At 46.1% G+C, this 288358-nt stretch overlaps 1 protein-coding gene, 2 long non-coding RNA genes and 1 pseudogene across 11 annotated transcripts; 2 read left to right on the top strand and 2 right to left on the bottom strand.

The window, feature by feature from the left end:
- Positions 1-7436: 7436 nt before the first annotated feature.
- Positions 7437-11099, top strand: LOC309615095 (calreticulin pseudogene; annotated as a pseudogene). The gene has a single exon. The product of its transcript is annotated as a calreticulin pseudogene (transcript).
- Positions 11100-83915: 72816 nt separating this feature from the next.
- ZHX2 (zinc fingers and homeoboxes 2) lies at positions 83916-266131 on the top strand. Of its 5 annotated transcripts, XM_082364297.1 has the most exons (5): positions 83916-95679; positions 144134-144270; positions 166186-166256; positions 248817-251556; positions 264893-266131. In XM_082364297.1, the coding sequence occupies exon 4, from the start codon at positions 249036-249038 to the stop codon at positions 251550-251552; it is 2517 nt and encodes an 838-aa protein (XP_082220423.1). In that variant the 5' UTR covers positions 83916-95679; positions 144134-144270; positions 166186-166256; positions 248817-249035; the 3' UTR covers positions 251553-251556; positions 264893-266131. The 5 variants fall into 5 exon arrangements, with proteins under 5 accessions (XP_082220423.1, XP_082220422.1, XP_082220426.1 ...); XM_082364296.1 differs by lacking the exon at positions 144134-144270; XM_082364299.1 differs by lacking the exons at positions 83916-95679; positions 144134-144270 and adding an exon at positions 127700-128292.
- Positions 126857-133346, bottom strand: LOC309615172. The gene is made up of 2 exons (XR_014236572.1): positions 128804-133346; positions 126857-127644 (listed from the first exon to the last, which is right to left on the bottom strand). It is a non-coding gene; the product is annotated as an uncharacterized lncRNA (long non-coding RNA).
- Positions 228431-264884, bottom strand: LOC309615180. Of its 4 annotated transcripts, XR_014236595.1 has the most exons (5): positions 261754-264884; positions 241606-241729; positions 237428-237486; positions 236852-237006; positions 231827-234242 (listed from the first exon to the last, which is right to left on the bottom strand). It is a non-coding gene; the product is annotated as an uncharacterized lncRNA (long non-coding RNA). The 4 variants fall into 4 exon arrangements; XR_014236597.1 differs by lacking the exons at positions 231827-234242; positions 261754-264884 and adding an exon at positions 228431-229208 and having other exon boundaries at positions 241606-243685; XR_014236596.1 differs by lacking the exon at positions 241606-241729.
- Positions 266132-288358: the final 22227 nt, after the last annotated feature.

Here is a 288358-nt window from a genome sequence, read left to right as displayed (position 1 = left end):
ACTATGATAGTGACACGCACACACATTTTCAGAAATCAGGATCATACTCTGTATGGCATTCCAATCTTTTTTTCTCAAAGAATAATGTATTATGAAGTTTTTCCCCTGGAAGAAAATACTCATCTACAAGTTGAACATTCCACCATATGGACACGCCGTCACTTATTTATCCAATATCTATCCAATGTTTGCTCTTGCAAATCACTCTAAAATCAAATATACTATGCATAAATCTTTGTGTACGTATTTGATTCCTTGCTAAGGATAAATTCCAAGAGTGGAATTGCTAGATTAATGGGTAGAAATTTTCAAGATTTTTTCTCTTGCTCATCAAAGAGGCATGGGGTCTAGAAACATATTTTTAGGAAGTGAATTGAGTTGTCCAGACCAGCCCTGCAGTGGCTGAGAATTTCCTACAAGCTAAATAGCTTCTCCCATGGGAGGGAAGCTACTATTGAGGAGGTTCTTCTCATGCACAGGTATGTAAGGGAAGTGAGCATCACACCTGAACAAGCCCACTATAAAACATAGAGAGAGTGAGAGAGAGAAACTCTTCACATAACTCTTGTAGAGTGCCTACATTCCTGAGTCCCTCGCAGGATTGACTTCTTGGGGAGGCAGTATGAAGCATGGTCAAGAGCACTGATTCTGGAGTTAGACAGGTCAGCCTTGCCTCTTCCACATTCTAAATGTGTTCTTGAAGCACGTGTTACTTCACCTCTCTATCCTGTTTCCTCATTTGTGAACTCTCTGTTATGGCTGTACTGTGTCTCCCAAAATTCATATGTTGAAGTCTAAACCCTCAGTGCCTCAGAATGTGACTGTATGTGGAGCATTAGTTTTTAAAGAGGTAATGAAGTTAAAATCAGGTCATTAGAGTGGGCCCTCATCCCATATGACCACAGTCCTTATAAGAAGAGAAGCTTAGGATACAGACACCGGAAGAGGGAGGACCACCTGAGCAGACGCCATCTCCAAGCCAAGGGGAGAGGTCTTAGAAGAAACCATCCCTGCTGACACCATGATCTCAGACTTCCAGCCTCCAGAAGGGTAAGAAAATAAATTTCTGTTGTGTAAGCCACTCTAGTCTGTGGTACTTTGTGATGGCAGCCCTAGCTAACTAATAACTTTTCCAAATTAGATTAATTCCTGAAAGTGCTTAATAAAATGTCTGGAATTCAGTAATTGCTTGATAAATGGTGTCATTTGTTGTCATCTTCTGTGCTTATCTTTAACAGAAAAACTGAAGCCAGGTCAGCTAAATCAGTGGTTCTCAGCTGGGAGTGATTTTTGCCACCCAAGAGATATTTGGCAGTGTCTGGAGATATCTTTGGTTGTCACAAATTAGGGGGAAGGGTGCCACCAGAATCTAGTGATTAGGGATGCTTCTAAACTATGCACAGAACAGCCCACACACACATAACAAAATATCAGTATTGCAGAGGTTGAGAAGCCCTGAGCTAAACCAACACTGGCATTCACCTGAAAGCCAGCGCTTACATCCCAATGAGCCCCACATCCCTGTTTTGTGAAATGCCACTTTTGTGAGGCATTTCCCTCCCACTATCTACAAGGCCAGCTGGTATACCAACAGGTAGGCTTGGCCATGTCCCCTGTCTAGCACTCACAGTGTGAAATGATAGACAGGAATCTAATTACCAGGTGTATTAGTAGGCTTTTACTACAATAATGCTGACTAATGAACAATTACAAATCTGTGAGGCAAACAAAATAAGCATTTACTTGTTTCTCATGGCTTTGAGGGATGGCTGGGATAGTTAGCTTCAAGCTGTGGGTCAAGCTCAGGTCTGCCCCATGCATTTTATTCTGGAGCCTGGGCTGAAGGAACACCAAGAAATGGGCATGTTCTTCCCATGATGGAAGATCCCAGTGGGACAAGCAGAAACAATGATGTCTTCTAAGGCTCAGAAGTGACACATGGCCACTTCAGCCCACATTCCATGGCCCAAAACCCATTTGTGGCTCTCTGTTAGCTAGAGGATAAAGTCTAAATGCCTTAGACTGCCTTCAGTCCTGTTTTGGAACCAAATAGACTATAACAGATAAACATCTGTTTAAGACTTTAGCAGAACACAAAAGGGTCTCATTGTCCACCTCTGCCATCTCTTCAGCTCTACTGTGGCTGGACTTGCAGTTCCCAAATGGGTCCTTCACACTATTTCACACCAACAGGACTCTGCAGATGCTGCCACCTTGAAATGTCTTTTCCCCATCTGCTCTTGAAGAATTCCTCTCATTCTCTAAGTCCCAGTTCATGTGTCTCCTTTTCTGCAAAGCTCCCCAACCCAACCAGAGCTAAATTTTTGCTTTAGTTATCACTGTAAAGAGAAAATGATCTGTAAGATCACTTCTCATATGCCATTGCCCTTATCTCTGAACAATTAAGGAGCACTCTGAGGACAAAAACAGTGTCCTATTCATGCTCAGGTCCCCAGTACCTAAGTACTAATATTTGTTGAATTATTGAGTCAGTAAATGAATGAATGATTCAGTAAACAAATGACAGAATTTTGTGTTCCATTTCAGGTATGTAACTACTTCTCCTTAGTTTACTCAGACAACCAGTTGCCTCCCAAAAGCCATTCTCCTGTCCTTCCTTATGAACTAAAGCCTAAATTTTAAACTGAGAACATTATCATTCATTTCTTAACCTTCTTTGCAGCAAGGTGTGTCCATGAAATTAAGTTCTAGACAATAATATATAAGCAGAAATGTTGTATGGAACATTCTGAGTGGCATCTTAACAGAGACAGGACAGACCTCTTCCATTCCTCCTTCCCACTGCCTAGAATCCAGATATAATGGCAGAAGCTTTAGCAGCCATCTTGGACCATGAGGATGGTAGGTGCACATGACAGAGCAGAAAGATAGAAAGCTTGTAGGTCTCTAATTCATGGAGCTTCCTTAGCAGCCCCACACTACTTACCCTCAAAATTACATTACATGAGACAATAAACCCTTGTATGTTTTAGCCACTGTATTTGAGCCTCTTTTTTACAAACAAACAATTCTAAAGTGTACTTCAAGGTCTCCCTGAGTCCTCACTAGGTGAACACATCTTCCTCTCAATGTGTTATACATTCACTTTCCTATCAGTGGTTTTGGCATTCCCTACACAGTCTTTTAAGGACTGGAGGGGACCCCAAATAGCCAAATAATCTTGAGAAAGAAGAATGGAGCTGGAGGAATCATGCTCCCTGACTTCAGATTATAATACAAAGCTACAGTAGTCAAAACAGTATGGTACTGGCACAAAAAAACAGACAGATAGAGCAATGGGACAGGATAGAAAACACAAAAATAGGGGGGACCTTCAAGATGGTGGAGGATTAAGCCATGGAGATCACCTTCCTCCCCACAAATACATCAAAAATACATCTACATGTGGAACAACTCCTACGGAACACCTACTGAATATTGGCAGAAGACCTCAGACTTCCCAAAAGGGAACAGACACCCTCAGGTGACCTACATACAGAGGCAGGGCCAAATCTAAAGCTGAACCCCAGGAGCTGTGCGAATAAAGAAGAGAAAGGGAAATCTCTCCCAGCAGCCTCAAGAGCAGAGGATTAAATCTCCACAATCAACTTGATGTAACCTGTATCTGTGGAATACCTGAATAGACAATGAATCATCCCAAAATTGAGGTGGTGGACTTTGGGAGCAACTGTAGACTTGGGGTTTGCTTTCTGCTTCTAATTTGTTTCTGGTTTTATGTTTACCTTAGTTTAGTACTTAGAGCTTATTATCATTGGTAGATTTGTTTATTGATTTGGTTGCTCTCTTCCTTTTTTTTAATATATATATATATTTTTCCTTTTTCTCTTTTTGTGAGTGTGTATGTGTTTGCATCTTTGTGTGATTTTGTCTGTATACCTTTGCTTTTACCATTTGTCCTAGGGTTCTGTCTGTACATTTGTCTTCTGGGGTTTTGGGCGGGGGGGGGGTTTGTTTTGGTTTTTTTAGTATAGTTTTCAGCTCTTGTTATCATTGGTGGATTTGTTCATTGATTTCATTGCTCTCTTCTTTCTATTTTTTTTATTACTTTTTTATTTTTAATAAAATACTTTTTAATTTTTAATTTTAATAACTTTTTTATTTTATTATTTCTTTTTTTTTTTTTCTCCCTTTTCTTCTGAGCCATGTGGCTGACAGGGTCTTGGTGCTCCAGCCAGGTATCAGGCCTGAGCCTCTTTGGTTGGAGAGCCAAGTTCAGGACATTGGTCCAACAGAGACCTCCTGGCCACACGTAATATCAAATGGTGCAAGCTCTCCCAGGGATCTCCATCTCAACACTAAGACCCAGCTCCACTCAACAACCAACAAGCTACAGTGCTGGACAACCCATGTCAAACAACTAGCAGGACAGGAACAGAACCCCACCCATTAGCAGAGAGGCTGCCTAAAGTCATAATAAGTTCACAGATACCCCAAAACACACCACTGGATGTGGTACTCCCCACCAGAAAGACAAGATCCAGCCTCATCCACCAGAACACAGGCACCAGTCCCCTCCACCAGGAAGCCTACACAACCCACTGAACCAATCTTACCCACTGGGGGCAGACACCAAAAACAATGGGAACTACGAACCTGCAGTCTGTGAAAAGGAGACCTCAAAGGCAGTAAGTTAAGCAAAATGAGAAGACAGAGAAATACACAGAAGATGAAGGAGCAAAGTAAAAACCCACCAGACCAAACAAATGAAGAGGAAATAGGTAGTCTACCTGAAAAAGAATTCAGAGTAATGATAGTAAAGATGATCCAAAATCTTGGAAATAGAATGGAGAAAATACCAGAAATGTTTAATAAGGACCTAGAAGAACTAAAGAGCAAACAAGCAATGATGAACAACAAAATAAATGAAATTTAAAATTCTCTAGAAGGAATCAATAGCAGAATAACTGAGGCAGAAGAACAATAAGTGACCTGGAGGATAAAATACTGGAAATAACTACCACAGAGCAGAATAAAGAAAAAAGAATGAAAAGAATTGAGGACAGTCTCAGAGGCCACTGCAACAACATTAAATGCAACAATATTTGAATTATAGGGGTCCCAGAAGAAGACAAAAAGAAAGGGACTGAGAAAATATTTGAAGACATTATAGTTGAAAACTTCCCTAACATGGGAAAGAAAATAAGTCAATCAAGTCCAGGAAGCTCAGACACTCCCATACAGGATAAGTCCAAGGAGAAGCATGCCAAGACACATATTAATCAAACTATCAACAATTAAATACAAAGAAGAAATATTAAAAGCAGCAAGGGAAGAGCAACAAATAACATACAGGGGAATCAGCATAAGGTTAACAGATGATTTCTCAGCAGAAACTCTACAAGCCAGAAGGGTGTGGCAGGACATATTTAAAGTGATGAAAGGGAAAAATTTACAACCAAGATTACTCTACCCAGCAAGGATCCCATTTAGATTCGGCAGAGAAATTAAGACCTTTACAGACAAGCAAAAGCTAAGAGAATTCAGCACCACCAAACCAGCTTTACAACAAATGCTAAAGGAATTTCTCTAGACAGGAAACACAAGAGAAGGAAAAGACCTAAAATAACAGACCCAAAACAATTAAGAAAATGGTAATAGGAACATACATGTCGATAATTACCCTGAAGGTAAATGGATTAAATGCTCCAACCAAAAGACATAGACTGACTGAATAGATACAAAAACAAGACTCGTATATATGCTGTCTGCAAGAGACCCACTTCAGACCTAGGGACACATACAGACTGAAAGTGAGGGGATGGCAAAAGATATTACATGCAATGGAAATTACAAAAAAGCTGAGTAGCAATTCTCGTATCAGACAAAATAAGCTTTAAAATAAAGACTATTACAAGAGACAAAGAAGGACACTATATAATGATCAAGGGATCAATCCAAGAAGAAGATATAACAATTGTAAATATTTATGCGCCCAACATAGGAGCACCTCAATACATAAGGCAAATGTTGACAGCCATAAAAGGGGAAATCAACAGTAACACAATCATAGTAGTGGACTTTAACACCCCACTTTTACCAATGGACAGATCATCCAAAATGAAAATAAATAAGGAAACACAAGCTTTAAATGATACATTAAACAAGATGGACTTAATTGATATTTATAGGACATTCCATCCAAAAACAACAGAATACACTTTCTTCTTACTTGCTCATGGAACATTCTCCAGGATAGATCATATCCTGGGTCACAAATCAAGCCTTGATAAATTTAAGAAAATTGAAATCGTATCAAGTATCTTTTCCAACCACAATGCTATGAGACTAGATATCAATTACAGGAAAAAAATCTGTAAAAAATACAAATGCATGGAGGCTAAACAATACACTACTAAATAACAAACACATCGCTGAAGAAATCAAAGAGGAAATCAAAAAATACCTAGAAACAAATGACAATGAAAACACGATGACCCAAAACTTACGGGATGCAGCAAAAGCAGTTCTAAGAGGGAAGTTTGTAGCAATACAATCCTACCTCAAGAAACAAGAAACATCTCAAATAAACAACGTAACCTTACACCTAAAGCAATTAGAGAAAGAAGAACAGAAAAACCCCAAAGTTAGCAGAAGGAAAGAAATCATAAAGATCATATCAGAAACAAATGAAAAAGAAATGAAGGAAACGATAACAAAGATCAATAAAACTAAAAGCTTGTTCTTTGAGAAGATAAACAAAATTGATAAACCATTAACCAGACTTATCAAGAAAAAAGGGAGAAGACTCAAATCAATAGAATTAGAAATGAAAAAGGAGACGTAATAACTGACAGTGCAGAAATACAAAGGATCATGAGAGATTACTACAAGCAACTATCGGCCAATAAAATAGACAACCTGGAAGAAATGGACAAATTCTTAGAAAAGCACAACCTTCTAAGACTGAACCAGGAAGAAATAGAGAATATAAACAGATCAATCACAAGCACTGAAATTGCAACTGTGATTAAAAATCTTCCAACAAACAAAAGCCCAGGACCAGATGGCTTCACAGGCAAATTCTATCAAACATTTAGAGAAGAGCTATCACCTATCCTTCTCAAACTCTTCCAAAATAGAGCAGAGGGAGGAACACTCCCAAACTCATTCTACTAGGCCACCATCACCCTGATACCAAAACCAGACAAAGATGTCACAAACAAAGAAAATTACAGGCCAATATCACTGATGAACATAGATGCAAAAATCCTCAACAAAATACTAGCAAACAGAATCCAACAGCACATTAAAAGGATCATACACCATGATCAAGTGGGGTGTATCCCAGGAATGCAAGGATTCTTCAATATACACAAATCAATCAGTGTGATAAACCATAGTAACAAATTGAGGGATAAAAACCATATGATCATCTCAATAGATGCAGAAAAAGCTTTCGACAAAATTCAACACCGATTTATGATAAAAACCCTCCAGAAAGTAGGCATAGAGGGAACTTACCTCAACATAATAAAGGCCAGTTCCTACTGCAGAGCTACTGCTAGAAAAGCGACTTAAAGTGTCCGCGCGCCACAGCCCCCTCGGCCCGCCATGCTGCTGCTCTGCCTTCTTGGCCTGGCCACCGCTGAACCCGCCATTTATTTCAAGGAGCAGTTGACAGAGACGGGTGGACTGAGCGCTGGATCAAATACAAACACAAACCAGATTTTGGCAAATTCGTTCTCAGTTCTGGCAAGTTCTATGGTGACCAGGAGAAAGATAAAGGACTGCAGACAAGCCAGGGTACCAGGTTTTACACTCTGTCGGCCAGATTCGAGCCCTTCAGCATAAGGGTCATACACCGGTGGTACAGTTCACCATGAAACGCGAACGGAACATCGAACATGGGGGCAGCTACGTGAAGCTATTTCCAGATGGTCTGGACCAGAGAGATATGCGTGGAGACTCCGAATACAACATCATGTTTGGCCCGGACACCTGTGGCCCTGGCACCAAGAAGGTTCAGGTCATCTTCAACTACAAGGGCAAGAACGTGCTGGTCAACAAGGATATCCGTTGCAAAAATGATGAATTCACACACCTTTACATGCTGATTGTGTGGCCTGATAATACCTATGAGGCAAAGGTTGACAACAACCAGGTGGAGTCAGGCTCCTTGGAGGACGATTGGGATTTCTTGCCCCCCAAGAAGATAAAGGATCCTGATGCTGCAAAGCCTGAAGACTCGGACGAGTGAGCCAAGACTGATGACCCTACAGACTCCAAGCCTGAGGACTGGGACAAGCCTGAGCACATTCCTGACCCTGATGCTAAGAAGCCCGAGGACTGGGATGAAGAGACGGATGGAGAATGGGAACCAACAGTGATTCAGAACCCAGAGCACAAGGGTGAGTGGAAGCCCCGGCAGACTGACAACCCAGATTACAAGGGCATTTGGATCCACCCAGAGATCGACAACCCTGAGTATTCCCGATAGCAACATCTACGCCTATGAAAACTTTGCTGTACTGGGCTTGGATCTCTGGCAGGTCAAGTCTGGCACCATCTTTGACAACTTCCTCATCACCAACAATGAAGCGTATGCTGAGGAGTTTGACAGTGAGACATGGGGTGTTACGAAGGCAGCAGAAAAACAAATGAAGGACAAGCAAGACGAAGAGCAGAGGCTAAAGGAGGAGGAGGAGAAGAAGCGCAAGGAAGATGAGGAGGATGAGGATGACGATGAGGAGGACGAGGCTGAGAAAGTGGAGGAGGAGGAGGAAGATGCTGCCGCTGGCCAGGCCAAGGATGAGCTGCAGGGGCCACAGCACCGCCTCCAGGGCTGGACTGAGGCCTGAGTGCTCCAGCCACAGAGCCAGCCATGCGTCATGCAAAATAATGTCTCTATGAGACTGGAGAACTTTCATTTTTTTCCAGGTGGGTTCCAATTTGGGGTGGATTTTGTTTTGTTTCCCGCCCTACATTTTTTTGGTTTGTTTGTTCTTTTTAACTGATGTTTTGTCTCTGATTCCCCTTCAGTCCTCACCCTTGGCCTTCACCTTTCTTGATTTGACATCTTTGCTTTCTGCTGTCCCCTTATCTCCCCAGATCCCTTAGTTCCCCTCCAACTTGGGGACTCGGCGTGGGGTGTGGTGTGGAGGAGATGCCCCAGGCCCCAGGTTCCATCTGCTCTCCTTCCTGGATCCCACAGGGGGGTAGGAGAAGAGGATGACATCACCAGCCCCCCAGCACTGAGAAAGAATGGGGCTCCTAAGGCCTGAGCTCTGACTTTCCTCTCTCCTTTCTCCCCTGCCCCCAGGACTGGGCCACTTCTGAGTGGGGCAGCAGGTTCTAGCTAGGCTCGTACTGAGAATGTAAGAACTACAAACGAAATTTCTATTAAATTAAGTTTTGTGTCTTCAAAAAATAAAATAAAAATAAAAACATAATAAAGGCCATATATGACAAACCCACAGGCAACATCGTTCTCATTGGTGAAAAACTGAAACCATTTCCACTAAGATCAGGAACAAGACAAGATTGCCCACTCTCACCACTATTATTCAACATAGTATTGGAAGTTTTAGCCACAGCAATCAGAGAAGAAAAAGAAATAAAAGGAATCCAAATCGGAAAAGAAGTAAAACTGTCACTGTTTGCAGATGACATGATACTATACATAGAGAATCCTAAAGATGTTACCAGAAAACTACTAGAGCTAATCAATGAATTTGGTAAAGTAGCAGGATACAAAATTATGCACAGAAATCTCTTGCATTCCTATACACTAATGATGACAAATCTGAAAGAGAAATTAAGGAAACACTCCCATTTATCATTGCAACAAAAAGAATAAAATACCTAGGTATAAAACTACCTAAGGAGACAAAAGACCTGTATGCAGAAAACTATAAGACACTGATGAAAGAAATTAAAGATGATACAAACAGATGGAGAGATATACCATGTTCTTGGATTGGAAGAATCAACACTGTGAAAATGAGTATACTACCCAAAGCAATCAACAGATTCCATGCAATCCCTATCAAACTACCAATGGCATTTTTCACAGAACTAGAACAAAAAATTTCACAATTTGTATGGAAACACAAAAGACCCCGAATAACCAAAGCAATCTTGAGAAAGAAAAACAGAGCTGGAGGAATCAGGCGCCTGGACTTCAGACTATACTACAAAGCTACAGTAATCAAGACAGTATGGTACTGGCACAAAAACAGCAATATAGATCAATGGGACAGGAGAGAAAGCCCAGAGATAAACCCACACACATATGGTCATCTTATCTTTGATAAAGGAGGTAAGAATATACAGTGGAGAGAAGACAGCCTCTTCAATAAGTGGTGCTGGGAAAACTGGACAGCTACATGTAAAAAGAATGAAATTAGAACACTCCCTAACACCATACACAAAAATAAACTCAAAATGGGTTAAAGACCTAAATGTAAGGCCAGACACTATAAAACTCTTCGAGGAAAACATAGGCAGAACACTCTATGACATAAATCACAGCAAGATACTTTTTGACCCACCTCCCAGAGAAATGGAAATAAAAACAAAAATAAACAAATGGACCTAATGAAACTTAAAAGCTTTTGCACAGCAAAGGAAACCATAAACAAGATGAAAAGACAACACTCAGAATGGGAGAAAATATTTGCAAATGAAGCAACTGACAAAGGATTAATCTCCAAAATTTACAAGCAGCTCATGCAGCTCAATAACAAAAAAACAAACAACCCAATCCAAAAATGGGCAGAAGACCTAATAGACATTTCTCCAAAGAAGTTATACAGATTGCCAACAAACACATGAAAGAATGCTCAACATCATTAATCATTAGAGAAATGCAAATCAAAACTACAATGAGATACCATCTCACACCGGTCAGAATGGCCATCATCAAAAAATCTACAAACAATAAGTGCTGGAGAGGGTGTGGAGAAAAGGGAACACTCTTGCACTGTTGGTGGGAATGTAAGTTGATACAGCCACTATGGAGAACAGTATGGAGGTTCCTTAAAAAACTAAAAATAGAACTACCATATGACCCAGCAATCCCACTACTGAGCATATACCCTGAGAAACCATAATTCAAAAAGAGTCATGTACCAAAATGTTCATTGCAGCTCTATTTACAATAGCCAGGACATGGAAGCAACCTAAGTGGCACATATATACAATGGAATATTACTCAGCCATAAAAAGAAACGAAATTGAGTTTTTTGTAGTGAGGTGGATGGAGTTAGAGTCTCATACAGAGTGAAGTAAGTCAGAAAGGGAAAAACAAATACAGTATGCTAACACATATATATGGAATCTAAGGAAAAAAAAAAAAAGGTCATGAAGAACCTAGTGGCAATATGGGAATAAAGACACAGACCTAATAGAGAATGGACTTGAGGGTATGGGGAGGGGGAAGGGCAAGCTGTGACAAAGTGAGAGAGTGGCATGGACATACATACACTACTAAATGTAAAATAGCTAGCTAGTGGGAAGCAGCCGCATAGTACAGGGAGATCAGCTCGGTGCTTTGTGACCACCTAGAGGGGTGGGATAGGGAGGGTGGGAGGGACGGAGATGCAAGAGGGAAGAGATATGGGAAGATATGTATATGTATAACTGATTCACTTTGTTATAAAGCAGAAACTAACACACCATTGTAAAGCAATTATACTCCAATAAAGATGTTAAAAAAAAAAGATGTGGCACATATATATAATGGAATATTACTCAGCCATAAAAAGAAACGTAATTGAGTTATTTGTAGTGAGGTAGATGGATCTAGAGTCTGTCACACAGAGTGAAGTAAGTCAGAAAGTGGAAAACAAATATGGTATGCTAACACATATATATGGAATCTATAAAAAAAAAAAAATGGTTCTGAAGTACCTAGGAGCAAGACAGGAATAAAGACGCAGATGTAGAGAATGGACTTGAGGACACTGGGAGGGGGAAGGGTAAGCTGGGACGAAGTGAGAGAGTGGCATGGACATATATACACTACCAAATATAAAACAGATAGCTAGTGGGAAGCATCCGCATAGCACAGGGAGATCAGCTCGCTGCTTTGTGACCACCTAGAGGGGTGGGATAGGCAGGGTGGGAGGGAGACGCAAGAGGGAGGAGATATGGGAATATATGTATATGTATAGCTGATTCACTTTGTTATATAGCAGAAACTAACACACCACTGTAAAACAATTATACCTAATAAAGATGTTTAAAAAATAAATTAAAAAATGAAAGCACAAAAATAACCCATACAATTAGGGTCAATTAATCTACACCAAAGGAGGCAAGAATATACAATGGAGAAAAGACAGTCTCCTCAATAAGTGGTGCTGGGAAAACTGGACAGCTACACGTAAAAGAATGAAATTAAAACATTCTCTAACACCATATACAAAAATAAACTCAAGGGCTTCCCTGGTGGCGCAGTGGTTGAGAATCTGCCTGCTAATGCAGGGGACACGGGTTCGAGCCCTGGTCTGGGAAGATCCCACATGCCACGGAGCAGCTGGGCCCGTGAGCCACAACTACTGAGCCTGCGCGTCTGGAGCCTGTGCCCCGCAACGGGAGGGGCCGCGATAGTGAAAGGCCCGCGCACCGCGATGAAGAGCGGTCCCCGCACCGCGATGAAGAGTGGCCCCCACTTGCCGTAACTAGAGAAAGCCCTCGCACGAACCGAAGACCCAACACAGCCAAAAATAAATAAATAAAGTAGCTATAAAATTAAAAAAAAATAAAAATAAAAAATAAACTCAAAATGGATTCAAGACCTAAATGTAAGACCAGATTCTATAAAACTCCTAGAGGAAAATATAGGCAGAACACTCTGATATAAATCACAGCAATATTTTTTTGGACCCATTTCCTAGGGTAATGGAAATAAAAAACAAAAATAAGCAAATGGACCTAATTAAACTTAAAAGGTTTTGCACAGCAAAGGAAACGATAAACAAGAAGAAAAGACAACCTATGGAATGAGAGAAAATATTTGCAAGCAATGCTACTAACAAGGGATTAATTTCCACAATATACAAACAGCTCATACAGCTTAATATCAAAAAACAAACAACCCAATCAAAAAATGGGTAGAAGACCTAAATAGACATTTCCCCAAAGAAGACATACAGATGGCCAATAGGCACATGAAAAAATGTTCAATATCGCTAATTATTAGAGAAATACAAACCAAAACTACAATGAGGTATCACCTCACACCAGTCAGAATGGCTATCGTTAATAAGTCTACAAATAATAAATGCTGGAGAGGGTGTGGAGAAAAAGGAACCTTCCTACACTGTTGGTGGGAATATAAATTGGTGCAGCCACTATGGAGAACAGCATGGAGGTTCCTTAAAAAACAAAAAAATAGAGTTACCATATGATCCTGCAATCCCACTCCTGGGCAAATATCTGGAGAAAACTCTAATTCAAAAAGATAGATGCACCCCAATGTTCATTGCAACACTACTCACAATAGCCAAGACATGGACGTAACCTGAATGTCCATCAACAGAAGAATGGATAAAGAAGATGTATATATACAATGGAATACTACTCAGCCATAATAAAGAATGAAATAATGCCATTTGCAGCAACATGGATGGACCTAGAGATTATCATATTAAGTGAAGTAAGTCAGACAGAGAAAGACAAATATCATATGGTATCACTTATAGGTGGAATCTTTAAAAAATGATATAAATGAACTTATTTACAAAACAGAAATAGACTCAGAGACATAGGAGACAAACTTATGGCTACCAAAGGGGGTAGCAGAGGGTGGGGGGGGAGGGGAGATAAATTAGAAGTTTGCGATTAACACATACACTCTACTATATAGTAAATAGGTAAACAAGGACCTACTGCATAGTACACGAAACTATACTCAATATCTTGTAATAACCTATAAAGGCAAAGAATCTGAAATATATATATGTGTGTGTGTGTATATATATATGAATCACTTTGCCATACACTCAAAACTAACATAACATTGTAAATTAACTATACTTCAACTAAAAAACAAAAAGCAAAAAAAAACAGGGCTGGAGGGGAAAAAAAGCCTCTCACAGCCAGCTCAGTCTTTGCATTACTACTGCCAGCCTCTCTTTCTACTGAAAACTCAGGGGAAAAAAATATAGTTTTAACACTAAAAAAAGTGCCAGGAAATTTTTATAAGTTCAGTTATCAACCTCCCCTGGCAAGAGGTAAATTCTGTAACCTTTCTTCTGGGCAATATTAATATTTTACATTTTGAAACCAAAGTCCTTGAGCACAGCTGTTATCCTACACTGTTTTTCTAAACACCTCTCCAGTGCACATGGAGGACACCCCTTTAACCCTCACCCCCTCCCAGCCATCCTTTGTGCACTTCTGTCTACTTGATATATACCAGTCTGCTCTGGCTGCCATCCAACTGCAGGGCTTCAGAGCTTAACATGAAATTCTCCCACGTTATCAAGCCCCACTCCCTCCACCAGACTCCATGCATCAAGTCCTTTAATCACTTACTCTAATTCCCCTTATCTACACCTGCCTCACACTAATCCAGTATCTCTGTGGAACAATTAGGCTTCCAAATAGAGGCAATTTCTTCCACTGCCCATTCTTCCCGTAGCCAATGGACTGACAGAGTCATAAAATAGGGCAGAGATCACAGAGTTCATCCAGAACACTGGTTTTCAGAGTATTTTTTTTTTAACCTGAACTTTTTGTTCCTCTAAAATTTTCGGGGAAGCCAAATATGCAAAGCAGATAAAGGTAGAGCCACTCGAAATGGGAGTGAGTTTGGAGGGAACCCAGAGATCTGCCTAATCTTGCTCCCCACGGCTCAGCAGTTTTAAGGGACCCCTCAGAAAGCCAAGGCTCAAAGTCTCCACATGTGCTCTTCCTTCTTCCTTCTGCCAGAAGGCTACCTCCCCCAGGTGTTTGCATGCATCATCCCCTCACTCCAATCAAGTTCCTAAACAAATGCCACTGGTCCTGAGGGGCCTTTCCTGGTCACTTATCTGAAGTACCGCCCCCTACAAGTCTTCTTTCAGGCTGCCTTAGTCTCGTGTTAGTGCAGGTCCTCCAGGAAAAAGATGCCAAGATGGGATAAGAAATGCACAATTTTATCAGGGGAAACATGAGAAAGTAAAAGGAGGCACAGCTAAGTCCCCTATACACGAACGAGTTTCGTTCTGAGAGCGCGTTCGTAAGTCCAATTTGTTCGTAAGTCCAACAAAGTTAGCCTAGGTACCCAACTAACACAATCGGCTATATGGTACTGTAATGTAGTAGGTTTGTAATACTTTTCACACAAATAATACATAAAAAACAAACGCACACAAAAAATAAAACATGTTTAATCTTACAGTACAGTACCTTGAAAAGTACAGTAGTACAGTACAACAGCTGGCATACAGGGGCTGGCATTGAGTGAACAGGCAAGAAGAGTTACTGACTGGAGGAGGGAGAGGGGGTGGGAGATGGTAGAGCTGAAGGATTGTCAGCAATGGGAGACGGAGGGCAAGCTGCAATCTCACTCACGCCTGACATTGATGGAACATATGATCGCATCTTTGAAAGTTCACAGCTTGAAGGTTCATATGTAGGGGACTTACTATAACTGGGATGGGCTGGAAGAGCTGCAATGAAGGTCTGCTCCTGAGTGAAGGAGAGAGGGAAGAAAGGGAGGAAGGGAGGGAGGAAGGAAGGAAAGAAGGGAGGGAGGGAAGGAGGGAGGGAGGGGAGGGGGGAGGGTCTTAGACTACGATACACTTCTAAGAAAATTTCCACAAGACCGTCAGAGAGTACTCAAGCTAAAGCTCCCCATCAACGAGCCCTGCATCCATCTTAATGTCCCTGCCATGCTCGATTATTGGCAGAGAGCAGACCCTGTGAAGCAGGGTCCCAGGCAGCACAGCAATGGATTTCAGAACGTGGCTGCTGGAGCTCTTAGTCACTCACACACCCTGCAGAAGGAGATCTGAGAGGCCCAGTCTCATGGCCACTGCAATTTTTCTTCATAGCACTTTCACTTTCTGACATTGTATTTAGTGTTTATTTGGCTATTGTTGTAATCTCTGTGACACCAGGGACATGCTCGGCTTGTTCACCACTGTATCCTCAGCTCCTAGAAAAATTCCTGGTAGAAAGTGCTCAACAAATATTTGTTGAATGGATGGATGTGTGGGTGGGTCAATAGATGGATGGATAGACAGATGACATGGGCTGCAAAGGAGCTATAACATGAAGGGAATAGTATAAAGATCTCAAAGTCCTGTTGTTAATGAAAGAGGAAACAAAAAGTATCTTTCCACTCTGAGTTACATGGGGTATGGGAGAAAGAACAGACTGAAATTGAGGGGGCTTCAAGAATATTGTTTCCTTGGAGAAGAGACACGATTCAGGGAAAACTGAGGGGAACTCAGCCAAGAGTTTGAGGATATAGGGGAGTTTGTTGGCCATGGGTTGTAATTCATCAAAGCTGAAGACTTAAATTTTCTGAAACCAAATGGTAAAAAACTGGTGACCATGAAAAAAAATGGAAATATAATCTAACCTCCTCTCCTTAGAAAATACACACACCCACACATACTCAGACATGGCTTCTCGTGTGTCAAGGTCATCAATGATCTAGGAATAATGTCATCACCATAGCAGCCTCCACGCTCACCCCCACTCAAATTCTCCACCTTAACAACACTGTTATATAAGGCACTTTCCTGGCTGCAGAAGTTGCAGACTCTGAGGCTCTGGATTACATGAAGATCTGACTCCACTATCTAAAATTCAGAGCCAAGAAGATCTGAAGCAATTAGGATTTAAGTTAGCATGGATGTGGAAATGAGAAAAGGGAAATGGCTTCGCTGTGAGTCAACGTTGAAATCTAAAGTAACATTTCTCCCTTACAAGTAAGAACAAAACAGCCCAAAGAATGTCTCCTCTTAGTTTACAGGGGTTTCCAAAATACATGGGCTCCCTCTGATATGATGAGTTCAAATGATTTGTATAACAAACCATAAAATTAAATGTATGTACTTAGAGAACTGGGGCTGCCAAATGGATTCTCCAAAGTAACTGTGCCTTTTTGATTTGCTGCGCCATTTTTAGCCAAAGCTAGTGTAATGCTCTAAACATTTTAATAAAAATGGAATCTCACGAGCCTCCAAGTAGCTAAGGGCAACCTCCAACTTTTAGTGACAGAGTTTAGGCAGTAGCTAAGGATCAAGAGAAGTCCAAGGCGTTTGATGGATTTGATTATGAAAGCGGCTTTCACTTCTGTCTCACTGAGCCCTGGGGACAGGGTCAGAAAAGGGGCCTTAGGGACAACAGCAGGACATGAGAGAAGCCCAGCATGGAGGAGGGGGATGTAAGCACCCAGCTCCTCTTCCCTTCTCCAACCAATGCAACTTTCATCTGATATACGTGTTAGGCTTTGCAGTAAACTTTCATAAGGTCTGAATAAACAATTTGAATAGTACTAGTCAATTCCACTGAGATGACATTATACTTGTACCAGATCCTTCATTCCCTTAAATCCCCAGGGGATTACCCATATATGATTCACTGACATTTCCACTCCCCAACACTCTGGGGCTATCTCCTAAATGGGACAGACATTGTCTGGCACATACTGTTTACTGAAGTTCCTGGTGGGAAAATTATGGAAAAATAAATATTTTGATGAACATCACACATGGATGGACCTAGAGGTTATCACACTAAGCAAAGTAAGTCAGAAAGAGAAAGACAAATACTGTATAATACAACTTATATTTGGAATCTAACGTATGACACAAATGAACATATCTACGAAACAGTAACAGACTCACAGACATAGAGAACAGACTTGTAGTTGCCAAGGTCGGTGGGGGGGGATACTGGGGGATGGAAGGATTGGGAGTTTGGGATTAGCAGATGCAAACTATTATACACAGGATATATAAACAAGGTCCTACAGTATAGCACAGGGAACTATATTCAATATCCTGTGATAAATCATAATGGAAAAGAATATGAAAAAGAATATATATATGTATAACTGAGTCACCCAACATTGTAAATCAACTATACTTCAATAAAAAATTTTTTTTAATTTACTGAGTCCCTACTCTGTGTTAGACATCAGTGATAAAAATATGAGTGTGATATATGTATAACTGATTCACTTTGTTATAAAGTAGAAACTAACACACCACTGTAAAGCAATAATACTCCAATAAAGATGTTAAAAAATATATATGAGTGTGAGATCATACTTCTCCACAAATAACTTACAGAATAATAGAAAAGAAAAGCACAATGGCAATGTGAACATAATATGTTGACTCAATTAGAATGTTTTCACCTGCAAGTGACAGAATAGCCCCTAAAATGTGACTTAGGCAACAGGTTGTTATTACTATATCTCCCATACCAAAAAGTCTGAAAGATAAGTTCCCAAGTTGGTTCAGCAGCTCAAGGATTGCAGGGATCTGCTTCACCCTCTCCGAGACTCTCTTGGCTTTATCCTCATAGCCACAAGATGGCTGTTGCAGCTCCAAACATTACTCCTCATAGAACTATATTAAATGGAAGAAATGAAAAGGAAGGGCGTTTTCTGCATCACTTCTTTGTTGCCATGGAGGTAAATTTTTCCCAAGAGTCCATTAGTTGATTTCCCATCCAACCCCTCTGAGCAGGATTGGATCACATCCCAGACCTTAGCTGCAAGGCAGGCTGGGAAAGAGTATCAGGTTTTTTCAGCCTTTGTTGAGAGAGGCAAATTCTGCCAGCAAGTAAACAGGAGAAGCAATGGTTGTGAGTAAGCCATCAACAAGGTCTGGCACACATATCGGATGCAGTGACAGAGAAGAATATGGCCAGCTGTAAAAGCATGGAGGAAGGACAACTGTCTTGTCAAGAGGAGGATCCCTGGAACTGATAACACTTGAGATGAATATTGAAGAACAAGTCGGATTTAGCAAGATGAAGATGATGATAGAAGGAGGCGGTGGAATGAGGATCCAGGTAAAGGAACAGCATAAGCAAAAGCATGGGTCAGTGAAAAAAATGTTGGCACCAGTTTAGTATTACCAGAGCATCTTATGGCGGGAAATGTGTCTTGGGAATTGTCAGCGGCTTGACTGCGGAATTGTCAGCGGCTTGACTGAAAACGCTTCCTGGACAGTGTGCAGGAGCTTGAACTTGCAACATAGGCCAGACATTGCAAACTTAGAGCCCAGAGGCCAAACCCAACCTTCAGATGTGCTGCGTTTGACAGGCACACAGTGTTTGCATTCTGAATACACTGATAAATGCCCTGGCTGGAGGCAGGGCACTTACCTCCAGATGAACCTCTTTCTACTGTATTCCACCCGGCCTGCTTCCCTTATTTACATCATCTGCCTGTTCCCTCAAGACTTTTGAGTTTGCTTCCCCTGAGTAGGCTCTGGGGAGCCATTAAAAGATATTAAACAGGGGAATAGCACTGCCAGTTGTACATCTTATATTAATCCCTCTGGCAGCAGAGTGGAGAAGTTGTAGATGTGAGGACCACACTGGAAATAGGAAGATGGTGGAAGGTATATTTTTCAAAATTCTTGGTTGCAAGTGTCAGAAAGACAACTCAAACCTGCTTTTAAAAATGGATATATTCATTCATATAACTTTAGAATCCAGGATTAATTTAAGCTTCAGATATGGCTAGATCCAGGAGCAACATGATGACAACATGTTTCTCCATGCTGCTTTCCCATGTTTTGACTTTATTCTCAGACTAGCTCTCTGTTCCTAGAGAAAATAGTCATTGGCAGCTCCAGACTGATGTGATTTTTAAAGCCAATTGTCTCCAAGAAAGGAGAATTTGGCTTCCTGATAATTCTAACAAAACTCCCAGGGAAGACTTTGATTGGCTTGGTTGGATCATGTGACCATTTGTGAGCTAAAACACAGGGCCTAGGTAAGGAAACAAGCAAGACAAACAGTGGCCAGAAGATGGAACAGCATAGGACCCCACCTACCACGTAAACAAGGGAAGAGAAACCTTGCAAACAAAGAGTAGTCAGAGAATTAGGAGTAGAATCAGAATCAAATGATGTCACAACTATCATTTTCACCCTGAATGGGCAGCTCTTTCAAATGCAACTAAAGTATTATGTATTTCATTAATATAAAGAACTGCAGTGTCTTCACTAGGTTGGTAAAATGTTGGACACTGATGACAATACTTTGGTGGGGTTGTGGGGACTGGGGGCGGGGCGATGGGAGTGGTCAGCAACGGGTTTGAGGAAGTGCATAGAAAAAGAGAAGGAAACAAAACTATAAATGACCGAAGGAATTTGGCTAAAAGGAGAAGTAGAAATAGAGAGGTTATAGACAAAGATACAGGATCAAGGTAAGGTATTTTAGGCCATAAAGGACTTGAGCTAGCAGGTGGGATGGAAATCTGAAGATAAAGAAAAGGGAGTTACTTTTTAAAAAGAAAGATTGAATTAAATAACATAATTATTAGGAGTATGAAGTCAGGATATATGGCAGCTGAAAACTCCTGAGGAGTGTCTAAATCCTCCTATTTTTGATGTTCTTCACCTCCATGATGACTGAAGAAATAGAAGTCCTGCCAGCATCTGCTGGCATTCATTCATTCATTTGTTCATTCAACAAGTGTTTATGGACGTTAGCCAGGAACCAATCCAGCTGATCCAGCCAGTGAACAAAACTGACACAACCCCTGCTCTCATGGGTATTAAATGACTCTGATACGTGAGTCCTGGCTCTACCACCTTCCTGGGGATCTGAGCTATGCATTCGACTTCCAGCTCTTTCTGGGCCCAGAGGCTGGTGTACCTAGACACTGGGCACCATCTCTGACAGCTGCAAGTTCGGTTCCCTGAATTACTCTAAACTTCACAGCTTGCAAGCTGCTTCCCCATTACCTGAGCAAAGAGAGAATACAATCATTTCTATCTCATCCTCTCACTATCTTTTTCTCTTCCTTATAGAATCTAGAGGGGGTCAGGGAAAAACAAAATTTCCCCTACCCTAAGCTGCCGGTAGAATTCCCAAAATAAGATAAACTTCTCTAGATGATTCACTTAAGAAACACTGCATACTTCTTCTGTGCCCTTGAAAAAAACAATTAAGAGGAGCTATTATTTTGGGATAATAATAGGTGGAGATCAGAGAGGGACATTCAACCTGGCAGAAGCACAGAGCAGGAACACTTGAGTATATGGACTCTGGAATAAGACCACCAGGGTTCCAGTTCTGGGGTTCCCACTTATCAGCTTTGATACCTTGAGCAGGTTACCCTGCCTGAGGAGCAGTTCCATAATAATAATGATAATAATAAAGCAGCTACAACAATAAGCTGTGTAAATGAGATACGGTCATTCATTAAAGTAACTTAAAGTGACCATGTGGGCTGAGAGCTGGGGTCAGGTGCATCCCTCAAGAAAGTTGGGCATTGCAGCCAAAGTGAAAAGAGAATAAAGTCTGTAGGAGAAAACATCCAACGTTCACTTGATGACCCTGTGAAATAGTGTTTACCTAATAGTTCACCCTCCTTCAGACCCACTTGGCCTGGACATGGTGTGGCAGGAAGGATAAAATTTCTCTGTCCACTTCAGAAACTGAGGTTGGTACAATTCGTACTTAATTCTTCATGTCTGGGGCCAATGGGCTTATGTCAGATGTTTAAAGAAAATCTATCTTCCTCTTAAAAACATAAACTCAGTGCAACCATTAGGTCAAAGTTTCAGCTAAAGATTGGGTTCCTGAAAAATGTCGAGGAAAGTGTCTTAGCGTTTATGACAGGACAGCTGTTGCCTCTTTTTCCAAGAAGGAATTAAAGGATCTTATTACCCTAAATGAGAATGACTAAAGCATGATTATTTTCCTTTTAATCTTTTTCTCCCCAGTGGAAATTTACATAAGATGGAGCTGTAATCCATTCCTTTCATGCCGGCAGCCTGTCAGAAAATCTCCCCTCTTGTGGTCTCCATGGCAGCAGCCCTCAATCTGAGCCCAGGCAGGATTTGCCTCATGGAGTGGATTTGACTTTTATGTGGTGAAAGCAATCATTGTAGACAAGGGCACTAGATGCTTCCAACTTGAGATTATTTCTGTTTTGGAATTCCATGTGTGTTTTGGCTCTCTGTATTGGTTAAATTCACCCAATGAATTCACATCTGCTTGTTGCTTTATGTTGTGATGAAATGGCCCGAGAGGTCTCCCAGCATTTTGAATGTTGGCTTTCACTCTCTACTGATGATGGTGCATTTTCCAGTTATCTAAGAAGGGGATGATGCTACAGATCACTTTCCGGATCATTGGGGACTTGCCTTCAAGTTGTTCTCTCAGCAGTGGACCACTCTTTCTCAGCTCATCCTTTTGTGATGTCCTGAAAAACACTGACCTGTGGCCACTGAATAGAGTTAAGCCCATGGTGAGTGAGCTATTGTAAAGCTGAGTGAGCACAGCCAAACAGGAATTAGACCCGTGATCTGCGCTCATGAGCCATAACCAATGGAGTGGCCCTGTTCAGCACTCTCAAGTAGAAGTCAGGCTTTGCTAAATGGGAATTTAAAACCTCCACTTGTTTGGTCCTGTGAAAGACCCTGTTTAGAGAATGAAAAGACAAGCTGCAGACTAGGAGAAAATATTTGCAAGTCACATATCTGACAAATGCCTTGTATCAAAACTACATAAAGGCCTCTCAAAACCCAACAGGAAAAAAGCAAACAAACAATCCAGTTAGAAAATGGTCAAAAGACATGAACAGATATTTCACCAAAGTGAAGATACAGATGGCAAATAAGCAAAAGAAAAGTTATTGAATATCAGTAGCCATGAGGAAAATGCAAATTAAAAACACGATATATCCCTACATCTAAAGGTAATGAATTCCATGTGTTTGCCATCATTGTTTGTGAAATCACTCACACTTAACATTTGTAGCTCTTTTAGCCTTTTGAGAATTCATGGGCACCCCTCTTATTTGGGACTATTGGAATTTGATGAACAAGTTTACGTATAGGCATCTTTTTCTATGCCCTTCATCAATTCATAGCATTTGCTCATTTCTTTAAAGCTTTGGTCTTTCACACTTGAGTCCATCTCCTCTGAGCTCTGTGCTCAAATGTAGGTCTCTCTTAATAATTTAGTTTGCCTCTTCCGATGTGTTCTCTACATGTCGTTTCTTGAGTAGTGGAATGACAAAAATTACACACATTCCTGCAAGCGCTGACCCACCTAGGTTTTGTACAAGATAGACAGAAACAAACATTTAGAATTTAGGACCAATAAAAGGCTCTTTCATCTGCTAACAAGTTTTTGAGGTGTACATTTTTCTTCTAGACTTCTTTCTTGCCTTGTACTTTTTTACCAGTTGAAATCTGCATAAAATGAACATCAAGGGCAGCCTCTATCAAAGGAACTAAGAAGCTGCGCCCAAGAACATCAGACAATGGGGAGAAATGTTTCCCAGCTGCCATAGCAGGCTGAGACAGTGAACGTGGAAAGGTGAAGGTGGCAGACACTTACATAATGACATCAACATATTTTATCTGCTGGCTATTGGCTGTCTCCATTTCTTCTTTCACAATCTCCTCAAACTGTGAGGCCCAGGGTAACCCCTGGGTATGTCGACCCCAGGGACAACTCTGAAAGTAACGACAACTTCAGTTTCCTTTCTAATGCTCCTCTGAATAATGAGCAGGATTTTTCTTGTCCTGCTAAGAAACACACCATGCAAATTTTTTTTAGCAAACCATCTACAGTGACTATTATATCCCTTTTCTGATTGGCATCATTTTATGGTTTGATTTGTTTGGTTTCGTCCCCTTTGAATGAGTCTTTATACAATTGCCTATCAAGCACTTTCTCTCTTTTGCTTAGTTATTGAGTTCACTCACTCATTTGACGTCATTTCTCATTTGCTTATTATGGGCAAGTTCCAGGGTTATGCCCTGGGGACACACCGCAAGCATTAACTATGACAGTGCCTGCAATCAAAAAGAAACAGCTTGCATTCTTTAAGCAGGGCACATGACCCAGCCCAAGCCAATCAGGACATCCCATCTCCAAGCTACAGTGATTGGTTCACAGAGGGCACACGTTCAAAGACTGTCCATCAGAGCCCACAAAGGCCCTGGTGTGAAAGCTCCACGAACTCCAGCAGCTCTTCCGTCCCTTCCTCTCTGTACCCCCAGCATATAGAAGAGTGTCTGGTGCATAGTGAGCCCTCAATAAATACGTTTTGAATTATTTCATTCGATGGCTTTGGTTTGAGCTATTGAGAAATGGACTACGTCTTTCCTCCTGTACCAGAAACCTAGAGGATTCAGCGGCTGCAGCTGCCAACTTGCCATGACACGTGGAGAGCCTGAGACTGAGTCAAGAGGATGCTAGCAGCCCCGGAAGGAGAGACACTGATTACATCTTGCGAGCCCTGAATGTAGCCTGGCCTGAAGCCAGAGCTGCCCTTGGGCTTCCTAGTTACATGAGCCAATAAGTTTTTGTTTTGCTTAGTCCTTGTTGGGTTGGGTTTATGTCACTGTTTACTGACCAAGTCCTAACTGAAAAAATTAAAAGAAGGATCATGCCCCCACCTTAAATCAGAGCATTTCAGCCCCTTGGAAAGGGAAATATGGAGCACAGGCACAGGGGACCTGCGGTTAAGGGGGCTGCTTTCCGTGATGATGTGCTCTTGACTGGAAGAAACAGGAACCTCCGACAGTGGGGTCTCCACGAGCCCCGCCTCCCCACTGTTGAGCTGTGACGAGGTCCTGTGGGCCAGTAGAAAGGACTGTTAATGTGAGGTCAAAAGGTAGGATCCTGGACTTAGCTTTTCTGTTTAACAGTTCTGTGGCCTGGAATAAGTCAATTAACCTCTCTGGACCTTAGTTTCATCCAATTCGAAATTAATAACTTGGTCTAAGTGATCCAGTTCTAAAATGTGACTGCCTGTGTTTCTGTTGACATGGAAGCCATGGCTGCTGCGGCAGCTGTTATAGTTGTGCAGTGGTGGTCATAGCACATTAAAATTGTCTCTTTTCCTATCTCCTCCAACCATCATCACCACCATCAACTGACCTTACAACTGCTTCCAGAATAAGAAGTCTTAGAACTTGAAGAAGCCTCAAGCTTGAAGGCAAGCAGAGCGTTGTCTTTACTCACAGATGAAACCACTGAAGCTCAACGTATCTGAGTAATTTTCCCAAATCCATCTGAGACAGGCTGGGACCTGGGAACCTTTGTTGGGACCTGGGACCCTTTGCTGCAGTGCTTGCACAGGGACACACCTCTCCTTGAGCACCAAACTACAGAGAAACTAGATGGGACTAAAAATAACTGTGTGCATGCTGGGGCAAATTCTAGACCCAAAAGATTCAAAGAGACCAAAAAAACCCAGCGGCCACTTTTGAAGAGCCTGGAGCAAAAACAGGGCGTCGGGAGCAAAAGCAGGGTACTGCGCATGCCCCCTGCATAAAAGGCCACCAGAGGGGTGGGCAAATGACCTAAGCCACCCCTGTGGCCCGACCCCTGGACACACCCGTACCCTCGCCCCATATAAGGAACAAGTTTGCCCCCCCATCAGGGAACGAGCAAGCAAGGGAGGGAAACTGTTGTTTGTTCTCGCTCCCCGCTGCTGCAGCAGGGGCCCCAGTAAAGCGCTGCCTGAATTTCTTGTCAATTTCTATTGACTGGGGAAGGCCAAGAACCCTGGTCGGTAACACATCCACCGGTGAGAGTAGGGGAGTGCAAGGCTGTCACCAGCGAACAACTCTGCTCACGTCATCCCCAGCTTTTGCCCCAGTTGCCTATGCTGTAGACCCTACAGCCATGATGCTCATTCCTGGGCCTGCAATAAAACAGAGCTTTCCTTCCCAAAGCCTCAGCCCCACTCCTGATCACTCGAATCAGTCTCTGGGGAGGGGGTCTCTTATGGGCTGAATTGTGTTCCCCCTGCAATGTTCATATGTTGAAGTCCTAACCCCCAGTACCTCAGAATGTGACTGTATTTGGAGATAGGGTCTTTAAAGAGGTAATTAAATTAAAATAAGTTGTTTAGGATGGACCTTAATCCAGTTTGACTGTTATCTTTATAAGAAGAGGAAATTTGGACACAGTTACAGAGGGAAGACAGCGTGAAGGCACAGAGAGAAGATGGCCATCTACAAACCAAGGAGAAAGGCTTCAGAAGGAATCAACCCTGATGACAACTTGATCTTGGACTTCTAGGCTTCGGAATTGTAGGAAAATAAATTTCTATTGTTTAAGTCACCTAGTCTATGGTACTTTGTTATGGCCGCCCTAGCAACCCAATACAAAGTCTGTGCATTAGTAGTTCTTAACTCTCCCCAGCTATTTTAATGCTCAGTCAGTTTCAAGAATGATTGCCCTATAAGGTGAACTTACATTCCCCAGCCCTCATCCAACACTCTGGCCACATTCTGCCTGTCCAACCACAGATCCCACTTCCCTATAAAAGTCCCCAGCTATAGTCAGGAGCATCATGTCACCATCTCTTAAGAATGCCATGCTAAAACCTACCTAAGGAGACAAAAGACCTGTACACAGAAAACTATAAGACACTGATGAAAGAAGTTAAAGAAGATAAAAACAGATGGAGAGATATACCATGTTCCTGGATTGGAAGAATCAACATTGTGAAAATGACTATACTACCCAAAGCAATCTACAGATTCAATGCAATCCCTATCAAACTACCAATGGCATTTTTCACAGAACTAGAACAAAATATTTCACAATTTGTATTGAAACACAAAAGACCCCGAATAGCCAAAACAATCTTGAGAAAGAAAAACGGAGCTGGAGGAATCAGACTCCCAGACTTCAGACTATACTACAAAGCTACAGTATTCAAGAAAGTATGGTACTGGCACAAAAACAGAAATATAGATGAATGGAACAAGATAGAAAGCCCAGAGATAAACCCACACACATATGGTCAACTTATCTTTGATAAAGGAGGTAAGAATATACAATGGAGAAAGACAGCCTCTTCAATAAGTGGTGCTGAGAAAACTGGACAGCTACATGTAAAAGAATGAAATTAGAACACTCCCTAACACCGTACACAAAAATAAACTCACAATGGATTAAAGACCTAAATGTAAGGCCAGATACTATAAAACTCTTAGAGGAAAACATAGGCAGAACACTCTTTGACATAAATCACAGCAAGATCCTTTTTGACCCACCTCCCAGAGAAATGGAAATAAAAAAAAAAACAAAAAACAAATGGGACCTAATGAAACAAAAGCTTTTACACAGCAAAGGAAACCATAAACAAGATGAAAAGACAACCCTCAGAATGGGAGAAAATATTTGCAAATGAAGCAACTGACAAAGGATTAATCTCCAAAATTTACAAACAGCTCATGCAGCTCAATATTAAAAAAACAAACAACCCAATCCAAAAATGGGCAGAAGACCTAAATAGACGTTTCTCCAAAGAAGATATACAGATGGCCAATAAACACATGAAAGGATGCTCAACATCACTAATCATTAGAGAAATGCAAATCAAAACTACAATGAGGTATCACCTCACACCGGTCAGAATGGCCATCATCAAAAAATCTAGAAACAATAAATGCTGGAGGGGGTGTGGAGAAAAGGGAACCCTCTTGCACTGTTGGAGGGAATGTAAATTGATACAGCCACTATGGAGAACAGTATGGAAGTTCCTTTAAAAACTAAAAATAGAACTACCATACAATCCAGCAATCCCACTACTGGGCATATACCCTGAGAAAACCATAATTCAAAAAGAGTCACGTACCACAATGTTCATTGCAGCTCTATTTACAATAGCCAGGACATGGAAGCAACCTAAGTGTCCATCGATAGATGAATGGATAAAGAAGATGTGGCACAAATATACAATGGAGTATTACTCAGCCATAAAAAGAAACGTAATTTAGTTATTTGTAGTGAGGTAGATGGACCTAGAGTCTGTCACACAGAGTGAAGTAAGTCAGAAAGAGAAAAAAAATACCGTATGCTAACACATATATATGGAATCTAAAAAAAAAAAAAAGGTCCTGAAGAACCTAGGGACAGGACAGGAATAAAGACGCAGACATAGAGAATGGACTTGAGGACACGAGGAGGGGGAAGGGTAAGCTGGGATGAAGTGAGAGAGTGGCATGGGCATATATACACTACCAGATGTAAAACAGATAGCTAGTGGTAAGCAGCCACATAGCACAGGGAGATCAGCTCGGTGCTTTGTGACCACCTAGAGGGGTGGGATAGGGAGGGTGGGAGGGAGGGAGATGCAAGAGGGAAGAGATATGGAGACAATATGTATATGTATAACTGATTCACTTTGTTATAAAGCAGAAACTAACACACCATTGTAAAGAAATTATACTCCAATAAAGATGTTAAAAATAAAATAAAAAATAAAAAGAAATGAAATTGAGTTATTTGTAGTGAAGTGGATGGACCTAGAGTCTGTCATACAGAGTGAAGTAAGTCAGAAAGAGAAAAACAAATACCATATATTAACACATACATATGGAATCTAAAACAAACAAAAAAAATGGTTCTGAAGAACCTAGGGGCAGGACAGGAATAAAGACGCAGATGTAGAGAATGGACTTGAGGTCATGGGGAGGGGGAAGGGTAAGCTGGGATGAAGTGAGAGAGTGGCATGGACATATATACACTACCAAATGTAAAATAGCTAGCTAGTGGGAATCAGTCACATAGCAAGGGAGATCAGCTAGGTGCTTTGTGACCACCTAGAGGGGTGGGATAGGGAGGGTGGGAGGGAGACGCAAGAGGGAGGAAATATGGGGATATATATATATGTATAACTGATTCACTTTGTTATAAAGCAGAAACTAACACACCATTGTAAAGCAATTATAATCCAATATAGATGTCAAAAAAAAAAAAAATATGCCAGGGGCTTCCCTGGTGGTGCAGAGGTTGAGAATCTGCCTGCTAATGCAGGGGACACGGGTTCGAGCCCTGGTCTGGGAAGATCCCACATGCCACAGAGCAATTAGGCCCGTGAGCCACAATTGCTGAGCCTGCGCGTCTGGAGCCTGTGCTCCGCAACAAGAGAGGCCACGATAGTGAGAGGCCCGCGCACGGCGATGAAGAGAGGCCCCCGCTCGCCGCAACTAGAGAAAGCCCTCGCACAGAAACGAAGACCCAACGCAGCCAAAAAAATAAATAAGTAAATAAAATAATAATTTAAAAAAGATTAAAAAAAAACGCCATGCTAGTTCTTGACACCACTCATTTACTCCTGTGGCTATTTTCCAACCCCAAAGTCTTCAACCTCCCTTCCACCAAACCACACGCAATTCAAAACTTTATCAAGCATTTACTAGATAAGGTATTATGATGCCAAACCAAGTACTATATTTTTAAAGAAGGGACTCTCAGGGACCTTTGCTTCTGAGTAAGGCGGGGAGGAGTGGGAAGGGTGTTTCAGCTTCCCATCCAAGCTCCCGAGTTATACCAACTAAGAACCTATCTAAACAACCTATTAAAAACTTGACTCAATTTTTCAAAGAGCTAGAGCAGGAATTACCACTGCTGGCATTAAGAAGGGACACGGCTTTTTCCTTAGTCCCCTATCTAGGGGATCATCCTGACAATTTTTGAGCTGTGTTCTCAGTTCCTGTGAGAACTTTGTCTTCTTTATCCCGGATTGCCTTGGTTGTTTACCAACCAATGCTAGTGAGAAGGTATGTCCCTTAAGAGTTAAGAGAAATTCTGCACTTGGAAGAGCCGGGTTCAAATCCCACCTTCTCTACTTCCTTGCTGTCCAAAAGAGTATCCTAAACTTGAGAATATGCAGAAGACATTACTGGATGTTCTTTCAGTGCAGTGCTGGACTTGACTTTCTACTGACTGGGCAATTTTCATCTCTGTAGAGCCAGAGGTTAACTTGTAAATTTTGGTCCAGTAAAGAGGCAAATAATTTAACTCTGGTAGAAGAGTTCGTTCCAAGGGTTATAGTTTATGGCTCTGTTGGACATTAACCAGTTTTCTATCTAATCCAGTTAACTTTCTGTATTCATTTCCTACTGCTGCTGTAACAATGATCACATCTTAGGGCTTAAGACAACATAAGTCTATCTTAGAGTTCTAGAAGTCAGAAGTCCAAAATCAGTCTCACTGGGCTAAAATTGGGTGTCAGCAGGTCTGGGTCCTTCTGCAGGCTCTAGACGAGAATCTGTTTCCTTGATTTTTCCAGCTTCCAGGGTCACCTACATTCTGTAGCTTGTGGTCCCTTCTTCCTTATTCAGAGCACATCACTCCAACCTCTGCTTCCCTCTGCACCCCTCTCACTCTAGCATTTCTGACTCCTTCTCATAAAAATGCTTGTGATTACATGGGACCTACCCAGATAACCCAGAATAATCTCTCCATCTCAAAATTCTTAATCACACCTGCAAAGTCTTACTCACATGTAAGGTCACATATTCACAAGTTCCAGGGATCCAGACATGCATATCTTTGGGGAGACTTATTCAGCCTACCACACTTTCCTTATATGTATTTGTTAAATCACAAGCATAGACCTAAATTCTCTAATGCTCTTTGAGTAAGTTTTAACATCTTACTTGTTCCCTCGCTAATTAGCGAGTTAAATAAAATCTTTGACATAGGATCATTTAATATTTGCCTGAGAGTCATGATTTACAGTTTTGAAAAGTACACTCAACATAGCTCTGTGACCCCAAGCAAGTTCCTTAACCTCTCCAAGTCTCAGTTTACATGTCTACAAATGAGGATGAAAATAATACTTCACTTTTGGGGGTTGTTCTTGTAGGGAACAAATGAGACAATGTATGTAAAGCAATTGGCCCCATGCCTTGTGCATCTTAAGTCCTCAGTAAATGTTAGATGAGGAGGAGGATGCTGATGAGAACCGGGACAGGAGGTCTACCTTCAGTATCTCTACAACCCTAAGATCAAAGTGCTGTGCTCAGTGCTCTCTAATTTCCTTTGCAGCTCTCCCTAGCTTTATGACCAGAGCCATCAAACATCAGGTACCTTTATTCAATTTGCAAAACAGCCTCCCCCAAGGTTACGCACCACCCCCAGCAGCACAACCCCAGCCAGAGCACCCAGCTTGGTAAAGAGGTGCTAGCTAGTTTCCAGTCTCTTCTTGCCCCCTTCCCCAAACTGGACCTCTTCGTGTCATGTACAAACTATACGGGAAGTCCCTGACTATGATTTTAAAACTAACTGATGATGGCAATTATCGTAGAAAACACTCCACACTGTTTTCTAGACAGAAGCAGAGTGATGTAATGATAACCTGAGCAGAAAGGCAGGACTTGTCTTTGCATTGATTGCATGCCAAAACATGGCAAATTGCATTAGACAATTGCTAGGAAACTTATTAGCATCAATAATAATATTCATACACACACACACACATAAATAAATTCTTCCCAGAACAATGGACGGTCATCATGTAACAGCCTAACCAGCCAATATTTCCTCCCCTGGCACATATAGTGATGGATGAAGCGCTCCATCCAAACGTTGTAACCTGCAGCTACAGAGGCGCTAACCACAGAACTGCTTGAACTCGGGGTCATGTTTACACTGTAAATACGTAAATGTGCCATGTAAATATTTTTGCTCACTCTATTTTATTAAAAAAGAAAGAAGAACAAGGCTTAAGATGATTCAAGCAGGCTTCTACCCAAACTGTGGTCTGGATCAGTAGCATCTATATGACCTGGGAACTTGTCAGAAATGCAGAATCTCAGGCCCCACCCCAGACCTGCTGAATCAGAAGCCATATTTTAAGAAGATCCCTAGGCAATTCAAATGCACATTAAAGTTTGAGAAGCTCGGCCCTAAAAACTTCTGAGTGAGAGCAGTGGGTGGTAACAGCATTCTGAATAAATGTCCCACCATCTCTACAAACCAGTAGGAATGTCAGAAATGGCAAGTCACTGTATAGTTCTTTCTACAAACATTCATCAGGACCCATTATGTGCCAGACACTATTCCAGGTGCTGATATACAACAATGAAAAAAAAAAAGAAATGAAAAATCACTGCTCTTGAGGATCAATTGAATAGTCTATAGCATGTCAGGTGGAAGTAAGTACCATGAAGAAAAATTAAAATGAGATATTGAAGGGAAAGTTTTTGCAATTTTAAATAGTATACTCAGCAGGTGATATTTGTGCAAAGACCCAAAGGAAATGAAGAGACAAGTTTTGTGAATATTGACTGGAACAGCATGGTAGGTGAAGGGAACAGCAAATGCTAAGCCCTGAGGAGGAGAAATTATAGCACGTGTGTACACTGATGAGAATGAGTTGATGGTTGCTTGAGGGAGAGGAAAGAGTTGTGATGATGTCCTTGATAAGTGGAAGGAGATGAAATCTAGCACACAAGAGAAGCCAGCCCAAAAGAGGATCATGAAGAGTTCAACCAATAATATTAAGGAAGGCAGATCATATGTGCCCAGATGTGAGTAAACTGCTAGAAAAAGTGGTGGGAGTTTTGAAAGTTTCCTCTTGTTTTGTTTAAGATTTCTCCTTGAAATAGGAATCAAGTTTATCCGTTGAAAGAGAGGGGAAGGAGAGTCTTAGAGGTATGAGGAGAGAGAATAGGTCTGAAATAGCTGTCTAGAAAAGAGATGCTTGTTAAACAGCATTGATTCCACCTGTGTGACACATCAGCATCCTTTTCTTCTTCTCCAGTCACATTCAGCATCAAGTTCAGATTCAAAGAGAGAGCAGACGGTGCTTTGTGACCACCTAGAGGGGTGGGATGGGGAGGGTGGGAGGGAGGGAGATGCAAGAGGGAAGAGATATGGGAACATATTGTATATGTATAACTGATTAACTTTGTTATAAAGCAGAAGCTAACACACCATTGTAAGGCAATTATACTTCAATAAAGATGTTTTAAAAAATAAAAAAATAAAAAAAAATAAAAAAAAACAAAGAGAGAGCAGAGAGTTGGATTTAACAAGAGTTGAGGTTTAGCCAGGCACCTACAATGAAGGAGAAAGGGGCAAATTTGCTGAGGCCGTATGCAAGAGAGTGACTATAATGAAGGATCATGGAATCTAAGCTCGATTAAAAGGACATGAGGACACACACAAAAAATAAGGGACTGTGAAAAAGTAATAGGATCACTGGATTGCAGGTCCCAGTAAAGTCAAGCAAGCATTAGGGTCAGAAACTAGAAGAATTAAACTGGTAAGTTAGATGGTAATAGAGAATGGGGTTCTTGCAACTGGGATTATGAAGGGGCTACAATTAGTGCTGATTCCATGGTCCAGGTTGTGTTACCCAATATGGTAGCTACTAACTACAGGTGGCTATTTAAATTTTAATTATTAAAATTAAAGCTTAAAATCCAGTTCTTTAATTGCACTAGCTACATTTCAAGTACCCAAAGGCCACGTGTGGCTAGTGGCTTATCAGACAGGACAGATAAAGAGTATTTCCATCAACCTAGACAATTCTATTGGGCAGTACTGTTCTAGGGTGTGACCATGGGAGTTCATGCCTAAGGTAAGATGATGGGCAAGACTACTGGAGGGTCCTGGACCATCTACACAGATACTGAAATCACCAAGAACTGGGACAGGAGTCGTTTTGGAGAGAGTGACAATGAGCCAGGAGCTAAAATCTTCAAAGTGTTAGAGAGAGTAGGGTCCCCTCAAAGTGTTACAGGGGGAATTTTGTTTTGCTTTTTAAATGAGGAAACAGTAAAATTGCCTAGAAGGGCCATAAGGGAGCAAACAGGGTACCTACCCCATATCTAGGCCAGTGTGCCCAGAGGACCATGGGAAAGGGCTACAGGGAAAACCATGCCCTCAGGTGAGATCCAGTCTGCAGGAGGGAGAAGGTGAAGAGAATATTCAAAGATGATTGAGGATACAGGAGATTCTGCTGGTAGCTGACCACGGGTCCCAGAGTGATAACAAAAGGGTTTCAGGAGACAGGGAGCAGTGTGCAATAAACTCGTGGAAGGGGACATGCAGAGCTGTATGGGGATGAAGGTCAGAGAGATGACGGGTGTCCTGGGAACCTGGGCTCTGTGTGGGGACTGGTGTAAACAGCGAAAACACAGCGAGATTGATCCTGTTGGCCCCAAAGCAATAACTGGGAGAAATTGTGAGTGTTGAAGGAGAAAGAGGGCTCTTGCCAGGAGCACAAAGAATTCTGGAATATCCCCTTCACTTCCTTCTCAGGTCATATGGAGGCCAGGAAAGGACCCAGAGCTTGGGCACCTCTTGGTTGCTGGCAGTAGGGGAGGAGGCCTGGGAAGGGTGGCCTTCCCCAGAGAACGTGGAGCTCCCTCTTTTTTTTCCGCCCCTTTTCGGCTGTGCCCCGTGGCTTGTGAGATCTTAGTTCCTTGACCAGGGATTGAACCCGGGCCCTGGCAGTGAAAGAACTGAGTCCTAACTACTGGACCACCAGGGAATTCCCGATCCTCTTGACTTCTTAAACCTGTAACTAGAAACACCTGAGTGTTGGAACTTCTCTGGAAAAGGAGGCTGCTGGAAGCAGGAACCAAGCTTCAGGGCCCCCGCAGTAGAAACCTATCTGAGTTCAAGTCGTGACTCTGTCACTTACAACCCTGCACCCTGGGGCAAGTCTTTTCACTTCTCTGAGTCTCCACCCCCCTATCTTCAGGCTTTCCTGCGTATCTTTTATACTATGACCTCTACCTAGAAGTCTCCTCTCCCTTTTCCAAGCCAAGGGGATGACTGTGGTCTGCTGCTTGAAGATACACACTTTATTCAAATAACTGACTGTGTTCATGCATTCCTTCATGTATTCATTCATTTCTTCAAGAAATACTAATAACTAATATTAAGAGAACAAATTGGATAAATGAGGGTTTCAATACAAGTTCCACCACTTACCAGTGGTATGTCCTTAGAAATTCCCTTAACCTCGCCAAGGCTTGGTTTTCTCTCCTGCAAACATAGACATTAACAAAACATTTTTCATAGGGCTGTGCGAGGAATTATAAAATAATCAGGCTAACCCACACGGTATGTGGTTCAGTGCCCGGCACATAGTAAGAGTTCAATAAATGTTAGTCATTATTAATCACACATATGTTTTGCCAGGTGCTGTGCTAAGTGCTGGGGATACAATGATAAAAAACAATTAAACATTATGATTGTAATGCAATTAGACAAGAGCTATTCCAAAGAAATTTGTATAAACACTACTGGAACGTAATGAAGTGAAGGATTTTATCATGCCTTGGGAAGATGAGAAGGTTTCCTGGGGTGATATTTGAAAAGGTCTTCCAATGACTAGGAGTTTGCCAGATGGAGAAGGAGAAGGATGTCCCAGGGTGAAGGAACAACATGGTGCCTTGAAAGGTGGGGTGTATCCATGAAACTTCAGGGAACCACAGCGATTGGAACAGGGGGTGCAGAGAAAAGTAGAAAGGAGGTGAAACTTGAGAGACACAGGGTTCCCTGTGGGGAGGGCACATTTGGCACGCCAGCCCTTCCAACTTGATCTTATGAGCAGTGGGCAATGGTGTTCAGGTTTTTAGGCAGAAGAACAACAGGATCAGGATCTTGGCATTAGAATGGGAAGCAGGTCGGAGGGGGCACAAGACTGAAGAGGGGGGACTTCCCTGGTGGCGCAGTGGTTAAGAATCTGCCTGCCAACGCAGGGGACACGAGTTTGATCCCTGGTCCGGGAAGATCCCACATGCCGCAGAGCAACTAAGCCCGTGCACCACAACTACTGAGCCTGCGCTCTAGAGCCCGCGAGCCACAACTACTGAGCCCACGTGCCACAACTACTGAAACCCATGCGCCTAAAGTCTGTGCTCCGCAACAAGAGAAGCCACCACAATGAGAAGCCCGCGCACTGCAACAAAGAGTAGCCCCCGCTCGTCGCATCAAGAGAAAGCCCACGTGCAACAATGAAGACCCAGCGCAGCCAATAAATAAATAAATAAATGTTTAAAAAAAAAAAAAAAAAGACTGAAGAGACGGGAGACCACTTAAGAGGCTGTTGTAATAATGCAGGTGAGACGTCATAAGAACCTGAACAAGGGTATTGGCAGAGGGGACAGAAAGAAAACTACGGATGGGCAAGGCGGGTCAGAAGTAAAATCCACAGGACTAAGGGATGTGTCAGGCTGGATGCGGGGTAGGAAGATGAGAGATTCATTCACCATCAGCCTATTAAACTCACACAGCTGTGGACTGCTATGGTGGAGATTTAAAATGTTTTAGCAGGAGAGGTCCCCTAGTCTAGGGCAGCTCAAAAGTTACTTTGAAGTATACCTTCTTTAACTCCCTGAGGAACACTTGAGCATTTCCTGGCAATCATGTAATAGCAAAGCAAATAGTCACTCATTGTTCTCAGAAAAGACATTAAGACTATGTATCTATAATGCAAATAGAGCATCATATTGCTATAATGTTAAGCATTGTGCAATTTGTGGGATGCAAGAGATAAAAAACAAAGGATATGAGACTTAGGAGAGGGAAGGCTCTACTTCATGGAGGAGCTCATTTTTGAGCTGGGTCTTAAAGGGTGAGCACATTTTTCAAGGGTAGAGATGGGCACTGCAAGAGGGGGATATGCCTGAGCTGAGACAGGTGAGCAGGAAAGTATGACTCAGGTGTGTTCTGAGAGCCCCTCGTACTGTGAGATGCTCTGGCATTAAAGGACCCATGGTCAAGTAAACCTGGAGATGCAACCTGCTATATAGCACCTCCGCTTGGGCATTCACAATATTCTAGTATCATAAAGGTCCCGAGAAGGCCTGCAGCTTAAAATAATTTGTATAGTGACACCAAGCAAATCTGTGGCTGCCTGGGGCTGGAGGTGGGGATAGGAGGATTGACTGAGAAGGGGCACAGGGAAACGTTCTGGGGTAATGGACATGTTCTATACCTTGATTGGGATAGTGGGAAACATGGATGTATACATATGTCCGAATTCATTGAACAGTAAAATGGATGGCTAGTGGGAAGCTGCTGCATAGCGCAGGGAGGTCAGCTCGATGCTTTATGACCACCTAGAGGGGTGGGATAGGGAGGGTGGGAGGGAGGCTCAAGAGGGAAGGGATATGGGGATATATGTATACGTCTAGCTCATTCACTTTGTTGTACAGAAACTAACACAACATTGTAAATCAATTATACTCCAATAAAGATATAAAAAATAAAAATTCGTTGAACAGTACACATAATGTATATTTTGTTGTGTGTAAATTATACCTCATTTAATGTAATTAGTAATTATAATAATTTGATTTTTATTTGACTTTGGAGAATTTTTTTCATTAATATCCCAAAGGCTCATTTCTTGAAACCCCATCTGAGAAGCACAAGCAAGTTAGCTTCCTATGGCCACTGTAACAAATTAGCACAAACGTAACGGCTAAAAATAACATACATTTATTCTCCTACAGTTTCTGGAGGTCACAAGTCTGAAATGGGTCTCACTTGGCTAAAATCAAGGTGTGCCAGGGCTGTGTGCTTTCTGAAGGCTCCAGGAAAGAAGCTGTTTCCTTGCCTTTTCCAGCTTCCAGAGGCTCACGGCCCCTTTCATCTCTAAAGTCAGCAGTCACATCACTCCAACCTATACTTTCATCCTCAAATCTCCTAATCTGACTCTGACACTTCTATTTCCCTCTTTCACTCACAGGACTCTTGGGATTGATTGCATTAGTTCCACTCAAATAATCCAGGAGAGCCTCCCCATTTCAAGATCCTCATTGAATCGCATCTGCAAAGTCCCTTTTGCCACATTAGGTAACATGCACAGGTTCCAGGGATTACGATATGCAAATCTTGGGGGTGGGAGGTGGGGTATCATTCTGCTTACCACACTAGTTTTTAATGTAAAATAAGAGAGAATAATAAGCCTGAAAATGAAGGCTGAGGCCAGATCAGGCTCAAGGATGTGGAGTTTCCCGGGTAAGCAACAGGCAGCACTTACTTACCGTTGAATTGGAGCATTCACATGTTTTAAAATGTGAAAGCTAACATAGGGTATTAAGTAAAAATTTTCCACTGTTCCCCAGCCATCCAGTTTCCCTCTCTGGAGCCAACAATAGTGACTTACCACTTTTTAATGTATTATTCCAGAAATAATCCATAACCATATATTTTTTTACACAAATAGTAGCAGAGTATAAAAAATTGTTCTGGTAGCTTGCCATTTTCCCCCAAAGACTATAACTTGCACATCATACCATAGCAGAACAAAAAGAGCCTTGGTATAACCCCGTCCCCTTGAGTATGGGCGGGACCTGTGACTTGCTTCTAATCGATAGAATACAGCAAAGTGATGGGGTGTCACCTCCATGGTTACATAAGACTCCAACTCAGCAGACTGGAGTGAGAGACCTTCCCTGCTGACCTGATAAAGTAACTGGCCATGAGAAAGCCCATGAGACGAGGACCTGCAGGTGGAATCCAGCCAACAGCCAGCCAGAACCAGGGCCCACAGTCTAACCATGGTAAGAAAGTGAATTCTTCCAACAAACTCAATGAGATTGCAAGCAGTTTTCCCCCCAGTCAAGTTTCCAGATGAGAACACAACTCAGTGGACCTCTTCACTGCAACCTTATGAGACCCTGAGCAGAGGAGCCAGCTAAGCCATGCCTGGACTTCTGACCCACAGAAAGTGTGACATCAAAATGTGGGTTGTCTTAAGCCTCTAAATTCACAGTACTTTGTTACACAGCAATAGAAAACTAATAAATCCCCCCAGTAGACTGTAAGCTCCGTGTCGGCGGAAACCACATCCATAGTGTATCCCCCATTGTATCCCCAGCACCTCACACTGTGCTCAACAAATATTGGGTTGGCCAAAAAGTTCCGTTATGGAAAAACCCAAACGAAATTTTTGGCCAACCCAATATTTGTTGAATGAATGAATGAATGAATGTGCATCATCTCTACAATATTTACAAAGACTCCCCAAGGAGGATTAGTTTTATACAAGTTTTGCTAAGACAGAGAGAAGATAAGCAACACAGCCAAGATTCACAAAGAGAAAAGATGGGACTTGAACTAGCATCTCCTAGGACCAAACCCCAAGCTCATTCACTAACATCACAGCTGTAAGAGCAGTGCAGGCTTTCCGCTGTGACAGAGCCAGTGAGAGCCTACACAAATAATTGTCCCTAGCATATACCTATGGCAGACATCACTAATCAATCCCAAATGCTTTCAGCCTGAGTCCACTGCAAACCTTCTTGACTCAGCATTTCAGTAGCCACAAGCAATTGATCAGAGCTGACTCAGGAGAGGACGACTATTTATCACCTAAGCTCTAAGCTCCTTGTTGGTATCTATTTCTCCATGCAACTAAATTTGGGCTCCATTCCTAGAAATGTATGGGGAAGAATATGAAAGAAACAAAAGTCTGAGCATAGGGAGAAGTGGTACCCAGGAAAGAAAAGACAAGGAAAGAGATTGTAGATGGGGGTGGGGGAGACAATGTAGAACCTTCCCTGTAGAGGAAAGCCTACAACATTTCAGGACAGGAAATTCCACTAATGATACATGCTACAGCTGGTTTCTCTTACGGCTAAATTCCCCAAGTCAGCTGATTGAGTCTTCCTTGTACAGTACTTGGATTCTGCAATTAGAATCCTTTTTTATTATTATCATTGCCATAGCATCCCAGCTGATGACTGCTCCAGGGGCGCAATGGAATGAACATTTGCCATGGCTGATATTTTTATTATTTTGACAATTAAGGTGTATGCTTGCCTGAGGGGGCTGCAATTGTGGTATTTTAAACATTAATCTCCAGAAAGGAAATGTAGCTTTTCAAACAAGGAGTACCTATGCTGCTATAAAGGTGATAAAGCCTTAAAGTTAAAAAAAAGATTGAAAAGTGAGGAAAACAGTCAATGAATTAGTTGTTTGGTTTTGACTTCTTTGTTTGTTAATAAACTGATAAAAATCCACTTTCCTGTAGGCGTTAAATAGACCAGGGTTACCAAATATACTGTGCTGACAATACGACCTCTGATGCCCATGGCAGGCATTACTAACTACTCACATCATTCTTTCCTCCCTTGTCCCAGCTTGGTCTTGGAAACCTTCTCAATATGGAGCTCCATGCAACCAATAACGATTTATCATTTTGGATCTCAAGGGAAAACTACTTGCCATCCAAGATTATAGGCACAGCCCCAACTCAGAAATTATCAAGCAAAAAGCACTATAGTGACAATCAAAAGCACAGACCCTGGACTCAGAGTGCCTAGATTTCAAGCCCACCTCTGCTATGCACAGCCATGCCACGCCTCAGTTTTTCCACCTGTAAAATGGGTAAGAATAACAGCAATTACCCCACGGAGCTACAGTAATGACTAAATGAGTTAAGTATGTGCAGATCTTGGAAGAGTGCCTTGCAGACATAAGCATTGTCTACTCTTTCTTATATTTTGATTCCCTTTGTTCTCTGTGCAAAATCTAACTCTCCCACTGGACTGCAAGGTAGGTACCATGTTTTAGTCTTCTTTGAATCCCCAGCACTTAATACACAATAGGTGCTGAGTCATTATTTGTTAAACTGTTGAATCAAACTCTTCCAGACAGACTGGCAGACTCACTATTCCTCCCCCACAGTGCCTCGCACATTTCTGCCTCCTGTCTCTCCCATTGTTTCCCATCCCCCATCCTCCATCTCTTTAAGTCTCCTCTTCATCGTCACCCTTCTTCCACTTTCCCCACACAATCCCACCCCACCAGTATTCACCGGATTCCTACCCATCCTTCAGAACCTGCCCAGCTGGAATAGTCATTAATCTGTTCACCAAATATTCCCAGCTCTCTGCCCCATGGGTACATATTAGAATTTTACTTCCTGCCCTGCCCCCTGTGGTTGGGTAGGACCATATTAAAAGTGTGGTTCATGAGAGCAGAATCTGATTGCTGGTGTGAGACCCTCCCAATCTCAGATCTGCTTCCTCCTGTCACAAAAATCAGTGATGTTCCAACCTGCAGCTGTTCCATCTGTCTGGTTTCGAGTGAAAACTGGGTGGAGCAGAGCCACTAACTGACCCACGATGAACCAATAGCACAAATGAGAAATGAATCTTTGTTTTTTTAAGCCACTGAAATTTGTCGTTGTTTCTCCAACATCACCTGCGTCCAGCCTGCTCCAGACACCCTGACGCACAATAATGTCTTCAAAAGGTCAGGGGAAAATTCTCATTCATTTTTATCCTAACATAGTGTCTTGCACATAGTAAGTGCTCATAAATGACTGTTGAATAAATGATCAGTCATTAATCTCTGAGCCTCTATTTGCCCAATCTGTGAAACAGGATAATAAATTTCTTGCTCTTTTACTTTTCCAGGCTCTTAGGGGGCTAGAATGGAATTATGTGTAAGAAAGTGGTTGTGAACCATAAAATGATTAACACATCTCAAGCATTATTATTAGATGATAAACTATTCATTCATTCAGAATTCATTCTCAGGTACTATCCTAGTACCTGAGACAATTAACACATGAACACAATTCTTGAGTTCTGTTGCTGTTCTTAAGCTCAGGAATAATTACAGTGGTCAACAGCTATTGAATGGTCAATACATGCCAGGCACTGTGCTGGGTGCTTGTCACACTGTTGTCACTTATAATCCTCAAAGAGTCACAGGAGATGGGTACCATATGCCTATTTTACAGAGAGCAAAACTGAGGTTCAAAAGGGTTAAGTAACTGGCCCAAGGTCAAATCGCTAGAAAGTGGCAGAGTTGGGAGCTTAGTCAATAACCCCAAGTATTTGGACTCCTTTGGGAATATAAATGCAAGTATTTGGAATCAAAGCCATTCACCACAGCTCTATTCTACCTCCCACGGAAGGTGTGAATTAAACACTCTTTGAACTGGGCAGGGAGGAGCACTGCAAGCCCAGGAGTCCTTACTATGACCACTCAAGGGACAGCAGAGATACTTCATAAAGCAGACTGCCCAGACACACACCCTCCCCGAGTGACACAGGCTGAGCTGCTGCCGGGTGTTTTAAAATTTAAAATACATATCCATGCAGACACATCCACTCCCAAGAGCAAAAGCCAAAAAAAAAAAAAAAAACATAGGAAGCATTTATTTCTCACTTTAGAAAACTTTATGCCATTAAAAGCATTTTAAATAGCGTCAGCCTCATGAGCGTCTGACCAGTGCAGTCACACAGGGCTGGGCACTCAGAAGGCCCCATACTTGGGGTCTCAGGCTCTGAAGTCACCATCTTGAAATTATCAAACTTTCCCTTAGCGTTTGTGTTTTGTAGGTGAAGCCGGAAGGGACAGTGGATCTTGCTTCAGAGGCCTAGAGCCTTACCCCACGCACAGCCCCAACTCCTGCCACCCCCTGCTTCCCAAGGGAGGACTCTTCAGCAAGCCACATGTTCCAGACCCCCTTCCCTGTCCCCTCCTGAGCACAGGCATGGAGGTCAGGGCAGGGGCGGCCCGTGGGGCAGAGTGCTAGAACTGAAATCCCTCCCCTACATTTGCCGACTGTATAATCATATACGGTCGGCAAATGTTATAATGAGCATATTGTTTAACCTCTCTAAGCCTCCATTTCCTCATCTGTAAAATGAAGGTAAAAACAATACCTGTTGCATAGAATTAAGAATTAAATGTGAAGACCCTTGTAGAGCATTTAGCACGGTGCCTGACCCATAGCAGCAGCTCAATAAATGGCAGGTGTTACATTCTTACAACCAGCTGGGAGACCGGTACTGTGATCCCAGGTCACAGAAGAAGACTAGGTCCCGCACCCTGGATGTTCCTGAGCGGGAGGGGCCATACGCAAACCTACAGCTGCCAGATTCCAAAACCCAGGCGGCCGACCGCTGCCACTCCTGGAACAGGGCCTCTTTTGGTGGCTCGAGGTCCCAGCCCAGGCCTACTTCTGAGGTTTTTAAACCACGGCCCTGTGAACTTGGGATCTGACAGGACCTCACAGCTCTCAAAGCCCTGGCAGTGATCAAGGCAGCCGTACCAGGTAGCAACCGTGACCACCATCATGCGTGAGGCCCAAGAGACCACTCATGTCTGTTTAACTTCCCTTCCACTGAGCCTCATGCCTTGCCTTGTCCAGACAGGAACTTAACAAGCTCTTTTGATGAAAATCTATGTAGCTGATAAAGTTATTCTGTACCTACCTAATGTTTGATGGTGACACGGAGCAACAGGGGGCAAGCAGCAAGAATAACATAGTAAACGCTCAATTGAAACTAAAGGCAAAGGGGAGAAAGTGGAAAAGGCAGACCACGCAATGACTAAATGTTTGAAACCAAGTCTTTGATGCTTTTGAAACGGAATCCAGGAAAATTGCTGTACCCCCTGTAGCCGGTTGGAGGACTTTTCCCCCTGCATTGCTGGACTGTTTGGGAGCCTCCAATTCCTACTCTCCCAGGTTGGGAACGTAGCCCTGAAGCCTGGGAGGCAGGGTGTGTGTGAGTCAACCCCGGAGCTGGCACGACCCTGGGCCTTGCTTGGAGTCCAGGCCCATCTCTGACACAGGGGGGAGTGCAGAGACAGGAGTGGGTGTTTGCTGACAAGCAGCTTCATGGGAAAGCTTGCCTCGGCATTTCTCCGCGCTGAATCAGGAAGAAAAGTTGGGAGAGCGCCTGCGGGGTTCAACTGAGAGAGAAAAAACAGAGCCTGAGGTGGGGCAGCAAACACAGCACGAAGCGGTACTAGCAATAGCAGAATTCTCATCACCGGAAGGTCTACTGAGTGCTTTCCACGGTTCCCTCTTTGCCCTCGTCACAGCCCTCGGGGGTAAGGAAACCTCTGGGGGAACTATGATTCTCTCTGGCACATGAAGAAACTGAAACTGAGGTTAAGAAACATCAAGAGCTACACAGCTAACTAGTGGCTACAATGGAATTCAAGCTCAAGTCTGACAAGAACCGAATCTCATCCACGTCTAAACCATCCCCCCATCGCCCTAGCCCTCCCCTGGGACAGTGTGCCTCACCCTGCCCTCGCCTTCCTCTCCTCCAGAGGTTAGGAAAAACCAGACAGACAGGACACAAAGCAGATGTGAAGAGAGCGGCATCCACCTATCAAACAGGCTGGCCCCAAATGCAGGAGACGGGGTGGGTCTTGTTCAGCCTTGCGTGGGGCAAACTCACACCTGCCCATCAGATGGAGAGAGAACAGCCCCGACCTCCCCATTCCTCCCTAAGTATGTCATCCAGAGCAGCACTCTTCAATAAAAACATAGCCCCAGGTACATCTTGTAATTACAACTTTCTAGTAACCACAGTTTTAAAAGTAAATAGACAGAGCTGAAGTTAATATGTTTTATTTAACCCAGCTATCTAAAATAGTATTGTTTCAATACGTAATCAACATAAAAAATTATTGAGATAGCATATGTTCTTTTTTTCATACTAAGTCTTTGAAATCCAGATGCACTTTATGCTTGCTCCACACCACCATTTGGACCAGCTTAGTCACATGTGGCTGGTGACTACTGTAATGGATAGGATACCAAAATATCCAAATGAATACCACCTCGCTCTACATGATGAAAAGGCTTTTTTTCATTATCATTGATTTTTTTGATGTACAGTTCTATGAATTTTAACACATGTATAGATTAATGTAACCACCACCATAATTGGACTACAGAGCTCTTCCATCACCCCCAAAGGACTCCTTGGTGCTATCTCTCTACCATCACACCGTCCACCCTCCCCGAATCTTTGCGCAAATGGAATCATACAGTATGTAACCTTCTAATATTGGCTTCTTTTACTCAGCATAATGCCTTTGAGACTCATCCAAATTTGTTATGTGCATCAATAGTTCATTCCTATTTATTGTTGTTTTATTACATTGTATGGATGTACCACAGTTTGTATATCCATTCAACTGCTGAAGGACCTTTGAGTTGTTTCTAGTTTGGGATGATTATGATGAGAGTTGTTATAAATACGTGTAGAGTTTTTATGTGAACCAGTTTTCATTTCATTTCTCAGGAGTGAGATTGTTGGGTCACGTGGTAAGCGTATGTTTAACTTCATAAGACACTATCAAAATGTCTTCCAGAGAAGCTGAACCATTTTTTATTCCCACCAACAATGTGGAAGGGTTCCAGTTGTTCTGCATCCTTATCAGTACTTGGTATTGTCAGTATTTTTATTTAGCTATTCTGATACATATGTAGTTGTATCTCATTATACTTTTAATTTGTTTTTCCCTAATGATTAATGATACTGAGCATCTTTTAATGTGCTTCTTTGCCTTCCCTATGTCTTCTTTGGTTATATGTCTGTTTAAATCTTTTGCCTATTTTTAAATTAGATTGTATCTTTTAAAAGTTTTTTATAGTCTAGATACAAGTCCTTTGTCGGATATGTGATATGCAAAATATTTTCTCCCAGTCTCTAGGTTTTTTTCTCATTTTCTTAACATTGTCTTTCACAGAGTAAAGGTTTTGATGATGTCCAATTTATCAATTTTTTTAATCAAAGTGTAATTCACTTTGATAAAATTATACTTCTGTTATCATTAGTAAGAACTCTTTTGCCTAACTCCAGGTCATGGACATTTTCTCATGTTAAGATTTTGAACAATAAATCACACATTTAACACCCAAGGAGTTGTACCTATGTAAAGAAGTTCAGCTGTGGGTTTTAGTTGTGAAAATCCCCATTGTTCTGTGTAATCATTCACTCATTCACTCCACAGACATTTAATAAGTAGAAAGTCATCACCAGTAAAACAAAGATGATTACAATTTGGTCCACAATCGTAGCTGCCACTAATTGAGGGTCTAGGCCAGTGGCCATGTAAATATTATCTATACCCTCCAATCTGGCATTACCACCCTCGTTTCACAGAAGAGGAACCTGAAGCTTAGAAAAGTTAAGCAATTTTCCAGTCACACAGGCAGGAAGTAGTAGAGTTGGGGTTCTCCAAAGCCCTCAGGTATGGGAGGGTTCTTTGGTTTCTAGCAACAGGAAACAGTTCAATCTACCTAAGTGGTAAAAAAAACAGAGAAGGTGTCCACAGGTATTTCACAGAATCAACCCTATGACTGAACAACCATATCTTGGAAGGAAAAAAGTCAAGGAAGTACAAAGATCTAGCTAGCAGGAAAAATAGAGATGTTAACTTCCAGACACCCCCTTTGAATGAAACATCTTCAACTATTTTCAGCCCTTGCTTGTGCTCTCTCTAAGTTCAAGTTCCTGGAGCAATCATCTGGTTGACCCGTCGTGGGTCATGTGAACGTCTTTTGACCAAGGAATGATGGAACCTTCATTGACAGCCCCACCAAGACTATGTCCAATTAGGGGCATAGTCTCCTTTCCTTGTTGAATGGAATATCATGTGCTATTACTGGAGGGAAATGGGAAGAACTGATCCTGGGAAGGCTAAAAAAACCATAGATGCTCACTAATGCAATGACTTCCAAAATTTTTCACCATAATCCATGTTAAGAAATCTATTTCACCAACATGTAAGTATACGCACATACAACTGAAATGAAATTTTCATATAACAGTATGTGCCCTTACAATGTATAGTAGAGTCTGATAGGTCACACTCATTTCCTTTCATTTTTAAAAAATGGATTTCATAAGTACCTTATGGGTCAGAACCTGCAGATTGGAAAGGACTGCCCTTGCCATGATTTCCTTCCTCTCCCTATCCGTGAAGACTCCAGAAGGAAAGACGTGTGAAACAGTGAAGGCATAAAGTGGTGAGCTCTATAATGTCTCTCCAGAGAATATTAATCCATCCATCTCACCAGACAGATGTGTGAACAGAGATGTAAAACTCCCATGAATAAGAAAAGGCTGACAAAAGATACATGTTTTCCCATAGAATCCGACTCTGAGACAAAGATGGGGGTCCAAGTAGCTTATTTGTGAAGTGATCCCAGGAAGGACAAGGAGGGAGTGGGAAAGTGAGACGGGTAAGGGAGTAAGGCCAGCAAAGGATTCATGATGAGGGTGCTGTCACTGGGCATCTGGGACTCGGTCACACAGCAGACCTTCCGAGAAACTGTGCAGAACATGCTCCAGGACTGTCCCACCAGAGGGCAGGGAGGGTGGGGTGTTCATCCACTAACTGCATCCTTCCACGGGAATGTGTCCCCAAAGCCATTAATTTCCCAATACATCCATCTTGCCACCAAGTGAGGGCCAAGCTCCCATGGCCCGAGAACACCCTCAGGCAGAAAAATGCAGAAAGATTTGGGCTGTATGGGAATTGTATGCAGATAACTTCCAGGTGGGTCAGGAGTCGGGTCCAATGGGACAGGAATAGAAGCAGCGCTGCATATAGAGTAGCAAACCCTTAATCAGCAGTGCCGGAGGGCTGTGGGTCTCACCCCAGGCTGCACGCTGTCATCTGAGGAGCTCTTAAAGAGTACCGATTCCCCATGGAGGATGGGGTGGATCTCCGGCATCGGTATATTTTTTAAATTCTGCAGAGTCTAATGTGCAGGAAGTATAAGATGGAATAGGGAGGAAGAAATAATATTTCTTGTGGTTTGGTGTTTGGGTTGTTTTTGCTTTTTTTTTTTTTTTGAGGTAAGCTTTGTGTCTCATTTAATTCTCTCAACGATGCTATACATTACATATTACTATGCCCATCTCAAAGGTGAGAAAACTGAGGCTGAAGGAAATTGAGTAACTCACCCAGGCTTCATTGTTATGAGCAAAAGGACCAAGCTCACCATCCAAGACTGAATCCATGACTCTTTCTACTCCACCATGCTATCCCCCAAGGAAAATTTTAATAAAGTTGATGGTGAAAGGAAGGGGGCAGGAAAAATAATCGAAAGCAAGAGTGTCACTGAATAAATCAAGACTGTCTTAGGTAAGGCATGGTGGGAAGGGCTCTGGAGGCAGCAAGAAACCCTGGATAGCCAAGGCTGTTCCCAGCACCAAGAAAAATGAGGCAAAGCCACCAAAGGGGGATGGAGTACCAGCTAACTCTGCCCTGTCCTAGTGTTCCCTGAAGCTAGCTCTGCTCTCAAGGTCTTGCATCCAAAGTTAGCTCAATGGGCCATTTTCCCACCAGACCCTGAACTGTGACTTGGCACGTCACAGCCTACCAGCTCCTGATTGAGAGCCTCTCAGCATGATTGATCTTCTTCCTCTTCTCCGCGGCCTCCAGGCTGGCTATAGTCAGCCTAGAAAATAAACCAACAACACAGTAACCAGCCTTTCCTCGTTTCTGCAACTGATTTCTCTATTCTCTGCATCTGCCTGGCTCTCCAAGCTCAGCAGCCCATCTGGTTGAAGGGATATCCTGCTGTTTACAGCCTCCCCTGGGACTGCTGGAAGAGAGGAGAAGCCCTAGCCATTTCTACTCTATGTGTTTGCGCCATGAAACTGAATTTTATTTAAGCATCACATTTGGGGAAGGAAAAGGAACTTCAGCCTTTGCTTTCTTGATAGTATCTTTCAGCACCAACAAGATGCCTAATCCATTCAGGCAATCCTCAAAAGGAAAAATTCAAAACTAAAATCTCCCGAGCAGGCTGTGCTTCCAAAGTCCAAGAGAATCTTTCAGTGAATATTGGAAAACTGTAGAGCTGGAAGGGACCCTAGAGATCATCTCTTAAAAGGGAAGCCGAAGGCCCAAGCGGAGGAGTGACTGGCCCGATACCATGGCAACAGGGGTGCTTTGACCTCTTGTCCCCAGATGATGTTCTGCTGGGCAAGGACTGCAAACTGGGGAAAGACAGGGAGGCAGCATGCTGAAGGTGGTGACCCATGTTGAGAAATGTATATATTTCGCCGTCACGTGAGTATATACACACATGACTGAAATGTGTGTACAGAAAAGTAGGGCTGGCGCCAAGGAAAATAGTGGATTTAAAACCTGCAGGCTTAGCCCCAACTGTGAAGAAAACAAAGTGGTCTTCGCTATTTACCAAGCCATCCCTCCCAAGTTGACTAATCCCAGGGCCACCATATTGCATACCTCCAGGAGCCCCAACTCACACTGTACCGTTAATCCGTATTTTAGAAAGGCAGAAGAGTAAGAACGCAAATATTAGCTATTATTTTTCTTGCTCTTCATTAACAGCAGGAACTGAGGCATTCATTGATAGCTACAGGACTCATTAAAAACAAACAGCAACTGGAAAAACACCCCAGGAAATACGGCTTTCAAGATTCAAAAGAATGAATCTATAAAAGCAAGTTAATCACAAAGATCGCTAAAAGCGAGGCCATTCAGAAGGATCTGACTTAAGCACTCATAAAGGTGGTAGGCATTGTTCTCAGTGCTTTGTGTATGTAAAGTTTCACCACGGCCCCATGACATAGGCAGTATTATTTATCTCCCATTTTACCGATGAGGAAACTGAGATGTAGAATAATCAAGTAACTTGCAAGTCACATAGCTAGGAAGTGGCAAGGGGATTCAAAGGCAGCAACCTTGCACCCAACACCGTGTGCCTGACTACTTACAACATCATCGCTTTTGTAAGAGCCAGTAAATCAAGGTTACCTTCTTGTTAGAGCAGTGGGGGCAGTTGAATCCCGCTCCATTTAGCTCAGATCTCTGCAGGTGGCCTGCATGAAGTCTGCAGTGGGGGGATAGTGAGGAAGTGATATTGCTCCAGTGTCGTAGGGAGGCGACAGAGACAGCCACAGCTCTGCTTTGAAATCTACAAAGGATCAATGACGTCATCAGGCACAGGTCTGGACAAGAGTCTTAGCACCCCCAAGCAATCACCATGGGAGCTCCTCCCCAGCCCCCAAGCCCAACCCTCCTTTGGGGATGTGGAGTAAAAAAAAGGCAGAAAAAAATGCTTTAAGCCCCTCCTCCATAGGCCAACAACAAACATATTCAGAGTAACTTTGAGACCCCCACCAGCCCTCCCAACCAACAGAGAGAGACTTTTTAATTCACCCCACTTTGCAACCTTGAGCAATTTACCTCACGTCTCTGAGCCTCAGTTTCTTCATCTCTATAGACCCACCATATACACATGTGTAAGCATTAAACTGAGGGAATTCCCTGGCAGTTCAGTGGTTAGGACTCTACGATTTCACTGCCGAGGGCCTGGGGTTCAACCCCTGGTCAAGGAACTAAGATCCCACAAGCCACACGGCACAGCCAAAAAAAAAATTAAATTGAGATGAATGGTGAAAAGGGCTTAGCACAATGCTTGCCACCTGGCAGAAGACCAGTAAATGAAGCAATAAAATGACAGTTTCCTTCTGCCCTTTTGGGATTAAAAGAACACGGTTAGGTTCCTAACCAATATTCATTCTTCTTTACCAAAAGACTCCTGATTTCATTCAGGGCTTCAATACGCCCAGATTTAAAAAAAAAAAAAAAAAAAAAATCACCTTCCCAGATTCCTTTGTAGGTCCAGGTGGCCATAGTTCAGTTCTGGCAAATAGAATATAAGGAGAAGATGATTTGGGGAGGCTTCTAGGACATTTGTCGCTTCCCTAAAACCAAGGGGAACAAACTCAACCAACGTTTCCCTTTGACCCTTGCCTTTTGCCCTTCCCTCTTCTTCCTTCTGAAGGTGCAGCAGCCATCTTGCCACAATAAGGACAAAACCCACAGGCTGATCACAGGAACAGAGAAGGGGCCTGGGTCCTAAATAACATCCTTTGGTCACCACACCGACTCTAGACTTTCTGACTCTTGACTTACTGGGTTAGAAATAAACCCTTATCAGGTTTTCCATTATCTGTAGCTGAACACATTCCTAACTGATATTTACCAATTCCAGTTTGATGTATTGAAATAAACAAAGTACAGAGATGCTGGGCTGTTTGTCCGAGGTCGTATCATGAATTGACTGGTGGCAAATCCAGGCCTGTTGAGTATCTGAGTCTTAAATTCCCAACCCAAATACCCTCAGAATCGATTATATTCCCACAAAAATTGTATTAATGTCAAGAATCAGAATGATCACTGTCATAAAATATTTATAAGGTAGTCAGTTGTGCCATGGATAAGTTCCCTTCTGGAAATGTAAGTAGTCAGTTAAAAAAGTGGATTTCATTTAATCTGTGCAAGTGGGCCTTTCAGTCTTGGGGCAAATCACATACAAAGCTCAGAAGAGAAGCTGACCATCTATAGAACCCAGGTTCATCCCTCTGCAAACACAAGGAAGCGCCTTTGAATACCACGCTGTGAAATCAACCAAACAGAGCTGCCTGCCCTGACATCTATCGTAGAGAAGATAATGAACTCACAAAAGCAATGACTTTGAACTGCTAATAAATATTTTATAACCTGATCACTTAGGAAGCCAGGATTGAAAAGCACTATTATAGAAATATAAACTTTGCATGGCAAAATTGTTTGGGCTTCAAGTTTTCACCTGCCTTGGATTGTTACAGTTTAATGAAAACAATTTTCTGGATTCAAAAAGGCAATTAATAAATAAATGCAATTAATCAAACCATATTCAAATGCTCTTGATGAAAATTTATATCTGCAGGATGTGAGATTGATCAGAATCTCTGGAACTTTAGGATCCCTAGGAGAGAAAGGCCTGCTCCTTTCCTTGAGAAGAGATGTGTCCTTGGAACTGTTCGGGTAGATGTAGGTAGTGTTGCTTAGTACTAATCCCGCCACCAAGCCATAGACTCAGAGTGGGATGGCTTCATCGTGATGCCCCCAGGGGCCGTGTCTGCACTGACGTCGCTATTCCCCTGGCCAGACCCAATGTGTCCAGTGTAAAAACACATGACCCAAGTTGTGCCAGATTCTCTCTCGTGGGAAGTCAGGACATAAACAAAAAGACATAGTGATGGGAAGTCTTTAGAACAGAGTCATGTTTGCTGGCAGCAAACTAGAAAGTAAGCCCAGGAAATCCTGCCACCGCTGTCCCAGCGGCCTGTCTATTCTTGCCCTTTCTAAGATTACCTGATTCTGCGAGCTCTCCCAGTACTTTCCTAAGAAATACTTCGTTTTCAACTTAAGCTAGATGAAATCAGTTTCTGTGGCTTAAAAAGAGAAGCCTCTCAGTGAATACCTTTGACACTCTTGTACACCCATGAGTAGGGTCACAGAGTCAGAAAGACTCGTTCCCTCCCACCTCCAAGCAGAAATAAACAGTCCTAATCTTGGAAAAATAGAGGGTGTCAAGGATCTCTACTTACTGTCTCCAGGTCTCTAAGAAAATTGGTTTCAGCATTCGGCCCTCACACTCTACACCAAGACCCTTCTTTCCCAGGTTCTTTCTTCCACCTGTTGTGGTAGCAGCAACCTGGGTTGGAATCCTGACCCTGCTTCTTCTGGCTGTGTGACTCAGGGTATTGTCCACGGCTCAGTTTCCCCACTTAGAGAGAGGAGAGGTAAACACAGTGTTCAGCCGTGGCGTTGTTGTGAGGACGGAGTTAACCTAGGTGAAGTGCTCAGAACAGCACATCATCCCTAACTTCTCCAACTTCCTCCTCCTGTATTCCAGGCACGCCAGCCTACCTTTCAGAAACCGATCTCTTAGTTGCCTGGAAGTCTTAGGGAGACTCTGTTCGTTCTCTTCTTTCTGCTTGGGAACCCCATTCCACCTGGACACATTCCCCATATCCACCCAGTGACATATGGCTCAAATGGCCCCAGTTCCCCACCCTCCCTATATTCTACACTCAGTCTTCTCTCTGTGATTTCACAGCCCCTCCCATCAAGAGTCTATGCTCCCCGTCTCTTGATTCCAGGCTAGTCGTTGACCTGCTTTGGCCAATAGAATTCAGTAGAAGTGATATTGTACCAGTTTTGAGCCTGGGACTCAACAGACCTTGCATGTTTCCTCTCTCTCTCTCTCTCTCTGACTCCTGCCCAGCCACAGACTCAGGCTAGCCTGCTGGATGATGACACACACATGGACCAGTCTCCACCATTACCCCAGCCTGCACCCAACGGATCCCTCGAAGCAGAGCCACCTAGCTGCTCAGGTGCTCTCCCTGGACCAGCCGAGACCAGAAGAATCACCCAGCAGAACCCAGCCCAAATTGCCAACTCACTGCATTAAAAACTAAATGACTGTTGGCTTGAGCCACTAAATTTGGGGGTGATTTGCTACATTGGAAAAGACAACTGGCACCTACCCTCTCTAAGCCTCAGATTCCTCTGCGGTATAATGGAAGTAATGAAAACAGGAATAATAAAACCTACTTCCTAAAATAAGTGTGACGACTACATAAGATAATGCTCATAAAATGCCTGTGTTACATTAAGAATTACATAACTGGGCTTCCCTGGTGGCGCAGTGGTTGGGGGTGTGCCTGCCAATGCAGGGGACACGGGTTCGAGCCCTGGTCTGGGAAGATCCCACGTGCCGCAGAGCAACTGGGCCCGTGTGAGCCACAATTACTGAGCCTGCGCGTCTGGAGCCTGTGCTCCGCAACAAGAGAGGCCGCGATAGTGAGAGGCCCGCGCACCACGATGAAGAGTGGCCCCCGCTCGCCGCAACTAGAGAAAGCCCTCGCACAGAAACGAAGACCCAACACAGCCAAAACTAAATTAATTAATTAATTTTTTTAAAAAAAGAATTACATAACTGTTCACACCACAGACGTGGTGATGACGATACTGGAGTTTTCACTTTACCTCTCATCTGTAAATGTGGGAGTAATGATATCTAATGAACAGGGTTGTCGTGAAGAATTGAGAAAATATGCGTAATGTGCTTAGCACCACTGCAGACACAGAACATCAAGAAATGGTTATTATTGATGTGTTTTTGTTAAATATTATCTCAGAGGATTGGCTCACGACACAGCACCACCATCTCCTACCCTACCCCCGGCATTCAGTTTCCTCCCCTTGATGATTAGACCTTGTTTCCCAGCCCACAGCCTGCATAGGAGGCGTCAGGCTCCGGGTCAGGAAGGAGGTCACGTTTAGTTCCTGGGCTCCTTGAGGGTCAGCCCCCTTTGGACCTTAGCCACTAGGGAACAGCCTCACCCTCCAGCCACGCAGAAGGCAGGGACTGTCCTGTGGGTCCTCTTCTGTTCTCGGACCCCAACGCCCACCTCGTCTTAAGGCCCAGCATTTGGGAAGCCCCTACTAGCCCCACTGTGTGCAGGCCATACCCTCACTGTGATCACCGACCTGTCCACACCAGACCTTCCCCCTTGACTGGGGAGAGACCCCCTCCCCCAAGCAGCTTTCGGAGACACTGTTGGCGGCAGTTCCCCAGCTCCGGGCAACCTCTTAACCTACGTGAGTGGTTTCATAATTCATGGCTGCCCATCAGCAGACAGATTTAGCCTGCTGCCTGCTGAGTCTGGAAATACTGAATATTAAAATATCCCAGGCGCTCGCCCTTCTGACGCCCTCGCCTCTCAGATTCACAAGCAGCTGGTTGCACGAACAATCTCTGGGACACGCATCAGTTTGTCAATTAAGTAGATTTTGAGCGCTCACATGTGTAACTTTCATGGAAACAGGGGAAGCAGTTTTCGGGGCCACGGATTAAATGAATGAACTTGGAGAAGTCCTAGTCCTCCCTCTTCGGAGCCAGTGTATTTTCTCCCGCACTGCATTGCTGCAGAAACTCTCCCGGCCCTTTTTGTAGCACCATTTGCAATCGAAGGAAGCCGGAATTCTATTTGAAAAGCATTACTGAGCAAAGTAAAGCAACAGATCTGAAGAAACATTCTCTGCCCACCTAGGATAGCCAGAGAGAGTCTCCTAGGAATTGAAACCTCCCAATATTTGAGGATGGAAGAAGCAGTGAGAATCTTTCCTGTTTGGTAAAGAAAGGTGTGTGTGTGTGTGTGTGTGTGTCTCACACCCCCTTCCCAAAAGTCTAGCTGACTTCCCTCATGCACATCAAAGACTACCAAGCATTTCCTGCCTTTGAAGTTGAAATTTTAAAACTTCTACTGAAGGAATTTCTAGCCTAATACACACACCTTTGCTACTAGCCAGTAATGACCAATTGCAGAAGTGGGTTTGGGATTTCAGGGAAGGAGAATGGGAATTCCCCACAGATTCAAAACAGAGGAAGGGGTTTCTCCTTCTGTCCCGGCAGATTTCATTCTCTCCTCCGCTAGGAACCTGGTGAGCCCCTAAAGCAGGCTCCCGGCACCGAGCAGAGTTCGGAAGGAGCTGAGGCTGCTTCTCAGTGTATATGACCTAATTAAGGAGGCAAGACCTCCGAGGCGGAAATGAAGGCTGACGTCCAGGCAACACAGAAAGCCTTCGTGGTAACTTAGCATCAGAACCGTAGCAGGCAACGATGGAGTGAGTCTCTGCAGAGGGAGTCTGAACTTCCTCTACAACACATCCAGGAAAAAGGCAGCTCAGGCCAGAGTGTGTTATATGAGGAAGAGTCTGGCCAGGCAAACCCAGATTCAAGCCCTGGTTGTGCCATTCACTATGGGACCTCGGACAGTGTACTGATTCTCTCTTGCGCCTCAGTTTTCTCATTTGTGAAATGGGAATGACAATGCCCACGGCAGAGGCTTGTCCTGAGGATTCGTCAGGCTTCCCTTTAGGGTCTTTCCGCGCAATGCTTCATTAGGAACTTTACCTGGGACTTTTAAAACAAGAGACTCTCGGCTTGAAGATGAGTTAATTACAGCTGATGGATAAGTTGCTCATTGGATTAGTAAACAGTTAAACTAAGTATGATGACTAATTACAGACAGGGGACTTTGCCCACACATCACCCTCACTGAGGGGGGTCATAATATTCTCTTTTCAGAGGTGCCCAGCCAGGAACTCAGGAATATTCACTGTATTAGTTTCCCATTGCTGCTGTAACAGATTACCACGAACTTAGTTGCTTAAGACAACACAAATTTATTATCTTCCAGTCCTAGAAGTCAGAAGTCCACAATGAGTCTCACTGGGCTACTAATCAAAGTGTCAGCAGGGCTGTCTTCTTTCTAGAGGCTCTAGGGGAGAATCCACTTTGGGGCCTTTTTCAGCTTCTAGAGGCCACCAGTATTCCTTGGCGCACGGTCCCTCCTCCATCTTCAAAACCAGCAACTTTGGGAGGACTCTTTCTCATGCTGACATCTCTAGTCTGCTCTTACCTGCCTCCCTCTTCCACTTATAAGGACTTGTGATGACTCTTGGCCCACTGGGATAATCCAGCAAAATAAACCCAATCTCAAGGTCAACTGATTAGCAATCTGAATTCCATGTACCTTAATTTCCCTTTGCCATGGGAGCTAACATATTCACAGATTCTAGGGACTGGGATGTTTGGGGGCCATTATCCTGCCTACCACACCTGTTGCTCCAGAGAAGGGGTGGAACCTGGGTGAATGGAGAGGAGTTGGTCCCCTTCCCGTCTGTAGTAGTAACTAAGCAGCCCTGTGGGGACTGGAAAGACACTGACCTGGGGGCGGAAGGTGTGAGGTCGGGCCTGGACTGACTGTTCACTGCCGAAAACTCCAGGCAGTTGACCCTTTTCAGGGCATCAGCTTCCTCATCTGTAAAATGGGAATAATTACCCCACCTCCGACACCTGTATCACTGTTAGAGGGTTGGATATGATTCCCAGCTGAGGGCCTCTTACGGACCAGGCCCCATGGAGGAACCTGAGGCGTAGAGAACATAATACTTTTGCCCCCATGAACCTCACACTCCAAGTGTCGTCACCTGACCAATATTCATCATTCTCCCTCAGAACTTCTCAGATTTTCCTACAAATCACATCTCCCCTGTCATCAAGAACTCTGAGCTAGTCCCTTAGCCACTAGATAAAAATATGCACTTTCACATATATTTTATTTGAACTTTCTTCTAATTTGCATTCATTGTCAAAACATTTTAGTATTAATAAAGAATTGTTTTATTCAACATCTCATTGTTTTAACACTTTGGTTCTTCACGGTTCCACGTTTCCTTTCAGGCTGGCCTCACCTTCAGAGGTGATTTTATGTGCTTTCGAGCAGATACAGTTTTGTATTCCTCTTTTTATGTAACAATGCTCAAGCACTTTTCCAAGTAGCTACACACTTTTCGGAATTGTCCTTATTAATAGCTACACAATTTTCCAAGCCGGTGATGTCACAGAATAGCTTCCGGGTTAATTTGAGGGTTTCCTTTCTTTATTTATATGTTTGGTTCCTTTGTGGAGCTGTTTGGTTTGTTTCTTCGGTTTGGCTATTATAAATGAAGCTGCAATGAATATCTTCCCACATTTATGTTCTTGTCTGTTGAATTCTTTCCATAAGATAACTTTCCAGGAGCAGAATTCCATCTGTTATTCACACAGCTCTATAATACAGGCGGAACAGAGATGAGTCCTGTTCTACAGATGAAGAAACTGGACCCCAGGGAAATGTAAGTGACTTCTCCACAGACACACAACTGGTAGGTGACAGGACTGGTCCCCATATCTTCCGATTTCTGTGACAGAGAACTTCCAGGGCATCACTACCTACAAGGGAACGACGAAGCTACTAGATGTCCTCCCCAGCCCCCATGCTGCATCCCTGCTCCCTGCTCCCGCCCTCTCACATGCATGTAAGTTGACTTAACCCCCAAGACCACTTCCCCTCCAGCCCCACCTGGCCCTGCAAGTTCGCGAGAATGTGGCTTCATATACCAGGAAGGCATGAGCTGAAAGCCTAGGGTTGAACCTCAAAGAAACGGTGGCCCCCCTGAAATCCCACCACAGCGAGGACCAGCCAGCCTCCTGGACCCATGGCAGTCCCGTGAGGACCCCTGTTTCCAAAGGAGATAGGAGAGCTCTGTGGTGCAGATAAGGAGTTTGGGGTTGAAACTCCTGGATATAAATCCTGGTTCCGCCACCAATCAGCCACATGGCCTTGGATAAGCGATTGCTCCTCCCTGATTCTCAAGCTCCTCTTCTGTAAGCTGCAGTTGGTAGTAAAGGTACTACCTCGTAGCGTTGCGAGGATGAAATAAGTAGATTCTCATGTAGGGCTTGTCACAGTGCCTGGTTCGGCCCAAGTGCTATGTAAATAGCATTTGCTAATATCAACACCAATGTATTAGTGTCCTAGCATTGTCATATCTAATTGCCACAAACTTCTTAGCTAAAAACAACAGAAACTTATTCTCTCACTGTTTTGGAGACTGGAAGTCTGAAATCAAGGTGTCAGCAGAGCCGTGCACCCTCAAAGGCTCTAAGGAAGGGTACTTCCTACCTGTTCCAGCTTCTGGTGGCCACTGGTATTCCTGGGCGGTGGTTGCATCCCTCCAGCCTCTGCCTCCATCTTCCCGTGGCCTTCTTCCCCGCCTCTGCGTGTGTCTTCTTATAAGGACACTCACGTTGAATTTAGGACCCACTCTAATGCAGTATAATCCCTTCTCAATCCTTACCTTAAGTATATCTGCTAGACCCTATTTCCAAATAAGGTCTCATTCTAAGTTTCCAGGGAGACGTGAATTCTGGGGAACAGTATTCAACCCACTACACCCACCTTGACTATACCTTGGGTTAATGTAAGTGTTTCTTCTCCTTTCGGAGGATTGGGATGTAGTTTAAAGCAGTACTGTTCACTGGCTCCCTTCTGGTATCTTAATCGGGCTTCTCCCACAAAGCCCTTCTTGGGGATTCACTAACGAGAGACTGCAGGGGTTGGTCTCCCATACCTAGGATGTTTACAGAGAATCACACTTTACAAAGCTTGGCATCCCACTCTTTCTCTACAACGTCCCTGTGAGGTCGATGGTATCACTCCTCGCTTTGCAGAGGGTGAAACAGGCTCTGGGGGTGAAGGGACTGCTCAGATCTCACCAGCCAACGAGGGGCAGGGCCTCAAACCCAGGTCTTCTGATTCCAACCCGGTGATCCATCCACAACAGCACACCTATCTGAAGCCAGCGTCCTCTTAGGGAGGTGACCAGATGGCTGTTGTCCCAGAATCAGTATCATTAATGTCCCTTTCGTGTCCCATTTGGACAATAAACGATATGGTCACCTCTTCTCAGTAGTCTTGGCCTCAGAGCTCCCTGCCTCTGCCCTGGAACCAGCCCTCTCAGTGTTAGGATCTGGGATACTATGTCCTCCTGTTCTTTCTCTTTTCTTCCACACCAGCCTCATGATGAAGAAGCAGGAAGCTCTGCCAAGGTGGAGGTGGTACATTACATTCCTCAAGGAAGCCACACCTGTCTCTAAAGCCTCTCAATGCCTACCTGTCCTCGCTACACGTTGGGCTGGGCGAAAACCGAATGAGAATTGGGTCTGAGCATTGCTCCCAATACACACCACAATGCAGAAACACCTCCCCCTGCAGCTCCAAACCTTCCCTGCCCTGCCTCAGAGAGCTCGAAAGGCTGGATGAGCCGAAATCCCACAGCAGCTGGCACAGTGCTTCCCAGTGGCAACTCTGAGACAGGGTCAGAGACAGAAACAAGTGGAAGTGAGAGAAAGAATCTTTCTGGAAGATAAATGGACATTACAAATCAAAAGCCTTAAGCAGTGTGTGTGCATGTGAGTGTCGAATGAGGGGGATATGTGGACAAGGATGCTTGGCTGAATCTAGAAGGTTCTGGGAGGCTGTCCAGGGGAACGTTAGCAGTGATGCCCCTGGGAGTAGTAGGGTTAGTTGGAGAGGCAGAAGGAGTGAGGAGGCTATCACCATGCCATTTGTGCCTGCTTATAATTTGTTGCTTTCCTTTCCTTTCTTTCCTTTTCTTTTTTTTTTTTTTTTTGGCCACACTGAGCAGCACACAGGAGCTTAGTTCCCCAACCAGGGATTGAACCCACGCCCCCTGCAGGGGAAGCGCGGAGTCCTAACCACTGGACAGCCAGGGAAGTCCTGCTGCTGCTTTTCTTTTTTAAAAACAATTTCCTTTTTTAAAACTTTTTACTGTGCAATCTTTTTTACTCACCAATTTCAGTACAGGAATGTAAACTGAAGAAATAATTAAGCGCATGCACAAAGACAGCTAACAAGGATGCTGTTGGAAGCTTTGCTTTATAACAATAAAAAACTCAGTAGTAACCCAATCATCCAGTAAGAGGGCATAGTCAGATAAGAGAATGCTACTCAGATGTTAAATAATTTTCCAAAAACAGATAAAACGTGGGAAAATTTTAATGGCCACAATCTCACCATACAAGAAAATCATTCCATGTTCCCTCACAGTTTTTCTGAGGATGCTTGGGTAATGTTTATAGAGTTACAGGCACTAAATAGATACAATGTTAGGTTCAACTTGTTTTCCCTTATCATAGTAACAATAGCATTTCCCGGGTTGGTATGTTTTCTCCAAGATAGTCTTCCAAATGGAGGTAAACCTTTTACTGTTCATTAAGTCACTTTCAGTTTTTTGGTTTTTAAGTAACGCTAAAATGAGCAATGTCACGTATTATCTTTTTTCCCTTCATTTTGAATTATTTTTAGAGATGAATTCCCAGAAATGGGTTTTTATTGAGTAAAGGATATAGGGGCCTCTTTTGGTGCTTGAGACATATTCCCAAAACGCTTTCCAAAAGTGCTGTACCACTGTCACCGCCACTAGCCATTCATGTGTACCAACCTCCTTAGTTTTCATTTTTACTAATTTAATTGTATCAAATAAAACTATGACTTTAGTTTAATTCATCTCTTTGATAATAAAGAAAGCTAAACATGCTCCCATATTTACCTGCTAAGTATATGTTCTTATGTGACCTGATTTTTCATGTCTTTGCCAATTTCCCTCTCCTGAAGCAGAACTAATCACCTCTTCCTTGGTCTCCTCTTAGTACCTAGTTCCTGCTTCTATTCTTGGACACACCACAGGGTTGCAGTTATTGGCTCATGTATGAGTTCCTAGAGGGAAAGGGCTATGTTTTCCTTTTCAAACCCCTGTCTGTAGCCACTAGTTACCTGTGGCCGCTGAGCACTTAAAATGTGACTAGTCCAGAGATGCAAACTATCATATGTAGAGTGGATAAACAACAAGATCCTATTGTAAAACACAGGGAATTATATTCAATATCCTGTAATAAACCATAATGGAAAAGAATATGAAAATTATATATATATATGCATGTATATGCATAACTGAAACACTTTGCTCTACACCAGAAACTGACATAACATTGTAAATCAACTATACTTCAAAAAAAAGAAAAACGTGGCTGGTCCAAATCAAGATGTGCTGAAAGCATAAAATACACACTGACTTTTAAAGACTTAGAGAGAGAAAAAAAATGTAAACTATCTCACCAATTATGTTTATATTTATTACATTTCAAAATGATAATATTTTGGCTATGTTGGATTAAACAAAATAAATTATGATTAATGTCACCTGTCATTTTTACTTTTTTTAGGGTAGCTACTAGAAAATTTTAAAATATAAGTGTGTCCTTATATTTCTCTTGGAAATATAAAAGCTGCCTAGGGACTAGTGTTTTCAGAGAAGCAATTCATTAAATGTTTGAGAATGGATTTACAGGTTTTTAAGTTCTTCTTTAACAATTGGATTGTGGCTTTTAGCTAAAAATTATCATCATCGTCATCCCTCTACCATATTTATACCTCACTTTAACATCAGTGAGACCAGTTGAAAATTGCCATTAAAGGCAGCCATGAAGAGAGAAAGACAAACAATATGGTTAGTGCAACAGATATCTATTGAGTATCTGCTATTGCCAGGCACTTTCCAGAAACTTGGGATCATCAGAGAACAAAGCAAACGTAGGTCCTACCTTGAGAAGCTAACACGGGGTAGAAACAAACAGTTAATGACCTTGTATCTTCGGAGGTGAGAAGTACTATGGCAAAAGTAAGAAGAAAGCACAGGTGAGGTAGGAGCAAGTGCAATATTGAATAGGTGGTCGTGGTGGGTCTCATTGAGAAGATGGGAGTGTAAACCAAGACTGGAAGGGGTTGGGCAGAGCATTCCAAGTGACTCCCTGGGGAAAGAACATTAGGCCACAGAAACAGCTACAGCAAAGGACCTAAGGAAGGGCTGTGTAACTGAAAGGAGTCTGGAGACCCAGGCTCTCACCCCTGAGCCTCGGTTTCCCCATGTCTTCGGGGTCTCCTCCCTCTAGGTCCTGACCAGCTCAAACTTACACAACTCCACCACCTACATTCCTCAACACTGTGCATTCCTCACCCCCACCCCCCGACCATCCCCACCAAACGGAGGCTTCGGAGGTTTCACTGGTTGTCTGAATTCTCAAAAAGGCTTTGCCTGGAGCACTTGGGGGAGGGCTGGATGGAGCTGGAGAAGGCTTATTTATAAATCAGGACAGTCTGTGGGCTGCTCTGCAAACCCAGCTCATCTATAGGAAGAACAACCAGTTGCTAAAAAGATCGTCCCCAGGGAGCTGCCCAGCTGGTTTGCCAGGCAGCCCAGGTCCATCTCCACCGAGGGAGTTACAGAAACGGCAGGATGGAGGTTGATCAAGTTGCAATCGCTTCCTAACTGGTTGCCCTGTCACCTCTCCCTTCACTATCCCTTCTCCACTCCGCCACACGGGCCTGAGCATGACATTTCTGTCCTTAAAAGTGTCCCATCCAGGGACTTCCCTGGTGGTCCAGTGGTAAAGAATCTGCCTTCCAATGCAGGGGACGCAGGTTCCATCCCTGGTTGGGGAACTGAGATCCCACATGCTGCGCGGGGCAACTAAGCCCACGAGCCACAACTACTGAGCTCACGCGCCTCCATGAGAGAGCTCGCAGGCTGCAAACTACAGAGCGCTTGCTTCCTGGAGCCCGCAAGCCACAACTAGAGAGAGGGAAAAATCCCTGCACACCACAACTAGAGAGAAGCCCGTGCACCACAATGAAAGATGCCGCATGCTGCAACTAAGACCTGACTCAGCCAAAAAAATAAAGAAATAAATAAAATAAATAAATATATATTTTTTAAAGTGTCCTAGCCAATAGCTCCAAGCCCAAAGTTCTTAGCAGGTAATGAAGTCCATCACAGCCCGGCCCCAGCCAAATGCTGCAGTCTCCTTCCTTTTTTCTATCTAGACCCTTCCCAACGCATCACACTTTCCCTACATGCCCCTCTGCAAGCCTCTCTTGCCTTTGTTCCTCCTCCTCCTCCATCTGTCTGAGAGGTGCCTCTCCCTGTCCCCCTGACGGACCCGACACACTCCTCCTTAAAGGACCAGTTCATATGTCCCCTTCTCTGAGGACACGGGTCCTGGAGTCAGACTTTTCCAGCTCTGCCATTCCTACCCAGTGTCTAGGGCAAGTTCCCTGACTATCTGAGGCTTTGGTTTCCTCATCCATCAAAAGGGATGATGATAAACAGTACACATCTCATGGAATTGTGAGGATCAAGGGGCCTCATGCACGAGGAGAGCCTGTCACAGTGCCTGGCACACAGTAAGCGCACAATAAGCAATGACACTGTTACTATATATTTTCAATATTATTATCATCATTACTTTAAAAAATTTTATTACAAAACCGTTTTTTATTGCATTATAATTGATCTACAACATTCTATTAGTTTCAGGTGTACAACATAGTGATTCAATATTTTTATACATTTCAAAATGATACCATGGTAAGTCTAGTCACCATCTGTCACCAAAGTTATTACAATATTATTGACTATATTCCCTGTGCTGTACATTACATCCCCATGACATTTCATAACTATGATCGTTATTACTTTAACAACTACTGCTACTACTACCACTTCTCACCCAGGGCTATAGGCTGAATGTTTGTGTGCCCCCCAAATTAATATGTTAAATCCTAATGCCTAATGCAATGGTATTTGGAGGTGGTGGCTTTGGGGAGTGATTAGGTCATGAAGGTGGAGCCCTCATGAATAGGATGAGTGCCCTTATAAAAGAGGCTGGAGAGAGACCCCAGTTCCCTTCCACCATGTGAGCACACAGCTAGTAGGCGCCATCTGTGAGGAAACAGGCCCTCACCAGACACCAAATCTGCCAGTTCCTTGATCTTGGACTCCCAGCCTCCAGAACTGGGAGCAATAAATTCCTATTTTTGTTTTAAGATTTTTTTTTCTGGATGTGGACCATTTTTAAAGTCTTTATTGAATTTGTTACAATATTGCTTTTGTTTTATGTTTTGGTTTTTTGGCCACAAGGCATCGGGGATCTTAGCTCCCTGACCAGGGATCGAACACGCACCCCCTGCGTTGGAAGGTGAAGTCTTAACCACTGGACTGCCAGGGAAGTCCCAAATTCCTACTGTCTATAAGCCACCCAGTCTGTGGTATTCTGTTTCAGCAGCCTGAACAAGACACCCAAGCAGAATGGATCCTGCCTCTGGTGTTTCCACGTGACTTAGGTTGGGTTTCCTAACCTTGGTGTTGGTTCCCTCAAAATCAGACTCTGAGATAAGGACTTGGACGCAAGGAGTTTCTTTGGGACGTGATCCCAGGAAGACAGGTGAGGAAGTGGGAGAAGTGAGACAGGGAGGCAAGAAGACCAATAAAGGGTGTGTTAACGGGAGGGTTATTTCTGTGTTGCTGGAACTCACTGCTCACTGAACCCCCAGGAAAGTGCCTCATCTCCCAGCTAGACAAGGACATGCTGAAGACCCAATACTGCCCAGTCATGGAATGTCAGAGGAATGACCACTGCTGAAAGGAACTAGCACAACCTGATGTCAAACAGCTGTCCCCAAAACCTCAAAAGCTTGCAAACTCTGACTTAGCAATTCTGCTAAATTCACCTAGAATTTATCCTAGGTGAACAATCATAGATGTTCACAAAAATATGGCTAAGAGTTCTCATTCCCAGAATTGTTTATAATAGTGAAAAATTGGACACCATCTAAATGTCCAATGACAGGAGAGTGGGGTAATTAAACCATGGTTCATCCCCACACTGGAATACCTAGCAGCCACTGAAAATGATTTTGTACAAGAGTATTTAATGTCACAGAAAAGTGACCATGATATTGTTTGGTCATTTTTTTAAAAGCAGGTACATAGACACATAAACTAATATGTGTGATATGACCTAATAAGAGTTTTCATGTAATAAGCACACACGTGCACACACACACATACATACACACACACACACAGAGACCTGGAAAGATAATGACTAAAAATGATGACAGTGATAATAGCTGAGTGGTTGAATTGTATTTTAATTTTCTTTAATCTGTATTTTCAAAATGTTCTACAGTGTTCATGTATTAAAAGGCGACTCTGACAGCACCGAGCAGCCAATGCAGAGGGTCTGCAAGAAGGGGGAGCGTCACTTAGCTGCCTGTCCAAATGGGTTTGTACTTTTCTCTGATCAGAAAGGTCCGGAGATCAGTCCCCTATGAGAGATCGGCTTACCTCTAACCTCTAAGTAGCCCGTCTGGGACACGTGCATCTCTAAAAACACGTGGGCTTTTCCAATGAGAAGATATAGCCCACAACCAGAGAAGGAAATTAAATGCTTTTCTCAGTAAATTTCTCCATCTCCAAATTTTAATCATTCTAATAGGGCTACCTGCTGGTTTAGGTTGCTCAAAGCCTGATTAAAACGAGTTGATTCTATGAAGTTACCAGTAGTTTTTAATGGGGCTAGGGGGATACGGTATTTATACTGCTTTCTAATCTCGGATCTTTAGGTCTTTTTGATATTATTTCTTGTTCTCTGATCATCCTTTGAGGTAGGATTCAGGCAGGATTTAGGTAAGGAAAGGAGGAGGCTGTATAGAAAATCTTTACGTTCACTCAAAAAACATTTCCTGATTTTTAGAAGGGGGGGGGTCTTCTGCCCTTCTCCAGTTTTTTCATAGGATTAGAGGAACCTTCATCCCTTTTATCACTTCTAGTGCCTCTGTCTACTCCCTCCCTTAATAGTTTCCCCCAAAGAGAGAGAGACAAGCTCCTGTCACCGATCAGAACCCAAGGTGATCACAGGACCATGTTTACTGTCAGGTGGACCTACTACACCCCTACACGTCCTGCACCCGTGAACACAACCCTCTTCCCAATTTCTCTGTCACAGGGCAGAGCCTGCTGAACGCGGTTCCCTTTCTGGGCCTGATTGTGTGCCCACTACTGGGTGTGTAATGCAAGCCGGCCGTCCTGGACCTTGGAGCTGGTTGGGTAAGTGGACTTGGAGAAGGCTCTGTAGTCCCAGCCATTCTAGATTTGAGGCAACAGGGAGAAGGAACCTCCATTTTTCCTCTTGGCCTGAGGCCCCGTTCCCCTATCCAGCTTTTATCAAAGAAGGCCTTCTTTGGGGGGGTTATGGTACTTGCAGATCATTAAGCAAGCTCCTAATTTGCTCCCCACTTGACTACTCTTCCTTGCATATGACTTGGTCAAGAACCCATGGGGTATCAGGGAGGAGTAGGAGGGTTTACTCTCATGCTGAGCTTAAATCTGAACACCTGATACATGCTAGGTGCTGAAGACACAAGGAAGGCCCCATTCTTGCCCTTGAGGGGTTTGTAGCCTGTGGGAGGAGACAGATATGCAAGTAAATACATGTAATAATAAGTACAATCATCCCTCGGTATCTGCGGGAATTTGTTCCAGGACCCCCTGTGGACACCAAAATCCGCAGATGCTCAAGTCCCTCATATAAAATGATACAGTCGGCCCTCTGTATCTGCGGGCTCAGCATCCACCAGCACTGTGGTTGGTTGAATTCAGGGATGCAGAAGCTGTGGATACGGACGGTCGATTGTACAATACAATGTGATAAATACTCTAATGCAACAATGTACAGTACAAAGTGCAGGGGAGCACAGAACAGGGAATGCATTCAATCGAGATAGAGGGGATCGGGAAAGAGACTGGAACGGCACCACAGAAGAGGTGATAATTAAGCTGCATCTTGACAAGTGACTAGGAGAAAGGCAGGGGAAGGAGATTCCGGGCAGAGGGAACAGTATGTGCAAGGAAAAGAGGCGTGACTACCTGGCATGTTCTGGGAGTGGGAAGGCATAGACTTTCGGGGTCATAGTGATTTTCTGATTCATTTGCATAAGCTCTTTATAAATTAAGGCTATCATTCCTCTGTCTATTCATGTCATAAATTAGAGACTTAAACTGTAGTAGTGCATAGAGTAGGTTACAGTGGGGGAAAGCTGAAGATAAGGCATTCATTAGGAAATTATGCGTCCACTTCCAAGCAATGCAGACCCAAAGCAGGTGAGTCAAAGCAAGAATGCATCTCAAGCGCGTTGTCCAAAGTCACGCTTTGGTATGTGGCAAAAGTGGAAGTCAACCAGCTGGTTAATATACTGCATCCTGAAGCAGTGTTCTTTGTCCTAGCTCAGAGAGGGTACAGCCTGGAAGGGTCTCAGGTAATGAAAGTGTTGGCTCCCTATGGAGGTTTTAAGTGGAGAAATATAAAAAGGTTGAAAAGAAATGTCTTCTTTATAGCTTCCACTAAGTCCTACTTTTCTGATGGAATTTCAGGTACTCACATTTCAGTTGAGGTAGCCCTTGATAATCAGGCAATTGGTCAGTTTTTTAAAATGTGCTGGACCATTAAGATGGACAAAATGGAACTTAATCTGGTCTTGAAGAATGAGTAGCATTTCTGTGAATGGGTGGGTGCTATCATCTGAATGTTTGTGTTCCCCCCAAAATTCATATGTTGTCATCTTAACCACTGAAGGCGATGGTATTAGTACCTGGGACCTTTTTGAGGTGCTTAAATGGGGAAGGTGGAGCCCTCATGCTTGGGATTAGTGCCCTTATAAAAGAGGCTCCAGAGAGATCCCTAGCCCCTTCCACCATGTGAGGATACAAGAAGTCTGCAACCCAGAAGAGGGCCCTCACACAATCATGCCAGCACTCTGACCTTGGACTTCCAGGCTCCAGAACTATGAGAAGTATATTTCTATCATTTATAAGCTACCCAGTCTGTGATATTTTGTTATAGCAGCCTGAATGGACTAAGACAGTGGGGAAGAGGTTAGCATGGCAATCCCAGGAGAGGACTCGTTCATGCCTCTACTAAACAACCATCTAGGATTACCACCCCTTCTCTTTGGTTTCAAGTAACAAAAATCAACTCTGTCTAGCTCAGTGAAAGGGGAAGATTTATGGGAGAGATAATGGGTTATCTCATGGGTCATCCCCTCAGTTCCAACCACTTGCAAAGACTAACGGGCTTTCTCTGAATCCCAATTCTCAGAAAGAGATCTGATTGGACCAACTCAACTCACATGGTCACCCCAGCCAATCAACTCTTGCTGGGGGTCTGGATCCCATGGATAAACATGGCTGCTTTGAGCAACTATCAAAAAAGAAGGTCAGTGTAAGCTGGACTACACTCCTCCAATCCACGGTCCTTTCATATGCTGAAGGTTCCTTCTGTCCTAGAGCTAAAGATTCAGCTGAAATCTGTGAGCAAGTAGAAACCTTAATTCAGTGGAAAGTAGGGTGGCCAGCCTTAGCAAATAAAAGTACAAGGTGCCCAATCAAATTTGAATATTTAACAAAAAAAATTTTATCCCATGTGATATTTGGGACCTACTTATACTAAAAAATGCTTCATTGTTTGTCTGAAATTCAAATGTAACTGGGTATCCTATATTTAACTGCCAAACCTAGTGGAAACGTGGTCCTTTTGCAGGACTCTGAATTCTTGACATTTCCAAAATAATGATCACATCTCTGGGAATTTAAATGCCCAAGACAGATGTAAGGGTCTTCAATATGCCAAATGGAGGACACTGTGAGTGAAGCCAGCATCCTGAGAGCAAGAGGTGGACCTGCATAATTATCAGTGAGTTAAACTGCTTTGTTGCAGAGAGTCGGCTTATTAAGTATGCATTTCAAGTTTGGAGTGGTTGGCTGAAGAACTTAATTATCAACAGATGGGAAATCCCTCGCTGCAGCCTTGACCTTTACCTGTCATGTTGGCACACAGGACCACGTGCAAGATGACACTAGTATATCTTCAGATGCCATTCTCCAGAGCCTTTAGACAGGGAGCCCTGGGCTTCCCTAGGGCTGGGCTGGGAAGGTGGAAGACCACAATGGCTACTTAGATGAGCATATGGCCTCGTTGGCTTACATGGGTCTTCTCATGACTTCACTCTTCCCTCTCTATGAAAAGGGCACTGTTGTTAGTGTTAAACAAACTTGGGTGCTGGTCCTGCTGTGACCTCCTACAAGCTTTATGAGCTGGAGCAAATCATAAAAGCACTCTGAGCCTCAGTTTCCTCATCTGTTAATTGGGAATAATAACATTACCCTTCTTACAAGGTTATTGGGAGGGATCAATGACCTCCTGCCTATGTAAGTGTCAGATTCCATGGACCCCAGTCTCTCAAACTTGTCCTAGTTCCCCTCCTTCCTATTATCCAGGTCCCCAAGGTCAGTCATTTTAATAATATCCTCTCAGCCACCCAAAATGTGTGCCTTGTTCACAATCTTACTGTTTATTGCCAAGCTTATAGACTTGATATCCCCGTCTCTACCTCTGAGCCACCCAGCTTGCTGGCATCAAATCATAAATCATGTTATTAAGTCAAATCATGTTATCCAGCCCCAGGTGCTCTCTCCCTGTGCTCAATAATCCTTTTACTCTTCTCCAATGGACCCACAGCTCAGAGGTTTCATGACTACAACAGAATCCAAAGTATCACTTATATTTTACTTTATAAATAATGTGTTATATAGTATATTAAGTATATTTTATATATATATATATATATATAATCACTATCATTATCATTACTGGTGAGGGAGCAGGGCATAAGTACAGGATAGGAAATCATAAGTACAGGATAGAAAATCATATCTTCTGAACTTCCTTCCTTACTCAGAATCCTACTTTAAAGTCAGCTACTTTTTTTTTTTTCCTACAAGAACAAATATCCTATTTTTATTCAGTACAGATTACTTAGAACATATTACTTATGGAATTCCATGGAGGTAATATGAAAAAAAAATAATTTCGACAATTTTCTACATGAAAAATGAAGTACAGAAAAGGAAAGTTAGCACAAAATAAAACAAGTATGCATACTAATGAAGGTTAAGATGATAGCTCAAAGACTTCTATTGCCAAATCTTTCTTTTTTATTCTAAGTCAGGATCAACATTAGAACGATTCATCCCAAAAAACCATATAGACAACACCAATAATTTGTAATCACCATGCTTGCTTCCTCCTGTCACTCACTATAAAGTTGCCACTGTAGCAAATTTTCCTTGACAAAAACAGAAGTCACTTTAGAATTATATGAATGAGTCCTTATCCTCTACCTGCAAAGAGATGCAGCCTTTGCCAACCAGAAGAAAGAGGTCAAAATATTGGAGGATTATCTCTGAATGGCTGCCAGGATCTCCCTTAGATTTCTAAGCTTTCTTCAAATATCTGGACTTTTAGCAACTAAAAAACTTATACTCAAAATGTGTACAGTAGTTTCAATAGGAAAAGTCGGCTACTTCTTAATATCACCAGCTGTGCCCTGGGCATTTTGCCCATTGGCTACAAATCCCCACTGGTCTGTCGTATTTGGAGTTGAACCCCATGTCTCTCCCCTGTTGCAATATCCCCATTGCAATAGTCTTGAATAAGTCTCCTTTACCATTTTAACAAGTGTTGGAATAATTATTTCACAGTTGGTTAATAACACCTGGAGCATTTTTTTTTTTTAATTCTGAGGAGAACTGGACCCCACCTAAGACCAAGGAGTCAGAACCATGGGCTTGGTTCTAATGTGTACTAGGGGTGAGAATCGCTGGCCCAGAAGGTCTGCACAAACCTCCTTTGTGATGGACTGACTCTCAGACTGGAGGACGCCTTGAATTCTGGCTGGGTTGACCTTCATCTCTGTCAACCCCACCTCAGCCCCATCCCCACCTGAAACAGGCTCCTTTGTCCAGCCCCTCCAGACCGCATGGCTGGAACACACCAAGCTGTATCACTCCTCTATTTATCTGCTCACACTACCTCCCCTCCCTGAAATGCTTGCTCTGTGCCCCTTGACCACCAGGGAAAGATAAATCATATTGAAGACCTCACCTCAGGGGGCTGGGCTTCCCTGGTGGCACAGTGGTTGGGAATCTGCCTGCCAACGCAGGGGACACGGGTTCGAGCCCTGGTCTGGGAAGATCCCACATGCCACGGAGCAACTAGGCCCGTGAGCCACAATTACTGAGCCTGCGCGTCTGGAGCCTGTGCTCCACAACAAGAGAGGCCACGATAGTGAGACGCCCGCGCACCGCGATGAAGAGTGGCCCCCGCTTGACGCAACTAGAGAAAGCCCTCGCACAGAAACGAAGACCCAACACAGCCATAAATAAATAAATAAATAAATAAATAAATAAGACCTTACCTCAATCATCACCTCCTCTAGGAAGCCTCCCCCAATTCTTTCCGTAGCACGCCTGCCGTTACCGAGCCTAAGTTCGTACTGCTCACCGTACAACAGGCCAATGATCAAGAAATGAGTTGTTGGGACAAGGAATAACGACTTTATTCGGAAAGCCAACTAACTGAGAAGACGGTGGGCTCGTGCCCCCAAAGAACCGTCTTGCTTGAATTAGAATTCAGGCTCCTTTTATACTAAAAGGGGAGGAAGTAAAGTCAAACACTTCCTGGTTCCCATCAGCCTCCAGAGGGGATGTGTTCATTTCTTCCTGCCTGCAGTCCTTCACAGGTGGGCCCGGTCAGGATGTTCCCTGGGAGCTAAACAAATGTATTTTAGCTTAATGCTCATTACCTGGGAAGCAGGGTTCCCAGAGATGGGCCATTATGTATAATTAAAGCTTACAGGCAACATCCCTTTGGTGATTAACCTGCAGTAGAATATAAAGGTTCTTCCCTATTACACTGGGACCTCTCTTGCCCTGTCCACAGGCCTGTTGATGCACAGAGCAAGCCACAGCATAGCCGATGTCACTGAAACATGAGTGTGAAACGCGGCTCCTCACCAGCCAGCCTGGCTAAGCGTATACATAGTAGGACTTGACATTCATGTAAACACGTGCTGGGTGTTCAGAAGTTACCCATCTGAAATTAATACTGACACATGAAAAGATAAGAACAAAAGCTTTCCATCCGGCAAAACGAAACTTACTATTTCTGCCAGAAAACTGTAAACTTGGATAAACCTCAATATTGAACACATAAATGTGTTGATATCAAATATTAGGAATCCTACAACACAGAGCACTGAATTTAGAGTCAGAAAACCTAAACTATAAATGAATTCAGCCACTTTCTAAGCACGTAACTTTAAGCAAGATACTTAATTTCTCTGAGCCTCAGTTTTCTCGTCTATAAAGTGAGGATTATAATACTTCACCTACTTTCTCCAACAGGTTGCTTTAGTCATCAAATAAAATAAAACCTGGAAAAGCATATTTCGTTTCACAGTGAAGCCCCATACAAACACAAGAATTTTCAATCCTTACTAATTACTTGTGCTTTGCATTTTTTCCTTAATTAGTATCAACACTTTTACATTCGTATGAAACAGATCGAGATGTCCATTCAGGAATAATGAAGAAGGAAGGTTTATTTTGGAAAGACCGTGGGTGTTGTTGAAGGGATAATATGTCTTGTCTTTCTTTCTTTTAGGAAGTAATATGCAAAAAACTTTATCTTGCTGACATTCTTCCATACAAGCTGGAATAGAAACTATCTTGCACCTGAACTATACACTTATGTATAAATTGTAAATAATAACTAAGGGGAAAGAATAGCTAACGAGAGTAAAGGAAAGGGACAACACATGATTAAACTGGAATCTCAACACGTTAAGGATCCAAAGCAGGCTGTGTGTATGTACAGATATATATTTACCAATGTGTTTGATTCTCCTCTTCCTTCATTTTCCATCTTCTCTCCCTGTATAAACCAAATCTTTCCTTTTGGACTAACAAGTTATGGGGATGTGCACACACATGCAGCGTATGTGTGTATGTATATGAGTGTTTGTGTGAGTGCATTTTCCCTCTAGTCTTTTTTTTTTTGAAGTATAGTTGATTGCAGTGTTTCAGGTATACAGCAGAGTTATTCAGTTATACATATGTATATAAATATATACACATATATATTCTTTTTCAGATTCTTTTCCATTATAGGTTATTACAAGATATTGAATACAGTTCCCTGTGCTATACAGTATATCTATTTTATATATTGTACTTTGTATCTGTTAACCCTAAACTCCTAGTTTAACCTCCCCTTTCCCCTTCGGTAACCATGGGTTTGTTTTCTATGTCTGTGAGTCTGTTTCTGTTTTGTAAATAAGTTCATTTGTACCATTTTTTAGATTCCACATATAAGTGATATCATATGATATTTGTCTTTCCCCCTCTAGTCTTTTGTGCTTGGTTGCTTGTCTGGGGTGGTGGTATTTAATCTTATCTTTGACAAGGCAGGTGGTATTAAAGTCCAAGAGACTGTGGGTACCACAGAAAGTTGCTACACAGCTCTCTGTGATTACGCTACAAGGGACATAGACGGATTCCAGTTGACAACTCCAGAAGCAGCAGAGCTAGCAAGGGAGATAACTGTTTTCTTCAAGGTATTCTTGAGCTAGAAGGAATCTTACAGATCATCTTGTCCAACCCTGTGCACTTTCTCATTTTACAAGTAAGGGAATCAAGAAGGGTCAGAGAGGGAAAGTGATTTTCCTAAGATCACAGAGCTTTTACAAGCCTTTCCTAAGCATCTTCCCTATGCAAGGCATTATTCTATTACTTGAGGTGATTCCAGGATGAAAAAAAGCATGATCTCCATTCTCAAGGAGTTGACGGTCTAATAGTGGGGCATGTAACTCAAAGCAGGATGAAATCAGGACTTGAGAATGCTGGAAGAACTAAAAGAATTTCTGATTGGGAAACGAGACAGGGTTTCATGAAGAATGTGGCATCTGCACAAAACATCAAAGGTTAGAAGAATCGGGGACGCATAGAACCCACACTGGCATATTTATTGTGTCACCAGCTGTCTCGGGCTCCCCTTTTGGAAAACAACACCAGAACACTAGCTGATTAAAAATAACAATGATAAGGCAAGAAGGGAAATTGAGAAGAAACATAGTCTGGGAAAGGACAAGCAGAATCAGTACCTTGAAGGTGATAGGGGACACCATCTCTAGGGGAAAAAAAAGCACGAAGCACCTGCTGGGGATCACATCAATTTAAAATGCAAAAAGCAAATCAATGAGTAAGTCTTTTCTGATCATACTAAGAACTTAAAGCAATTTGGTAGGATTATTCAACATAATTATGGTGCACTAACCTTCTCATATATATAAACTGTACATTAGATCCATACTTAACTTGAGTTAAGGCAGGAGAGACCAGCTAAGGGGGAAAAGTGCAAAGAAAAACAACTTTGAACTACATTCCAAAATGTGCAGGGGCTGGAAGAAAAGCCACTGTGAGCGTGGGGATACTAAGCCCTGCCACAGGGGGCCACATCATCATGGGGAATAAGAACCTGAGAAATCAAGCAGCATGATGTCATCATCCTAAGTGATTATTAAAGGCCTGGGGTGAGGTGAGATAACCCAGCAAGAGTGCGCAGGGTGAGAGGAGAACCTGGGCCAGCATCTGGGAAACTCCGACCTCTCCAGGGCAGGACGTGGCCAGGAAGAGTCAGTGGTGACTTGGGCAACTTCTGGGGGAGCAGAGGGCAGAGTGCTGTAGTTTGGAGTAGATGCAAAACAGGGACAAAACAAACAAAAAATGTCCTTAAATCCATCCTCCTGGTAGCTCTACAGGGGACAAAATCCGCTCTGTCCTGCAGTGGGCATGGCTGTAGAATGATTAGATGCTGCACCAGACACTGCAGAGCAGGATACTACCACGGGCCAAAGGGGAAACCTCTCAGGCAGCTCTTGGAGGGTAATTCGCCGTAAGACAGCTAAAGAGCTTCATGAAGCGCTTCGCTCCCTACCCCACCCCCAAACTTACACGCACACACACACACACACACACACAAACACACACACACAGAAATAATACATTTGGGCTTCCCTGGTGGCGCAGTGGTTGAGGGCCCGCCTGCCAATGCAGGGGTCGCGGGTTCGAGCCCTGGTCCGGGAGGATCCCACATGCCGCGGAGCAGCTGGGCCCGTGCACCACGGCCGCTGAGCCTGCGCTCTGGAGCCCATGAGCCGCAGCTGCTGAGCCCGCGTACCAGGCGTGCGGGTTTCAGCCACAATTGCTGAAACCCGCACGCCTGGAGCCCGTGCTCCGCAACAGGGGAGGCCACCGTGGTGAGAGGCCCACGCACCGCGGCGAGGAGTGGCCCCCGCTCGCCGCAGCGAGAGTGCCCATGAGCAGCAACGAAGACCCAACACAGCCAAAAATAAATAAATAAAATAAATAAACTTATTTTTTAAAAAAAGGAATAATACATTTAATTAGGGGACCAAACATCCCAGCGTACACTTGCTGACCCAGCATAATAATTGATGGCATCCCCTTTCACTCCCCAAAGTGTGCCAGTTTGGAAAACGGCTTACATGTTGTTGCTGAGGTTTAGGGATGGTGGGGACAGGGAGTGGGTGTGATTATAAAGGGGAAGCAAGGGGGAGACCACCGTGGTGATGGAACAGGTTTACATCTTGATTGTGGTGGTGTTTACACAAATCTATTCATGTGATAAACGACAAGAAGGATACACACACATTGACACACAATGTCAATTTCAATGTCAATTTCCTGGTCACTGTAGGTAAGTAAGATGTAATCACTGGGGAAAACTGAGTGAAGAGGACAAGGGTCCTCTCAGTATTACCATTGCAACTTCCTGTGAGTCTATAATTATTTCAAAATTAAAGGGCTGGGTTTTTTTTAAGTGGTCTAGCAGCATCCACCGAGTGCTGAAGCAGGGACTTCGCAGAACTGAGATTCGTGCAGGCAGGATTTGCTCGGGTCTGTACAGTTGCTAATGGGAATATAAATGGCTGCTGCAGACAGGGGGTTGAGGAAGAGGAGACGAAGAATTCTCAGTAGCTCTTTCATTAGCTCTGGTACAAGAAAGTGTTCCAGCGTGAATCAGCAGAGATAGATGTAATGTGTGGAAATGGATCAGTGGATAACACAGAACAGCTCAGAGACAGCAACGGGGATCAGGAAGGAGAACCAGGACAACGGCATTTACTTTGGAGTCCCCTGGATTTGAGCTTCGTCAATTGTCAGGAAAGCAGAGAATTAATAGTTAACCTCAGATCTATATCACATGATAGCTGTACCTACACGGTTTGGTAAACCACTTTAATTTATTCCATATCACAATTTTTGTCCTTTTCAACCACTCAGTTGATTTTCTTGTTAGTGTCACAACTTAAAAGGACTCCATGAGATGTTTTTTAAAAACCATTTCCACTTACTGAATGTTCTGACTCTACACCATTCACAGGTCATTTCACTTCAATCCTCACACAACCTTACAAAGTGGATATTATTATCCCCACTTTGCATATGAGAAAACTGAGACTCAGAGAGAGTAAGTAACTTGCCCAATGTCACACAGATAACAAGGGGTAGGGCCAGGATTCAAGCCCAAGTCACTCAGACTCCAAACCCGTGTCATCACCCCCGTGCTACATTGCCTCTCCTGGGGTGAGCGAGGCAGGGAGAGTGAGAGTTGCAGGGTCACCTGAGCTAGGCAGATCCAACTGCCACCAGTCACGATCTCCTTGCTTTGGTGGGTGGACCGGAAGTGCTCCCCCTGGGGAACGGCATCGGAGTTGGCCATGTTCTCCATCCACCCCTAGTGCCAGGGGAAGTAAGGAACCCCTCAGTTTGGTCCACCCCTCCCTTTTTCCTTGGAGATCTGGGTGAGAAAGAAGAGAACCCTCCATCCACGCCAGGAGCTGTGTGCTAAGCTCCTTCCTCAGAGCGCCCACAGGCTCTGTGCAGACACCCATGGACTGCAGGCATATCAGGGCCGCACATTAAACTGAGACCCTGGTGGGATGGCCAGATGTCCCCAGCAACTTTGCATACAGAGCAGAATCCAGGAAACCCAACAACAGTGCCTCTCTCACCACATCCTTTAGGTAAATGGCATCTGCCTCGCATTAGAGAAGAAAGAATTTTCCTGGCCGGAAAACATCTCCAGCAAGGGCTGTGCTGGAGAAAGCCTGCAAAATTCACTCTCACAGCGAAATCTGAGGATTCCAGGCAAGTCATTAGATCAAATATTCTGAAGCCAAGAAAGAGAGAAAAGCAGCTGAGACATGGCTGACATCGTCACAGTTAAGCTCCACAAACGGCGCCAAGGATTTTGTCTTTTGTCCACGTGACTCAGATGGGCAAATTGAGACACCTCGGGGTCAGCCCAGGAGACTGGCGTGGTGATGGTAAGCGGCTGCGAGGTCTCTCAGCCTTTATCCTCAGACATGGTTACAGAGGAAAGAGAGGGACTAAGAACAACAGTGTGGCCTAATAAAATATGCTTAGAAACTATCAGCTACAATTTCATCAGGTTTATTTGAAGGCCCTGGGATAAGTACTTGAGATGCATTTATCTCACTGCAGCCTCACAACAGCCATACAGATCAGTGTGATTATCATTCCCATTTTACAGGTGAAGAAACTGAGGCCCAGAGGCATCAAACAATTTGTCTACGGTTCCATTGATAATAATCAGGACAGACAGGATTTGAACCCAAGTAAACTAACTCCTGAGCTCATACTTTCTACTGCCCTTATTCTGTCTCCCACATGGATGATAGCTGGAGGGGTGTGGGGAGGTAGAGAGGAGCAGAACCAGACCCCAGAGCTGCCCAGCTCTAAAGCTTGTGCCTACTCAAAATATTCCATACGTGTGGTCACTTGGGTGTGGCTCACACACTTGTCCATGCACAAGAGCATAGGGCCAGGCAACGAGCACCTGTCCCCTCTCACACACACACTTACACCTTGCTTTGAACGTCTGCCTATTGTGCGTGTATCTTTACAACGTGTTCTTTGGGGACTGTGAGCTCAGGGGTTTGGGGAACCCAGAGATAAGGTCTCAGGGCTACCTCCACATGGCTCTACATCAGAAGAGTTACTGGCTGTGGCAGGTGAGGCATATAACTTATCTGAACAACCAGGTAGCAACCCATGAATTCCAGGGCTGGGGTCATCCCTGGAAGGGGGTCCCCTGTTCATGCAGGGATTTAAGTCCCAGCCAGACCTGGGCCTTGCCCTGGCCTCCCCTGACCCCACCTCCTCTGCAGCTGTGTGATATTAGGAAAGTTATGACCATGACACTCAAGTCCAAAAATTGGTCAGCTTTTCAGACCAGGTGCCTAGAAAGTTCAGCAAGACGTGGACCTGGAATAAGTGAAGCAAAAGCATCACTGAAATACAAGCCCCAGATCTCACTTGTAAATAATAATAATAATAATAATACTCCAAGAAGAGCAGGGGGGTTGGTGAGTAAAGTACAGATGACACAAAGGAGAAAGAATGGTCTTGGAGAAAGAGGCTGGTGACAGGAGAGAAGCCCCAGGTCGGGGAAGCCAGGAGCTCCAGGAAGAAGGCTGGGGGGCATCCCAGGTACAACGACAACCCCAAAGGGAAACAGCTGCGAATGTGAAGCCTGCCCAAGATGGCAGCGGGGAGATGGACCTGGTGGTGTTCCATCTTCACAGCCTCCTCTGAGGGCCCTGTGCACAGGCTTCTTAAGCAGATGGCGGTCGGGGTGGGGAGGTGGGGGCTGTGTCAGGGTGCAAGCCCAAACCTGAGTCCCAGGGGTGCAGTGTCATTGGACCTCGCCCCTGAGCACCTTGCCTACAGCCTGGGAGGCAGATGCCATGTGTATCACATTACAGGAGGGCAATTAGGAGACATTAGGAGGAGCTTTGACCCAGGCCAGGTTAGGGACCCAGTGACTTTGCAGGGCATCTGATCTGGTGCTGAGATGATGATCATGACGACGACGATGATGATGATAATGATGATGGTGGTGGTAATAATAATAGAGTTTAATCATAATAAACAAAGACTCATTGGGAGCTAGGAGTGAGCCAGTTATTGCTCTGAACACTTGCAGGTGGTAACTCGTTTAACACATCTGCTGATTGGAGATAACGAACTCATGATATTATCACATGTTGAGAATATTAAATGAGATGATATATGTGAAACTGGCTTGGAAATGGATGATAAAGATGACAATGATAATAATAATGGTGCTGATGGTGGTGCTGGTGATGCTGGTGATGATGGAGATGGTGGTGTTACCAGTGGTGACGGTAACATGCGTTATAGTGCGGTGGGTAAAGATAGAGACTTGGAGTTACACAGAGACATAAGTTCAAATTCCAGCTCCATCACTTACTCACTGCATTATCTTAGGCAAGTTTCCCTGAGCCTCAGTTGCCTCATCTGTGAAATGGGAATAATAGCTCCCTCAAGGTGGTGTTGAGAAGAGAAACATGCGTGTCTATTTCTTAGCACAGTACCTGGCACTTGATAAACAGTTGTTACCATGGAGAAGGGCGGTGCTGGCAGCAGCGGGAGTGACAGTGGCAAAGATGGGGTTGCCAGTAGGCGTCAAAGAGATTTTCCAGGTGAGTCAGCTCCTGATAACACTCCACCCAACTCTTCCAGCAGACACAACCTTCGGAGCCTTCACTTGGAGAGGATATACTTTTTTTAATTTTATTGAAGTATAGTTGATATACAATGTTGTGTTAACTTCTGCTGTACAGCAAAGTGATTCAGTTGTACATATATATATATCTTCTTTTTATATTCTTTTCCATTATGGTTTATCACAAGATATTGAATATAGCTCCCTGTGCTGTACATAGGACCTTGTAGTTTATCCATCCTGTATATACTAGTTTGCATCTGCTAATCCCAAACTCCCAATCCTTCCCTCCCCCACCCTTGGCAACCACAAGTCTCTTCTGCAGAGGATATCTTTAATTGGCTACACCTAGTCCCAAGTACGCAGGAGGGCCTTCCACGTTCACCACATTGCAAGCGCCACTCACTTAACCATTAACTAAGCTGGCTCTAGCTAAGCTGGGAAACAGACAAAGGTTATCTGTGGAGTTATTGCGTCACTTTCTCACCCCTGGCCCTGGCACCACGTGGCCTTAAGCTGACCCCTAGTCTGCTAGGACCACAATCGCCCTGCCCCATCTCCTTCCCCCTCCCAGACCCATTGCTTTTGCCCTTCCATGTCCAGCCACTTAGGGTTTTGGTGACCCCAAAGTTAATAACAATAATAATAGCTTACATGTATCGGATTAGTTTATTTAAGCCTCACAACCACCCTGTGAGTTGGGTGCAATTATTAGCCCCATTTTACAGGTGAGGATACTGAGGCTCAGAAAGGTTAAAGTACCTTTTCTGGGTCACACAGCTTATAATTGCAGAGCTGGTACCTGATTTGAGGTATGTTCGATATTGAAGCCCAGGCTGATTCTACCATACGACATATGATGTTGCCTGCCTTTCAAAGACAGTCCACAGGAGTGATAGTATTAAACAGCCAGAATGGAGGGTAAATGTTGGAGGAAGAATACACTTGACTGATTCTCAAGTCCCCCTAGAAAGGGAGCTCTCCACCACCAGCTCCCCTCCAGATATTGACCTGGCAGTACCATGGGCCAATTGTCATGGTCACTATGAATCTCAGAAATGATGTGTCATGCTTTCTAAAACATGCTTTCTGAAAAGACAGACTTTTTTTTCATTGCAGCATACCCTTTACCCCAGCAGTTCCACTTCTAGAATTTTATCCTTCAGATATGCTTGCACATGTGTGAATGGACATATTTACAAAGTTACTCAGTGTTTTTAATGGCAAAAACTTGGAAGCAACCCAAATGTCTATCACTGGGGAATGGTTAAATAAATTGTGGAATATGCAGATGAGGAAATACTCCCCAGCCATAAAAAAACATTTAAAGTAAGCTCTATCTGCAGGAATACGGAAGAGATGTGTAGGAATGTGTCAGATATGGATCTTTACGATACATTGCTAAGTAAAAAAAAAAATAAGAACAGCATGTATGTTATGTCACCACTTACGTCAGATATGCGGAGGGAGAAGAATAAGTACAGGTGTTTTCTCAGCTATGCATGGATGACCTCTAGAAGGATCTAGAAGAAACAGGTACCACTCGTTGCTTTCAGAAAGGACCTAGGTGGTTGGGAGACAGAAGTGCAACAGGGAATTTTTGCTCTATCCCATTATATATCATCTGAATGTGGGCAGCTATACCGAAATAAATCTATCTATATAAATATGCACACATATATGAATAATCATAAGGGAATGTTCATGGTCCATTAAAAAAAAGTCCCTGGACATGGCAGCAGAGACCTTGAATTTGATTATTGTTTCTGACACCTTGGAAAAGCTACTGGAGGTTTCTGAATCCAGGTTTTCTCAATTATAAGGGGGATGGTGGAGAGAGCGATAACTACTTCCCAGGGATGTTGAGAAGACAAAGAGGCAAAATGTATTTGATTCTTCATTCTCCAGATATTTGTTGAGCACTTACTCTGGGCCAGGCCCTGGGGTCTGGGCTCAAAACTATGTATTAACAAGGTGTGTCCAGGAGCTATGCTCTCCCATCATGCATCATGGGATTACAGGCTAGTGGGAAGATGGGCATGAAATCAATATGTAGCTACGCAGTCACCTGTTGTCAGAAATACCGAAGCAAGACAGAGCTCTGTGAGAGAGAATATTGCAGGAGTTATAGGAGGCCTTTCTGACACAGTGACACAAGCTCAGGCCCACAGGCATTTGCTTGGCCAAGCGAGGAGGGAGAAGCAGTACAGGTGAGAATCCTGAGCCAGAAATAAACTTGGAGAGTTCAAGGAACCAAAAGACAATCAAACTGGCTAGGGAGCAGAGAGCTGGGGGGAGAGCTGGAGGCATAGGGGATGAAAGCATCCCAAGCCTTCAGGGACAGGGGGATGGACCATGCGGTACCTTCCAGGGGCAGTGGGAAGACATTGGCGGTTCATCCCGAGGCAGAGGCAGTGCAGCACAGCGGATGAGAGAGCAGGCTCAGGCAACCCGCTTCAAATCCTGGCTATCCCACTTCCTGGCATGTACCCTGGGGCAGCCCTATGCTTCTCAGTAAGGAGGCAGGTAGTGCCTCTGGTACAGTGTGTGAGGCTTACGTGCATCCCAGGAGGAGCTCTTAGCTCAGTGCCTGGTGCCTCTCACCATTCAGCAGATGGCTTTGCAGCAGCAGCAGCAGCCATAATAGTAGTTGCAGTACATTTCTGAGAAACCATTCGAGAGCCAGGGTGGGCAAACGATGGCCCCTGGATCAAAGCCCAGCCTACCTCCTATTTTTGTGCTGTCCACAAGCTACGAATGTTTTTATTGATTGATTGATTGATGGCTGAGTTGGGTCTTTGTTGCTGTGTATGGGCTTTCTCTAGTTGCAGCGAGGGGGGCTACTCTTCATTGCGGTGCGCAGGCTTCTCATTGCGGTGGCTTCTCTTGTTGTGGAGCACTGGCTCTAGGCGCGCGGGCTTCAGTAGTTGTGGTGCACGGGCTCAGTAGTTGTGGCGCACGGGCTTAGTTGCTCCACGGCATGTGGGATCTTCCCAGACCAGGGCTTGAACCCGTGTCCCCTGCATTGGCAGGCGGATTCTTAACCACTGCGCCACCAGGGAAGTCCCTGAGAATGGTGTTAACATTTTTAAATTAGTTTAACAAAAGAATAGTAATAATAATTCATGACACATGAAAAGTTTATGAAATTTACATTTTAGCACCTATAAATAAAGTTTTATCGAGACACAGCCAACCCCATTCCTTTACGTATCATCTATGGCTATTTCTATGCGCCAACAGCATAATTCAGTAGCTGAAACAGAGACCTACGGCCTGCAAAGCCTAGGATATTTACTATCTGGCCCTTTACAGAAAACTTTTCCCAACCCCTGCTCTAGAAATTGGATCAGAGAAGCTCAAAGATACAAGGAGGAAAACCGGTTAGGAGGCTCTTATAGAGTCTGAGCAAGAGGTAATGGTGAACAGGAGAGAAGGAGAGAGCCGGGAGAGGGGTTCTGGAGAAGTGTTTTTGAAAACTAAGAAGGGCTTACAAATGTTGGGCCTTGCCAATCTTTCCTACATTGGCCATGGTCATGACTACTTCTATCTATAAGATTTAAGAAGCTTTTGTGGTTTTGACATCAGGTCCAGCATTCTATAATTCTGGGACACTTTATGATAACTGCAGAGGATGATTTCAGGGTCTGGGTGACTGACAAGCTGGTGGCGTCACAGATGTATAATGCTGGCATCCTCTGAGCAAGCCCAGTGCTGGGGGGTATAAATAGAAGCCAGCAGTCATCAGGAAGTATTTCTGGGGCTGAGGTCATCCTCCCCTTACACTATCATGGCAGGACCAGGCAAGTGCTGGGTCCACAACTGCACCCAAACAAACACGAGATAGGAGAACATGATGGATTGGAGAAGGGACCAAAAAGTCGGCTAGAGAATAACACCTGTGAAAAAGGTAAAGCAATTGGATAATTACGGATTATCCAATAATGGTAGGTAATAGGTATTAGACATCTATGATGCCCCAGGTGTTGCTGTCAGCTCTTTATGCGAATTGTTTCATTTAATCCTCACAGTCAACGTTACATGGTAGCTACCACCATTATCTCCATTTTACAGATGGGGACAAAGAGACAGAGAAGGGTAACTTGCCCAAGACAGTAGAACTCGTGTGTGGAGGAGTCAGGATTCCATTCCAGGAGATCTGGGTCCTTACCTGCACCCAGTGTGCTCCTGTACTTAACCTCTGTGCTTCACTATTCTCTGTTCCAGCCCTCAGGGAGGTGAAGACTGAGGGTCACTTAGGAACCACATTTAGGGCCCTTCTGTTATTTCCCCTCACAACTCCCAGGGAGTATAGTATGTTGTCTACAAGACAGCATTTATTATATTATGATCGAGTCATTGTTTTCTTGAAGTCATGTGTGGCTATCAATCCTCGTTCATCAGCCTGCAATGTCACCACACCACCACACACACACACACACACACACACACACACACACGCACACACACACACATGCACATGCACACACACACGCACACACACACACGCACACGCACACACACGCACACACACACATGCACACACGCACACACGCACATGCTTAATGCAGTCTCATCAAGGATGGATTAGGATTTCCAGTGAGCTTTTTTACAAGCTGCAGGTGATTCTCAAAGCACCCAGATCATGCCTGTGGGCTGTGGACAGGAGGCCACCACCAGATACACAGCTCAGGCCCTGTCCAGCTCTCCCGGCCGTATCACCAGGACAGTTCTTCCACTTAAAACCCAACCAAGTGGTGCAGGCATGCCTATCTGCCTAAGAAACAGAAGTTAGACCTACAGTCAACAGCAACGATAATTATAACTGCCAATTATTAAAACCATGTGCCTTCAATTTAATCTTCTCAACAACCTGTGGGTTGAAGAAACTGGGTGGGGGTTATTATCTCTGTGTTACTTACAAAGGAAACAGAGGGTCAGAGAGTTGAAGTTCTTGCCACAGATCCTCAGGGAGAAAACGTCTGAGTCGGTATCCACACTCAGGACGGCCTGACTCTGGACCCCTGCCCCAAACTGTGAGGCCACAGCAACTCCAGGAAGGAATGAATAAGGAGCAGCTCAGTTCAGCAGATAGTTATCGATCACATACCACGTGCCCAGTACTGTATTAAGTCTTGGAGATGCAATGAGACAGAAATGGTCCCTGCCTAATCGAATTTAGAGTCCAATGAATACAACTACAGAATTTATTCATTTAACCAATATTCATTGAGAGTCATTCTGCCAGAGCCAGATACAATTCTAAGTGTTTGAAGATGTGGCAATGAACAGAAAAGGCAGGGATGCTGTCTTCAGAATGTTAGGACATTTCCAAACAATGTAATGGAGCATTTTAGGCAGTGGAGCAGTTGGAAGGGGAAACAAGTCATACTCAGCCCCAGCTGGGATGTGACTTCCCAGCCCTCTAGGAAGCCATCTAGCTGTCGGTGGGACGTCGGGGCTGCCGAGAGGGCGGTCACCCACCCAGGCACTTCCCAGCGTCGCATCCCAGGAGGGGGTCTGAGAGAGGCTGGCTGGTTTCTAGCACTGGGTAGCTAATCCCAGTTGTGCCGGATCCCCTGGGGCTCTCCAATTATTATAAGAGGTGTCATGAAGTTCTCCTCACAAGTGCTCCAGGAGAGATGATTTTTAATTCACTTTCATTTAAAGAATGACTATGCTGGCAAACAACATTCTGTCATGGAGGGGGCAGAAGGGGGCTCCCAGACAGGGAGTGCCACGATGTTAATTGCCTGCTCCAAAATGTCTGGGAATAAAAGAGGTGTTTTTAATTAAGTGCCTTCGAAGTGGAGGCAGAGAGGAGAGACGTGGTTGGAAATTTTCAAATGAAACGAAGCAGGTTTCTCCTCTGCAATCTGGGGAGGGTACACTACCACCACACTCCCCAGAGCTCATGGCAACTGTGCTTGGAGGGTCTCCATAACTGGACCGCTGCCATGAGGATACGTTTTATCAGAATCTGGGTTAGGGTAGAGGTGGCACATTGAATTCACAAGCCCCAGTGACCATCTCCTTCAGACTGGGATTGAGACCTCAGAGGACTCCGCAAGTAAACACTGGTCCCAGGTGCGCCAAGCCTGCACGGCTTCCCTCCTGCTGAGGGGCACACGTCCCAAGGCAATGTGAAGTTTCCTCTTTAAAGTGAGTCCGTGTGGAGGAAAGTACTCCATATATAAAGAAGCAGGTGGTCCTACATGACAAACTCAGACTGGTGCTGGATAAATGGTTGAAGTTTGGAAACCCTGATTTGGTCCATCCCCATCTTTCCTGAGTTTGAGATGCAGAAACTGAGGCTCAGAAAGTGGAAATGAATTGCCCAAGGACACACAGCAGTACGCTTCTCCTGACCTCTTCTTCAGTGCTCTTTCACATCTACCACACAGGAAGTTTCAGACTTTCATGAAAGAAGTGGGATTCAAGCTCGCAAGATAAGCTCAGAAGCCCTGTGTCAATGAGGGCAGAAGGAAATGCTTCCTTTATTTCTCTAAAAGGGAATGAATCAAGACCCCTTAAAGATCCAGGGACATTGAAGGCAAGTCTTCCAGTCAGGATGTCCCCACAGCACCCAATTCCCTTCATAAGAGCAGCTGAGCATCCTTTATAAGGCAATAACAGTATATTCACCATCATGGAGACCTAAAGTGTTCATGATAATCCTATGAAAATGGCTTTAAAATCCCATCACTTAGTAAATCTTCTTCTGGGAAGATGGAGTAGACGTACTTTTCCCTATTCCTCCTGCAAAGTACAACTAAAATCCCTGAACAATGCAAGCAAAACCACTCACAAACATACAAAGACTCTGAAAGGTGGAGAGAAGAAAGCAGACCAATTAGGAACCTCTGGATCTGAGGAATGGCACAACAGTGATTTCCCTGGGTTTTCTTTTGCTTCATACACCCCAGAGTTGAAGCTGACAAAGCCAGCAACCTACAAACACCAACAGGTGCTGACAAAAAAGCCCCAGTGAAACTCAACCAAAGCCTGCTTTCTCTAGTCACAGGACAAGGAAAGGAACAGAGTAGCAAGACAGAAAATTTTAAGACAACATCTGTACTCCAGCCAAACACCACAGAAAAAACTGTGACCCACTCACACCCGCAAAGGCCAAGTGAGGAGCCCAGACTTCCACCCTGGTGTGGCTGTAATGAGGTGCCACACACACCCACTAGGGTCATGTCAGAGAAGGCCAAGAGGGTAGCCAGGACTCTCATCACCACTGGTCTCAGTGGAGATCATGTAGGAACCTGGACCTCCACCTTCACCCAACAATAATGAGGTGTCTCTCCTCTCCCTGTAGGGTGGTGTCAGTGGAGACCACATGGGAAACTGAAATACCAACCCCTGCCCAACAGTGATGAGGAATCCCCCTCTCAGGTACCAACAGAGGTCAAGTGGGAAACCTGGACTTCTATCCCCATTTGGCAGAAACAAGACAGAGCTGCTCTCCTTTCCTATGCCAGAGTGATATCAGTGAAAGCCAGCTAAAACATAAGGTTTAAATAAGACCCAGAGTCTCACAATATAACATGAATATGTCCATGTTTCAGTCTAAAATCATATGCCATACCAAGAACCAGGAAGATCTCCAACTGAATGAAACAAGACAATCAAGAAGCACCAATGCCAAAATGACAGAACTACATTAGAATTACCTGACACAGACTTTAAAGCAGTCATGATAAAAATGATTCCAAGAATCAAATGAATATGCTTCAAATGAAAAAATTAAAATCCTCGTCAAAGACACAGAAAGTCTCAGCAAAGAAATAGAAGATATAAAGGAAAAGCAAATGGAAATTTTCGACCTGAAAAATACAATATCCAAAAGAAAAGCTTCAGAGGATGGACTCAACAGAATAATGGAGGGAACAGAGGAAAGAAACAGTGAATTCAGAGATAAAGCAGTAGAAGTCACCCAATCTGAACAACAGAAAATAAATAGACTGAAAAAAAAAAGAGCAGAGCCTCATGGAAATGTGGGACCATAACAAAAGATCTAACATTTGTGTCATTGGAGTCCCAGAAGGACAGGAGAAAGAAGACAAAGATGAAAGATTATCAAAGAAATAATGGCCAAAAACAACCCAAATTTCATAAGAAACATAAAACTACAGATTTAAGAAGCTGAGTGAACCCCTAACAGGTTAATCATGTATGTACCAAAAAAGGAACTACAAAATATGTAAAGCAAAAACTGATAGAATGGAAAGAAGAACCAGACAAATTCACAATTACACTTGGAAATTTCAATAGCCTTCTCTCAACTGATAAAACAACTAGACAAAAATTAGCAAGGGTATAAAACTCAACAACACCATCAACCAACAAGATCTAATAGACATTTATAGAACACTCTGCACAATAACAGAGGAATACACATTCTTTTCAAGTGTCCACAGAACATATACCAAGATAAACTATATACCAGGCCTTCCAAGCTCAGTGGTTATCAGCAGAATTCACTTCCTTGTGGTTGCAGGACTGAGGTCCCCATTGTCATAACTGTCAGCCAGGGACTGATCTCAACTTCTAGAGGTGGCTCTTAGGTCCTTGCCACATGGCCTCTCCATCTCAGCAGCAGAGAATCATCCTTGTGTAAAATCTTTCTCACACTGTGAATGTCTCTGACTTCCTCAACAAAATCTGCTTTCACAGAGCTCATAAGATTAGATCAAGCCTATCCAGAAATCTTCATAATTTCCAGATTTTAAGGCCAACTGATTTGAGACTTTAATTATGTCTGCAAAATTCTTTCACAGCAGTACCTTGGTTAGTGCTCATTTGAATAAGCAGGGGCTGGGAATCTTGAAGGCCATCATAGAATACTAGCCCATATTCCATGTTAGGCAAGAGAGGAGGACACAGAGATGACTGGTAAAATACCCATCCTCAAGGGATTACAGTCAAGTGAATGTAGCAAATACAAAGAAGTGATTCAACTACAGGGCAGTAACTGCTAATTCAAAGAAAGTTCAATATTTTGTAGGAATTCCGAGGAGGCATTAACTCTTTTGGGAAGAGTGCAGGAAAGCTTCCCAAAGGGAGTGACACTTGATCCGAGTCTTGAAGCACAGAGGAGGAGGGAAGGCATTCCAAGTAGAGGGTGCACCATTTACAAGGATAGGAAAGACCACAGCAAATTTAGAGAATGACAAGTTATCCACTGATGCTGAATCTTAGACGACAGGTTTTAAACGATGCATGGACGCAGCATTAAATAATCCTGACTCGGAAAGAAAGTCATTCCTTTGCAATTCTCTTTCTATCCTTTTAATTAGCTCAAGAAAAAGTTATCAGTTTGGTGTTAGCCTGTCGTTAACACCTTTCTAACATCTTTACCCTCTGGCTCCACCTTCTGAAAACAAAAGTATCTAGCTAGCTTAATAGCACTGTTTCTTTCTGTGGATTATTTTTACTGCTACCTTTCATTTGTTACAATCAGTATTGGTTTTTCTTTTTCTATTGTGATAAAAAGATTATTATTATTATTATTATCATTATCATTATTATTATTAAGTACAAACATTTAAGTTTTGAATGTAAATCAGTGTAAATTGAAATGTTAAATAAATATATTACAGGTGGTACATATGCCTCTGGGGCAAAAATTGTGAAGGTGGTTTGCAAATGAGTTAATTTGGGACACAAAGGTGTCATAAGAAGCAGGCAGGATTTGCAGTCAGTCAAACATGGGTTCAAGTTCGACTCCTCTATGGGTCTTAGTTTTCCGCCACAAATTAAGGAAATGATACACCTACTTAGAAGGTTGTGAAGATTAAGTGAAACCAAGTGTAAGAAGCATCTTCTAGGTGGCCTTGTGCATGGTAGGCATTTGGAGTTCCCATCACAGTGCATATCTCTGAAGAATGGAAACCAGTTTTTGGCAACACCAAACAGGAACTTAACTCTAGCACCTACTGAGTATCTGTGCTTGGTAAATCTTACATAAGAGTATTCATCTGCTTAGGATCTGGGACCTGTACATATGTGTGTGTGCGGGGGGTGTGGTGTCCTTAGGCTAAATTCAGCTGTTTTGTGAAAAACAACTGATATCAGGAAAAGCATTTGACTCAGAGGAGTGGCCAGCCCAGGCATCATGGACCAGCAGTCCCTCCACCCCTTGTCTGGCTTCCTCTATGATCTCAGAATGCTACATCCCACAGAGATCAGTGGGAAGTTCATCTGGAATATTCAGATATATGTGCAAATGAAAACACAAGGAAAATACCTCCCACTTCAGTCATCTATTGCTGTGTAATAAACTACCCTAAAACTTGGTGGTGTTGAACAACTATTATTTTATTACCATCGCTCATAATTCTGGGGGTTGACTGGGTTAAACTGAGAGGCTCTTCTGCTCTATGGGATATCAACTGGGGCTGCAGTCAACTGGGAGGTGAATTAGTTTGGAGCTCCCAAGATGGCTCACTCACACAGCTAAAGTCTGACTGGGAGTCAGCCAGAAACCAGCTGGGGCTATTGTCTGTAGCATCTTGATTTTCCTCCATGTGGCCTCCCCAAGAAGCTTGGGCTTCTCACCACATGGCAGCAGAATTCCAAGAGGAAGGAAGCAGAAAATGCCAGTCTCTTAAGGCCTGGGCTCACATGTCTCAGAATACCACTTTCACAGCATCAAAGCAATCACAGGACTAGTCCAGATTCAAGGGGAGGGGAGATAAATGCCACCTCTTAATGGCGAAGTCTCTTTCATACAGTGAGGGAAAGGATTGACTGTAGCCATCTTGGGAGACCATGTACCACGCCTCCTGAAGCTTTCACTTATTGCAAAGGGTTTCCACTCTAGAATTATGTGTATATTTCAACCCAGTGATTAGTTATCAAGGAATTTATCATAAGGAAGTCATCTTGGATGGTTCAAAAAATTTGACGTAAGGTTTTCCATTGCTAACGTTTCTCATGCTAGGAATCCAGATGAGGACTAACCACCCACAGTGTCTCACCAGACACAAATCCTATGCATCATAGAAATTGAAGACTTGACCCCGGGAACTGATGTTCTTAGCTAAGGTCATTTGAGGTAAACAGAAGATGTGTATACTCTTGAAAAGCATTGACTTCCCTAGAACTGGATAAGCCCTGACAAGAAGTGCACTGCATTCATTCATTCATTCAGCAATCATTTGTGGTGCACCTGTGATACGCCATGTTGGTTTAAACATAGGGATACAGCAGCAATGAACGAAACAAAGTACCTGGCTGCAGGAACTTTACCTTCTAGTGGGGAGACAACCAAATAAATGCATAAGTACATATAAAATGGCATATGATAAAAAGACCTTGTTGAGTGATAATTCTCTTCCAAGGTTCTGCAAGAAAGGAGAGACAACATCTGATAGGAGCCATCTTTAGACCCCTTTTGGTAAAACAACAAATGATGAAGAAGGGGCATAGAAATAGCACTGGTCTTGCAGTTACAAGACGGATTTATATAGTGGTTCAGAATTTAGTTTGTGAACTTGAACTAATGACTGTAACCTTTATAAGCCTCGGTAACCTTCTCTGTAAAATGGGAACAATAGTACCAGTTCTGCTTTCCTTACAGAGATGATACAAGGACTAAACCAGACTGTAAAATCAAACAAATAATAAGGTCTGAGTTTTCCCCATTTGGTAAATTTTTAGCTCTACTCTCCAAGCAGGATCAAGTCACTGCCAAGCCAAGTTCCTGCTGTAAACTTGAAAACATCAAGTACCAGCTCCGATGCTACCAGTGCCATGGGATTGATCTCAGGGCATGAGACATTTTATTCTCAAGCCATGGTGGGGGGTGAGGGGGGGATGCAGACATGGAAGGAGACAGCCTCTGTCTAGCGCACTTCCTTTCTTCCTTTCACTTGCAGGTATTGAGTAAAGCAATCTGAATGTTCTGAAAGGTCATCCTCTGTCTCGCTTTGTTGTAAGACGTGTCAGTAGTGGCCATTCCATGCTACAGTTGGTAAATTGATATGTAATAGTTTTCATTTCTCTGAAGAGTCTTATAGTGGAAAAAGTAAATAAATGTAACATGTGGAAAGATCCATACCAAAATTATAAGCAGTACCTGGTTGGACTGCTGATGCTTTCTTTTTCTTGCTTGTTTCTCTGTGGTTTGTGTTTTCGTTTTTCATTCATTTAGAAAAATACTTATCTAGCATGTGCATACAGGGATCAGATAGCTGGGTGGGATGACCCCACAATTCCCATCTCAATTCCAAATCTTTGCTGCTCCCCTATGTCTCTTTTGAGTTTACACGCCAGTGTGGATTTGTTGTCATTAGATTAGGGACCCCATCAGGGCAATGCTGCTTTTTATTTCTTCTCCTCCTGACATTTCTAAATTTGCAAGACTTTTAGCCAGGCCTAGTTCTCACCAAATCACGAACAGAAGCCGTTTCCTCCCCGCTAGGCCTCTATAAATCACTGTGATAGACTCCTGTCTTTCCTTGGTTTTGAAGCCACCAGAAAAAGATTTGAATCCAGATTCTTCTACTTATTGGCTGAGCAACTTTGAAGAAGCTTCTTAACCTCTCTGAACTGCAGTTTTGTCATCTGTAAAATGGGAGAAACAATACCTGCAGCGAAGGTGATTGTAAGCATTTGACAAGATGATGGGTAAGAAGGGCTGGCACATAATAAAGGCTCAAAAGGTAATTGCTGTTAATAAAAAGTAGTCTTGGGAAGCCCTAGAGGCTGTTCTAGGCTGAGGGTGGAGCTTGGGTTGTTAATAAAAGGCAGAATTGTACAATCATTAAGAACTCTGGCTCTGGCCTCTAAAGAACCCAGTTTAAATCCTTGCTCCCTGCATTTGCCCTGGGCAACTTACTACATTTCTAAGAGACTTGGCTTCCTCACCTGTAAAATGCACATAACAATAACTTACCATAACAGTGTTTCTCAAAATATTATCCAGGGGTCCTGGAGGCCCCCAAGACCCTTCCAGGGGTCTTCAAGGTAAAATTTACTTTGGTGATAGGGCTAAAACATTACTTGCCCTTTTCACTCTTATTTTTTCTCAAGTATACAGTAGTTTTCCAGAGGCTACATGACATGTCATAGTATCATTGCTCCCATGACTAACAGAAAGTGTGTTTGTAAATTCCTGTGCTTTCATTTGTTTTTTCAGTTCAATTTCTAACATGGTAAATATCAAGATGTATGTAACTCATGTAAACAAAAGCTACTCGGGGTCCTCAAGAATTTTAAGAGTCTAAAGGGACCTAAGACAAAACACTTGGAGAATCGTTGCCTGTTAGGGTTGTTGTAAAGATTAAGTACTGTACACCTGAGACTAATACAATGTTGTAAGTCAACTACACTTTAGTAAAAAAAAAAAAAAAAGATTAAGTAGCTACCAGTGTATGTATACAAAGCACTCAATAAGCATTATCCTTACAATTATTGGTTCCAAATCTCCTGGATCATATCAGATAAGGGTCTGTCTACTCCACCTATACATAAAGCAAACTGAAATCATAGCACTTGATGCAAAAGTCACCCTTGTTTTATCCCCTCCTGTTTGTTTATATAGTGAAGGTTCAGTCCATGCTAAACTTTGAACAATTTAAAGATACTGCAGTCATCAAAGGCCCCCCACTTGAGATCCAAGTGCCCTGAAGACATGAGAACTCAGTGGACAGTCCAGAGGGTTTACCCTGCTTGGCTCAACCCTGACCCTTCCATCCTATTACTCGCTGGCCCAGCCAGAAGTAGGTGGTACTGAGGCGGAGGCGGAGGAAATCTGGCTTATAGAACCCCCTCCTAAGTGGTTGACCAGCAAAAGGAGGTGCCGCCTCAAAACAGGAATAGCTTCCTTAAGGTTTCAGTAATTTCCATGGAAACAAACTAAGAACCGTAGTTATTTTCAAGGGAAGGTGGGGAAACGGTGGGATGACCTGGAAGAGTCAAGAGTAAGCGATACAAAAATATTAGAGTTGCGGGGGGAGGGGTCTTTTTCTTTCACTCTTCAGACACAGCCTTGAGGGAAGAACAAAAAATCTGCATCCCTAAATTCCGATATTGATGGCAAGTAGATTAGGATTTTAGACGGTAGGTATCAAATGAGTTTGGGAAAGATGCGACACTAACCGGATCATAGTCATACAGGAAGTTCTTAACGGAATCCTTTAAGACCCGGCCAGGGCAGTTCGCCTCTCAGGTAGGAGAGCACCTCGCGAGAGACCCCCTCCAAGGCCAGGACCTAGCTTTATGCACCGTTAACTAACAAACAAACAAACCCTACCTCAGCAATAACGGAACAAACAGGTGCAAGCCAGTAAGAAAGTTTTGCATATGAGCTATTTTTATTTTTATTGCCGAAATTTCTGGGGACCCAAAGAAGGGGTTCTGTCAGAGAAATTGGAGCCCTAGGAGAGACCCTAGGAAAACTTTGTAGCTACTTTCTTCTCCTCATCCTAGGAAACGAAAATGCCAAAAGGTCTCCAGGTGCGTTGGCCTCGCAGTCAGCCCCAGAGCCAGCCGTTTTCACCCCAGTCCCCGTCCTCGCCTCCAGCCACTCCGCCGTACACGGCCACCTGTTGCTGCCCTCGCGCCCACAGCCGCGTCGCAAGCCGCCGCTAGAGTTCGTTCTAATTCCCCGGAGCAAAGGCTGTGGCCAGGAAGCCCCGACACTCCGCTCCTGCTCATCTTCAGGGCAGGCGGGGACTCCGCTGAGCCCCCCAGCCCCAGGCTCCCTTTGTCTCCTCGCTGCGCTCGGACGTCAAAAGTGGACCCCAGACAGTATCCCCTTGCCCCCGCTTGGCTCGTGCGCGCTCGCGCTCAGCTCACACCTGGGAGATGCTAACGAGCCGAGATGCCCACGGAGGAGAAACTGGTCCACCCGGGCAGGAGCGGGCGGCGCAGACAGGTTGCTCTCCGGGAGATTCCAAAGCGTCCCCTGAATCCCAGATCCCTTAGAGCTCCGTAGCTGAGCGCTGTTGCAGGAACGCCGCGCCCAAAACGCAAGCTCACGGTTGCCGAGGCCGCAGGCGAAGAGCAGCGAGATCCTGACTCGCCTTTGCTCTCAGGCGCCGGAGGGGATCCAGGGGGCGGCGGCGGTTAGGGATGCCCTCCCGCCAGGAACGCCCGAGTCCCAATTCCGAAAGAGACCCGCCTCGCTTCCGAGGGACTTCCCCGCGAGCGCCGCAGGGGTGTGCATTTCTCGAAGTCTGAGAATCCCGGCGAAAGCTGGCCCGACAAGAGTTGAAGTCAGCTCCCGGGGCGTCTGTTTGTTTATTGGCTCTTAAGGGAAAAGTTTGAGGATGTTGAACCAACCTCAGACCTGGCGCAAGCGGAAATCTCAGAAGCTCTCCAGCAAAAGTCATCTAATTTCGACTCGTTATATAAGTGGGGGGCTCTTTCTTACCCTCCCTACCCCAAGCCCTCTCATTACTATTCCAGGAGTTAAATGTGTCTCGCTTAAAAAAAAAAAAAAATTTTTTTTTTAAAGTTATTATTATTTCTTTGAGTCCGAAGGCGGGAGAAAGAGCAGGCAGAGCCGGGGGCGCGCGGCAACCCCACCCTCGCGCTGCCCCTTGGGCTGCGGCAGGAACGCGGGATCCCGGGTGCCGCCGGCTCGGGGCGAGCAGCCGAGCCCCGCGGTCCCTCCGTCTGCCACTCCACGTGGTCAAGATCAACAGTTTGTTGAGCTCATCAGTGACACCTTGAACTTTTCATAAAGAAAATGGGTATTGCACCGGGAGGGTTCGGCCGCGGCCGCCGCGCCGGGTCCTGCTTAATATTCAATGATCTCGCTCGCGCCTCCCCCTCCTCCCCTCGCAGAAATTCCACCGAGTCCGTTACTGGGCTCAGACTTTTAAGTTAATTTACTGCCCTCCCCCCAACCTTGGCTAGTAACCAGCGCCTTTAGGGCTAGCTTCCCCCCCAGCTCCCGCCTGAAAATGACATTTCGCCGGCGTCTCCGGAGGGGGCTGAATTTCACTTTGTAACTTTCTGCGGAACCCGAGCCCGGGTGGCAGCTCGGGTGGTGGTATCGTATGCAAATACGCATGCTGACGTTACAGATCATGTGGGTTTTGGCGTAGATTCCCCACTGATCGAGACATTTTTTTCCCCTTTTTTTTTTTCCTTCTTTTTTTTTTCTTTTTTTTTTTTTTCTTTCTTTCTAAAAATTTTGGCCACTGTTCTCCGAACGGGGGCTTCTTCTGTCTGTCTGTCTGGCAGGCTGGCTTTCCCCCTCTTTCCCACGGAGCCCGAGCCGGGCGCCCGGTGGGGAGTGGGGAGTAGGTGGGGGGAGCCAGCAGAGTTCCATTTTGGAACGCCCGTGCCGCGTCTCCGCGTTCCCAGCCCGGGTCTCCGCGTTCCCAGCCCCGGCGCAGGTAAGAAACTTCGCCCCGGCGCGGAGCACCCCCCGCCCGGCGCCGCCGGCCCCAAGCCCCGCACGCCGGGCACCGGCCACTCCAGCCCAACTTTCCCACCGCTGCCGCAGCCGCCGCCGCCGCCGCGGCTCCCGAAAATGTGTTGTTAATGGGACTTGGCCGGGTTTGCGATTGGAAGGGGGGGGGGGGGCGGGAGGGAGGGTGCAGGCTCTTTTTGCGGGTAGGAGGAGATCAGAGGATCCAGAGGTGGGGGAGATTTTTTTTAAAGAGTTTTGATTACAAGTTTGGATCAATGGGAGGCAGACCGAGGAGGAGGAGGAGGAGGAAAAACATGTCTACGTTTCCCTATGTCGACATAAGCCACAAAAAAATATGGCGTCCGCTTTCGACAGGGCGTTACGTAGACCCGACTCTGTTTTTATTTATTTATTTCGTGGCCGGCTCCCTCCCTTCTCGGCCAAACTGCGGCGCTTTGTGCGAACGGGGCCGGTCCCGCGGGGACTCCACCGGGACGTGGCCCCGGCTCCGCGGGGTCTGGCAGGCGGGGGGCTGCGTGTGTGTGCTCCCCTCCCTCCCCCGCTCTCCCCTCTTCTCCCCTCTCCCGGTGACGATTCGCCGTAATGTGGTGGCAGGAAGCATGACGCCGTGGGTTGAGGCTGCCTCTCCTCTCCGCGCTCCTGCTGGCTGCAGGCTGCAGGCGCGCGGCGCGGGCGGGCGGCCGCCCGAGCTACCTGCCGGGGGCCGGGCCGGAGTGCGGCGCTGTCCCCACGCCCCGCTCAGGTGCCGGGGAGCCCGCGTGGGGAGGGGCGGCGGGGGACCCTGGGGACCCCCGGGCCCGGCTGCCCGCAGCCCGCCTCTGCCCGCCCAAGCCCACGATCGCCCCCCGGAACGGCAGCTGGCGCTTTTCGTCTGCCCCACGAGAGGTTCATCTTTGTTGGTGTTGCGGCTCCTTTGTGGCGTCCCCAGGACTTGGTATCTTCGCCTTTGCAAACTTGCCCCTTTCTCAGCCGCTTTGCAGGAGGCTGGGAGAGGAGTGGAAAGTTGGAAACCAGTGAGCATCACAGCACGGTCCCCTCGGCCTCGTCGCTGTGCGGAGCTCGGGAGGCGGCGGCGGAGGACCGGGAGGAGGAGGGTGGTGTGTTAGGCTGCGGAGAAAACTTGCCGGGGAAGCCAAGTTGTGATTTGCTCAGGCTTCCACCTGATGGATCGGCTTCAAAGCCAGTGGGGTCTCTCTGCCTTCAGCTATTGCCGCGATGGCCTTTTGTTTGTCTGGGAGGTGGGGGAGGAGGAAGGTGCGGAAATAATGACTTTCCCTGGACCCCTCCCCTTTGAAAGTGTCGCTGCCCAGCCTGGGCCCCAGGGATCACCAAGTCTCTTCAGGCCCTAGAGTGCTGCCCTACCTGCTCCCTGATGATCGCCTTCTGTCTCCAAGTTAGCAGCTCCCCAAGTCTGAGGCAGGCCCAGTTGGGCAGGATTTGGGGAGCAGGCATCCCTCCCCTTCATCCCTTGGGTCGCTCAGGCCTCCCACAGTTACCCTCTTAAAACACACACATACACACACACACACTCACACACACACTCTCACTCCTTTATGTAGAGCAGAAATTAATGCGTGTTGAAGTGAAGAGAGTAAGGTTCAGAGAGCTCTTCAAGATTTCCGTCAAAAGGGGATTTTCTATTTATGAGGGCAGTTAGTTAAAGAACTTGAGTCCCGGGGCAGTAATGTCAAAAAGCATTTGAATGACAACCAAGTGGAATAAATATCTTGTAAAATGGCATGTTTAGTGGTAAAAATAGATGAATGGAGCCGTCAAGTGCTTGAATGGGACTAACATAACGGTTTAAGTTTAAAGGGAAAGTTATATAAAGCTGTATACACATCTTCTTTTAAGGCCAAAGGGGGGAAATCTACAAGCTAGATTGAAATGTGTCACCGACAGTGACTGGATCCGCGATCTGTGGGAATATCATTGCTGTTTAAACACTCTGCTTTGTGATTGTTCTCACGTGCACGCGTACCTTCCGGCCAGGTTTGGTGTCAACTAAGGATCCACTTGAAGTTAATAGCTTTTAAGGGGAAAATTTGGAGGCCAGCGTTCTGGGGTAAATCGGGTATATTAGCTAATCCCCGTTTAAAGGAAAAAATCAAAATGCCACAAATGTTCGTTGGCACTCAAGGAAAGTATTCTCCCAACGTAAATGCAGTGTACCTTGACATGCCGAAAGGCAACCCCACCCCAAGCATCCCATCCACATCAGGACCATGTGATTCAGTGGGAGACCATGCATTTGACAAAAAGAATAATGACGGTGTTTGATAACAATTGCTAACACTGTTTCAGTATGCCGGGCATAATGCTGTATATTTTACATGCTTTATCATTTAATTCTCACCATAACCCTATGAGATAAATACTATTATTATCCCAAGTTTAGTGTGGAAGGAACTGAAGCTCAGAGAGGTGAAACAAACTTACCCAAAGCCGCTTGGCAAAAATCAAATTCCATGTTTGAAGCCAAGCCTTACAACACTCCACTATAGCAGCTCCCCAGATATGGGACGTTGTAGTTAGAATGAAAAGTAAAGGCAGGAAAGAGGGAAGAGTGACCATGGCCCAGTGGTCTGAACTCAGGAATTTTCCTAGTTTTCATCTCTTAATTCATTTATTTAGCAGCTGTGTGTTGATTTATTTGTTCATTCTGCAACTGTAGGATTCATCACACTAATAAAAGCCTAGAGTCATTAAGCAATTTTATATGCCAGAGACCATTCTAAGTGCTTAGGATTAAACTATTTTGTCTTCGTGACAACCCTGCGGGGTAAAGTACTGTCATCCTCTCCTTTTTATAGATGAGGAAACGGGCACGGAGAGGTTCTCTAACTTGCTCAAGACCAAACAGCTAGCAAGCAGAGTGCCAGACCCCAGAACCTGCACACTCCACGTGTGCAGACAATGCACTGCTCCAGACATTGTAGAGGTGCTGCTGAGATAAAGCATCTATCTAACCTCGATGCAAAGCACTGCTGCAGACACCATGGACATGTTAGTGAGACCAAGACCCCTTACCCTCTAGGAATTTGAGCAGCCAGCAGGCCAAATAAAACAGGATGAAATAGGTGCTAGAATTGAGAAAAGTAACTACTGTGGAAGTACAATGAAGGGCGCAGTTCTTGTGTTCTGAGGGACCCATGGAGGATTTTCCAGAGCGGGTAGCATCAGAACTGACCCATGACTGAGGAGGAACAATGTCTGGCGGTGTGTCGGGTATCATTGCACTCACCTGTTAGCAACAGAAATCCTGCCCACCGGTGACTTAACCAGATGGGGGCTTATTTGTGTCAGACAAGAAAGTGGGTGGGACAATGCCTCAGCTGTACCACTGGGGACCCAGGCTCTGTCTTTCTACTCTGCCACCCTTAGAGTATAGGCCTTTGACCCCAGGTCTATCATCTCGTGGTAGGAAGGTGGCTGCTGCAACTCCAGACCTCACATCTGCATTCCAGCAAAGGGGAAGTAGGATGAGGGAGGCACAGAGAGCATTTACCTAGTGTGGCTTTACTGTTACATTTGGAAAGGGACACCCCTCTCAGGGACTTCTGTCCTTAGCTCAACCAGAACTGTGCCACGTGGCCACCCAACCCTACCAGGAAGGGGCAATGCCATGTTTTTAGTTAGGCACATCACTGCCATGAGCAAACTGAGGTTCAGCTTGTATGGCAGAAGGAGTGAATGGAGAAATGGTTGTTGAGTTGGCAGATAAAGCGTTAGTGGCCTCAGATGAGAAGAGGTTATTCCTGATGAAGTTAAAACTGCGTCCTGAGAGCTGTGTGTATTCTGGGGAGATGGAGAGGGGGATTCAGGGAAGGTTGTGCAAAGAGATGACGCCACACTTGGGGAAGGACGTGGAGGAGGTTGGCTTTTAATCTGTAGGTACTGGGGAGCCATGGCAGGCAGGGAGTGTCAGGTGTTTTAGGAAGGTAAGACTGACAGCAGTGTGCCTTATGGAGATGAATCAGCTTGGTTCTTATTTGAACTAAAATGAGTCCTGGAAAGTTTCAGACCAGGGGACCAGTTCTGCCTTAGGGCAAAAAGAAGACAGCACACTAAGAAAGTGAGGGAGATTTTCTTTTAGGTCCTGCCAATAGGAATCCAAAATCAACCTGATGTTAGTCGGCTGTTACCAGGAAGTAACTAGCTCTCCTTGTGCAGTAACTCAGTGAGTGGAACTGGATACACTAGGAGGGGTGCCAGTTTACTCCCCAGACATGACGCTTGCTTTTTTCCTGACCCTCTTACTCCCCAGGCCCCACCTGCAACTCCACCACTCATCGGCAGAATAATTTTGGTCGTGACCCTTCAGTTTTGCTTTTAAAGGAGGGGATGCTATCAGAGGGCCTCCGGTCAAGTTCCCCACGCTGGATTCCTCCAGCAAGGACCAACACCCCTGATTCTCTGCCCAATTAATAGCTTTATGATTTGGGGCTATTACATACCTCTTTAAACCTCAGTTTCCTCATCTCTAAAATGGAGATTCTTCCAGCAGCTGCCTCCTGGGTTGTTGTGAAGCTTAAGAAGAGATTTATAAAAGAGCTTAGCACAGCGCCGAACACGTGGATTATTCTCAGTAGACGTTACCTGTTATCACCATCATCTCCTCCGCCATCATAATCACTGCCACCACCTCTAGGATGTGACCTTCTTGTTTCCTTGAGGTGCCACGTAATTAACATACATGGATTCTTATCGTAGATTTCGAGACCCCAACTGTCCCCATCTCATTGCAATTCTCCTCCCTACCCCCCCTCCCCCATACACATATATGCTCATTTGTGGCAAGTCTGAGCAACTACTGACATGGAAATCTCTTCCTGAATATCACAGTGGGACCCTGGTACAGTGTTCAGGTACTGTAATGTGCTGTGTCATGGTCAAATCCAGACAGCGCAGTTCTGAAAGGATGCTTAACTGCTCACATACCCCTGTGGTAGACAATAAAGTGGGCATTGTTTTTGGTGTTGACAAGGTAGTTTCATTTGTAGTTGAAAAAAAGAAAGTCCTCTGGATTCCCCGCCCCTGCCCTACATCGAACAGGTTGTGATTTTAAGAACATCCACCCCCAATCTGTTTCCTGTTCCTATGCTTGAAGTCATGCACTTAAGAGGGGTTGATTGGCAATGGTGTGTGTGTGTATTTGTGTGTGTGTGTGTGTGTGTGTGTGTGTGTGTCTCACACATACGCACATGTAACAAGCCCCCAAGGAGAAAAACAGTCTTGGCAACGGTCCATCACGTTCCACCCAAACTTTAAAATGGAGTCAAAAAAAAGACCAAGAGTCAGTTTTCTTGCTGACACCTCTCCTTACCCCCTGGTGAACAATTTACGTGTTAAAAGCCACAGTTCTGCACACTTTCTTCCTCTTTCTGCCCAGCTCTGGCCCCCTAGTACTAGAAACACTTAGTGGAGATTAAATCTTATTACACAATGTTTCACTGCAACAGTATTTACCACATAAAACCTGCAGTGAATGAAATGCTTGGGCTCCTGATTCATGGGGGATCGATATTAAGGAGTGTGACCCAGGCATTCACTCACTTCGGTTTAAGAGGTTCAGAGTATACTATAGGGGTGCACAGGCTTGGTTTGGGATGGAAAAATGGGAAACGTATGCTGGGTTCACTTTCCTGGGTTTAAAGCCACTCTGGGTTCACCAGGCAGGGGGAAACCAGCCAAATCCTGGGAACCATTTGCTGTCAAGCTCCAGGCAGGGAGCGGATTCCTGTGTCTCTGGGGCATTGGAGGGTGGCCGAACTGAATTAGCTCTTTCTCTGGGAGGGAATCCTCCCTGTCGGGGGCCCAGAACAGACTCTGTGGGAGAAAGAAGGAGCCTGCTGTCAAGAAGGGTAGAGAGAAAAAGATGAATGAGATTTTCTGGGCTGGTTGGATGCCTGCAGCTGCAGCTTCTGGGCTCCAAAACATCTGCAGAAAACCAAGGAAGGACCAGAATCTACACGGAGGAGGCCGCATGTGCGCATGCATGGGCTGGGCCAACGTGACGGTTTAAATCAGTGTCGCAGAAAGCCTCAAGGAAAACACTCCTCAGCGGGGCTGACATTTGTGTCCCCCCGACCGCCATCTCCGCCCCGCCACAGACCCCAGCCTTGTCCACTCTGGCTGATGAGATGGAATGAATACAAATCTCCCTGCACACCCAGACACACCACAAACACAGTGCCACCATCCTCAGAGAAGCAACAACTTCCAAAAACTGAGCACCTACCTTGTGCCAGGCGCCCTGCTGAACGCTCTCTCTCCACTATGTCCTTCAGTGTGACCCTGAGGAGCACATTGAGAGCCATGGTGGAGCCCCATTTTAAAGACAGGAGACCAAAGCTCAGAGCGGTCAGGTGCTTGCTCAAGGTCACAAAGAGAAGGTAGCCAAGATTCGAACTCAGATCAGTCTGATTCTAAAGCTGATGCCGTTGGTCATCACCGGGTCTTTCTGAAGTCTTCTGGAGGCCAGCTCCACCCCAGCCTGCAACAATATGGGGGGAGAAGGGACACTTTTAGAATGAGCTTCTGGCCGGTCTGACGGCTTCTCTGCTAAAGGAGTGTAGGGGTGAGTGCACACAGGCATGCGTGCGTGTGTTTGTGAGTTTAGTCAAAACAGAAGACAGTTCCAGAGCTGTGCCTGTTATCCTTGGCCCCCCAAACACCACCCCCAAGACAATTCTCAAGCCTCTATCGGTGTCTCTGCCAGAACATTCTCTAGGGGGCACGGCACCCTCTCCACCCTCTCCTCCCTGGCTCTGGCGAGAAAAGGAATCCCAGTGGGCTGAAAGCTGCAGAGTTGGAGACGGTGGGAGGAGAAGCTGGGCGCTACTTTCAAGATGCTGAACAGCCTTGCCAGCCAATGGGGGAAGGAGGCAGAGGAGCAGGCGTCGGGAGGGTGGAGAATGGCTGCATCGCTGTTTTTATACAATAAAAGAGGATCATTGTCACTGGGAGCCCTTGCATCGTAGCACGTCTGCCCGTGGTTCTCTCCAGCTGCAGGGCCATTTAGTTAAGTAGCACACAGAAAACTCCTTTCAGCTGACATTACTTTTCCCGCTGTTTTTAAAATATGAGGCTGGGCTGAACTGCTCGAACGAAAAAGCCACCTCAGGGGACTTCTCTGGTGGCGCAGTGGTTAAGAAACCGCCTGCCGATGCACGGGGCATGGGTTCGAGCCCTGGCCCAGGAAGATCCCATATGCTGCGGAGCAACTAAGTCCATGCACCACAACTACTGAAGCCGGGGCGCCTAGAACCCGTGCTCTGCAACAAAAGAAGCCATAACAATGAGAAGCCCGCACACTGCAACGAAGAGTAGCCCCCGCTCACTGCAACTAGAGAAAGCCCGCGCACAGCAACAAAGACCCAACACAGCCAAAAATAAAAACAAATAAATAAATTTAAAAAAAAAAAAAAAAAGCCACCTCAGGCTCCCTTAGCCCCTGTGTGTACCCGGAGCCCCCATGGAACCTCCCTGGCCTGTGCAGGAGAACTTTTAGAAATTATTTTGCTTTGCATTGCACTCTTGTCTTTTTGGAAACAGCACCTGTAAGGTATTTGTACCCAGCCTGGTCAGAGCTGGATGTCACGGCCACGTTGTTTAGGGTGGGTGGTGGCCCAGAGGGGGTAAGGAGAGGCCAGAGTGACAGGGGCTGGAGGAGGGGAGATATAGACTGACAGCTAGAAGCTGGAAGAAGAGACTGCCCGCCTGGCCAAGAGAGCGAGGGGAAGCGATGCCGTGGCCCCAGGCAGGAGCGGAGAGGAGCGGGCCTCACCTCACCTGCCCCGACAGAGCGCCAAGATCGCGTTATCCTGCAGAGCGGCCTGGAATTTAATTGATTCTGAGCAGGCAGTGAATTTCTGCCAGAGCCACACAGCTCAGGAGAGCTGGAAGACTTCACATTGTTTCCAAGAGCAAAGGTTCCTGGGCCCACGGAGCCAAAGAGTAGAAACGGTTTGGATCGCTGGTGGGTTAATGGTAGACCCTCCAAAGACGGAGGGCAGGAGTCGACACTGAAATGGGACATGGCCTGACTTCGGCACTTTTAGAAATGGGATTTATGGGTCTCCTGGTAGAAAGTCTAATGTCCTCTGGCATCCCCTGAGGGGGACGTTGAGGGGATGGGGATGAGAATAATAGCATTATTATTAATGTTATTAATGGTGCATTAATAGGATCAAGGAGTATTCTAGCAGGAAGAAAGTTGAGGGATTGCCTAATCAAGCTTAGGGAAACTGAGGCTCAGAGGAATAAGAGAATTCGCCTAAGATTACAGGATCATATGGCAGTGTATGGCTTTCCCTCTAATGTACAATCTAACTCAAGGCCCTCTGTTTCCTTAGGACTCCCCTGACCAGCCAGCTCCATCACAGTACCCTCCCTCCCCCCTTCTTTTTTTCTGTCCAATCAGCAAACGCTCACTGAGCACCTGCCAGAGGAAGAAAACAACATCCCTGCTCTCAGGAAGTTCACGGTCATTTGGCACTTAGCAGCAACTGCTTTCTGACATCACAGGCACAAAGCTGAGTGCCTTTTGTGGGTTAGCTTACAGCACTTCTAGGAGCTGTGAGGACTCTGTTATCCCGGTTTAACAGATGAAAAAGCACAGAGTGAGGAAGTCCTTTGTCCAAGGTTTCTGGAAGTCAGGCAATCCTACACCACACCTGATGCTCTTAAGGCACGGGCACATGCAGCCTCTCCTACCCTCTGTGCACCTGCAGCTCCAGCGAGAGGGCTGGGGCCACTCCCCGACTGATTAGCGCCGAGGGCGGAGTCACCAGCCCGCACTGAGGATAACACGAGGATGGGTGTGCATTCAGGGCCTGACAAAGGGCCTTCTTATGTGTCGGGGGTTTTCCCAATGTACTGAATGTCAACTGTGTGTAGGCTCTACACACCCTTACACCATAGCGCAGGTCATTTGTGTGGCAATCCTGCTAAGCAGATAGTGGGAAGGGCAGAGCCGGAACTCCAACACAGGTCTGTGCAATCCCAGACCGGATCAGTTTTAGCCACATCAGGCAGGCATGCCTCAGCTAGAAGTCGCTGATTGGGGAGTCTTGTGTGGGCCGGGGCAGGTCACTTAGGGACACAGAATCACAGGTGGCAGCCCAGTTTAGTTTCCCAAAGGTCTCCATACAACTAAAGGAACTATGAGGCACTTTAGGCAACTTTCAGTTGAGCAACAGATACTTATTTGAGCATAATAAGAAGTCCCAAGTGCTGTGTGCCAGGCCCTGTGCATCTCTGTAATAGATATTGGCATTAGTCACAATTAAGAAAATAGCTTGAGAAGTAACTTACATACCTTCAAATCCACCCATTTAAAGTGTACAGTTAACTGACTTTTTGTATATTTACAGCGGTATGCATTCATCACCACAGTCTAATTTCAGAACATTTCCATCACCCCAGAAAGAGGTCCTGTGCCCGTTCAGTCACTCTCCATCCCCATCTCCCACCCTCTCTCCCACAGCCCTCGGCGACCACGGATTAGACTTTCTGTCTTTATATATTTGCCTTTACTGACGTTTCATATGGAAGGAATTGTATAACATGTGGTCTTTCATGTGCTTCTTTCACTTGGCATGTTTTTGATGTTCATCCACGTTATAGCATGCATCAGTACTTCATTGTTTCATGGCTAAGTAATATTCCATCGTATGGCTAGACCACATGTATTAGTGTGCTGGGGCTGCCATAGCCAAATACCACAGACTGGGTGGCTTAAAGAACAGACATCTTCTCACAGTTCTGGAGGCTGGAAGTCCAGATTCAACATGTCTGCAGGTTTGATTGCTGTTGAGGTCTCTCTCCTTGGCTTGGAGAAGGCCACCTTCTTACTGTGTCCTCACATGGTCTTTTCTCTGTGTACGTGCCTCCCTGGTGTCTCTTTTTGTGTTCAGTTTCCTCTTCTTGTAAGGACACCAGTCGGATTGGACTAGGGTCCACCCTAACAGCTTCGTTTTAGCTTAATCACCTCTTTAAAGGCCTTGACTCCAGATACAGTCACATTCTGGGGTTAGGGCTTCAACAAAAGAATTTGGGCAGGCCACAATTCATATCATACCACAGTGGTGTCATGGGCTGTTTTGTTTATCCATTGACCTGCTGATGGGCAATTGGGTTGTTTCTACATCTTAGCGATTGTAATAATGCTGCTGTGAACATTTGTGTGCAATCTCTATGCGGACGTATGTTTTCATTTCTTAGGTAGATATCTAGGAGTGGAATTGCTGGGTTTTGTGTTTAACTTTTTGAGAAACTGCCAAACTGTTCTCCTGGCTGTTTCCATTTTACATTCCCACCAGCAGCGTATGGGGATTCTGATTTCTCCATATCTTCGCCAACCCTTGGTATTGTCATAAGGTCCATTTTCCAGGTGTGGAAACTGAGGCACTGAGCGGGGAAGGTCAATCACAGGGTTAGAGAGCAGAGGAGCAGGCTTCACACACACACACCAGTTTGACCAGTTCCCTACCCGGGTCCAGGACCGGTTAGCAAATGAGGCACCCAGTGTGTGAAATCTAAGACAGTGCTCACTCTCAAGGTCAGCAAATGTGGGCTCGGCACCTGAGAGTGAAAGCGCCTCCTTAAATTTCGCATCCTGGGTGCCTAGTTTGCCCCTTACCTCACCCTCACCCTGGCCCTGCTCCTTGTGTGTAGGGCACTGTGCTCCGTGTTGTGGGGGGCGCAAGGGTGGGGACAGAAAACCAAGCCACCACCCCTTCCCCGGAGGGGCCCTCAGTCTGGCTGGAGGATTTGTGCATTTGCAACCACACACAGCGAGCCTAGCTGGACCTGCAGAGGCAGAATCCCTGCTCACATGGTTGCTGTGCGGATTTCAGGGGAACCTGAATACCTGTGGGGAACTGAGCACAGGCAGTGCCTCAGAAGTGCTGACTGGCGCCGTCAGTGTGAACGTGTCTCGGACCTGTGTGTCGTGAGGCTGCCTCTGAGTCACGGGAGTTTGAGGGATGTCCTGATGCTCTGGATCTGTGACTGGGAGCCTCATCCCCACCCCACAGAAGAGCCGTCACCCCGTGACCAAGCAGTGGCCTGAGATGAAGGAAACTGGCCATCCGCGCCCTCCTCAGACCTGCTGAGCCTGTCCTGGGAATGGTGGGTCCGTCCACAGAGCCCAACACTAGCTCTCCTTCAACCCACGGGTGTCCCCGGTCGGGCTGTAGACACTCCAGGTCTGGCTCTGTTACCTCCAAAGCCAGAGTGCAATTCCTGTGCTCCCAGACTGAGAAAAGACCTAATGGATAATACTAGTGGGGGTCAAGGTAAGCCAGGGAAGGAATGGCCTTGGGTCCTTTGTGCTGAATTGACAGTCCCCTGGTTTTCCCCAGCTGGGTGAAGGGGCCCTGTCGGTGGCCTGGGTTGTAACCACCTCAGCATGCTGGTCTTTTAGGGTTGGAGAGGGGTGCACTGATTGATCCTGGTAGGAGATTTGGGGAATCAATTTCAAGATGTCTGGATACAGAAGACGTTTCAGTTACAAAAATGATAGAAATGATGCTCGGCTTGGTCAGAGGCCACGTAGATTCTGCACATGGCTTAAGTGGACCCACCTCTCTTAATAACTAAGGTTCAGTGGTCTTGCCTCGGGGGAAGGCGGCTTGCTGGCAGAACCACAGGACCGAAGGCATTCAGACTTCCTGGCTGGTGCCCTCCCCAGCCCTGTGCACACACCATGCCTGCCACACGCCTGCTGGCACACTGAGCGTGGGCAGTCAGTGCTATAGGGTCACCGTGTGCCTCACCAGTGGTCTCAGGTGTGTTCTGACACCATGACAAGACCTCAGACTTGCTGGACATGAGGGCTTTGCACTTTAACCCACACACCGCCCCCTCGGCCCCTGCCACCTGAACCCCTAGCTCTGGCTGAGTGGTGGCTCAATAAATCATTGTTTAATTGATAAACAGAATCGAATAAAAGAGAATCTGTGTGTGTTGAAATAGGAAGAGGGAGTCATGATGGGCCTGACTACCCAGAAGTGAACAGGAACTCTTCCAGAGTTGATTTTTTACATCTGTTTTTTTCAATAAGAGGGGGATGGAGGAAGTTATCAGAAAGAATATATGTCGTGGCATCTGTCACCATTCTCTCCCTGCCTCCACGCCACTGACCTGTGGTTCTAAAATACCAAATCTGATCATGCCCAGGAGTCATAAACCCAAATGCTTTTCAGGGCTTTGCAGGTAGCAGAAACAAGTAAAGGGGTCAAGTGTAGGACATTAGGGAGTGGTGGGGAGTGGGTCAAAGGAGAAAGTATATCTCCAGTCTAAAGCACCCAAAATCAAAACATTTTAAGTGAGCTTTCCTGTCCATTCCAAGGACTGCTGCTTAGTAACTTCTAACCCATAGAATCAAGTCCAGACTCCTGAGCCTGGCATGGTGGCTCTTTGAGAGCCGACCTCTACCTACCAGACGTATTTTGCCACAACCTCTTCCTCTGCTTTGCCATGTGTCCCACACTTCAGCCATTCAAGGCTGACCCCTAAACCCCACATGTGCCATCCTCCCTCCCTTTTCTTTCCTTTTCCACACATAGATCCTTCTCCCCAGAAGACTCATCCTCCAAACTTAGCAAAATCTACTCATTCCTGCTAGAGAGATACTTGCTCTCCCCTCCGAGAGGCTAGTATGCCATGGAAATAACCACTTAGAAATCTTAGCACGTGGATTTTGATCTGTTTGCACATCTGTCTCTGTGAAAAACTGTGGACCACCCCTGCGCTCCAAGGGAAACTGTCCTCTTTGTCTTTGTGTTCCCAGCACCCGCCCAGGGCTGGCCCACTGAGTAGGTTCAAAATGAGCGTCTCTCTAGTGACTGGATGATTCTACAAATGAGTAAATGATTCTTTCACCAGAGCCTGTTTGGGAGCCTGTGTTCTGGGTCAGCACGAGGTAGTTAAATAGGAGTTGCTGCCCGCTGCTGCCCCTGGTGGCTGGTCCCTGCCAGTGCCTGGAAGGACAGTCACTGGACCATTTCGTCACAGGAAGCCGGCAAGGAGGCTTCCGTCCCAGGCTGCCTTTGTCCCAGGGTTGGGGGGTTGGGGCCTCTGGGCCAAATTCTGCTGATCTGCCTGCCTCCCTGGCTCAGCCCCGCTACCTTGTCTGGACATCTGGCCTCTGCATGCATCCTGGGTCCACTTCCTCCCTCTGTTCCTTCCAGGAACACTGGGTCCACCTTCCTGTGTGGCACCCAGAGCAATATCACAGGTGGCATTGCAGGATCTTTCTACCAATTCCAATGGTAAATTTTTTTTTTTTTTTTTTTTTTTTTTGGCCAAGTCTGAACTTGAGACCAAACTCCCAAACTCTAAAGGTGGTAGGAAAGAAGGACACACGTTGATTGAATGCCTGCTGCATGCTAACCATTGAACCAAGCATATTGTATTCTCTACCTTGTCTTATTTTATTTCATTCCCCCAACAACCCCAGTTGGTAGAAATTTTTATACCCATTCTACATATGAGGAAATTGAGGCTTTATGAAATTAACTGGATTTAAAGGCAGGCCCAAGTGACATCAGAGCCCAAGTACTTGCCACATTGCAGAGCTGGCATGTAAGTTAAAGGTTATTAAGACTCTGTGTTAAGTGCTTTAGTGAGTGGGATACAGAGTTTACTATTTTGATGTAAAAGGTTGCATGGCTAGAATGAGTAACAAAGGCATCTTTTCTCTTTCCCTTAGAAGGTGCTTCCTGGCACTAATACAGCTTCTTATTCTCAAGATACTTGTCCCCTTACAGTTTTGGCACCAAATATTTTTCCTCTGGGGCGGGAAGAAAAACAAAAATACTTGTCACAAGAGAGGTGGCCAATTTACTAAACCTTAATCTTACAGGGTCATCTTGCATGCTAGGAAAAATAGTCGTTGAGATTTCAATCGTGTGTGTGTGTGTGTGTGTGTGTGTAATAGAGAATAACTGGCCATTCTGTAACAAACATGCATGAACCCTCTGGAACAGGCACTGAATAAGATGTATGAGTAGTCAGCTTTGGCTAAGCTATGATGCAGTGACAAATAAACCCTGATATCCTAGTGGCTTCACCAAGCAAGGATTATTTCTTACTTTCATGAAATTCACTGAAGGACAAGAGCTCTTCAAGGTAGCTATGACTTAGGGATCCAGGCAGGCTAACTTTTTTTAAAATATTTCTTTATTAATTTGGTTGCACCGGGTCTTAGCTGTGGCTTGCAGGCTCCTTAGTTGTGGCATGCGAACTCTTAGTTGCAGCATGCATCCGGGATCTAGTTCCCTGACCAGGGATAGAACCCGGGCCCCTTGCATTGGGAGCACGGAGTCTTATCCACTGCTCCACCAGGGAAGTCCCCAGGCTAAACTTTTTAGCCACATCATTGCAAAGAATCGGCTTTCAGGCTGCTGAAGAGTAAAACAAAATTAAAGGGTCACATACACACTCTTTAAACGTGTCATTTCTGCTCACATGACCCAGCCTAATTGCAAGGAGCCTGGAAAAACGTGGCAGAGCACGTGGATGTCTGTCGAGTAGGACATGTCTCTGTATCCAGCCACATCCTGGGCTGACTGACTGTGCTGCTTCTCGGCCTCGCTGAGTCTCAGGGAGTGAAGAGTACCAGTGGCGAAGCCCAGATCTGAACAAAACTTCCTGCCACTTAGTCCAGTGTCACTTTTTGCTCTAAGGACAGTGTCCAACTGTCCTGCCCAGTGGTATGTGGGGAAGTGGTCCCGAGGATCCGAAAGACCATCAAATGTGCAAGTTAATTTTTGGCAGCATGTTTACCTTTCGTACATTTTGTAGAGTACCATTCCAGTTTGGTTCTGCCTTGAGCATCCAGTCTGGCATAAAGGAAATTAAAATTTTATGAGGCCTTCATCACTGCCAAGCACGAAAGATGCTGAGCACGGGAGCGACTCTAAGGGCTGGTATTTACCACAAGCAAGTGTGCACGGTGCCAGGCGGAGTCTCAGCACTCGTGGATTAATTTATATACTCCACCCACCTCCCCTCGGGGGCCTGACTGTTCCTTTCCTCCTGAGAGAGGCCTGATTATTTGCATGTAATAAATGAGGAAACTGAGGCTCAGCCAGGTGAAGGAACACAGCTAGGAAGGGGCAGAGCTCGGCTTCCCTGGCAGGTCTAGCTGATTCTAAACCCAACACTTGATTTGTGAGGTTGGGAATATGTAGGGGATGCAGAAAAGGCCAGGGATTAAATACTAGTGCCATTAAGGTAAGTAGTTGAAAGCTTTTTGTGGATTCAGCTATGCCTATACATTCCGGGGTGGCGGGGGGCGGGGGGGGGGTGTGGCGGGGAGTGTCAGAAGTGTTCTGAGTGTTGGACACTTTGTTGATTCATACAAGAAGTGTTCCACCTCCTACTACAGGCACCCTGCTAAATGCTACAGTGGTGAATAAGATACTGCTTCAGTCTAGATATGTTTATTTCTCTATGGAACTTTCTACATTTTTAAAATGACCTTGCAAAGTAACTTAAGAACCTTGATCCCAGCATCCCGCCCAGGAATGGTCCTGTGTTTGAATCTTAACTCTGAAAACATTGCATGTGGCCCCTGAGCTCTACTCGGAAAATAAGGACCCTCTTCAACCAATGGATCCCGTAATTAACCAGCCAAGCGTTTGTTGGTTATCACCTTTGCATAGTTCCTGTCTTGAACAGTCAGCCAACCAATATTATTGTCAACCTCCAAGATCACCTAGTCCAACCCTCTGAGGTTTCATAGGAGAGGAAACCCAGGCTCTCCCTGGGGCGTGAAAGGCCCAAGGCGCCTCTGCTACTATAAAAGGTTTCAATATCAAAGCTGGCTCCAGGACAACAAACTGCATCAATGGTGCAAAAAGTGCTTCTCTCTCCTCTGCACTTCCATTCGGGAATGTTAAGGATGCAGTGTTTGGGGAATTCCCCGGAGGTCTAGTGGTTAGGGCTCCGCGCTTCCACTGCAGCGTGCACAGGTCCTATCCCAGGTTCTATCCCTGGTCAGGGAACTAAAACCCTGCATGACCTGCAGTGCAGCCAAAGAAAAAAAAGGATACAGTGTTTCACCTCTCTAACCTCTTAACACCTTGCCCATATGCCTTTCCACCAACCCAGAGCGCCCAGGGCAGGAGAGCTGACAAGTCCTTCTCCCCACCCAACTCCTAGGTTTTGGGGGGGAATGGGGAGGTGGTGAAGGCTGCAACCATCCTTCCCTCCATCACAGAAGGTAAAGGACACACACGATGTCAAGTTACTGCAGCCCTGGAAGAAGTGATTTCCCAAGAGAAACAGGGATCCACAGAGCCGTAATTCTAGCAATGGGAACTGGGCTAGAGCCCCGTGCTTTTTGCTTGTGCTTCACTATTTTCTTGTTTGATTTGCAGTATTAGAATTTCATGCCAAGTTCTCTGACCAAGCTAATCATTTCATATTGGGGGGCGGGGGGGTGCAGGTGGAAGAGATGTAAATCCAAAGAAGTCTATTAAATATCATTTTGGTGAACTTCACATACTGTAGCTGGTTTGGTGCCCAGAATATACTGGTATGAGTTGATTATCTCCGCGAAGTAGAGGCCTTGGTTGTGGTGATGCTGGTCATCCGAGGAGGGGGCAGGCCAGTGCCCAGTCTTTCTGATTATGAGAAACTCTCGGTCTCGATGACCCCGCTGGACCCTGAGGTGTAGTCAGCTTCTTCTTTCCAAGCTTCTGGAAGAGTCCCATCCACCTGCATCCCACCAACCCTCTGCCTTTGCTTGGCACGAATAACAGCAATTGAATTTACTTTGGAGAAAAAGAAAATGCTTTTGCCATTAGGTCCCTTTCATCCCAGCCCCATCCCATCCTGCCCTCTTCCCCTGTCCTGGGTTCACATGGTACTGGTTGCCAGGGTCATGGTGGCCCCCAGCTTTTCTGCTCTGCTAGACACCCACAGAGGAAGCCTGCAACCCTTGGCTTCTGCAAAAACAGTGGGAGGGAGACAGCACAGTGAGCCCCCAAGCTGTTGTGGCCACCCCTTGTGCTCAGTAAATATTTGTGGAATTCCTGAGGCAGGCAGCACCAATGGACCCACAGTGACCCTTATCCAGGAGGCAAGCTGTTGGAGATTTGGCACTCGGTCATTTGTTCTGGCAACTGATGAAACATCTTTGCACCACGTGCTCTCGGTAACCCTAAATGCAGGTTAACAGTGAATGCTTGCGTTAGTCGTGAGAATAGCTAGTGGTCACTTAAGAGCACAGTCTTTTCCCAAGGGGGAGGGGGAATGAAAATCCTATTAAACTCCAGGAGCTAAAGAACAAAGAACGTGTTTTGTTTTTTTTTTTTTTCCTCCTTTCAAAACCATGTGGGAGGTTTGCCTGAAAGACTCATAAAAACAAAACAAAAACCTACAACTGGAAGTTATATCATATGTAGACAGGTGCACGCACACACACAAACAGAGCTAAAACAGCACAGCTGGAAAGTTTAATATTTTTGAGTCTTTTGTTTGCCAATGCAGAGGTATTTGTATCCAACTTTAACAGCAGAAAACATACATTTAGTCTGATGGTTTGTTTTTGTAAGTTCCGTGCTGTAGACCTCCAACTCTGGAAACCAAGGCTTTCAACGAATGAAAAGACTATACGTTTGTGTGATGTTTGTTGAAAATAACAACACACAGAAAAATTCCTGCTCCTGGGTTTGCAGAGAGGGTGTATTTATTGCAAATTAGCTACTTCATTCTGGCTATCTGGAATAAAACTCTCAGGGCATAGTGGGTAAATTATCATTTTTAGTAAAATAATTACTTAATTAAACGTATTCCTGCAAAGTTCCCATAATGCCCCTTCCTGTGAGATGGAGTTTCGTAAGTTGGGTCTGACAGCTTTCCTCATGAACAGGATTTTGACATGGGGCTTCTATCTGGGGACTCCGGGAACACAGGGGAATGTTTTCAGCTCAGGTGAGAACTCTGTAGACTAAGGAAGCAGAGGTGTTCGTAGTGTCCTCCTAACCCCAGATGCACATTTGGAGGAAGAGGGCTGCCAGTTCTGGGCAATCTCTGTCTTTCCGTTTGGATGAGTCGACGTGGAACTTTTCCACTCTTCTGGAATAAGTATGTGTCCTGAAAGAAATTCTACACACAGGCGGGGGTCAGGAGGCCTGGGGTCCCCCAGCTCGGCCACCCACTGCCTGCTGACTTGGAGGGGGTCATTCGCCCCCTCTCTGGCCTCAGTGTCCCCGCTTGTAAAGTGGCCTCTGTGGCCTCACAGGCTTGGAGTGACTTTTCCTCCCAGTGGTCTGTTGGTTAGGTTCATTCTGCCCACTCCAGGCTGGCAGGGCTTCTGCAGGTTGGGCTGCTTGTCAGAGGCCTGCTGCCACCCAGCTGCCTCAAAGGAGCCTGTTGACTCAGATCTTTCTGGAAGCCTTGTACAAAAGAACTTGACTCTCCAGCGAAATTGCCCACGGAACTGGTATGACGTTTCCTTGGAAAGCCCACGTGGTGTTGAGCAAGCAGGCTGCTGTGTGCAGCTCCCAAGGCAATGGGCCTGGGACTGATTTACAGGGAAGAAGCGAGAAAGGGAAAGAGAAGGGGCGGCTCGTGGCGGGTGGAGGGGGTCTGGCAGGTTCTCGGGGCCCATCGCCTGCTGGAGAAGTTAATGGGCCGTCTCGGTGAGGGTGAGGGGGGCAAAGCTGGCCGGGCTGCCCTCCCAGCCCTCGGCCTCTGGAATGCCATGTTTATTTATGGCTCTGTGGATCCCTGTTTCTCTTGGGAAATCACTTCTTCCAGGGCTGCAGGAGGCTGGCAGGATGTCTCCAAAGCAATCTCCCTTCCCCTCCAGTTAGAGCTTTTGGGGACCAGGGGGTCCCAGGGGGACCAGCTGCTTTAGGAGAAGAGGACAAAGTGAGCCTGCAGGTGGTGGCGGGACCCTGAGTGGTCAGCCTGGATGAACACCCTCTCCTTCCCCCCTTTCCGGTTCTGAGCCTGGGAAGGGGGTGGGGACTCTGGGCTGTGGGCACTTAAAAGTGAAAGCAGCCAAGCAAAAGCCACCGGATTTCCCTCTCCCTTCCCCCTCCCAGCCCAGCAAACAACCCCCAAATGGCACCCGGAGCAGAGGTGGGCGCGCTCTTAGGTTAGTAGGTGGCGTGAGCCAGACTTGGCGGTTTAACCATCTGGCGTCTTTCTGTGCGGAGCTGTAACGGTGGCTCTGGGCCCACCTCACACTCAGCGCTCCACGTCACTTGCTCCAGGGACCTGCGCTGGAACTCAGTCTCAGCCCTCCTGTCACCTCCACGGGGAGGCCTTCCCTGGAGTGGTCCCGGCTCCCCGTCCCTCCAGACCAGGATTTCTCCATCTCACCACTGTTGACACTTGGGGACGGCTGAGTCTCTGTCGTGCGGGGCTGCCCTGTGCATCACAGGGTGCCAAGCAGCGTCCCTGGCCTCGACCCACCAGATGCCAGTAGCGCCTTCCCTCCAGTTCCCTCCAAAAACATCTCCAGATGTTGCCAGATGTCTCCATGGGGGCAGAATTGTCCCATCCTTCCCTCCCCCTCTACTGAGAACCACTGGCTAAATCACATCCTCCGTTTTATTTTCATCTCGGCCTTCTTCACTCTCTGAAAGGATCTTACTTTTTTTTTCATTTGATCCCTCTGGTGCACAGCCCAGCAGCACAGTATATTCACCTGAGAGGTTTTCTTTAAACCCCACTGCCCAGCCCCACCCCCAAATAATTCAGTTAGAGTCTCGGGAGTCTAGGGACACGTGCTCATTTTACAAGCGTCCCAGAGTCGTCTGCTGGGCGGCCTGGCTTGAGGATCACTGCTCTCTCCCCACCGGAGGGTGGGCTGCCGCCTGAGGGAGGCCACAGTTGTGTTGTTAGAAGGGCGTCTGGTGCATAGTGGGACTCAGAACTGAGATGGCACGAATGAACAAATGCTCAGAAAACCCATCGTCAGCGGTGGATGGTTTTGGTAGGGATTCTTTCATTTCTATCATTCATTCGACAAACATTCATGAAGTGCTTGCTCTGTGCCAGGTGAGGTGCTAAATGCAGGGGATGCAAAGTTGAGTACAACGTGACCCCCATCTTTTAGGCGCCTCCAGTCCCCTGGGAGGCACAAATATGCAAAGACACAGGGTTGCCCGTATCATGAGATCATTGCTAGACTGGAGGTCTGTGGACAGCAATTAGAACACAGAATAAGCAGTTCCTTAAAAGACACTAGAAAGGCACCTAGTTTCTCTCCATGAAGTGTTTTACTTACATTTTCACACTTGAATATCATCACAACCGTGCAGTGTAGGTGTGGCCCCCATTTCCCAGCTGAGCAAACTGAGGTGCTACACAACTTCCAAGAGGGGTCACCTGCCTATGTGTGGCCCAGCCTGGACTCAAACCCAGGTCTGCCTCTCTCAAAAGCCCACGTTCTTTCCAGCATACGACGGTGCATCCAGAGCTGAGGCTAGAACACAGGATCCTGAATTCGCTTGTGCACACAACCGGCACGTAAGATCAGTCCCACTTCTGCCATTAACCAGCAATTGAGTCCGTGTTTTCTGCCCCTGAAAGCTTACCCCTGAAGACCCTTTATTCTGTGCTCTTTCATTCTGTGAAACCAGGAGTCAGACTGTCTTATCTGGGTTGCCCAGAAGCAGACCCCAAGACAAAGATCCAAGCGCGCGTCGTTTATCTGAGAAGTGAAGGGAACTCTGGTGGGTGAGCCAGGAAGTGAGACGGGGATGAGAAGGTAGCAAGACATGGAGCATTTTCAAGGAAGTTATCACAGTGGGCAACTGGGACTTAATCCCACGGGGACCTCTGGCCACCTGTTGGCTGAGACAGGTATGGCACTTTCTCACCAGCTTCCATCAGCCACGGCTGTGGGCCGCTCCCTGAGGGGCCGGATTCTCCTGTGCTTCCAGCCTGCCGCCCAGGAAGCAAAGTGGGCCTGAAACCAGGGAGAGCCCCCAAGCGAGAAGACCCAGGTGTCGGCAGTTGGAAGCGAGGCCGCTGTGCGCTGGAGCGGGAAGGGTAGGGGGATGTGGGCTGGGCATGGGTCGCGCCTGCTCAGACTCAGAGGAACAGCTCTGCCCTCGAATTCGCTCTGTTAGTTTTCAGTCTCATTTATTGAGCCACCAACTGTATGCAGAGCTCCATGATAGGTTTGAAATAGAAAGACGTTCTGTCCTGACCGAGCTGGCCATCATGGACAGATGACCAGAGCACCTCCCGTTCAAGCATCAGCACCACAACGTCTGAGCCCCAGCTTCTCAGCTCAGCATCCATGCTTCTTCACCATCAGGACCCAAACCCCTCTCCTGTCATTACCTCCCCCTCGAGGTCGCTGCTCCAGGACTTTTGAACTACTTGCAGCTCCTGATGAAACTCCTTCTCTCTGACTCTCCTCCCTCTGGACCTTTACACCTTCCAGTTCTTCTCCCTCCAGAGTAACTCCCCCTCTTTATGAGTCAGGTTAATAGCACCTCCTCTGGGAAGCCATCTCTGACTAACACTCCGATCCCGGATGCCCTTGGTTTTTTTGTCAGGTTCACTGTTCTTATTCCTATCAGAGTCGTCATCTCTGCAAGATTGTCATCACCTCTTGTCTGTAAGCTTGGGGGATGTCGGGGTTGCCTGTGTCATTTTCACTGGGCATTAAAGCCAGGCCTGGGTATGAAAGCTAAGCCTGAAGTTGAAACTCAGCTTAACTACTTCCTAACTGTGGGGCTTGGGTTGGACATTACGCCTCAGTTTTCCTGTCTTTAGAAATGGGCACAATAATGCTTCTTTCACAGGGGGGTTTAAAGCATTAGAGAAAGTTCATGAAAACTGCCTAGAACACAGTATGTACAGGTGTCTGAGTTAGGGTCCCAGCAGGTAATGAGGAGGTAAGGGGAGCTAATGAATGGACTACTGACAGTGGGGTGGGCAGGGTTAAACAGAGCCAACAAGACCTGCGGAAGCCCCGGGCTAGCAACAGCTGAAGGCCTTGTCTCCCCTATACCTGAAGGGGCAAGAGGCCACTGGGACTCAAGAGAGGGGTAGCTGGAGCAGAGTAGCTGCCCCATGAGATAATAAGGAGTAAGAACTAACATTTACTGTGTGCCGACTATGGCCAGCACTGTTCTAAACCCATTAATTCATTTAAGCCATATTTACGGGGTAAGTATTACTATTTGACCCATTTGGCAGATGGGAAAGATGAGGCACAGATTCATTTTTTTTTTTTTTCTGGGTCCCAGAGTGGTGGTGGGACCTCACTCTCCTTTGACCCTCTGATCTCACGCTGGTTCCTCTCCGTGGTAGAACTCACCTGGATGTAGAGGGTGAGGACCCCCGCTGAAACAGTCCACGGGAGTCACAGAGCAGAGTGGAGAAGGGTGGAGAGTGGATCTGCAGAGCAAAGGGAGGGGATCCAACACAATAGGCGATTGATAAGTAGTAGTGCGTTTGCTACTGCTGCTACTATTATTGTCATTGGATCATCAAAGCATGGGGCCACGCCTGGCTCCAGGGTGGGCTCAGATATTTTCCAGTGGAACGAACAAACCACTGTCCTGTTAACTACAAATGATAGCAACGTCAATCAGGCCCTGAATAGCATATTTATTGAGTAATGTCATTGAAAATATCATCCCTTTATGCTTCTGGTAATGTAGGAAATGGTTCACTCCTAAGAGTTTAAATACTATCACATACTTGACTCAGTGAATTCTTTTTGACATTTCTTCAGGATTTTCAGACTATATGAGAAGGAAAGCAAAACACTACCACTACCATCAGTGTTATAGGCAGAAATAGAAAAGTAGGTTTTTCCATTCAGGTTGAAACGTTAAGCACTTGGAGGTGGCCTTTGAATTTAAGTTGAGAGTTTAACACTTCTGCCTGAGACCACCCAACCTGGAAACCACAGGTGATGCCCTGCCCAGTGGGCTCCACGTGGTCAGGAGAGAGGTTTTGGTGCTGATACACAGGGCATAGGGCTGACAGGGTATAGGAGGCCAGGATGACCACCTAAGGCTCAGGAATAACAGCTGACGTTCACTGTGTGCTTTCATGGGCCAGGTCTTGTCCTGAGATGTTACACGAGTTTACTCATTCAGTTCCCATAGCTATCTTCTAGGGTGGGTTCTGTTTTTAGCCCCATTTTGCAGATGAGGAAACTGAGGCCCAGGGAGACTAAGTAATTTGCCCAAGGTCATCCAGGTGGTAAGTGGAAAAACCCTAATTCAAGTCCAGAGTCTGACTCGGGCGACCTTCTTTCAACTGCAGTGCTAATCGCGTCTCTGTTAGAGAGTGGTGGAACTGAGGCCTTGACTTCAGCCCTCTTATTGTTCAAACGAGGCTTAGAGAGGTACAGTGATTTGTCCAAAGGCACCCAGCCCTGTTAGCAAGAGAGTTCAAATGGGTCTTCATGACTGCTCGTGACTCTGAACCAGCCTGTCCCCTTGGGCAGGTCACTCACCTTGTTTTCCATGTACTTGCTCATCTGTAAAATGGGACTAATAGTTATACCTTTAAGTACTTTTAAGAGACACGGTCATTTCTGCCCTGACTCCTCTTAGATATGAGGACCACATACGACGTATACGGACACCTCAGGTAAACTGCAAGGGGCTAGGCAACAACGAAAACAGTACTGATAAATAATAATAACATGTCTGGAGTCCTGGTTCTGATCAGCAGAGTTCAAAGCTCTCATCTGTTAGCCCCGTCATTATCGTTCATAATCCATAATTCTCACCACATGCCTTCTGGTTTTGCAGTTGAATAATCAGTTACAGAGAAGGGAATAACTTGCCAGGTTACCAAAGCTAGTGAGCGAGTGCCCTTACTATGATTGAAACCTGACTAGTCTGGGTTGGTGCTCCTAACCAGTAGTTATCAACAAAGCCTGTCCATGTGGAGTAAGGCAGACGTGCGTTTGAATCCTGGCTCCATCACTTTCCAGCCGTGTGACCTGAGGCTACACTCTGCCACCCTTTCATCATCTGTAAAGAGAGGTAATAATTCTATCTACATCATCCAATCTTTTTGAAGGTTAAGAGAAATCCTATACTTAGAGAAGTCATCACCAAAAGAGCTAGAAAACAAAGAGTTGCCTTTGGGGAGTGTTTTTTTTGGGGGGGGGGGGATGGCTAGTTTTTATTATAAGCTGGTGATTTTCATTATAAACCTCTGTAGTATTTGATTTCTTGGCCATAAGCATGTATTTCTTTGCTAAAAATATTTTTAAAGCATTTTAAGGGATCATGTAAATCAGCACTGTGCACAATGCTTGGCAAATAGTAAGAGCTTAATAAATGCAGGCTGTTAATGTCTATGTACCCTGACGACTTGCTGTCACTATTGCCTGGATGCTTCAGGAAGGGAGTCGGCAGGGGTTGCTGTTTCAGCCGAGTGCAGCCCAGAGCTCCAGAATTGCAGTGGGAAAGGGGAACCGGGAGCCTTGAGACAGACCTCTTCTTGCCAAATGAATTGTTTTGCTTCCTTGTCCGATGCCATTCTCACCTCCCTGCCATTGACTTGCTGGTGGGTAAGCAATGCCTTACTCCAGGTCTAACCTTGTACCTGGACTCAGCTAGTGATGATCTTAACTGCCTTAAATCTCTTGGTTCCTGGGCTGTTTCCAAGGCTGTTTTGCCGGGGCTTAGAGAGGGCAGAATGGTGCTCATTGGAATCCAGCGTGGATTCGCCCGGATCAGGTGGAGCCAGATTAACTTCAGGGTTTTTTCATGGCTTTTCAGCCAGTAGGTGAGGAAAAAGCCACAAATCAGGCATCCCTGGTTGTCATTAAGGTGTTTGAGAACACCACTCTTGAGCTCCTTGGGAACATGATGGAGAAATGTTGGATGATCCTTTTGGATAAGTTTGCAGGTTAAATGGCCACCCCAAAGGATGCCGACGGACCTGAGTGAAATCGTCTGGACTTAGGGTCCTGGGGGTGGGCCTGGGGTCTCTGGCTCACCCCCGTTCTGTCCACATGTTTTTCTATGGCTTAAATGGAGACCTAAATGCTAGCCCTAGAAGCCATCCAGTCTAGGCTTTGGAATTCACACTACTGCTTACAAGCTACAATGACACATAAAGACACTTCACCTCGAAAAACCTCAGTTTCCTCATCTGTAAAATGGGAGATAGTAACGCCTGCCTCGTTGGCTTGTTTTGAGGATTAAACAGGACGAGGTAGGGAGGGTGCTGGGCCCCATGCCTGAGCCCTTGCAAGCATTCAGGCAGCGGTCACTATCATTTCGCTGTGGTCAGGGATAACGTGAAGCTGGAAGCGATAGTGAACTTGTCGGGTGATAGAGACGGTATCCTAGAAGATCTCAGGGGACAAGAAGAAGGAGCCTAATCTAGCAACTTACAGAACAGCGTCACGTCCCATGGGAGCAGGGGGTGGAGCCCTGAGGCACCAGAGATCCTGGGTGGGAAAGTGTCCAAGGACTGCAGGTCTAGGAGAGACCAGTGGTGGGAGGAGGGATATAGAGATATCTTTCCACAGCATTGATAGCAGAACGGTGTCTGGAATGGGCGAGCAGGTAACAGCCCCTCTCCCCTGGGTCACAAACCTCATTGCAGAATTGTGCCCAGTTTGCAGTGTTGTATGTAAAGTGGGACATCCACAAATGAATACGTCAGAGGAGAATGGCAAGAACTGTAGACAATCTGGAACCAGGGAATGTAAGGCTTCACTTGCTAAAATCCAGAATGTTTGGTGTTGGAGTTTTAGGGGTCAGTAAATGACACAACCCTGTTACCTAGCCAGGTTCAAGACCAATCGAGAGAGACAGAGTCAGACAGCTGTGATCAAAATATATATCCCCTCTGTTCCTTACAGAACCAGACTAGAGGGCATGACTTACCTAGGTCGCTGGCTAGAAGGTCTTTCTAACGCTCCCTGCCCTGCACCCCACACCATAAAGTGTCCATCAGTGAAACTGCGAGTCTGCAAAGATGCACACTCAGGCCATTGCTGCTCTCTGATCAGGGGGAGAGAGAACAGGCAGAGATGTTTACAGATTAACTTCACCAAGTCAAGAAATAGACCAGTGACAGTTACCTGCCAACAGGTGCTTTACTCCACTTCCAGGCTGGGAGGGAGGAAGGGGATGGAAACAGGTCCAGATGTCTAGGTAATTAAGGGAAAGAAGACAGGTGAGGAGTGAGAATGTCCCCTTCACATTTAGGAAGGCTGCCAGAAATAAGCCCCTTCTTAGTGTACAAAGTGCTCTCCATTCATTCACTCAGTGAATCCTCAAATATTTATTGATCACCTATTATGTACCAGGTGGTCTTCTCGGCTCTTGAGGAACCAAACAGAGATTCCTTACATTCGCAGTCTGGGGCGAGACCGAGAGTAAGCAATAATCGTAACAGGTAAGGAAATCACGTACTATGCTCGAAAGTGATAGTTGCTATGGAAAAAATAATAATTCAAGACTTGAAGGAAGTAGGGGAGTGAGCCATAGGGCTATGTGGGGAAAGAGCACCCTAGGCAGAGGGACAAAGCAGGGGCAAAGACCCTAAGGCAGTAGTGCTGAGGGACGAAAGCAAAACAAGGAGACCAATGTGTGCAGCAGAATGGGTGAGAGGGAGAGAGATGGCCCATGAGTGACAGGAGCCAGATGGCCTAGAGCCTGTGGGCCATGGTCAGGCCCTCACCCATTTTAGTATGTGATGCTTTATTTGGGTCGCACGTCATAGCACATGTATGATAGTTCTTCCTATTATCCCTTTTTACAGAAGAAAAACTGAGAGTCGTAGCCGAAAGCCCTCTTTATTTTACAACTGAGAAAATTCACACTCAAGAGAGGGGGAGTGACTGGCCCAAGGCCACAGAGTGGGAAAATGACATTTACTAGGACTTGGGTCCCCTGATTCTCAGCCTGGAACTCCTTCTCCCACATCTCTGCCCCAGAAAGGAATTCCTTTGAAGGAGGTGGCTCTGGGCCTCTCTTGACGATTCAGTTCTAGATCATGGAGCTCTTAGATTTTCTATGGGGACTACAGAATTCCCTTCTTTCTTTTAATTGAAGTATAGTTGATTTACAATATTATATTATATTTCAGATGTATAACATAGTGATTCAATATTTTGACTGAATCAGAATCTGAGTACAATTTAGACTGTACTCAGAATTTCCTTCTTAGTAAGGGGTTTGAGGTGGAACTCTGAAGATGGCTAACTTAAACACGCATGTTAATAAATGCTGAATGAGGGAAAGAGGGTCATTGACTGTAATATACCCATTGACAGGTACTGATTGCTTCCTGGGTACCTGGCCTGTTATAATCTGTTGACAGGTGTTCGTTTCTTTATTCCTTACCACCACTTTCAGGGCTAGGTACTGTCATTATCTTCATTTTATAGGTGAGGAAATTGAAGCGCAGAAAGATGAGATAACTTGCCCAAGGTCCCACCGTGAGTGAAGAGTTGAGTTGGACTCAGAGCTCAGGCGGCCTGACTTCAGAGTCTGTGCTCTTAACCCCGCTGCTCACACAGATCAGCCAGACCCAAAGGAGGTCCCACCAGCCGCAGAACTGGGGTCACCAAAAGCATATGTCAATTTCCTGTGAGCAGGTTGGGGAGTAGGCGAGAGCTGCCTTGCATTTCCCCACGTTCTTACCTGGAAGACACTCCTTTCTCGAAGCTTCCCATCAGACACAGGGACTTTCAGAGCTTAATTAGCAAGATGACTTTCAAACACCTCCCCATGAAAGGAGTCCCAAGTAGATCATGGCTCCCATCCTTCGATGACGTGAAGCATGACTGTTTCTATGTAGAGTTATTTGAGGAGAGAAAGAAACCATCCGCACGGATTGCAAATGGAACGCAGTATGTGCTGATCTGTTAATTGTGATGGTTATGACTAGCACTTATCCAACAGGCTGTCACACACGGTCATTATATCATTCAGCCTCACGAGGGTTGCAGGCTGTCACCATTTTATAGCTAAGGAAGCCGAGATGAATTGGGGAAGGTGAAATGATTCGCTTCGTCACAGTACTGATAAGGCAGGTGGAAAGAGACTTGTACCCAAGTCCGGAGATGACTTTTGATCTATGACTCAATGCTGGCTGAACAGCCGCACTCAAAACGCAGCCCTTAAGACTATGGGAGCCCTTCACGGGAGGGAGCCCTGCATCCTGTCTTTCTTCCTGAAAACAAGCATAAAGAGCCATGGCAAATTCCGGGGGGCATCACCTTAGACTCGAAAGATATTAGAAAAACCAGTTTCTAGGACTGAGTCTCCACTAAAAAGATTGTTTTCATTCTCTGGGATCTGGCTGGCTGTGCCGGTTTTACTAACTTCGGTTGCCGAGAGATTGACACCATGAGCCACATTTAGGAGTTTGTGTTGATATAACTGTTGTGGAAAAGCACATCTTGGTCCCCACCATCTATATGCCTGCGACTAATTTTTTTTTCTCTCTGCCATTTCGGGCAACTTTTGCTTACAGCCTACTTGGCCTAATTGACGCATTGGCTCAGGCCTCCAAGACTGCCAACTTGGAGCCTTGGATCAGTGAAATCAGTCATGACAGATGTGATTATTTACAAGAAAATAAAAGTCACTATAATTAGACCTTCGAAGGAGTACATTTAGGTAGAGAATGAGAAAGCTCAAGTGTAACCTTAGCACGTTGTGTTTGGATGTCAGCCCTGAGCAGGTCCTTCTCTGCTCCGTGAAAGGAGGTACTGCAGTGGCTGACACCCTCCTCAGACACGGCCACTTATCAATGCTCAGGGCATAGCTCTCGAGAGATGGAGAGGTGGACTGGTAGAACAAGCATTAGATTTGGCACCAGAAGTGGTTTCAGTTCTCAACCCAGCCACTTGTCCTCAGTATTGATTTCTTTTTCTCAGTTGTGAAATGGGGATAAGAAAGAAGCCCCATCTCGTGACAGGTTGTGAAAATTAAAAGTGATCAAGTAAGACAGGTGTCTGGCATTGTGCTTGGCATGAGGCAGCAGGCAGAAAGCACTGAGTGGTAGATGTTCTTACCCCTCTGGAGCATAGCACTTGACCTCCTTGAGCCTCGCTTTTCTTCACTGGAAAATATAGATGAAACCGTCTCATACAATGGATGTGAGCACTGGAGGAAATGAGGGGTGTGAAAGGGGTTTCATAACCATCTGTGGCCGTTCACGTGTCCGTCTTCCTATTATTATTTTTTAAATACCCATAGTATTTATCATTTATTGTGTGCATCAGGGGCCAGGCTCTGTAGTAAGAAGGATCGATTTCTTCATTAGGTACAATAAGCACAGTGCCTGGGGCCCACAATACTTTTAGGGCCACAGAAAATGTTTCATTTTAATTTCTCTTAAAATTAGAAGAAAAAATGAATATAGTAATAATGAATATAAAATCAAATATTAAAATCCTAAACAGTAATAAACATAACGATTAATCCAACCTGAAATATATTTGTCTTTATACCAACATAATATTAATACCTAATGTTTTACGGGTTTTGTTTTGAGTTTTTTTTAATGCAGGAAGGGACCCACAAATGCAAAAGTGCCTAGGGCTCCCAAATTTACGATGCAGCCTTTGCTGTGGAAACTTTACAAATGCTAGCCTGGTCATTCTCTGGAAGGTTTTTTTTTTTTTAATTCTCATTTTACAGATGAGGAAATCTAAGCTTAAGGAGGTTAAGAAACTCATCCAAAGTCACATGGCAAATAAAAGCCTATATTATATTAGTCAGGTTGAACTAACAGCTGTTAACAACCCCCAAATTTTAATAGCTTAACAGCTTAGGAGTCTATTTCCTGCTCACACCACAGTTCGGTGTTTATGTCTGGCAGGCAGTGTTCCACACAGTGATTCAGGGACCCAGGCTCCTTCCCTCTTGTGGCTGTCTCCCTCTAGTCCTGGGGGCTCTCTCCATTCAGTTGGGAGATGGAGAAAAGAGAACCACAAGTGGGAGAGTTTTAGGGGCCAGGCCTGGAGTTGGCCCGCATCACCTCCACTCAAATTCCATTGGTTGGAAAGCTGTCACATGACCACCTGTCACTGCAAGGGATGCTGGGAGATGTAGTCTAGCTGCTGCCTGGGAGGAAAAGGAGAGCATGTATACTGGGGAGCACTCTCAACCCCTGACACAGTGACAGTGTTGGATGCCAGCCCAGGTCTCTTGTACACAAAGTCCATGCTCTTTCCACTCAGCTGGTTCTTGTCACTTTTAACTTCCACAAAGCCTCTTTATGGGCTCTTTTCTCCAGCCAGACTTGCCTACTCACTGTTCCCAGCACCAGACCTTTGCCTGCTCAGTCCCGGTTGCTGCGGTAATGCTAGGAAGAGAGATGCTCCGAAAAGAAGCTCCTCCCTGCCGTGGATTCGCTTTCAGGTTACCCTGAGAAGGCTGCTGTCTGTATCTCCCAATCCCGGGCTCACTGGCTGCTTCTGGGCACATGCAGAAGTGATCACCTCCTCAGTGTGAGGAAAGGGAGCTGAGCAGAGGGCTTCAGCGGCAGGAGGAAAGAGGTTTGAGCTGGAGTCTTGGCTGGACCATGAGCCTTGGGCAAGGCATCAGCAGGAAGCGGGTGGCACCCAGTGATCATGCAGCACTAAAGTGCCGCAATCCTGGTATTAACGGTCATTTGCCAAAAGTGACTCGCGTGGGCTGTCCCTAACCCATCAGTGTGTGTTGCCTTTGAACTCACAGGATGCTAAGGGACAAAGCTGCTGGAGCCAGCTGGAGGCTAGATGCCCTGTGGGCACTGCCTGTAACTGTTGGGCAAGCCCAGTGACCCTGGCAGTGTTCCAGTAGTGCCAGTGTTGGTGGGCACTCAGCTCCTTTAGGAGGGATGTATTCCTGAGTTGGAATAAATCCCTCCTCCAGGAAGACCTCTGTGATCCCCACCTCTTCAGAACTCAAGGGCACTTGTTGCCGTTCCACCTATATATAGACCCTGCATTGCTTTGTGACCTCACTTATAGTCACCCTCTCTTTCTCTGCTGTCGGCCTCAGAGGCAAGGAAACCGAGACCGTGGCCAGAGCCAAGTCGTCAGGGACACTCCTGAGCACTTTGTAGGCATCACAGACTCAACAGCATTTAGTCAGTTCTAACATTTCATCCAGATTCACACCCAGGACTAGTTTATTGTAAGAAGAGGAGTGGTACCCAGGCAGCATCCTTCTTTCTTTTTATTTGAGGGGAAAAGCACACTTTTTATTTACGTGATGGGAAAAGTACACTAAGGGGAAAAAAAGATTTTGCCTGTAGTCATCTGAAACATTCATGGTCATCCCCCTCATCTCTGTAAGGTGAATACAGTCGCAGTGGATACCTGTGTCTGTGTCCAAAACAATACAGCTTCAATCAGATCTGGTCATGTGCCCTGGCTGCCATCACCAGCTGATAGACACTGGACCCGTTCCCTCATTTCTCTCTGCCTGTTTCCTTATCTGTCAAGCCGAGAGCCGACTGTGGCTAGCTCGTGGGGTGGCTGTGAGTTTAAAATGAGAGCATATCAAGACGACACTTGGCACGCAGCTCTCCTCCCAGCCCCTGTCAGTCTCTAGCGCAGGCGCAAAACCTTGCTTCAAAATGTGTCTCGCAAGAAGACTTGGCATCCAGGACGCACCCTGGGAAGAATTTGTTTTTGTTTTAATGCCGAGGACGTTTGCATGAAAACAGGATCTTCGTTGCTTAGGAATTGATCAACTCCTGCTGCTGCTTTTCCTCTGCTGAAGTGCCAGTCCCATATTTGTCACAGGCGAACGAGGAACGGTAGGGATGCCTGGGACCTCCACAGATACAGGATCACGGCCCCTCGGGGCTGGTTTCGGAGGCCACGGAGTCAAAAGAGAATCAGGAATCCATCCCAGGCTGTAAAGAGCTGGCAAGTAAAGGGTGCCTCAGCCGAAGGACTGCCACATGAGTGAAGATTTTCTGCAGGTCTACTTTGTTCTGGCTGCTCAAGGAAGAAGAGAAGACAAGGAGTTTAAGGCATGGCCTCCACCTGCAAGGATAAAAATGTAACAAAGGAGGCGGCAGGCAAGAGTGATAGGACCCAGTACCTACAGCGGAGAGACTGGGGGTCAGGAGCTGGATAGACTCGGGGTAGACACACGGCTTAACCTCTCTGCTCCCCAGTTTCCTCACGGACAAAGTAACACCCTTATGAGGATTAAATGAGATGCTACGTGTTAAATGCCTGGCATTGAGTAAGCACTCAGTAAAGCCAAACTGTTATTATTAATATTAATAATAACCATTCATCATAATACCAGACGCTCTCCATCCTAAGGAAGAGACAGCCAGATGACCACAGAAGGCTATTTAGAGGAAGGACCTGAACTTGATTTGTCACAGCTGTGTCCACCACAGACAGTTCTGGAGGAGGTTTGGAGATGCTTTCCAAGACGTCGAAGTAAAATTGCTTACAGGAACTTGGAGGAGGGTTTCCGGGACTCCTGCTTCGTAGGCACCCCACCCCGACCCGTTTGTGGCCCCAGCCTGGTCCCACGGACATCGGCACAGAAAGGACAGAGAAGAGCCCAGAGTGACAACTCAACCGGTCAGGCCCTTCCTGTTTGCCTCCACGCTTGGCTTCCAGAAGGTAGTTGGGTGTTTGTGTCCAAATGCCCAGGAGAAACCAGACGCCTTTCTCTTTCTGTGTCCTTAATATATGCTAATCAAAGCCGAGAGCCTGCAGAAAAGATCTGCTTGGCAAAGCCCCGCTCCCTTGCCTTGGCCTGCGCACCCTCCCCAGCCTTCCCCTCCCATCTGCCTATCCAGGGGCGTCCATAAATCCAGCTTTCGGAGCCCTTGGGGGCTGGCAAGGCCGCCACGGACCTCAGTCACATCACATCGCAGTGGAAACAATTGAAAACCACTTGGCAAAACTATGGGGTGATCTAATGTTTTATAGCAAGAATACGTTTCTTCCTCCCCATTCTTATTCAAGCCTTGGGGGGAAAGTCGGCTGCCCTCCAAGCTCGGTCAGGCTGGTACCCCGGGGTTCCTGACTCTTTCCTCCCCTGTCTCAGATCACCCCGCAGCGGGGTGGCCAGGCTGCCAGGCTGGCTTTGGCCGCCTCACAGGCCCTGGAGAAGCAGATCCGGCCTTACCTTCCTGAGTCGCCTGCCTGCCTTGGTCCCCTCAGAGGTGAGGCTGTGGCCACAGGGGCCTGTGGGGAGGCCCATATATGGAGCCTGGAGAATGTGGGCTCTGGCAGGTGGCCTGGAAAAAAATGGCCGTGTTCTGAGGGTGAACTCCGCTGGATTATAAATAGCACTGTCTCCCTCCCCTTCCAACTCGCTGTGTCTGTCACTGCAGGGCTGACAGTTTAAATTCAAGAGGACCGAGCAGGACAGGGGGGCGGGGAGTGGGGAGGAAGGGGAGATGCCAGATCGCGCAGGAGGTTCAGCTGCTGTCTTGGGATTGATAAAGAGACTCACCACCAGCCAGACGATGGGGCTGAGAGTGGGACACATTTGGGAGTAGCAGAATGACTACTGATTTAATGCATTTTCATAAGCCAAGTGAGCATTGGGGGAAAACAAAGAGAAGTCCTACCTCCAGGAGATGGTTTTAGAGAAGCTTTAGAGCCTCTAAAAAATAATAATGAAAATCAGCTGCCTCAAAATAGAAAAGCTTTCTCTCTGGTTCTGAAAGGTCAGCCGTCCTGGCCTCCAAATCAAAACCTACGGCCAGGTGCCCACAAAGGCCCATCCCTTGAGCCTTCTCCCAGAGGATTTCTCAGTGGGTTTTTGTGTCTCTCGGACACGGAGGAAGCAAGGGCGCTCGCTCCTTCTCTACAGACCTCAGCACGTTTTGCTCAGCACAGGGAGGCTGATGAATTTAGAAGGCATTAGGAAATAAAGAAGTAAAGGAGTGTGCGGCCCGGGCTGTAGAAAGCCACCCAGTCGCTCACACTTGGGGAATAGTGACGGCGGGGAGGTGTTTGGCGGGCCGGTTCTGCAGGGTCCTTGTCTGTGTCTCTGGCTCTGCAGGGTGCTCCTGGGGACCAGCGGCCAGGTCTCCCCTCCATCCATGGTAGGAACTCCGTGGTAGGAACTGCAGGAGCTCTGCTGGGCGCCGTGATGGGACACACGTGCCCGGGAGGGTGTTGGGGGCTGGCAACCCCTGCATGGGTGTTGGTGATTCCTCTGTAAACAGGCAGAGCTGGCCACAGTCACTTGTGTCCTTCATTTCAGCGCTTGTGGCTTTTGCGTCCACAGCAGTGATTTGGAAATGGGTTAAGTGATGGGTTTCTCCTCTCCTACCTTTGTAATTCTCACTTCCTGTGCTCTATGGAGTGATGTTCGAAGTTAAGCATGTAAGAAACAAAAACAAGAAACTAAAGAGGAGCAGGGAAGCTTCTGTGTCTTTTGGATGCTCCTCAAAAGAAGGTCTCCAGACCCCACAGAAGGCAGGCACCGGGCAGAGGTGAGGTGCGCGTGGGTGGACATCGGAACTTGACTCCGGGTTGGATTTGGAAGGAGCATCTAAGGGAGCGGCGGTTTTTAAGCTGCGCTTTAGGAGGGCTGTTGGGGGAGGTGCCTCAGAGGCCAAAACAAAAAGGGCCTCCCAGACCCTCGCTCCTATTTCAAGCAAAGTGGCTCCACGTTTACCTGTTTTAGGTATCAGATTGCATTTTTTTTTTTAAACTTTGAGTTTGTTTATTTATTTATTTATTTATGGCTGTGTTGGGTCTTCGTTTCTGTGCGAGGGCTTTCTCCAGTTGCGGCAAGTGGGGGCCACTCTTCATCGCGGTGCGCGGGCCTCTCACTATCGCGGCCTCTCCTGTTGCGGAGCACAGGCTCCAGACGCGCAGGCTCAGCAATTGTGGCTCACGGGCCTAGCCGCTCCGCGGCATGTGGGATCCTCCCAAACCAGGGCTCGAACCTGTGTCCCCTGCATTGGCAGGCAGATTCTCAACCGCTGCGCCACCAGGGAAGCCCTGCATTTTTTTTTTTAAAGGATTTCATGCCTTAAAAAGTTTGCAAACCAGCATGGCAACTCGCTCTGTCATTTTAATGCTGGGTAAATGGAAGACAGAGAAGGGGATTTTCCCAAGGTCATGGCCCAAGGCCAAGACCTCTGACTGGGTACATGCTGTGCTCAGGGCTCTTCTTTTGGGAAGGGAAATCCCAGGGTGCTGGGACTGGGAGGGACCACAGAGAGCATCTTATCAACCCCCTTCCTTCAGTAACTGAGGCCCCGGGAGATGATGGGATTTGTTCAAGGCACAGTCAGTGCCAGACCTGCGGCCTGAAGCCGTCTCAGGTGCTCATAATAGAGGCAGGATGTGCCGTAAGAACCCAAAATGGTGGGTCTGATCCAATCTATACAGCTTCCCAGAGGAAGTGACACTGAGCTGAGATGAAAAGATGATGAGTAGAAAGGTGACGAGGGCCAAGGAGAGCATCCCAGCAGCGGAACCACACGTGTGCTCGGTCCTATGGCCCGCTTACTGCTCCCGGGAAGCAGGGGCTCGAAAAAGACGTCAGCTCTCGTGCGAAGGCTGCTCCCACATGTCTCTGCGTTGACCTCTTGCCGAGGGAATGTGGAAAATGAGTGGCGTCACCACCTGCCAGGTCAGGCCGCGTTCTGTGGCCTCTCAGAGAGGCCCCCTGGCAGCCCTGGAGCCCAGCTTATCAGGAACAGAGCCCGGGAGGGATGGCCCCTGCAGGGAGGCTTCCTGCCGTCGGATTTGAATACATGATGTGCCTCAACTTATCTGAGCTGTGAGAAAGTCCAGACGGCCTGCTCCAGACAGGAAAGGACATCGCAGGGACGGCGGCGTTCGTTCTCAGGGCAACTCCCTGGGACTCCTTGCAGAGAATGTTAGTCTCTCTCTCTGGGCGTCTCCTTCCCATGAGGATAGGATGTGCCCTGGTTGGGCCTCCGGTTCTTGTTTCTGGTCCTGGGGTGTAGAATGTATTCCTTTACCAAGACTGAAGGAGGACTTGGGTAAAGATCCCCGGAAATGGGAACATTGATCATTGTCACCCAGATACACTTTAAAAACAAATACAAGTTATCTATTATATATACTCCAATTAAAAAACCCAAAAAATACGTGTTCTTTACGACGCAACATCCCAGGAAAAGGATTCCTGTTCCTCTCTTCCATTTTCTGGGACATGCGAAAAATAGCACCTGCTCATGCCTGCAGAGGCCATCTCATCTAATCTTGGGCTCTCAGCTACTCTCCAGCAGCACCAAGCGGGAAGCTGGGGCCGCCCAGGAGAGAGTGCAGGGATTTCTAAATCCACAAGTCCATCGGAGACCTCCCAGTCACTCCCGTTTTCTGATATGCCTTCGGAGGAGGGACTTCTACGTGAGATGTCTTCCTTTGCTTTCATGAGATCCACAGCCTCCATCCTGACGTGCCCACCGCAGTCCTGCGAGCATGTGCAGATGCCAGCTTGACGCTTCAGGCTTTCTCAAGGCCTGTCCGAGGAGCAGGAGTCCTGCAAGACGCTCCATGACAAAGGGTTCCGTTGTCGTGTTAGTCTGGGAAATGCTGCACACTGATTCCTCCTGTGTGTTAGGACTCCGCTCAGATAGCACCAGCTCCGAGAGGTCTTCCCAGACCTCCACCCCCTTACCTGCTCCGTTCCTCAGAGTCCTTTTACATCCTCATTTTACACTTGTTTGTTTACCTCTGTGTAGACCGTCTCCCCCGCACTAACGATGCTCCCCCCGTTCTTGCTTGGCTGTTTTGTCCAGGACTGTATCCCTCGTGCCCAGAACACTGCCTGGTTCAATAAGAGAATGTGTCAAATGAACACATGGACCAATCAATATGTTCAAACGCTCAGGACTCCTTCATATATAATTATTCTGTTTAACTCTGTTTAGCTCAGTATTTTTTCATCCTTCTTTCCCCTTTTCTTCAAATGCCCAGCTCATCTCACGTCACGTAGGACCAAGTCACATTTGACCCTGGGAGGCCAGCCCTGACCACCCTGGCGAGAGTGGCAGGCCTCCTCGTCCCACTCTGTCTCGTCACCAGGTTTCATTTCCTCCGTGGTCTGATGACCAGTGGAAATGGGCTTCTTCACTAGTTCGCTCACTCCTCTGCTCTGAGTTCTACGAGGGCAGGGACCTTGTCTGTCCTGGTTCACCACTGACTCCCCCATGACTAGAACAGTGCCGGGGAAGTGCTCGGTAATGATTTGCTGCGTGAATAGCCCTCTTTTCTGACTTACCCTCATCCACAGCCCATAGAACTTAAATTCCACCAAACACACTCTGGGACATGCTGTTTTCTGTCAACGCTCACCACCAGTTGCCAGCCATCTGGTACAGTGGATGCTCCCTTCATCCATCAAGACACCAAGTGTCAGAAAGGGAAGGGATGACAGAGGCCATCTACCCAGTGCCCCTGTCTTTTGGAGGGAGAAATAGAGGCTCCCAGAGGGCGGTTGGTACCAATTCAGGACTGGTCCACCAAGACTCCTGTCTCTTACTTGGGTTATACTCCTGCCTTAGTTTTCTAGGGCTACGGTGACAAACTACCACAAACTTGGTGGCTTAAAGCAACACACGTGTTATCTGACAGTTCTGGAGGTGAGAAGTCTGAAATGGGTCTCACTGGGCTAAAAGCAGGGCGTTGGCAGGACTGTCTTCTGGAGGCTCTGAGGGAGAATTCATTTCCTTGTCTTTTCCAGACTCTAGAGCTGGCTGTATTCCTTGGCTCACAGCCCCTTCCTCCATCTTCCAAGCCAGCAGTGCCAACTGAGTCTTTCTCGAGCTGGATCGCTCTGACTTTGACCCTCCTGCCTCCCTCTTTCACTTCTAAGGACCTTTGTGATTACACTGGGCCCATCCGGATAGGCCAGGATAATCTCCCCATGGCAACAACCTTAATCACATCTGCAAAGACCCTTTGGCATGTAAGGTGACATATTCACAGGTGCTGGGGGTTAGGGCGTGGCATATTTGGAGGGGGCGTTGTTCCGTGTGCCACACCTGCCAACGCATAATCTGCCTGTTGGTCCACCCTCAGGCAAATGCATGTTCTCCCTGCACGTACCCCAGCACTTTCTGCATCTCTCAGTTACAGTACTTGTCACATCACTTTATAGCTCATTCAGTGTCTGGCTGGCTGGCTAGGCCATGACGGCCTCATGGGCAGGGCCTGGCCATCTCTGTGCCCAGATGTTGGCACATTCCTGGCACTTAGAAAGCACACGGGGAGTGCGGGTTGCCTTGGCTGAGACCGAAGTGGTCCACATTCATTTTACTGCACTCTCCCCATCCCCATTTCCATTCAGCGACTGAAGGGGCCTCCCCCAGGTTCTGGTGTTCAGGTTCTGCCCTGGGATCAGTCCTCACCGAGATCGAGAGAGACTCGGGCCACATCCACATTTTTTAGACTCCTGGCATGTTAAAATATGGAAAAAAATATTAAAACTGATTATAGAAATCGAAGATCTGTAAAATAATTAAACCAGCAAGTTAACTCTTTTGACATCCAAAATACAATGCCATAGAATCGTCTTGTAAGCTTACTGCAGGTTCATATTTAAAATACATTAATTCAGGGTATTCTACATGTGTTGTAGGCCCAAATTCAGACAGCCACATATGTGTCTTGCAGGGACTGTCAAAAGTTTAAGTGTATGCCCGTTCATGAAGGAGAGGCCTGGCCCAAGAAGCCTTCCTACTCACGTCCCCAGGCCTCTGGCCCTTGCAAGAGCCCATGCTTGGAATAAAGGCTGAAGGAAAAGCCTTTGGGATGCAATTTAATACTCAGGATCAGACCTTGGGCAAGTTCACATCCCTCATCCAAACTACTTGTACTCAGCTGGCCTGGAGCCCATGACGTCTAAATTCCCTTTTCACCAACATCTTATTACCTGGAGGGATCTAGGACGGATTCTGGTGACTGGTTTCAGGTTCTAATGCAGCCATGATGACAGTTTTGCTTCTGGCCTGAGCCAGTAAGTGATTGGGTCACTGACCTTCCTTTCCCAGACATCCTAGCAGGTTTCTTCTGCTCTCCCCAGCCTTGCTGGCCTTACAGAATCCTACAGCATTGGAACATTGGCACCTCAGAGAGATCTGGTCCTCTCTCCCCATCTGTGGTCAGAGGGTAAACCACCTTCCCCATGCATCTAAGTTGGGATTGAACCCCGGGTCTCCCAATTGCTTGCCCCCTGATATTTCTGCTACACCATATCAGGCTGGAAGGGCTAGGGTGGTTTCTTACTCTGCAGGGAGTACAGATTGAAAAGCACAGAAAACCCTGATTTTGAAGTAGCTTTGATGGCTTTTAGAAAGAAAACAGGACCAAAAAAAATCATAAACAGTTGGAAATAATTTGTATGTTTATGTGTTATATGCTTTTCTATTTCTTTTTTTTTAATATCTTTATTGGAGTATAATTGCTTTACAATGGTGTGTTAGTTTCTGCTGTATAACAGTGAATCAGCTATACATATACATACATCCCCATATCTCCTCCCTCTTGCGTCTCCCTCCCACCCTCCCTATCCCACCCCTCTAGGTGGACACAAAGCACCGAGCTGATCTCCCTGTGCTATGCGACTGCTTCCTACTAGCTAGCTATTTTACATTTGGTAGTGTATATATGTCCATGCCACTCTCTCACTTCGTCCTAGCTTACCCTTCCCCCTAGCTTACCCTTCCCCCTCCTCGTGTCCTCAAGTCCATTCTCTATGTCTGCGTCTTTATTCCTGTCCTGCCCCTAGGTTCTTCAGAACCATTTTTCTTTTTTTTTTTTAGATTCCATATATATGTGTTAGCATACGGTATTTGTTTTTCTCTTTCTGACTTACTTCACTCTGTATGACAGTCTCTAGGTCCATCCACCTCACTACAAATAACTCAACTTCGTTTCTTTTTATGGCTGAGTAATATTCCGTTGTATATATGTGCCACATCTTCTTTATCCATTCATCTGTCAATGTACACTTAGGTTGCTTCCATGTCCTGGCTATTGTAAATAGAGCTGCAGTGAACATTGTGGTACATGCCTCTTTTTGAATTATGGTTTTTCTCAGGGTATATGCCCAGTAGTGGGATTGCTGGGTCGTATGGTAGTTCTGTTTTTAGTTTTTTGAGGAACCTCCATACTGTTCTCCATAGTGGCTGGAGAGGGTGTGGAGAAAAGGGAATCCTCTTGCACTGTTGGTGGGAATGCTTTTCTATTTCTGTCCTATTTTACAATAAAAACACATTTTAAAAGTCACAAAAACTAAACTAAATAAATGGGGTTCCAGGTCCTCAAGTCAGCTGGGAACTCTTTACTCCTTTCCTGAGCTCTTTCAGGCCTGTTCTTATTCTATCCGCTTCATAAAGCCTCCTCCAGCCCCCTACCCACCATGGCCCCTGCACGCCTGCATCTATGGCTTGGGCTGGTCCATCCATTCATTCATTTGTTCCTCTGTCCATAGAGTAGTTATGACGGTCCTTGTTTATTTAATGCACCATGTACCCCTAGGTTGCCCTTGATGACACACAGTATGACATAGTAAAAACAGCACAGACCCAGGTGTCCAGCAGAGACCTGTACTTCTCTCTGTCTTAACCTCTCTGGGCCTCAGATTGCTCATTTGCAAGTAAGGGGCGTGTCCTGAGTCAGGCTTGCACACCCAAATGCATACAGAGGTCAGGCAGGTGAAGAGAATGAGGGAGGCTAGCTAGGGGTAAGTCACAGGAGTGGCGGTGACTTTGGCAAATTAGAGCATCCCTGCCCAGTCTAAAGGGGACACTTGCCACTCAACTCCCACTGACTGTTCCCATGCAGGGACATGGAGTCAGTGAGGCCAGGGAGCCCCTTATTAATTTTTTTAAGAAAAGTTGGAAATCTTGATTTTTATGAGATATTCCCAAAATGTTTAAAGCAGTGTATAAAGTCAAAGAAAACATATCTAAGGGCCAAATCCAGTCCCAGCCACCTGTTTGCAAGGCCTGGGCCAGAGCCTCGGTAGATTGCATTCCGGCTTTCCCACTCGGACAGGTGGGGTTGCTGCCACGCCTGCCTCGCTTCCTTCGGGCCTGGATGTGTGTTTTTCCCTCTGCGGTCCAGGCATTTATTGGCCCTGGAAGATAGCGGAGGCTCAATTAAAGATAGCTATAAAGGGCTAGATCCCCGTGTTGTACTCCTGTGTGCTGCCCCCGTCCCCCCAAGACCAGCACAGCGCTGGGTATACAGAGTAGGACCAGTAACGTGTACTTACTAAATAAGCAGCAACAGCAACTTTGAATGATATTATGGAATCAGTTATGAAGTAGGTACAAAGAAGCCCATGGATTTTGGCAAAATGGGTGTAATATTTGGTAAAGAGGCTGATCCACCTGAAACCTGTAAGAGAGACCCCTGGTCTGTAATTTATCCTCCTCCCTTGTATAGGTTAGAGAAATGGAGTCTTGCTGGTTTATATCATTTTTTCAAAGGCTGCAGCAGCCCCTCCAGGCCTAAATTAATTTATTCCTTCAAGCCATAAATTTCTGTCTCACCCTTTCTTTATTCCCTCCTTCATTGTCCCCTGTTCACCGGGAGGAGCTAGCAGACAACTCAAGGACATGTCTTACTTACCAGGGGCAGGACTTGGGCTTTGGGCAGAAAAGAAGCCCATTATGCCCCAAATCTGTGCCTGTGAGGGTGATCGCACCTTTTTGCAGCTGAAGGGAACACAAAGAAACACTTGAGCCCAGTGGCATCGGCGGGAAAATGGGCCATTCTTCTCGCTGCGCCCCATTCCCACCAGCCCTCCGCTTAACCTCCAAGCAAGAGAGGCCCCAGTCTCTAGCAGGTTTCTCTGCTGGACACTCCAACAACGTATTAGCATATTTTGCATTTAAAAAGGACTTGGAAAATGAATTAAATGATTGGCATGGTGTTTCAAAAGGTTCTTCCAAACTACTAGTAATTGTGTGGTTTTAAAATACACCATTCCTGCCTGAAATACCCCAGGCCTGGCAGCCAGTTTAATCAGGAGACATTGTACCAGGCAGGGGCATATTTTAAGGCTCGTGATACCCAGTGATTGCCTGAACAGTACCTGGAGACTTGCTAAAGAGAACCTTGTCCTAGTTTTTCAGCAGAGCTGGCAGTTCATTTTCCTCCCTTACAGAGCTGAGATTTACGCCAATTTAAAACCTCTTTTTTATGAAAGGGGCTGGATCAGCCCTGTAACCATCTACTGAGGCACCAGGCAGTGTAGACAGTATCCCAACTCTGACGATGCGCTAAGTGAGGTGGAGCTGGGTGCTAGGTTGGTCACTTATGGCACTGCTGTGGCCAGGGGGGCTCAGGGCGGGGGGCAGGGGTAGCACGAGTGTGATGGAAGCTTCCAGAACATGCTTGGGAAAATGCTATTCTGGTCCAATCTCCTCATTTTTCAGGTGAAAGAGATGGAACCCAGAAAGACTATTATTTGCCCAGGGTCACAAGCCCTTTTCACTCTTTCATGACAGTAGATTTCAGATCTCCTGACTCTTAATCCAGATTTGTTATTTTTTTCAAGTCCAGAGAAAAGAAAACTAATCAGGAGATCAGGGTGTGGGGTTGAGTAGGATTCCTAGGGAGAGATTAGGAAGTCTGAGATGGAGGAATTTAGGAATGACAAGCTATGGGAGAACCTCCGGCTTTTTAGAAAAACTGAGGGTTGTTATTCATTATTATAATTAATGATGATAATGATAAAGGTAATAATTGCTAACATTTGTGTGCTTTCTTGGAGCCAAGCACTGTGCCCGGTGCTGTACCTGTATTATCTCCTTTAATCCTCACACACCTCTGGGAAGCAGGTCAGTACTAACATAACCCTGTTTTACCGATGAGAAAACTGAGGCCCAGGGTGACCCAGATCAGACTTCAGAATCAGAATCTTTAGGGGAAAAACAGGAGAGAATCCATAAGCAAGTGATCAGGAAATGGTGGGATCGGGCCAACAGGCCCCTGGAAAGTATTGAGAACAGAGACAAGATGAGGGAGAAAAGAGCTGGAACAGAGGAGAGCACTGGGGGGGCAGCTAGAAGGTTCCGGTCAAGAGCGCAGAGTGAGGTGCAGTGTGCGCGGAACAAAGGGACCTCTGTGAAGTGGACGCTGATGTCTGTGGGGAGGGCAGCTCTGACCTCAGGGCAGAAACACAGACCTGGGCTCAGGAGGAATGAAGCAAAAATTCCTGTAGAGTGTGTGTGCGTGCGTGCGTGAGTGTGTGTGTGTGTGTGTGTGTGTCCTCCTCCTACACACATCCCTCAGGAGCGACTGCCGTAAGGGAGAGTGTGTCCTCAAACCAGCTCAGCCTGGGTCGTGGCGTGGAAAAAGAATGAGAGGTCTGATCGAAAGAGAAACCAAAACCTGGGAAGACAGGGAAAGCCATGACTGATGTGTTGCCCCAGTGTCTGACCGCGGAACCTCAGGAGATGCCCTCCCACAACACACCTGTTTGACGGAGAGCCGCCCGTGCTGTCGTGAGATGACTGTGCGGGGAGTGGATGGGAGCGGAGGCACGGAGGCAGCCCCAGTGCACGTGGGCCGAGGTGGATTATGGGATAGGGTGGGGGCGGGGCGGTGCTGCCCCGAAGGGCTGCATGGTCTATTTCATCTGATATTTTTCCCACCCCTTCCTGAGGATGATGGATCGTATATGTGAATGGGCTCCTGGATGACTAGTTCCAGGTTGTTCTCATTGGGAACATAAAGTACAGTGGGTTTGGGGTCTACCAGGGTCTTGTGGGCTGGCTTCTATTTTACACACAGTATCCAGGAGATGGCAGATACTAATTCATTGATCCCACAAATTGAGGGTATTGATCTTTTTTTAAACAGTCATTGAAATACTGCATTTCAGCAAAAAGTTAGAAAACATTTACTTAACTCTGCACCAGTGATTGACTAGAATATTGCACAACTATTTTAATGTTGGTTATGAGAACTGTGTAATAATAGGGGTAGATACTTGCATGGGACATTAGGTAAAATGAGGAATATATAAAGGGTATGTGTAGTAGAAGGACTTTTTTTTTTTTTTTTAATTTATTTTTGGCTGTGTTGGGTCTTCGTTTCTGTGCGAGGGCTTTCTCCAGCTGTGGCGAGCGCGGGCCACTCTTCATCGTGGTGCGCGGGCCTCTCACTGTCGCGGCCTCTCCCGTTGCAGAGCACAGGCTCCAGACACGCAGGCTCAGTAGTTGTGGCTCACAGGCTTAGTTGCTCCGCGGCATGTGGGATCTTCCCAGACCAGGGCTCGAACCCGTGTCCCCTGCATTGGCAGGCAGATTCTCAACCACTGCGCCACCAGGGAAGCCCCAGAATGGGTTTTTTAAATGTCATTTCTTGCCACCGGCTGTTTCTCAAGTAACTTTAATTCAAAGTAATCAATATGTCACTGAGACATATTGGGGGGGGGGCGGCCTGCCCTACATAAAGGGACTCTATCATGTGAAGTTTTGAATATGACTGAACACGCAGAGGAAGCGCACCTGGGAAACCAGTACCAAACCTCTCTTTGATCTTGGTTATCGTATAAGCTAGGCTGACTGCAACCGCAACAGCCTTCAGATGCCCACCACCCTTTCCAAAACAAGAACCGGTTCGGTGAGGTCACCTGCTGGTCACTCCATTTGCATTTGGTGGTCAGTGCTGGTCAGGGTGTAATTCAGCTAAATGAATTTTGCAAATTCCTGGTGATTTTACAGGCAGGAATGGAGGCTGAGAATTTTGAGATTTTAAAAATGCATTTCAGAAATACCATCACGTTAGAGCTTCCTTTCGGTCCCTTGGGGTGGCCACCAAGTAAACAGCTTAATTTCCATCCCAGCTGGAGGTACAGAACGCAGCCTTCACACTCACCAACAGATAAATGTCTCCTGTCCCTGGCAGTGCTTAATGGCTTTTAGTAGAGTTAAGGCTGGGAAGAAAGGAACTGACTTCCTCTTATTGGGTAAAATTGAAACCCCGAGGAGACGATTCCATTTCAGGCAGACCCTTTCCTTCTCAGATGACTCATCCACAGCCCAGCCAACTCCCTTTCAGCTCATTCAGGTAAAATGGAAGACAGAGGCCACCCGACCGGGCAGGCGGTGAGGGGGGCTGGTGAGCTGGGTGTTTGGGGTTTGTCAGCTGAGGATTTGCATTTCTAATAAGGGCCACGTCCTGGGGGGCTGCAGCTCAGTGGCTGCGAGTGTCTTTTCTTTTTTTTAATATATATAATTTTATTTTTATTTTATTTTATTTTTTAATTTTCATTGGGGTATAATTGATTTACAATGTTGTGTTAGTTTCAGGTGTACAGCAAAGTCAATCTGTTCTTCATATACCTATATCCACTCTTTTTTAGGTTCTTTTCCCATATAGGCCATTACAGAGTATTGAGTAGAGTTCCCTGTGCTATCCAGTAGGTCCTTATTGTGGCTGCGAGTCTCTTTAGCTCTCTAAGTGCTCTGTTTTGCAGGGACCGAGGCAAGAGTCTTCAGCATGAATAAATAGCTGTGGAGAAGGAGGGGAAAGGGCAGGATAGGGGAGTGAGTACCAGAAGCGCTGAGCCTTTAAAATGGTATTGTAGCAAGATGCAGGGCTCCCTGGGGAAGTCCTCGCCAGCCTTCCCCTCACCGGCCCTTTGTCTATGTAAGAGAAACTTATTAAATGGTGCACTCCAAGATTCTGAGATTTACTGTTATTTCTCCAAAGAGAAGTCAGCAGGCATGTGTATCCCAGCATTATTTATACGGTAGAAAATTAGGAAAAGAAAAACAATGTCCAACAAGAGGTGAATGATAAAATAATTCAACGATTCAATAAATTCATTGTTAAGTAAATAAATAGTAGAAATCCTTAAGTCAACAGCATGTCTATTAAGTAATGTGATTCTTTTCAATGTTAAATGAAAAATGCAGGATACACGTTGTACATAGAGTTTTTATTTAAAAAAAAAAAAAGCAAAATGCATAAAACAAAAGACTGTTCTGAAATAAAAAGGAGTAACCACCAAAAAAAATAAAATAAAATAAAATAAAAATAAATACAAAACAGGCACACAGATGGAAACATAGCAAAATGTTAACGCAGTTAATCCTTGGACGTGGAATCAGAGATTATGTTTCCTCTTTTATTTCTAAATTTCCTACAATGGACCTTTTTTTTCTGATCATAGAAGTTAGATGTCAAAGCAGGAAACTATCGTATACACTCGTTTCTTTTTTTCTTTGTTTGTTTTCCTTCCTTTTTTAATCTCCTCGCATGAGAACATCAGCTATGCTGTCAGTGGAACCGTCGGTGTTCTGCCCGCCAGATACTGTATTGCTAACAGGAAACAGAAAGCTGCAGGGGTATAAGGACGAGACCCGACGTTCCTAATCCCCCTCACCCATCGTTCCCTCCTCCGTGAGTCCATCTACACACTTCTTGAACTCGTTTATATTTTTAGCTGCTACAGCCTCTCGGGCCCAAGGAGTTCCCTGTGTTTTCCACCCTCTGTGTGATGTGGCAGAGGCCTGCGCGACAGGTATCCTTAGATGACCTCCTTTAGACTCCAAGGGTCCTCCCTGGTTTTGCATTTCTAGGACTGAGCAAACAAAAGAAGAACCCTGACTACACATTCGCAATTAACCAAGCACATGAAGAGACAGCATCGATTTTGTAGACTTGTTGAACTTGGTGTTGGAGGAGACCTCAGAAATTGTGTAGGCCAGTGTTTCCTAAAAGTCCACATAATGGGAGTCAGTATTCCAGAAACCAGTGGAAGTTGTACAGTACCCAGGATACAGTGGCACTGGCTGCCTAAAAATATTGTGGTGTGGTAGGGGGTTTGGCGGGTTGTTTTGTTTTCACTCTGGGCTGGAAGTGGGTGACAACGGTTACTTTGTTTTGATCAGAAACTTCAGCACTTACACAAATGCTTAGCTATTTTGTTAATGGAGAAACTAATTACTGTATGAGGGACAAAATCTTTTAAAATTGGGGGTGAGAGAAGGTGGACATTGGTGGGACTCAGCTAATCTGGGCCCACCTGCGAGGTGGTGAAGGCAGGAATATCCTGGCACGCCTGATGGATGAGAAAATGGACTGGAGAGCAGCTGCCTGACCCCAGCTAAGCAGGCTGGTGCATGGGGGCAGTGGCCGAGAATCCAGGGCGTCTACCTCGAAGACGTGGCCTGCCTCCAGGGCACCCAATCTGCCTGTTTAAACCAAGACCCTGAGTTGTGTTTCCTGTACTGCGAATAATTCAGCAGACTTTGAATTTTTGCTCCAAATGTGATCTTTCTTTCCAGACTCAGTCCTGGGTCTAGAAAATGATTATTGTAATTGCCTTTCTAGATCCTCCCATATTTCCCAGCTGTGGAATACTGACTCGCAGGTTCAGAAGATTCCAGTAGGAAAGTAGGTGGGCTCTGGAATCCGACAGCCTGGGTTCAAATCCTGCCTCCCCCACCCACCAGACCACGATCCCAGGTGTAACTTCTCTGAGTATCAGTTTTCCCAACTGTAAAATGGGAATAACGATAGTATCTGCCATAAGGGTCGTTGCGAGGATTGAACAGCGTAATGAATGAAAAGTGCTTGCCCGGTTCCTGGTGCCCAGTACACACTCAGTAAAGATGAGTTGTCACCTTCAGCACCATCGTTGTTATTATCAGTTTTCCATGGAAAGACCACAGCCAGGACCCAGAGCCAGCTTTGAACCTATTTTGCTTGGCTGGACCAGGGGCATTCACTCTGCTGGCTCTGTTATTTGCTTTATCCTCCAGGGGAAAACAATCCGCCAGTTCCTTATTCACCTGGTACCCATTTTAAAGGCCCTGAGAACTGACGTGGTATGATCAAGGTCACACTGCTCCTCGGGGCAGTGGGAGAAATTTCCCGTCTCTAGAGCTCTTCACTCTGCAGTGCCCTGTTCCCTCTGGACACCTCCTTGGATCCTCCAGACCAGAAGAGGGAGAAACAGGAGAAACAAATGACCAGATCCTCGGGAACCCTAGTTTGGATCGCTTTTTCCTGCGCGCCTGCCACTTGCTTAGGGCCTTCCCTTATTCAGTAGATCTCGGTGCCGCTTTGGGTGGAGCTGATGCTTCCTGTTTCACTTTCCTCCCCTCCTGACTGTGAAGGAACCGCCAACCCCACCTGAGAGCCTCGGTCCCTGGGGCGGATGATAGACACGCTGGGGGCCTGTAGGAGGGCCAGGAGTCAGCTGGTGGCTTCTGGCTGGTTTGAAGCCCTTGTCCCCACTATGCTCGCCCCATTGGGGCGTTACAGGAATTCTCTGAGGCACGTGCCCCCGTGAAAAGGCCCTTCCAGGTCTCTAAGGCCCCTCTGACCAGAAGCCCCCCTACCTGAATCAGCCACTTCCTGAGCACATTTTTGAGATGTAGACATTCTGGGGCCACAAAGCTGAACGAGCTTTACTTCCTGCCTTCACGGGTGGGGAAAGTCAGGCCCAGACTCTGAGTCGAATGACCGGGGATTCTTGTACCCACAGGGTTTTGGGGGCCGGTGTTCCAGGCAGAGCGGCGCCCGAGCAAAGGCACTGAGGCGTGACCTTGCACTTGTCGTGGAGCTGAGCGCTTCCTTGTTCTTCAGTTGCTTTGAGTGTGTTTCTTCTGCCCCAGCTAGATGGTAAGTGCTTCTAGGCAAGAGGTCATAGTAAGCCCTGCTCCTTCTTCTCTAGCCCCTGTGCTTGGGGGGGTGATGGGCAGCTTGGAAATCACCTTCGCCTGAGTCGTCAGCTGCTGACCTGCTCAGCAGCTTTGTGATGTTAGATTTTATCCCCATTTTACAGATATGGCAACTGAGGCCTTGAGAGGGTGACTTGATGGCTCAGCTACTCAGTGACTGAGCCTGGATTTGCACTCAGGTCTGAGGTCTGACTCCAACTCCTCCCTAGATCTCACCCTCATGGTCAACACTGAGGGAATGCACGTGGATTCGGTGCTCGGCACAGAGAGAGATGCTGAGAGGGAGGGAACACGTGAGCATGAGCTTGTGGGGCTCGGTGGAAAGGGCGCTGGCTCTGGAAGGGAGACCCCTGGCTCAAGTCCCAGCTCTTCCAAGCATGAGCTGCATGGACTTAGAATAGTCACTTCTCTTTGGGGCTCAGTTTCCCTGGATGGAAAATGAGAAGATGGTAGGAGATTCCATCTCATAAATCTATGGAACTATGAAAACTTTGGTCTTCAGTGCTTTCTTACATCTCAGCACCCCCAGCTCTGCCAGGCCTGCACTCCCAGTCCCTTCCCAGGAACCCCCATCCCTGGGTCTCTTCCAGACTCTGTGCTCCCCTCTCCCCAACAAACCCAACTTCTAGCTCAGTGGCGTCACCTGAGGAGCCTGTTAAAATGCTGACTCCCAGGCAACATCCCAGAACCTGATGACTCTGAGTCCCTGGGAGATGGGCCCAGGAACCTGCATTTCTCCTCTAAACACTCCCAGGAAATTCTGCTCATCAGCCAGACTTGGCAGTTATTGCTGAGCTCAATAGTTCTCCAACTTTGGCAGGCATCAGAGTCACGGGGCGGGGCGTGAAATGACTGGGCCCCATACCCAGAATTTCTGATTCAGTAGTTCAGAGGGGGGGTCCACAAATGTGCACTTCAAACAAACTCCCAGGTGATGCAGGCAACCACACTTGGAGAACCACTGCCCTAGCTCATTTCCCGAGCCAGCCAGCAAAGGCGTCTTTACTCGTGGGCGACGGCCGGGGTGCAGCAGTCCTGTCAGCACGTGAACTTTTAACAGAGACCTTCGAAATTATTGAGATATTATAATAACAGCTACCATTTATTTAGTATGATACCGCGCTACCTGCCAGGCCCTGTGCTAGATATCTACGATCCATGTCTCTCATTATTACATAGGGTTTGCAGATTCAAAAACCAAGGATGAGACTAAGTGATCGTCTAAGATTGCACTTGCTACAGATACCACCAGGACTTCCTAGAGGAAAGCTTGGGCTACTTTCTTTACCCCACGAGGCCTGTCTTTGCTGTCTCTGCCTGGAGTGTCAGGAGAATTTCCAGCCAGGTTCAGAGAGGGGTCACCACCCAGGTTGGGGGTGGGATTTTTGGTTGGAGGAGGCTTTCATTAGTTCCCCACAAATTGTACCCTGCTGGTGGTGGCCCTTGGCTCACACCCGCGGGACAGCCTGCTTGCTGCTCGTCTCCTTGTTTCACCCACTTTAAAGGACCCCTCGTGTAAGTGGGGACCGTTGCAGCTCTAGCAGGCTGAGCTCCCAGGGTGAAAACGGTGGTCTGCTGCTGGATCCCAGCCTGCTGGGGTTCTGCGTGGGTTCTGGCCTGGCCAACGTTCTGTTTGCCTGTAAGCACCCTGGAATAGAACTGTTGGTGCCGGATCCCAGGGAACAGATAGAAATGCAGAAGGTTGAGTCATGACTTCAACTCTCCCAGCTGGTGCGTCTTAGTGGGGGAGCTTCTTTCCCTCTAACATGTGAAAATTGGCCTGTTGTTTAATAGGAAGCTCATTGATTTGTGCAAACATATAAAACACAGAGTAACTAGGAAATACAAGTGGCCATGAGGGCTTTTTCCACACTTAGCTCTTTAATCTTACCATTCGCCAACACAGACACACACACACACACATACAACACAGATCATGCTTGTGTGTGTGTGTGTGTGTGTGTGTGTGTGTGTGTGTGTGTGTGTTGTTTTGTTTTGTTTTCAGTTATTTTTATGTCTGACAGGGATCTCAAGTTTTTCAAGCCATCCATACCTTCCGGGCGGCATCTCCTACTTCTACCAGTTCTCTTCCCTCTGCAAAGAAAAGGAAGGGAGGGAGGGAGGGAGGGAGGAAGGGAGGAGGGAATACACGAAGGAACTGCCCTCAAACACTGATCCATTGGCGTGGCCAGAGTCCTCCATACAGTGGTTTCGGCGTGCTATCCTTTCTGTTTTAAGAGGACAGACGTGCATAGGTCCTGCACAAGCTCTGTCCGCACCCTTGAAGGCAGCTTGGTGGAGATTACTGACATTGGAATTGGCATCGAAAGTCAATAGCTCTAGTCCAGGATCTGCCACTCAACCATGCCACCTTCCCCCAGCCTCCCATGGCCAGTCTGACTTCGCCGTCTCCTCAGGGAGGTGGTGATAGCAAAAGAGATCATGGATCTGAGAGCATCACTCCAGTCTGAGAGCTGGATGAAATTCTAGGAATCTAGATGTTTTACTTTACCAGTGAGAAACCCGAGGCCCAGAGAGGGGAGGTAACTTGCATGAAGTTGCACAACGAGTTTTGGGGCACTAGAGAACTGACAGTAGAAGGAGGGTATTGCCCTGGTGGTCTTGTTGCTATTTCCTTCTGGGTGATTGTTTTGCAAACAGTGAGTGAAGTGACAGGAAAACTTCTCTGGGAGTCTCTCTGGCCAGAGCACCTTCTCTGTCTCTCTGTCTGTCTCTCAGACACACACAGACACATGCATGCACACACACATTTCTCGGTGTAAATAACAAAAAGGCAGTGACTACCCTTTACAGGAGAGACTTATACTCTTTTTCACTGGTTATGGGGAAACCTGTTGGGCATCATCTAACTCTGCAAGATAGAACGTAAGACTTGGAAGAGTGAAGCTTGAAGTTAAGGAGAATCTACTGCCCAAAATCCCTTGCAACCATAGGGCTTGGTTGCCTTGTACTTGCCTAAACCCCCAGCTCCCAATTATCCCTATTCCCCTTTCACAGATAGACACATTCCTGGTTCTCCTGCCCGCAACACACATAGGGTAGAACAAAAGAACATGAGCTATTAAAATAGACAGAGGATTGGACATTTCTCATTAGCGGTGTGCCCTTGGGTAAGTTACTTAACCTCTCTGAGCTTCACCTTCCTCGTCTGGACAATTATAACACCTCTTAATGTTGTTGTAAAGATTAACAAAGGTAAAGCATCAGAAGTGTTTAATACAGGGACTGGTACAAAGTAGGGGCTTAATAAACGTTATCTGCTGCTACTGAAAATGTTGGAGAGATGTTGAAGATCACATTCTTGCATCATTTTTGTGAGAGAATGAACTGGTTCATCATTTAAATGAGATCTCTCTCTAGGCCTCTGGCAATCTGACTGCATAGTTAAAACTTTGATTTTCTGCCCCGGGAAGAACAAATATTGTCCAGGTTTTAAGCACACCATAGCTGAGCTGTTATCTTTGGAATACCAAGATGCTGGCATGGTAGTTTTCAGTACTACCTTGTGCATATAAATATCCTTATATCTGAAAAGGATATAAAATTGCAAACAATAAAAGATATCAATGAACTGGAAACCATGAAAACAAGAGTCAAAACACAAAAGCCCAATTATAATGGAATAGAGGTTACCCTGTACTGCATTTTCTGGTTTACAGTTTTAGGTATTCCCCACCCCTAGTGGCCTCACAACCGTCCTGGAAGGTAGGTTTGATTCTGCCCACTCCTCGGGGGAGAGAAGACGGTTTCAGGCTGATGCTGAGTGGGAGAGACAGTCAGGAGTCGCATCACACTGGGCCTTGTAGGATTTGGTAAAGAAATTTGGATTGTTCTGAGTTCAGTGGGCTTAAGCAGGAAAGTACTGCAATCTTATCTACATTTTCAGAAGATCTCTTGGTAGAGAGGGGAGAGAGCAAAAGTGGAACCAAGGAGGCCACTTGGGAGGTGGCTTTGGAAGTTCAGGCAAGAAATGATACAGCCCTCACGGAGATAAAGAGAAGGTGGGTCAGAGAGTGGAGGTCACAAGATGGCCTTAGGGTGGGTTGGCTGTGGATGTTGATGAAGAGGGAGAACCAAGGATGGCTTCCAGCTTCCCAGTGGGTTGATGGGCGGTTGATGGTGGGGACGTCTGCGGAGGAACAGGGTTCAGAGGTGGCGGGGAGGGGCGAATCAGGGGCTCTACTTGCATTTGTTTTTGGAAGGAGAGTATCTTATTCCAAACATTGGGCCTTCTGATGGCAGAGAGCAGGTCGGATTCACTCGCTCCTGGGCATTGAATAAATGCTTTATGTGAGCTGGGTGCACTCAGGTCCACCCCCGGGCAGCCGGTCTGTGAAAAATGCCGCCGATGGCAAGGTGCTGTGTTCCTTCTGCCGCCAAGGAACCAGAAAGCCATTAATGACCCCTTCTGAGAACGTTGGGCCCCGTACAAGAAACAAACAAAAACCCCCCGATGTCCTGCCTTCTCGTGTTTCAGGCTTTGGGTAACTTTTTCTTTTGCCAGTCTCCACGGGATCTTTCCTCTGCTAATGTTTGAAAGTGATGCTTTTTTTTTTTTTAATGTTGTACTCAGGCCTTAAATAACCTTTACCCTGAGGTAGATGAAGCCTAGTAAAATGCTAATAACATCGACAACAATAATGAGCTTTGGTGGAGTGTCATTTAATTAAAAGACCTCTTTTATATGCGCTATTTGATTTTAGCCTCCAGGCAATCTCTGAGGTGAGGCAAGCAGCATGTTAAGCTCTGAGAGCCAGAGGACTACAGTAGCCAAGAGCGTGTAAAAGTGAGGTAACTACGGCATGGCTAGGTTAAAAGAGTTGAGGTCCTTGGAACGGGGCTGGCCGGTGAACAGTAGCTGTTGTTGTTTGTATGGTTAGTTTCTAGATAGAGAAACTGAGGCACAATGAAACTGCGTCGTACACGCTCAGCAGCGGAATCAACTCCGAGCTGTGTAGGATGTGCTGTATTTCTGGATGCCATGCTCAGAAGGGATCTGAAGTGATGTTCGTTAGGCGGGAAGGCTGCTGCCGGGCCTGGATCCCTTTGAAATCCTCCTCCCCCATCTCCCCCTTCTCTCCCTTGCAAGTCTCCATCCCCCGTGAGGTGGGTTGAACACACCATCCGGGACCGCTCGGAGCCTGTCCCCTCCTCCCTGCCTCCTGCCCCGGTGCCCCCTGCCGCTCATCTTCCCGCGGGCCGCATTCTTCGAAGCGGGGTTCAGAGCCGCCTCCCCCTCCTCCTTCCCTGACCCCCGCCCTCACGGCACCCTTCTCCAGTGGAATTCTGCATCGAAGCCATCCCGGATCCCCACCTCTACCATCCCAGGTGACTCCGCAGGTGTGAGTCTTGGCTCCCCCATTGGGTAGAGGGAGACAGAGGCCTTGCCTTGTACCTTGTGACTCTCCAGCTCCCCTGTGCCTGGCCAGGGCCACGCCCAGAGCAGGTGCCATGACATTACACAACTGACTTTTAGAAAACAATAAAAATAATCATGCCCAGGACCCACCTATGCAAAGGGGTGGTGCGTTCACCCAGGTCGTCCCTCTGGGAAGTTTACCCCTTATTCCCAAGGTGGCGCCCTGGCTCGGAACCTCTGAGATGCCCAAGAACATTCGAGAACGTCCCCCAACACCACACTGTTCTCCTTGGTGTTGGCAAATCTCGGCCCTTTGAGGGTGGCTCCACGGCTCCCATCTGTGGAACCAGGACAGTGATGCCCCTTAGAAATACAGTTGCTGGGGAAGGGTGGTCTGAATCAGGGGCAGTTAAACGATAATGTGCCCAGTTTTACGCGTTGCCTTGTAACCTGACTCTGAAGACAGCTCCAGAGGAGGGCTTCCACACATGTCTTGGGCATCGTGGAGATGAACGTGCAGGCGCTGCCATGGGGACCTCGTTGGGACAGTGGTTCGCTTTGGGCGGGGTCAGTTCTGTGACTGTGTTTAAAATTTGTCCTCAGAGAGGAATAAACGAGTGAGCGTGTGTTTGATCGGAAGAACAACGTGTGTTGTTGTCCTTGTGCACGTGTGTGCCTTAGGGGAGAGAGCGGGGGCCTGCTGAGCCCCCTGGGCCCCCAGAGGCCAGCCGGCCCGGGGGAGACGGCCCTGTTTTTGAAGCAGCCATAGCGCTTATCCCTTTGCCTCTTGCCTCCCTTTCCCCCCAAGCCCCCAAATTTGTTTCAGCCCGCTGGCTCCCTCCGCTGACCTGAACGTAATGATTGTATTCTTCATAAGTAGAACACCTCCTCTGCCCCCGATTCCCACCCCAACCCCGAAACTAACTGCCCTCCCCTCATTAGGTGCTCTAAGGACGCGGTTCTGTGTGAGAAGAGGCCTGGGCCCTCTTCACAGGCCCTGTTTGTTGCAGGTCCCACCGTCCATCTCTCTTAAAATGATGAAGCTTTGACAAGGCAGGAGGTGGCGGGGAAGGAAGGAGGGTGTTTTCCCTGGATTCCCAATATTTGGGTTTTGTCCGGTAAAATATTTTCCCGGGCATCGGCGGGAGAGGAAATGGACAATCTCTGTTTCTTCAGAGACTGATTTTAGCTGCTGGCAGAGGTTCAGGGGCGGCCGGTGTACCCTGCCCCGGCACCCCTCCCTTTTCAGTCCTCGTGTCCCTGGTGGGGAGGAAGCCATGAGGTTTTCAGTGTCAGTGTCACAGACAGAGGAGGCGGTTGTGAAATCCAGATCATATGCCGCTCCTGAGTGACTGCTGTGGGTCCTGGTGCCACTGAAATCCGTTGACTGAGGCCGCCAGCCCGCCAGGGTGTCTCTGGGGCCACTTGTACGTGGACCCGGCAGCTGTAAACCGGAATCACCAGACTGGATGGGATTCCCAGCAAAGCCCTGGATGCATGCGGTGGCTGCCAAGGGGCATTAGAGGGTCTGGACAAGGGCCTGTCTGGGTTTTCCAAAGTGGAGAGGTGGGATTGAGAGTGGGAAAGGCATCCGGCCTCCCTGCTAGAGACTCAAGGAAGCCTGGTACTGCCATTCGCCAGCTGCGTTCCTTGGCGTGGCCTTGAGCCTCTGATCTCCATTTCCTCCTTGGAGACACAGGGTGAACAATACCCACCTACCGAGTGAGCCGCTCTGGAGGCAAACATTGCCAGCTGTGCTACTTGCTTGCTGTGTGACTTTGAGCAAGTTACTTTATATCTCTGTGCCTGGGTTTCCTTGTTATGTTGGTTTCCTGTGATTGCTATAACAGAGGACCACAGACTTGATGACTTAAAACAACAAAAATTTGATCTCTCACAGTGCTGGAGGCCAGAAGTCCAAAATCAAGAGTTAGCAGGACCCTGCTCTCTCTAAAGGCTAGGAGAAAATCCTTCCTTGCTTCTTCCAGCTTCTAGAACTCGTTGGTATTCCTTGTGGCTGCATCACTCCCATCTCCACCTCTGCCTTCACATCACCTTCTCTTCTGTCTGTGGGTTTCTTCTCCAGGTGTTTCTTATTAGGCTACTTGCCATTGAATTCAGGGCCCATTTGGATAAGCCAGGGTGATCTCATCTTGAGATCCTTTACTTAGTTACACCTACTAAGACTCTTTTCAAATAAGGTCACATTCACAGATTCTGGGGACTAGGACATAGACATATCATTTGGGGGGGAGGGGCACAATTCAACCCACTTCACTGGTTTATTAAATGAGGATGATAATGGAGATTACACAAGTTTATACGTCTAAAGTCCTTCGAGCCGTGCCTAGCACACAGCAAACACTCAGTGTTTGCTTTTGTCATAATCCTCACCAAGCCATCATTTCATAATCACCATCATCATCACCACCATCACCTTCGCTACCACCATCACCGCCATCACCATCACCGCCATCACCATCATCACCATCACCATCATCCCTAACATCTGTGAAGAGACTTCCCAAACTGAACACGTCTAAAATTAACTCTTGACTCTCATTCTTCAACTTCTCAGTAAATAGTTACCTCTGTTTACTCCATCCTTTAAATAATCCTGGTTTCCTCTTTTTCTCTCACACCTCATTCCATCTGTAAGTCCTGTCTATTCTGCCTTCAAAATATATCCCCAGTGTGACCACCATCTTTCAGTACCACCATGTTGCACCCCTCCAGGGGACGCCCTTCCCATTTTGGTGGCTGTGAATGGCACGTCTGGAGTCATATTCAGCACCGTGGTGCTGCTTCCTGCCACCTCCACCCCCGTCCCCCAGTTGAAGCCCCATCGTCTCTCACGTGGGTCACTGCAGTCACCGTTGGTTGTCCTCTCAGCTCGTCCCTTAGCTGCCGCCCCTCCCTTACTTCATGCACACACCCCTGACTGTCTCCTCTCCTCACAGCTGCTTCTTAAAAACACAGGTCAGATTGTCACTCGCCTGCTCCAAACCCTCCAATGGTTCCCCCGTCTCACTCAGAGCAAAAGCCAAAGTCCTTATGGTAACCCCCAGGCCCACGTGATCCCCTTCCTCTCTGCCACCAGCCTTGAACAAAACGCACCCACACCCACACCCACACCCACACACACACACTTGCATTTGCGCTTGCTACTTTCTCAGCCTAGAACACTGTTTTCCCAGTTACCTTTGTGGTTTTCTGCTTCATTTCATTCAGTCTGTGCTTAAAAGACACGCTGTCACGGAGGCCTTCCCTGCCCACCGCAGGGTCATAGCTCAGCCGGCATCCCCACAAATCTCCATCCTCTCAACCCGTCTTTTTCAAAGCACAGCTCGCTACGTGGCGCCGGATGTTTATTTGCTTGTGGCATTGCGCGCTTTCCCCCATCACACTCAAGTCTGTGAAGGGAGGAACTGTGTTGTGATGGCTGCTGGGTCCTCAGCCCCAACCACATGTTACGCACATGAGAAGCACTTTCTGGACGAGGGAATGATTACGGGCCGGGCTCTGGCTTTGCAGGCATCCTCCTGCTCTCCCAACAACCAATGACATCAGTGTTGTCACACCCTCATTTTGTCCGGGGCACAGAGACAGTAAATAAATGTCCTGGGCTACCCAGCGAGGGAATGGCAGAGCACGATCTGAGCCAGCTAGTCTCCTGCCAGAACCCACTTTCTGAATCACCATCTGTCATGAGACAGAAATGAGAGACTGTGGTGACAGACCTTTGGAAACGGAAACGCACGACATGAATGTACCAGGACGACGATAGCCGAGCCCAGCACGTCTAAGCTGATTGCTCCAAATTGATCTGGGTCTCCTTCCTGTTTAATTCTTTAAATTGTGAGAGCTCTTTTTGCTGCCTCCCCTGATGGTACAACATGAGGGGGTAAGAAGGGTGTCCATGAGGCACTATTGCTCTGTTCAGTTACTGTCAGACTTCAGTGGCCCGGAATGTTCTGGAAATGGGGCATGCAGGCTGCGTGAATGTGTCCTTTATTCCAAAAACAGGTCAGTCCATCCGCCTTTAGTAAACATGGTGTGTTGATAAGAATCAAATATTTCAGTGTGGGACCATGCAAAGATGCACTCTCAGCTCTGCCACTGAGATAACCTGTGCCCTTAAATAGTAATAGTACCTCTTATTCCCCGAGTCTTACCAGGTGTTAGAGACATTCCAAGTGCTTTATGCATATTAACTCATTTAGTTCCCCAAACCAATCATGGGAGTAAGTACTCTTATTAACCCCAGTAATCCTAGTCACAGAAACACAGAGATGTTGAATAACTTGACCAAAGTCACACAGCTCATGATCGGCAGAGCCGCGATGTGAACGCAGGCCGTATGTCTCCTGAGGATGGGTTTTAACCAGCCCTCTTTTGTGACTCTCAGCTTCACCTGTAAATTGTGGGGAATGCATTCAATCATATTTTCAGCTTGAAAAATCTATGCTTGTAAGGCTGAGAACTTGGTAGTAGTTTTGAGTCATTGGTATGAGTGCAAGAAGTATAGGTGCCTGGGGTGCAGCAGGATCAAGGCTATCACAGGAAGGTCCACGATCCGGGCTTCGTTTCCATCAGGTTCTCTCTTGTGTCTTGCTGTCCTCTCATTTGCTACTTTTCTTGCCTTGATTGTTTGCAGAAATAAGAGCCCACAGGTGCTCATCTACCCCCAGACATCTTTCCCCTCTGTGTGATAAAAAATATATATATATGAAACCCATATGGTCCTCTGGTGTTGATTAACTTTAAAAGCACTCTCACATCTCTGTTCTCACTTGATTCACATAGAGACCCTGTGTGGACAGGCAGGGAGAGTCCCATTTTACAGATGAGGAAATAGAGGTTGAGAAGGCTGATCTTAAGGTTGCATTTATCTCCTCCTATCTACTATGAGTATTTCCTGGGTCCTTCCTCAGGGTTTTTCTTACTTTACTGTAATAATCTTAGCAAACAGAGTCTTCGATTGCTCCCAGCCACCTCCTACACTGTTGTCACCACTAGATTAGTAATAAATTCCTGTCAGAACGGTGGCCATCCTTTACTGAGTACCTTTGATGTGCCAGGAACTGTGCTAGGGGCTTTTCACGTTTTACGTCCTTCTAATCCCCACAATACCCCTTTGAGATGTATAGCATTTTGACTCCCATTTCACAGATGAGGTGCCTGAGACCACACAGCCCCAGGGCGACACGTGCATATAGTCACACAACGAGGAGGTGGTAAACCCAGGTTCTGCACGCGTTGACACAGATTGTCCGGTGACCCCCTCCCTGGTTAAAGCCTACCGGGACTGCTGGTCATGACACCTGGACAGGACAATGTCCAAACTCCTTGTCGTGGTGTGCAGGGCCTCCCTGTGCCCACAGCACCTACCCTCCAGCCCACGTCCTAGCCCCTCCACCTTCACTCTCAGCCGCACTCAACCACCAGCTGCTCCCTGCTCAGGCCATGCCCTTGCTCTGGACCTCGCCTCTCTGCTGCCCTCCTTGGAATGCACACTCCTTCCCCTTCTGACTGGTGATTTCCCATCCATCCTCCATGCACCAGGCCAAAGCTGCCTTCTCCTTCTCCTTCTCCATGCAGCCTCCTCTGACCCACTATCTCCCATGCCCTTCTCCCTGCCCAGTGTCACTCTGCCCCAGGGCACCCTGAACCACACCCCATTGCAGCATAGCTCACCCGGTGTCACTGGCACCTAACATAGCCCGCAGATGGAGGGACAAAGGACAGCAGGGAGCAGTGTGGCTTGTGGAAGCACCGGACAATGTGTGCCCCGCCTAAGAGCATTCTGATTCCTTGTGGGTTTTTTTAAAACACACGCCAGCCCAACAAAACAACTTTGTGGCTGGTGTTTGAACCATGGGCCACCAGTCTGAGACTCTTGGGAGCTCCTGGGGATTCTTGTGCTTCTCTCCATTGTCAGTACGTAAATGAGGTAGGGAGGGAAGAAGGGGAGGAAAGAAGGAAGAATTTACCTTCCTAGACCTGGCAATTTGGCTTCCGTAAAACATGGTACATTAATTAGTCTGCTCAAGCTGCCATAACAAAATACCATAGATTGGGTGGCTTAAACATCAGAAATTTGTTTTCTTACAGTTTCTGGAGGCTGAAAGTCCAAGATCAAGGTTCCAGCCAATTCTGTTTCTGGTGATGACTTTCTTCCTCGCTTGCAAATGGCCATCTTCTTGCTGTGTCCTCACATGGCCTTTCCTCGATGTGTACACTCGGAGGGAACAAGCTCTCTGCTGTCTCTTCTTATAAGGACACTAATTATATGGGGTCAGGGCCCCATTGTTATGACCTCATTTAACCTCCCTTAGAGGTCCCACCTCCAAATACAGTCACACTGGGGGTTAAGGCTCCAACATATAAATTTGGGGAGTGGAGGACAAGCATTCGGTCCATAACACATGGCATTCCAGATCATTCAATCCACAAGTCTTTCCTGTGTCCTCACGATGGGGATTCTGAAAACATTGAAGGCAAACAGCAGAGTCCAGCGGTCAAAAGCACGAGCTTTCATATCAGGCAAATTCAAGTTTGATACTTAGCTCCACCACTTACTGGCCAGGTGACCTTAGACAACCTACCCAACTTCCCTGAGCCTTGCACTCCTCGCTGTGACAGGAGGACAATGACACCAACCACACAGGGTTTGTATGAGGGTTGAGCAAGATCCACGCACATCCACCCCGCCCAGCAGCGTTCATGACCGCCCCGGAGACACCGTTACTGAGCACATCCTCCGTGCTAGGCTCTCTGCTGGGTGCTGGGGAGCCGGTGGTGAGCAGGACAGAGCAGATCCCTTGTTCTCATTCTTCCTTGAAGAGCCAGATGATAAACAAGGAATTATGGGATCAAATAGCAAACATGTCAGTCATTTGAGAATGGGACATGAGCCGTAAGGAAATAAAAGAAGCAGAAGGCAGCAGGGGAGGAAAGGCCTCTCACTGGGGAGGTGACTTTGACAAGAAGCTGAGGGCCATTCAAAGGCTCGGGGCGGAGTATTCCAGGCGGGGGAGTAGCAATCACGAAGGCCTGAAGGTGGGCACCCTCGGTGCCCGCAGTATTCATTCTGATAGCTGTGGTCCTATTGCACGTGGTCCCACCCTCAGAGGCCACCGCCCTGGGGGGACACAGGACCTCTGCCCAGCCCTCCAGGGAGCAGGGCCCAGACGAAGCCGGCTTTCAGAGGGGAGCAGCGCCTTGAGGGCTGGAGTGCTGGGAAACGGACAGCAGCGCAGGAGGAAGATGTGGCGTTTGGTGGTGGGGCGGGGGGTGGGGGGGAACAAGCGTCCCGGGGGAAAGGGGAATTTGGTCGAAGAGCCTGGTGTCTGAGGGACCCTGGGAGACTGCCCAGGCCTGAGCCGATTCTGAGAGCAATGCCAGGCCAGGAGCCCAAGGCACCACGTGGATGACCTCAGCGTGAGCTGATAAGGGCAGCAGCCCTCACTGTCACAGCGGGGTGGGCGGGTTGTTCGTTCAGAGAATGTGCTCCCCACACAAGAGGCAGGGCCCCGGGCGGAAATCCAGCGCTGTGAGTCACAACCAGATGTACGTCTCGTCAGGGAGAGCCATGGCCGCGGAGAACTGGTCATGGTTTCCTGGAAACTTCCTCAGTGTGGGGCAGGGGCACTGTGAGGATAGGTGCCAGCCGGGGCAGAGAGGGGAGACCGTGCTGGGGGGCTGGGCCAGGGCTGCACTCTTGGGACTGTGGCCGAGCTTTCTGGGGCCACTGGGGGCCAGAGGACTAGCTGAGGTCTGAGCCTGATGCCCGTGGACCCGCTGAGGCACGTCTCCCCTTCCACAACATGCCTGGCGTTTCCTGGCCTTCTGACACAGGTCATCATGCCCCTTGAGGTGTGGACGTGGGAAGAGCAGCTAGACTGGGAGATGGGACCCCTGCATCCTCATCCCGCAAACTTGGATTCAAATCCAAGGACTTGCACAAGCCCAGCTTCTCCAGCCCTTGGTTCTCTCATCTACAAATGGATGGGATAAATTGGGAGCTCTCCAAGGTTCCGCCCAGCTGGACTATTCCGGCAGTTCCTTCATGTTCCTCCCTGTAGATGGGAGAAACTGAGGCCCAAGAGCAAGAGGCCTGATCCGAGCCAGCCCATTTGGAGGTGGGACTGCAGCTCTAGCTTTGGCCAGAGCTGCACCCCTCCCCGCCCCTTGCTCCAGTGTCCTGCCTTCTCTCCCCGATCTTCTCCTTCCTGGACACCTCTTTCCCTCCTTCCCCTCTGCCTGTGCTCCTCACCTGCCACACATGGAGATTCAGCCTTTCCTGGGGTGGGTGGGTCCCAAGTCAGAACCAAGATGAGAACTCCCAGGGCCATCAGCCGTCTGTTTGTACTCACCGGGATAAGTGGGCAGGACCTCCTCCAGCCAGCTTCTGTCTGAATGCTGCACATCTTCAATCCAACTCAAATGGCACCTCCACCAGGAAGCCTTCCAGATCACCCCAGCCAGAGTCATCACCTAAGCAAGCCTTCCCCATGCATCCCACTTTATAATCTTTCTGGTGCCATTTGTACTTACTTGTATTGTAATTATTTGTGCATACATCATAGCTCCTCTACACAATTCCAAACTCATTGGATGCAGTACCGAAATTGCCTCCATTTTGCCCATGCCTATCACCAGCCTCCTCTTTGACATCTGGTGCGGTGTTTGTATTCTAAGTGTTGGGTAGATATTTGCGGAATAAATGGAGTTTTCCTTCTTCTATGTGAAAGGATTCTTTCCTTTCAGAATGAATGGGCAGATGTGTAAAAGCGTCTGTTCTAGAGCTGCACGGGGTGGAATCTTAGCTCCACCATCTACACACGGTGGGACCTTGGACAAATTACTAACACTTGTGCCTCAGTTTCCTCACTGGTAAAATGAGGATAAGTCATAACCCCCTACCTCACAGGGTGGCTGTGAAGACTAAATGAGTCATGTTTGTCAAGTGCTTGATGTCGTGCCCAGCATAGACTTGATTTAATAAGTGAAGTTGTGAGATTCTGGCAATCCAATATGCAAATTTTTATTTGATTTTTTGAAAAAATATTACACCACCTTGCAGAACTCGAGCCTGGCTTTAGGTAGTTGCCAGATCCTTTCCAATCCTTGCATTCACAGAACCTGCACTGGGTATTCACTGCCAGCTGCAGAGCCTCCCCGGCTACCCTGGCTCGGAGCAGGGGCAGGGAAGGGAGAGAAGAGCCGTCTCTGGCATAACTGCTCGCCAGCTTGGGGCTAGCAGCCACATTAAGCGCTCTTACTCAATTCATGTGACTCGACAAATTTGGAATGTGTTAGGGAGAGAGAGTTTTTCCAGCTATGAGTCAGTACATTTATGCTCTCTCACACACACATTTAAAAATTTTAAGAAGAAAGAGACTTCAGCGAGAATCCTTTATGAGTGCAAAGTGGAAATCTCCGGAAACTGTATTTTGACCCTGAAGGCAAGTAATACTTAAGATATTTAATAAAGGGTTCGAAACAAGAGTCGAGGAGAGAAAACACAGCTAGCTGCCTTTTCCTTCGGTATTCTCAGCTGCTGCATTGCACATAGGAGGACCCGATGTACATGGGTTTATAAAGCACCTCCTGGATTCCCTGATTTATACTCAACATAGTGGGGAAAGAGATATGTGAAAGAAGGGAGGCATAACCAGCATTTATTAAGAACCTATTATGTGCCAGATAATCGGGGCTGGGGTCAGGGTACATGTCCCAAGTTCAAGAGGCAGTGTAGGGAAAAATGGAATGATTGTATTCAGACATGCTTGGGTTCAAACCTCAGCCTACTTTCATAATATTGTCTAAGCCCCTTCTTCTCCCATTTTGTGGATGGCAAAACTAAGGCTCAGAGAAGAGAAAATAATTTGTCTGTGGACACAAAGCTCTTAAATGATAGAAACCATATTCTAAACTGGGTCTGTGAGTCTCCCTATGGTAAAGAAATTTGGGTTAAATTAATGTCCTCAGGGGCTGAGTTTCCCCACCAAGGAGGGAAGCAAAGACACCCACTCTCGGAGATCACATCCGCATATCCTAAGCAGGTACCACTTTCTCGCAGACCAGTGCCTTCAACCACCTCCGGCCACTTGCCTTTGAGTCCCTCCCATTCGGGATTACAAAAAACCTGCTTCTCACCCAGGCTGGTCCTCTCTGCTGTTGTTTACTTTAAAGAAAGAAACCACCACCCGCCCAGAGGGCTTGTATTTCCAGCTCACTTACATCTCTTTTGCAAGGGTTCATTTTCATAGACTCCCAATCTCCAGGGAGCTGTGTCTTTCCCTCGGAAACATGAGCTGTAATCAAAGGTGTATTCATCCCCGCACATCTGCCAGCAGCCACGCCGGAGCCACGGTTCCCCGAGGCCTGACAGAAGGAGGCTCAGGCCAGGTGCCCGGGGAGAATTTTTCCCTACACAAATCAGATTGTCCCGTGGTTGCCCTTTGTAGAGATGGCAGAGTCCCAGGCGGTGCTTCTCAGATTGCTGGAGGACCTGATGGGGCCGGGGGTAAATAAGATTCCACCATCCATTCAACAAACACTACTGAGGGCCACCACGTGCGGAGAACTGCAGACACTGAGAATCCAACGCTTTTGGTGACTTCCCGTCCCTCACAGGGATAAAGACCCAGCTTCTTAAAGGCCAGCAAGTCCCTGCAAGAGCCGGCTCTTGCTCTTTCTCTGTCCTGCTTGGCTGTGGCCACTCCAGCCAGCTTCCATTGCTTGGTGACCAGTATGCCTCCTCCGCCTCGGCCCCGTACACACTCTCTCTGGCTTTCTCGATTCTTCCTTCCCCTCTTGGCCAGGTTTGCTGCTGCCTGCCTTTCAGGTCCAGCTCCCCACCCCGCCCCGCCCGCCCCCCCCCCATCTGCCATATCCTCACATGCCTCTGCTGGCGATCTTGCCACCATTGCATGTGCTTCAGGTAGCACCATCACGCCACTGGAGTCTCTTATCCAACCCAACTGCAAAGGCAGGGCTCACCTTATGTCCCCAGCACTGGCCCGTAGTCAGTGCCCCATAGTTATTGGAGGAATGAAGAGACAGCAGTGAGCAAATCAGACACTGCCCTGCCCGGTGCTGGGCACATCTTCGTGGAGTGTTGATGGTACTTGACAGTTTTCAGGGGGAAATATTTGGAAACAAATACAGATCAATTCTAGAGTAGAATTCAGTGTCCTGGTAAATGTTCAAGGTGTCGAGCTGCACCCTCACACTTCGGGGAGGTTATGAACTCAGCCTCCTCCATACTCCTGGGGGCGTCTCAGTGGAAGACCAGGTTGGGGGTGGTGGGAGAGGTGGCCCAGTTTGCCAGCAGCTCAAGTCACGGAGTCAAAGTTTAAGAGGCAGCGGGGCGGGGGTGGGAGGGGGAATGGAAAGACTACATTCAATCAGGCCTGAGTTCAAACCTCAGTGCTGGACATTTTACTCTTAAGACACGGGGCAATGTATTTGATCACTCTAGGATGCAGGTTTGTTGTCTGTAAAAGGGGTATATGAACACGTGTTCCTCAGAGTTGCTGTGGGAAAGACAGACAAGCCACGTGGAGGGCCCAGCTCAGCGTCTGGCTCAGAGCAAGCACTCGGGAAGTGGTGGCCTTTGTGCTCGTCATTCGCTGGTCGCTCTTATGAATTAAAGGCTGTTGTTGGTGTCCAAAGTGGAACATTTTCTGGAGCAAAGACAGGCAACTTAAGGCTGCACTTCTGGCTGGCAGAATGATGGCTGCACAAAAGTGGCCTGTAGTTTTCCACCTTCTTTGAGGTTGACCTTCCTCTCTTGTATCCAGTCTGCACTGGCCCTGGCCTGAGTCAGTCACTCCCCAGCACTGTCCTCCAGGGTTCCTCACCCTCTCCTCCATATGAGGCCATCACCTCGGGGCATCATGACCTGTTTACTAGACCCGGAATTTCTCACTCATCTGCTAAACGTTTGCCGAGTGAAAAAATGGACTGGAATAAACTACGTGAGAGGGAGTGACCCTGGGGAAGGGTGTTTTTCTTCTTCTACAGACCATTAAATCACCGTTCCTCTTTTTCCCCCTGCAGTTGTCTTGCCATCTGGTAGGTTTAAACTAGGCCAAAAGGGAATAGGAGGGACCTGTAGGGAAAATCCTACAGGCAGATTTTTCCTCATTGGGATTTTGCCCCATGCGACCATTTTCTGGGGAAATGAGTTCTGAGCCAGGAAATGTGTGCACATTAAGAGCTTGAAGGACAGTGAAAAGCCCTTTACTTCATTAATGCTGCTTGCAGTGAAAGCTGCCATTTCCACGTGCAGGAACTGCGGTCGGCACCATGGCATTGGATCCCCCATGCAACCCAAGGAGGCAGGTTCTGTTTAGAGCCCCGCTTGGCTGCTAAGAAAACCAAGGTCCCCGGGAGGGAGGTGCTTGGCGTCAGGGCACAAAACAAGCGTGTGAGAGAACCAGGACCAGACTCAGACGTCCTGTCTCCAAGACCAGTGCTCTTCCCCCCATGCTGGTTAGGAAGGATCCAGTGTCTCGTGGGTGATACCGCAGAGCTGAGTTCCAGGATAAACGGGGAAGATGTAACAGATTCATTGAGACTCCCCAGCTCTGAGAAGAATTCACTGTGTGGCCCCAGCCAAGCCCCACTCCACGCCTCTGTGCTCAAGAAGAAGCACCTAGTCAGCTGAGGATAATAATAAGTATTATCAATAATAATAGTAGCTATCATGCCTGATTACATGATTCTAAGTGTTTTGTATGTGTTACCACCCTGGGTCCTACAGGGTAACTCAGGGTTAGTTTGGGGAAGAGGGAGAACAGAGCATTGAAGAGAGAGGGTCTAAGATAGCGTAGCCATATGGCTGCAGGGGGCATAGTGGGTTCAAGAAGCTTAGGCATCCTTGAGCCCAGAACACAGTGGGGCAAAGGGAGGGAGGAGCAATGAGCAGGGGCCAGACCTCGCAGGCTCCAAGACCCTGGGGTAAGGAGTGTGGTTTTGTTCCTGAGACAAATGGGGTGTTCATTAACTGCTCCCACCTGTACCACCTCTATGTACATTGTCCTTCCTCACATTCAGTTTATTATGTATCTTTCTCCTTTTTTATACCATGAGTTTCCTAAAGGTAGGGATTGGGTCTTATTTATGTATGTATGTATGTATGTATGTATTTATTTATTTATTTATTTATTTATGGCTATCTGGTGCTTAGCACAGAATCAGGTATATATGGATAGTCAATAAATGGTTGTTCATCAGATATTTAAAATATTCAGCATTTAATAATAGTAACATGTTCAATATTTAATAACTATATATTATATATTTGTTATATATAGATATTAGTACCTGTAATGTAACTTCCATTATGCAGGCATTTCTGCTCTAAAATGATATATGCGTGCCTGTAAAACCCTGCACTCTGAAAAATTCAAAAACCACAGTGCTTTGGGGACAATTGGGCTGTAGCAGAGCATTCACAATTCATGTGACTCTGTAATGAAGCACAATCCAAGTGATGATACCAAGCAGAGTTCAAAGGGCATGATACATTTTGGATGAGGGGCTTCCTTGGTGGTGCAGTGGTTGAGAATCCGCCTGCCAATGTAGGGGACACCGGTTCAATCCCTGGTCCGGGATGATCCCACATGCCGTGGAGCAACTAAGCCTGTGGGCGACAACCACTGAGCCTGAGCTCTAGAGCCCACGAGCCACAACTACTGAGCCTGCGTGCCGCAACTACTGAAGCCCATGCGCCTAGAGCCCGTGCTCCACAACGAGAAAAGCCACTGCAATGAGAAGCCCACGCACCGCAACAGAGAGTAGCCCCCGCTCACCGCAACTAGAGAAAGCCCGTGTGCAGCAACGAAGACCCAACACAGCCAAAAATAAATAAATAAAATAAATAAATGTATATTAAAAAAAATTTGGATGAAGACAAATATAGCAATAACTTTAGGACCTGAGTAACTATAGGACAATATATTATTTTTAAAAGGGGGAAAACTTGATGGAAGGGGCTAGAGAAGGATTGAGGCTGATGGGTTTAGAGACAGAAGGGGGCAGATCATCTTTATCAGGAGTTCCCCGTGGAAGAGCAGTTTCAGGCTCTGCCAGAGTGTAGCAGGGACAGATGGTTTCTCTAGCCCATGGCCTTTGCACAAAGACCAGGAAGAACTGAGCAACAGGAGTGGCTAAGACAGAGCACGTGGCCACTGGAGCCCAGAGGAGGAGCTGGGAGGGCGGAGTCCCCCGTGGCTTGTTCTACTCAGCTGTGTGTACCTTGCATCCAGCCGCCCGCACTTGGTGGTGCAAAATATTAATGTGCTGGGAACATTTGCCTATGAACCAGTGCAAAGTCCAGGTTTTATTGACCCCTATATACCTTATATACACGAATCTTCCTCGTGGAAGCAAGTGCAGCAGATCAAACATTACATAATGGAATACATGACTAACTGATAAACCAAGAAAGCCCACTGGCCAGTTTACATCAAGTAAGGTACAAGTCACACACCCTGTGTGTGTTGTAGACTGTTTTCCTCTTGGTTCATGAGTCTATTCAGTAAACCCATTCAGTAAGCGGAAGTAAAGCAAGACATATGGAGCGGGGTGACACTAAGCAAGGGCATCATAAACCTGTGATGTGATCACTTTCCCCATCAGAAGCAGCTGAGCTCACACTTCTGGACATGGACTTAGAGGGCCTCAACCCCAGCCTGCCTGAAAGCTGTGTGACCTCAGGAAAATCACTTAACCTCTCTGTGCCTCAGTTTCCTCAACTGCAGAGTAGCACTAGTGACACTCCCCAGGTTCTTTGAAAGAGCAGATTAGCTGGTGGATGAAAAGTTCTTTCTAAACTATAAGGGGCTTTACAGAGTATTGTCCTTCCTGCAAATCAGTGCTGGGATACTCAGCTTAGCTTGCCTCCTAGGGTACCTTCTCCTGCTGGATGGCTAGTTCTAAGGGCAGAGGGCAAATGCAGCTAAACTGAAATCAAAATAAATTAATCACTGGGATTCAATGCAGAAGCTTGAATGAACTTTGGGAAACTTTGCTGGCGTCCGACGGCCTCTGTGGAGCCCCTGCCTCCACAGTATCTGACGCGTCCCTCTCTGAGTGCTCACCCGGCAGCCTCCGTCTCCAGGCCTGAGCTCATCAGCCGACCCCTGGCCCACTGCTCTTCCCCAGGCCCCTCCCACCAAGCCAGGCCCGCCTATCCCATCACCCTCTCATCTTGCTTCCCCAAAATCGTGCAGAGGAAAGGAACACCGATTCCGGAATCACATGAACACGGGTTTGAATGAGCTCTACCACGCAGCAGCTCTAAAATCATAATAGCCAAGCTGTGGTTTCTTGAACCTATTTCTTCACCTTGGGAATGGGCTACAACTTCCTGACTTCCTTCCCTCCTTCTCTGATTAAGAGGATTAGAAATGCACACTTTGCAGACTTTAATAAGCCCAGGAATCACCTGAGGAGCTTGTTGAAAAGCAGGTTCTGATTCCGTAGGGCTGAGTGGGGCTCGAGAATCGCACCTTCCAGCAAGCTCCCAGGTGATGCGATTTCAGTTCTGACTATGGATCCGGGGTATGAAGCACCTGCCATATAGTACGTACTCAGTCAGTAGAAGCTGTTGCCATGAAGATTTTTCCATCCAAAGGGTGCTCCTTTGAGAACAGCGATAGATGCATAGAGAAACCTCTGCTTCCCTCAGAATTCTGAGGGCCACAAGAAAAAACAAGTTTGGCTTTAAAGGTGGGCAGGGCGAGGGGAGCGAGGAGAAGCGTGGCCCCAGCAGCAGCTCATAGGCAGGCTCTCCACGCGCACGTGTGCGCTGCAGGTGGGCCTCTGCCTGGCTGCAGAAACCTCTAGAGCTCAGGCCCCGACTTGCCATGCGGGGAATGCATCCTCCGAGCCGGGCGCACGCATGTTCCTCCGGCTACAGCTCTCCTGAGGAATTTTCAAAGCGCCCAGGGCTCGCCTGGCGGGAGTCTCCCAGGAGGGAAATCCACGTCGGGGGCTTTTGTTTTCAGGGCTGCGGTATCTTTCGGACTTGAGGCCTTGCGTGCAGAGGTTTTCCCCTCCACCCTCACCAACGTGGAGCCGTGAACCCCCGCTGCCGCTAGGAACGGACACCGAAGACTCAACGAAACTCGGCGTGGGGTTCACGAGCCGCCTCCGCAGCCCCACCCAGCAGATTTGGCTTTTAGTTTCGCTCTTCTAAAAGGCCTGCTTCTCAAAAAGCTGCTGACTCACCCAGAGTAAGGGTCTCTTTTTTTTTTTTTTTTCTTTTCAGCATCGTCCCAAAGCCCTGAGATTTTTGAGGGCAGTTTAACGAGCACCCCGGTCCTGACCATTTCCTTTTTCTTTCTCCTCCCCATCTCCATCCCAGGATCCTAGTGCCTTAGTCCTTCTAGAAATGAGAGTTGAACCCCCATTTGCCTTGTTCTGCCTTTAATATTGAGTATCTCTTCTTTGTAGGTCTTGACGCACTGTCTGCTCTCAGAGTCAAAGTGTAAAAAGATTCCCAGGATGTAAGCAATATGGGACTGGTGAGTGACCCGTGTGTTTGGCGGAGGTGGGGGCCTCAGCTGGATTTCAGGAAGGGGAGGGAGATGAATGGGAAGGACAGGGGCAGCTGAGCTTTTGCGCCCCTGAAACGGTTTCCCTCCAGATGCAGCTGGAAAACAGTGCACAGTGCAGAGAATCCAGGTGGGAATCCCTTGGGATTCACTGGGTCCCTGCCCGTCCCTCCCCAGAAGCAAAGGGAGCGTGCAGGTGGCTGTGCCGACCTCTCTTCGCTCAGATGACAACAACTCGGGCTCACCATCCAGAGGGTTCGTGCTGGGAATTGTTCTCTAACCCTGTAACCAGGGTTAGGGACATATGCTTGGACTAGAGAGGGAACTGCCCGGCTCACACCAGTCTGTAAACCACAGCCCCGAGGAGACATGAGTAAATGCAGGCGAGAAAGCCACCTTTGCACCTTTGAACGGCTGTCACTGGCAAGAGGGCAGCTATTGACTCAGCCTAAGGAGAAATTCCTAACAAGAGGTTGGCAACGGTAAAAATCGACGTCCATTAGAGGTAGTGAGTTCCCTGTCGCTGGCAGAATTCAAGCACAGGTTGGAGAAGCATGGATGGGAAATGTTGAAGTGGGGAGGGGTTTTGACAGGGTGGTGTTTTACAGACTGTTCCATGATGACTAAGAATCCCGGAGGGGCAGGAGGATGAGGGAGAGAGTTTAGGGAGAGTGAATGAGGGGAACTTGTGAGCTCACACACACACAGTCTCTCGGCACTGCCTGTTTTATGGGGCAGGGTGCTGCCTTAAAACAGTGTAGAAGCTACTGGATGAGATGGGCTATCCTCAGACCTGTTGTCCATTGGCCAGCTGTACCTGAGCTTATGCCAGACGTCCACACATCACACTCGTGACCCCAAACACCTGATCTATATGAAGGGGTGGGCAACTCTCCAAGCACGATAGGGGCTCTGACCAGAGGCTCGAGGGAGCTCTCCCCCATACTAGGACCACCAAAAGAGCTGCCAGCGAGTTGCGCCTTCGAGAGACTTGCCCGGGATCCCGACCACACAGACCAGAAGGGAAGGCACAGGGTTGGGGCGGGGGACGCTGCGGCAGGATTCCCCAAACCCCCAGACTGTGGGAGGACAGTAAGCACGGCTTCCCCAAGGGAGCTGGGCTCCTTTGGTAGGACCACATTCTCCAGTGACCAAAACCTGGCCCAGTGAGCGTGAGAGGAATCATACCACAGACGCCAGTGGGGAAATTGCCCAGGAGAGACACCCATTGCGAGGGAGAGGGTCTGAAGGTCTGAATAATGAGCACGGGGGCTTCCTTTGTGCTTTGTAACTGGGTTTTCTTCCCCCGGGCCTGGGTCAGCTGCAGCACAAAATGTGTAGCGAGGCCAGGGCGCTGTGGGACGCCAGAGATGGGCTTTTTCTTTAAGAAACTGAAGTCTGGACGAGAATCGAGTTTGACAGTCATTGTGCAGAGACTGTACGTTCAGCTGAGTCCTGAGTGCTGTGCGGTGGGTGGACGGGTGGGAGAGGAAGGGGAGGGGGGCTGAACAGGAGCTTGAGCTGTGACTTGATGCTTCCTTGGCAAGTCTTCAAGCATGAATTGGGCTTTGAGGACAGAGGCTGTGTCTTTGATTCAAAGGACCTGGCATATAGTAGGTGCTCAAGAAGTGATTGTCGAATGACTAAAAGGGAAAGTGATGAGGAGGCAGCTCAGGAGGCCGTGTCCGTGGTTAAGAGCAGGGCTCCTGGAGTCAGACGGCAGGGTTCAAATCCTGCCCCTTCCACTAGCTGTGGGGCCTCAGGCAAGTTGCCCACCTCTCTATGCCTCAGTCTCCCCATCTGCAAAATGGGCGTCATGATAGTACGTACTGCATAAGGGGGCTGTGAGGAGTCAATGAACTGATTCATGCAAAGCTGCTTGGTCCTGTGCCAGCACATCGTAAGTGCTCAATAAATATTAGCCCTTATTCTCATTCTAGATGGGGGACATGACCCCAGATTAAAGTTCAGTGTTGGGACGGGAAATAGCAACATAGGTGAGAGGACAGAGCACTGGACGGGGAGTCGGAAGCCCTGGCTTAGCTGCAGGAAGGGGATGAGAAAAGTGATCACTCCCCCTAAGCTCACTCTACAGCAGAGATGCTGCAAGAAGGCGGTCAAGGGCAGCTCCATTTTTCCTGCTCTCCCTCTGGTGGTCCCAGCACTGGTTCAAAGGCAGGGGCAGCTCAGCCCTTTATTACTAGCTGGGGGCCTCATGGTGAGTGGTTTGACTTCTCAGGACCTCTCTTTCTCCCAATAAATGAGAAAACAATGCGGGCATCCTTCCCTCGCAGAAGTGAAAAGCATGGGTATGAGGGTCTGTTGGTACAGACGGAAAATCGTTTAAGACTTGAGCTTGAGTAGCGCAGTCTGGAATCTCACAGTCAATGTTGGTTCCCCATCCCTTCTCCAGTGAGGCCTGGCTGCCTCCTGTACTGGAAGACAGATTCTCAAAACGATGCTTCACTTCGCAAAAGGCACCATTCACCACCCAGGATTTGTAGCATATTTCAAATAAAATGGCATTTGCCTGAAGCATTTGTCAGGGTCACATTTCTTGCATTAGTGGTAGACCTGGGACTATGGAGTAGGCTTACTCGGGGGCCTACCTTTTGCCTCTCCTGCCCCATCGCCCTGTGATCCCGGCTGGAATTTAATAAGATGGTAGTTTAAGCCAAAATTGTTTATGGGGATCCCTATGGGGATCCTAAAAACTGTCACTCATATCAGTCTCCTTCTCCCTATGTTCCCCCTAACATCTGCCAAGCGACCCCAACTTCAGTTCTACCTTTAGTGGGAAGGGAACAGGGATGAGGCAGGGAGCAGCTTCAAAGGCAAGGCGGTCAGAGAGAAGAGGTCCCAGTTCCTGGCTCCATCAGCCATTTGGCATCTCTCAGCTTCTGTTCCACCTCTATTCACATGAGGCGACTGGGCTAGGTCAGGAGTGGCAAATAGATTTCATCTCCTGCCCATCTGATCAATTGGTCATGACTGCCAGGGGCACTGTGTGGAGAAGGATTCTGAGGCATACCCAGGAAGGAGTGTGCTGCAATGGATTAGTGATGTCTGCTGGGGAGCAATAAGGAGGACGTAGTACAGGTGCTACCATTTGGCGTCTGAGACAAAGCGATTTCGAAGGCCCCTGCCTGCTCTCACACTTCGTGCTTTTACCTAGCAGCCTTGTTTTACATCAGAGAGGCAAAGCACAGCAAAACCTCATTAATCTGGACCACTTTAGTACCAAGCCCAGTGAGTGAAAAGTCTTAATCTGAGGGTGTCTGCTGCATACAGGTGAGCTCTATTATCCTTCAGTACACGGAGTCGGCTCAGCCCAGCTAGCTGACAGGTGTGGAGGCAGGGGCCTCGGTGGTCTGTGCTTGCATGTCTGACCGTATGGCTGAGCGCACCTGACCTGTACTTCTAGGGCATTTACTCTGTTTATGAGCTTAGGACGGATACCAACGAAACTCTCACAAAAGCAGGATGTTTTCTGAAGTAGCAGATCATTCCGTGGGCAGCTTTGCTTCTATTTCAAATTGCCAAGGGATCTGAATTAGAGAGACTTCACCGCACTAGCTGGGAATAAGCTGTTTTTCCAGAATTATATGCAGAAGATGAGACAAAGTAGTTCAGAACTACTTTCCCCTGAGTTTCCCGATCTGTAAAATGGGGATATAATACACCTCACAGGGCTCTGCAGGAGAGTAAATGAGATAAAATGTGGAAGAGACCTAGCAGAAGATCTTGCTCACAAAATATGGTCAAAAGATGCTGTTACTTCTCCCCTTCTATCACTTCCCATCCATAATCACCCTGAAAGAAGAGCTTTCTTCTTATAATACGAGAAAAATGAAGTTACAGATTGTTTTAATAGTATCATACTTTCAAATGACTCCTATTAGTTTTTCAGAGGCTCATTTTTCATTGTTGATGATTCTCCAGTAGGAAAGGTCCACTTAAACCTTCAACTTGAGTTACTCTACTCTCGGTCTTCTGCAGGGAGTAGCTGATGCCCCAAGGGTCCTAACATGCATGCGCACGAGTGTCTTGGTAGGGGGTGCCTCCGGAGGGGACTGAACCCCGCAGTGACTAGACCACGTCTTCCCTTCAGCTCAGCAAGTGTCAACACCCGAATTCACTCCCACTACAGGGAGAGTGCGGACAGCCGAGGTGGTTGAACGCCAAGTTGGCACCAACTGAATTTGAGTGGGAGCGTGTCTAAAAGATGGGCTTTACCTGTTCAAAATGGGGTAGAAGTTTGAACTGGAACTCCTCTTTCAGCCTTAGTTTCTGAGACTCTTCAAGAGAAGCATTCAATTTATACTTAAATAAACATCAAGACCAGTTAAATCAATATGAAGGGGGGATTGGAACTCATGCACAGCGGGAGGAGCAGAGCCTCTGGTCGCAGAAGCCGAGGGCGGGGGGAGGTCCTGGAAGCCCAGGTGAGCTCATTAGGACTCCTGGGTTGTTGGCCCAGAGCTGGGTTCGCAGGGGGCACCAGGCAAGTGCATGCCCGTTATTCTGGCCACCTTGAGCATCTGTCGCCAGTCTTCTCCAGCCCCTGGCCTGGTGAGCTGGGTCAGGTAACCTCATTCTCTTCTGTCCTCTCTCCGAGGCCTAGAGCAGAACGTCTGCGCTGCCTAAGCAGCAGCCCCACCAGAGAAGGCGAGGCCACTGGTCACCCTACTGTCCCACCAGCAGGGAAGAGAGGAGCGGGGCCCATCCTGCCCTCCCATCCTTCCCACTGAGGCGCCACACCCTGCTGCAAGGACCCTGTCCTGGGTCCCTCCCTTCATCCTTGCCTGGCCTCAGACTCCTAGCTCCTGAAGATGGAGCTGAGGGCACCGTGGACCAGGGGGAAGCCTTGGGGTTAGAAGGCATAGGCTCGCCTGGGGAGCTGGCTCCCGGAGGCCTGGGCAGGCAGGGGCGTCACATCACTCCAAACTCCGCAGGTGCCACAGTCCCCCGAGGCCCTTGTCTCCTCTCTGGGCTCCCACAGAGGGTACTGTCTACACCACCCAGCGTGAGGCGGCACTGCAGAGCGCTTAAATCCGTGCACTCTGGTGCCAGACTGGCTCCGTTAGAATCCCAGCTGTACCTTTGCTAGCCCTGTGACCTTGACCAAGTTATTTAATGTCTCTGTGCCTCAGTTTCCTCACCTTTAAAATGCGCCACTGGATAGGGTAGTTATGACGACTACTGAGCTTATGAAACATGCTTAGAGCAGTGCCTGGCGCTGAGGAGAGGTGTTAGTAAAACAAAATCAGTAGGAAAAGAAATGCAGAAGTCAGTGTGTCGTGTGATCGCCCGGTTGACACCAAGACAGTTTCCTACCCACAGAAATGAAGTCCCTCATTCGACCTGTGGGTTCGGGGAGGCTTTCGGCTAGACCCTGAGGGAGGGGAAGGATTTCTGCAGAAGGGGAGGAAGGGCAGCCTGGGCAGAGGTGCCGAGGGAGAGGAAGACGTGCGGAGGGTGTCGGGAATTCCGCCTGCTGTGGCTGGAGCAGGGAGAGCCTGGTTGGGGAGCACGTGGCAGTTGAGATGGGCAAGCTCGGCTGAGTCAAACCGCAGAGGTTCCCGAATGCCATGCTCAGGACTGGACTGTTTGCAGGAAGCAATAAGCAACTTTCAGAAGTTTTAAACCAAGCGACGCAGCCTTGGGTTTAGAAGCTTGACATGGTCACAGCGCACAGAGGGTAGGCTGCAGATAAGAGAGATCAAAGACAAGGCAGCAGTCAGGGGGCAGCTGCAGAGAGATGACCCTGGAGACAGGGTGTGGCCACCTAAACCGAGGTAATCACAGCAGGGGTGAGAGTGGGGGTCGCTGAGGAGTACCGATTCAGAGAAAGCATTAACTGGACTTGAACATGAAAAGTGAGGAAGGAGGGGTCAAGAGCGAGCCCCAGGCTCCCGGCTTGGGAATCTAAGAGAGTGATCCCGTTAACGAGGTAGTGCACAGATAGGGAAAAAGTAACGTATGTCGCAGAAGGTACTGGGAACATGGCACTGGGCACACCGGTGGGACAGTATAGAGCAGTGGTTGAACAAGTGGTCTCAGGAGTCCAAATGGCTTGAATTGAAATCCTGGGGGGTCCTTTAACGTTCCTAAGTCTCAGTTTCTTCATCTGTATAATGGGGATTATGCAGCTATTAGCTGCCGGAGAGGGTCATTCCGGTCAGTACATGTAAAGTGTTAAGAACTATGCCTGGCACAGAGGGAGTGCTCAATAAATGTGACCCAGAATTACATTAGTATTAGTGTTGATAGTAATTCTAGGATTAGTGTTTGTATCATCGTCCTAGTGGAAATGTCCAGCATGGGCCTGGAACACAGAAGCAAGCTCAGGTCGGGATGGATTAATTCAGGAGTCATGCTTATATAGGTCAGTGATTATCTGTCAACCTGGCCAGTGTATGCTTGGGGGAGGAAAAGGCGAGCGTGACCTGGGTTCTTTTCGAATCGTATCAACTTCCCCGACTGCGACATAGCCCCACCCCACCTTTGCTGCCCTGTGAAAATTCAAAGAGGGAGGGCAGGCGTCACCGTCACCCAAGGACGTGTGCCACATCCCTCAGGCCTACTGGGACAGAATAAGGATGGATGGACAGCGGATGCAGGAGATAGGGGAGGCCATGGGGGGATTGCGCTCTCTCGGGGACAGCTCAGAGCCAGAGGACAGAACCCTGGGACACCGTCAACATGCAAGAGGCAAGACCAGAAGAAACAGCCTAACCAGGAAAGCAAATCACAACCGTTCCCTGTGCCATAAATGTGAAAATCACTCAGCCCTAATGGAATAGACATGAAGACTCCGCCATAGGCCATTGGTTCTCCCACAGATCCAGGTGCAAGTTCAAACCACATTCCCGTTCAGTAGCCCATGAAGGGCTCTTCACTCCTTCTTCCGCCAGCAGCGGTAGACTTGACATCTCCGAGCTAAACAGGAGAAGTGAGGAGAGAAGTGAGAGATGGCAGCCCACTCTCCCCTACCGTCGTCCATCCAAAAATTTGCCCTAGGGGACTTCCCTGGTGGTCCAGTGGTTAAGACTCTGAGCTTCCACTGCAGGGGGCACCGGTTCGATCCCTGGTCGGGGAACTAAGACCCCGCATGCCTCGCAGTGGGGGCAGATAAATAAATAAATAAATCCAATGTTTTACATTTTAAAACATAAAAATAAAAATCTGCCCTAAGTGCCCACTCCTAAACCCCACTCCACGTTACTCCAGAGCCCAAAGTGTATCGGCCAAGGAAAGGATAACACCTGAAACTAGTAGGAAACTGTACTTAAGTGGATATTGGATTATATTAGTCAGACTTTTAGGTACAAAATAGAGATCTAATTCATATTGACGTAAGTGTAAAACAAAAAAGCAGCTCGTGTAATTGAAAAGTCTGAGCTGGTCTGGCTTTGAGCCCAGCTGGATCTAAACAGTGTTGGCGGGTGTGGTTTTTCTCCATCTCCTGCCTCAGCTTTCTCCTATGCAGGCTTTACCAAGGCATGTGTCCCCCACTGACCCAGCCCCTTCTCTCTGCAGCCCCCTCAGAAAGAGGGTCTTGCTTCTGTCGTCATCCTAGCAAATGCCCTGGAATTGAGAGGGTCAGGCCGCATGTCCATCCCTAAGCCAAGGGTTGCTGGCTGAGGAGTGTGCAGAGAAGGCCTCCTCCTCCAGGCTGTGTGGGATGCCATGCTTGCTTCCGGTGGCTCCCCCAACACTGGGGGGTCCTCTCGTGTGTAGGACAAACGGTATATTAATTTCCTGTTCCTATTGCTGCTGTAACACATGCCTTAGTGGCTTGAACCACACACATTTATCATCTTACAGTTCTGGAGGTCAGAAGTCTGAAATGCATCTCACTGAGCTAAAATCAAGATGCCAACAAGTTGCATTACTATCTGGAGACTCAAAGGGAAAATCTGCTTCATTGAATTTCCAGCTTCCAGAAGCTTTCCGAATTCCTTAGCTCATGGCCCCTTCTACCTGCAAGGCCAGCAATGGCCAGTTGAGTTTTTCTCGGGCCGTATCACTCTGTTGCTGGCTCTTCTGCCTCTCCCTTCCATCTCTAACTTAGCTCTTGTGATTACATCATGCCTACCCAGATAATCCAGGATCATCTATTTTAAGGTCAGCTGATTTGCAGTCTTAATTCCATCTGCTACCATAAGTCCTCTTTGCCATTTAAGATAACATATTCACAGGTTCTGGGGTTCAGGGTAAGGGCCTCTTTGGGGGCTATTATTCTGCCTGCCACAGTGATTGTTATAATCATCAATTCTAACCTTGATCCAACACTGACCATGTGCAAAGCCATTTGCTAAGTCCCTCACATGCCTTTAACTCATTTCATCCCCATAACCACCCAGAGGGAGGTACAGCAGATCTCTCCATCTTACCATTGAGGAAACTGAGGCACTGAAAAGTTAATCACTTCCAAGGTCATAGATGCAATGACAGTAGAGTTGAGGCTGGATTGCAGACCTGCCAGACCCCAAAGTCTGGCTCTTAACCAGGAGGTCAGCTGATGGAAGACATCGGGAGTCTCAGAATAATAGAAAATAGAGATTCTTTCCTACAATAGTCAAGGAAGATGGGGTGGTGGGGAGGTTGTCTGGTGCCAGACCCCCTGGGTTTATGTCCCAGCTCTGTCCCTTGCTAGTGATGTGACCTTGGCCAGGTCACCCCACTTCCATCTGCCCCCCTTTCCTGGACAATGAAATGAGCGTTACAAGGCTACAGTGAATCACTGTGGCTGGTTTTATTTTGATTTTTAAAGTCAGACAAATTCTTGGACCCCAATTTTTCTTTTCTATGTGTAGCTTCAACCTACTTTTAGTGGGGGAAAAAGAAAAAAAAAAAAAAAAAACCATGTCTACATCTCCCTTTACTTTGCTTTCCTTTTTTCCTCTATTTCCTCATAAGGCAGCATGGCAGGGACCGGCCAACCAGGCCTATCTCTGAGTAGCCTGGGAGCTAAGAATGGCTTTATAATTTTAAAGGATTGTTTAAAAAACAACAACAAAGACAGTATGTGACAGAGACTGCATGTGACCCACCAGGCCTAAAATATTTACTATCTGTCCCTTTCCAGGAAAAGTTTGCCGAACTCAGAGAGAACATGGGTAGTTAAGAGTAAAGCAGACCTGGGTTGGGTCCTGCACTGGCTGGGCAGGGTAGACCTTTAGGCCCCGAAAGCATGGCGAGGCCTTCCCTCGGAGGGGAGGGGGACTTTCGTAACCCCCCTCTGCAGCAGCAGCGCCCATAGCGATAGCAGAGGAGGTGCTCAGCGTTTATTGAGCATTCACTCTGGGCCAGCGCGGGGGTAAGAGCCTCACCTCCTTGAATCCCCTCACCAGCCCTCTGAGGGACGCACACTATGAACGCCTGTGATGTCTGGGGCAACAGAAGCTGCTTGGGGGAGCAGGTCGCTGAGTCGCAATGACACAGGGAGAGGAGACAGAGCAGGAATTCAAACCCAGGCGGTCCAGGTCTACACTCTTCCACGCTGCTTCCCTGTCATTGCCAGCAGCTCTCCTTTCAGGCAAAGCCCTCCTCCATTTACTCTCCTCACCTCTTTCTCCCAGCTCTCTGGCAAAATTCCTTTTCACTGCAAAAGAGAAACTGAAAAATGGAAGAGCTGTGAGAGACAGCTCAGACTCGAACGTCTAAAGTTCTGTTTACATTATCCATCCATCATCCATCATCCATCCGTCTGTCCGTCACCCACCCATCCGTCCATCAAGCAAACACAGCACAGCACCAGGAACTCACAAGCACCCACGTCTTTGACAGTGACAACTGGGGTAAACCCCAAGCCCTTGGGTCCTCCAAATTCACTGTCACGGGAGGTGCCCAGAGAAGCTCATTAAATAGCACCGAGCATCTGATTAACATGCCGCAATTCGGGCAGCACCAGACTATTTCAGCACCCCTCCCCCACCCAGTTACCATGACGACACTATTTTAACAAACAGCTCCTTAATATTTAATGAAAATTACACTCCTGACAGGCAATCAGAAGAGCAACCACACTACAAAGCACTTAGAGGACATTTTTGCACAAAGCCATCAGTTCCCCCCTGATCCTCATGTGCCATCCGTTGCCAGAAAATGCGAGTGTTCCGGGGGCTGGGAGTCAGCGTGATGCTAGGCCTCCGTTACCCGCAGCAATTGAGGGTTGTCGCTTCCTTTTATTTATTTATTTATTTATTTATTTATTTATTTATTTATTTATTTATTTATGGCTGCGTTGGATCTTCGTTGTTGCACATGGGCTTTCTCTAGTTGCGGCGAGCAGGGGTTACTCTTCCTTGCAGTGCGTGGGCTTCACATTGCGGTGGCTTCTCTTGTTGCGGAGCACAGGCTCTAGGTGCGTGGACTTCAGTAGTTGTGGCAGGAGGGCTCAGTAGTTGTGGCCCATGGGCTTAGTAGCTCCGCGGCATGTAGGATCTTCCCGGACCAGGGCTTGAACCCGTGTCCCCTGCATTGGCAGGTGGATTCTTAACCACTGAGCCACCAGGGAAGTCCCAAGTGTTGTCACTTCTTTAATGCAGAATGTTAACAACAGCTCCGCTCGGATGGGGTAGCATGATAGCATTATTAAACGCTCCTTTGTACACAGATCTACTAATTTCACTGCCGCTTGCCTGAGGCTGCTGCAAGCCTTGTTTGCTTCCTGTGTCTTGAATCGAGCTGGGCTGTGGGACAGTGTGCGAAGAGCCCAGAACATATGTGCGCTGGGGTGAGAAAGAGCTCTTTTCCTCGTCAAGGCGCCATCTGGTCCCACCCAATCGATTCAGTAACAGGCAGGTGCAGGGATGGATCGGAGGACCCAGTCCTCTGCCCTCAAAAGGGTCAATGCTGAGAGAGGAAAGACGAGAACATTCTGTAGCAACCTCCACCACTATGATGGACCGACTATATGCTGAGCACGGGGGAGGCACAAATTAATTACCCATTGCAGATCCCCATGGGGAAAGATGGGTAAATAACTATAATAAACTGGGGAGAGTGCTATCATGGTGATCTTTTAGCTGTGTGCCCTTGGGTAAATTACTTAACCTCTCTGTGCCTCAGTTTTCTCATCCATAAATTGGAGATAACAACACTACCTATATGAAAACCTAACTGTTGTTGTGAGGTTTTAAGAAAAATGAAATAAACGTATAAAAAGCACTAAAATCTTTCTTAAAATATGCAAAACAGTGGGCACATGGTAAGTATTAAAAAGCTGCTAGCTGGGATTTCAGGTTCCCATGGTACCATGCATACAATTGTCTATGAAGGGCTTACTGTCCCTCAGGCACTAGGCAGCGATGGAGGTACACTATCTCATTTAATCTTCACAGGCAGCCCTGTGAGACAGAGACTCTCATTATTATCGTCCTCACCTTGCAGATGAGGAGATGGGCCCAGAGGGGTTGGAGAACTAGTTGTGAGGCTAGTAAGAGGGGATTTGAATCCAGTTTGTCTGCATCTGCCACCTAACAAAATGCAAAGCACACCACCACGAGGAGCACACAGGTGGTGCTGGGACCACAGGTGCCTCCCTGGAGGGCTTTGGGGACAGCTGTCTGGGGAGAGTGGCCATGGATTCCCTGAAGGCTTATGGGTCTTCATGGACAGAGGATGGGAACATTTGGAGGAAAACCACAGCATGGTTGACTTTTTAAAAGGCAGATTCTTCTCATTGAGTGGGAGCTCGTCTTAAACAAATATGACCTGTTGAATTTAAAAATACATTTAATTTTTATTTAAAATAAATGGATTGGCAAGACAATATGGTACTGGCACAAAAACAGAAACATAGATCAATGGAACAAGCTAGAAAGCCCAGAGATAAACCCACGTACCTATGGCCAACTAATCTATGACAAAGGAGGCAAGGATATACAGTGGAGAAAAGACAGTCTCTTCAAAAAGTGGTGCTGGGAAAACTGGACAGCTACATGTAAAAGAATGAAATTAGAACACTCCCTAACACCACACACAAAAATAAACTCAAAATGGATTAGAGACCTAAATGTAAGAGCGGACACTATGAAACTCTTAGAGGAAAACATAGGAAGAACACTCTGACATAAATCACAGCAAGATCTTTTTTGAACCACCTCCTAGAGTAATGGAAATAAAAACAAAAATAAACAAATGGGACCTAATGAAACTTCAAAGCTTTTGCACAGCAAAGGAAACCATAAACAAGACCAAAAGACAACCCTCAGAATGGGAGAAAATATTTGCAAACGAATCAATGGATAAAGGATTAATCTCCAAAATATATAAACAGCTCATGCAGCTCAACATTAAAAAAACAAACAACCCAATCCAAAAATGGGCAGAAGACCTAAATAGACATTTCTCCAAAGAAGACACACAGATGGCCAAGAAGCACATGAAAATCTGCTCAACATCACTAATTATTAGAGAAATGCAAATCAAAACTACAATGAGGTATCACCTCATACCAGTTAGCAAGGGCTTCATCAGAAAATCTACAAACAACAAATGCTGGAGAGGGTGTGGAGAAAAGGGAACCCTCTTGCACTGTTGGTGGGAATGTAAATTGATACAGCCACTATGGAGAACAGTATGGAGGTTCCTTAAAAAATTAAAAATAGAATTACCATATGATCCAGCAATCCCACTACTGGGCATATACCCAGAGAAAACCACAATTCAAAAAGACACGTGCACCCCAATGTTCATTGCAGCACTATTTACAATAGCCAGGTCATGGAAGCAACCTAAATGCCCATCGACAGAGGAATGGATAAAGAAGAAGTGGTACATATATACAGTGGAATATTACTCAGCCATAAAAAGGAACGAAATTGGGTCATTTGTTGAGACGTGGATGGATCTAGAGACTGTCATATAGAGTGAAGTAAGTCAGAAAGAGAAAAACAAATATCATATATTAACGCATATATGTGGAACCTAGAAAAATGGTACAGATGAACCGGTTTTCAGGGCAGAAATAGAGACACAGATGCAGAGAACAAACATATGGACACCAAGGCGGGAAAGCGGTGGGGAGGTGGTGGTGGTGGCATGCTGAATTGGGCGATTGGGATTGACATGTATACACTGATGTGTATAAAATTGATGACTAATAAGGACCTGCTGTATAAAAAAATAAATTAAATTAAAAAATTTTAAAAATAAAATAAATGGATTGGAAAAGAAAGCATGAGACATAAGAGGGAGAGCACAGCTTTTAGAGTTCTCCATTTCCTCGTATCAGGATTTAATTGGAGTAATGCATCTGTATCAAGTGTGTATGTATATGGAAAATGAAAACATTTTGTGCTAGTACCTCCAAAAGCAAAGAAAGAAAAATGATAGTTTAGGTTGCATAGCAAATTATAATCAAAGCCATAGTGTACTACATTTTTTAATATATATATGTGTGTGTGTGTATCAGCTATTTATTGCAACAATAGCACTTCATGACAAAGAACCACCAAGTTCACTGGTGAACAACAGGAAGTATTTATTTAGCTCACAATCTGCAGGGTTCAGCCTGTCTGTGTTGGGTTCGCTCATGAACCTGAGGTCAGGTAAGGATGAGTTAAGTGGCTCTGCTGGTCTTGATTGGGCTTACCATTACCTTTGGGGTTGGCAGGATGCTGGCTGCTCTAAGATGACTTCAGCTGGGCTGACAAGGGTGAGTTGACAAAACTCCACACGTCACTCTCCAGGCCTTGCCCAGGCATGTTCTCATGGTAAACGGGCGACAGTACAAGCAGAAAGGTGCCAGTGCTTTCCCAAGCCATGGCTTGCATCCCATCTGCTGACAAACATCCAGTGAGGCAAAGCAAGTCACATAGCCAGAGTGGCAGTGGGAAGGCTCTACGAGTTTCTATGTCAAAGACTATGGATACTAGGAGGGATACAGAATCAGGACGGTTATCACAATCAATCACACGTTTCCCAAAATCCACCTGATGGAACCATCAAGCCATCTAGGAGGAGGAGTCCTCAACGTCAGATTGGAAGAGTCATATAATTTCTTCTGGCCCAGAAGCCACAAGATGAACTTGACCTCAAAGTGGGTCCTCAACACATGGCATTGAAGTCAGCATCTGTGTCTTCAACCTCACACCTGCTCCCTGACTCAAGGTGTCTGCAGTGACAAGCAGGACATTTGGCTGAGGAATGGGGACTGGTGTACTCTCCATAGCACTGGCTTTGGATGCCTTCTTGTCCTCAGCTGCTTTCCCACACAGCCCTGAGAACTCAGGGCTAGCCATGTGCTTCCCTGCAGAACTTTGTACCCAAGGTTTTCCCTAATGGCAGTCTGCCTAGAAATGTAGGTCAAATGAAAGAAAGGTCTTGTCTAAGGATTTTTTCTTAATTCCACATCATTTTTTTCATAGTAGCCCAATACCTTGAATTTATTTTGCACTTGATACTTCCCGTAACACTAACGACTAGCATGATTCCCATTTCACAGGTGAGGAACACTGAGGTCCAGAGAGCCTAAGTGTGGCAAAGCCAGGTGTACAACCAGCCCTCCCTCTGTCTCCACCCCCCACCAATCTGCAACTCAGCCCTGGGGACTGTGTTCAAATCCTGATTCTGCCTCTTGCAGACATGTGGCCTTAGACATGTCACTTACCGCCTCCGGGACTCTGGAGAGAATTCTACCTCCCTGATAGGGTTTTTATGAGAACTACATGAGTTTAAAATTAACTAAGATTCTTTTTTTTTTAACATCTTTATTGGAGTATAATTGCTTTACAATGGTGTGTTAGTTTCTGCTTTATAACAAAGTGAATCAACTATACGTATACATATATCCCCGTTAACTGAGATTCTTGAGTGCTGCCCTAGGGTCAGAAATGTTCCTTGTGCTCCCATTTAACCCTCAGAACCACACTGAGAAGTAGTACTGTTATTATCCCGTCTTTCCAGATGGGATGCTGAGGCTCAGTGACGCCGAGCGACCTGCCAAAAGCCGCCCCGTGATGGAGCTGAGACTTGGAGGTAGGCTCTGTGCCTCAGGGGCCTGGGCACCTCTGCTTCCCATGAAAAAGTTCAGCAAGGATGCTGTTATTGTCCCTTTGGAACCTTGAGACTGAGCAGTGCACAGGGGAAAACATACTACAATCGAATCAAAGGTAAAACCCTGCCACCACCCTAAAAAGCACCTAAAACAGGTGCTGCCCCAAGCATCTGGTCCATTCAAACAATAGAAACGTTACTTTAGAGAACCCCTGAGTTCACGCCCCAAGAAACAACAGAAAAAAAAACCCTACCCCATCTAAAGCTTGAGTTCACTGAACCCAGTGATTCAGAAGTCAGTAGCATCATTTAACTAACGCCTGATAAACACCAAATAACTTGCATGGCCAAATTCCTTTGATTCAGATGCAATATCACTGCCAGTTAATTTGCCGGTGGCACAGTGAGGTTGCTAAAAGGATCCATGCTGGCCACTCAGGCCCCTCCACCCTTATCCTAACACCTCTCGTATCTACAATATAAAGCTTTCTAAGCACCTTGACAGCAGAGCCTTTTAACTCCTGGAGGGAAGTTAGAGCAGGGATGAGAATCTGTGTTCTACAGATAAGAAAACTAAGGCTGGAGCCCTTAAATTTTGGCAAAAGAGGTCAAGGCTGACACTGACTAAAACTGTTTCTCTGTGTTCAGTCAGAATCTTGGGTCCAGATTTCCATTCCACCATTTACTGTCTGTGTGACCTTAGGGAAGTTACTTTCCTTCTCTGTGCCTCCGTTTTCTCCTCTGTAAAATGGGGATAATAGCATTTACCTCTTAGAGGTGTTCTGAGAATTAAATAGTTAATCCATGTCATGTGCTTAGAACAACAGTACCTGGAATAAATGGGAAGCCTGTGATAAATATTACGTACCGCCATTACTACGTGCATGTTGATTAATCACAACTGGAAATGAAGTTGAGTTTGGTAAATGTAGTTTGGAGACAAAATCCTTAGGGGGCATGGGAGTGGAATCACAAAAGGCATCTCATGTGATGAACACATTCGGGAGTCCATGGGGATAGGTGACTTGCCCAAGGTCATCCTGCTAGTGAGAGGACACGTAGACAGTAGAAGCCAGTTTCCCTGACCCCAAGATCAGGACCCTTTCTGCTTTTCCACAGTTGCTGAGAAGGGGCTTCTGTCCCATCCCTAAGTCACCCCTTCTACCACTCCATAACTTACCATTAGAAAAGTCCCTGTATTCATACATCTAATGGAAACCTCCCCAGCTCCTTAAACCTTCCAGCCAGCAAATTTAATGGCGCTGTGAACCCAGGTTTGCATTAACCTTGCAAAAAGGAGATAGTTTATATCGAAGAACACTTAATTAAGCACTAGGTTTAATTAAATCAATCACCCTCCCTGCTCCCATATCCCCCTCAAACCAGAAGGCTGTTGAAAGTAAAGTCCCTAACTGGAAGTTCTGATTTTAGCAGTTTCTAATCAGACTCAAAATTGCTAGCTTGTTGTCTTAATCTGCCCGTGAGATATCAGCCTTCCCTGTGTGATTAATCTTTCCTTTCTTTGGCCACGTTTCAGACATAGGCAAGCATTGCACTGTGGCTTATCCTGTGTGGTTATTGTTCCCTGAAAGGTGTGAGTGGAAACAGTAACTTTCCTTGCATAATTCTTCAAGCACCCACACACCCCTCTTTTTAATTCCAAAGCCAACGGATAAGCTTTGCACTTTTTTTTTTTTTTGCAACCGCTGTGACTAAGGTCCTTTACCTCCACCCTCAAGAATCTTCTTCTTTAATTTATTTAAACATTCTTTCTTCCTTTTTCTGAAGGATGGTGACCCGCCCCAAGTTGTGAAGTAATGAAATACACAAAACTGGATCTTGGGTCCCCTAGAATTTCTCCCTTCCCTCCCAAGTCCACGGGGACAACTGTGGTGCCTGCCACTTCCTGAAGCCCACTTCTGCCACCCTGGTCCAGTCCTCGGGACTGGCCAGGTGGGACCTGAGCGAAGCCACAGCAGCTCCCATATTGAGATGTGATGTTGGCCATGCTGAAGCCTGGCCCTCACGGGAGCTGGCGGGGGAGGGGGACTGGGAAAACTCGTGGAATCAGAGGCAAGTAGTGGAAACCCAGGGTGCATGCAAATCCAGCAGATCAAGGGAGGCACTTAACGCTGAGCCTGGCACCTGTGCTTTTCTTTCTTTTTTCTTTTTTTTTTTTTTTAACCAAAGTATGGTTGATTTACAATGTTGTGTTAGTTTCAGGTGTACAGGGTTTACTGTATAACCCTGAGATTTTCTGATCCTTACGTGTCCAGCTTCTGGTTCTTCCTATTTCCACTTAAAGACACCCCTTCAGCGGTGGAGGCAAGGACAATAGACAGAGCAGTAACAATACTGAAAAACTCATAACAAAAATGGGAAGCCGTTGGAGATGGGAGTGATGTGATCTTTTCAGCATTGCCCTAAAGCAGCGTAGAATCTGGATTGTTGGAGAACAAATGCCAAAGCAGGAGAGCAGGCAAGAGGCGAGGGCAGCTTGGACCAGGGTAGAAAAGTGATGGGAAGTGGTCATATTTGGGGTGTATTTTGGAGGAAGAGCCAACAGGAGGTGCCGATGCATAAATTGGGGTGAGCAGAAGGGTGGTTTCTTTCCTGTTGTGACTCCGCTGCTGAGATCTTTCTGGCTCACGGAAAAGTCACCGGATTGCAGTCAGGAGACAGGCCTCATCCGTTAGCAGTGTGGTGCTTGGCAAGTCAGCAAAAGCTTCATATCATCGAGACGTTGAACTTGTCATTTCTAGAGGAAACATCCAGAGGACAGTCTGCATAGTGACAGCGTTTGGCTGTGATTTACGTAAACACACCCAACGAGAGTGAAATACAAGAGACATGAGGAGGCTGAGGCATCTCCTTACTGCTTAGTAAAGGAAAGGCCCCCTCTTAGGAGGCACAGTTTCACACTGGTTGTTTGGAGTGGCATTGAACGTTTTCATCATAACAGCCCTGACAATAACAAAATATTTAAAACAGTGGGGGACTTCCCTGGTGACGCAGTGGTTAAGAATCCGCCTGCCAATGCAGGGGACACGGGTTCGAGCCCTGGTCCGGGAAGATCCCACATGCCGCGGAGCAACTAAGCCCGTGCACCACAACTACTGAGCCCACATGCCACAACTACTGAAGCCCGCACGCCTAGAGCCCGTGCTCTGCAACAAGAGAAGCCACCGCAATGAGAAGCCCGTGCACCGCAACGAAGAGTAGCCCCCGCTCGCCACAGCTAGAGAAAGCCTGCACAGCAATGCAGACCCAACGCAGCCAAAAATATAATTAATTAATTAATTAATTAATTTAAAAAACAGTGGTTCGCAGCAGTGGGAGGAGTCGGGGCAGCTTTGCCCCCCAGAGGACATGGGCAACATCTACAGACATTTTCAGTTATCTCAACTGGAGGGGGGTTGCTACTGGCATCTAGTTGGTGAAGGATTTTAGCATGCTGCTAAACTCCCTACAACACACAGGACGGCTCCCTCAGCAGAGAGTTAGCTGGCCCAAAATGTCAACTCTGCCGAGGTTGAGAAACCCTGATTTTTTTTTCCAGTTGGCATACAAAAAAGTAATTTTTTTTTTCTTATTGTATTTTATTGAAGAATAGTTGATTTACAATGTTGTGTTAGTTTTAGGTGTACAGCAAAGTGATTCAGTATACATATATATGTGTATATTCTTTTTCAGATTCTTTCCTCTTATAGGTTATAACAAAATATTGAGTATAGTTCCCTGTGCTATACAGTAGGTCCTTGATGGTTATCTATTTTATATATAGTAGCATGTTTATGTTAAGCCCAAATTCCTAATTTATCCCTCTCCCCTTTCCCCTTTGGTAACCATAAGTTTGTTTTCTATGTCTGTGGGTCTATTACCATTTTGTATATAAGTTAATTTGTATCTTTTTTTTTAGATTCCACATATAAGCGATATCCTATGATATTTGTCTCTCTGTCTGACTTACTTCACGCAGTATGATAACCTCAAGGTCCATCCATGTTGCTGCGAGTGGCCTTATTTCGTTCTTTTCTATGGCTGAGCAGTATTCCATTGTATGTATGTACCACATCTTCTTTATCCATTCATCTGTCGATGGACATTTAGGTTGCTTCCACATCTTGGCTGTTGTAAATAGTGTGATGCACAGTGGGGTGCCATGTATCTTTTCAAATTATGGGAGAAACCCTCATTTTATTTTTAATTTTTTTTTTAAAGTGTATTTTTTATTTATTTATTTATTTATTTATTTATGGCTGTGTTGGGTCTTCGTTTCTGTGCGAGGGCTTTCTCTAGTTGCGGCAAGTGGGGGCCACTCTTCATCGCGGTGCGCGGGCCTCTCACTATCGCGGCCTCTCTTGTTGCGGAGCACAGGCTCCAGACGCGCAGGCTCAGTAGTTGTGGCTCACGGGCCTAGTTGCTCCGCGGCGTGTGGGATCTTCCCAGACCAGGGCTCGAACCCGTGTCCCCTGCATTGGCAGGCAGATCCTCAACCACTGCGCCACCAGGGAAGCCCAAGAAACCCTCATTTTAAATATAAACCTCCAACATTGTGGGAAACGGTTAACCCTTTTCAGGCCTGTTGCAAAATCCTGTGGTCCGGAGCATTGGCCACATGGCCTGTGGGGCTCTGCTGGTGTCTACACCTGATAAAGGAGTTTCTTGCTCTATGTATTTGAGAGGCATCGATGCAGAGCTGAGTACACATATATTAAGATCAGCATTTCTGAAAGGCTGCCAATTTGGGAAACATTTTTCTTTTAATTAAAATGTACAAAAATGCCATTAATAGTTAAGCAACATGTGCCAAAAATTGGGAACAACCAAGATGCCCTTCAGTAGGTAACTGGACAGACAAACCACATCCACACGGCAGGGTGTTATTCAGCCACAAAGAAATGAGCTCTCAGGCCAAGAAAAAAACGTAAATACATCTTAGTAAGTGAAAGAAGCCAATCTAAAGTGGTCCCATACTGTGTGATGCCAGCTCTGTCACATTCTGGTAAAGGCACAGCTACAGGGACAGTAAACAGGTCAGGGGTTGCCAGGGTTAGCCTGGCAGGAGGGATGAACGGGTGGAGCACAGGGGCTTTTTACGGCCGTGACGCTCTTCTGCATGAGACTGTGGAGGGTGGATACGTGTCGTCATAGATTTGTCAAAACCCGTTAAATGAACAACACAGAGCATGAACCCTGACGTAAACTGCAGCCTTTGGTTAATGATCAGTTTGGTTGTATCAGTGTTGGTTCAGTTGTGACAAATGTGCCACATCAGTGCAAGATGTTAATAGTAGGAGAAACTAGGGGAAGAGAGGTAAGGGGGGATATGGGAACTCTACTTTCTGCACATTTTTTTCTGTAAACCTAAAACTGCCCTAAGTATTAGTCTATTAATTTTTTTAAGTTAAGCAATATGATATAACGGAATTAACAAAACTATTATATTCTAATAGCTAGCACTTACTGAGTGCTTCCAAAGTGGCAGACACATCATAAATATTTGTTACTGTCATCATTGCGGGCCAGGCTTTAACAGAAGACCTGGGAAGGAAGGACAGCACTCGCTTAAACAGGGTTTACTCTGGTCCAACTAGGTACAACATTGAGCCTTACAGATTTTGTCCCCACCACCGCACTAGGAAGAAGTCCTATCATCATTCTTCATTTTATAAGACAAGGAAGTGGAGACTCAGAGAGGTTCAGTCACGTGTGCTGGTTCACAGAGCATCAGAGGCGAGATGTGAATCAGATCTAATTGATTGCTAGGCCCATGAACCTGACATTGAACTCTGCCGTTGTGCACACCCGTGTGTGTGTGTGTAAGAAGAGAGCAAGATGGGGGTGATTGGTGAGTGTGAGTGGATAGAAAGAAAGAGGAAGAAAAAAATGCATCAAAAATGAAAATACCCCTTCCCCTCTGGTAACAGCTACTCTGTTCTCTGTAGCTCTGTGTGTGTGTTTGTTTGGTCTGCAAGGGGAAGCAGGGAGGGCGAAGTCGGTAAAGGGGATCAGCTGTAGGGTGATGGATGGAAACTAAATTTTTGGGGGTGAGCACGCTGTAGTATATACAGAAGTGGAATAGAATGTTGTACACATGAAACCTCTATAATGTTATAAACCAATGTTATCTTAATTTTTAAAAAAAGAAAGAAAATACACAAATGAAGGAGAAAGAGAGAAAAAAAGTGGCAGAAGGAGATGCAGGGAGAGGGCAACGAGCCACATCCTTGAGCTGGTGGCCTGGGCTCAGGAAGGTTTTCCCGGCGTCCCCTATCCGCTCCGCTCTGCCCTGCGTCTGGGGCTCTACCTGTGGGTGTTGCCGCCCTCTGCCCTGCTTGCCCACTAGGGCTCGTCACGGGTTAGTGTGCGGCAGTGACCCAGGCTGACCAGTGTTTCCCTCGGGCCCTGGCCAGCCTGAGAGCTGCATCTGAAGCTGGCCTCCCGCCCTGGGTGGTCCTGGATTGCTTCTCTCACCCAGGGTTTCATGGCAGTTCCAAGCCAGCTGCAGGAGCCCCGCCCCCTTCTGCAGAGGCGGCCCCTGTTCGAAGGGGAATATAAGCACCAGGCAGCAGCCATTCATCCCATCCTTAAATGGAGCTGAGCAACCCATAATCCCAAAAAGCTGCCTCTAGCCCCGAAGATAGTACCTGCTGCATTCAGAGTCCAGAAACAGCCACCTGCCTCCTTTAGAAGGTTCTAGAATGAGTTGTCCTGTGCTACCAGTTTCCTGAGGATTCCCGATCAGGTTACTCTGAACGGAACCATGAATCGAAGACCCAGCTGCCCTGCCTAGCATTTTCCCATCCTTTATAAGGTGATGTCATGCATGGGAGGCAAGGTGGCATACCTCTCTCTTAAGCCACTTTCAATTCTGCTTTGTCACCTTTTTATTTTATCCATCTTAGTTATCTTGACCCCCATCCTCTAGTCACTCACAGAGAAAACCACATGAGGACCTGGATTTTGTCCTGGTCATTTCCAGCCCGCTCTGTGTCTGGTACAGTGCCTGACATAGAGTGTGTCCTCAAGAAATGCTTGAATGGCACAGCTTTGAATAAGTGGCAGTCTTGATGGACCACGGACAGAAAGTTCAGAGAGGCATTTTTCTGTCCATTCCAGAGGACTTCAGGACGGCCTCTTAATTCTCATATTGTTTTTCAGTCACTGGCATTGATTTCCCTCATCCCTCTCCCCAGGGTCATCACCAAGGAGCTCTATTAAATGACAATTCATGTTGACATGTGTCTCCCTGTTGCCCTCCCCCTCTCTTTAAAGGGGGCACGCAGGTGGGGGCAGATTCAAGAGCCACTAATAGTCACATTGTAGGGGAGGTGTGAGCGCTGGTGAGGGCATTTGCAATTAAATTAGGTGGAGAAATGCGCTTTCTGAGGAAGGGACACCTTGAGGGTGATGCTTTCTTAGGGGAGCCGACTTCTCTTCAGAAGCGCCGCAGGAGGTGCTGCGCACAGCACAGGAAGAGGGTGTGGCCGCCGGGATGATTTCCAGCATAATTGGCTTTGCATGGCTCAAGTTTTAGCAATCAATTTCTATAAGCCCTTTTACAGTTGGAATTCATAAACAAATCTGTGTGTTCTCACCCTGTAGGATTTTTTTTTTTTCTGCTTCTTTCTGTTGCTTCGTTGTTCATCTCACTAGTACCTAGACTCCTTACGTCTTGGATATGGACCAGATATTTTCACACCTGCTACGTTCAGGATGCTAGATGTCAAGCGACCGGGGAACGAGGTGGGTGCCCTTTAGGTGCCCACAGCCTAAGAACCAAGCAGTTTTGATATTGTGTGAAAAACTGCTCTGGCCGATGTCCACATAGAGAAGGAGAGTATTCTGCAGTTTAACCATCAGAAACGTCGTTTAAAATCTCCCCTCAGATCCCAGGAAGATCATCAGTCCTCCCACCTGCCAAGCCAGACCCTCCCCAAAGAATAAGCTTTATTAAGAGTTTCAATCAGCTCACTCTTAATTTTTTCTCTCCTGCAATCAGTGAGTCATCAGGCTGCAATTCATTAGGATTACTATTATCATGGGTAAGAGCACAGCTGGGCACTCAGTGTCTCGGCCAGAGCTCTCTGCAGACAGAAGGGACCGATGGCAAATGCGGGGTTGGGGGGGTCCATCCTGCCAGGTCCTGGGACGCCCCCGCAGAGGAGGAGGACTCAGGAGGGAGGCAGAAACGCTCACCAGTCTGGATCCAAAGCCCAGTTCCCACAGCCCTTCTCTTCCCCCTGGACTGACTCTAGAACCTTTTTCTACAGCTCTTTGCTATGACCCTTTTTCTTAAAGGTGCAATTTTTATTAAAAGGGATGAGCTCTTCTCTAAGAATTCTTTCACTCCCTACCCTCTTCTCTGGTTTCCTCCCGCATCAGATGGGCATAGCCAGACCTATTTCATGGGATTCTTTGGAGGACACAAAAAGATAATGAATATGAATGCCTGTGACACAGTGATGGAGGTGATTGGCATGTTTTGAGCACCTGTTCTCCGTTGTATGCACTATGCCTGCAGTGTCTCATTGAATCCCTACAGAAACTCTGTGAAGTGGGGGGATTTGGTTCATTTATCTATTCATGCTAAAAAAAAAAAAAAAGCATTTATTGGGCATCTACTATGGCCGAATATTACGCAGCTGGGGATCCAGCCGTGAACAGGCAAGTTCCCTACTGACAAGGAACTTACGTTCTAGTCGCTGCTGTTATGCCATTTTACAGACCGAGACACCAAGACTCAGAGACATTAAGTCACTTGGCCAAGGTCACAGAGCCACTTGGCTGGCTCTGAAGCCAGTTCCTCCTCTGCTGTAAGCAGCTGCTTCCCCGGGTCTGAGCACAGTGCTACATATGGAGAGAGCTTTGCTGTTGTCGGAAGCTTCCCTCCCGCCTCCCCTGGTTTTGTTTGGGGGTTTTTTTGTTGTTTTTTTTTAACATCTTTATTGGAGTATAATTGCTTTACAGTGGTGTGTTAGTTTCTGCTGTATAACGATGTGAATCAGCCATACATGTATATATATCCCCATATCTCCTCCCTCTTGCGTCTCCCTCTCACCCTCCCTATCCCACCCCTCTAGGTGGTCACAAAGCACCGAGATGATCTCCCTGTGCTATGCGGCTGCTCCCCACCAGCTATCCATTTCACGTTTGGTAGTGTATATATGTCCATTTAGACTTGATTACACGTCATCAAGGAGAGGACGGTGCCTGGGAGTTAGGAGATAATGGGTGTGACCTCAGAGAAGTTGTTTAACCCCTCTGAGCCTGTTTCCATGACTGTGAAATGGGGATGAAATTAACAAGGTTGGATGGACTTCTAAACAGCCAGGATGTGGGAACATGCTTCAAAAACTGATGTCCTGAGCTAACATGACTTATTCCTTGGCACTGTGAGTTATTCCAAAGCCCTCGACAGTCTTGGGAGCCTGTTGAGGAAAAGCCTGGGCTCCTTCTGGTACTGGGCACTGGAGTTTCTTCTGGGTCATGAGGGGCAGTACCGCCGAGTGGTTACGACCGTGGTTAAAATCCCAGCTCTCCACTTACTAGTTATATCACCTTCAGCAAGTTACTGAAATCACTGTGCCTCAGTGTTGTCACCTGTGAAATGGGGATAGTAATAGTACCTACCTCAGAGGGTTGTTACGAGAATTCAGTGATCTTGTCCCGACGGTAACCGCCATGCCTCCGTGCTTTCCAGCACCAAAGCTTCATTCTTTCCTTCAAAAGCACAGCAAAACCCTGAGATTCTGAGATGTCACTGACGATTACATTTCTTGGTCTAAAAATCAAGTCTAATTGTTTCTGGAAAACATCGTGTCCCACTGTTCGGTTTGGGATTTATATCCTTCAGACTGGGAGGTTTTTGTTTTGTCTGTGTGTTTTGTTCCTTTAATGTGGTGTTTAGAAATTTAATGGAGCGATTTCGTTTCCATTGACTGAAGTAGATTGTTAAAGGAACAAGAAAACTAAAGAACAGGTTCTCATCCCAGGATATAGCCTCACACATGGAGTGATTTTCATGTTTTCCTGACAAAGAACTGAGACTTTGTTTTTCCTTCAAGCTGGTCAGTGGTGAAACCCCTTCTCTCAAACCTGGGTCAACTCTGTGTAACCAAATAGCTGGAAGTGTGGGCCAGGAGATCACCAGTCTAGATGCAGGGACAAGTCCCATCTGGTGTGCAGAGGACAGCTTGGTTCCTTTTGCCAGCTGTGGGGTCCAGATCACTGCAAGGCCACATTTGGGCTTATTTGAGGCCTCAGGTCGTATTGCTCAACCTGGAAACCTAAATTCATGAGGAGAAGTCATGGCCGTCCAGCCTCTTCAAGTGAACGATGTGTTTCAGGACCTTCAAAGGGATATCAGCAAAGCATGCACACTGATTTGTCCACACTGCGAGAACAAGCCACCATGTATTCAGCATCTCCATGCATGTGACAAGCTTTTCCCAGGCGCTCCGTATAGTCATGGCCAGTTGTTATCAGAAACCCATCTTACAGATGAGGAAACTGAAACTCAGAGAGGTGGAATGACTCGCCCAAGGTTACACAGCTATGAAGTGATCGAGCCTGGTCTTTTTCATCCCAAAGCTCTTTTCATTCTGGTAAACGACCAAAACAATTAAAAATAGGGGATGAGAAAACAGTAGAAAAAGCCTCAGGGACAGTGGGTGATGGTGATGATGGTGATATTGGTTCTGGTAATGGAGGTGGTATCAATGGAAATTGTAGCTGTTCATCGTGATAGTGGTGATGTTTGCACTATTCACTTTCAGAAGAGGATCTAAGAACTGATGGACAGATACATAGTCAACTCTGTTTAAAAGAGTGAAGTTTTTAGGCGTGAATTCCCAGTGTCAAAGGCAGAACTGAGCTCGATCAACATGCTTCTGGATTTTTTTTTCCTCCCTACCCTCATGCATCAACAAGCTTCACACTATAGGATGGTTTTTGCTTCTAGTCCAAAAAGGACCAAGTTAACCCAATCTTTCCCACCCACAGAAAAATGAGAGCAGCTAATAACTTATTTAGCACTCTCTGTGTGCCAGGTGCTGTTCTACACACTTTTCTGTATTAACTCCTTAAAGCTGCGCTAGAATCCTGTGAGACAGACACCATTATCATAATCATTTCACAGATAAGAAAACTGAGGCACAGAGAGGCCACGTCACTTGTGGAGGTGACTCCCCAGAGGGCGGCCGGGATGCGTGCCCAGGCAGGCTGGTCCTGAGGCTGCTCTTCCCACCCCCCGCCTTTGCACTCCCGCCCCAGCTCAGGGGGACCTGCTCCCAGCCTTGTTCTTCCAGTCTAGCGGTGGTTTTGCACAGACTTGTCCCATACTCACCCTCTGGATCTTCCCACAATTTTACAGACGTCCTGGATGTCCAGGGTGAGGGGTGAGAGGTTCAGTCAACAGCCGCGGGACATCCATCCACTCAGCAAACTTGTACCACATCCCTCCTGGGTCCAAAGCGCCAAACGGGGCCCTGTGAGTGCAGTTCCTCATCCGCGTCAGTCACAGAATTCCAAGCTCCCAGAGGGCTGGAGGGCTGGGCGCAGCTTGGATTTTGTTCTCTCCCTCCCCAGAGCTACAGTCTCCTGTATCTCCTGCACAGACCCTCTCACCTGCCTCTTACCTCTCTCCCACAGCACTGAGAGCAGTTCCTCTCCCTGACAAACATTTTAACTGTCTTTCTTCCCCACTTCTGCTCGCCAGGAGTAGGAATTTGTCCTCAACGCTTGGAACCTGCTTATTAACGATTGATGTTCATACCCTGCCTTGTCTTTCCGGTTAAAGCCAAGCAGGCATGGCTTACAACGGCACAAAGAGAGAAGCTGCTTAAATAACAAGCCCCGTGAGGCTGGAGCAAGAGGGTGTCACATTTATGGCCTCCCTCAGGAACCCCCCTCTTTGAGTCCCCAAAGAGAAATGCTCTCACAGTTTTCTTTTCTTTTTCTTTTTTTTTCTTCTGCATCCATCTTACCTGAATTTAGAATGTGATGTCTTACCCTCCTCTTAACCCAATTCCACAGTCACGCCTCCCATCCCACTTCCCCATCTCCTGACTTACGTGGAAAATCAATGTATTTCAAGTAGGAAAGAACGAAGACAGAGAGGTTTTACCTGAGGTGGAAATTATGCAGGCAGCTTAAGGCAAATTGGAGGGAAAGACAAAAATAAAGTGGTGTTAGCTAGTACAGGCGCACTCGTAATTCCCTGCCGCTGCTGCTGTGTTCCCAGCATTTGCAACATGGTGGGCCGGGTGCAGAGCCCAGTTAAAACTAACATTATGTCAAGTTTAGGCATTTTGGAAAAAGCTGTAAATGGAAAAGCAGATGGCGGATATTTGTTCTGATTTTTAGTAGAGACATGAATTGTTTTGTAGCTTTCTGTGTATCACGCTTTTCCCTCTGCTCCCCACTAAAAGTGGGGTGCCCTCTGGGAACAGGAGGATGATCGTGAAAACCAATTTATGGTTGGAGTGTGACTTTTGCTCATCACACACGTGGGTTCCAATTTCTGAGGCTCAAAATGTGTTGGTCCTCCATGTTGTCCCAGCGCTGGGTGTAAGACGGTTGTTTTCAAAGGCTCATAAATGGGAGCTGGCAGCTGTGGATGAGGCCACAGTGTCACGGTCAGGAGCATGGGCCGTTGCCCACTCTATTCTTCCTCTTCCAGGAAGCACAGAGGATTGTCATCCATCCCTGAAAAGGAGGCTCTGAGGTTCCACATCAAGAGCCGTGCGTGTCTGCCTTCCCGAGCTCGCAGGCGCTGTTATTAGCATTCTCCTGGCGGACTGTAATTGCTTTGCCATAAGGCGCTGCTTCCTACACGTACTGCATGCCGATTTTAAGTGGTATGGACGGATCTCGATCATTTTCATGGTTATGTGTGTATTCTCAGGAGTATTAGGAAAAAAGATAACCAGCTGATCCGACCTGTGATGAGTATTACTGCCTAGAATGATGCTAGAATTTACAAAATAATTCTTTTAATTATTAAGAAAAGAAGAGAAGGGGTGGTATTCGTCCAGGGCGTAACTCACGACAGTGTGGTACAGATGACTGAAGTTAGAGGAACCACACTAGAATGTGAGCATTTTTAGTTAACTTTTTAAAAACCACCATGCATATGGTCGGTCTACCGCACTCCTCCCCCACCCCCCAATTTATCTCCCCTACTTCTGGAAGAGTAGAAGAAAACTGTCAGTGTGCAGCCAAGTGACTTTGGGGTGTCCTGAAAACATAGATCCCTCGTACTCTCACCAAGAGAGCCTAATGCAGTGGGTTTGAGCGAGGCCCTGGAATTTGCATTTTAATAAGCTTCCCAAGTGGCTTTGGGGTAGGAGATCCTTAGGACCTTACTTCTCAAAGCACTGCCTCGGAATGTGCGCCCAAACAAAGATGGTTTAGCTTTGGCATAGAAGGCTTACTTCTATTTTTTCCGCCAGTGATTGATGCCTGCTCTCTGGGAAAAAAGTCTCATAAAACCTAATTTAATCTTTGAGCGATGCTTCCTCTTTAAAACCACTTGTACATGCAGATTTGGGGGCTGCTTGGCTAATCAGGATTTCTCAGCCTCAGCACTGTTGGCATTTGGGGCTGGCTAATTCTTTGTTGTGATGGATTATCCTTGCATTGTAGGATGTGTAGCAGTATCCCTGGCCTCTACCCACTAGATACCAGTAGCAGCCCCCATGTCCCCACTGTTGTGACAACCAAAAACATCTCCAGATGTTGCCAAATGTCCTCTAGGGGGATGAAATCATCCACCATTGAGAACCACTGGGCTAAATTGGTACCTTTATTCCACTTCAATAAACCTTTCAAGTCACAGCCGGACTCAGAAGATGGTGCTAAAAAGGCATTTGCTAGCCTCCTGCTTCTAGGACTGAGTTACTTGAAAACTCAGGTCCCCAAATGGGAAAAATATGCTCCAGTGGAAATTATTCATAGCTCTATGGGCCTTGAATTTGTAATCTGTGCATGAAACAAAATGAGAAGCCTGCAGCCTGGCAAAAACCTACTTTAGTTCAGCTGCAAATTCAAGGGGCTTCATGAAATCAGAATGTAGCTGGAACAGGGCAGGTGGCTAGAGGGCTGCCCTTCCAATGGAATTCAAACGATCCAACATGTATTATAGGCGTACTTTGTGCCAGCACTACAGTAGCTGGTAAGGATACAAAAATGACTAAGTTGGAGTTCTTTCCCTCAAGGGACTTAGGTCTATTAGAAGGAGTCAGGCAAGTGCCTCAAAAAGAGGCAGCATGACATAATGGTCCTTTGCCACATTACCTGGTTTCAAATCCTGCTCTACTCACACTAGCTGTGTGACTTCAGGCAAGTTACCTGACCTCTCTGTGCCTCTGTTTCCTCAGCTGTAAATTGGGGGTAGAAATAGTCCCTACCTCAAGGGGTTGTTTGGAGGGTTATAGGAGTTCATATATGTAAGGCTCTTAGAACAGTGCCTGGCACATAGAAAGGGCAATGTTAGAAAGCCCAGTGGTGAAGGGTGGACCTTGGAGTCAGGAGACGTGGGCTGAAATCCCAGCTCTGACTCTTCTGAGCTTGAGCAAGTAGAGTAATCTCTTTGAGCCTCAAGTTCTCCATCCATGAGATGGGACAGTCACGGTACTTGCCTCACAGGACGATGGTACCGATGAAACAAGATGCTCCATGAACTGTCCATCCCAGTCTGGCACATAATAGGCACTGAATAATCTTTCAGTTGTCATTTTTTATTATTTGAATTATTGATATTATTAATGGATTTTTTTTTTTTTTTGCCAACCAAACTCATAAGACACCAAAGACCAATAAGTGAAAAATAAGACTGCCAAGGGCCCAGACAATTGCATCATTGGGTCACTTCCCCAACTCTGTAGGGAAGTGAAGATGGGAAGCTGGCTTCCCAAGGCCACCTGAATACGCACAGAATCTACTCAGGGGAGGTGGTTCTGGAACTCACATATGCACGGCCTCCACTGGGCATCTGCCACCACAATAGGGCTGCCCCCGCCTCCAGCCCCCCTGGGCTTTCCCCGGGCCAGGACATTCCTCCTAGTTGGGTGACTGCTTCTCCTAGCTCTCTTCTAAACTTATTCTTTATTTAGATGTATTAATAACTTCAATTATTAGTACAGACACTCCAAATTCTTCCTACTCTCCAGCTTCTGTCTTATCTGCATTTGAGATAACTTCACCCAGAGCTAATCTTATCTGCTTGATGCTGGGTTTTTATTTAATTCTCAGAATTCTGCCATCAGATTCACACTGGCAGGCAAGGGCCTTTAGTCACTGTTTCCAAAAAAGTATTTATCAGATGCTTATGGTTGGCCAAGAGATAAAGAAGCATCAAGCATAACCCAGCCCTTTAATGAATTTAAAGTCCAAATAATGAAGTAAATGGCACACCTTCAGTAATTATTAATGTCTAATATAAGTGCCAAGTCCTGGGATGGGCTTCAGTTTCAGCTGGAAGGTCTTATGGAAGAAAACGGGCATTGAGAAATGGGTCCTGTGTGCAAGGATGGAGTGAGAAGGGCAGACACACCGGGCAGAAGATAAGCTCCTGCACACAAGTGAAAGGGGACTCTGGGCAAGAACGAAGACAGAGACCAGAACTGTAACGAGTGTCCTTTGTCAGGCTGATGAGTTTGGAGTCTGGTCTGTAGACAGTAGAGATGTAGAAAAGACTATAGAAAGGGAAATAGCATGTTGCTCTGGTGTGTCCTTACGTGAGCTTTCCTCCCTCTCCTCCTCCTCCTCCTCCTCATCATCATCATCTTCATGAAAGCTAAAAAGATAAAGCTGGTGTTGTACGTTGGGTGGATAGAAATGTCCAAGGATAGGAGTGGTAAATATAATGTTTCAATGGGCCTGGGAAGAGAGGGGAATGGAAATTGCTCATGTTTGTTGATGGACCGCTACCTCTGGGAAGATGGAGTAGACACACATCTCTCTATTCCTCCTAATAAATACAACTGAAAACTCTGGATATTATATGCAAAACAAATGTAAGAAGACTCTGAAAGGTGGAAAGAAGAAACAGATTATCTAGGGACCTCATAACCCAAGGAATGACATGGTGGTGAGTTCCCTGGGGTATTTTTGGTTTGTTTGTTTTTGCTTTGTTTGTTTTGCCTCATATATCCAAGACTCGGAGCTGAAGAAGCCATCAACTGAGAAATGCCAATGGGCACAGATCTAAAAACAAACAAACAAACAAACAAAAAAAGCCTGCTCTCTGACTAGCCAAAGGACCAGGAAAGGGCCGCCTAGGAAGCTGAAAACTTCTGGAGAATAATCACAGTCTTGATCCAAACACCACAGAAAAGACTATGGCTCAGCCTCCATCTCACAAGCAAAGACCAAATGGGGAGCCTCAACTTCCACCCTAGCAGGTTATAACAAGGCACCCCAGCTACCCAGGGTGGTGTCAGATAAGGCCAAGTACGAAGGTCACCTAGCCACACCCACCTCCTTGACGTCAGTGAAGGCCACCTGGGAGCAGTAAGGAGACACTCCTTGCCCTTCCCAGCTGGGGACCTCAGTGGAAACCTTGTGGAGAGCTGGAGCTCCCATCCCTGCTCAGTAATGAGGAAACTCCCTGCTCACATGTCAATGAAGACCAAGTGGGGAGCCTAGACTTCCACTTGGCATTAATGAGGTGGTACTCCCTTCCCCTAATCCAGCTAAAACAGAAGATTTCATGAGAGATGCAAACTCTTATAGCATAATACCCAAACGTCCACATTTCAATTTTTGAACAAAATCGCTCATACCAAGAACCAAGAAGATCTCAAACTAAATGAAAAAAGACAATAGATGCCAACACCAAGATGACACAGATGTTGCAATTCTCCAACAAAGATTTTAAAGCAGCCATCATAAAAATGCTTCAAAAAGCAAGTAGGAATAAGACACAAATGAAAAAAAAAAAAATAGAAAGTTTCAACAAAGAAATAGAAGACAAAAAGAACTACGTGGAAATTTTAGGGCTGAAAAATACAATTACTGAAATTTAAAACTCACTGGATAAGCTCGATAACAGAATGGAAGGGACAGAGGAAAGAATTACTGAACTTGAAAATAGGACAATATAAATTACCCAGTCTGAACAACAGAGAGAAAACAGACTGGGGGGGTGGGGATGAACAGAACCTCAGGAAGCTATAGGACTGTAACAGTCGTCGTAATAGTCATGTCATCAGAGTCCTGGACAGAGAGGAGAAAGACAGTGGGGCTGAAAAACTACTCAAGTAACTATGGCTGGAACCTTCCCAAATTTGGCAAAAGACATAAGCCTACAGATTCAAGAAGCTGAGCAAATCCAAAATATTATAAATCTAAAAAAATCCACACCAAGACACATCATACTCAAACGTCTGAAAACTAAAGACAAACTCTTGAAATTGTTGAGTGAGAAATGACCTTTTATTTATGAAACAACATGAATGAGAGTGGATTTCTCATCAGAAGCCATGGAGGCCAAAAGGAAGAGGCACAGCATTTTTAAAAGAACTGTCAACCGAGAATCCTAGATCCAGCAAAAAATATCCTTCAGGGATGAAAGGGAAATCAAGACATTCTCAGAAGGAAAACTACGAATTTACTGCCAGCAGACCTACCCTAAAAGAACAGCTCATGGAGGTTCTTTAGGTAGAAAGAAAATGATAAAAGAAGGGATCTTGGAATATCAGGAAGGAAGAAAGAACAAAAGACTCTTCTGCTTTGCTGCCCATCTTGAAGGAAAAGGACAAGGAAAAGCAAAGCAGAGTCTGAGAGTTCTGAAAAAGGAACGCAGTCTGAATCTCAAGGATACTATGAAATGGAAGAGAGGGGTGACTCGGTTTCTGCCCAGGGCAGAGAAGCGGCCTGGGGAACCTATGAGGGGACACAGTCTGCTGTGACAGGCTCAACTTCTTGTTGTTTGAACTAGTGTAACAAAATGATCTGAGGTAGAGCAGAAATGTTAGGCTGTGTAGCTTCCTCCCTTCTTTATATTAGGCTGGAGTTCTACAGCTTCTCTTAGAAACCTAAACCACAACCTTCATTGCTTTATACCACTGTGTAGTTTCCTGCAAAAACTCAGCTGCAGTTAGGGAATGAGTCTGACAATTTGGAAAAGTAATATCAGTTCAAAAATTACCTGTCGAAACCCAATTTCGATATTGGCTTAGGTAGCTATCACCCGTGGGCCATGAATGTAACCAGTTTTCATAATGGTCAGGAGACTGAGGCATAGTTAGCTCCAACTCTTTGAAATGAGCAGTTGCAATAGGAATTGAATGGAAGCCATCAGTTAAATAAAGCTAGATAAGGAAGCTAAAAATTTAGCTAATGTTTACTGAGAGCTTACAGCTCAGGAATCTGTTACATTTATAATTATGTTTGGTGCAGAATTCATGAGTAATTGAAGACAACTGGAGAGTCTAGCAGTAGGGAGTGCTTTATGCTACCTTCAGGCAATGGAATCTGGCCAGGAGAATAAGGATTACTCTTTACGTGTGGATGGGGACTGATAACCGGTGACACGTAGTGAGTGAGTAACACAAGTTGCTGAATAATGTGTCTAGTGCAATACCTTTTGTGAAAAATAATGTCCACGTCTGGGTGTGTTTGTGCATGGGAAAAGGATAGACATCAAACTGTTAAAAGCAGTTACTTCTGGGGAGTGGAAATAGAGAAGCAGAGGTGGGGGAGCATTTTCCTCTGAATACTCCTGCATTGTTTAGATTTTCAGAAAAATCAGACACTGCTTGTGAAATTTAAAAAATTAAAATGGTTTTAACTAAACGGGACAGAGCATGAAGGCTTCCCCCATCCCAGTGGTCTATCATCAACTTGCTTAAACCCTTCTCAGCCTCAGTTTCCTCAAAATGGGAAACCTCCCAGGAGTGTTGGAAAAATGCAACACGTGCAGCTACATGGCCAACACCCAACTAGCAGGAAGTCGGTCCTGCGCCGGCCTCTTTGTTTGGATGCCCAGAGCCGCCAGTTCAGGTCAGAGGATGTTTTCTCGTAATGACACCCACCTCATAATGGTGTTGTGAGGATTAAATGAAATCAAAGCTATATAAAGTGCCTGGGTCTTAAGTACTCAGAAGAGGTACCTGCGTTAGTGCCTTTACACCACCATCCCCAGCATAGATCCCGGTGAAAGGCACGTGACAAGCACCACCAAAGCGTGGAGTGGTTTTTCTTTTAATCCAAACGAAACTAATTCTAATGCCTGCTGCTGCATTACTCAAATATACATGATCTCCAGACAGTTAAGGGGTCCTCCCTGGGTAACATAGCATGATGGGAGGACAGATGGTGAAAGGCAGAAGACCTCTCTTCATACTTGCCCTGCGACCTTATAACTCCTTTCACAGACGGCGCAGGTTCTACGTGGGTGAAATTGGATGGCAGTCCTTACCCCCTTGATCCTGCAGGGCTGTTGTGAACACAAATGAGACAGGAGTGTTGTATAAACTTTAAAGCCTTGTCCACATGGAACATTCTCGTTATCACCATCTTCCCTTTCATTTGACCTAAAACTGTAAGAAGTATCTGTTTCCCACACCTAACCAGCACTCAAGCATCAGAGACTTCGGCTCCAAAATCAATTTTTTTCGGAGCACTTAAAAGCTGCTTGCCAGTGATGGCTGCAGCTAGGGTAATAACTACAAAGTAAGAAAGCAGAAGGAGAACTTGCACCTTCCAAAAAAGAAGGCGGTTCTTGGTGTTGCTTTCAAAAGTCGATGTTTGGCTCCTGGTCTGATCCGCTCTGCGCTGAGCGCACTTCGCAGGCCTACCTGCACTCTGCTGGCTGCTGGAAACTTGCCTTCCCCGGGGGCCAGTGGATTCACCACCTTTGCAAGCTTCCGTTTTGATTTCCTCCCTTCCATAGATGTCACTTAGTTCTAACTTGTTCTGTAATTTAAAATGTCTTCCACCTGGTTCCAGAAGTCTGTGGCGCTGAGCCAATGGCAGTTAGAACTTACCTGCACTGCCGCTTAAAGAAAGTTTATCTGGTTTGGGCTTGGTAGCCAAAAGGAGTTTGATCTGGTTAAAAATGGAACAACTTTGTGATTATTTATTGCTCTTTAGGTTTATGTATAGACTTTGCATCCCTGGAGGTTTCTAAAAATAGACTAAAGATTCATCCTTCTTATTCAGTAGCCTCCGGAGCCCAGGCTGGTAATCCTCCTCCTGACCCCCGCCAGACCTCTCCTCCCTACTCACGTCCCCTCCCACATTCAAGCCAGCCTCCTAGGTGATCCGTCAACTCCAGCCTCTGGTCCCCTCTGTCGCTCTCTCATGCGGGGTCTCGCATCTCATACCTGGCCTCTTCCGGAAGCCTCTGGTTTTACCCTTTTCCATCCACCTTCTGCTCCATGGCCAGGGTGACCTTGGAAAGCGCAGGTCTCATCATGCTTCTTGCCTGCCTAAAACTTTCCCTGCCTTCATTGGCTACCGGGTGAGCCCAGGTCCCTCCTCCCCAGAATTGGCCCCTCCCACCTCCAGCCTCAGTACCCGCAGCCTCCCACCCCCACCTCCCAGTGGCTCACCTCCCCACTCCCAGAAGTACGCCCTCTCAAACTGGTCTGTTCCCACTTCCCTTAAACACTCCGCACCTCTGAGCCTCTCCTCTGCAGCCCAGTGTTCTCCTTCCCTCTCTTGTTCACCTGTAAACTCCTTGTCACCCCTCAAAACCCAGCTCAGAAATCCCCTCCTCAGGGAAGTAACTCAAAGTGGGAAAAATCAGAGCCAGGCCAAAGACAGGAGGGACCCAGTCATAACGGTAACTGCTTGCTTTCTGTATTCAGGGCACTGCCCTTGCACGTTTCCTTATTTAGTCAGTCCTCAGCCGACTCTAAGGGTAAATCCTATCATTATCCTAGTTTTGCAGGGGAAGACACAGAAGTTGAGCGTTGAGTGACTGGCCCAAAGTCACACGGCCAACTCGTCGTAGAACTGGGATCTAAACGTCAGTCTGTCTGAGGGAAGCTTGCGGTTTGGTCAGCTATAACATTCTGCCGTCTAGGGCAGTGTTTTTCAACTGCCAGTCACAATTCACCGAGTAGGTGTGAAGTTGGTCTAGTAGGCAGGGCTGGCCACATAATTCATGGGGCCACAGGGGAAAACGAGATGCAGGGCCCTCTGTTCAAAAAGGAGCAAGCATTTTCCCTTCTTCTGCAGTCTCTCAACCTGTCCTGATGTTTTTTATCAGACATTGAATGTCACACTCCCTCGGGCACCGGGATACTCCCAAGAGAGCGCAGGCCCTCATGGCACCTGGGATGCACCCCACCAGGGGTGCTGGGTGGGCGCGGGGAGTGGCGGCCAGGAACCCGGGAAGCAGGACCACGTGTCCCATCAGACTTCACTTACAAAATGCAAATTCAAAGGTAAAATTATTAGGAATTTCGAGACAGTGACTACAGAGCATTAAAGCCCAAGCACAGGATCCCCTCTGAGTGCCGACCCTGCCCACTGTCCTGGCTGCAGGTCCCTGTTAGTAAGTCATGACCAGAAGTGTTTTTGAAATTGAATAGAAAACAGTAGACGGTATTAGAATACACCCAACATAGTGAGGGTGAGTAGTATTTTGTCCACTTTGTGGGGTTTGTTTTTTTGTTTTAATTATATAAGTTACAGGTGCACAGTATAGTGATTCACAATTTTTAAAGGTTATACTCCATTTATAGTTCTTATAAAATATTCGTTATATTGTTGTACAGTATATCCTTGTCACTTATTTTGTACCTGATAGTTTGTAGCTCTAATCCCTTCCTCCTATATTTGTCCACTTCGTTTTTATATGCAAGTCTACACACACACACACACACACACACACACACACAGGATTGCCATGTAAAATGTATTTCTTACTGTGAGGCTGGCTCAAAATGTCCAAAAACCAAACCAGCGGGTCAGCCCCTTACAGTCACCTGCAGGGTTGCTCGGTCAGCTCTCCGCCAGCTTTAAAGTATCACTTTCCCCAGAGGATGAAGGGGTTTTGCCAAGATGAGGGGTGGGCAGCGGCGGGTGGGGTGTGGATGGATGGAGTAGGAGGGGCCCGCAGGCCAGCCTCACCGTCTCCTCAACCCCTCCCTGTCCCTTGCATCATCCCCCCACCTCCAACCTTCACCCCGCACCCCTCCTCCTTCCTCTTCTCTCCTCCCCACTCTCTTGCCACACAGGGGGCTTCTCCGTAAAGAGACCCAAGTGTTTCCTCCAACCCTCCTCCTTCTGGCTTCGTGGGGTACAGGGGCCAGGGCGGGAACAGGCCACCACCCAGCAGAGCGGGAAGAAGTGGAGAGAAAGGAGAATGTCAGTGGGACTGTTTCACTGAACAAGTACTTATCGAGGGTCTCCTGCGTGCTAAGCCCTGGGGACACTGCGGTAATCAAGGCAGATCCCACCCTCCAGGAGCACACGGGCTGGTTGGGGGACAGACCTTAGACAGATGATCATAAATGTAACATTGCAGACGGAAGGAGAAATGGAGCTCCGAGCCCATGTGATGGAGACCTAACCTCATCTTAAAAGGATCAGGTGGGCTTCTCTGGAGAAGGTACTTTCCAGCTGACTCCCGAAAGATGGAGGGGTTACCGGTGAAGTTTGGGGAGGCTGGAGGGTGGCAGTGAGCCGCCTTCCTGGAGGAGAGAATGGCCCCCCCGAGGGCTCGGAGGCCTGGAAAGGACAGATGCACAGGGGGAACTGCCACCAGGACCCCTGGCTGGGGCTCTTGGGGCCCCGGTGTGAACAAGAGTGGGAGTGGGACTCAGAGTTCCAGGAATCTGGGGGCCTGGAAGTTCCTTTTCATGTTTTCTGCACAACGGATTCGTAAGGATGGTGGCGTGGCTTCTCGCAGTCGTAGCCTTGACCCTCACGCAGCTGTTTTGAAAATACTGTACCTTTTCAGCAGCGCGTGCTGCTAGCGGGCGGCGTGGCCTCAGAGCTGGCGTCCACCCTGACCAGCAGTGACAGACACAGTCTGGGAGAGGCTGTCAGAGGCCTCTCCAGACAGACAGACAGCAAATACAGTCTGATGTGTTCACCAGCCCCCTGCTGGCCGGGGTGCTCGCACGGGGCAGCCTCTGACGGCCTGACACCCGGCTTCATGCAGGCGGCTCTGTGTGACAGCGTGGCCGTGGACACCGGGCTCTAAGAACAGATGAGTGATGGGAGGTGGGTGGGTAGCTAAAAAATAGCATTCCCAGTGGGAGGGACCCCCCCTATGGAGCCGAGCCAATGGCGCTGAACCACACATCCAGGGGCCAACCTTTAATCAGCACCACTGTGTGCCCCAGACCTGCCAACGGCCTCCAGCGCCCCGTCTCCTAAGCAGCAGCCCTTTGCAGGAGGCAATCTTTTTTTTTATTTACTCATTGGCTGTGTTGGGTCTTCGTTGCTGCACATGAGCTTTCTCTAGTTGCAGCGAGCGGGGGCTACTCTTCATTGCAGTGCGCGGGCTTCTCATTGCGGTGGCTTCTCTTATTGCGGAGCACGGGCTCTACGCACACGGGCTCAGTAATTGTGGCTCGCGGGCTTCAGTAGTTGTGGCAGAAGGGCTCAGTAGTTGTGGCTCGGGGGCTCTAGAGCACAGGCTCAGTAGTTGTGGCGCACGGGCTTAGTTGCTCCGCGGCATGTGGGATCTTCCCGGATCAGGGCTCGAACCTGTGTTCCCTGCGTTGGCAGGCAGATTCTTAACCACTGCACCACCAGGGAAGTCCACGAGAGACATTCTTATCTCCGCTTGGCAGATGCAGAAACTGAGGCTTAAAGAACCTAAGGGGCTTGCCCAAGGCCACGTATTCATTCATTAGCAAATATGAAAGCATCAACCATGTGCCAGGTCCTCAGAAGACAGTGAAAGAAAGGGGTCTTTGCCCTCGTCAACCTTAGTCTAGTGGGAGCCAAGAAGCGATGTAAAGATACCAGCCTTACTGAGATAAAATTCACATACCACGTCATTCACCCATTGAAGGGTACCATCCAGCGGGTTTTATTATAGTCCAGAGTTGTGCAACCCTCACACAATTGTCCAACATTTTCCATCACCCCACAAAGAAACCCCATGCCCATTTGCAGTCGCTTCCCAATCCCCTCCCTCCCCCAGGCCTTCAGCCCCCTAAGCTCTTGGCAGCTACTAATCTGCTTTCCATCGCTATAGATTTGCCTATTCTGGACATTTCATACAAATGGAGTCACACAGTGTGTGGTCTTTTGTGACTGGTTTATTTCACTTAGAATCATGTTTTCAGGGCCTGTACTTGTAGCATGTATCACCCCTTCACGCCTTTTTTGCCAAGTAAGACCCCGTCGTAGGGATAGACTGTATTTTGCTTATCATGCATCAGCTGACAGACATTTCCACTTCTGATGGTCATGAATAGTGCTGCTGTGAACATTCACGTACAAGTGTTTGCACAGCAGAAACCTAGATTGGAACCCAGTTCTGCCCATCTCCAAAGCCTAACTACTATATTCCTCTGTAGCCTCCGTGCCCCTCCCCCCACCCCAAAGATCATGCCTTTAGGAGCCTGTCTGCCTTGGAGCTAGGTGTGTTTTGAGGGAAAGAATTCATCCTCAGGTACCACGGCCTTAGCTGAGCCCGGAAGACTTACCGGCAGGTGTTAGACTCCCAGGAACCAGGCAGCTGAGGAAGTTCTCCAGCAGTTGTGTTCATCCTGCCCCTCATGATGGGAACAGGCAGAGAGCAAAGGCTGAGATGCTGTGTCCTGAGCAACCCTAAACTCAGGGGATTGAGGGGACTAATTGAGAAGTCTGGGCAGCATCCGCAGTGGAGCCTGAATGTGGTGCCCTCCTGGCTTGGACTTGCTCATGGACCACAGAGCATGTGCTTCAAGTCACTCGTGGCTCTTTCCTGAGCCAGTCACCTCCTTACCTGGTTCACTCTTACGACAAAAGAAAGGTTTTGACACTATCAGCGATTGATAGACAGGAAGGATAGGTGCATAGAGCCCAGCAAGCTCCACCAAGCCCAGGGGTGAATCCATCCTATAACTATGGCCTTAATGAGCTCACCTGGCTCCTGGGGCAAGCCTTTCCTAATCTCCACCCCACAGACCGCACACACTCTATCCTCTATGGTCCTTTCTGTTCCCCATTCACAGAACTTATCTACTGTTGCATCTCTGCCTGTCCTCTTATCTGCCACTTCCTTGAACCCAGGGAGAAAAGGTTGCTTGTTGTCACAGTCAAAGCACTTAACACAGTCCTTGACACCTTGGAGGTGCTCAGGGAAGGTTGTGGAAGGAAGAAGGCAAGCCAGCAAGCAGCACTGGAGAGTGCCTGCTCTCACCCTGCTGTCTGATCCTGGCAGCCAGCTCTCTGCCAGGCCGCCCTGGCCAAGACGGCAGCATGTACTAAGCCAGAGGAACAGAAGGGCACTCAAGGCACTTTGGTCCCACCAGCCAGGTCGCCGTAACCACAAATGGTAAAGTGGAGAGAGAATGGGGCAGAGTGGGCAGCAGCTGGAGCAGATGGCATTTGTCTACGACTGACAGGCACAAGGGCCCCACTGGTTATTTCTCAGCCACGCCTGCGGGCCCCAGTTCAGCCCTGGCCTACTTTCAAGCTCATTATATGCTGCTGCCAGAGCGAAATGCCCACCCTGTCTCTGGTTCACCTGCCCTTTCAGGCCCATCACTTGGCATTTTACCGCTTCCAAGATCCACCACTTATCAAAACCCCAACTAATTAAAACTTGCAACCAATTTCCTTTCTTACAATGGCAGACCTCTACTCCCTAATACAGGTTAATTCAGATATTTCAATCAGCTCCTGGAGAAGTGGTTTTCTCCCTATTGCGTTGTTATCCAAGGTTTTTCATCTCTCTTGGATTTTTCTGATGTTCAGAGTCTGCAATTCAGTTATTCCCAGAGAAGCTGCTTTGGGGAGGCATATCTCTGCCTTTATGATGATTTCTGCAGCAGATATTTTAATGTTATTCCCAAAGGGGAGCATCTTGCTTTCTTCTTTGCTTTCCCTAAACCTAACGCTAGGCTGGGTCTGTCATAACTGGTTCCTTGCAGCCATGACTGCGCATCTTCTGGACACCCTCTCCCCCTACTTCCTGCTGACTCTCCGGGATGCTGCTACTTCACCTTTCTTGGAGCAGCTGTTGGCATCTCAGAACCCTGGAGGGGTGGAGTTGAATTCGAGAGCTCACCCCGTCAAATCCCCATGCCTTACAGGTAGTGAAATGGCACCTATTAGGAACGGGGCCAGGAGGAGCATTCAGGTCTTCCAACTCCCCTTCAGAGGCTCTCTCCACGTGGGTGCCTTGCCAGAGTTGCAGCGGATGACCAAGAGCCCAGCATCCAGAACACAGCTGAGTCACGCTGTGAGGGTGCGTGCCCCCGAACTCAGCCTTCTTCCCACTTCACCTTGCCTCCCGTGGCCTCTCCCACCATCACGGTGATTCACAGCTGGAAAGAACAACGTGTTCTCTTCAGCCTCGTAGGATTCCCCAGGTCCTCCTTCTAGATTGCTTATGGAAAATAGAAGATGACTTTGCGAGAAATTTGTCACAAGTCCTGTACTGATCATTTGGGGATTTCATTTGGAAAATCGTCCATCTCTTTCTGCTTTTGCTCTCTTGGCTTTATGCTCTGAGAAAACATTCCCTCTCCCAGTTATGGGTGGTTAACAAGACCCCGTGCAAGCCTTGGGTTCTAGCAGGGTTGCAGAATTTCTCAGGAGAGCAAATAAAAGCAGAAAAGGCTCCATTCATGTGCCATCTAAAGCAGACTCATTCTTTTTTTTTTTTTTTTAAACTTTGGGTTTATTTATTTATTTTATTTATTTACTTATGGCTGTGTTGGGTCTTCGTTTCTGTGCGAGGGCTTTCTCCAGTTGCGGCAAGCAGGGGCCACCCTTCATCGCGGTGCGCGGGCCTCTCACTATCGCGGCCTCTCTTGCTGCGGAGCACAGGCTCCAGACGCGCAGGCTCAGTAGTTGTGGCTCACGGGCCTAGTTGCTCCAAGGCATGTGGGATCTTCCCAGACCAGGGCTCGAACCCGTGTCCCCTGCATTGGCAGGCAGATTCTCAACCACTGCACCACCAGGGAAGCCCTGACTCATTCTTTTCTCAGTTCTGACAGAGCCTCATTTTGTGATGGCCTTGGGAAAGGGTTCATTTGTGATAGCAGGTCCTTCTCCCCACTGTACAGTGGCCTGAGGGCCGACGAACGTGATAAATACTGTGTCCGGCAAGGAAAGGAAGTGATGGATTTTTAAGTCTCCAGCTCTCCTAAATGCAGGTTTCAAGCCGGGGGCTTTGGTGGTTTACCTGCCTCTCCTCCTCGTCCTCCTGCATGGGATATTCGGCCGACCAACCAGCACGCTCTGGTACCCAAGGCCATAGCGTGCCCAAGCCCGGGTACTGGTGGGGATGGACAGTCAGGCCTCTTGCCTTGGTGGGTTTCAAACTGCCTGCCTTGAAGTGCAAATGGCAGGTGCTGGCTCCTCTGTGCCTTTCAGAGCCTCCGCCTGGCTCTTTTATGAGATTACAGGCGCTTTCATCTCAGCTTTGGCCCCGTTTTCCTCCTTCTCAGCAAGGCTCCAAAGACGGGCAACGAGGCGAGAACAAGGAGAGGAGGCGCATGCGCGGCCGCGGCCCGCTGGGCAGGGTTACCTGGCCTGCGCATCCTCCTGCCGCGTCCCTTTGAGCCGCGGAGGCTGAGAAGGGAGCGCCGGGGAGGCTGAGAAGGGAGCGCCGGGGACCAGGTTAAGAGGGGTCCTTCCCCCTTGGCGCCTGAAGGAAGTTGCATTGCATCCTGGGAAGGCTCTAATCATCCCTTTGCTTTGTGCTGTTCACTTCAATCCAGTGGAGAGGGGCTCCGTTGCCTTTCTTTTTCTTTTCTTTTAAACCTAGAGGTACTTTTTTGAGGCTCGGGGCTGAGAACACAACCTGTCTCTTACGCTTTTGCTTTATGTGCGTACCTGCGCACACACCCTTCTTCTTTGCTGTATTTGCTCATAACCTTGCTTGTCAGGTTTCCTTTCCTTTAACAGTCCAACCAGGCTTTCCTTCCCATTTTGCTCTCAATAAAAGGAAGGGGAGCTTCTACCCTCCCCTCAATCCTGATTTCTTCCTTCCATCCATCCATCCTCTCATTTAACTCTTTCTCATGGAGCTTTCCCTCTGGGCTAGCTGCTGTCCTTAGGAACAGGAAATGCAGCAAAGACCAAAGCAGAGCCCTGCTGTTCATGTTCACGCCCCTTCTGATCTGCCTTCCCCACTTCCTGCCCCTCCAGCTTCACCTCCCAGCGCTCATCTCCTGACCCCCATCCACCCTAATCCGCACCATTCCCGGCCCCAGCCTTCCTTTCGTGCCTCTGAACTTTTGCTCATGTATCTTCCCTGGTCCAGGATGCCCTTCCTCTTCCAGGTCCCCATCCACACCTTCACCTGGCTCCACTCTGGTCTCTGTGAAGCTTTCCAGCACCTCTGCCCTCACCCCAGGCAATGAGCACCTCCCTCCTCTGGGCACTCCGAGCGCTCATCCCTCGGGGAAGTCTAACCGTGACCTGTGTTTCTCAGGGCTCCCAGCCTTGGGCTCACATATAGGTCACTATGCATGAGGCTTTATCCCCTCCCATTGCGGTGGGGCTCCAGGCCCTGACCATCTCCAGCCCCCTAACTATTCCTGGGGGTCCTCAGGGGACGTGGTAGAGAGTCTTTTAGGAGCCACCATGAATGCATCTCCTGTTTCTGCCAGAGTTGGGCCTCCAGTTCTTGCCCTTGTGAGACCCCCCGGCATCTGACAGAGTGTCAGTGTCCCCACAGTGTCCCCACCCCCATGGTGGACTCTGCTATGACAAGGAGGATCTACCCCCCCCCACCCCATGCGTTACATTCCATCACGGGGCCCTAGCAGCGCTGCTTCACGCAGAGATTTTCCTCTCAACAACTCTGTCAGTTTTTACTTGTCCCCTCCTCTCAGAGTTAGGCATGGATCCTTGGGATCTGGGCCAAAGGATGATCTGATGAAGATCAGGCACCAGGCTGCAGTCACAATTGCATTTCCTTCTGATGACTCAGGCAATGTTCCTGAGTCAGGGCATATGCCTTCCCTAAGGATACATTACCTCCCAGATAACTCTTAGTCCTTAGAATTCAAAAAATTATTGGTGGGTCTGTACTGCCAGAATTCCAAATGTGCCCTAACATGTCTGAATCCTAAAACAAACAATATAAGCCAAGGAGGCACACACACCACCATTATACTTTTCCTTGCCCAGAGCAGACATCAGTAATCAATTACAGTTCAGTGTCTGTCTAGTAAAGCCATTAGGATTCTTCCCAAACACGCCATTCTCAAGGCACTGTAGACCACACCTCTACTCTGGATCCCCAGAAAGCCTTAGAAATGATTCCAATGGAAATGATTCCACCATTTTTTTTTTTAACCTTTCATAGCCCTCAGGATTTTACTGCTCTTGTCTGAGCAATGTTACAGCAACATTCGGGTTGTAATAATAAAACTAATGGTTAACATCTACTAACCTCTCTTTTTTTTTAATTGAGTTATAGTTGATGTATAATATTATATAAGTTTCAGGTGTAAAACATAGTGATTCACAATTTTTAAATATTGGCTATATTCCTTGTTTTGTATTATATATCCTTGTAGCTTATTTATTTTATACATAATAGTTTGTAACTCTTAATCCTTTGCTTCCATCTTGTTCCCCCCCTTCCCTCTCCCCACTGGTAGCCACTAATTTGTTCTCTATATCTGTGAGTCTGCTTCCTTTTTGTTATATTTACTAATTTGTTGTATTTTTTAGATTACACATATAAGTGATATCATACAGTATTTGTCTTTCTCTGTCTGACTTATTTCACTAAGCATAGTATCTTCCAAGTCCACCCATGCTGTTGCAAATGGCAAATTTTCATTTTTTATGGCTGTGTAGTATTCTATTGTGTATATATACCACATCTTCTTTATCCACTCATCTGTTGATGGACACTTAAGTTGCTTCCATATCTTGGCTATTGTAAATAGTGCTGCTATGAACATTGGGGTGCATGTATCTTTTTAAATTGTGTTTTTGTTTCTTTCTTTTTTTTTTTTTTTTTTTTCAGATATATACCCAGGAGTGGAACTGCTGGGTAATGCAGTAGTTCTGGTTTTTTTAACTGAAGTATAGTTGCTGTACAATATTATATAAATTAGGGACTTCCCTGGCAGTCTAGTGGTTAAGACTTCGCCTTCCAATGCAGGGGGTGCGTGTTCAATCCCTGGTCAGGGAGCTAAGATCCCACGTGCCTCACAGCCAAAAAACCAAAACATAAAACAGAAGCAATGTTGTAACAAATTCAATAAAAGACTTTAGAAATGGTCCACATCAAAAAAAATTCTTTAAAAAAATTATATAAAAAAAATTATATGTTACAGGTGTACAATATAGTGATTCACAAGTTTTAAAGTTTATACTCCATTTATAGTTATTTTAAAATATTGGCTATATTCCCCATGTTGTACAATATATACTTGTAGCTTATTTGTACCTCTTAAACCCCTATTTTTAATTTTTTTTGAGAAAACTCCATACTCTTTTCCACAGTGGCTGCACCAATTTACGTTCCCACCATCAGCATGTGAGAGTTCCCTTTTCTCCACATCCTCACCAACATTTGTTATTTGTGTTCTTTTTGGTGACAGCCATTCTGACAGGTGTGAGGTGGTGTCTCATTGTGGTTTTGATTTGCATTTCCCTGGTGGTTAGTGATGTGGAGCATCTTTTCATGTGCCCATTGGCCATCTGCATGTCTTCCTTGGAAAAATGTCTATTCAGGCCTTCTGCCCATTTTTTAATCTGGTTGTTGGCTTTTTGGGTGTTGAGTTGTATGAGTTGTTTATATATTATAGTTTGGATATTAACCCCTTATTGGCCATATCATTTGCAAATATTCTCTCCTATTCAGTAGGCTAGGCTGTCTTTTCGTTTTGCCGATGGTTTCCTTTGCTGTGCAAAAGCTTTTAAGTTTAATTAGTCCCATTTGTTTATTTTTGCTTTTGTTTCCTTTGCTTTAGGAGACAGATCCAAAAAAATATTGCTATGATTTACACCAAAGAGTGTTCCACCTATATTTTCTTCTGGGGGTTTTAAGGTTTTCGGTCTTACATTTAGGTCTTAAATCTATTTTGAGTTTATTTTTGTATGTGGTGTTAGAAAATGTTCTAATCTCATTCTTTTACATGTAGCTGTCCAGTTTTCCCAGCACCACTTATTGAAGAGACTTTCTTTTCTCCACTCTATATTCTTTCCTCCTTTGTTATAGATTATTTGACCATAGGTGCCTGGGTTTATTTCTGGGCTCTCTATTCTGTTCCATTGATCTATGTGTCTGTTTTCATGCCAGTACCAAACTGTTTTGATTACTGTAGCTTTGTGGTATTCTACTGAGCTCTTGCCTTGACTCAGGCACTGTTCTAAGTGACTCTTGTTAAACAAATTTAATCCTCACAATCATATGACATAAATGCCCTTATCATCCCCGTTTTACAAATGAGGCAACTGAGACAAAGGAGTGACACAATTCCCAAGACAGAAACTGTGTCCTACCCACCTTTGTCGTTTCAGTGGTTCACCCAACATTTTTATTAGACAACCATGCATACCAGGCCCTGCAATAGGCCCTGAGGACAAAAGTAGAACCTAGCGTGATGCTTGGGTGTAGCCCTTAAGAAATCATTTACTCTGAGTGCAGTTTTCATGGAGAGATAGGAGGATGGGAGTTAACTCAAGAACAGGGGAGCTGAATTGGAGACTGAGGGAGTAATTTCATTCAAGGCATTTAAAATGAATGAACGAGAGAGGAAAGAACAAAGCTGGAGTCTGACCAATGTCTTTTATCCCCTGACAGCCTCGCTGTTCTTATAGAAGCAGGCTCTTCCCGTTCCAACACCCCCAGGCTCAGAGGATGGCATCAGAGTTTGTGAAAGAGCCGAAGCCACCTGGGGTGTGGGTGGGTGCCAGTGGGGAGGACCCCGCCTTCGCATCCCCCTCAGCCTCACTGTTCCGACAGAGGCGCCTCTCCCAGCCCCCGTGCAGGATGGCAGAACCACTACAGGCCACTCTCTCTTGCGGTCCTAGCTGTAGGGTCAACACCAAGACCCCTCCAAGACCGGCTGTCAGCTGGTCCAGGTCCCCAGAACCTCTTCTTCCCCAGCAAACTCAGCAGTGCTGTTTTGCTCCCGTGGAAACAAGAACTTCAGTCCAGGCATTTACCTCCTCACTACCCCCACTACCCTCGGCACCTTACCTGTCCCATTTTTCCTTGCCCCCCACCCCACTTCCTCTGTTACACCCAGCTCCCTTCTCACCTGGTCCTCAGCAGACTCCGGTTTGTTCAGGCCTCTGTGTCTTGGCCCAGACCAGAGGTCAGCCAACCTTTTCTGTCAAGGGGCAGATAGTAAATATTTTAGGCTCTGCAGACGAGAGGGTCTCTGATGCAGCTACTCAACTCCTCCGTGGAAGGGTAAAAGCAAACACGGGCCTGGCTGTCTGTGTCCCAGTAAAGCTTTATTTATGAAAGCAAGAGGTAGACCATAGTCAACCCCTGGCCCAAACTGTTCTCCCATCTGGAACATCTTTCCACCTCATTTTGTAACATCCATTCTTTCCTGTTGAAATTTCAAGGCTCAGCTGTGGTCCCACCTAGCCAGGAAAAATCTCCTCCCCACCACCACTGCCCTGTATGCTAATCTCCCCTTCACCAAGTTCTTTTCCTTATCATCTATTACTCCTTTGCATCTGTTACTTACCTCTCCCTACTTAGATGGTTAGCTTCTTGGGGTATACCTCTTAAATGTCCTAAAAGTGCCATTAGATGTAGCAATGTGCTGGATTCATAATCAGTACACAGTATATGATCAATAGTTTTGAAGATGTGCTCAACTGCAGTGTATGCACAAGGGCATGGTTCACTGTTTTTTCTGGTACAACACATGGAGGACAGCATGCCATTTATTCATTGTACATGTATTTATTAAGTACTCACTACGTACTAGGTACTCCTTTTTTAAAAAAACATAAGTCATGTGCTAGCTTCAAGCTTTTACTAGCATAAATGTGTAATGACATCATGCTTGAAAACCACTGGATTAGGAAATCAAAGAAGTTCTCAAAGATGAGAGGATGGCAGTGATTACTAGTTGAGCTGCATCTTCCAATTTATAAAGTACTTCTACAAGTGTTATCTCATTTAATCATAGTGACAACCCTCAGAGGTGAATGGTGTTATCCCATTTTACAGATGAGAAGACTGGGCTCAGAGGTTATGGCCCTGCTTGCTTGAAGTCAGACAGCTTCTAAGAAATGGAGCTTGACTTCAAAACTGTTTCAGTCGTGTTTTCTCTCCTAAAACAAAAGAAAACCACTCTTCTGATTCTAAAGGTAACAATCTAGGATATTATAGAAATTGTTGAAAAAATATAAAGCAGAAAATAAAAATCATGAATAATTCCTCAGCCCATAGATAGCCAACGTTAACATCATCTGCATGTTTTTACAAATGTTTGTGTGTGTTGACACAAAATTGGAGTTCTCTTGTATATACTGATATGTAGCTGCAAATTTTTTTTAATGTAATTATTTTATTTATTTATTTTTGGCTGCGCTGGGTCTTTGTTGCTGCACGCGGGCTTTCTCTAGTTGCGGTGAGCAGGGGCTACTCTTCGTTGCAGTGCGAGGGCTTCTCACTGCGGTGGCTTCTCTTGTTGCGGAGCACGGGCTCTAGGCGCGCGGGCTTCAGGAGTTGTGGCTCGCAGGCTTCAGTAGTCATGGCTCGCGGGCTCTAGAGCGCAGGCTCAGTAGTTGTGGCGCACGGGCTTAGTTGTTCCGCGGCATGTGGGATCTTCCTGGACCAGGGCTCGAACCCGTGTCCCCTGCATTGGCAGGCGGATTCTTAACCACTGCGCCACCAGGGAAGCCCTTTTTTTGGTCTTTCTTAAAATCAAGGTATAAGGGAATTCCCCAGTGGTCCAGCGGTTAGGACTCCACGCTTTCACAGCTGAGGGCGTGGGTTCAATCCCTGGTCGGGGAACTAAGATCCCACAAGCCATAGGATATGGACAAAAAAAAAACCCCAAAATAAAATCAAGGTATAATTTGCATACAATTAGATTCACACTTTTTAGTGAACAATTCTATGAGTTCTGATAAACCCATGTGGTTGAGTAACCATCACGAAAATCAAGACATAGAACATTTCTATCAGCCCCCAAATTCCCTCGTGCCCCTTGGAGTCAGCCCCCACCCCAGCCCCTGGAAACCACTGCTTTTTCTCTAATTTTGCCTTTTCCAGATGTCAGGTAAATGGCATCATACAGTACATTGTGTAGCTTCATTTTTTACTTAACGTATTATGAGTATGTTCCTACATCATTATATATTCTTCAAAAGTATTATTTTTTAATGACTCCCAGGCACTCGTCCTCCTACGTGCTCTTCCGCTCACCGCAGCAGCCTCTTGGAGAATAGAAATGAGAGGTAGAATGTCATGTTGGAAAGAACAAGGGCAGAATGGATCTGCTAACCCTTATCACCCTTGATAGGAGGTGCTGGCTTTTCTGCCTTCAGGCCCAGGTAGCCGAGCTCCATGCAGACACCCCAGACAATACCAAATGGCAATACATGACAGCAACACTTGCATCCAGCTCTGTGCCTTCAGGGCCCTTCCTTAGGCGTGACAGCTTCAGATTCTCGGCTTCAGATCCAGTTTCCTCAAGGAAATGGAGATAAGAATGTTCCCTCCACTGGGCCATTGTGGGGATGAAAGGAGATGGTGTGTGTGAAAGTGGGAACTACATGCCCTCGACTTGGGCTGGTTTTCCCATTCCCTCCCCAGATGTCCAGGTCTACCTTCCTTTAAAAAGGAGAGACAAGTTGATGTTATCAAAAAGTGTTGAAGACAGGTTGTCACCTAGTTGAAGCTGCCTCCCTACCATCGTCAGAAGGATCCAGAAAGCATAGAAGAAAGGTAGCACTTTGGAGAGAACGATACAACTGTCAGAATCATGATCCTTTGGGAACAAATACACTAGGGCCTTCAGAACCTGCCCCGTACGTGCAGGAGGCACCGCCTCAGTACAGGACAGGAGCGGGAGCTGGAATGACACCTGCAGCTCGGGACCAAAACACCTCAAGGCTTTTTCTGCCTTCATTTCGGATTTTGGAGTTTTAGCAATTTATTCCCCACCCCAGCCCGGCATTTTCCTCTGCTCCTCCCGGGGCCGGCTTAGACTTCTCCCAGCAAAGCAGAGTCAGTATCCTAGTGTGTTGCTATGGAAAGAATGGCAACATCCCTCGCGAGTTCATGAAAAAAAAAAAAAAGAAAGAAAGAAAAGGAAAAAAGAAAAAAAAAATAGGACAAGCAGGTTTTTTTTTTTTTTAAGTGTTATGAAACTGGAAGAAAAACTGTTCCACCACTAAATATATCCACTTACCAAATCAGCAGATGTTAGGGCTTATACAGCGTCAGACTCTCAGTCCTACAGAAGACTCTTTGCAGAGCTTTTTCACAGCCATTGCTCCCTCAGAACTCGGAGAGGCTGCTTGAGATTTCTAGGTTGGTGGCAGGAACCGTCTGTGTTGGCCAAATGGGTGATGTGGCAGTCGTTTCAAGGGGTACCTCTGAGTAACTGGACTCTGCTGTGTTTATTTGTTTTAAAGGCCTTCCTCCTGTTCCCTCTCCCTTCCCCCTACCTTTCCTGTGTCAGGTCACCCCAATTTGGACTCCCTTGGGTTCCTTCCAAAAGCCAACCCTTGGAGCCTGGGTTTGAACCCTAGCTCTGCCTTGGACTAGCTCTGGTCCTAGAGCGTGTTCTTCTGAGCTCTTCATGAGCATCGGAACTGCAGTTTCCATGTTGGTAAAACACCTACTTTCAAGATTTTGTGAAGTATAGCAATAACACATGAAGCTCCTAGCACAGTGGCCGGCGCAGAGCTATTAGTAGCAATGTTGTGTAATAGAAAGAGATTCTCTTGTCTTCTAGTCACATTTCCTATCTGCCTCGGGGGCTGATGGGGGCTGCAGAGGGGGCAGGTGAGCTTGTGTCTATCATCCTGCTGACGGAGCCAGCCAGGTGGCCCATCAGGTGTGGACCCCACCTCAACCTCTAAGGCCTTCCTCAGTGTCATTCATTCATTCTGAAAATTACTTGCTGGTCTCAAAGTCCGGATGCAGAGCATCTTCTCACACTCTTGGTTGATATCTTGGGTCTGCCTCTATTCTGGTTAACTATTGCTGCCTAGAAACCACACCAAAACTTAGGAGTTTCCCAAACAGAAATCCGTTGTATCTCATAATTCTGTGAGTGAGAAGTTCAGACAGTGTAGCAGTTATGACTCATCTCTACTCCATGCTGTCTGGTTGAGATGACTTGAAATGATGGGGCTAGAACAGTGGGGACTGGCTGAGCATATCTCTCTCCACGTGGGTAGCTTGGGTTTCCTCACAGCATGGCGGCCTCAGGGTAGTCAGACTTCCTACATGGTGGCCCAGAGCTCCAAGGGGAAGGAAGCAGAAACTGCATGTCCTCTTAAAGGTCTTGGTCCAGGACTGTCATAGTATCACTTCTACCACATTCTGTTGGGCAAAGCAGCCACAGAGCAGCCCCAGTTCAAGGGGGCAGGGACAGGGACATGAACCCCACCTCTCAATAGGAGAAATGTCAAAGAATGTGTGGCCATCTTTAATCTGCCACAGTATCTGCCACAAAATCACCACACCCACCTGTCTGCTTGCCCTACAAGGAAAATCTCAGAAGCTGATGGTGGCACCTGAGAGCAGAACCAAAAGGCAAGACCAACATCACTGGTCACAGGTGAAGATGGAGCCCAGAGAGCATGCCTTTCAGGGTAGCTGGCTGCTCAAAGGGTTGTGTGCAAACCAGAATTTTCTAATGACCCCTACCTGTGAATGCTCCCTGGGTATGCTCTCTGGCAGATTCCTACTGACAACACAACCACCCCTCAATTTCTCTCGAGTGTAAATGCCAAGTGTTCACACTTAGTTTTGCTGAAAGTGAGGCATTTCCCGTCCAAGTCACTGTGCTCTTTCCTAATGAAAGGTGGGTCCAGGTTTTCAAATTTAGCAAAAGTAGCCAGGTCAGCATTCACCACCTGGCCTCCAGGCCCTGGTTGCCTGGAAAGAAAAGATCCCTGCTTTGGGTGGGGTACTAGTTTCCTACGGCTGCCATTAACAAAGTACCACATACGGGGTGGCTTAAAACAACAGAAACTTATTGTCTCCCAGTGATGGAAACCAGAAGTCATGCTCCGCCTGAAGGCACTAGGGAAGGGTCTGTTCCAGACCTATCTCCTAGCTTCTGGTGGCCTCAGGCATTACTTAGCTTGTCGATAGCCATCTTTTCCCTGTTTCTCTTCACATTGACTTCCCTCTGTGCAAGTCTGTCTCTGCAACCAAACTTCTCCTTTTTCTAAAAAACACCAGTCATACTGAAGAGGGGCCCACCCTAATGACCTCATCTTTGCTTGATTACCTCTATAAAGACCCTGTTTCCAAGTACACTCACAGTCTGAGGTACTTGGGGTTAGGACTTCAACATATATTTGGCGGGGGCGGGGGGGAGATTAAAATCAACCCAGAACAGGTGATGAGCAGAGATAGACTGGGGCCAAAGCCTGACCTCATGCCATCTCACTTCCAGTGTCTCTCTCTCTGTCTCTAGGGTCATAACCTAGGCCATCAAAGGATAAGCTCCAGACAACAGTATTCCCAGTGCCCAGAACAGTAATGGCATATGTTAGGCTTGCAACACATATTTTATTAAATGAATAAATGCATGCATGACTGAATGTAAGAACCAGTCAAATAATCAATGAACAGTGAGTGGCCCAGACAGAGAGAGCAGAAGATCTAATATGCCCTATACCCTGTGGGTCCTGATCCTAAGCAGTGAGGTAGTTGAGGGTCTCTGTTAGTTATTGCTGCAGTTACTTATGCTGCTAACAATACAGCAGTATTAACAGGCCTCTTGTCCTCCTTTGAAGTTGAGTCAGTGACATCCTGCTATTAAGAAAAATATAGGGGACAGAATTAGACCAAATAACCCTAAAATTTCTGTGGAAACATAGAAGACCCTGAATAGCCAATGCAATATTGAGAAAGAAGAACAAAGCTGTAGGTACGATGCTCCCTGATTTCAAACTATGCTTACAAAGCTACAGTAATCAAAACAGTATGGTACTGGCACAAAAACAGACACATAGATCAATAAAGAGAGCCCAGAAATAAACCCACCCTTATATGGTCAATTAATCTACAATAAAGGAGGCAAAAATATACACTGGGGAAAAGGCAGCCTCTTCAGTAAATGGTGTTGGGAAAACTGGACAGCTACATGCAAAAGAATCAAACTCGACTACTTTCTCACACCATATACAAAAATAAACTCAAAATGGATTAAAGACTTAAATGTAAGACCTGAAACCATAAAATTCCTAGAAGAAAACATAGGCAGTATGCTCTTTGACATCAGTCTCAGCAAAAGATTTTTGGGTCTGTCTCCTCAGGCAAGGGAAACAAAAGCAAAAATAAACATGTGGGACTACATTAAACTAAAAAGCTTTTGCACAAGACAGCCTCTTCAATAAGTAGTGTTGGGAAAACTGGACAGCTACGTGTAAAAGAATGAAATTAGGACACTTCCTAACACCACACACAAAAATAAACTCAAAATGGATTAAAGAACTAAATGTAAGGCCAGACACTATAAAACTCTTATAGGAGAACATAGGCAGAACATTCTATGACATAAATCACAGCAAGATCTTTTTTGATCCACCTCCTAGAGTAATGGAAATAAAAACAAAAATAAACAAATGGGACCTAATGAAATTTAAAAGCTTCTGCACAGCAAAGGAAACCATAAACAAGACGAAAAGACAACCCTCAAAATGGGAGAAAATATTTGCAAACGAAGTAACTGACAAAGGATTAATCTCCAAAATATACAAGCAGCTCATGCAGCTCAATATCAAAAAAACAAACAACCCAACCCCAAAATGGGTGGAACACCTAAATAGACATTTCTCCAAAGAAGACATACAGATGGCCAAGAAACACATGGAAGATTGCTCAGCATCGCTAATCATTAGAGAAATGCAAATCAAAACCACAATGAGGTATCACCTCACACCAGTCAGAATGGCCATCATAAAAAAATCTAGAAACAATAAATGCTGGAGAGGGTGTGGAGAAAAGAGAACACTCTTGCACTGTTGGTGAGAATGTAAATCGCTATAGCCACTATGGAGTACAGTATGGAGGTTCCTTAAAAAACTAAAAATAGAACTACCATATGAGCCAGCAATCCCACTACTGGGCATATACCCTAAGAAAACCATAATTCAAAAAGAGACATGTACCACAATGTTCATTGCAGCACTATTTACAATAGCCAGGACATGGAAGCAACCTAAGTGGCCATCAACAGATGAATGGATAAAGAAGATGTGGCACATATATACAATGGAATATTACTCAGCCATAAAAAGAAATGAAATTGAGTTATTTATAGTGAGATGGATGGACCTAGAGTCTGGCATACAGAATGAAGTAAGTCAGAAAGAGAAAAACAAATACCGTATGCTAATACATATATATGGAATCTAAAAAAAAATCGTTCTGATTAACCTAGGGGCAGGACAGGAGTAAAGACGCAGACGTAGAGAATGGACTTGAGGACACGGGGAGGGGGAAGGGTAAGCTGGGACGAAGTGAGAGAGTAGCATTGACATATATACGCTACCAAATGTAAAATAGATAGCTAGTGGGAAGCAGCCGCATAGCACAGGGAGATCAGCTCTGTGCTGTGTGACCATCTAGAGGGGTGGGATAGGGAGGGTGGGAGGGAGGCGCAAGAGGGAGGGGATATGGGGATATATGTATATGCATAGCTGATTCACTTTGTTATACAGCAGAAACTAACACAACATTGTAAAGCAATTATACTCCAATAAAGATGTTTAAAAAAGAAAAAAGCTTTTGCACAGTGAAGGAAACTGTCAACAAAACAAAAAGGCAACCTACTGAATGGGAGAAGATATTTGCAGATGATATATCCGATAAGGGATTAATATCCAAAATATACAAAGAACTCATACAACTGACCATTAAAAGAAAAAACCTCGATTAAAAAATGGGTAAAGGGCTTCCCTGGTGGTGCAGTGGTTGAGAATCCGCCTGCCAGTGCAGGGGACACGGGCTCGAGCCCTGGTCCGGGAAGATCCCACATGCCACGGAGCAACTAAGCCCATGCACCACCACTACTGAGCCTGTGCTCTAGAGCCCACGAGCCACAACTGCTGAAGCCTGCGCGCCCTAGAGCCCGAGCTCCACAGGAAGGGAAGCCACCGCGATGAGAAGCCCGTGCACCAAAACGAAGAGTAGCCCCCGCTCTCCACAACTAGAGAAAGCCCGTGCAAAGCAATGAAGACCCAATGCAGCCATAAATAAATAAATAAATAAATAAAATTTTTTTTTAAAAAATGGGCAGAGGACTTGAATAGACCTTTTTCCAAAGAAGACATACAGATGGCCAGTAGGCACATAGAAAGACACTCAACATCACTAAACATCAGGGAAATGCAAATCAAAACCACAGTGAGATGCCACCTCACACCTGGCAGGATGGCCATCACCAAAAAGGCAAGGGATAACAAGTGCTGGCAAAGATGTGGAGAAAAGGGAACCCTCATGCACGGCTGATGGGAACGTAATTTGCTGCGGCCACCCCCAGGGAGGCTGCCTCAGTTGGTATGGGATGTGGCCTGAGGGTCGGGGTACTTAAGAGCCCCTCTGTGACGCCAGTGCGGAGCCAGGGTGGAGAGACCCCGCCCTGAAGAAGCGTCTTCCCTTACAAAGTCAGCCTGTCCAGCTGCTGTCAGTTTGTCATTAGCTATTAATTTGTGTGATTTCTTAATTAAAGGCTATGTCTCCTATCTCTCTCTACCTCCCTCTTATAAAGACACTTAGGATGGCATTTAGGGCCCACCCAGATAATCCAGGATGGGCCTTAACTTTTGTTGTTGTTGTTATTGTTTATCCATTCGCTATATAATAGTTTGCATCTACTAATCCCAAACTCCCAATCCATCCCTCCCCCACCTCTCCTTCTCCTTGGCAACCACAAGTCTGTTCTCTATGTCTGTGAATCTGTTTCTGTTTCGTAGAGAAGTTCATTTGTGTCATATTTTAGATTCCACATATATGTGATATCATATGGTATTTGTCTTTCTCTTTCTGACTTCTCTTAGTATGATAATCTCTACGTCCATCCATGTAGTTGCAAATGGCATTAATTTCATTCTTTTTTAAGGCTGAGTAGTATTCCATTGTATATATACATATATCACATCTTCTTTATCCATTCATCTGTCAATGGACATTTAGGTTCTTTCCATGTCTTGGCTATTGTAAACAATGCTGCTATGAACTGCACGTATCATTTCGAATTGTAGTTTCGTCTGGATATATGAGGATGGGCCTAACTTAATCACATCTTCAATGTTCTTTTTTTACATATGAGGTAACAGTCACAAGTTCCAGGGATTGGGACCTGGACATCTTTGGGAGGGCCGTTATTCAGCCTACCACAGGGATTATGTTATTTTTGTCCACCTTTGTAGCGTCACAACCTAGTGCAGCACCTGGGACATAGTGACATAGTGAACAAATAGATGAATAGTGTAAACTCAATGCATTGGCCGATTACATTGTGTTAGGAATCTGACTCATAGGGATCCAGAAGGAGGGCTGGAGGCAAGCTGTGGAAGTGCCAGGCATGGAGGGATTAAAGTTGGTGCTTTCTGAAACGCACGTCAGTCTACATCACACACCTTCTCCCTCCTCCCCATTCACTAGCTTTCCGTTACCCTCAGGATAAAGTCCAGTGAGACTCCTGCTTACCTCTCCCGACTCCCCACACCTCTCTCCTAACACCTCATACCACCTATTTATACACAGCACTCTTGCATTATCACTGCTTCTGTAACTTTCTGTCTCCTCTACTAGATTATACTCCACATGAACAGCCCTAAGCTTCGCTCACCCCCCTCCCCTATCTCCAGCCCCCAGGACAGAACCTGGCACATAGTGGGTATTCAAATATCTGTTAAGTGAACAAAAGAACTTCAGGCTAATGGGTTGTTAAAAGCCAGGCAGCTTTGCTTTTGAGAATATTGGCTTATCAGGGGAAACTGGGCTGTTGGCTCACTCCAAAATGCCTAGACTAGAGGCCTGGCTGATAAGTCATCAAAATATATTTGGCAGGGGGATGGGGGGAGATGCAAAGAGCCTGCTGGGGGCAGAGGTTTCAGGGAGAAAAGTGTGTGAGTTTTGGTAAGAGCCTTGGAATCATGTCTTGAGAGACCCTGAAAGCTCATCAGACAAGTTGGAATGGGATTCAGTGGAGAATGGGAACCATGACTGGTCGTTACTGACGTAAGAGATGGAGTAAAGTCAGAGATTGGGGGAGATTTGCCTGGCAGCAGGCACAAGGCAGATTGGAACAGTGGAGACCGTGGACAGAAGGAAAGTTATTCCATTTCGGCAGTCCAGACAAGATGTGATCATGTTTTGGACTGGTGTGGAAACATGTACAATGTTATGAGCAAATGATAGAGCTTGGATTCAGATGGAAGGAGAGACACTCGTGAGCTAAGGTAGCATGCCCTGGGCACACAAAGGAAGAATGGCACCAGAGGGAGTAGCCAAGATGACTTCGTGTCACCAGCCCAGGTGACAGAGAGTCTGGTGCCCCTGCAGGCAGAAAAATGTGGAGGCCAGGTGATCATCTTGGCTTTGGAACAAGTTGGGTTTGCAGAAAAGATAATAGGACGTCCTATTATTATTGTTATTGTTGTTGCTATTACTATTTTTATTCTCTAATTGGTTAGAATATTTACATTGAATACTTTCCATATACCAAGTTGTACTATGCTTTTCGTCAGTTGATCGTATTATTTGATTCTCACAACAACCTTCTGAGGAATACTTTCAGTTAGTATCCCCATGATACAAATGAGAAAACTGAGATATCCTTTTCCCTCTGAAATGCTCTGTCCCTCGAACAAGATGATATTATAACGTGTTTCTTTTTAATACCACTCATGACACTGACATACTAATTTTTTTTTTTATTTCTTCCCCTGTGAGCCTGCTGATATTTCAGCAACCAATGCTCAGGGACCATTCTGACCCATTCAGTCAGCCAAGAAGTAACCCCATTTCTCATTCGTGTGTAGGGTTTTGCTTCTTGATATTCATCAGCATATATTTTTTTTAAATATTTTGACCAAGCTCCCATACCCAGGGTCATAGCATGTTGGAGCCTTATGACTGTCAGCTGGAAATTCCTCTGGAAAAGGACAAAAAAATCACAAAGACAGGCCCCTCATGTCTGAAAAAAAAAAATCCACTGAGTATTATTTTGTTTCCTGTCCTTATATATCCATAACTCACAGTCTTTTTCACACTGATCTATAGAATACATCAATTGCCAATAAAGACCTAACTATCTAGGAAGCTATGGACGCCACGTGGTTGGTTATAATTAATTAATATTGTATCCCATCAAAAAAAGAAACCACAAAGGCAGACGAAGGATCAGGCTTGGGTTCGGACATCCATTCAGCAGGCCAGCTCAGCGCTGTACCTCCTATTTGTACAACAGGAAAGTAACAGTAGAGAGCTGGTGTAAAGAAGGTTCTGAGACAGATCACGGAAGGAAACCTCTTCTCAGCCTCAGGGGCCTTATGGGAAAATGGAGGCTATCATATTTCCCGCTCTGCCTCCTGAGGATTAAGAGCTCCTACATGATGATGTACCTAAAAACGTTCTGTGAACTGTAACGCACGTTCCAGACCTGAGGGATACTCACTACCATCAGCATCATTACCGTCATTATTATTGATGCGGAGGAGACAGGGAGGGCTGTTGGCAAAGAGGAACACACAGACTAGTAATTTTCTACCAAAGAGCAGCAGTTTGCAAAATTGCTCAGAAAATGTGAAAGGGGGATGCTGGAAGAGTAGGGAACCCCTACAGGTTCTTTCTCAAGCTTAAATTGTAAAAAAAAAAAAAAAGAAAAAAATCATTCTTTTCTCGGGCCCTTTCACACGAGACTGATTTGGTAAGAACTTTGCCCCTATGGTGAAGGTGATCCCAAAAGAGACCCTGCCTTCCCATTTTCCTTGTGAGTCCCCAACGTGTTGGGAGTGGGGAGACTCAGGACACGACCAGACTTGAGGGCTGGGAGAGGGAATGGGAGTGGGTGGCCGGCACACCCACTCCTGCCTCCACCCCCCAGCCAGTCCTTGGTCTATTCAACCCAGACATCGTGTCGGCAAAGCCAACCGGAATCCTCTCCCTTTCAACCCAAGGCTGGTCCTCCGTGTTATCAAGGGAGCCCTCCCTGGTCTGAGAGCTGTTCCAGGTCCAGGTGGGGCAGGCCTTGCCAATGGCCACCAGAGGCCACTTGTCCAAAGCCCCTTGGTCCATGTACCGTTCCAGGGCATTGATACCTCTCTAAGCCTCAGTTTCCTCATTTGTAAAATGAGTGGGGCTGGACAAGCCTGGATTCAAGTTTGTAGTCTGTGGCCCATAGTTGTCCAAGAATACTGGCTTTCACTCTGCCTGGCCAAAGCTGTTTAGTTGTGTTAGGGTGCAGCTGTGCAAGGGGCTCTGTGTCTGCACCCCCGGGAGCCAACAGTATTTCTGCAGGAGCATGGGAGGGGCTGAAGTCTGTGCTTTGGGCCCAGAGAGGAAGATGCCACCATGTAGTGACCTACCACAGAACATCCATCCCTTACATGACCTTTAACAGCAAGAAGGAAGGACGAGGGAGAGGGATGGGGAAGGGAAGGGGGGAAGAAAGGAGACAGAGAGGAAGGGGGTGAGGGGGAGGGCAGGTAGGCCCCTGTGTGCCCGTCATCTCCTGTGACCCTCACCACAGCCCTGGGAAGTGAGAAGGAAGATATGGATCAGGGCACCTTAAAGACAGTTCGGCTTTAACACACTCAAGGTAAGGAACTCCACCTCCAAGAGAAAGGTGTTCTAAACATGGGGGTGCAGCTGAGGGTGTAGGTCAAACATGCATCCCATCGTCACTCACTTCGAGCAGTTCCATCAGCATCACCTGGGAGCTTTGAAACACACCGAAGCTTGGTCCGTACCCCAAGTTTCTTGTGTAATCACCCGGGGGTGTAGTCTGAGCATCAGGATATGTAAGCAGATGTGATTTATGACTTTAAAGGATCTTTCTGGAGGATTAGTGAGTTGGGGAGGGTGGGACATGAATGGGAAGCTGGGAGACCAGGCAGGAGGCAGGAGGCGATCGCAGGGGCCCAGATGAGAGGTGATGGCGACCTAGGTCAGGGTGGTGGCCATGGAAGGTGAGGGAGGAAGGTGAATCCAGAACCTGATTTGGAGGGAGAGCAAACAGGCCGTGCTGGTGTGAATCTGTGCACGCTCACATGTGTTTCTCTAAAGACTATCATCTTAGAATCTGGAGCAGAGGGAATCATCCTAACTGTGGCAATTTTGTGGAAACTGAAGACAGCAGATCCTGGCCTTGTGGATCAGAGTCCAACAGCGCTGTGGTCTCCAGCTCATTACTCATTCCCAAGAGACAGCAGCCGACTTCTCCAGGGCTGGTGGAACTGGGGCCTCCAGCTTCTGCCTGGAAGCGGGAAGCAGGTCACCAAAGAGGAGGTGTGGAGTGACAGGAAAGTCGCAGGCTGCAAACCTCACTCAGCTGGCCCACGGTAGTGGTGTCCTGTGGCTGCTGTAACGGATGACCAAAAAGGTGTTGACTCAAAACAGCGCAGACTTGTTCTCTTAAAGTTGTAGAGGTCAAGAATCAACAATCAGATCCACAAGACTCAAGTCAAGGTGCTGGCAGGGCTAGATTCTTCTACCAGCTCCTTGCCTTTTTCAGCTTCTAGTGGCTGCCTGCATTCCTTGGCTTGTGGTGCCTTCTTCCATCTTCACAGTGCATCACTCCAATCTCTGCGTCCATCCTCACATCGCCCTCTCCTCATCTGTAGTCAAATTTCCCTCTGCCTCCCTCTATCAGGACACATGTGGTTATATTTAGGGTCCCCTCGGATAATCTAGGATAATCTCTCCATCTCACTATCCTTAATTTAATCACATCATCAAAGTTCCTTTTGCCATATAAGGTTACATCCACAGGATCTAGAGATTAGGACCTGGATATCTTTGAGGCCCATGATTCAGCCTGTGGTACCCTGGGCCCTGTGCAAAGAGATGCAGAAATACAACCCCTGGATGTGGCTTAAATCTGTGAGATTTTTGTCTGGGATTTAACTGGCTTGGATGAATGGCTTTGTGGAGGACATTCTATCAGAGAATACGAGTAAACCTTCAGCCTTTATCCCAGGCTTTGAGATGAAGGGAAGTCTCTTCGAGGTAGAGATGAAAGGGGTTCAAGAGAAAGCTGTGGGTTTGGGGATGCAAAGGAGAGGCTGGAGGGCTGGAGGGAGGGGTAGGGGCTAGAATGGAGAAAGGGATCTGACAGAATCTAAGCGTCTGCTGAAAAGCCCTGTCTCGCCCTGATCCATGCCTGGGGAACAGAAAAATCTCACTTCTCTCCCAGCTCCAAGAAGATGAAGTGTGTGCAAATCACCCGCAGGAGCAAAAGGAAAAGGTTACACGAGGAATTGTCGATATGATAAATCCCTGCAGTCTCACAGCCTCTCTAAATGTTTTGATACAGAATGTGATGGATTGTAAATCAGAGTAGGCCTATCTTAAACATTTGAGAGCACCTTATTTATTTATGTATGTGACACGTAAAACCAGAATTGATTCCTTTTTCTTTCTGTCTCAGGGAGATTTTTTTTTTCCTGCTTTCAGAAACACATCACTCTTCCCCCAGCCCCGGTTTTCTGTGTTTGTGGGTGTGTGGGCCTGTATGTGGTGGTGGCTGTTATGATTCTTTCTACCCAGAAAAAGGATGCTTTGCCTTGAAGAAGATGATAGCACCGGGAACTAACTGCAAAAATAATGAAGCCACTTTGCTTCAAAATATGTCTTAATCTTGTTGCTTTTTTTTTTTTCACAAGATTATTGCTCAGAGAAAGAGAGGGTGTAAAGATGCTACAATGTGATAGATTTGCGATATGAAACCCAGGCAGACACATACAGAGACTATTTCCCAGTTGTCCTGGCTTGGATCTACAGTCATGAAGTATCAAGCCCCTCCATGGGATCAAATTAAACTTGCCTTTGTCATACTCTTTCTACAACACTAATTTCTGCTTTATAATTCATCACAGTGGTAAGTGTTGGATGGCGCCTCGATTCACACCCAAGTCTGTTCTAATTCCAAAGCTAGTAGACTTACCCACTCTGCTTAACTGGCTTCTTAAGGACCAGTTCAGCTCAAAACACCTTGATCCCATGATGACATTGAGGGCAGACAGCCACCCAGCAGAACCCATCACCCCAACACAACCACCTCTGGGAGAAACTTCACCCACCTGCCTGGGCAGATAGGCCATGAGATACTGGGTCCTCTCGCCATACTTACATCCTGTCCCTTCCCAAATCTCAAGGTTGGGCTTACCTAACAGGCAGGCCTAGGTCACCTCTACGAGCCTCCCAACTCTGATGCCCTGTGAACCTTCTTGATTCTGGTTTTTCTCCTTTGGCTTCTCTCGTTAAAGGCAGAGAATGGCATTTGGGTGCAAAGTCTTTATTTATAAGCCATCAAGATACTGCTTCATTTTGACTTCAAAAAAACCGTATGCTCTTAGAGGAAAACATAGGAAAAACACTCTTTGACATAAACCACAGCAAGATCTTTTTTGACCCACCTAGAGTAACAGAAATAAAAACAAAAATAAACAATTGGGACTTAATTAAACTTAAAAGCTTTTGCACAGCAAAGGAAACCATAAACAAGACAAAAAGACAACCCTCAGAATGGGAGAAAATATTTGCAAATGAAACAACAGACAAAGGATTAATCTCCAAAGTATACAAACAGCTCATGGAGCTCACTATCAAAAAAACAAACAGTCCAGTTAAAAAATGGGTGGAACACCTAAATAGACATTTCACCAAAGAAGACATACAGATGGGCAATAGGCACATGAAAAGATGCTCAACATCACTAATTATTAGAGAAATGCAAATCAAAACTACAATGAGGTATCACCTCACACCGGTCAGAATGTCCAGCATCAAAAAATCTAGGAACAATAAATGCTGGAGGGCTTCCCTGGTGGCTCAGTGGTTGAGAATCCGCCTGCCAATGCAGGGGACACGGGTTGGAGCCCTGGTCCGGGAAGATCCCACATGCCGCGGAGCAACTAAGCCCATGCGCCACAACTACTGAGCCTGCACTCTAGAGCCAGCGAGCCACAACTACTGAGCCTGCATGCCACAACTACTGAAGCCCGCATGCCTAGAGCCCGTGCTCCGCAACAAGAGAAGCCACTGCAATGAGAAGCCCGTTCACCTCAACGAAGAGTAGCCCCCACTTGCCACAGCTAGAGAAAGCCCACGTGCAGCAACAAAGACCCAATGCAGCCAAAAATAAATAAATAAATAAAATAAATTTTTAAAAATAATAATATAAATAAACAAATGCTGGAAAGGGTGTGGTGACAAGGGAACCCTCCTGCACGGTTGGTGGGAATGTAAATTGATACAACCACTATGGAGAACAGTATGGAGGTTCCTTAAACTAAAAATAGAACTACCATATGAGCCAGCAATCCCACTACTGGGCATATATCCTGAGAAAACCATAATTCAAAAAGAGACATGTACCACAATGTTCATTGCAGCTCTATTTACAATAGCCAGGGCACGGAAGCAACCTAAATGTCCATCAACAGATGAATGGATAAAGAAGATGTGGCACATATATACAGTGGAATATTAGCCATAAAAAGAAATGAAATTGAGTTTTTTGTAGTGAGGTGGATGGACCTAGAGTCTGTCATACAGAGTGAAGTAAGTCAGAAAGAGAAAAACAAATACCGTATGCTAACACATATATATAGAATCTAAATTTTTAAAAAATGGTACTGATGGACCTAGTTGCAGGCCAGGAATAAAGATGTAGACATAGAGAATGGACTTGAGGACACAGGGTGGGAGGGGGAAGCTGGGGCGAAGTGAGAGTAGCATCGACATATATACACTACCAAATGTAAAATAGATAGCTAGTGGGAAGCAGCAGCATAGCACAGGGAGATCAGCTTGGTGCTTTTCGATGACCTAGAGGGGTGGGATAGGGAGGATGGGAGGGAGGCTCAAGAGGGAGGGGTTATGGGGATATATGTATGCACATGGCTGATTCACTTTGTTGTACAACAGAAACTAACAGTATTGTGAAGCAATTATACTCCAATAACAATCTATTAAAAGAAAAAAAAACCGTATGCTATGGTTTTGTTTTTTAATCCACTTTATACAAAGTATTCCTTGGGACTAAAATTTCTCTTACTATTTGATCTAGACTCACAGGTGACTTTTCCCTCCCTCTTTTTTGGAGATGTTTGGCGCTCTCAACTCATCTCATGCTCATCTATCCCTGAACTGTCCCAAGTAGGGAAAAGAACTTTTTCCCATTATGAAACCATCCAAGAGTTTTGTTTTCATGTTAGCAAGTGAAAAGTTGTACTTTTCAATGCAGATTTTTAAGACCTTTCCCAAAGAAGTATTTTGAGAGGGAATATAATTTTTAAATAATAACTGAATAATTTGAAAATTACTTTGCAGTGAACATCAAATGTCACATGTAGTCAGGGAGTCTCTGCCTCTGTTTTCATTGATACTCGTTACTGTGTCAAGTTTACTGTTTCTTGATATGAAGAGCTCAGCTTAGATGCCCTCTCCTCAAAAAGGCTTTCCCTGATTACCTCCTTGAAAGTAGGTCTTGGGGAATCCCTGGTGGGCCAGTGATTAGGACTCCGAGCTCTCATTGCCAAGGGCTGGGGTTCAATCCCTGGTTGGGGAACTAAAATCCCGCAAGGCAGGTGGCGTGGCCAAAAAAAAAAAAAAGAAACTAGGTCTTAAGTCACCGTCACATCATTTTTTTTCTTTTTTTTTTTAAATGTATTTATTTTATTTATTTATTTTTGGCTGTGTTGGGTCTTCGTTGATGCACGCGGGCTTTCTCTAGTTGCGGCGAGCAGGGGCTACTCTTTGTTGCGGTGCGCAGGCTTCTCATTGCGGTGGCTTCTCTTGTTGCGGAGCACGGGCTCTAGGCGTGCAGGCTTCAGTAGTTGTGGCTCGTGGACTCAGTAGTTGTGGCACAAGGGCTCAGTAGTTGTGGCTCGAGGGCTCTAGAGTGCAGGCTCAGTAGTTGCAGCACACACGCTTAGTTGCTCCACGGCATGTGGGATCTTCCTGGACCAGGGCTCGAACCCATGTCCCCTGCATCGGCAGGCGGATTCTTAACCACTGTACCACCAGGCAAGCCCCTGTCACATCATTTTTAAGCACTCTTTGAAGAGTAAATACTTAACCACTATCTACAAGTTCTTTGTTTTCTATTTTCTGTCTCCCCCTCCTAGATCATGGGCACCTTGAAAGCAGGAATCTTATGTCTTATTTCCTGAGTATCAAAGCAGTGTCTGGCACAGAGCAGGCACTCAAGAAGGAATGAAGGAATGAATGAATGTATGAATGAGTGAATGAATGAGTGACCATCTGAGCTGTGTTCTCTTTTCCAAGGTGCATGTTTCTGCTTCCAAAGAATAGTCTTCTGCTGTATTTCCCTTTTAAAACACCAGGACTGCTGTAGGACAGGAATGGAGCACTGAGGTGAAATTGGGTGGCAGAAAGCACCTCTCACAGCCAGTTCCTAATACTCCTAAGGAGGTTTTGAAGATGAGGATGACACGGTCAGATTCACGTGTAGAGACATGACGTTTAATCATGGCATTAGTTGTGACATAGGCAGTGGCAAGAAATCTGTTTCTGAAAACAGAGTATTGAAGTTTGTGAAGGATGTACTTTTATTGATTAGCAAGGACTCCAGGTTAGCCCTATATGAATGGCACTCCCGTTAACATCCTGAGATTCTTTCTTAAGGGAAAGAGAATGGTGTGGAATGATACCCAACATGACAAGAATGAGAGAACATTGCAAACAGGCATATCACCTAGCATGTCTACCGTGGCAGGGAAAGACTAAGGATAGCCGTTTTAGAAAGAAATGGTGGCAGCGAGGAGGTTGGCCTGAAACCGTGTCTGTCAGGACGTTTTCAGTCATAGGTGCCAGAAAGCCCCATCAAACTGGCGTAAGCAAACTGCCGAAAGGGAAGGTCGATGCGTGTGTCAGATTCAGGCGTAGCGGCATACAGAGGGATGTGATGGGGGCTCTGCATCTCTCAACTCAGCTGGTTCCGACCGCTCCACTCGGGTCGTCAGGCCACTCCTTAAATCACTCGCTCTCGTGGGGGGACATGATGTACTGAGTGGTCAGGACCAAGTCACATGCCCACTGCTGGAGGATCCACAGGGGCCAAGAGTGGGTGGGGGTCTTTCTCTAGAAAGAAGTGGACTGCCCTGGCCAGAGGAGGAAGGGCTGGCGGACAGGCAGTGCCTGCCACAGCCAGGTGAAGCCCAGAGGCCAGGCCAGGACGGAGGGAGGCATTGCAGCTGCTGGGAGAAGCCAGGAGGGGGGACCCTGCCGGGCGCGGAGGAACAAAGGACGGGGAGCCGTTATGGAAGCAGAGTCGGGAGGGCCTGGTACATAATTAGCTGTGGGGTGGGGAGGGAGTGGAGGAGCAAGAGGAATCTGGGTTTCCAGCCCGAATGACTAAGAAGAGCGGGATGCTTTTATTTGGAATGAGGAGCGTTACAGCAAGATGGGGTTTGGGAGATGGGGGAGGAGCTTGGTTCTAGACGTGTTCAAGTTGAGGCTCCCGGTGAGGATCAGAGACGCACGGAAGCCACACTCGGAAGAGGCTGCAAGACCAAATTTGCCCTCCAGAGCCCCCTTCCAGGTGGGGGTAACGGAGCAGAGTGCGTTCAACTGAGTGGGAGTGGATCGTGCTTTTTTTTTTGTTTTGAATTCATGTATTATTTTCCTTGGTTTTCGTGAATCATCTGGGTCTTGTTCCAAAAATCGTGTTTCAGGGGAGAGTGGCTGCTCCAGCGTTTGTCCGGTTATAAGTCCGTGTAGTCCGTCCTCACTGTCAGCTGGAGGTGGGAAAGGAAGGTCTGGGGCTCTGCAAAGGGGAGCCGGGGCTAGAAAGGCTCGTTTGGTAGATGCCTGTCTGCAAGGGTGAGTTTAGTGCTTTGGGATGGATGAGATCACCAAGGACAATGGAGATGAGAGGGATGAGAAAGAGCCCAGAGCATGGAGATGACAGCAGAAAATGGATGAGGAAGCAAAGTAGGAACTGCCAGGAAGAGAACAAGGGGCACCACCCAGGAGAGCCAAGGGGAGGCGATTTAAGGAAGGCAATTTGCCCCACAGAGTCAGTGATGCGGGATATATTCGGCAGTTTAAAAGTGTCGACAGAGCAAGGAGGACAGAATGCGCAGAGGTGAGGGATGAACGGGGCAGTAACAGGAGGGGCGAGCAGCGGTCATCTCGAACTTCCTTTGAGACATTTGATGGTTACGTGATTTTAACAGCAGGTACCCTCCCTATGCTGCAAGCTCAGAGCTTATTGTATTTGGGGCCCAGAGGCCAACACTGTGTGCAGAGAGCTCACTGGATACTCTCAGCACCCCTTCGACATGGGTACCATTTTCATCCCCAGATTACCGATGGAAAGGCTGAGGCTTCGGAGGATGGGTGTAACTTGCCCAGGCTCACACGCCAGTGAGTGGTGGCACCAGACCCAGAAGGCCAGTCTCTTTCACTCGGGAGCCTCTGCCCTAGAAAGTAAGAGTTGCGTAATAATGTGTAGATGATGGTGGAATTGAGCAGCTTTGGGAACTTTGATGTTGCTTTTCATGTTTGTTTTGCTTTGTCTACTTTTTTAGGGAAATGGCAAACTGAAGTGCTCATAACCCAAAGGGAAGGAGATCCAGTGAAGGGAGATAGATAAGAGTTGAGGGAGCCGATGAGTGCTGGGCTGGGGTCCCTGGGGAGCAGAGGTCAGGCCTCGAGGCCAGGTGGATGGGTTAACTTATAACGGGGAGACCCGCTACCTCCTCCGATGTAGAGAGAAAAGAGACGAGTGTGGAGATGGGGAAGAAAGTGACCTTGATCTTCTCAGCAAGATAGATAGATAGAAAGCAAAATCTTCTACTAAAACAGAGAGGGAAAGTTGGGAGAATTAAAAATATTGGCACAGTTGCCATAGAAATGTCTATGGGTATGAACAAAAGACGAGTAAAAAGATGTCGAAGCAGCATGACTCAGGTGAGATGAGCGGGTGTAAACGCACAGCACCTGGCATGGGGGTTGGCAGCTGAGGGGCTGTGGGGGAAAAGGTCAGGATGCTCCCAGGGGGGCCTGAGAAGGAGGAGGGGCAGAACAGTACCTCTGAACCTCACTTTGTCAAGTCCCTCATCACTAATACCAGCTCACTCATTAAAGTCACCCTTTTAGGGAACCAGATCGTGCCAGCTTTAAAGGGTCTCATTCAGTCCAATCCTGCAGGTGGAGATCCACCCATTTCACAGACGCAAGGACTGAGGCTGGCAACGGTGAACGAGCGTGCTGCGGTTGGTGTTCTCCAGGCTGCATGTGGGTTCGGGGCCTGGGCAGTGGGCATCCCAGCTGTGGCCAGAGAAGGGCGGACTGCTGTTAGTAAGTGGCAGAACCAGGATTCAAACCGGGAGGCCTGGTTCCAGCCTGTGGCCCCTTCCATCCACCACGTGGGCACTAGTGGTGGGAACTGAGGGGGAGCAGGACAGCCAGAGGCCACGTCCTCACCTAGTGAAGAAACGAAAGTCTGAGCTTTGGAATTCATTGCTTTGAGTAAATGTAAATTCTGGGCCCCAGGCTCATGTGGGCCCAGAATGGATCTGCCTTCTCAGGCGTGGCTGGCTTTCTTTCTCACAACCCCACCTCAAGTCACCACTCCTACCCACTGCTAGCAGGACACCAGCCGCCTCTCAGAGCTCTGTGTCACCTAAATGCATGGTGACACTAATGTCACCATTTCATTTCATGAATTTCATTTCATCCGCTGAAAATTTTTGGCTGGAAGAGACCACGCAAGCTTTCTTCCACCTAATAAGAGAGCATCTCAGAGTAGCAAGTTGAAAAAGACATTACAATTCAATTAAAAGCTTCCTCTTTTGAACACTCCCAGTGGGGAAGAGCCACTCAGAATTTGTGAGAAACCTAATTTATAGACCCAGTGTCAGGAAATGGAATTGTTAACAATTAGCAGCTGTGTGTTACCGGGACCCAGCAGGGGGTGTAGAGCCAAGGATGATCGGGGCTCCACCCTCCTCAGCAAGCCAGTTAACCTCTCTGAGCCTCAGTTTCCTTATCTGTGAAATGGTGAGCATCACCATCTGTTGGTGTTGTGGGAATGATAAAGATTATGCATGTGAATGGCATCTTGTGACTACATTATCCTGCCTACATTTGACCAGATCAGCAAACCCTTCTTGACTTTAAAAAAAAAAAAAAAAAAAAAGTCTGCGAAACTGAGCAATAAAAGTTAAGCACAAACAGAGATAATGGGAAACAGCTTCTTAAAGCTCACCTCCCCAGCCACCGACTCTGCTGCTACGTACCCTGTTGTTTCTAAAGATGTCTTACACTCCATTATCGAGCGCCCTGTATTCTGTGTTCTTTTCTCTTCCAGCATCGTTACTTTGTACAATTCTTCCCCCATTTCTGCATCATCCTCCGAACTGTCATTCCCCGGGGAGCACGCTAATTTACCCTGGTCCGGCACAGAACACAGCGAGGAATATTCCCCATCTTCACGGCACAGGGTTGGCCTGAGCCCAACCACTTCTGAATCAGGAGAGGCCAACTGATGGCTTCTTGCCGAGGCCACTGAACCTGGCTGCCCATCAGTCATGGTGGCTGCTTGTTAAAAAAAATGCAGATTCCTGGGCCTGCTCCTGGATGCTTGGGATTAATAAGTCTGGACTGGGGCTCAGGAATGGGCATTTTTACAAAGCACCCCAGGTGGCATCTGATGGTTTGGGGGCCACCCTATAGGCCCACCCCCAAAATTCAAGTTTAGATTTCAAGTAAGCTGGGGAGAAATCAGTAAAGCTCAGGAGTTAACTCAGGGTCACCAGTGACACTTCAAAAGCCTCTCCCATTTAACAGCTGGGATAAATGGAGACAAGGATGGAGACAGATGAGGAGAGAGCTGGGAGCTTAGAGCAAAACCCAGGATCCCTGCATCCCATTCCTTTCTCCACCTATCTATCTCCCCGCAACCATCACCATCACAACATACCTGCCCATCAGAATTCCTTCTTCTGGGGTGCAGTGCAGCGAGGACAATGTTATGACTTTAAAACATAAAAGAACAATCGCACACACACACACACAGAAGATCTACCCTTGATGAACTGCGGCAGAATCTGTTAACAGCTCTGTCAGAAGACCCAGCAAAGCTAAAAGTATCCTTCTGGGCTTTGATGTCTTGACAAGATGCTTCCTTTGAAAGTTCAGAGACAGTCCCGTTATTTCCTCTGACAGCCCCAGTGAAAAGCTCTGAAATCAGAAGTGGCGTCCTGCTAGAGCCTGAAGGTGTGATTCCTTGAGAGTGGCACGTGTGCCCGCCCCCCCTCCCCCGAGGGCCCCAGCCTCCTCCACTAACTCCAACCTCTGACCCCCCTCGGGCTGGAGACCCCGGCCACAGGGGGGGCCTCTGCGGTCTGACTCTTCACCTCCCCCAGAGCCTCCCTAGGGAGGTCAAGGTCTGGACATTTCCCTCATCTGACAGCCAGGCTATGTGCAAGCCACCTTGCAAAGAGTTTCCAGGGGCTGATTTGACAGTTTGACCCATTTTTCCTCCCCCTGAGGGCCACAGGTCACTCCCAGAAAAGGTCAGGAAATGCTAGTGCCCTGTGTCTGGAAATGAGCAGAGTGGGGAGGAGGGAGACCAAGGGGATGACAGCGGGAAGGTGCTCACCTGGAGAGCCTTACAGAGCCTTCTGTTCCGAGTGTCCACCCATGCAGTGTCATCCTTACCTAGGAGTTTGTTAGAGATGCAGAATGTCAGTCCCACCCCAGACTTACTGAATCCAAATCTGTATTTTAACAAGATCACCGGGTGATTTGTCTACACTTAAAGAGCTGTATCCCAACTCTACTGCTCCAGGCTGTGTGACCATGGCCACACTCCTTAACCTCTGTGAGCTTCAGTGTCTACATAGGGTTTTTGAGAAATGAAACACTTAGCACTCGGCACATACTAAGCTTTCAGTGAATGTTCACCATCATTGTTATCGGGAAAATGATTAAGGGAGAATCCGTTTTGCCACATTTAAACTCAAATTATCCAGCCACTCCTTGGTGGAGAAGGAAGTCCAAACTGAATGGGAGATAGTTCCAAATACAAAGTGAAGAGCCCTCAACATCTACTTAAAGAGCAAACCTAAAGACTGGAGAGAGGGATGTCTCTTAGCAGCCTGGGCCCTGACTATTGAACTTGAGGTTAAAGATGATTATTCATCTGTTTGGCTTGGGGAGTACCTTCATTCCTGTGCCTTCTTTTCCTGCCATCCCCACCCCCCAAACTTATCTCCCAGACCCTGCTGCTTCCATGATCCTGCCTAAAAGGCCTTGCCACTCCTTCACCAGCAGAATGAAATCCTACCTCCTTAGCATGGCATTCAAGGCCCTTCACAATCTAGCCCAACCTGACTTGTCAGCCACCTCTGGGCTGCCCTCACGCCTGCCCTTTAGCCTCAGTCCTTGTCATTCCTCTGACATTTCCTTGCTGTTGCTGTGTCCTCTGCCTGGCAGTACTCTGTTCCTCTACTTGGAGTCACTCCCCTTCTCTCTACCCGGCAGGATCCAACTCCGCCTTTGGAGCCCTGTTTACCCAGGGAGGCTGTGCAGTGTGCAGAGAGAACGGCTGCAGCTTGAGTGGACTTTGTTTAAATCCCACCTCTGCCATGAACTAGTCGTGTGACCTTGGGCAAGGCAATTATCCTCCCTGGCCTGGGTTCTCTCTTCCATCGATTGAGGCTAATGACCACTGCTTTGCAGGGTTGTTATGAGGGTTCATCAACAAAGTAGGGAAAATTTCAATTAATCATAGTCAAGGCCGTTTTCTTTTAAGAAGAAAGTTACCTCCCCTGTGAAGCCTTTAGCATCCTTTTCCCGCCTGTCCTACACAATTAAGTTTGGCCTCCTCTGTGTTTCACAAACTCTTTCTCCTTCTTGTCTCTGCAATGTCTGAATGCTCCAGTGAGGCTTTCTCACAGAAGGAGTCCCTGATCTCCCTGCTTAAGATCACAGGCCGCCCCATACTACCCAAAGCAATCTACAGATTTAATGCGCTCCCTATCAAATTACCTGTGGCATTTTGCACAGCACTAGAACAAATAATCCTAAAATTTATATGGAACCACAAAAGACCCAGAATTGCCAAAGCAATCCTGAGGAGAAAGAACAAAGCAGGAGGCATAACCCTCCCAGACTTCATACTATACTACAAAGCTACAGTAATCAAAACAGCATGGTATTGGCACTAAAACAGACATAGGGATTAATGGAACAGAATAGAAAGCCCAGAAGTAAGCCCACATACCTATGTTCAATTAATCTTTGACAAAGGAGGCAAGAATATAAAACGAAAAAAAAAACCATCTCTTCAGCAAGTGGTGTTGGGAAAGTTGGACAGCCTCATGTAAATCAATGAAGTTAGAACACACCCTCATACCATACACAAAAATAAACTCAAAATGCCTTAAAGACTTAAATATAAGATATGACAGGGACTTCCCTGGTGGTCCAGTGGTTAAGACTTTGCCTTCCAATGCAGGGGGTGCAGGTTCGACCCCTGGTTGGGGAGCTAAGATCCCACATGCCTTGCTGCCAAAACACCAAAACATAAAACAGAACAATATTCAATAAAGACTTTTTAAAAAAAGAGACATGACAGGGACTTCCCTGGTGGTCCAGTGGTTAAGACTCCATGCTCCCAATGCAGGAGGCCTGGGTTCAATCCCTGGTCAAGGAACCAGATCCCACATGCTGCAACTAAGAGTTCATATGCCACAACTAAGAGCCCGCGTGCCTCAACTTAGAGTCCGCATGCTGCAGTGAAGATCCAGTGTGCCACAACTAAAAGATCCCACATGCCGCAACAAGGATCCCACGTGCTGCAACTGAAAGAGATCCTGTGTGCCACAACAAAGATCCCACACATGGTAATGAAGATCCCACATGCTGCAACTAAGACTTGGCTCAGCTAAATAAATAAATAAATATAAAAGTTTTTTTTTAAAAAAGACATGACACCATAAAACTCTGAGAAGAGAACATAGGCAAGACATTTTCTGACATAAATCTTACCAATGTTTTCTTAGGTCGGTCTCCCAAGGCAATAGAAATAAAAGCAAAAATAAACAAGTGGGACCTCATCAAACTTATAAGCTTTTGCACAGCAAAGGAAACCATAAACAAAACAAAAAGACAACCTAAAGACTGAGAGAAAATATTTGCAAATGATGCAACCAACAAGGGCTTAATTTCCAAAATATACAAACAGCTCATACAACTCAATATTGAGAAGACACACAACCCAATTGAAAAATGGGCAGAAATATGGGGATATATGTATATGTATGGCTGATAACTTTGTTATAAAGCAGAAACTAACACACCATTGTAAAGCAATTATACTCCAATAAAGATGTTTAAAAAAATAATTTAAAAAATTAAATTAAATTTTAAAAAAAAAGAAAAATGGGCAGAAGACCTAAATAGACATTTCTCCAAAAAAGATGTACAGATGGCCAACAGGCACATGAAAAGATGCTTAACATCACTAATTATTAGAGAAATGCAAATCAAAACTACAATGAGGTACCACCTCACATCAGTCAGAATGGCCATCATCAAAATGTCTACAAATAACAAAGTCTGGAGAGGGTGTGGAGAAAAGGGAACCCTCCTACACTGTTGGTGAGAATATAAGTTGGTGCAGCCACTATGGAAAACAGTATGGAGGTTCCTCAAAAAACTAAAAGTAGAGTTGCCATATGATCCTGCAATCCCACTCCTGGGCATATATCTGAAGAAAACCATAATTTGAAAAGATACATGCACCCCAGTATTCATTGCAGCACTATTCACAATAGCCAAGACATGGAAGCAACCTAAATGTCCACTGACAGATGAATGGATAAAGAAGATGTGGTACATATATACAATGGAATACTACTCAGCCATGAAAAAGAATGAAATAATGCCATTATCAGCTACATGGATGGACCTAGAGATTATCATACTAAGTGAAATAAGTCAGAAAGAGAAAGACAAATACCATATGATATCGCTTATATGTGGAATCTAAAATATGACACAAATGAACTTATCTAAGAAACAGAAACAGACTCACAGACATAGAGAACAGACTTATGGTCACCAAGGGGGAGGGGGCATGGGGGAGGGATGGATTGGGAGTTTGGGGTTAGCAGATGCAACCTATTATATATAGAATGGATAAACAACAAGGTCCTACTGTATAGCACAGGGAACTATAGTCAATATCCTGTGATAAACCATAATGGAAAAGAACATATATATATATATATATATATTTATATATATATACATATATATATATTATATATATATATATAATATATATATATGTATATATATTATATATATATATACACACACACACACATAACTGAATCACTTTGCTGTACAGTAGAAAGTAACACAACATTGTAAATCAACTACACTTCAATAAAATAAAATAATCATAGGTCGCCCCACTTCCCACCCCATCCTCTTCGCTGTTTGACTTTTCTCCTTTGTGCTTATCAGTGTCGGCTTCTGCTTGTTAATTCGTGTGAATGTGAGTTCCACAAGAGCCGAGATTCCTGTCTACTCACTCCTGCATCCTCGGCACCTACAAATGTGTCTGGCACTCATAGGCTCTCAGACAGGATTTGAAGACTGCATGTGAAAATCATTGTGTGCCATCGAGGGGTATTCAGATGGCCCTGCCCTGCCCAGCTGTGAAGGGCTAAATTGTGTCCCCACCCAAATTCATATGTTGGAATCCCAACCCTCAGAATGTGGCTATATTTGGAGATAAGGTTTTTAAAGAGGGGATTAAGTCACCTTAAATGAAGTCCTCGGTGTGGGCCCTAGTCCAGTCTGACTGGTGTCCTCGTAAGAAGAGGAGATTAGAGATAGGCACGCACGGAAGGGAGACCACGTCAGGACACGGTGAGAAGGGGTCCATCTGCAACCAAGAGGAGAGGCTTCAGAAGAAACGAACCCTGCAGACATCTTGGTCCCGGACTTCTAGCCTCCAGAACCGTGAGAAATAAATTTGTGTGGTTTGAGCCGCCCAGTCTGTGTACTTTGTCATGGCGGCCCGAGCTGACTAATACACCAGCTGTGAACTCCTTGAGGACAAGAACCATGGTTTCTTCATCTTTGTATGCCCCATATCCACAGGGTTCTGGCCCCAACCCATACTCAGTAAATAGGGTGCTAATCGAATTGCATTCCACTCACAACAGGAAGAGTGACGACTGAAGAAGCACCAAGTGGTGAAGGGAGAGCCCTGCACAGACATCCAGGAATGAGTTGTTCATAATTGTCTGTACAGGCTGGCCATTTTCCTTGTATATTATCTATTCCAAGGTGGTGTCATCTCTCACTCGTTGGGGTTTCTTTGTGGCACATAATAAATACCATAGTGGATAAAAGGAAAATCCAGTCAATCGGGGCTTCCCTGGTGGCAGTGGTTAAGAATCCACCTGCCAATGCAGGGGACACGGGTTCGAGCCCTGGTCCGGGAAGATCCCACATGCCACGGAGCAACTAAGCCCGTGCACCACAACTACTGAGCCTGTGCTCTAGAGCCCATGAGCCACAACTACTGAGCCCGCGTGCCACAACTACTGAAGCCTGCGCGCCTAGAGCCTGTGCTCCGCAACAAGAGAAGCCACCGCAATGAGAAGCCCGTGCACCGCAATGAAGAGTAGGCCCCGCTTGCCACAACTAGAGAAAGCCCACGCACAGCAACAAAGACCCAACACAGCCAAAAATAAATAAATAAATTTATAAAAAAAAAAAATCCAGTCAATCGCAAAAACAGGCAAAGGAGGCAAGAGTCTGTACTTGGTGTTTGGGCTCCTTCTCCGTGTAACATGTACGTGTGACACTCTTAGTTGTCCTGTGAGGGGTGGGATTCAAGACAGAAAGAGGCGTGATGGAGAAGAGTCATAGAGGCAGGAAACTTCTCACCTCTCCTCTCCTTCTGGGCACCAGGATCTTAAACACAATGGTGTTTAGTTCTAATCTGCTCGGGCCACCCCCCCACCCAAGGGCAGGGCTTGCCTCTGAGGCTCCCCACCTACCGCTGGGCCCTCAGCCCAGTGGCTGCAGCAGCCTGGGGACCACTCGGTGCTGCTTTGAAGTGGAGTGTTTTCAGGTCGGTACAGAATGTGCCTGCACGCAGTTCAGACCCGCTGGGAAACTGGCCCAGGGCGAGGCCCGCGACATGGAGCCGGTCTGCTGGGATACGCACCACCCGCCATGGAAGGGACTGTGTTGGAGTTTTAACGTGCATTTTATTCATGCATTCATTTGTTTTTCATTTTTGCTAACTTGGGCAAGTGTACACCTGAACCTGAAGACTTGGCCAGAAATATGCAGCCTTCACGCCGGCGAGTAGCAGGCCTCGTGGCGCTGGTCCTGACCTCACTGGTGGCTCACAGACTTTCAGAAAGACAGACGCCAAGTCTCTACTGCTCTGCAGACACTCACCCCCTTGTTGTGCTCGGATTATTCTTCCAAGGGCAGTGGTTCTTGCAGCTTCACTGGGGGGACCTTGGGAGAGGAATTCTTCAAAGGCTCACTGTTTTCTGAGCCCTCCCCACCCTTCTCTTTCCTTCCTTAATCTTCCCTTCTTTTTAATCTGCTGTGGTTTGCACCCCTGGTTGCCAAATACGTTTTAGAAGATACCATCTATTCTGAGCCACAGTTCTTAGAACATCAAAAAGCTTTTAGGATATTTCACCACAAATTTGGCTCATTTCTTGGCCTCACTTGTCAACAGATTTAAATAATTCTAGATAAAGGAGTTTCTGTGAAAAAAGTCTCTTCTCTCCCCTGCACCTATTCCTGCCCAATTTCTTTGTCCTGCAAAAGAAAAGTCGTCTTCTGCTCCCTCTCTTTTAAAAATCATAATTCAAAGGCCCAGGCCTCTTGGATAGTGGGCACATATTTGGCCACATTCTGCTACGTCAGTGGTAACCCCTACAGAACTGTAGGACCTCCTTTCCCTTACCGAGTTCCTCCGCTCACAGAAGCCCTCGTGCACACTCACACACATTCACACGTGCACACACACACATGCACACACGTGCAGATGCAGGCGTATGCGCATGCACACACAACACATGCAACATATGTGCACATACGTGCAAGCGCAGGCATATTCGTGTGCATGTGCACACACGTGCAACGTACATGCACGCAATACACATGCACGCACCCACATCACTGAGCATCCACGAGAGATGTGCCCGTACATCACTGGTCTGCGTCAGCCGCAGTTCCCTCAGAGTAGCCACTCTGCAGTTAATTTAACATTCACCCCATCTTTATGGAAAGCATACTGTGGACCAAATACTGCTCTAGGTTCCGGGGAAATCACAGTGAAGAGTTCCTGCCTTTGTGGAGTTTATATTCTAGAACAGCACCGTCCAGTAGAAGGTCCCTCAATGAGAGCGATGTCCCGCACTGTTTAATACAATAGCCACCAGCCACGTGTGGCTACTGAGCACTCGAAATGTGCCTGGTGCAACTGAAAACTGGATTTTAAATTTTATTTAATTTTAATTAATATAAATTTAAAGAGGCACATGTGGCCAGTGGCTGCTGTATTAGGAGAAAATGGGTAGATACTCTCTCCTGCCTCTTCCTTTAACCACAAAAATATATAAGTAAATTTTGAATATTAAAAAGTGCTATGCAGGGAACTATATTCAATGTCTTGTAATAACCTATAATAGAAAAGAATCTGAAAAGGAATATATATACATATTGGGTTGGCCAAAAAATTTGTTTGGGTTTTTCGGTAAGATCTTATGGAAAAACACAAACAAACTTTTTGGCTAACCCAATATATATATATATCTCTGTATAACTGAACAATTTTGCTGTACACCTGAAACTAACACAACATTGTAAATCAATTATATTTCAATGACTATATATATATATATATATATATATATATATATATATATATATATATATAGTGCTATGAAGAAAGCAAAGCAGGGAGAGAGTGACTGGGGAACTGGGAGAGGCAGTATTTTACATGGAATGGTGGTCAGGAAAGGCCTCTCTGTGGAACGGTGACTTTTACATGGAGCCATGAAAACCAAGGAGCTCTAGGGGTGGACTTCCTGGCAAAGGCCCTGTGATGGAAGGGATACACCTGTTCCAGCAGCCACAGTGAGAGGAGCAAGTGGGGAGGGGAGCATGGACCAGAACGTGCCGGGGTTGGAGTTCACTCTGATGGGAAGCCGAGAGAGGGCTTCATGCAGAACAGTGTCCTGAACTGATTCCTATCTTAAAATCTCCCTCTGCATGACTATCATCAAAAAGAATACAAATAACAAATGTTGGCAGGGATGTGAAGAAAAGGGAACCCTCATACACTGTTGGTGGGAATGTAAATTGGTGCAGCCACTGTGGAAAACAGTATGGATGTTTCTCAAAAACTAAAAATAGAACTACCATACGACCCAGCAATTCCACTCCTGGGTATATTTCGTAAAAAAAAAAAAAAAAGTACTAATTTGAAAAGATATATGCACCCCAGTGTTCATAGCAGCACTATTTACAATAGCCAAGATATGGAAGCAACCTATGTGTCCATCAACAAATAAATGGATAAAGAAGATGTGATACACACACACAATGGAATACTACTCAGCCTTAAAAAGAATGAAATTTTACCATTTGCAACACCATGGATGGATTTGGAGGGTATTATGCTCAGTGAAATAAGCCAGACAGAGAAAGACAAACACAAATCACTTATATGTAGAATCTAAAAAGTACAACAAACGAGTGAGTATAACGAAAAAGAAGCAGACTCACAGATACAGAGAACAAACTAGTGGTTACCAGTGGGGAGAGGGAAGGGGGAGGGGCAAGATAGGAGAGGATTAAGAGGTACAAACTGTTAGTCATAAAGTAAGCTACAAGGATATATTGTACACCATAAGGAATACAGCAAACATTCTGTAGTACTATAAATGGAGTATAACTTTTAAAACATGTGAATCACTACATTGTATACCTGTAATTTACATAATATTATACACCAACTATACTTCGATTTTTAAAAAACCTTTAGAGATTAAAAAATAACATTTAAGTGCTTTTCAGTACCAAAATGAATTTCAAACCATAAATAAAGCCCATCAAGAAGCAGAAAGAAAATCCCTGTGCTGCTCTGGAGAGGAAGTAAGCAGGAGGCCTGTGGGAGGCTTCCAGACGGGAGATGGAAATGGTCCGATACTGGGTTTATTTTGAAGACAGAGTCAACAGGATCGCTGATGGACTAATTTGGGGGTGAGGTAAAGAGGATTTTGGCCTGAGTGTGCCATAGAGATGGAGATGAAGAGCTGTAGACATGGTGGGGGTGGGGGGGCAGGACCCATGTTTGAGGGGGAAAATCAAGAGTCTGATGTTCAGCTAAACATGTCAATTTGGGTGTTGTCAGCAAAAAGACACAGCTCCCCTCTGCTCTGCTGTGCCCATCTCCTGTCCTCACCAGTGCCCTGAGGGACCCTCACCCACTGCTGGTGAAATTGCCCAGCATCACTTTGTTATAAAGCAGAAACTAACACACAATTGTAAAGCAATTAAACTCCAATAAAGATGTTAAAAAAAGAAAAAAAGAAATTGCCCAGCATGAAAATGCCTCAGAGTGGCCGTTTCTGGGTTCACAGGGGAGGGATACCCCTCCCCCAAGTCCTGCACAGGTTTGTCACCTGACCCCCTAAGCAGATAAGTGGGGCCCCAAGTCCCAGAGGGTTGCTCTTTAAAATAAGTCCATTAATTCTGCCTGGAGCCCTCTCTTCAGTGGAACTCAAACCTAGGCCCGTGGGAGGGACGGGAGAGGATATGCTATCTCCTCCATCCCCTTTCGCTACCCCTGTTTCCAAACACACAATGAAAGGCCATCCTCTATGGAAGCCCGTGCATTTAGATACTCAGCGTGGTCCAGCCCATCACTTCCCCTGTTGGGGTTCTGTTAACATAACCTACCTTATAATAAGCAAATTGTTCCCGTACTCCTAAATTAATATTTGTTTAATGCAATTCCAATCAACATTCTAACAGAATTTTATTTTGCAGATGATTCTGATTCATGAGAACTGATTTACATTAATAGGTGATCAGAATAACCCAGAATTATTTGGCAAAAGAAGAATGATAAAGAGAAACTCACTCTACCAGATGTTAAAACATGCTCTAATCTACAAAAAAAAATTTAAGTGAAGCATAAGTGTAAGGCTCAAGAGCTAGATAAGAGGTACAGAACAGATAATCCAGAAACACCCTAGTATATAGAAAAATTTAATGTATGGCCAAGGTGGCTTCACAAATTAGTGAGAAATAAATAACACTATACATGCTATTGAGATAATTGATAACTTTCAAGAAAAATGGTTAGAAATGTATCTCACAGCTTACCCCAAGATCAGTTCAGTTCAAGTCCAGACAAGTTAAATGTAAAAAATAAAGCCAAAACACTCTAAGAAAACATAGAATAATAGGTCTCAGCTATCAAAGCAGGGAATCACCTTCTAAATGTAAAATCACAATGAAAGAAACCACAAGAGAAAAAGATTGATAAATTTGCCATCTAAAAATAAAAAATTTCTACCTGTAAAACATGAAAAAATACCATATGCAAAACTAAAAGGTAAATGACAGACTGGAAAATTTTTGCAACAAATATAGAAAGGTACTAATGTTTTTAATATAGAGAGAACTCATAAATTAATAATAAAACCACTGGGCATCACAATATAAAAATGACATAGGGACTTTCCTGGTGGTCCAGTGGGTAAGACCCTGCGCTCCCAATGCAGGGGGCCTGGGTTTGATCCCTGGTCGGGGAACTAGATCCCGCATGCATGCTGCAACTAAGAAGTCCGCATGCCACAACTAAAGATCCCACATGCCACAACTAAGACCCGGCACAGCCAAAATAAATAAATAAATAAATAAATAATTTTTAAAAATGATAATAAAGTATGTTTTTTTAAAATGGCATAAATCCACAATTCACAAAAGAATACAAATGGCAAGTGAATCTTTGAAAACTGTTCACCCTTATTAGCAATCAAGAGAAGCACTAAAGCATATTAAAGCAGTTTTCCCGTATCTAATTGGCCAGGCTTTTTAATGGTAATATTTCATGTAAGCTAAGTGGTGAGTCGGGCACTCATTCACTGCTGGCGAAAAGGCCAAATGATGCAAAAACTTGGCCATATGAGTGAAGAGAATGTAAAATGTTGACCTCCTTTGACCCAGTGCTTTTACTTCAGAAATAAGGACTAAGGGTATTGACTACAATTTTGTCGAGAAGAGCCAAAAATTAGGAATAAATGTCCAACAAAAGTCCAATGGCTAAATACACCATGTATGGTATATCCCTACAATGTAATGTCATGCAGCCATTTTTTAATCATGCTTTTGCTCAAAGTTTGTGAAAATGGGAAATGTTCAAGTGAAATGAAGGAACTACGATATTTGGGGTGATGTTTTTCTTTTTTACACTTTGATGCCTTTTCTGGATTTTCTATAGTGATTTTACCTTTATGATAATAAACGAAACATTCATATCCATTTTCTAACTCCTATATAAATTCCACTTGCCAGCCCCAGGCAAGCATCTTGCTTCTGATGTACCATCCATAAAAGCGGCTTGCGAACCCAGCCAACACTTCACTGCGAGGTTCCCTCCACCACCCTACCCATCACTTCATAAGATCTCAGTGCCCTTGTTGCTTTTCTGTATCCCTTGGTCTCTAAACATGAATGAGTGACCTGCATCCTCATTTGCTTGCTTTGGGCCTGTTCCCACTGCCCTTCCCAGAGAATGGAAGAGAAGAAGAATGTGATCTTTCATTTTTAGGTGTACCCACTCTCACACCCTCTGTGCGCACCTGGGTATTTGCTTTGGGCGCCAGTTGGGATGGGTCATGGGAGCAACTTAGAAAGAAATGCTAGTTTCTTTTGCCTTGTGAGGAAGCACTGACACTCTCTTTGTTCTTGTCCCACAGATATGATGCTGCCTCTTGTGTTTTGGAACAGCTACAATCTTCTGCACTGAAATCATTCTGGAAACTCAAGCACCAGACTTCAGCGTTCAAGTGAAGCCAAAGCCATTGGAGCGGGGCATAAAGCCAAAAGCCTTTTATCTTAGTAGTTCCAAACATTTCACTGCCCCTTCCCTACCCGCCCCCATCCCCAAAATAAGCCATTGCACACAGACAGACAGTATGGCGAGCAAACGAAAATCCACAACCCCATGCATGGTTCGGACGTCACAAGTAGTAGAACAAGACGTGCCCGAGGAAGGAGACAGGGCCAAAGAGAAAGGAATCGGCACGCCACAGCCCGAAATGGCCAAGGACACTTGGGCAGCAGAACCTGAAAACTCTTCCAAAGAAAATGAAGTGATAGAGGTGAAATCTACAGGGGAAAATCAATCCAAAAAACTCCAAGGTGGTTATGAATGCAAATACTGCCCCTACTCCACGCAAAACCTGAACGAGTTCACGGAGCACGTTGACATGCAGCACCCCAACGTGATTCTCAACCCGCTCTACGTGTGTGCCGAATGTAACTTCACAACCAAAAAGTACGACTCCTTGTCTGACCACAACTCCAAGTTCCACCCCGGGGAGACCAACTTCAAGCTGAAGCTCATCAAGCGCAATAATCAGACCGTGTTAGAGCAGTCCATCGATGCCACCAACCACATCATGTCCATCACCACCAGCAGCCCCGGAAGCGGGGACAATGACCCCGGGATCTCGGTGAGTAAAACCCCCATCATGAAGCCAGGGAAACCGAAAGCCGATGCCAAGAAGGTGCCCAAGAAGCCAGAGGAGGCCGCCCCCGAGAACCACGTGGAAGGGACCACCCGCCTGGTGACAGACGCAGCTGAGATCCTCTCAAGACTCGGGGGCGTGGAGCTCCTCCAGGACACGTTAGGACACGTTATGCCTTCTGTCCAGCTCCCACCAAATATCAACCTTGTCCCCAAGGTCCCCGTGCCGCTGAACACTACCAAATACAACTCTGCCCTGGACACCAATGCCACCATGATCAACTCCTTCAACAAGTTCCCTTACCCAACGCAGGCTGAGTTGTCCTGGCTCACAGCTGCTTCCAAACACCCAGAAGAGCACATCAGAATCTGGTTTGCCACCCAGCGCTTAAAGCATGGCATCAGCTGGTCCCCGGAGGAGGTGGAGGAGGCCCGGAAGAAGATGTTTAATGGCACCATCCAGTCAGTCCCCCCAACGATCACTGTGCTGCCCGCCCAGTTGGCCCCCACAAAGATGTCACAGCCCATCCTCCAGACAGCGCTTCCGTGCCAGATCCTCGGCCAGACCAGCCTTGTGCTGACTCAGGTGACCAGCGGGCCAACCACCGTCTCTTGCTCCCCCATCACACTCGCCGTGGCCGGAGTGACCAACCACGGCCAGAAGAGACCTCTAGTGACTCCCCAAGCTGCCCCCGAGCCCAAGCGCCCACACATCGCTCAAGTGCCAGAGCCTCCACCCAAGGTGGCCAACCCTTCGCTGACCCCGGCCAGCGACCGCAAGAAGACGAAGGAGCAGATCGCACATCTCAAAGCGAGCTTCCTCCAGAGCCAGTTCCCCGACGACGCTGAGGTCTACCGGCTCATCGAGGTGACCGGCCTCGCCAGGAGTGAGATCAAGAAGTGGTTCAGCGACCACCGGTATCGGTGTCAAAGGGGCATCGTCCACATCACCAGCGAATCCCTTGCCAAAGACCAGCTGGCCATCGCGGCTTCCCGACACGGCCGCACCTACCACGCGTACCCAGACTTTGCCCCGCAGAAGTTCAAAGAGAAAACCCAAGGTCAGGTGAAAATCCTGGAAGACAGCTTCCTGAAAAGCTCTTTCCCGACCCAAGCAGAACTGGACAGGCTAAGAGTGGAGACCAAGCTGAGCAGGAGAGAGATCGACTCCTGGTTCTCAGAGAGGCGGAAGCTTCGGGACAGCATGGAACAGGCTGTCCTGGATTCCATGGGGTCCAGCAAGAAAGGCCCAGATGCGGTGGCCCCCAATGGTGCTCTGTCTCGACTCGAGCAGTTCTCCAGTGCCCAGGTGCCCAGCTCTTTGCCCAGCCCCTCACCAGCAATTACAAAAAATCAAGAACAGGTTCAACTCCTGAGGAGCACATTTGCAAGAACACAGTGGCCAACGCCCCAGGAGTACGACCAGCTGGCGGCAAAGACCGGCCTGGTCCGAACTGAAATAGTGCGTTGGTTCAAGGAGAACAGATGCTTGCTAAAAACTGGAACCTTGAAGTGGCTGGAGCTGTACCAGCAGCAGCACGTGGCGGATGATCACGGCTACGACGCCCTGTCGAGGAAGGCGGCAAGAACCGTCATCGCCGAGAGCTCGAAGAACGGGAGCGAGGGCGGCCCGCAGTACCACAAGGACCCCAAAAAGCTCTGCGAGGAGGACTTGGAGAAGCTGGGCCCCAGGATGAAAGCGGGCAGCGAGCAAGCAAAAGACGGTTTGCCGGCAAAGCACTCGGAGGCCACCTCGGACAGATCAGAGGGCAACAGTCGGGACGGCCAGGGCAGCGACGAGAACGAGGAGTCGGGCATCGTGGATTGGGTGGAGGTGACGGTCGGAGAGGAGGACGCCGTCTCAGACAGGTCAGACAGCTGGAGTCAGACGGCGGCAGACGGCGCGGCGGAACTGGCTGACTCGGACTCCGACAGCGTCCCTGCTGAGGCCAGCCAGGCCTAGACAGGTAATGCCACCTGCCCCCCCGGGAGCCAGGGCAGGAGGCTGGGTTTCTTTCTTTCTATTGCCAGAGTCGATACAGTTGTCGGCTACAGAGATATTGACACAGATCATGGGTTCTTCTTTCAAGCTCTTTTAAGACAAAGGAAGAAGAATAGGTGTTGCTAGATTTTATGTTTTTATTTGCAAGGCAGTGCTGATAGGTGACAGCATCACTGCCTGTGGCCTTTGGGGGTCTGTCCATTCTAAAGTCTAGTAACAAGGTAACGCAACACAAGGTCTGTTTTGTGTTCACTGGTGTAAGAAACAAACGTGAAAGGATATGTCTTTTCCTTTTTCTTTTTCTTTTCTTTTTGGATTTTTTAAAGAATAAGTGTCTACGTTTACTGAATAAAAATTTGGGATTGTTTCCTTTAACCTGAAAGGTTTTGAAAGTACCTGGTATTTACCTCGCCACGGCTAAAGGAAGGTGCACCCGTGTGTGTCTCATTAAGTAACCCCGCTTGTTGCTGCGCTGATGGGGTCCCCAGAGCCCCTTCAAATCTGGAAGAGACTGGTGTAAATTAGGTCGGTGGAGCCACAAAAGCCTGGGAAGGGAGGTTACCATGGTCACTAATGGCCATGTCATCCACAAAATGGGACGTGCCACCCAAGCCCTTGGTGTTTGTGCTTCACCAGAGGTCTGTGCAAATCAGGGCCTGAAGCATGGCAGCTTTCTTGATGGTAAGTTTAGAAAAGGGGGCAGGGTCGGGGGGGATAGTAGAGAGAGGGATACAGGAGGGAAAGGTCTACCTCGGCCAAAGCCGAAGTATTCCAAGGGCAGCTTAGAACCAGGAGGGAGATGCACGATTTACAATCTGCCCGGCTTGGCTTCTCCAGAGGTCACTTAAAAGGAAATGGAAGCCCCGCGCCACCACCATGTCATCTTTAGACATAATGAAAGGTAAAAACCTCTAGAATGATTGATAAGGTCCCCAAGGGAGCCCTGGAAATTACCATACCTTTTTATTTATGAACTCGGACAACTTTGGCCAGCCATGTCCCTCATTAATTCATTTATTCAGTAATAAAACGAGGCACCTGGCAAATAAATAAAGTCCTCTAGAAACCTTATTTTAGCCGGTTCCATCAGCTATTAAAAGAGCAATTTAATGAGCAGCCAATCACAGAATGCCATCAAGTCTTTCTCCTCCAGCTTTGCAGGAGGAAGTGGTAATGGGTTGGGGGTGAGGAAGGTGAGCTAGTGACAGGAGGGGTTAAAGGGCATTATGCATCGCACCAACCACCCGCCTCCACCTGGCTACAATGGTTTCATCCTCCCTCTGGCCATTTTCTTGCTTCTTATAAGAATCTACCAGGGACTACCCTGGCAGTCCAGTGGTTAAGACTTCGCCTTCCAATGCAGGGGGTGTGGGTTCGATCCCTGGTCGGCGAGCTGAGATCCCACATGCCTCACTGGCCAAAAAACCAAAACATAAAACAGAAGCAATTTGTAACAAATTCAATAAAAAAAAAAAAAAGACCCTACCAAACCAGCCCATATCCCCCTTGTTGAAATGAAGGAGCAATTTTTTTTTTTTTTTGTCCAACCAGATTCTGCCTGAAAGCTCCTAGTTTGCCCCGTCTTCCATCCCAGATTTTTCTGATGCATAAACATAACCCACCACACAGTAGACAGTTGGGTTCAATTCAATTCAACAAATACGTCCTGAGCGCCTACTGTGTGTGGGCGAATGTGCTAGGCGCTAGAGAGGACAGGGTGAAGAAGATAGAGTCCTTCTTCACCTGGAGCTCAGTCAGACCAACAAGAGGGGAAATTGCTCTTTCCTGTATTCACCAGGGTGCTCTGTGGCATGATGGAGACGTGCACGCAGGAGGGGCACCCAGGCTGGGAGTCAGGGAAGGCTTCCTGGAGGAAGGGACAGCTGACTCAGGAGCTAGCCAAGTGCACAGACAAGGAAGAGAGTGTTTCAAGTGGAAGGAAGAGCCAAGCAAGGGTCCAGAGACAAGAAAAGGAATGGTGCAGCTGCGGAACCAAAAGAGGTTTGGCGTAGCCAGGAAGTTGAGTTTGGGATTCAGCAAACAATGAGAAGAGGCAAACTAAAAGAAAAACTGATGGCTTTCCACAGCAGGCAAAAGTTATTCTGAACCAGTTGTGTTTGCTCAGTTTGGATATAAGGATGCTAATTGTTCCTGTGTCCAGAGTGGGCTCTGGATGCACATCGCTGAGTGGGAGGTATCTAGGGATGGCAGCCCCCCACTGGCCCCCAAGGCCACCTGTCCCCATCTTTTCTCTCCCAAACGATACCAACACCAACAGTTGACAGCGCCCATCTGAGCTGGTTGCCACTGTGCTTGACCCCCACCTGAGGCCCAAGAGAAGGAGAAGGGGGAAGAAATGCTGAAACCATAAAGAGAAGCTTTGGGAAGGAAGGGAGGGAGGAAGGAAGGAAGGAAAGACTCAAGGCCTCCTGAGTTCAGAGGCTGAGCTGGGCGCTGTGGCCACAGATGGTCTCATTCAATTCTCCTAGCGGCCCTGAGAGGTAAGCTTCTCTATATTTTTATAAAACCAGAAACTGAGACTCAGAAACCAAGGAACTTATCCACATTCTCCCAGCCAGCACCTCGGTTTCACTCCGGAGACTTCACTCTTCCTACTGCCGTTTCTGCCTCTTTATTTCTGACAGAAATTCCCCATTTCTGATTGATAGCACCTCCCACCCCTGACCCGCTCCTGTGGCGGCAGATACCTAGGGTTTTTAGAGTTGACTTTTGAATTAACATCAAATAATTCAGAGATGTAGGAACTAGTCAAGTCCCCCCAAAAAACAGGAACACCCAAGAACCGCTATTTTATGTTTATTTATGGTGAACGCCACAAGTGTGTGCTAGAAAACATTCCTAAACAACAAGCTAAGATCTACTCAACACCTGTGACATCTGATATCCCTAATGGGCCTCCTGATATTTTTCAGGTGCCACTGAATTGAGAAAGGGGCCGCCGTCTGTGCCGGTGGCGGCAGCCAAAAGTTCTCCCAAGTCCCGACAGAGGCACCCCTTCAAGGAAGCTTCCAACCTCGAGGGGAAAAAACCTCTCCAAATACTTCACAGCTTTTATGAACCAAACACATGGGTCTCTTGAAATTCATAAATATTCAGTGATGTCTTTATTTAAACACATATTTATTTAGGAACCTGCAGTTGAGTGCAGTTGCCACACACATAATAATCCTGGGAATGATGCATGGTTTTGATTTCATGAAAGGTGTTATGTGATGCACATATGAGAGAGAGAGAGAGTGAGAAAAAACTTGGGTAAGCAGCTGGGCGCTGACTCTAGGATGGGATTTCCTCTGTGGGAGTGAAGCGTACCCACCCCGACCAATTCCTCTGGCTGAAGCTTGGCAAGGCCCAGGACAGTATTTGAATGTCCAGGCTCACCCTGGCCCTGAGATTAGACACAAAGATAAGGAATCATTCCCAAGCCTTGAATTGGGGCATCTTGATTCAGTCTCTGAGTCCAAACAATCATCGAGCTATCCACTGAGAGATCTGTCCTGGTAAGAGGCCAAAAAATAAACTCCTCCTTTCCTAAAAATGAGTCAGAATACTTGAGCCAGAGAATGTCAGACATATGCCTTGATGTTTGGCCAGACGGAATTGCCCGCTCTGCTACCACGAAGAATTTCCATTTATTTGTATATGCCATGGGCTCAGCATTCTTCCCAGCACATCTATTAAGTCATTTACACTTCATGACAACCTTCTGAGAGAGGTACGGCTCTTTCCCCATTTTACAGAGGGCTAAACGGAGGCTCAGAGATGCTTGCCCTGGGTTCCTCAGCTAGCGGCTGGTGGAGCCTGGAGGCCCCGTCTCATCTGTCAGGTCACTGCCTGGGCCCACCACCTTGCCAACAGTGGCACCACCATCACCGCCCAGGCTGGACCAATAGGACGTGGTCATTTCTTAATTCTATGTGGAGTGGGAACTAATACGCAACTATTCACTACTTTGCTGCCTCCTGATTTCTGACAATTTCCATCTCCTGAGGATTAGGGATGGCTTTGGGGAAGAGGTAAATCTGTGAAATGTCAGGAAAAAAATATTTTCCATAGTTCAGCTTGCTTAAAATATTCAAGGCTGCCAACATTGGATCCTGGATACAATTTAGGATCCAGGATAGGTATAACCCCATCATCTGTTCAGATTACCCGTCCAAATACAGATATGTGAATGGATGGATGGATAAGTGAAAATGTTGTAATTAACTATTTCCCTGTCTCTTCCCTATCAGACCCTTAAAGGCAGGCACCATAGGCCATTAATCTCTGAATCCCCCAGTGCCTGATTCAGAACAGATGCTTAACAGCAGTTTATCAAACCAACCTGAGAATTAACAAAGATAGTTGGCTTCCAGTTATCCAGGATCTGGTACCTCAGTCCTTTGCTTCTCCTCATTTTTTTTTCTATCACTCACTAGTCCCATCAGATGACAGCCATCAGAGGAGAGGAACTGGTGACAATCTGCTTTCCCTGTGTGTGGGCAGCTTGAGGGAAAGGTCTGTTAGAGAATCGATCACTAGCTATTTACTGGGTGATACTTCTCAGGGACTGTACCTTAGCCTCGCTGCCCTGGTACCTCATGGAGAGTTAACCGCTATCACTTCCTTTTACCTAATTCTGGAGTTTCTCACACTAGGAATTCCCACTGTGCTTTAGGCAGCTTGTAGTGACTTAGGAACATAATGAAATTGAAGCCCCTCATTTTTCAGAGGAAGGATGCTGGCCCCAAGGAGGAGAAGCAACTAGTCCAGATGTCCATAATAAGTGCCTTGGCTCATTCATCCATCAGCATTTGTGGAAAGCCTGCAGTGTGCCAGGCTCTGGAAGGCAGCGGTGCCCAGCATGTCCCTGCCCTCATGGAGCCCATAGTCTTTGACCAAATAATCTTCCATCAAACAAAAAGGAAATGTTGCCAGGTGACAAGATTTTTTGAAGGAAAGGCGCATGGAACTGTGAGAATATAGATTAGGGCAATTTGACCTGATTTAGGGGGTTGGGCAAGGTTTCTCTAAACAAGCAGTGGATGAATTGAAATCCAAAAGGTTAAGTAGGAGTTGGCTGGGCAGAGAGGAGAGGAGAAACAGTCCAGGCAGAAGAAACCACATACCCAAAGACCCTGAGACAGGAGGGAACTTGGTGCATCAGGGAAACTAAAAGGTGACTATCATGGCTATGACTTGTCTGAGCTCACACTTCAAAGAAGTGCAAGAGTTAAAAGCCAGAGTGCTACCTGGACTCATCATCAAATTTTCCCTTGAAACTCCTCTAACTCATCAATAAAGACTATATGTGATTCTGTGTGTATGACCACGTTGAAAAAGTTTGAGACCCTCTGAGATACTCAAGGGAGGAGCAAAAGGAAAGTCATCTTGCAGATGTCTGGGTGTTGAGACCTTTCTTTCTGCCCTAGTAGTATATGGAAGATGGATGGTAGAAAATTCTAGAGCACCCACATGCCTATACATTTTACTGTATTCTTTTTTATGATTTTCTACAACCTTAATACTTACTGTGTTAGTCAACTAGCTGCCATAACAGCAGAGCACAGACTGGGTGGCCTAAAGAACAGAAATCCATTTTCTCACAGTTCTGGAGGCTAAAAGTGCAAGATCAAGGTGCCAGCAGGGTTGGTTTCTGGCGAGGCCTCTCTCCTTGGCTTGCAGACAACCACCTTCTCTCTGTGTCCTATGGCCTTTCCTTTGTGCATATACCCTCCTGGTGTCTCTTCCTTGTCTTATAAGGACACCCATCCTGTTGGATTGGGGCCCCACCCTTATGACCTCATTTAACCTTCATTACCTCCTTAAAGGCCCCATATCTCCAAATACAGTCATACTAGGGATTAGAGTTCAGCATATGAATTTGGGGTGGGACACAGTTCAGTCCATGGTACTTACCAATAGACTTTGTTGTTGTCAAGACCAAGTGAGATAATATAAGTGAAAGCCCAAAAACAGGGGCCTGGCATTAGCATCAACACCTGCTCAATGGATGCTAACTCAGAAGTTGCACATTCTTCTGCATATGGAGAACTTAGCCATCTTGGGTTTCCAAGTTGACTGTTTCGGTTGGGGCCCCACTGGTACAAACTCATGCTTTGGGCTGTTAATTGCATGTGCATCTTGGGGCGGGGGTTGGGGGCCTGGGACAAAGACAACGGGCAACATTTGCTGAGCACTTACTGTGCCAGGCACTGCTCAAGCACTTTACATGTGTTAACAACTCTCCAAAGACATCATTTTCTTCATTTGATGGCTGATGAGAATGAAGCACAGAAAGGTAACTGGTCCAAGGTCACTGAGATAGAAGACGGTGGAGCTGGGATTCAAACCCAAACCTGCACTTGTAACCTCGTCAGGAGCCTGCCTAGTGAGTCTAAAATCCGATTCCATTTGAACTCCACAGGATAATATCCAACTGATGGAAAAGGGACAGGAAGAGCCAGTGGCCCTCTGATTCCTTCTGCCTTTGAACCTCTCTGCGAGCAGGGAGACCTGACTTACAAGTCTCAGCAATTTCCCCAACCACAGAGGCTCCCCAAACTGCTGCAGGGAAAGAGCTTCTGCCGGACCTTCAGAGTTGACATAATGTAGGATAGTGTGAAATTTTCCTCATCCGCTGAGAAATTACTTATTCTTTCTCCGTGTCACCATGTTTTCCTTTTCTCAGTTCTAATTCAAATTAGACCATGCCCCTTCCCAATAAAAGAAAGTTGGACTCAGAAATATGATTGAGATAAGATTGAATAAATTACAATCACAGTGCTTGCTTTTCTATCTCATGGACTGCGGTGTTATTCTCTCTCAAGTCCACAGGGCCTAAGGGAAATCCCTACAGGGAAAAGTAAAGAGAAATAGGAACAGAAAGCTAGCACATGGGAAAAGAATTCTAATTGTTTCATGCTTCCCCAAAGGTAAAGTAATAGGGAAACAGATTTTGCTGAAGAATTAGGTAGTACTTTTTAACATTCCAAGGTGTGCCCAAGATAGAAAGGGACAGCTGCGGGAGCCAGTGGGTTCCCTGTCCTGGATAGTGTTCAGAGAGAGGCAGGGCATCCACTTGGTGGAAACGTTCGAACAGTGGCCATAAGAAAAGGGGCCCAGTGACTTTGCAGTTTCCCCCAAAGCTAAGAACTAGTGCTCTGGGGTTAAGCGACCCATCGGGCGGTTGGTTCTCTACCATGCGGAATGTCCCTGACCAAGTGGTAGGATTCCAGGTAGAAGCCCAGGGGCTTAGCAAGAGGCCACATAGTCAAAATCACTGTAATACTCTTTAAAAAAAAAAAAAAATACCCTGAAATGTGAACTTTGTCATCAGTCTTGTGTAACCAGCCACCTCTAACAGCACTGTGCTCTCTTCTTGTTTTTCATTCATTAATGAACGTTTGAGTGTCCTCAGTGAGCCAGACTCAGTGCGGGGCGGGGGTCAAGAGTGAACTCTGTGGACATACGTTTAAAAAGGTGAACTGAGGGTGTCTGGGAGCAGGGTCTTCTGTAGAAGCGACCTGCAGATGGGACCTGCTGCCCAAGGGGAAGGCGATGGGGCCAGGCTGTGTGCCCTTGGTGTCCTGCATCTTTCCAGCCTCACTTTGAGAGTGCAGCCAGCTCCCACAGCCCAAGTCCTGCCCACCGCTACATAGTGTGGGAGAGGTCAGAGGAGAATTGAAGTCTAGCAGTTCCAAGGGTGCTACTGGGGCCCAGAGCCATCCATAGACATCTGGAATCACTGCAAAAGCCAAAAAAAACTGGCTTTGTCTCCCCTTCTCCAGGTCACCCTTTGGCCTTGCAATATGTTTTTTGTGGGGTTTTTTGTTTTGTTTTTTTAATGGCCTTGTTCAGCATTTATTTTTCATATTAATACATATGGCTGGAGGATTATACATGTTCATCCCCATAAGACAGGGAAGAACACATTGTCATAAAAGAAACTGAAGATGATTCAAAGAAATGGAAAGATATCCCATGCTCTTAGATTGGAAGAATATTGTTAAAATGTCCATACTATGCAAAGCAATCTACAGATTTAATGCAACCCCTATCAAAATACTCATGACATTTTTCACAGAACTAGAACAAATAATCCTAAAATTTATATGGAACCACAAAAGACCCAGAATTGCCAAAGCAATCCTGAGGGGGAAAAAACAAAGCTGGAGGCATAACCCTCCCAGATAAGACCATCTACAAAGCTACAGTAATCAAAACATGATGGTATTGGCACAAAAACAGACAAATAGATCAATGGCACAGAAGAGCACAGAAATAAACCCACACACCTACAGTCAATTAATCTTCAACAAAGGAGGCAAGAATATGCAATGGAGAAAAGACAGTCTCTTCAGCAAGTGGTGCTGGGAAAGGTGGACAGCCTCATGTAAATCAATGAAGTTAGAACATACCTTCTCACGATACACAAAAATAAACTCAAAATGGTTTAAAGATCTAAATGTAAGACATGACACCATAAAACTCCTAAAAGAGAATATAGGCAAAACATTCTTGGACAAAAATCATAGCAATATTTTCTTAGATCAGTCTCCCAAGGCAATAGAAATAAAAGCAAAAATAAACAAGTGGGATCTAATCAAACTTAAAAGCTCTTGCACAGCAAAGGAAACCATCAACAAAACAAAAAGACAACCTCCTGAGTGGGAAAAAATATTTGCAAATGATGCAACCAACAAGGAGTTAATATCCAAAACATACAAACAGCTCATACAACTCAGTAGCAAGAAAACAAACAACACCATCCAAAAATGGGCAGAAGACCTAAATAGACATTTCTCCAGAGAAGACATGCAGATGGCCAACAGGCACATGAAAAGATGCTCAACATCGCTAATTATTAGAAAAATGCAAATCAGAAGCACAATGAGGTATCATCTCACACCTGTCAGAATGGCCATCGTCAAAAAGTCTACAAATAATAAATGCTGGGGGGGGGGGTGGTGTGGAGAAAAAAGAACCCTCCTACCCTGTTGGTGGGAATATAAATTGGTATGTAAATACTATGGAAAACAGTACAGACATTCCTTAAAAATCTAAAAATAGAGCTACCATACGCTCCAGCAGTCCCACTCCGGAAAAGATGAAAACTCTAATTCTAAAAGATACATGCACCCCAATGTTCATAGCAGTGCTATTTACAATAGCCAAGACATGGTAACAACCCAAGTGCCCATCAACAGACTATTGGCTTAAGAAAATGTAATATATATATATATATATATATATATATATATATATATATATATATATAATGGAATACTACTCAGCCATAAAAAAGAATGAAATATTGCCATTTGCAGCAACACGGATGGACCTAGAGAATATTATACTTAATGAATCAGAGAAAGACAAGTATTACATGATATCACTTATATGTGGAATCTCAAAAATAATACAAATGAATCTATATACAAAACAGAAACAGATCACAGACAGAGAAAACTAACTTATGGTTACCAAAGGGGAAAGAGAGGGCAGAGGGATAAATTAGGAGTATGGGATTAACAGATATACACTACTAAACAGAAAATAGAAAAGCAGCAAGGATTTACTATATAGCACAGGGAACTATATTGAATATCTTGTAATAACCTATAATGGAAAATAATCTGAAAAAATATTTATATATATATAACTGAATCACTTTGCTGTACACCTGAAACACAATATTGTAAATCAACTATACTTCAATTTTTAAAAAATTGCCAGATGGAGAACCACCTTAATATTGAGGTTTATCTAAAAAGCAAATTTTTACATATTTTTATTACTTTCAAATAAACTGACAGCATAGTTGCTAAGATATTTTATAATTCATCAATTATCGGATTGTTTAAAAATTATTTGCTATGGAAAAATCACCATGATAAAATCAACTTCTTTTGCTTCTAATAATTTATACTTGATATGCATTATAAGAGTGTAATATTAATAGGCAAGATAATTCAAGCAGCCTGACTGATCTCATTATCTAGTCATCTTCAAATTCAGAAAATAAAAGAAATCAATAAAAAAAATAAAAAGCAAATTTTTGCCAATCACTTAAAGAGACAGGGTTCAGTTTTCTGTATACGAGAGAGAGGAGAGAGAGAAAAATGTGTAAAGTCTCACACACACAGGTGAGCTGACTTACCCCCAAGGCTGTAATTTTGCACTTGGCTTTCCTCAAGGAAAACAGGAAGCAATATTTCTGGAGGACGTGTTTGCTTTGCACACCTCGTCTGTTGCCCTCCCAGCAGCGGGTTGATTATGAATTGTGGAAGTGAGGCTCAGGGAGGTTAGGTAACTGACCTCGGCACACGGCTCGGAAGTGGCTGACCCTGGATCCAGCTTTCTCTGACTCCACGGCTCTTCCCTCCCTGCTCCACGGCAGAGACCACAGTCCTGTGCTCAGCTGACGTTCCTCAGCCTGGCTGGGAGAAGGAACAATCGCTCTTTACCCACCTTGGGCCTTGTTTCCTGGAGTCTTGAGAACTGTTCGCATGGACATCCACCCACAGGCAGCCTCCTTTCCGAAGACGGTGAAAGACCCAGTTTGCTGCGGGAAATCCTGTTCTTTGGGGAGCACAGCGGGAGGCCGACTGTGGTCCGTGTGCCCATCCTGGGCGCGTGTGGCTCTGCATGGGATCAGCGATAAGGCACGTGGTCCTCTTCAGCTGCCTGGGACCGCCAGCCCGTCTTTGAAGCAGACCTGCGCTCTCCTGTCGCCACGTGGCTTCATGCAGGAAGCAGCTGTGAACGTAGGGCAAGGAGGGTCAGGTGTGGGGAGGAGCAGTGAAAGTTGGATTGGCCGCAGTAGAATCCAGGTTCCAGGGCTTCCCTGGTGGCGCAGTGGTTGAGAGTCTGCCTGCCAATGCAGGGGACACGGGTTCGAGCCCTGGTCTGGGAGGATCCCACATGCCGCAGAGCAGCTGGGCCCGTGAGCCACAATTACTGAGCCTGCGCGTCTGGAGCCTGTGCTCCGCAACAAGAGAGGCCGCGATAGTGAGAGGCCCGCGCACCGCGATGAAGAGTGGCCCCTGCTTGCCACAACTAGAGAAAGCCCTCGCACAGAAACGAAGACCCAACACAGCCAAAAATAAATAAATAAATAAATAAATAAATTAAAAAAAAAAAAAAAGAATCCAGGTTCCACCGCTTACTACTTGCCTGACACCATTTAATCTCGCTAAACCCCCATCTCTTCACTGCAGGTGGGCCTACCTCCCGGGTTACCAGGTTACCATAAGGAGTAAACGAGATGATCCACATCAGCACTTAGCATTGGGCCTGGCACATAATAAGCATGAGATATATTTAAGCTACTCTCACTGTTGTCACAACCAGGATCATTATTGCTTTTGACTCTGCCGCTGAGCAGTCACGTGACCTGGGGAAATCGCTTTTCCTCCCCGAGCTTCCTTTTTTTTTTTCTCGTGAAATGAGTGATGTTGGCAGCATCACCTATAAGGATCCCTGTAGCTCTTATGATTCGGCGACATTTGCTGGATCACTTTTGGGTGGTACCAGATCCCAAGGACACCCTGGAATCTGGTTTCATCCACAGACGTTTCTTTTACAAGCTGTTTCCTTAACTCCAATATTCAGTCTTATTGTCGGGAGCATTTAGGGAATGTGGGTACATTTGACATCCAGACGTTAAGAATGACAAACAATATAGATAATCTGCTGATGCCTTCGGCTGAGAAGTCTGGTGTTCTTGCTCTTGGTCCCCTGCACAAGAAAAACACAAAAACTTCTCAGGGCCTTCTCGGCTACTTAGCCAGAGAAGTGACCAAGCAGTAACACAGCCTTACCAGGAGGGAGGCAAAGAAAAAGCCAGTGGCTTCAGGAATCTACAGATTTGATCACCTTCCAGCCTGTCATGGAAAACTACGTCCCTTACAGCCCTGAGCCCTCCCCTTGGATTCATGCTCAGGATCCTTGGATCCCAGGAGCCCACAGAGGAAATGGAGGTCGGCCTTAGTTTCCTAAGGCTGCCATCAAGTACCACAAACTGGGTGGCTTAACCGACAGGAATTTATTCTCCCACGGTCTGGAGACTGGAAGTCTGGTGTTGGCAGGGTTGCTTCCTTCTGAGGGCTGTGTGGGAACGTGTGTTCCTTGCTTCTCTGCTAGCTTCTGGCGGGTTGCCGGCAATCCTTGCCTTATAGATACAACACCCAATTTCTGCCTTTGTCTTCCCATGATGTTCTCCCTATATCTGTCTCCGTGTCCAAATTTCCCCTTTTTATAAGGACACCAGCCCTGTGGGATTAGGTCCCACCCTAATGACCTCATTTTAACATTGATGGCCTCTGTAAAGGAATTTCCAAATAGGGTTACATTCTGAGGTACTAAGGGTTAAGGACTTCAACATATCTTTGGGGGTTGGGAGGACACAATTTAACCCATAAGAAGGTCCTTGGATTATTTTCATTACTTCAAAGTACATAAGAATTAAACACTTCTCCATACTGACTCAATAAACACTGTTTAAGAGCACAGGCTGTGGAAATTGCCTGGGTTGGAATTTCGGCTCTGCCACTTTCTAGCTGTGTGATCTTGGGAAAGTTTTTTAGCTTCTCTGTGCTCAGTTTCCTCGCCTGTAAAATGGGAATAACAATTTTATCTACACCTGAGGGTTGATAGAAACATTAAATTAAAAATACACTTAAAATTTCTCATCTTATTATGATTATCTTATATCCTATCATATTTGGAAAGGGTTCCATCTAACAAATACAACAAAAGCCCATGTAATACTTACCACACACTGGGCACTATTTTATATGCTGGTGCATATATCAACTTCTTATCACAACTACTTTGTGGATGCTATTATCATCCCTGTTTTACAGAAGCAAAAACTAAGCCCTAGAGAGATTTTGACGTGTGTATGGCCCCATGGCCAGTATAGAGAGAACTCCCAACCCAAATTCAGGTTTGACTGATTCTGGGGCCTTTTAGGAACCATTGTGACTGGCTGCTTCTCCAGGAAAAAGAAAAGGGTCTTGTAATGATGAAATGAATCACCTCCTTCACTTGCCCAGAAAGTCATCCTATTTTCAAAGGCCTTATTCTGAAGGCACTTCCCATAATGTCAGACTGTGCTCAGGAAAAACGCTTGTTTCTTTAAAACAGGGCGTTTGTCTGTCCTCCAGGCCCCAGGATGGCTTTGGAAGTGTCTCCCCAGGAGAGCCAAGGAGAGGCCACCCCCGATGCCTTGCACCCAGGGAATGATGGTCATCTCCCTGACATCCTGTCTCTCTGATTTTGTGTTGTCCTTCTAGGGAAGTCCATCAGAACTGCTGTGCTGATGAAGGGGACACTGTGTCTTCAAAGAGAGAAGAGAACTTTCATCCCCAGCTGTGGGCCGCCCTGCCCAGAGACTCCAAGCGGAACGCCTTCGCTCGTACGCACCTCCCCGAGGCCCGGTGGGAATTGTTCATAGTGCCAAAGTCCTACCACTGCGTTTTCCATGGGTCCTTGTAAATAGTTTGCTCCTGTGCCCAGGCCCCCGCCTCTTGCTATACTGGAACCGATTTGTACAATGTGGGAAAATTTTGTTACCTTTTTAACCAAGGGCAACTTCCTTTTCCAGCATTACCATTGTAAGATTTTTTTCCAGGAGGGAGGGCTGATCACACGTGCTTTTCTCTTTTTTCCTTTCTTTTTTTTTTTTTTTTAATTAATTTGGGGGAGGGGGGGATGTTAGCATTAGTGCCATTATATCTACTGGATTTTAGGTGGGGAGAGTTCATTTTTAAAGGTAGTTTGAAATTTGGGCGATTTCTTCGGGGGAAAGGGCTGGAATTCAGGCATCTGTCTTAACTTGGAGAGGGTTTTACAGATGACAGATCTTCCAAATCAAATCCATTTCTATTTCTTCCCCAGCCTCCTCTGGGGGTCCCTGTTTAGCCACACACAAGGCTTTCTGAACTGCCACCAGGCCGGTCTGGCTTTTTTGATGGCCTGGCCTCAGACCTTGGGCCGAGCCAGCACCCGGAGAACTGGGTGGCGGACAGCTACCCTCTGAGCCCCTTTTTAGTGACCAGCAGAAAGGGCTTCCAGATGCATTAGCATCATCATGACTTTTGTGAAATTAAAACAAAAAGAGATCTTCGTGTCTAGATGGTACAAAGATGAACAGCTTTGGTTTTCATTTCCGTTCCTAGCTGCCTTTTCTCAGTGTGGTATTGGACAAGATTTCAGCTTGAAGCTTCACCGCGAATTGCTTTTTTTGTTTGTTTGTGTGTTTGTTTTGGGCCAATTTTAGTTTCCTGAGTGCACTTTTTTTTTTCCCTCAGTTAGTCCTAACTTCTAAAGAAGAAGAACCAGGAGACGTATCTGGTGTAAATGTTGCTGTAGGAGTTGTGTTTGCAGTCCCTTCCCCTGCCCACACTGCCCCTCATTTGAGTACACTGCACAAATAAAAGGTTAGGGAGTTTGGAAAAAAAAACAATTTTTCTAACTTGTTGCTCATTTGTTGTAACTCAATAAAGCAAAGACTAAACATTTTTATAACCTTTTCCTCTGCTCCTGGTTCTTCATTGCTGTCTGGCCCCCAGGGCACAGCCTGAGGGTTCCAACTCACCCACCCTCTGTTTCAAATCCGTTATGACCACACTTCTCATCTTCCGTCCTGGTGAGGCCTGACAGCGCCGGTGGGACTGTAAAAACAGGGGCTAAGTGTCAACGTGGGAATCTTCATCACACCTCTGTGACATAGAGAAGAAGTGAGTGATAGGCCCACCCTTCTCTGGGGTCTTCACAAATAGACTCATAAAATACTGCAGAGAAGAAGAGCACAGGCGTGGGAATGAGACCTGCCTGCAGGCCACCGCTTGCTCTCGGGGGACCTCAGGCAAGTCACTTCTGTCCCGGGTTGCTGGTGACTGTGCCATTTCTCCGAGAAGGCCGGCTTTTGTGTCTCTGACTAGGTGAGGTTTAAAAAGCCCCTCGTTGTTCAAGGTGACCCTTGTTTAGACCAGTGCCTTTCAAGCTTGAGCAGGCAGCGGAATCACCTGGAAGGCTGGTTAGAGTTTCTAACTGAGTAGATCTGGGTGGACCAGAGAACATCCACTGCTCCCAGGTGAGGCTGGTACTGCCAGCTCAGGGTCCCAACATTGGGAATCTCTGGTCTAGATGTTTCATTTTCACAGGGACTTACAGACTTTTGGGCAGTTTATCCACCCCTCGACCTCCAAACTCTCCCCATCCACCTCCCCCACCGCAAAAAAACCCAAAAATCCAGCCTGTGCTTTTCTTATTACAAAAAAAAAAGTGCAAAGGGGCTGTCGCTGGCTCATCTCCTGCTCCCTGCCTACGCTGCCTTTCCCGTCTGCGCTCCGAGCAGTGGACCATCCACAGACCTCATCTCCGCATGCTGTCCTGTCCTTCCAGACCATTAATGAACGTCAGCCCATCCCAGCCCCCTCCCGCTTCTCCCTGGCAGGCAGCTGCCTTCCCCTCCTGCTATTTACCCCCCTTGCCGTTCCGCTTGCCACTCTCAAGCAATTTAAGTAAATTCTTCCAGCAAGGCAGCAGGAGATGCTATTAAATGCCTGGAGAAACCAAAGGGAAAACCTTGCCAGAACTTTTGTCTTTTTATTTTTAATTTCTGCACCAAAGAGAAAGCTTTGCTAATTGGTTTCAATGAAAATACATAGGAAAAACAGCTGTGCTCTTTTAAGCACCCAGCAAAATATGACAAGCTACATCTTCCCCCCTGGGAATGATCAAAGGGTGGCAGAAACTAGGAGAGGGGTTCTTAAGGGGAATAGACAGACAGGTGAGGTGGAAGAGAGCCGTGGAGTGGCATGAACACCTGCTGGTTTTGTCTGCCCCGTACCTCTTTGCACTACATCCCTTCCTTCAGGGTTCACTTGTCTCCCCTTCTGTTCATCTGATTCTGAGGGGCTGCCCATCACGGTGACCCGCTCCCCTCCCACAGGACAAGCCTGGCGCTCCAGCCCCCTATTCACCGAGCTGGGTGCGGTGTGACGCAGGAGCACTCAGATGCTGGGAGAGAGCTCCCTTCTCCCATTGAGATGACGAGTGTGATATTAGCCTGGAGCCACCAGCATCCAAATCCCCTGCCCGAGAGAGGAAGCCAGTCTGCAGGTAGCAAGAATGAGGCCGAAGACTCCAGAAAAGAGGCAGAGGAGCAATGAAAGAAGAAAGAGATGATGGTGGCGGTGATGATGGTGGTGGTGATGACAGTGGTGACATCATTTGAGTCCCTGGACCCTGCCGTTCCTGAGGCCAGCTCCCTACCTTTCCAGTTTCATAACAACCAACATATTTCTCTTTTTGACTTAGGCCAAAAACCTTTTGAATTGGGTTGCTGTTGCTAGAAACTCAGCATTCTGAAGGCTTGATGAGATTATGAGATAAAAAACAAAGGAAAGACAGGAAGTGTAAACAGCCCCATGTAGCTGGTGGCTACTGTCCTGGACGCCCACCTCTGAGTCCTTGGTACTCAAGTGTGTTCCCTGGATCAACAGCGGCAGCATCACAGGGTGCCTGTTAGAAATGCAGAATCTCCAGCCCCTACCCCAGACCTGTTGAATCATAATCTGCAATTTCACACCATCCCCAGGTGACTCACCTGTTCATTCAAGTTTAAGAAACTCTGCTCTGAAGGCTTTGAAGGGCTCCTCCCCAGCCTCCTCCAGCACACTGAGGGCTGGGGGCGGGATCTGATACCCCACGGAGCCTGTTTTCAGAGTGTAGACTCCAAGGCCTTGGGGAGCAGAAAGGCAGAGGCAGCAACAGGATGGAGATCACGTGGTACCCCAGCTGCGGGTGCCCTTGTCCTTCCAGACCACCTGGTGCACAGCCACTTCTAGCCAACAGCATGCGGAAATGACAGCTCTCGCTGGCCTGCCACAATACAATCTGGAGAGAACCAGGAGAGACGTCAGTTCCCTCCTACTGATTCCTGAAAGCTCCCATCTGGAGCGCCTAACAGCTGGATGTACTTACAAACCACAGTAGAGGCACCATCATTACCCCTGGGCGCTTGATCAATAAGAAGGAATGAAAAAGACATCCAAGTACATCCCATGACATGTTGCAAGTCGGGTATCCTGTAGAGTGTAGGAGGCACATTGCCCTGGACTTTGAGGAAGGGAGATGACAAAGGTTTCCATCAGTAACTCTCACACCCTCCCCTAGAACCAGCCCCCAAAGCATTACAGACTGCCTCAGTCTGGATCCTTGAGAAAAAGAGAACACTTAAACTGGGAAATTTAAGGGCAGTGCATTAAATGGATGTTCACAAGGTATGGGCAGGGCTTGGGGAAGCCAACAAGGGAGGATGTAGAGATCTTGGCCTGAAGTGGTAAGGGATGGGGCAGTTACTGGAACCTGTGAAGGATAGATGCCTTCAATAAACCATGGTGACCCGGCAGGAGGAGAATCTGGAGAATAAATACGCTGACATCATTCTCCTCCTATCCTCTGCCCTCCTGCCACTTCCTCCCAATGGCCAAACCTAACCAGAAGTCAGAGGGTAAGGGGATCTGTTGGTCCAGTCCATCAGAGTCTGCCTCTCAGCACACAGAGCAGGTGGGGGAAGGGTGGGGGGGGAAACAGATGGTCCAGCACACAGATCAATCTATGGGTTGGACCAAAGATGACAAATACACACCAAGGATGCTATATGCCCCACTCATGGCAAACGTTAATAATCAATTGAAGTGCCTTTGCCTGCTGGGCTTGGACAGCCTTCACAATACTGAACACAGAGCCTCACCTTGAATCTATTAACCTTGGAACATGAGATGACACATTGGGTGGGTGCCACTGGTTGCCTAGCTAGTATCCATTCCCTCATTCTTCTTCACTAACAGAACCAAGATATTACCCAGGCACTGACATACCCCAGTCCTAGGTCAGAAACTCAATTTCCCTTGCAGCCAGGAGTGGCTAATGAGATGCACACAGAAGGCTCTTGCATAGCTGGTGCCTGTCTTCTTCCTCCCTTGTTCTTACCTTGTGTGCATTGCTGATCTTGAGACTACATCCTTAATAGCTTCTTTGAGCCCCTGAACCAGTGCCACAGCTGAAAGTCTTCAAACGTCTTGATATGTAGAAAAATATCTATTCGTTTAATCCACCACTCATTGCATTTGTCTGTTACTTGCATTCAAATGTGCTCGTAAGTGACACAAAACCTTTGTGCCATCCTTAGGCTGGATAGATATGAATCCTCTCACTCATGCATGAGCTCATTTATCCCTGTGCCAATTGCCAGGTGAGAGATAAGTTATGTATAGTCTCCCTCCTCAAGGAAACTTGATCTATATTTTGAAGGATGAGTAGGAGTTGGCCAAATGGATAAATCAGAGGAAGGCACAAGATGCAGAAGTGAAAGAGTGTATATATACAATGTCAGGGTGTTAAGTAGTAGAAATCCAACGAGGAGGCTATAATGTGTAACAAAAGAAGAAACCATCAGTTTTGAACAACCAACTTTGAAAAGCAACGAAGTCACGCTGATTCAAACCCAGTCATAACAAAACAGAAGTGATTATCCACTTGGAAAGACCCTGAATAACTGCCAAAGAATTATGCTATTTGCTTGTATGATGGGAAATCAAAAAGTGGTTTGGGATTTACCTAGATGAGTAAAATATTGTATAAAACTGATGTAAAGTGAAACAAAACACATTCAAAGTCTTTTACCTTGGACTTGCTTCCCATGGCTGAATTTGGGTCACAAACCTTGGGATCAGGTCCATCTCTCCAAAGGATCTCCCAACTCCTTACCCAGTCTCTTCCTCTGGCCACTTTGGTCTGCTTGCTGATTGGTGAGCACTCCCTGGGTCCACGCAGTTTCTCCTCTCAGAATGTGTCCCTTCCCCATTTCTTCCAGTCCCAGTTGAAGTTTCACCAGACCAAATAAAGGTACATCTTGGGTGACAGAGAGGCTGGATTTAAGGAAGACACACATATCCCAACTGGCTCTCTGGAAGCCCTGCTGCACTGAACTCCTGCATCAACGGGATGTATCTAGTTCTAACCACGTATGAGTTAGTTGTTCAATCTCTTCTTTGTGTGATGCTCCTCCTGGCCAGGAAATGTACTGAACATCTGTCCAGTATTCCTTCCCCATCTCTTTCAGCAATACTCACACCCCTTCCCACTGGGAGAGTCTTCTACAGACCTGCTCTTTCCCTGTGTCAACTCTAAGATGTTGGTGTGGTACCAGCACAGGACAGGATCCTTCTGTCCATGGGTAGTCATGTGACTCTGGCCTAGCCAATCGTAGCACTATCTCTGACCTCAGTGTGTGCCCAAGGGGTACACACATGACCCAAGCTGGGCCAATCAGAGTATTTCCTGAGGTTTAAAGAAATTGAAGCAGAGAGAGAGAGAGAAAGAGATAGAAAAAAAGACAGAAGCAAGGAGAGAGAGAGAGAGAAATGACATCATTTGAGTATTTAGATCCAGGCAACCTTAAAGTTAGATACATCCGATCTTCCCCCAGTTATATGTCAACAGATCCCCCTTTTGCTTAAAAATTAGTTTGAGTTGCATTACTTCATTCAGAAATGAGGGACTTCCCTGGTGGCACAGTGGTTAAGAATCCACCTGCCAATGCAGGGGACAAGGGTTCAATCCCTGGTCCGGGAAGATCCCACATGTCGCGGAGCAATTAAGCCCCTGTGCCACAACAACTGAACCTGCACTCTAGAGCCTGCGAATCACAACTACTGAGCCCACATGCCACAACTACTGAAGCCCGCGTGCCTAGAGCCCATGCTCCGCAACAAGAGAAGCCACCGCGATGAGAAGCCCGTGCACCGCAATGAAGAGTAGCCCCCATTCTCCGCAACTAGCGAAAGCCCGCGTGCAGCAACAAAGACCCAACGCAGCCAAAAATAAAATAAATAAATAACTTTTTTTAAAAAATGAAGAGTTATGACTAAAACCCATACTCTTACCCTACTGCCCAGCACATGTCTGCTGAACTGATAACAATTAAAAATGCAAGGGCAAGAAGAGATTGAAAAGGAAGAGTAGGCCGCTGCTGAAAGGCTGCACCCAAGGAGGAATTTCAGGCTAGATGGACTGCTCCAGCTTTCATGTTTACTGCTCCCCAACCTGAGGTTGCAGACGGGCCTGAAGGTGTGCTGATCCCCTCTGTTCCTGTGCAGCAATTTCCTACTGAAGTCTGGTCTGCAGCTCCTCCTGCTCTGATGGGACCTCACCTTTCATGATGAGAATATCTTCCAGGAGAACATGGTGTCCTTTGGCACAGGGCTAACCAAGCACTTGGCCCAATAAGCATCCTGCAGGAGCCACAGGAGCCATAGACGCTGCAGGCCGACTGGTGTCTCACACCACCCTAGTGAGCCAGCAGCCTCTGGAGCAAGACCAGCTCACTCACATTTCCCTGACTCTGCACTTACCTTCATGGGACTTTGAGAGAAGAACTGCTGCTCCCCCCTCCAGAGCCCTCCAAACCCCATCTGTCTCAAGGGAACTTACTCTTCATATCTTCAGGTAGAGTCAACCCCTCTGCAGTTAATGCCATGTGGCTGACAGGGTCTTGGTGCTCCGACCAGGTGTCAGGCCTGTGCCTCTAAGGTGGGAGAGCCAAGTTCAGGACATTGGTCCACCAGAGACCACCCAGCTCCACGTAATATCAAATGGTGAAAGCTCTCCCAGAGATCTCCGTCTCAACACTAAGACCCAGCTCCACTCAACGACCAGCAAGCTACAGTGCTGGACACCCTATGACAAACGACTAGCAAGACAGGAACACAAACCCACCCATTAGCAGAGAGGCTACCTAAAATCATAATAAGGCCACAGACACCCCAAAACACACCACCAGACGTGGTCCTGCCCACTAGAAAGACAAGATCCAGCCTCATCCACCAGAACACAGGCACCAGTCCCATCCACCAGGAAGCATACACAACCCACTGAACCAACCTTAGCCACTGGGGGCAGACACCAAAAACAATGGGAACTATGAACCTGCAGCCTGCAAAAAGGAGACCCCAAACACAGTACATTAAGCAAAATGAGAAGACAGAGAAACACACAGCAGATGAAGGAACAAGGTAAAAAAACCCACCAGACCAAACAAATGAAGAGGAAATAGGCAGTCTACCTGAAAAAGAATGCAGAGTAATGATAGTAAAGATGATCCAAAATCTTGGGAATAGAATGGAGAAAATACAAGAAACATTTAACAAGGACCTAGAAGAACTAAAGAGCAAACAAACAATGATGAACAACACAATGAAATGAAATTAAAAATTCTCTAAAAGGAATCAATAGCAGAATAACTGAGGCAGAAGAACGGATAAGTGACCTGGAAGATAAAATACTGGAAATAACTACCACAGAGCAGAATAAAGAAAAAAGAATGAAAAGAATTTAGGACAGTCTCAGAGACCTCTGGGACAACATTAAACACACCAACATTCGAATTATAGGTGTCCCAGAAGAAGAAGAGAAAAAGAAAGGGACTGAGAAAATATTTGAAGAGATTATAGTTGAAAACTTCCCTAATTTGGGAAAAGAAATAGTCAGTCAAGTCCAGGAAGTGCAGAGACTCTTATACAGGATAAATCCAAAGAGAAACACACCAAGACACATATTAATCAAACTATCAAAAATTAAATACAAAGAAAAGATATTAAAAGCAGCAAGGGAAAAACAACAAATAACACACAAGAGAATCCCCATAAGGTTAACAGCTGATCTTTCAGCAGAAACTCTGCAAGCCAGGACGGAGTGCCACAATATATTTAAAGTGATGAAAGGGAAAAACCTACAACCAAGATCACTCTACCCAGCAAGGATCTCATTCAGATTCGACAGAGAAATTAAAACCTTTACAGAGAAGCAAAAGCTAAGAGAATTCAGCACCACCAAACCAGCTTTACAACAAATGCTAAAGGAACTTCTCTAGGCAGGAAACACAAGAGAAGGAAAAGACCTACAATAACAAACCCAAAACAATTAAGAAAATGGTAATAGGAACATACATATCGCTAACTACCTTAAATGTAAATGGATTAAATGCTCCAACCGAAAACAGACTGGCTGAATGGATACAAAAACAAGACCCATATATATGTTGTCTACAAGAGGCCCACTTCAGACCTAGGGACACATACAGATTGAAAGTGAGGGGATGGAAAAAGATATTCCATGAATATGGAAATCAAAAGAAAGCTGGAGTAGCAATTCTCATATCAGACAATATAGACTTTAAAATAAAGACTATTCCTAGAGACAAAGAAGGACACTACATAATGATCAAGGGATCAATCCAAGAAGAAGATATAACAATTGTAAGTATTTATGCACCCAACATACATAAGGCAAATGCTAACAGCCATAAAAGGGGAAATCGAAAGTAACACAATCATAGTAGGGGACATTAACACCCCACTTTCACCAATGGACAGATCATCCAAAATGAAAATAAATAAGGAAATACAAGCTTTAAATGACACATTAAACAAGGTGGACTTAATTGATATTTATAGGACATTCCATCCAAAAAAAACAGAATACAATTTCTTCTCAAGTGCTGATGGAACATTCTCCAGGATAGATCATATCTTGGGTCACAAATCAAGCCTTGGTAATTTTAAGTAAATTGAAATTGTATCAAGTATCTTTTCCAACCACAGCACTATGAGGCTAGATATCAATTACAGGAAAAAATCTGTAAAAATTACAAACACATGGAGGCTAAACAATACACTGCTAAATAACCAAGAGATCACTGAAGGAATCAAAGAGGAAATCAAAAATTACCTAGAAACAAATGACAATGAAAACACGACAACCCAAAACCTATGGGATGCAGCAAAAGCAGTTCTAATAGGGAAGTTTATAGCAATACAATCCTACCTCAAGAAACAAGAAACATCTCAAATAAACAACCTAACCTTACACCTAAAGCAATTAGAGAAAGAAGAACAAAAAAAACCCAAAGTTAGCAGAAGGAAAGAAATCATAAAGATCAGATCAGAAATAGATGAAAAAGAAGTGAAGGAAACAATAGGAAAGATCAATAAAACTAAAAGTTGGTTCCTTGAGAAGATGAACAAAATTGATAAACCATCAGTCAGACTCATCAAGAAAAAAAGGGAGAAGACTCAAATCAATAGAATTAGAAATGAAAAAAGAAGTAAGAACTGACACTGCAGAAATACAAAGGATCATGGACAAATTCTTAGAAAAGCACAACCTTCTGAGACTGAACCAGGAAGAAATAGGAAATATAAACAGACAAATCACAAGCACTGAAATTGAAACTGTGATTAAAAATCTTCTAACAAACAAAAGCCCAGGACCAGGTGGGTTCACAGGAGAATTCTATCAAACATTTAGAGAAGAGCTAACACCTATCCTTCTCAAATTCTTCCAAAATATAGCAGAGGGAGGAACACTCCCAAACTCATTCTACAAGATCACCATCACCCTGATACCAAAACCAGACAAAGATATCACAAACAAAGAAAACTACAGGCCAATATCACTGATGAACATAGATGCAAAAATCCTCAACAAAATACTAGCAAACAGAATCCAACAGCACACTAAAAGTATCATACACCATAATCAAGTGGGGTTTATCCCAGGAATGCAAGGATTCTTCAATATACACAAATCAATCAATGTGATAAACCATATTAAAAAATTGAAGGAGAAAAACCATATTATCATCTCAATAGATGAAGAAAAAGCTTTCAACGAAATTCAACACCGATTTATGATAAAAACTCTCCAGAAAGTAGGCATAGAGGGAACTTACCTCAACATAATAAAGGCCATATATGACAAACCCACAGCCAAAATCGTTCTCAATGGTGAAAAACTGAAAGCACTTCCTCTAAGATCAGGAACAAGAGAAGGTTGTCCACTCTCACCACTATTATTCAACATAGTTTTGGAAGTTTTAGCCACAGCAATCAGAGAAGAAAAAGAAACAAAAAAATTCAAATCGGAAATGAAAAGTAAAGCTGTCACTGTTTGCAGATGACATGATACTATACATAGAGAATCCTAAAGATGCTACCAGAAAACTACTAGAGCTAATCAATGAATTTGGTAAAGTAGCAGGATACAAAATTAATGCACAGAAATCTCTGGCATTCCTATACACTAATGATGAAAAATCTGAAAGAGAAATTAAGGAAACACTCCCATTTACCACTGCAACACAAAGAATAAAATACCTAGGAATAAACCTACCTAAAGAGACAAACGACCTGTATGCAGAAAACTATAGGACACTAATGAAAGAAATTAAAGATGATACAAACAAATGGAGAGATATACCATGTTCTTGGATTGGAAGAATCAACATTGTGAAAATGACTATACTATCCAAAGCAATCTACAGATTCAAGGCAATCCCTATCAAACCACCAATGGCATTTTTCACAGAACTAGAACAAAAAATTTCACAATTTGTATGGAAACACAAAAGACCCAAATAGCCAAAGCAATCTTGAGAAAGAAAAATGGAGCTGGAGGAATCAGGCTCCCTGACTTCAGACTATACTACAAAGCTACAGTAATCAAGACAGTATGGTACTGGCACAAAAACAGATATATAGATCAATGGAACAGGATAGAAAGCCCAGAGATAAACCCATGCACATATGGTCACCTTATCTTTGATAAAGGAGGCAAGAATATACAATGGAGAAAAGACAGCCTCTTCAATAAGTGGTGCTGGGAAAACTGGACAGCTACATGTAAAAGACTGAAATTAGAACACTCCCTAACACCATACACAAAAATAAACTCAAAATGGATTAAAGATCTAAATGTAAGGCCAGACACTATCAAACTCTTAGAGGAAAACATAGGCAGAACATTCTATGACATAAATCACAGCGAGGTCCTTTTTGACCCACCTCAGAAATGGGAAGAAAAACAAAAGAAATGGAAAAGAAATGGAAAGAAAAACAAAAATAAATAAATGGGACCTAATGAAACTTAAAAGCTTCTGCACAGCAAAGGAAACCATAAACAAGATGAAAAGACAACCCTCAAAATGGGAGAAAATATTTGCAAATGAAGCAACTGACAAAGGATTAATCTCCAAAATTTACAAGCAGCTCATGCAGCTCAATATCAAAAAACAAATAACCCAATCCAAAAATGGGCAGAAGACCTAAATAGACATTTCTCCAAAGAAGATAAACAGATTGCCAACAAACACATGAAAGAATGCTCAACATCACTAATCATTAGAGAAATGCAAGTCAAAACTACAATGAGGTATCATCGCACACTGGTCAGAATGGCCATCATCAAAAAATCTACAAACAATAAATGCTGGAGAGGGTGTGGAGAAAAGGGAACCCTCTTGCACAGTTGGTGGGAATGTAAATTGATACAGCCACTATGGAGAACAGTATGGAGGTTCCTTAAAAAACTAAAAATAGAACTACCATATGACCCAGCAATCCCCCTACTGGGCATATACCCTGAGAAAACCATAATTCAAAAAGAGTCATGTACCACAATGTTCATTGCAGCACTATTTACAGTAGCCAGGACATGGAAGCAACCTAAGTGTCCATCGACAGATGAATGGATAAAGAAGATGTGACACATATATACAATGGAATATTACTCAGCTGTAAAAAGAAATGAAACTGAGTTATTTGTAGTGAGGTGGATGGACCTAGAGTCTGTCATACAGAGTGAAGTCAGAAAGAGAAAAACAAATACCATACGCTAACACATATATATGGAATCTAAAAAACAAAAAAGGTTCTGAAGAACCTAGGGGCAGGACAGGAATATAGACACAGACAGAGAATGGACTTGAGGACATGGGGAGGGGGAGGGGTAAGCTGGGACGAAGTGAGAAAGTGGCACGGACATATATACACTACCAAATATAAAACAGATAGCTAGTGGGAAGCAGCTGCATAGCTCAGGGAGATCAGCTCAGTACTTAGTGACCACCCAGAGGGGTGGGATAGGGAGGGTGGGAGGGAGACGCAAGAAGGAGGGGATATGGGGATATATGTATAGGTATAGCTGATTCACTTTGTTATAAAGCAGAAACTAACACACCATTGTAAAGCAATTATACTCCAATAAAGATGTTAAAAAAAAAACAAAACAAAAAAACAAAAAAAACTTCTGGGACACCCACAGATTTAAAAATCCCTTATAGAGAACTTCATCCTGCTAAGACCAACCCAGTTCCCAGCCTGATTCCCACGTTGGCACCTGGGAGGCTTTTTCACCTCTGCAGGGTAGAGACAGCATCCGGCCAGAGAGCTGGGGCAGCTGTCTTTCCAGGGCAGCTGGTCAAATGACCCCAAACAAAGGTTCTCTGTTTCTCTAACAAAGGCCATTGTGAGTGTATTATGGTTGAGCAGAGATGCAAAGAAATATTCCTGGACAGCCAGCCTACTTTTCAGTTTTCCATGCTGCTATTTGCTGCTCTTTAATTAAATGCTGTTTATGGGCACACAAGCTCCTTTAAAGTTCCCTCAGGGCGGTGCTGACAATCCTCGCTCAAAAGCTTTAGAGCTATTGCCCTAGAGCTTTCTTTAGCTCACTGCTGGCCAAGTGAGCTGGAGTCTGGAGACTTTTAAGAGGAGGTTGGCTCAGATGCCTATGATCGTAGCATCTCACAGTTGGAATGAATACTTGATGGTTGTCTGGTTTAAACCCACTCATTTTTCAAACGAGGAAACTGAGGCTTAAAGAGGGGAAATCACTTGTCCAGGGTGGTATAAGCCATTAGTAGTAAAGCAGGGGCCAGAATTCAGGGCCCCTGAATTCTGGGGTGGCCTTGCCATGGATACTCCCTGTGATTGTGGAAAGTCACTTGTCCTCTGCTGCTTAACCGTGTTTCTATTTCTGGTCTCACGAGAATTCCTACCAGAGAACAGTATGAACAGATGTGAAGATGAGCATGGTCCTTGGAAATGGGTAATGAGGCTTATCCTATTAATAGCAGGATATGTTTTCAGTTGGTTTTCCAGTTTCATTTCACATTCACTGAAACAACTTCTCATGTAACCCTATTGAAGCTGTGACCCACATGGTCCAGTCCTAGAATTAGTTACAGAAGAATAATCCAAATAAACCAAAACATGATGAAAAGGGAACTTAATATTTTTCTCATCTTTCTCAAAGGACATTCAGCAGGCTTCCAGGTATACCCCATGGCAGCATATCTTAATGTTCTTTGGCCCTTTGCCCAGTTTTTTTAATATCCCACACTCTGTTTGAAGCTGTTCCCTCACTAGAACTTTGAAGAATTTTTTCCTTCTCCACCAGCTCCAGTGGCTTCTACTTACTGAACTTCCTCTTTTTTCTCTTTTCATTCTTTATTACATAGATTGATTTGGCCTGTTTCCTTAAGTCCTTCTGCTTCTGCTTCAAGCCCTCTGCTGCTGTCTTTCTTTGCTGACTCCAGACTCTGCACCAAAAACATCTAGGAACTGGTCTCTCAGGTGATGCGGGAAGAAGAAGAATTAGGCTGTTAGTTAGGGTTCTCTTGGGCAGGTTGGGTAAAGGGAAGAAGTTTGTGAACATTAATCTATTTTATCCCATCATGGGTATTTTCCCACAAATGATTATTTTTTTCAAATATCTTACTACCATCCCTAGTCTAATTAAACTTCTGACATTGCCAGTGAAGATTTATTCATACAACACACTATATAATGCATGCTTGCCTCGTCTTGAGCCTGTGTTAGCAAAAAAGTTAAAGAAGACCCAGGTCAAATCATTATGCTGTACACCTTAAATGTATACAGTGCTGTGTGTCAATTATATCTCAATAAAACTGGAAGGAAAAAAAAAGAACTAAAAAAAAAAAGATGTAGATTTTATCTGCAAGGAGGCCACAGGCTTATGTGGCAGACAAACACAGAGACAATTATAATACTGTGTGTCTAGAATTATAATACAGACATACAGAAGGGGTTTTAGGAGCACAGAGGAAGAAGCACCTGACTTGGCTGGAAGGGGTCAGGAGAGGATTCTTGGAGCACATGATATTATTCATCTGGGCCAGGCAAGAGAGAAGCTGGAGGGTGTGGGACACAGTAGTTGAGGATGGGCTTCAATAGTGTGTGTGTGTGTGTGTGTGTGTGTGTGTGTGTGTGTGTGTGTGTGTGTGTGTGTGTGTGTGAACAGGGGTCGGGAGAGAGATGAGATTGGGGATACAGTAGATTGGAGGTTGGGAGGTACAGGCAGGATACCAATAGGAGCAAGGGATGGAGCCAAGAGGAGCTTGGGCTTAATCTGTAGGCAGTGGGAGCCACCGACAGTCAGAAGAGAGGCATGATGGGACTTACACTGTAGAAAAGATTACTCTGGCTGCAGCCTGGAACACAGATGGGGCTGGTGGGGAGAGACTGGGGCAGGGAGACAAGTTAGGAGGCGCTGCAGGGAAATGGGGGTGAGGGACTGAATGATGACAGTTCTGGGGGTGGTGGAGGGGTGATTCGGAGAGAGATTTGGGAGCTAGAAGTGAGAGAACTTGGTGTTTGGTTAAAACCCAGGGATGTAAAAAATGCCCCCCCTTGTTTCTGGCTTGGGCAATTGGATTGCTGCTGCCACTCACTCTTCACCAAGATAGGAAAGGTAGGAACAGGTTCTGGGGGAAAAGATAACAATTTTGTAGTAACTTAAGTGTTCCTTAAATCAGCTTTCCCTGTAACTCAAGAGTTAACTTTATTCGGTTTCTAGTTTCTATTGTCACATACTCTCTTTCTCTCTATATATATATACATATAAAATTATATGTTAAAAATAAAAATATATAATCATATGTATTTATGTTATATAAATATATAAAATATAAATATATATAAAAATATAAAAAGATATGAAATGAAAATATAAATATATTCTTACATATATGTAAAATTGAGATACCATACAATTCACCCATTTGATGCGTACAATTCAATGGCTTTTTGTATATTCACAGAGTCGTGTAACCATCACCACAATATCAATCTTGTAACATTTTCATTACCCCACAAAGAAATCTCACATCTCTTAGCCCCCAATCCTCTGTCTACCCCCCTACCCACTTTCTGTCTCTATAGATCTGCCTATTCTGAACATTTCATATAAATGGAATCATAGCCAGTATATTTTCAAACTATATTCTAATCTGCTCTTGCATTTTTTTTAACATCTTTAATGGAGTATAGTTGCTTTACATTGGTGTGTTAGTTTCTGCTTTATAACAAAGTGAATCAGCTATACCTATACATATATCCCCATATCTCCTCCCTCTTGTGTCTCCCTCCCACCCTCCCTATCCCACCCCTCTAGGTGGTCACACAGCACCGAGCTGATCTCCCTGTGCTATGCGGCTGCTTCCCACTAGCTATCTGTTTTACATTTGGTAGTGTATATATGTCTGTGCCACTCTCTCACTACGTCCCAGCTTACCCTTCCCCCTCCCCATGTCCTCAAGTCCATTCTCTACATCTGTGTCTTTATTCCTGTCCTGCCCCTAGGTTCTTCAGAACCTTTTTTTTTTTTTTTAGATTCTATTCAAAAAGAGTCATGTACCACAATGTTCATTGCAGCTCTATTTACAATAGGCAGGACATGGAAGCAACCTAAGTGTCCATTGACAGATGAATGGATAAAGAAGATGTGGCACATATATACAATGGAATATTACTCAGCCATAAAAAGAATTGAAATTGAGTTATTTGTAGTGTGGTGGGTGGACCTAGAGTCTGTCATACAAAGTCAGAAAGAGAAAAATAAATACCGTATGTTAACACATATATATGTCCCAGAAGTTTTACGTGCTGCTTCCAACTCCCTGGTGTGGCAGATTATCAGCATGTTGTGTAAGAACGACTAGGGCTCCAAGGAGGAAGGACTTCCATGGCACATGAAAACATTGATCCCCTGCATGAAGAAATTGCTTACTTTTCCACATCAGAGTAAAGTTTAGACTTCAGAAGGATTTCGTCACGGTAGGATTCAGAAATCTGCCCAAGGCCACAGAAGCTAGTAAGTGTCAGAGGTAGGATTTGAACCCAGGTTTCTCTGAGAGGGAAGCCCATGCCTTTACCCACAAGCCTCCAGCCCTTCGTCAAGTGCTCTTCGTGGCTCAGGACCCATTACAACACTGGAAGCAGCCCGTGGGCACACGCACATTCAAAATGGGCTGGTACGTGGGATACACGCCCCGAGGGTCATAGTCCCTGAGGACTCTTCCATCCTATCCCAGGCCACGGGTGCAGACCATCCTCCTTGCTGGGAGCCTGGCTTTCATGTCTGTGGTCATGGAAGGCTGGCTGGAACGGGAAGCATGGATTGGGTGGTGTCTTTGAAGGAGCTTTGAAGAGAAATAAAAACAGACTGAACAACTGGGGTATCAAATGATTTTAACTATCAACTCCTGTTTACTCATAAGAATGAAGGACCAGGAGATTAAGGGATTTGACATCCATGTCATGACCTGTAAAACTTTATTTAGTTGTTTTTTCCAACCGCCTCCTTGAACCTATTTTTCTTTTTTTCTTCTGTTATTTGACAGAAGTTGCAGACTTGTGGAATACGCAGCATCTATCTCTGGCAGAGCTCACACACTGGTTTTTTTTTTTAATTTTTATTTATTTATTTATTTATTTTTGTCTGTGTTGGGTCTTCATTTCTGTGCGAGGGCTTTCTCTAGTTGCAGCAAGTGGGGGCCATTCTTCATCGCGGTGCGCGGGCCTCTCACTATTGCGGCCTCTCTTGTTGCGGACCACAGGCTCCAGACGCGCAGGCTCAGTAGTTGTGGCGTAGGGGCTTAGTTGCTCCGTGGCACGTGGGATCTTCCCAGACCAGGGCTCGAACCCATGTCCCCTGCATTGGCAGGCAGATTCTCAACCACTGCGCCGCCAGGGAAGCCCCCTACACAATGTTTTATAATTATCTATTCCTGTGACTGTTCCTCCTTCATTAGGCCCTGAGATCCCTGAGGCAAGGATCTTATCTTACTCATCTCTATGATAATGAATACACAGATGTGTATTATACTATTCTCTCCACTTTTCTGCACATTCAAAATTTTTCATCACACAAAATTCCAATAAAACAGTTTTCTAACATAACCACAGTGCCATTACCAAATTCAGGAAAGTATCATTACTACAATCCTACTATCTTATATACAATCCACATTCTAATTTTGCCAATTGCCTAATACTTCCCTTTACACCAACTTTTGTTTCCAGGATCCAACCCTGAATCACGTTTTGCAGTTACTTGTCATGCTTCTTTGCTCTCTTTCTATTTGGAACCATTTCTCAGCCTTTGTCTTCTACATTTAAAGACACTGACATCCTTAAAGATGTCACGTGTTGCTGCACGTGTCTGATTGTGTCCTCATGATTTGATTCTCGAATACTACAGGATTCTAGCAGGAATACTACATAAGATGGTGTGGCCTTCGCAGTGCCATGCATCGGGAGGTACCAGATGTCAGTTTGTCCTCTCACTGGCGACGTAGATGCTGACAATTTGGTGAAGGTGGTGTCTGCCAGGTGTCTCCACTGTAAAGGGACCATTGTTCCCTTTGTAAATACTCTGTAATCTGTGGCAGATACTTTGAGACTGTGTAAACACCCTGTTCTCCAACGTTTCACCCAATGGTTTTGGCACCCACTGTTGATTCTCGCTTGAATCAATGAGTACTTTGATGGTTGCAAAATGGTGATTTTTGTAGCTCTATCTTTCCTTCTATGTTTATTAGTTGGTATTCTACTGAGAAGAAAAGCTTTCCCTTCTTCCCCTAGCATTTGTTTATTTGCTAGTATCAGAATGGACTCAAAATCATGTTTTTTTTTAATATAAACATTACCATGGGAGGTTAGAAAGGTGTGTTCTACATTTTAGCTTTTTTTTTTTTTTTGACTGCGCGACTTGCGGGATCTCAGTTCCCCGACCAGGGATAACCTGCACCCTCTGCAGTGGAAGTGCAGAGTCTTAACCACTGGACCACCAGGGAGGTCCCTACATTTTAGCAGTTTTAAGTCTTGGTGCCAATTTCTTCTGCCTCTGACATTATGTGTAGCATCAGCAGGACCCAGGCTAAAGCTAAGTGTGAAAGAAACTAAATCATTTTCACCCTTTCCTCCAGCATCCCATCTTGGTTCATTCACTCATTCATTTATCCAACAAACACATACATTCTATATTTAAAATAGATAACCAGCAAGGAACTACTGTATAGCACAGGGAACTCTGCTCATTATTCTGTAATAACCTAAATGGGAAAAGAATTTGAAAAAGAAGAGATACAAGTATATGTATCACTGAATCACTTTGCTGTACACCTGAAACTAACACAACACTGTTAATCAACTATACCACAATAGACTTCCCTGGTGTCGCAGTGGTTGGGAATGCACCTGCCAACACAGGGGACACGGGTTTGAGCCCTGGTCCGGGAAGATCCCACGTGCCACAGAGCAACTAGGGCCGTGAGCCACAGCTGCTGAGCCTGCGCTCTAGGGCCCGCGAGCCACAGCTACTGAAGCCCGCGCACCAAGAGCCCGTCCTCCGCAACAAAGAGAAGCCACTGCAGTGGGAAGCCCGCGCACCGCAACGAAGAGCAGTTCCCACTCGCTGCAACTAGAGAAAGCCTGCGAGCAGCAACGAAAACCGAAATCAGCCGAAAAATTAATTAATTTTTTTTAAAAAATTACAGGGGCTTCCCTGGTTGCGCAGTGGTTGAGAATCTGCCTGCCAATGCAGGGGACACGGGTTCGAGCCCTGGTCTGGGAAGATCCCACATGCCGCGGAGCAACTAGGCCCGTGAGCCACAATTGCTGAGCCTGCGCGTCTGGAGCCTGTGCTCCGCAACAAGAGAGGCTGCGATAGTGAGACGCCCGCGCACCGCAATGAAGAGTGGCCTCCGCTCGCCGCAACTAGAGAAAGCCCTCTCACAGAAACGAAGACCCAACACAGCCATAAATAAATAAATAAAAATTTTTTTTAAAAATTACAGCACAAAAACGTGATCTCACACACACACACACACACACAAAACTATACCCCAATATAAAATCAAAATTAAAAAAAACACATACAGCGCATACTAGGGGCCGAGCTCTGGAGCCCCCAAATTGAATCCATGTCCTCACTAGTGAGGAAGACAGGAGGCCAGGTGAGTAACTTCATCCCAATGCAATGGGCGCTGTCACAGAGCTGAGCAAAGCGCTCCAGGAAAGAGCCCGGGAGGAAAGAATGGGGAGATGCACTGGAAACATCGCGAAGGAAGAACAGTTCTCCAACAGAAATGGAGAAATGAGCCTTACAGGTGTGTTTGGAATCACTGAGGGGTCAATGGGCCTCAAGTTTGGAGGTTGTAGGATTGCCTGGTTGGATATGGAGATAGAGCAAAACAGATGAAGATTATTTTTTATAAAAATGGCATCCCACCATGTGCACTCTTTTGTAACCCAACTCCTTTCCTTTCACAACTTGCTCTGGACATTGTTTCCATGTCAACACATGCAGATCAGTTTCAGTGGACTTTGAAATGAGCCATTTCCAGTGTCAGACCATGATTTATTTAACGCAACGCCTTGCTGATGGGCCCGCAGGTTGTTTCCAACTTTTTTGCTACTGCAGTCTTTGTTCATCCTTCTTCTCCTGTGTCTCTGATTGTTTCCTTAGGATAAATGGGGGAGAGGCTTTTGGCTTCCAAGACCAAAGCCAAACCTGAAGAGTTCAAGGCCGGAGCTGGAAAGAGCGGTGCTAGATTGCCCGTTGTTTTCCCTCATCCATGCCTCATCCCCACAGCAGAACACCCCTCCCTAGGAAGCTGCCTCTCTCTCTGCCTGCCTGAGCTGACTGTGGACCGAGCATGAAAACGGGGCTTCAACTAACAGCTCTCACCAATTATTGCCAACACAGATGAGTTAAGACTCCAGGTGGGCACACTGACATTTTTTAGACACAAAAGTTAGAGCCTAGATAGACTAATATCCTGTCCCAAGATGCCAGAATGGAAAAATATGAAGAAGGGAAAGGTTGAGAAGCCACTCTGCCTGGAAACTGGGGAGGAGATGAGGATGGGCACAAGGCGGGAGGAGGAACACAGACCTTGACGCCGGGCCTTCCAAATCCTGTCTTTTGGGGCAAGTCACTGAACTTCTCTGAGCCTTGGTTTTCTTGGGTGTAAAATGGGAAGATAATGGCTGCATCGTGGAGGTTTGTGAGGACTGATTAGATAACAAACGTGAAACACTGGTGCAGTGCTGGATGGTCAAAAGCCCAAGAGGAAACATTACCCACCACAGGTGGTTCAACCGAAGAGATTGCATTGCAGGGACTGTTTAGACAGGTGTGGGCAGGCCTAAGGGAAAAAGCAAGGCACCCAGAATCTAGCCACAGTGGGAAGCCATTACCACCTGCAGGGCTGAAGAAACCTCAGGAGAAGAGTGTTACCAGAAGCCAGTGATTGTTAGTGCCGTGGAGAAGGGGACACTAGCTGGAGTCCTAGTTGCAGCCACTGCTGGTGACACAACACCAAAGAGAGAGGAAAAGAAAAACGAAGAAGAAATGCCAGGTTCCCTCTCTCCCCCGAGCCCTCCAATCTCCTGCCACTGCTTCCCAGGGTCAAGCCCAACCAGAAGCCAGTGACAAGGGACTCGGGGTGAAGGAGACCCAGAGGTGGTCCAGACTGAGAAAGGCGAACGCTCAAATGGACTCAAGTGGATTCTGGCCAGGAATCCAGGTAAACAAGCCATCTATTCAGAGACACCAAGATGCAAGGTGGTGGAGTTCATCTAGCCCAGGCCTCCTTGTTTCAGAGATGGGGAAAGAGCAGTCCAACATGAGTCATCTGCCTAAGGTCATCTTCTAATTAGTTACACATCCAGGACCAGAACCGAAATATTATACTCCAGAACCAGCTTTTTCTGTCCTTTATTATAAGCATTATTATTACAGCCATGCACCAAAGTTGTCTTTGGTAGAGCCATCAATGCACTTATTCCTAAAGCCTCTGAGCCATAAAAGGTCCATTGTCCCCTGTAAACTATGAGAAATCAGAGTAACCTCCTCTTTTATAGGCTCAAGAAAGTAGGAAGTACAAACATTCTTCAGTTCTCAAGAAATAATTAAGGACGAATCTTCCTCCAAATTCAAATTCAAAACAGTCCAAATTCAAACCGAAGCTTGGTAAGAAATGAAGCTGAGGTGGCAGTGATTGGTTGTTGATTCATTACTGATCCATTCATTTCATTCCCACACTGCAGATTCTAGCAAGGTTTCTCAATATTTAATGAGCACCTACTATATACTCAGCACCGTACTATATGCTGGGGATACCAAGATACATTAGACAATATTCTTGTCCTTAAAGCAGTTATCTGCCTATTTTTTTATTCTCCCTCTCCCAACACACGTACACACACACACACACACACACACAACACACACTCTTACAACTTTCTATTGTTGATATTGATGACAAAAGCATTCTTCAGTCCCAGAACATGATCACTGGCATGAGTTTACATCACACCAAGTATTTTTAGAGTTATCACCTGCAGAGATAAGCCTGTGTTTCTTTGTCCTGCCATGGCAGGGACATGACCCTTCCTCTGATTTCCCATGGCCCTTTATATATACCTCTGTTATAGCATGTATCACCCTGTCTCCACCATCAGAGTCCCTCAAGGACAATAGTCAAAACCCAGGCATCTTTGCAGCTCAGTACTCTAGCGCCTAGTACGTAGTATGTGCTTAATACATACTTATTGATTAATGGAATGGTAAATGGATAAATTGATGAATGAATGAATTATGAATATATGAATTTATAGGTGAGTGAGTGTATGGGTAGGCAGATGAGTAGATAGAATAGATAGATGTCTGGGTGGATGGATGGTTGGATGTTGGGTGGAGATGGATGAATAGATAAATGGATGGGTAGGTGATGATGGTTGGGTGGCTGGGTAGATGGGTGAGTAGTTGGTGGATGAATGGGTGGATAAATAATTTAAAAGATATTTATATTCCTTGTGGCTTTAGGACAACAATACCTACCCTGGGGACTTCCCTGGTGGCACAGTGGATGGGACTCTTCGCTCCCAAAGCAGGAGGCCTGGGTTCGATCCCTGGTCAAGGAACTAGATCTCATAGGCATGCCGCAACTAAGAGTTCACATGCCACAACTATGCAGCCCACCTGCTGCCACTGCGACCCGGTGCAACCAAATAAATAAATTTTTTAAAAAAATAATAATAATACCTACCCTGATAATCTCCTAAAATAATGCCATACTAACAGAGAGGTTATAATAATAGTTGCAAAGTGTAGTAGGAAAAAAAACTTGGGGTCAACAGGCCCGGGTTCTACGCCCAGTTTTGCCACTTAGAAGCTGTATTGACTTAAACAAATCCCTAACTCCTCTGGGCCACCTTCGGTTCAGTCTAAAGTGACGGTGATACCCACCATACAAATCTAGTGGTTATTATACGAGATTATGTACTGATATAAATGATAGTGCTTTGTCACAGCCAGCGATGCTGGGTATGATGACAGATAATGTAAGTAGCTGTCATCTGGCCATTGTCCACTGGTGGGAATATAACGTTTCTTCCATTGAGCTTTGCAGTCCTGGACCCCAACTCTCTGGTCTCGGCCTTCCCGGTTCCCTAGACTAGTGATGTCCAGCTACTGCCAGCCACTTGCTCGTTTTCCTCCCAGCCAGGTGCAGTTCCACGCCACATCCCACAGCACCTGTG

The sequence above is a fragment of the Balaenoptera borealis genome, assembly GCF_965194805.1.
Source record: "Balaenoptera borealis genome assembly, chromosome: 17".
Lineage (NCBI taxonomy): Eukaryota > Metazoa > Chordata > Mammalia > Artiodactyla > Balaenopteridae > Balaenoptera > Balaenoptera borealis.
The sequence above is the reverse complement of the archived record's forward strand: the minus strand, read 5'-3'. Positions and strand labels throughout refer to the sequence as shown.

What these genes read in the sequence shown, in the direction of transcription:
- ZHX2 (XM_082364300.1), top strand. Translation starts at nt 249,036, where the DNA reads ATGGCGAGCAAACGAAAATCCACAACCCCATGCATGGTTCGGACGTCA.